This window comes from Emydura macquarii, unplaced genomic scaffold (assembly GCF_026122565.2).
Source record: "Emydura macquarii macquarii isolate MOO-44397 ecotype Brisbane River unplaced genomic scaffold, CSIRO-AGI_Emac_v2 contig_705, whole genome shotgun sequence".
NCBI lineage: Eukaryota > Metazoa > Chordata > Testudines > Chelidae > Emydura > Emydura macquarii.
Genome location: NW_027130842.1, coordinates 6,158,514 through 6,405,697, shown reverse-complemented (window position 1 = coordinate 6,405,697; position 247,184 = coordinate 6,158,514). Strand labels below are relative to the sequence as shown.

The following is a 247,184-nucleotide window of genomic DNA, read 5'->3' as shown; positions in this document are numbered from 1 at the left end:
GATTAATTTATCTTAAATTAGAAGTGCTCTTAATGGCTTGGCAGAATATGCAGGCAGCATTGTGTATTCTCCTATCCAGCTTGCTAATTAGCTGTGAAAAAATGTGAAGAGTAAAAATTACATTATTCAAAAATTTACCAGGATTTGTAAGCCTTAAAAAGTGTTTTTTCTCTGAAAAGACCAAATATCTGTAATTACAGTTTTCAGAAATATCTACCCTCTCTCATTTTTTCCTAATCACCGTGTCCAACGGTGGTGTGTTACTATCAAGTTACAGATGTTCATACATAGCAAGTTAGTTCTGCCCCTGGAAATGTTTAATTTAAGTATAGGAAAGCAAAGGAAATTACATTTTGAATAGACAGCTTAGAGAAACATTTTCCTCAATGAAATGGTTCCATTAGTTCTTTGCCATGCAAATAGCACATCCCTTCTACTAAGCCCTCTTCCAAGATTATTTACACACAGTGGAAAGCTAAATACCTTCACCTTTGTGCTTTTCCATACCATTTGAGGGTGATCTCCAAGTAATGTCTTGAATGAAGATCTGCTTCATTGTGACTTCATCGTATTATGTGGAAAAGTCATGGAAAAACTTCCATATGAGGAAGGAATCGAACTATTTAGATCAGAGAATGCAAAGGATACAATAGAGCTGCATAATAATGAATGGAATAAAGAAGATAAATTGGGAGCTCCTGTTAACCCTTTCTCAATACAAGAACAAGGTGGCATTCAGTCAAAATGAAAAGCAACATATCTAACACTGATAAAAGGAAACACTTTTTAACATAATGAATAATTGACTTGTGGAACTCCCTGCCAATAGATATGACTGTAAACAGGAGTTTATAAGCATTCATAAAAAGACTACATGTTTATATGAATAAAAATACCTCCAGTCACCTGAGAAAGCAATGTTCTATAAAGAGACCCTGCTGCTACCTATAGCAACATAATGAAGGTGGGAGATAAATTGAAACAATTACTTTCCTTTCTGCAGCTCCCTCCCCCTGACCTTTCCAGGATTCTAGTACCCCATCCTCAGAGCAGCTACTGACCAATCCTGCTGCTCACCTCACCCACCCCATGGCTCCAGCTGCAGCTCCTTCCCCTTAGTCCTCAAAATTCTCCAGCACACCCGTGATGAGTGGCTGATTGCAGCTCAGTTCACCTCCTGGCCTAAGACTAAACTAAGCACAGTAAACTGAGTGCAGACCAGTGCCCTGAGCCTAAAGATCCAGCTTAATGCCTTTCTCCTCAAGGAGAAAAAAAAAGGACCTTTCTACAGCAGCCCTTTCTTTCATAGAGGAAAAAAATACACTCTTCCCCCAGCATCAGAACAACCTCCCCAAGAGTGTGAGGAGGTGCCTTTATAAGACTGAGGGACAGTGTGTGTGAAGGGATATGTGGGTGGGGGGGAAGTAAGTATAAGCGGATGTGTGGGTGTGAGGCAGCAGTGAGTGGGAAAACGGAAAAAGAGAGAATAAGATACGTGAAAATATACAGTCAACTGAAGGGAAAAAAAGGAGTGCAGAAAAGGGAAGGAAGTATAAAGACACACAACATATTAAAATAATATTAATATAAAGCTATTTCTTTTAATATTGGTTTATTTTTTTGGATTCTCATTAGCAAAAGGTTTCATATCCCATTAGTTTCCTAAACTATCCAGTCCACAAGAAAAAACACAGAGGAGTAATAATAAAACTATTTTATTTATAATTTGCACCTCTTCTTTCTGAGGCCCTTAGATAAGTTTATACATTTGAATTAATTTACCCTCAGAATAACTATTTTAAAGCAGGTAAATATCATCAGCTCCTTTCTATAAATGGGAGAAATTGTACTAATACTATGATTTCTCTAATAGTAGCTTTATGACAAAGTAGTCTGGTCCTCAAGTACACAGGGTCAGAGCACAGAGGTCAGGTAATTGTTCTAAAAAAAATTTCTTCAAACATGTTAGCTATTTTTAAAACAGTTATTTTACATTTCAACTCAATTGCACTAGAGTAAGAAAAATAATATGTGATTTTCTATTGTCTAGTTCTGGGAGCAGCAGCAGTTTTCAAAGCCTGTAACTGGTGTAAGCTTCAAGATCAGATCAGATTTTAATATAAATTGCAATGTTCAATAAATTGTGTACAGTGCTGCTGATTATTAATAATAATTATATTTGCACTATAGCAACCGCTATGATGTGCTAGGTGCTTTCCACACTGACAAGAATGAATGATGCTAGTGAGCCTGTACATTTTAAATATCAGTTGTAAATCTGACCCTTTGGAATTCTCTTCTTGACTTCACTTAGTCGGAACAACAGTTTTGTTTAAAAAACAAAATGGTAAAAAAATGTAAAGGGAAATTAAGAGTTCAGGGTGCTGTAGGTATCACTATTACGTTATGTAGGTTGTTGTCACAGAGCCAGGGAAGGAGAGAGGGGGTTCACTCAGGTGTCCCTGTTGCCTCTGCATGAAACTGATAGCAGCAGTTTATAAAAAAAACTCCACAACTGCTCCAGCAGCTCAGGCCATGTCTACGCTACAGGGACTATAACAGCATATCTAAGGTGCTGTAGCTATACTGGCATAACCCTATTGTAGCCTACATGACGGAGAAGTTTTTTCTGTCAATGTAGGAAAACCACCTCCCCCAGAAAAAGGGTAGCTAGATCAACAGAAGCATTCTTTGGTCAACCTAGCTGCATCTGCACTGCAGTCAGATGGACATAGCTACTATGGATTTTTCACACCCCTGAGTTCTGTAGCTATGTCAACTTAATTTTAAGTGTGGACCAGGCCTTAGCTGCAGTCCCAACCTGGAACAGTGTTTCCACCTGCTCTCCCCTGGTGGTGGCTTTGTCCAGACGCATTCAGTTAAACTCCCTCCTAATATGGTGTGCAAAGAGGGAGTGAGGAATGGAGCAAGCATGCACAGACCTCTCCCTGCTACCCTGTGGGGGTCCCTCCCAAACTGGGTCCCCCACAAATGCAGATTCTGCAGCTTGTCAAAAACAGCTTTGGAGCTAGAACTGAAGAAGACCTTCATGAAATTGGCTTAAAAATCATGAGACTTTAAAAATAATAAATGTTGGGTTCTTTTCATCTGCCTTCTGGTATTTGAGTCTTCAGGATTCACTTTTCAAACTTTTCTTTGCAACTATGAGGGTTAGAAACTTTTAAAATGAAAGCTGAGATTCTCATGTAATCATATGACTCCAGGAGCTGGTGATTTAAGAAAATCACCAAGTGTCGCAAGCTTAGTGATAATATTGCAAGTTGGGAACACAGTTAATGTCAGTTTAATGTGGACCTAAATTTTCATTGGAGGTTTACAAAACCTAATACGAATAAAAAGTTTTCAGTATGAAAATTAGATTAAAGAATACTTAAAAAAAAAACATTCTGGTCAAGCACTGTGAAGCCAAACAATAAGACCATTGTGCTAGTACCTAGAAACAAAAGTGAAACTAGCCAGCTTAGTTTTACTCTGAGCAAAAAGGTAAAACCAAGAGCACAAATGGTGAAAAATAAGTGAATTGTAATATCCATGCTGGTTTAATTATCAATGATGTTATTACTACAAAAGTAAGGAGTTCTATTTAAATATATTATTTTATTTTGACATTATTTCTCTATATTTAATTCCTGGCTTGGAATCCTAAAGACTTGGTTTATTTCATGAAGCAGTAAGAAAAATAGCGGAATGAACATAAAAAAAGTTAAAACAGAGTTGTTTCTTTCTTGCTTTACATAGTACTTCAGTAGAATGTTTTCCTCTGAGTTATGTGCTTATTGCGGACAAATTATACTAAGAAAAAGGTGGGCACAGATATTTTAGCATAAAATGAATTGGCCCCACCTTCTTATTTCTGCCCTTCATATCTCCCTTTACTCCCTACAAGAAGAAAGCAACAGCAGCTGATATAAAATGTTCTGAAACCTCATTGGCTGGCAGGGTCCCCATTTAAGCTGACAGCAAACCACAGAGACCATATTGGGCACAAGTGTTAGGTAGGGGCACTTGCCTGGTAGGCCTCTGTACTTAGAGCAACAGCCTTGAAAAGTTGAAAACTGCCAACAAGTTCACATGTATGACGTCCAGTATTTTTTAAGATGAATGTCACCTGACTGTCACCCATAACGTGGAAAAGCAGGGAGCCCTGCAACTGACCATTTTTTTGTATTATTTTGTATATGTGTATTAAACAAGTTACATCACTTTTTAAATTGTTTTCTAGTGACTCTTCAGATAAAAAGATTTGAAAATAAAAATTTTAAAAACAAGTAAACAAAAGAACCCCAGAAAATTGTTAAAGCTGAAGATTTTTCTTTGGAAATACACACTGAGTTTAGAAATGGACACTGAGTTTGCAATAAGATTAGCCTGGAAAAAGCCAGTACTGCTTTGAACAATTTGTTTTGTTTTTATATTTCCAAAATCCCATTTAGAGAGTAATGGAATAATTGCTGAGAATCCTATAAACCTTCCCTTTGGGAGTAGAGGGCAAAGCAGTACATGATTTAAAATACATGGGGATGAGAACCGCAAGAAAACAGGTTCAAATGCTCAAGAAATGCAGTCAGCATCAGGAACTCGGGTATTATTTTGTTCTTCCTGACAGATAACATGATCTTGACCAGGCGAGGGAGAGGGAGTGGAGGGGGTGGAAAATAAAAAGGGCGGGGGGGGGAGGAGGATCCCACATCCTTAAAGGAAATTCTCAAGCTGGGAAGACGCACAACTTTTGCATGGCAAGTTGAGACTGGCTCTCCTGGGAGTTCCCTTTTCAGGGGAAGGGGTGGGGGAAGCAGAGATCTCCTCTGGCTGGGGGAGGCAGCAGCTTTGCACTCGGAAGCCCTGCCTCCTCCCTCCCCCTCTCTCTTTCTGTCTGCACAGTGCACCTCTCTCTCTCACACACACACGTACACAGAGCCCATCATTCTCTGGAACTGGATCTTCTGGTTCAGCCTCCCTCCCTCTCGCGCTCCCTCCCTGGGACGCGCTGGGGGATCCGATGACATCACTGGCTGAGCTCTCCCCTCGCGCTCTCTCTCCTCCTTGTAACTTCTGTTCTGGGAAGTGGTGCCAGGAATAACCCAGTCTGTCTGCAGCTCCGAGAGGCTCCCTCCTCCGGAAAAAACTGCGGCTTCTCCGGCCTCTCTCTCGCCCTGATTTTTGTCTTATTTTACATCAAGCTCCACCATTTAAAGAGAGAGGGGGAGGCAGCCCGAGAGCAATGGGCTATCCTACTATAAGTCAATGAACCAGACGCCCCTTGGCTGCCGGGATTTCTCGACCTGTCTCTCTATAACGCAATGCCGCGAGCCACCTCGCTCCAGGCACCACCTTAGCAAAGGAGCAACGAGAGCCCCCAGCGGAACCAACAACAACAAGGGCACCAGGAGGGGTTTCCTCCTTCCGGCTCGGTGACTTTCCAGGTGAGCAGCAGCTGCTGCTGCAAGGACCCCTCCCCCTCTCCAGAACTCCCCCTCCCTCCCGACCCCTGTCACAGGCACCAGCTGACAGTCGATTTGAGCTGGTGCTGGCGGCGGGGGGCGGTGATCGCTTGGGGGGGGGCGGGGGAGGGCAGGGGTACCCGCTCGTTGAATGGTGACTTATTTAATTTGACTGTAACAGAGAAAGTCCTTGACAAGTTGAGTGTTTGAGGCGGAGGCTGCGAGGGTCTCTAGAGCAACTTGCAAGTGTGCTGTTGTTGCTTGCACACAGCAAGCAACACAACAGGCGGCGGCGGGGGGAGGGGGGCTGGCTGGCTGCAGGGGTACATGGAGGACATGTGAAGAATGGGAGGGGGGTATTGAGGGAAAGCGGTGGGGCTGTAAACCCATCCGGAGCAGTAAATCGCCTCTCGGGAGAGGGGGGGGGGGTTCCGAGCTGGTTGCGATCATCGGCACGTTGTCCCTTATCTGTTAGGAACCGTGCATCCCCCGCTTCTTGCAAAGGGCTGCGCGGGAGAGGGGGTGCTTTGCCAGCGGCCCGCTGTTAGGAAATGTGGGGAATACCCAGCCTGTAAGTCAGTGTATGCAGATTAGGAGCGGGCTGCCTTGCGTAATCTCCTCCCGTGGCGAAGAATGGGCATGGTTACTAAGGAGAGACACTCGCAGGAGGGGACGCGGCTGCTCGGCCAGGCTGTCACGCTGGGCTCCCTATGGCAAGGTGCGAGGGGGGTGGAGGAGACGCAGAAGCTCGGCGGAGCGGCGAGGGGTTGCTGTGATCCCAAGGGCTGGGCGGGGAGAGAAGCGGGGGGGGGGGGGGGGGGTGCGTTTGACGGACGATTCAGCTGGCTGCCGCGGCTGACTTGTCCTTGTGCGTGTATGTTATGGGGGGGGGGGGAGGGGGAGGGGACGCGCGTGTGCGCCCCGGGCTGGAGTGGAGGTGGCGGGGGCTGGATGCGTGTGCGGGGCTTGTGCTGTGCTCAGTGGTGCGCTGCGCTGCGCCTTGGTGCCTGTTCCCTGAAGTGGGTGGAACGTTGGCCCGTTCCGGGAATGTTCCATGACGTGTAAAAGCCACAGGAAGGGGGTTAACAAGGGGCTCTTGCCTGCCGCTGCCATCAAAGCAGATGTGCTCGCTCGCCTTCCCTCTGTCTTGCACATTTTAAACAGACCATTGTTCCCCCGGGGGAGGGAAGCTGGGAGTCTCGGCTTGCATGGGCGGGCGGGGGCGGCGCGGGGGAGGGGGCTGTCACTGCAGAAATGAATTGATTATATAATCGGTGTCTCTGTCTGGCTGCATCTGATTATGTAACAGGGACATCCATGTTTGTTATACGTGAGACCCCACCTTGAAACATCTACGCTGCAATGTGTAGGGAAGGGGGGGGGGGAAGGGAGTCATAAAGTGCAACCAGATATTGTCCTTTAGGGAGCTCTGTGCTGTGCAGCAGGAAGGAAGGAAGAGATAGTCTTCAAATTGATTCGCACAGTTTTCCTCGGAATATGTCACCTCTGTAATTATGGGGAAATAATATTTGAAGGGGAAATCCCAGGTTTAGTTTGGGTAATGTTGCTTCAAATTTACTGTCTGTAATTCTTGACATTTTCAAAGTGCTTCACAAACATTCACCATTCCCTCTTTACAACACTCCTGAGAGATAGGTACAGTGAACACGCCATTGTCCCCATTTTACAAACGGGGGCCTGAAACAGAGAGGAAGGAGATGCTATTTCTCTTTTGTTTAATATACTTAGAATCTAATTCTGTAGAATAATCATTTTAGTGCAACTGATATAATAAAAAGCCTCATCTAGCAAGGCCTAAGCCTATCTTCATGGGTTTGTTTCCAGTATTTCCATTACAATGGTAATGTGAACTGTTAAGTTTTCTTATTGTTCTCATGTGTAACTGGAATCTAATTCAGTTTTGCCCTCACATAAATTATGCTCTTTTTTTTTTTAAAAAGGTCTGACTCTAATCTGCCATAAGTACTCAATATTTTTCTAATTTAGTGACAGGAATATTCAAGGTATTATTTTACTTGTATTATATCAAGAAAAAATTGTACTAATCAAGAAGGCTAAAGACTCAAAATGTTAATTAAGTGCTTACTATAAGAAGTTTTAATTAAAAATTTAAATTAAACTCTTGAATAATGCCATTCAGCTTCATTTTTTTCAGTGATTTCTGTTCTTTTCTCTTTCTGAGATGAAACAAGTTTAAGTATTAGGATTTGTATAATACATATTTTATTAGTGGTAGTAAAAGTTGTGTGCAGAGAGAGTTAAGGATTCTAATTTTTGACTACCTTGATCTTATAATGAATCTATGTTGTGGTTTATGATGGAGGGAGTAAATAAAGTGGCCTGCAAAAGAGAAAACAAATAATTAGTAAGTAGGTGCATTCTTACATTTTATTAAGCTCTTTGGGCAGACACCATCATATACTTTGTTTGTCAACATCTAGCACAGGGAGACTCTTGATTCTGATTGGGGTTGTAGGTGCTACTGTAAGGTAAAGTAAATAATCATTATTATTACATTGACAGAACAATTGGAATATCAAGGAAAAAAAAAACAGAGTGGGCTCAACTCTTAAACTGTTTATTCATGCTGAACTCCCATTGACTTCAACAGGAATCTAATCTTTGAATTAATATAAGGACATGGCATAGAGTAATACGTATTTTGATAATGAAAATGACATGTAAACCTGTGACTTTAATAACACTAAGGTGTAATCTTTACCTGGTAGGTTTGCAGTATCACTTCTAAATTATATTACTGGGTCTTTTAACATATTTTAAATCTCTCTTATCCCTGAAGTTAGGAAGCACTTCTGAAACTTTGGGAATTTGAAGATCTGATATCTTCCACGTGGTTTTTATTGTTTGGGGGTTTTTGTTGTTGTTGTTGGTTTTTGTTTTCTGATTTTTTAAAAAAATGTTAACAGTGAAAATGCAGATTACTTAACGCACAAAGCTGATTTTTGCACTTAGGTTTTCATTTTTATTCCTATAAATGAACTCCAGGTTGATTTGGTTTTCACTTGTGTAAATGGTATTGATGTGCTACAGAATCAATGTATCATTACTATTGACATAACTGATGAAATCTTCGCATGCAATATACATTTTTGATAGCATTTACTGATGGTTATTAAATATGACAGGAATAAGTTCTGTCTGCCGTGACATGTTTCAATTCTATTGGTATTATGAGGTGAAATGAGAACAGAATTTGGGCTGAAGTAGAAGACTTTTAGTCATATATAAACACAAATAAATCCTTTTGTGTGGCAACAGTAAAAAATTGATCTTCACAAAGACAGATTTTTAGATTCTCAAATCCAGACTAGATTTCCTCCTATGTGAGATCCGTTTACAAACCTTGTTACTATAAAGGCAAAACAGAGAACCTTATGCATTCATATGATTCTTGCTGAATCATGATATGTATGTATGCTGGAGTTTTGGCACTAAATTAGTGTTTACATTACTTGGTGGCACGTTCTCTTTTAGCTTTTGGTATACTGGCTCTAGCTGAAGGTATTTATTTTAATAATTCTGTGATGTCACTGTTGATATTTATAAGCTGTACCTATTGATTTGAAGAAAAGAAAGTTTATTGTATAGCCAAGATTTCATTTTACCAGATTCCGTTATTTATTTGTTTTTTAGCAGGAGTGATTGCAAATTGGCTTCCAGCAAAAGTGAAAGTGACAAGTACCATTTTGGTGTTTTCTTTTTGACTCATTAACAAGGACAGTTGTTGATATTAATTTAGAATCTAATCATTTTGGGAATGGCAGCTGGAATATGAAAGTTCTGTGTCTGGCAGAAGTGGTTGCTAAACAATGTAATATTTAATACTGTCATTTTCCTTCAAAGGGAAAAATGCCTACTGTTAAACAGTATTACTGTAGGTGGCAAATTGATAAGATCAGCTATGTGGATGTAAAGTATTGTGAAAAAAGGCAGGCCATCAAACTTTCAGACTTTACTGTGCGCGATGGTAGGGTGTTGTAACAAACTGTGGGTCTGTATATTGATGGCTATCAGTGGAGCCCTGGAAGTGGAGGAGTATGTCAGACACTTCTTCCACATGATTCTTACTTGGGTTTGCACAAGAATTCCTGTTCAAGATAAAACTGTGAGGCCTGCTTGCTAACCTTCTGCAGCTGGATTGAGCTGTGACTTAAATCAGATACATCTTCATGGTAGTGGCTTTGTCAGGATACAGAGGAAAGAATGCTCTATTCAGTCTAATTCACCTCTTCTTTTCAGAAGAATTGAACATGAAGATGTGTGGTTTTAAAAGATCTGTTCTCTTCACAAGGGACATGCATTTTACATTTGATGGGTTATAGTCTTTAACAAAAGTTAAGTACTCACTCATGGGAGAATTAAAGGGAAGTGTTGTATTCAGAGACTGCGTACATTTTCTACTTACGATAGGATACGTTGTAAGGAGATTTTGCAGTTAAAATTTATTCTTTCAAGCTTTTCATTTAAAGAGACACAGACAACTTGATTTTTTAATTGATTTTTAAAAATCCAGTTTTCGATAGAATATCCTTTAAATAGTGTTCTAACTTTAAAAAATCATTAATAGTTATTTTAATGATTGTTTTGCATGCTTGTTTAAGTTTATGAGTCTTTTCAGTAAGGAGGAACTGCCTATCTGGCACTAGAGGAGAAAAGTAAACTGCCTAAAGACACAAAGCAAGCAACATTTTTCACTAACATCTTTCAGTTATATTAATCTTGGGTGTTACTATTAATTATAGTAGGTACAAAATTATCATACAGAAAGATAAATTTCAAACTTGCAATGTCTCTTTGTAGGGTGCTAATAACAAAGAAGAATATTGTAGTCTATTTTTCATCATTGCTGATATTAATATGTTTGTTAAGCAATTTTTAGGAATTGTTCTGTTCAATAGCATTTTCCCCACAGAAATGAAAAAAGAAATATTTGATATTTTTTCTTTCTTTACTGAATGTAGGGCTCATGAAAGGTGCTAGATTGACAACCTGAGAGTAAAAATTCTGTGCAAGTATAAGTATTACAAGTTTTCCCTTGCTAACCTGCCATTGTACCTTCACTCTGACCTGAAGGGACTATTAGTGGGGTTAAAAGCATGTTTGTGTCCAGCTACATCCAGGTTTTTGGCTTTTCTACTGAGATGGCAAAAAAGGAAGCCACCAGTTAGGGCCCACAGTGGCATAATGTACCCCTGTTTATTTGTGAGACCACTCACTCACTCTGTTTACATATACTATTGAACCACCACAACATCTTAGCAAAGTATTCCACATTCTGTTTTAGATACCCCCCCAAAGCTCTCCCACAGCTATTAATATGGGTGAGGACAGTCTAGCCCAGTGTTTCCATGACCCCTAATACGAAGTAATCAGGAGAAATAAAAATATTGTAAATGATTGACTGTCAAGTTAAAATTATGTTAATATTTTTGTTTACCTTGTTATTTAATATTTACCATCATTTTATGTTGCCTGCGTATAAGACCGCATCTGGATGCAAGGCCTTAATTTAATTTGCTTCTGATTTGTACACCTGCAAAAATGTCAGTTTCTGATGTAATCTCGCTGGTATAATGAAAGTGGATCCTGGATAACAACTGTTTTTGCCCACAACATTGTTTGTGCATCTATACTTGCTCAAGCTGATTTGGACATATATTTCTTTTACGTTTTTCCAGAATTGAAGTCAGAGTTGAAAATATGGCCTTTCATTTAGTTGGATTCTGCATTTGCCAGTGTCAATTTTGTACAAGTTAGCATATGTACATTCTCTAAATAGGCACCACAAGTAATGTCTATACCCAAAAAATTTACCTCTAACTATATCAGTATAGATAAACTGGTACAATGCCTCCAAATGTTATACTGGTATAAAGGTGCTTATACTGGTTCAGTTTTGTCCCCTAAATTTACAGGAATAAGCTACACCTGGGTAATGCCATGTCCACACTTAGTATGCTGTACCAATGAAGGAATAACAGAATACTATACCAAAAAAGCTCTCATATTGTGGATGCAGCTATGCTAGCAAAGCTGCACTTTATACCAGTTTAGTTAAACTACTCCTAATGAGTGAAACAAGCTATACTAGTAAAAGCTCAGCTTTGCTGGAATAGCTGCATCTATGCTAATGACTTCTTTGAGATACAGCTGTGCCAGTGGGAATCATGTCTGTTTTCACACTTGCAACATAGGTGTGCCGGCCAAAGTCTGTAGTGTAGACCTGGCATAAGTTAATGCTGTATAACTTTATGCTGGTATAACTGGGTCCACACCAATTTACTGTTAGTGTAGATCAGGTCCCAGTGCCAGTTCTTGTTTTCCTTAAAATGATACACAAACCATAACTAGCTCTATGTGTTTTAATGACTAGTTATGTGAACATTTTAGATGTGTTTTACTGCACCTGATTTTTGTTTCTTTGTTTTAGTAGAAGCTTTATTTACTTAAAATGCTTTTGACACCATCTCCATCCAGTCTAATAAGTTTATACTGAATCATAAAATGTCACTTTTCAGTATCCAAAAATCTTCGCCCCTTCAGAAAGGAATTATAAAAATATTTCAGGTCCTGAGCACTACCTGTTTTAAATATAAGTTCACTTGAGTACAACTGTGGTAGGTGGTACTGCACCTAAATAATATCTGCATTGGCAGAAATTTCTCTGGTTTATATGAGCTGCCAAAACAGAAAAGGTTATACATTGTTTTTTGAAAGGTACACTTTAATTGCTACTTTGTTATATAAGAGGAGTCCATGCCCGAATGTTGCGGAAAGTGTTTTTTTAAACAAGATTATCATAAATTCTATATATAGAATTACACAGGAAATAAGTTAGATAATTTGCATGTATATAGTTTACTTTATTAGAAAAGGTTTTTTTGTTATTTTTTTTAAAGAGCTAAAGGGAATTGAAACTATGACGTCAGCTGACATGTAAAAGTAACCCAGTGGTCCTGTTCAAACAGAAAGCTAAAATTCCTTCAATCATTAAAAGCAGGATTATCAGGAAGCAAATATTTTTTGTTAATTCATACTATTTTTGGTCCAGCGCTTCTTTCAGACATATTTTCAGTTAGTCTGAAAATGACATCACATACCATATGATCGTGAATTACAAATTTTGTAATAATGTATTTTCTAGCCATTAAGGCTGCAAAAATGTTATGGGCCCAATTCTGCAAGTTCATCATTTCAGACCACACAGTGAAGTCAATTGGACTTTCAAATGCAGTGGATATATGGTACATGTGCAGAAGTGAACTCTGTACTTTGAAAGAAAGTGTATTATGAATAAGGAACATTGTTGGGGATTTTAATAAGCAATTTAACCATCTCAAAGAAACTCCCCATTATATGTTGTGGAATATGATATTGCCTATAATGTAATAGAAAATATTTTAAATTTGTTAAAATAGAATTTTTTTAACAGGCAGTTTTTGTATACAGTAATTTTTATTCTTAGCAAAAGAGAGGCTTTCTGTTTAAAAAAAAAAACAACAAAAAACTGAAGGTACATGATCAGAATTAACTAGATCTTAAAATAAGCCTTCAGTGGCAGTGCTATTTTGCGTATTTTACCGTACGAATATCAATGTTGTCGTTATTTTAAATACAAATCTAGTCTTTTCTGCCATTCCAGGTTTTTATTTGGAGTTGTTTTAAAACAAAATAAATGTGTGGTGTGTCCCATTGTAAATAATGGTGCTTGGACATTAACTATGGTGCTATTGTACCATATGCACACTAGTTTGTATACAATGGGATTATTTACTAAAAATAGTACATTCTGGACTTTTTAAAAATAGTTAACTATATAAAAATGAATTTACTGCATATCATTTTAATGATGGTATCAAAAAACCCCTTCCTACTAGGTCATGTGCATTTTATTTTTAATTTAGCTCAAATGCAGTCACAAAACAAAGATGACTTTTCATTGGACAGAAATGTCTTGGCTGTTCAAGCAACTTTTAAAATGGAAAGATACTTATTTCTGAGATAATAATTGGAAATACCCTTCATTGACAGAGAGATGTGATAATATTTAGTTATAGAGAAAGCCAATATGCAGCAGAATATATCTTGGTGACAGGTATTAACTGTGTTTATAATATAGTACAAAGCTTTTAAGTGCAGTTCTGCTTGGAAAAATGACTGATAATATGGCATTGTGGAGTTCCATGTTTGTTGTCTCGCAATGATTTCCAGTAAAGATATTTTCAGATTACAAGTAAACATATTTTTCTAAGTATAAGTGCTATGAACTCACCTTGGGATCTCAGAGTCCAAACATGTTTTTTCTTCACAAGCATGAATGGTAATAAAGGTTCTTAAGAGTGAACTAGGTCCTCAGTGACACCTGTGCAACCCCTGCCCCATGCCTTCAATTAGTATGATCAGTTGTCACTGACTGACTCTGGAATTGGAACTGAGTAAGCAATTCTATTAATGTTGCATAAAAAAGAGTCGAACCCAACTCACTCTCTTTTAGAACTCCAGAGATGCAGAGCAAGGAGGAGTAAAAAGTAGTGTAAACCGTTTGTGACTAAAATACGCTGATAGGACTCTGGATAAACAAAGGGAACAAATCTACTGAATAAGATGGTGCCAGCTTTACACAGTTGCTTTTCAGAGCGGAACCACAAACGTAATGCATTTTATCCAAGTCAGATCTATTTTGTGTGCAATTATTTCTAGGATCTTGGTGCAGTGGGTTATTTTGAGATCTTACAATACTTGTATATCACCACTGGTTATGTGTGAAAACAACCTCGACAGTAAGATAATCACCTTTCCTTTCTCACAAAAGGATATAATCAGTGACATTTGTAAGGTCAAAGACATTTGGTTTTTGTGCTTGGGAGACAAAAATGGTTCTTTAAAAAGAAAAATACTTATCTTTGAATGGACAAAGATGGATTGATAGAGTGAAATCCTGTCCCTGTTGAAGTCAATGGTAGTTTTGCCATTGACTTCAATAGAGCCAGGATTTCACTATAAATGTTAAGATCAGAAGCCACCATTATAGTAATCTAGTCTGACCTGTATAACAGAGGCCATAAAGATTACATAGATCCATTTATTCTACATGTGACTTTAGAAGAATGATTTTTCTTCTACCTGCCAAGGCATTTGGATGTAGACTTTTTCACAGTATTTTGAAAAAGAATGGCATGCAAAACATGCAATGTGCTAATTAATTATTTTGTGTCTAATTCTACAGTCCTGATACAGAAAAAAACTTGAAGTTAAGTCCATTTTAGTTTAGTTAAGTCCATGGGAATTTTACCTACTGTAGGACTGGGCCCCTTCAGATGCAGTCTATATTGCTTAAAATATTAGTGGACAAGTTATTTTCATTTGAGTTCATGATCTATAGTTGATTCCTGAAAGTGTTTGATAAGCATGTTACTAATGCATCTGAAGCAATTTGTGATTAACACTAGGATTTTAGTATCTAATAAAAATACCCAACTAGGAAATCACAGCATGATATTAGCAAAGAAAAAACAAAAGATCTTGATTTTTAAAGATGTGTTGCCAAATATTATGTTGCTTCCTCCACAGTGAGTTAATTGCAGTGGGACAAAAGCTGGACTGAAGAGAGGGGTATGAGATCTGTAAACACGGCTGAAGAAGATAACTACAACCAAGTTACCAGTAGCATCCAATATGTATTTTGCTAGTATTAATATACATCTAAACATGTTTATGCAAATAACAGATTTTTGTTCAACTACCAGTAATAAAAAAATATACACAACTATGTTATACTTTGACCTAATTTATGATAGCAGGTTGTGTTAATTTAGCTCTTCTTATGAAAGCTTCAGAATCAGCAACTCCCTTGTGAAAAGGACTGCATAGTTTGTTGCATTTGTTAGTGGTGGCTGGAGCAAGCTATGTCGTTGTCAATGAACAGTCAGAAGTCAGTGTTGACATGTGCTGGTGGAGTTGTATAGGGAAGCTCACATAGTGCATCTCCCATTGTTTTGCTTGGCTGTTGTCAGTGCTTTCGGTCCCCAAAATATTAAGAGAGGCAAACAATGGGAAGTTGTTAGTGGCAGTGAGAGTCTTTCTTTTCTAGTGGTGGTGAGAGTCTGTCTTCTCTAGTAACCAATTTGAGTCAAGCTCAAGTCCAGGGCTGGGGTGACTCAGGTGAACGCCTGTGGGCCTGGGCTTGAAGGGCGCCGGGCTCAGGGTGCTGCTTTTGTTAACGACAAAAGGGAAAATAGAATGTTTGAAGTAAAATGTTTCAGGTATTCTGTATGTGGATTCATTTTTCACTAACCTCCTAGAATGTTCTGGACCTTTGTAGAATCTTATGGAACCTTCCAGACTTTCTGAGAACTACATTTTCCTCAAACCTCCTTGAATGTTGTCGGCCAGGCCCTCGCAGGTATATAAGGGGAAGGGTGTTGCCAGTCAGTCAGTGAGATGTAAGAACGAAGTGAAGTGAAAGTCCAGCTGCAATATTGTGCACCTTGTTTTATTGTAAATGTGAAAGTGTATGCGTGTGTGTTTGGGGCCCCTGAAGATGTTCCTTGCCTGGGGCGCCATTTGATCTAGGGCCAGCCCTGTTCATGTCACTAGTGATTTGAAAGTTCTCACTACCTTACGGCTCTTTCGTGGTCTCTGTGAAATATGTCTTAGGGCTTGTCCACACAAACAGTGTAGTGCTTAGTGAAGACACTACCTATGCTGTACTCCACCTCCCTGAGAGGCAGTAGCCATGTTGACGGGAGAAGCCCTCTCATCGACATAGTGCTGTCTACACCAGTTCGGTTGGTATAACTGTGTCGCTCAGGAGTGAGGATTCTCCAAACCCCTAAGTGAAGTAGTTGCACTGACATAACTCTGTAGTGTAGACCAAGCCTTAGTCTAACATCTTGTGGACAAAACCAACCAGCAGAGAGGCAGGCATGGACATGGAACTAATTTCTGACTCTTCAAAATGGTTCTTCTGGAATAGGGTTTGGGCACCCCTGCAGGAAAATGTGTGGATGTTGGTCCCCGTTCTTTGACTGTGCTGACTTCGGTCTCCAACACTGATAATTTGGTACCTTTCTTGAGTGCTAAATTAACTTGAGGACAAATACTGATATTTCCAAGCAAAGCCTAATTCTCTGATGCCAAGGAGGAAAGGAATCTTTTCCTACTGCCCTCAGCCTGCAGTTATGGAACTGAGCAGCTGTGTAACTGCTACACCAGTTAAGGGTCTGTAGTAGTGGCTGGGGCATTTGCTTATCCCTTGCATATTGAAGGTGTGGGTGGGGGCTTAAATTCAGTGGACCTGCACAGCTACTGCCCTGAATTTCTGTCACTCTGCTCCCTAAACCACACCTCACATTGCAGGGGAGAGGCAAGCAGAGGGTTGGGATTTCTCCTTGATGCACACCTCTCTCCTGAATGTGACTGATCTGTAAAAGCCTTCTTTGCTTATGATGTGTCCTTAAGAAAAAGAATATTTTAATCTACTTTTTATACCCTGTATCCTTAGAAATTAAGCATTGTAGAAAACTGATACACTTACATATGTAAGTATGGATGTATGCTGGCTGAGGATGAAATACAGAGAGAAATATTAGTGTGTGGTGGGTTGTTAATGTGACTGACAACGGGGCATTATCATCTGCTAGAAGTTGTTTTTATCAACACACATTTTTCCTATGCCATAAAATCTCCAGCCTATTTTTTTATTTTGCCTTTTAAATGCATTGCCTCAACCGAGGCTTTTATATTTTAGCTGCACAGGTCATGAAATCATGTCTCAGTCAGTAGCTGAGCTCCAGCGGAAATCACTGCCACCTTCTTGGATTAATGTAAGTGATAATCCTCCTGAATTTTTACTGTTTCAGTACTCAGAGCAAGCATTTGGAAGTATCTCCATTTACTTGTATACCATTTTGGTTTAATTTAGTCACAGTGCCATTTGATCATGGTCAGTGGTTTGAGACACTTAACCAGCAAGAAAGGCAATAACGGAAAACAATTCTGGTCATTTTAACCCTGTCTTAGTCAGGTGGATTGTCTGGCAAACTAAGAGTGTAATAAATAGACAACTGTTTATTTACAGATGCATGTACTATAGTATAGAGGTGTTCCATACTTTCCAGCTTGATTACACAGGAAGGCCATATACCGTTACAGTTGAGATGGAGGGATCTAACCACGGCTTAATTCTCAGCCAGAGGATGCATTTCAACTCCGCTGCTTTGACAGGTTTTTTCTGTAGAAAATAAATAGAAATTTCAATAGAAAATGTAGGGTTTTGGTTTTGTAATATTGTATGGAGGAACACACATACAGCTGCAAATGGGGTCAGAGTTTTGTCTCACATTGCTGTAGAGTTAGAATAACTCCATCAAAATCAGTGGTTTCAGGTGTACATCAGTGTAACCGAGAGCAAAATTTGGCTCATAATAATCCTTGCTTTGAACTTAGGCCTTTTGATATTCTTTTAAAGACAATTACAATCATCAGACTGTTAATGTGTGAACATCAGCCTCTGCATCCACAGACACATGCACTCATACCTCACACAGGGCCATGTTCTGTTATACTAGAATAAATCTGGAGTACCTTCATTGGCTTTAGCAGTATTACTGTGGATTTACAGTGAGATCAGAAAATGTCCCATGACCTTTCCTAGTTGTTACTTACTATACATTGTTCATTACTTACAGTACAATGTCATAATAGTTAATACTCTTCCCAGCTACTGAGTGTGGCTCCTTTTACTGCCCGTGTCCGGGTCAGCCAAGGTTGTATTCTATTAGGGACCGAGAATCTTTATTTTTTCAAGTTGGGGTACATTTAGTCCCCTCCATAATCTCTCTTTTCTGAAAGGCCTAATCATATCATTCTAATTCTTATCAGATGGATAAGGGACTATTTCTGAGGCCTCATCACTTATGATTCATGATTTGGTTCACGACAGTCTTCTTGAGTGTAGCCATCACTAACCTCTACTATGTGTTTAAACTAGAGCTATCAGCTCCTGGGCAATGTAAGCCTGCCAACAAAGTTAATCTATTTACATAGTCTATTCATACGTTATCAATACAAAATATCATAAACATAATTTGGAGCATCCCAACACTTGTGGCCCTTGTTGCTTGATCTTCAGTAACTACGAATATGGTGTCAAGCACACACTTCTCTTTTATTTTAGACCCACAACTTTCAGCTTAGTGCCTTGCAGCTGACTAAAAATGATTCAACCTGTGCCAAGCCATGTCTGTGTTATCTTACAAACTGTCTAATCTCTTGTGGATAAGATGCAGACATTGCCAGATCAATGACATTGACTTCAATGGGACCAGGGTTTCACCATTTCAGTTTTAGATGAGTCTTACTTTGAGCTGTTGAGATAGTGGCTGAAGCAGTTCTCTTCCCCTCATTGCTTCCAATCAAAGCATATTAATGGAGAACCTAGTCAAGCTTGGCTTACCCTTTAGCATATTTAATATCACTTGATGAGACTGCTGAAGAAATACATACATGAAAACAGCCTTTGTAAACTTAAACAAAGAAAATATAATGCAGAAGAGAGACTCTTGATTGAAAGTGTCTTTACATTGTTACTAATGATGCCATATTGCGGAAGGTCCTCTGGAAATGAAAAGCAAGAAGTAAGTATTCCCTGACCCAAGGTGCCTTCAATATAATTTTGGATATTAAAACCTTTAAAGGATTAGGCACAAAAGTTGTAACAGAAAGTGGTTTAGAAGGTGAGGGAGACCTACGTCTCTTCTCCTGTTCACTCAGGCTCCCATTTGGGTGATATGTTAACATGGGTGTGACCCTAGCTTGTCTCAAGTGCCATCATTTCTGAGATGCATCAGATGAGCAGTTTTTTTGTAAGCTATTGATGTTGTTCATCACAAAAACAAATAAGAAAATAATGCCTTCAGTAAAGCTGCTAGGTCAGACGTTGTAAAAGCAAGGATGGAATCTTACATATCCAGCCTTCCCTACAAACTAGCACAACCAGTAATTAAGCATAATCAAAACCCAGCAATATTGAACTGAATCAACCTGCAGCTAAAAACTTCCATCTTTACTTCTCCATTTTAACTGTAGTACTTACTGGAAAAACTTTTAATACCACAGGGTTATTGGGTGGAAGAGGTAAGGGGAAATAATTCCTTTCTTATCAACCAAACAAACAACCCCCTCACTACCACAACAAAAAACCCTCAAGACATGAATTTAAAAGATACAACCTTGGGCAAAAGAGGCCAAATTATGAACAAATGGAACAAATTATGGAGTGATCTGATTATTTGATAAAGATTCTGGCCTGTGTAGGTTGTTGTTGGGTGTTGGAGGTGCTTAGTTTTTGACACCCTGAGGTTTGTGTACAACCCACTATAATTGCACACTGTGTTATTTGTTGTTTTGCTAATCAGAGTTATGTCAATGTTTCAGCCAAGGCGTGCCACCTAGTCCTGATATAGTCTCTTAATTGTACAGGGCGCCATGTTCCTGCAGCTTGCATGCAATAGAGCAGGGGCTCTCAAACTTTTTTTTTGCTGGCCCCCCCCCCTTTGAAAATATTTCAGGCTGTGGTGTCCCCCCACAAAAAGTGATGACCCTCCCCCACCGCCCATACCATGCCACCCTTACTTCTGGGCGGCTGTTGGCGACAGCACTACCTTCAGAGCTGGGGGCCCGGCTAGCAGCCGCCATTCTCTGGCTGCCCAGCCCTGAAGGCAGCGAAGAACTAAAGGTGGCAATACCGTGATGCCCCTATAACAGCTTTGTGACCCCCTCCCCCTTTTGGGTCAGGACCCCCCAGTCTGAGAAACACTGCAATAGAGAGATGAAAAACAAAGCAGTGAATTACAAGCTCAGTCTCAAAAACCCAAGCAGTGCCCCAAGCCCCTTATTTGGTGTGATATTCTAAGCCAGTGGACAAGCTAACTGGCTGGGGAAGTAGAATAAAGTTTCTAGTGCACACCTATCCACGACTCTTCCTGTATGGTTGCTTTTATTTAAATAAAGGAATAGGTCAAACAAAATCCAATAAACACAAAATACCAACCACCTCAGGCTGTGCTAGCTGGCAGGGAAAAGAATGCACCATGCCTCTTTAGTTTACCTTCCTAACCACAGTGGTGAACCCCACTCTAAGACTTCCCTAATCCTGGGTCTCTTTTGCCTAAGAAGCGGGAAGCCCAATATGTGATTTCCTGTAAAGCACATAACTATGAGCAAACCTGTGGCCTGCAACTGCAGCTCCCGGTTTTAAAAAGCGTAAGGGCTGTAACCGGTGTACTGGTGCATGTGCATGTGCCCCCAAACCCAGGGCCCTGTTACAGATACCGTACCCCGGTTCACAGAAAATTGGCACAAGACAGAAGATCTACAAAACAGCAACAAACAGCATCAAGTGCAGTGGGGTAGGGAGAGGTCTACAGAAATATGTGAGGAATTGGGACAACCCAGTTTACTAAGTATGAAACGGTGGAAATAAAACATACCTTACTACAGAAAAGACCTAGCTAGTTGCTGCCGCCGTATGAGCCGTGGTGGTATTTTGTAAAAAATGTGTTGGTGAAGTTTCAAGAACAAAGGAGCCATTTGAAAATTTTGTGGCAGTAGGGACTTCATCTCAACCTGTCAAAGGAGTTGTACATTTTCACTGATCACTTATGCATATGCTGGCCCCTTATTACATTTGCTGGTATGGTGCTCCACGGCTTACAAAACTGCTCTCTACAGATTTTGGCTCTTTTACAATGGCCTTTCTTAACCACACCCCTTGTGGTTTGTTACAACATGGTTTTCACTTGGAAGAGATGATGTGTTACGTAGAAACTTCTTATACCGCCGTGTCACTGAGTTTATTTACTTGCACATTTCATATCCTCCAGTTTTTTTTTAAAAAGGGATGAGAATATGTTGCCGAAGTGCACAGTCTGGAATTCTTCTCAGATAGTCCAATTATTTATCTATCTACTAATCTACTTCCATATGAAATATTTTTCTCTGAGTGCTGTCTGTGTTTTTTGGTGTGTTTTCTAAGACATTTTGACTCTCTTCAGAATTTTAATTAGCTTAATATGGTTAAGGAAAAAGATCTCCTGAAAGAGACTCTCTAATAGAACTGAAAAAAATAACACAAATATTTTTACACAAGAACTGTACTCAGTGAAGCACAAATTCACTTTTAAATCGGACTCTGTGTTTTCTGTATCTGATCTTTGTTACTTTAATTGATATTGTGTAGTCAGTTTGAGTGAAAATGCTATTCCCATAAGACAAATATTTATTCTAAATATTATTGTTGCCTACGCTTTTGTTGAATTCATGAGATACAGCAACAGTTAAATTGGATTAATTTTTTTAAAACTTCTGTTATGTAAAGCAATTTCAGTAAATATTGTAAAGATTGTATTTGGTAGCTAGAAATTAAATTTCTTGTTTTTGAGAATTGCGGGGTCTAGCTATATTTTTCAATCTGTTCTGTCACTGATTAGAAATTTTAAAATAGAATGGAAATATGTGATTGAAATTCCAAAGAAGTAGAACTCTCTCTTCCTCCAGTTATTCCCTTCCTTTAGTACCTTATTTTTGTTTGTTATAATTTATATTTGCACAGTGTTGATATATATAAAAGATGGTTACTAAAGTGCCATCAGGTTTTGCTTTCATTGAATCTTTTAGCTCCTTGTTACTTAAAGTCTGTAGAATTGTATAAATGTGTCCACACGCACACACACATGTACAAGTTAAACATACAGCATCACCCAGACTGTTACATAAATTTAACTTGTTTTTTTCTCCCCATCAGCTCAATCTTTCTCGCATAATCATGGTAGCATTTAATCTTCTCAATTTACTATTTTTTCCAGTAACTTCTAAGAGCAAAATCTTGCCTTTACTATTTGAAGATATGCTCAGGTAGGGGAGGTGCAGAGTAGTGCTGGGGGCAACTCTGGCACTATACTCATCCTGCTGGCACAGGATAGCATCGCTTAAGGCAGCTGGGTGCGGTGGAGAAGAACATAGGTGGTGAGGCATACCTCACTGCTCTTGGAGGGCCCTATCCAACCCTCAGTGAAGTCAGTGGCTTCACAGGGGGTTTGAACGGGTCTTTAAAAAAGAACAGCATGTACTAGTTCCTGCTGCATATTTGCAGTACACATCCTGGGAGCCAGGGTCACATCAGAAGTAGGCAGACCACATCCCCTTGGTGTCTAGTGCACAGACTTGGAGGTAACAGTTCCTCCTTTCAGACCCCTATTCAGTAGCTCATTCCAATTTAGCAAAGCACTAAAGCATGTGCTTAAATGCGTTGCTGAATTGGGGCTTTAGTCCTGTCTTACGTACTAGTTTACAGTCCTCCCCTATTGTACTGCTCCAATGTGTGTGTTGTAGAGGAGAAACTCCCTTATATCTTCCTTTCCCATGAGTACACATGAGCATCACAGTGTAGGACTTTTTCCTGAATATTTAAATATCTGAAATATAAAAAACCAGAAGAGAAGAAGTCTCACTGCAGGATATATGAATTCACAATGTGATGCAATCCTCAGGCTTTCAGTAGCAGAGGCATTCAAGCAGTAAAGTATACTGTAGTTGTACCTAGGACTACAATCTTTGTCACACAGGCCATGGTGGCTGTAAAATACATTTAGTCAGGCCCACAGACTGAGTGACGTTGTAACCTGGCATTGTAACCAGTCCACCCTCTGGGTCCATCTACGGAGGGGTGGATGGGCCAAACCTGAGTGGTGCTGCAACACTGTACACAAGGTCACAGCACCTGGAGCAGGGAGCTGGGTCCAACCCCATGGGACCGGAGCTGCTGCTGCTGCTGCGGGGTTAGTCTAGCAGGGTGGGCTTGCTCTCCACCACAGCCCCCACCCTTCTCCCTCCGAGCCTCACCTTTCAGCACTTCCACTTATGGCAGCATATACACAAATAGGGATAGTGACATTATTTGGTGACCTTTCCATGATTTATCTTTTTGTCCCCTTGCATCTGTACCATGAAATTTACAAAACAATTTTATGCCAAAATCATGGCTATTGTGTACCCCTACCACTTCTTTAGAGAAACATTTAACTGAACCAGTTTTTTAGCATATTTATTTTCAAGAGGTGGAATTATCCGCTGTCAGATGTTAAGTAGCTTGAGAAGTGAACCAACTCCTTCTTTGTTTTGATTGTTTACCATGTTCTTCTGATAAAAATGGCACCAGGGTATTTTTAAATTATGTTTAGTGGCGCTATAAGGATGAGGCAATTCAACTGAAAATCTCAAGATCATGACTTTTCCATTTGCACTTTTTCAAATATCATTCGGATGGATTCTGAATAATTACAATAAACATAAATAATTTATTAAATTAAATTCCCTTGTTAGGCAAAATACTACACAGATTTTTTTTAAAGGGCAAGTGTATAATTAAGGTATTAATAATCTGTAAGACCGTTGAATACTTTGCAGGTGAAAATAAACTTTGTTTAGAGTATCGCAAAAATATTTTGTGAAATCTTCCCAATATATTTGTATGGCTTTTTAGCCTTCACCAGAGTGAGCTGTTTTAGAATGGAAATGTACGTATTTATTAGCAACATCTCACAAGAGCTAACAGTTAAGCCTGATCACAATTTCCATCCATCAATTTGTGTTTGCTTAAAGTCTCAAATTTTAAATGAGAAAAAAGTCAATAGAATTAACACACTTTAAAGGGTGTAATGATCATATTTTGCTACAAAGTGCACTATGAGGAACAGATGGCATTTTCCCATGTCAGATCTTGCCAAAGATGGTTTAATACTGCTCTGCATTATTTGAAGAACTGTAATATATAAATTACCAAAGATTAACTTTCAGGATGTGGGTAGTTATATGAAAACACTGTTGCTCCTTATGATGTTCTGTCCCTTAACAGATATACAGCACTGCGATAGTTACTTCTCATATTTACATTCAGTTTAGTCTACTCTAGTAGTGCTGGGCTGTGCTCTGTGGCAATTATTTCAGTGCAGTCAGAAGTATAACTCTTGTGTCTTTCTTTGTCCGTCTTAGATAGGAGGCTTAAAGTAATGACTCGGGCTTATCCTCTTGATTTAATATAGTACATTATTCTGAAATTTCAAGAAAACATGATGGGTACCATTCAGGTCTTTGAGGATGTTGTGTTCAGTGGAATTTTCTCACAGCCATTTGAGAGTTCTGCCCATCTTCTCTTCCCCCAAGAAATCATTCCATTTTACATGTAGCATTATCATTAAAGGCTAGATTCTGACTCCTCTTATACCTGAGTTAATCCAGAGTAATTTTGCTGAAGGCAATACTGCTTTGAATTGACACAGGGAGGAGATTAGAATCTCTCCCTAAAACTGTATACTAGAGACTACTGATCAATATCAAGTATTTGTTAGTTTTTTTTACACTGAATATAGTTTTGGTGATAGGTGTCAGATTAACAGCCCTGGTGTTCAAAGACCAATGTTCTTCGTTTAATTGTGGAACAGACACAACTCGGTAGCCGCACAAGCCTTCCCACGCCAACCAACCAATGAACCTCAACTGTAATTTAGAGGAATCATCTTTAAGTGAATTGATTAATCACTATTGTTCACATTAAATCATTGGCTCTTGATGAGACCTGCTGCTGGATCTATAATGTGGACTCCTGCCTCTTAGGAACCGGACTGAGATCACCACATCGTTTCACATAGGCCACTAAACAGCTATTGGTTGGTGAAAACTTTGAATCTTTACAAACTTGTGTTCGCTTTAAACCATTTACTTAGAGGAAAAAGGATCCATAATCCCATGACCATACCTTGCTAGCAGAGTGTGTAATTCACTATAAATAGGATGTGTTTAGTTAAAAAGTTTACCATGAAAAATATATTCTTGGACCTTGCTTTAGTAAAATAAGACATTTGGACACGTATCAAAGAAATCACTTGTTTAGATGATAATGGTGTGCAATCAGATCATGGGAAATGGCTTGTTTTAAAACATCAAAAAAAGCCTTCTTTTTACCAGAGAGTCAGTGAGTTCATTGGCCCTTGTTTAAAGTCCAACATTCACCAACCGAACACTGTTACCACAGACATCTTCTGCTCAATGTATAGAAGACAACTGTGGTATCTCAGACACTACTGTGTGACCACATGCATGTTTTTAATGGTGACCTTCGTGTTTATAGTTTTACTTTTAAACGTTATTCTGCTGGATCCTTAAATTATTTCATGAAGGGGAAGAAGTGAAGTTGTAAGGAAGCATCTCTGTTCATTTGTGTTTTGTTGGACTGGCAGAACTACTGAGCAAAGGAATCCTTTAACGTCTCCAATTTTACACTAAATATGTGTACATGAAAACTCATTTTCTCTGAACATCCCAAAATGTGTAACATTACATTCATATTTAATTATACAAGCATTTACAGTAGGTAAGAGCTTAGTGTATTTTTTGTATTGCAGCAATGGTCCCTACACAAACTCTACAGAAAAAAATAGAAGCAGCTTACATCCCAAATAAATATTGTTTCTAGTCACACATGGTACTTTGCAGCCTGCCAACATGCTGCTTAACTATTTTGCTAGGCAAGTGCAAAGAATGCTTTTAGCAATAAAAGCCACTGCTGGTTTCTCCTCAAAAACCTCTCTCTCCTTGCAGTGCATTGGAAACGACTGAACTTTGGCCCTCCATCTGCTGACACCCTGAGGGAGTGTAAATGTAATGACGTCTTTGCTTGTTTCAGCTGCACAACAGGAAACGCTCATGGCCTCCCTTTCTTCCTGCTTTGAGAAAATAGTGCTCTCTCTTTTTTCCCCTCACCCCTGCAGTAGAGCTGGCTGAGACCTAGTTTCAGGTCTGCACTCTGCAGTGAGCCAGTGCTAGCACAGTACCCTGATTGATGTTTCCATCTGGTAGAGTCAGCCAATCAGCTTGCTATTGCTCTGCTTTGCTGATGATGCGAGAAATATGATGATTTCTTTTTTTCTTTTTTCCCCCGGAGAAGTGACAGAAAGGAGAATAGTTATATTGCAGTGTCTCACTTTACAGAGCATGTCAGTGGATACAGCTGAGCTGAAAAGACCAGGATGGTCGGGTAATATTTTGCCTTGGGGAGACTACATCACTTGCATAATATAGAGGATACACTGTCAGGTGGGCGTAAGGCATTCACGGGATCCTGAAATATGGTCCAAATAGTGCTGAATAATGCTGAATACAAAGGGCCTGAATAGATTTCTTTGCCTCGATGGAATACAGAATCTTGCTTTTCACAAAGCACTGAAAGGAAACCTCTTGTTTAACCCTTTCTATCTGCTGTCTTCTTACTTTTTGACAACAACACAGACACAAGTAACATTGTTTATTGCAAAGCACAAACATTTTGCAGTTAACTGTGAGGAGAGAATTTTGTTTTATACAAGTCAGCCAAAGCATTCAAGAGTTTTTACAAGTGAAATTAATATGTTCTGAATTCAACCATTATATATATATATATAAATAATTGTCTAATGTTGGTGGAAAATTTAACTGTTTTAATAAAAGGCAGATGCTCTAGTGGCTTTCTATATTGTAGAATGATAAGAGGCATTGCATAGGTTGGATTTCTGTTTCCTATGTTTGAAAGATTAATTAACTGAATATAAATAATGGTTTTGGTACAGCTGATTTGTTTTTTAATGATAGTATAGAAATACTGTTTTAAGAGCAGGTTTTTATCAGTTTTTATAAGCAAATTCTGAATTTACCTCTTTAATCTGCCATTCTACCCAACAATGGTAGTCATTTGATATTAATAAACTATAGTTATGTAACATGAATCTTGCATAGCAAGATGCTTGCAAGCAGGAGAAAGGAAAGTGAGATATGCACCAAAATAACAACATACATTCTTTCACAGAATGGGATATGACTAGGCTTTGAAATTAAATACTGTATACTGGTTCTTTCTGTCATATAGCAAGTTCCAAGTATTCATTATGAGATTTACAAAGTATCTTGAAGCAGAATCTTGAGATGGAAATGTTCTAATAGATGGGAGTGCTAGTTTGTGTTGGAATAGGGTCTCCTTTTTTTTTCTTTTTCCAGAAAAGCACTATAGATTAATAAATGTACGGTCTTTTAAATGTGGCTGTTCTAAATGTAAAAGATAAAGAGAAAACAACAACTTGTTGGGTTTCTATTTTTCTTAACAAATTGTTACATAACTCCTTTTTCCTTTAACAACCACCCTATAGGGTCATTAGGTATGTATGTAGTACTACAGTCCTTCTCTTGGGAGGTTTTGCAAACCGTTTATGTAAGAGGGAGGCAATAGGTTATTTAAGTGCATTTAGAATGAAAGTGATTGATTTTAAGTTACATCTTTCTTTAATAGTTTTTCTTTGACAAATTACTCTATCATTATTCTGTTTTTATCTTCAAAGCCAGGTCTAACATATCAGGCCTGGATCAGCTCTATTTTTTAATTAAATAGAGAAAAATATTCTCAAATAATGTGAGGAGAGACATGTTGGGAGGAATACTGGGATGGGAGAAATAATGGTTAAGGGGAAGCACTGTGATCAAGTGGATAGAGTAGGGGACTGGGAATAAGACTCGTAGTGTTTTAGACTCTGTCACATTGTCTTGTTTTGGGCAAGTCAATCAACATCTTTGTGTCTTAGTTTAGAGATATAATAATAACTGTATAGTAAGGCATTAGTTAACGTCAGTAAAGTGCAGATGAATGGTGCAAAATGTTGTTCTTAATAATGGAAAGTGAAAAATGAAAGTTAATACTTATGCTCTGTCTTCAGTTCATCCTGCTCTATGTCGGTATTGCATGCCATGTTTGATAATGAGTAGCATATATATGGGGCAATAGCTAGGAAAATTACATTATGTTAAGAATTGAGTGATATTGCATAAACTACCCCTGCAACTGGCACTAATCAGCACCTGTATTGATAGTCTTAGCAGGGAGGCCAAGAGCCGAATGTGCATGGATTGAGACTAAAGTATTTTCTCACACCTAGAGGTCATTCCAAGTCAGGGCTGAAGGACATCAGTAGGGCAGTGTAAAGACGGATGCTTGCAGTGCTGCTCTCTGTGATGTACTAATTTTCTGGATAAATCCAGGATTTCTCCAGGATTGTCAATGCAAATCTTTCAGAAGCAATTAAATTCACGTGAAAAGTTTTTAAAAATGGAATGTCCATGTATTATATGAATTTCTTGTACTTTTCAGTTATAATCACACTCCTTTTTATTTTATTTTGACTTTAGTATTTTGTAGTCATATATTTTTCCTACAGTGTCGAAGTAATTGCACTGAAAATGTAGGTAGTGCTTGCATTGACATTAAAAAAAGACTTATAAGGGCATGAAATTTCACTTGGTATCATCTGAATTTGCAGGATCTTTTAGATACAATACATGTCAGTTAAATTGTTTCTATTCATACATTATACACGACTTTTTCTTCCTTGCTTCATGGTACTCTGTAGCTAATTAATACTAAAATCAGTTCTGCAGCTCCTTATTCCACATTGTGATATCAATAGTAACGATAACTATTATCTATGGACATCATATTAGATTCCTGAGTTCTTAAGTTAAATGCCCATGGGATGCTCACAGTTTTCTCATATGATTACTTATGATGGATCAAATCATAAAGTGTATTGAGATCCCTTACTCTTGCAGAGTGGAGCTCCCTGGTGGTTTCACCAGTCTTGAGGATTACAAAGCCAGTGTGGGGGCGGGGGGAGCATTGAGAAATCCTGGGGGGCCTGTGCTGCTTTTGCTCCACTTTCTGATTGCCTCTGGGAATGCTCCTCTGCCAGCTGCTAGTGTTAGCTCTTTTTTAGAATTGTCAGCTGGCTCTTGCGCCAGTGCTAGGTTTGCATGAGGTGCTCAGCCTTTTACTGTCTCCTTGGCTGTTACTCCATGAGTGAGACCCTGCCTCCAATCTGATCTCACTACCTTGTGATCCCAGTGCCTCCCATGGACTCCACTTGCGGATTACTAGGCTGAGGTTGGAGGGTCTGTAGGTGTCTGTACCCTTGAGGTTGTATTACTGCTTTGGAGTATGGAGCCAGGCCAGGCCAAACAACTGTGACTGGGCTTTGTGCCCATAAAGGGGTAGGGACGTGATATGGGCCATTGTTTGAAGTGTGGATAAAGAAAGAGAGGTCAGCCTTGATTTCTGGTAGAATTCCTACTGATGCCAATGGGAGTTTACTATGTAAATCTAGGGCAGCATATGGCTCTTAGATTAGGGGAAATAATTACTAGGAATTAAATTCACCCTGGCAAAGGGCCCAGCCCAAAAGCCTGTGCACCACCAAAATCCACATTAGGCTTGGATAGATCTGGAGGAGTTCATAGACCTGAAGGGGGTCGTGTGCTGGCTGTCTGCAGAGGAATAAATTTCACCCTGTGAGAGCATAGTGACTGTACAGAAACACATTTTCCCCTTTTTTCTTTTAAAACATAGACTGGTTCATACTAAGGCTTAAATATCTGCAGAATATTTAAAAACATAACCCTTTTTTCTTTGTGTTTTGAAGCCAGCATCCTACCACAGCAAAACTTGAAATAATGACCATCAATTACATTTTACTATTTTTGCCCATTAAAAAAACATGAAATTTAATTTACACTGATTATTTAGCTACATGGGATGCTCTGCATGAAAGTTACGGAGCGCAAATTAAATTTAAATGAGGGGAAAAAAAGAAAAATACATTGTGTATTAGACTTTTCATATTTAATCCATTTATTTGTATTTCTGTACCAGTCTGTCTGGAAAAAGGATTCTCTTTGCAGATTGAATCAATTTTTTAGAAAGATGAAATGCACTTGCAGTTAGTCTGCTAAGCTGAAAGTAAAGTTTTAGCCTGAAATTGATTAAAGGGGAAGAGTTATAATAATAACCGTCTTGTTATTACAAGTTTATTTACCCTGCAATGTGGTGGTGATATTAGCAGGCATGGTTATGATTTCATTGAGCAGGAACATGGTGGTAAAGGGCAAACTTCTTCCCTGTGCTGCACTGCTCAATAAGTGGTAGGAAGAGGGAACAGAGAGTTTCTTCCAACTCTGCTAGAACAGGGCATGATCTCTCAAGAGAGAGTTGCAGGAGAGGGCCCGGTAATGAAATGCTATCTTCCCAAAGGGTTGTGTCCAGACTATCAGCTAGCTAATGCACATGGATGAAATTCACCCCAATGCACATACGTTTCAATAAAGCATAACTGAAGTGGTGCCTAGGCCTTGGCCTGGTCCTGATCACAGAAGTGAATTTTATGCATGGCATATTTACTGGCAAGTGCTTGCCAGGGGTGTCAGCTGCTACGATTCAAAAGAGCAACACTTGGGACTCATCACACCGCAACCTGTCCCAAGAACCTTTCTGTGACTAGAGGATCTCTTTGGGAGAGAAGGATCTCACGAGGTAGAGTATCGTGCTCCACTTTGTTGGGTAGACGAGGGCAGGATTTAACATGTTGGTAGGTAATAGTGGAAATAAATGTGGACCATTCTGACTGGTACATCTATACCTTATTACGAGATGGGCCCTAATCCATGGTGGTGGTGATGTGTGTGTTTGGCCTCAATTTTAACATTTCCAAACTTTGGAGATATTTTTGAGCTGAACTTTGCTTCTTGGGCACATTTGAGTTTTATTAGGTGCACATTAGCCTCCTGAAGAACTTGGTTCATCTTCACGGAGCTTCTTGCTTGAGCAGTCACTTCTCACAGTACAGTGCCTCCTGGTAACTTAAAACTTTTTCCGTTGCGGTTGTAGCAATTCAGTTCACTTTGCAGCAGGCCAATTCTGCTAGCAATTGCAATGTGGTTACTGGTTGTGTTAGTGGAAAAAGGAAATTTTTCATTTCCGCTGAAGTGTTGCTCATGTAAATTTGAAATAATATTGCTGCAGTTTTAAAATCCTGTAGCTTTCGTTTTTTCCCCCCCTAATGTGGGTTATTTCAATTAGAGACTAGATTAACTTTCCCACAGAAAGGCTTTCACTGTTTCACCTATCAGACTAGTTTTAATCCAAGTTAGCATTCGGCATTTGAATACTTGGCATTAATACTTAAAATGGTAATTTCATATGGATGAAATGTGTGTGTGTGTGTGAGTTTGTGTGTATGTTTATTCAAGCATAGGTTATTGGCTGCAAAATGTGACTGCATAAGTCATTCCGCAGTATAATTCTCCATGTAAGTGAAGCAGGAAATATACTCTAGTGGTTAGGGTGCTAGATAGGGGCTCAGAAGACCTACATTTAATTCCCTCCTTGTGACACAGACTCCCTGTGTGACCTTGGACAAGTTACTTGGTCTCTCTGTGTTTTAGGTCCCCGTTTGTAAAATGGGGGTAGTAGTACTTCCCTACTTCAGAGGGCTGTCATGAGGATAGTTGCCATATCTTGCTGTTGATCTACATGAGGACTACTATTGAAGTCAATAAGAGATTTTGCTTTTAAGTCAGTGGTGGGATTTGGATTGGAGTCTTTTTTTTTTTCTTGAGATGAATGTTTGTTTGTTTCAAGTGACCCTTCTTTGATCAGTTAAAAGCGGTATAAACTTTTTTTTTCCCCGAGCAGAATACCATTAAAGATCATGTTGGACATGTAAGGGGGTGAATTATTCTCTCCTTTTCGGAGCTCAATTCTGCCATGTTTACTTACATGTTGAATGGTAAGACAACCTGAATAAGGCAAAGTTGGACAGTTGGGCCATAGAATTTCAGATCTGCATCTAAATGTCAAACTATCCAAAGTTTGTGGATATTTAAATAAAGGATTTTGGTTCAGGCTACTGAAAATATACTTCACTTTTAGAGCTAGATTGTGAATTCCTTATTCACACTGGTGAGCTCTTCAGTATAAAATAAAACTTTTACTGTAATGTTAAATGTTGAGACAACAACAAAAATTTTTTTTAAGAAAAAGTTCTGTCCTTAGGTTTGTGCCTGACTGTCTAGATGTATTGTACCTTGGACCTAACTGGCTTTCTTTCCAAGGTTGAGCCTTTAAACCAATGGCATGAACCTCCTGTGTTGGTAGATGAAAGGTAAATTTTTATTCCCCAGCAAATTGTTAAATTCTCATGTGAGAGAAGAAAGTAAAATTCTGCTTCAGCTGGAAATGTGGAAAACATTACGTCTGGGTGAATTACAGACAGTGGCAGCACTGGAGATGACTTGATGCTTTGCTGCTGAGCGGATGCGTGTGGGCAGAGCTCTGTGTGCCGCCAGCCTTTACTGTGAGGTTTGTAAGCCTACTGAAATCTGCTAGAACCACTTAAAAATTGGATTCACTGCCTTTAAGGACTCTTAGGCATTTTAAAGGGTAACATACCTGAAAAGTCTTGCTAGCTAGTGGGAGAGGTAGGAAAAAAAAAAAAAAAAGTGTTTCAATTTTACAGGGCTCTACTGCTTCCTAAAACCAGAGCAGTACATATGTAATGCCCCTCCAGTGGAAACTGAGGCAGGCCCTGGGCTAGATTCTCAGCTGGTGTAAAGCAGCATAGCAACACTGGAGTTGCTAGAGCTAAACTGATTTGTACCAGCTGTAGATCTGGTTCTCCTAGCTTGAAACAGAAGATGATTATGTTGATCTCCATCTGATTCAGGAAGAAGTAAGGAAAGCTAACTGCTCTCATAACAAGAGAGCTACAAAATGCAGAAAGGACAGTTAGGCATGATAAGAGGATCATAATTTGACTTTTTTATAAGATACGGAAACAAATACTAAATATACAATTTGCTAGGGGAAAAAAAATGACCTTGAGAATTATCACTGATCGTCAAATTTTAGAGCGGTGACAGATATTGTGAATTCTCAGCACTGAGGTACATTTAAAGATGTCCAGCTAGGATGATGCTTTGGCACATTTAAGACCCCGAGCTAGCAACAGCCTCTGGTCCTGATGACTTTTGCACAGGTATGGAATCATGTAGACTTTAGTGGAACTCCACATATGGCTCCATAGTACTGGATCCCATTACAGGATTGAAGCCTAAAAATGTGCATATATTAAAAATACTAACAGGATACATATTTGACTTGATGGAGTATCTGCCTGATATAGATTGTTCCCTCTGTTCTGTCCTCCCATTACTCAGTGGACTAAAGTGCTGAATAATAATCTTAAAACTAGTATCAAAGCTATGAGCAACAACAGAGTGCTGTCTGCAGAGTCAGGAAGACAGCACTGCATCAATTTATATTTGGTTTATAAGGTTTTCTTTGAAGCTGTAAGGGCTACAGATTTCATTTTTTGTAGAAAGTTTAAACTTAACGGTTTAGATTCCAACATTCTTCAGCTAAAGTTTCCCTCTCATCACTAGCCAGTGGATTTTTCAAACATTTCATTTACTTTCCCCTTGGAAAATCCCACAGGAGGTGGCCATGAGGGAAAAACAGTGCAGATTACCCCTAGATTGTTCTGTCAGGATAGGGGACAGGGACTAGCAGCAGCTTTTTTTCCCCCCTCACTGAGTTAGAAGGAAATTTGGCCCCCAGAATCCAAAGATCTTCCCAAAAATGCTGGGGGTCTGGGTCCCCTGTCCTCCATGTCCCTTGACCTGCCTTCAGTGGATCCATGCTGCCAGGGACTCCACTAGTGCGACAACTCTTGGAACCATACTGTAAAGTGAGATTCTTCCCCATGGAGTGCCTCCATGCTGTAGATTTCATGTTTGGTTAGTGGGATGCCAAGGAGTGTAGTGTAAGTCCCTTGGGGATGGGACCATCTTTTCATTCTATGTTTGTACAGTGCCTGGCACAGTGGAGTCCTGGTCTATGACATAGGCCCCCAACTAATTACAAATAATTAAAAAATAATGCCATACCCCATGTCCCTTCCCCATCTCCACATGCAGATTCCTGATTTTGTGGAGGGCTCTCTGAAGGGTAAGGGGACAAAACCACAGAGATGGCTGATCATCATGTCTGCACATGCAGTGAGAGGTCTGCTCATGTAGGATTTCTACTTTGTGCACAGATCCCAGGTACATCAGGGGCAGAGATGGTCATGTAGTGAGTGGCAGAGTCCAGAACTGAACGCAGAACTTTTTGGTTACTGAAGTCCCATGCTCAGACCAATAGCAAACACTGCCTCCCTTACTTTATCATGAGAACTACACATAGTCCAGATGTAGATAACTATTTGATGGAATCCATGTTTGTATGCTGCTGGAATAGGAAGACAAGAGGAAAGGCACTGGTAGAAATAGCAGACGAGTAAAGAGTGCATGACAGATATCCAAATAAAATCATACTCTATTGATATTTTAATATTTAAGATGAAATATTTAACTCAGATTTTCAAAAGAATCTAGGACTATTGCACCTAATGTCCCTATTGCATTTCAAATCCCACCATTCATTGTGTGGCCGATGGCCAGCTTCCCTCTCGTGGATCTCGTGCTTTGCTCCTGTTGGGGGCCAGGAAAGTGCCTGTCACCCCATCTTCCCTGGGGGAGGGGGAGTAGGGACCCAGGCCCACCCACTCCTCCGGGTCCCAGCCCAGGGGCCCTGTGAATAGCAGCTGCAGACTGCTGGCTCTGTATTTTTGGAGCCACAGCCTCTTCCCCTGGGCTACCTTCCCCCCTCAGTCCTACTGGCCTCTCAGGCCCTGGGTCTGTGGTACCCCTTGCTGGGCTCTGTACCTCCTTTGGGGTTCCTCTGCTCTTCCCCACCTTGCGACTCTGGTCCACTGCTTTGCTGTTTGCTTTGCTCCTCACAGCACAACACCTCTGCTTCCTCCAGCTTGTGCTCCCTGTGGTTGGGGGTGTGGGTGGAGCCCTTTTATGGAGCACCTGGCTGATCCTTGATTGGCCCCAGCTGCCCCTGGTTAGGCTGCAGGCAATAAAGCCCTGATCATTCTGGCACTGGTGTACCTTCCTTCATGTACTCTTTTGCTGCCCTTGATATATCATGAAATAGAAAATTTTGCTAACTTTCACAAGAGTGTTATCAGGAAATGTATTTTTATCAAAGATGCCATGTGTGTTCATTTATTTGATTTTCCTTGAGTTAGTTACACAAGGATTTTAGATTTTGATATATGCATCAGTTAGTATACTAAAAAAATAAGTACTGGACATGGCTTGTGTGTGTGTGTATATGTATACATACTTTTTTAATTAGTGGATTATTTCTGCAGCTACACTCACTATCAAGTTCAGAAGATGTCACTTGGCCAGGCCCTATAGGGGAGAGCCAGGAGTGGTATCTGGAGGGGGTGGAAATTGACATTCTGCATTTCTGAAGCAGCAGCATGTAGGGCAGAAGAGCTGATGGCAGAAACTTCAAAAATGACTGTGGTATAGATACATCTACATTGCATTAATACTTTAATATTTCTTTACTTAGTAGCATCTATATTCAGAACTTAGGCTAAAGATGTAAAGGACAGAGGGATACAAGCATAGTAGAATATAGCTGGAAGGCAACAGTACTGTTCTGCATCTGTGAAAACCCCCATCTTCTTCCTGCAGTTTCAGCTCTCTGCCTGTTTAATAACTCACCAAAAAAAAAAAAAAAAAAAAAAAATCTAGGAAGGATGTTTGGGGCTTCATGCTCTTGTAGATGCTTTCTGCCTAGCCCTAGGAAGCTTTGTGAAAATACCAACATTTTAGAATTGAATGATAACATGACCTTATTATTATTATTTGTATAATAGTAGTATCTAAACATCATGTATCTAAAGGCCCCACTGTGCTCCATTGCACAGTGCTCTTTACAGACACATAATAAGGAAGTGTCCCTGCCCTGAAGAATTTACAATCTAAATAGACCAGGCAGACAAAGGGTAAGAGGAAGGGAGTGTTATTACAGATAGGGAGCTGTGGCACAATGAGATTAAGAGATTTGCCCAAGATCGCAGAGGAACTCTGTGGCAGAGCCAAGAACTGAACCCACTTCTTGAGTCCTAATCCAGGGTCTAAACCAGAAGACCATTCTGTCCTATTAATTTAGTAAACACTCTCCTATTATTTTACTGTACGTTGCTCAGTAGCATGATGTTAATTCCTTCAGTCTCGGTCCTGCAAACACTTCACTACAAGCTTAATTTTAAATACATGAGGAGGCCCATTTCAGTGGGTCTCTTTGCATGCTTTAAATGAATTACATGTATATTTGTTGGCAGGATTGAGATCTCTATTTGCACATTTTGTTCTGAAGCTTAGAGCAGCTTTCTGACATATAACACATTTATTTATCAAGATCCTGGGAATAACATAAACTGTGGATACCTTTTAAAAAATGTTATTGGCTTGGCAAAGTGGATTTATTGTCTCCTTGTGTCTTTGGTCAGTAAGGTCAGAGCATTTTTTAAAGGAAGTGTTGGATTAAGGAGATGTCTGTGCTGGGGGCAGGATCCTGTGTTTCATTTAGGTCCTGTCAGGCCATTGTTTTGGTTTTCTTATCATAAACATGATCTGGTGTCTCTTTTTAGGTTGAGCTGTAGACTTGAGTTTCCAGGAAGAGAGAAATAGAGTTAGGAATTAACATTGCAATATTCTATACTGTCTGTAGGCCACTAGGTTTCTTATACCTTATTACTTGTTGACAATTATTAGTGTCTCTTTAATAACAATAATAATTAATAAATTTACACTTCTGCTGCATATTTCATTTCAGGATCTCACCCATCGGGATTTTTACAGGGGTGTTGAGGTAGTATTATCCCCATAAATATAGGGAAACAGAGGCATGGGGGAGGTTAAGAGACTTGTCCAATGTCAACCAGCAAGCCATTTGCACAGCTGGAAACAGAATTCTTGACTCCTAGTTTTAGTCCTGCCGTTCTCAAACTGGGCTACAGTCAGGTGGTGTGGAGCTTGGTTTATCAATCTAAGAATCCATTCTAAGTACACTGATTAATATTATGAAGGCAGCACACCAAGTATGTTTAAAGTTCAGATGTGTTAGACAAAGTCTTAGTCTGAGAATGGCTACCCTATGATAGGAAGTCTAGTATGTGATATGTTTTCAGACATGCTTTAGCTTCCGTTTGCACCATTGTGTGTCTTTGTCAGATGAAGGTGTTGAGGTCATTAATAATGTTGATAGTTTACTAAAGAAAATAATATTATTTTGACCTATATACATTTCTTTTAAGAGCATAACGGAGAGGGCTTCTCATTTGTAGATCACACCCAGTCCAAGCTGGTAGTCATCAAATTTATTACCTTCTGATAGTTGCCTGTTTGAGCTTGTGAATTGACTTGGTGGTCCCAGTTGACTTCCTAAAGGGTGGTGTCCATATTGCAAAGGACATCAATGCAGTTAGCACTAATTATCACCCTAGCTGGCAGTCTGAGAAAACAGCCATAAAGACTGAACTGCCTGCAAACCCATACGACAGAGCTGAGGCATCTTATCATGGCAATGGATGGAAGCTTGTGTGGTCACTGCCCATGATGTGTGTACCTGCTTTGCAAATAAGCAGAAGTTTCAGAACTTCCAGCACTGACAATGAGACACCTTTTACCAAATCAAAATTATAATCAAATTAAAAAGACATTTGAGAGAGTGAGGCTTGTAAGCCTTAGTGCACAGAACAGTTGCTTTTAAATTTAGACGTTGTCTGCACTACAGGTGAATAATCTACACCCCTGAACGACGTAGTTATATTGACCTAAGCGTGGGTTTAGATAGCGCTATGTTAGCAGGAGAGCTTCTCCCATCGACATAGCTACCGCCTCTCATGGAGGCAGGAGTTATTAAGCCGACGGGAAAGCTCTCTTCTGTCAGCTTAGAATGTCTCCACCCCAAGCACTACAGCAGCGCAGCTGCATTGGTGTGGATGCACCGCTGTAAGTGCTGAGTGCAGATATATTCCATTTGCTCCAGAAGTTTCTCCGGGAAGCACACAGTCTGGATTTCCTATCAGTTTTATCGCTGATGCTCCAAACAGGCGTCATCTATTATGATGACAGTTTATGATCACAGTTTCTTTATAGCTTATTCACTGTCAGCCACTTTCACTTGGCTCCAGTGCTGCATTGAGCCTCTGAACTTCCAGGACATGTAGAGGAGATGCCAGAAGTCTCACTAGATCCTGGAAGCAGAGCAAAGATGGCATGGCTGACTGAACAAAACGGACAGTGTCCTCACCAGCAAGCACATTTGGCAACCCTCCAAATTAGTGGCATTTTTTCACTTCCTGCAAAGACCCAGTTTTCCCACCTTAAGAACCAACACTCTCCCCATTAAATGTAACAAAATCGCACGAAGTATCCTATAACAGTGTCTTCCATTCTTCATTGGTGGGTGTGTGGAGAAATAGCTCTGGGCTTGTGGGACATAGGTTGGGCTGATGGAGGCTGTCATTTTTTACTTAAGTAGCAGAATCAAAAAGAAAGGAAACTGCATATCCATTTGAATATATGTGCCAGCATCTAAAAATCAGGCTACTGATTCATTCAGTCATCTACCATATGCCATCCCTTTAATATAGGCTGAACTATCCCATACCAGTTTAAGATGCAGGAGACTGTTCATGGGCTGTGGAATTCTGGCAAATAAACTTCTGTAATCTTGTCCTGCAAAATATGAATTTGCCATCCGCTCCGTGTGCCAGAGACAGCTGGTTAGGGTAAACATAGTAGCAACAAACCTATCCTGCTTTGTGTCAGCTAATTGCATTTATTTTTGAATGCGGTTCTAAACCAATTTGATTTTGTATTTTGAAGGCTGCAGTTGTGACTCTTACATGGGTTTCTGGCTCTGGTGAATGATCACATCACTTGTTTGTGCTCCAGACTGACTCTTTTTCTCTTTCTTTTTCTGTGTGTCTCACACCTACACCTGTGATCTTAGGGAGTTAGGTTTTCCCCCCCACACACTTTCATAGTTTCAACATATATTGTCACATTTGCAACAGGGTCCATTTAATGCCTTTTGCTCTCTGAAACAAAAGTTTTATCGCTGTTGCTGATGGAGGGGCTGGGAATAGAAATTATTGTGAACTATACTTGCTTTTAGATCTTGAACTGGAGAGTTGTTTTTCAGACGTGTTGATCTCTGGAGGATATTTGAGTGACTTTATGCCACCAAGCCAGTACAACAGCCTCTGGATGATCATCTACATCACAGATCAAGTGCAAAAGCCTCCAGTAGTGTTTATGATCTGTCACCCTCAATATATTTTGTTGTGATCACAGGAATTGAGGAGCCCATGAAAATGAGGAGCTAAAGAAAAAGGAGAAAGGATATAAAAGGAAGAAAGGGCAACACATGGCAGGCTGTTATGAAGAACAGTTTGATTATTTGAGTAGTATGCCAAAGCACAATTGGAGTTGCAGCTAGCAAGGGATGTGAAGGGGAACAAGAAGGGTTTCTACAGGTATGTTACCAAGAAGAGGAAGATTAGGGAAAGTGTGGGCCCCTTACAGAATGGGGGAGGCATCCTAGTGACAGAGGATGTGGAGAAAGATGAAGTACTCAATGCCTTTTTTGCCTCTGTCTTCACAGACAAGGTCAGCTCCCAGACTACTGCACTGGGCGGCACAGAATGGGAAGGAGGTGAACATCCTGCAGTGCTGAAGGAACAGGTCCAAGACTATTTAGAAAGATTAAACATACACAAGTCCATGGGCCGGATGCAATGCATCCGAGGGTGCTGAGGGAGTGAGCTGATGTGATTTCAGAGCCATTGGCAATTATCTTTGGAAGCTAGTGGTGATTGGGGGAGATCCCTGATGACTGGAAAAAAGCAAATATAGTGCCCATCTTCAAGAAAGGGAGGAAAGAGGATCCGGGGAACTACAGACCGGTCAGCCTCACCTCAATCCCTGGAAAAATCATGGAGCAGGTCCTCAAGGAATCCATTTTAAGGCACTTGGAAGAGAGGAAGGTGATCAGGAACAGTCAACATGGATTCACCAAGGGAAAGTCATGCCTGACCAACCTGATTGCTTTCTATGAAGAGGTGACGGGCTCTATGGATGTGAGGAAAGCGGTGGATGTGATATACCTTGACTTTCGCAAAGCTTTTGATATGGTCTCTCACTGTATTCTTATAAGCAAGTTAAAGAAGTATGGGTTGGATGAATGGACTATAAAATGGATAGACAACTGACTAGAGCATAGGGCTCAATGAGTAGTGATCAATGGCTCCATGTCTAGCTGGCAGCCGGTCACAAGCGGAGTGCCCCACGGGTCGGTCCTGGGGCCGGTTTTGTTCAACATCTTCATTAATGATCTAGAGGATGGGGTAGATTGCACCCTTAGCAAGTTTGCAGATGACACTAAGCTGGGGGGAGTGGTAGATACCCTGGAAGGTAGGGATAGGATACAGAAGGACCTAAACAAACTGGAGGATTGGGCCAAAAGAAACCTGATGAGGTTCAAGAAGGACAAGTGCAGAGTCCTGCATTTAGGACGGAAGAATCCCATGCACAGCTACAGACTGGGGACTGATGAGCTAGGCAGCAGTTCTGCAGAAAAGGACCTGGGGGTAACAGTGGATAAGAAGCTGAATATGAGTCAGCAGTGTGCCCTAGTTGCCAAGAAGGCTAATAGCATATTGGGCTGCATTAATAGGAGCATTGCCAGCAGATCGCAGGAAGTGATTATTCCCCTCTATTTGGCATTGGTGAGGCCGCATTTGAAGTATTGTGTCCAGTTTTGGGCCCACCACTACAAAAAGGATGTGGAGAAGTTGGAGAGAGTCCAGCGGAGGGCAACAAAAATTATTAGGGGGCTGGAGCACAAGACTTATGAGGAGAGGCTGAGGGAATTAGGCTTGTTTAGTCTGCAGGAGAGAAGAATGAGGGGGGATTTGATAGCAGCCTTTAACTACCTGAAATGGGGTTCCAGGAAGGATGGAGCTAGGCTGTTCTCGGTGGTGGCAGATGATAGAACAAGGAGCAACAGTCTCAAGTTGCAGTGGGGGAGGTCTAGGTTGGACATTAGGAAAAAGTTTTTCACTAGGATGGTGGTGAAGCACTGGAATGGGTTACCTAGGGAGGTGGTGAAATCTCCATCTTTAGAGGTTTTTAAGCTGCGACTTGACAAAACCCTGGCTGGGATTATTTAGCTGAGGTTAGTCCTGCTTTGAGGAGGGGGTTGGACTAGATGACCTCCTGAGGTCCCTTCGAACTCTGTGATTCTATGATTCTATGAATGTGTACTGTGTCATAGACAAACTGGCATTTATTATGTGAATTTACATGCTCTTCAGTTTTGGATTCTGAAGAAAGGCTGAGAAAAAACTAGCTATTCTGCTTATTTATTTATTTATTTTTGCATTGCATTGCTGTGAGTTCTGCAGGTCTGTCATTTCTCTTCTGTAACTTTATGCCAAGAAGAATATCTGATCAATTTTCTAGTTCCTAAAGCCCATCATGCTTTGGGGGAAGAAGTGTGCAATGTAACTTTCTGATTCAATTTACCCTCTGTTCATCCCTTAATTATCATCTCTCTCTCTTTCTCTACTTGTTGATGCTGTTGGCTCACTGAAAGGGACTGGTGATAGATGACACTTGGAACTTGCTTGTTTCACTTATTGTTCTAGAGAAAAAGCATGTTAGCTGGAATACTGAGAGGGGGACTGTAGCCAGAAGCTTCTACGACAACAAAGAAAAAAGGTTAGGAAAATGTAACCTTAACAATATTGGTAAAGAATTACACATACAGAGGTTGACAATGAAAGCATTTATCCACAGTACAGCATGGCAGTATTTGAGAAACTGCAATTATGTCCTTGACTAAGAACATAGAAAATACTTTGGTATTTCAGTTAAATGCTTTTTTAAAAGAGGACCACTGTGCCTACACACTGTCTTTTTTCAAGTATGGTTAATATAATTTAGTGCCAATCACATGAATAGTCCCGTCGACTTCTGTGGGACCAATCATCTGAGTAACTGCTCAGCTGTATGAGTAAGGGGTTCACAATATGGCACTTAATGATTTTCTTGTTCTTTAGTATAGTAAAGTTCTTCTATTAATTATACATTCTGCTTTATGAGGGGACAACTTCTTTATGATGTTATTTCATAAACTGTATGGATGGGAGCATGAGGAAGCAAAACTGATCTGTTATGACACCACACCACAGACTAATTGTTTGGGGGTGGGTTGAGACATTAAATATTTTGCTATTGGAGAGAAGAACAAAAGTTGAAACAGTCATGGTGGAACATTGCACCAAGAGAAAGCCAGATGGATCGCCAGTTATCCAGGAGTATCCAGTGACCTGAGAAGATGTGTATGAGGCACTTTGCCAATGAAAATGCCTCAGAACTGTGGGGAAATCTGAGTCATAATGACTGGATAGGAGGGGTTGATGATCTGTGATCTTGGAAACAATGGAACGATGTTAGACTGGATGACTCAGGGAACTCACTGGTGATGCAGATTTGCAAAACATTTCTGCCTTTGTTAGCACCAGTTCAACTTCAGTATTTTTAGCAACAGTGGCAAGCCCTAGTGTAGGATGGCCACTGGCTGCTGGTAATGTATTTAACACTCTAATTATTAACACTCTAATTGATTAGACATGATCTGCCCAGGTTTACACAGTGCTTGAAGTTCCAGTGGCTGTCCATAGTTCTTCTATACTAGGGCATACCAGATAGCACACTAATTTAGAAACAGTGGGAAAATTTTGAAAAATTCCCATTGTGCACACAAGTTTTTGGAAGCTGGTCCTTCCAGAACAGGCTGACGCATATTTTGGGATACATTTTGTGAGGAAACTCACACTGTTTCTGCTTGCACTTTACTTGTATGAAAAGTAGAGGTCTTTAGACTCAATGGCCTCTGGAACTCAATTCAGTTGATTTTTTTTGTTTATTTAAAGAAAGGCAACTGATGAGTAGATACAGGCCTTTGTTTTATGAGAATTGTATGTTTTATGTTACGTAATAAAATGTACAAGTACCATCATGTCTGTAATGCAATTATTGACATTAGATGTAATTAAATACCAGCCCTTTCGTGTATTAAAAACATTAAGGTTTGACACAAAAAGACAAATGCCAGGAAATGAAAACCTGAGACTGAAACTATGCTCTTAATTAATGGATTTTGTTGTGAAGAAGAGGAAATAAATTCAGCAGATTGTGATAGGGAGGAAATGTCTGAAATTCTGAATTTCTTTGTCATCTTGACAAAATCCCAGGTTTTTTAAACTCACTTTTTTTGCATTAAATTTCCTTATTTCTTTTTTCATCGTCCCTTTTTAAATTTTTTTTTTTTTTTTTTTTTGTTAAAGGTGATACAGTGCATATTTATGTTTCAAATTACCTGAGTTACAGGATAGAGATATTGTTAACTATAACTATGCAATGTTGTAGCTGTGTTAGTCCTGGGATATTAATGAGATAAGGTGGGTAAGGTAATATCTTTTATTGGACGAGCTTCTGTTGGTGAAAAGACAAGCTTTCAAGTGACACAGAGCTCTTCTTCTTCTTCTATACAGAGCTCTCTCTGTAGCTTGGAAACTTCTCTTTCACTCCCACCTTGTCTCTCATGTATATATTTTGGCATTTTTAAGGCTTGTTACTTAAATATGATATTTGGTAAAAAATATTATCTATCTAGCTAATCTAGTTTGGTTTTATACCTTTTCCTTATAACATTATGTAAGTCCTTATACATTTTTCTAAGAAGAAAATAGCATTTATCCAAAAAGGGGTAATATTTTATCTGAAAAATATTAGGACACAGCAATTGTTTACAGGCATGTTATACATCCCTATGTTTAATGCTCTTGGTGTGAATATGCTGCTTGCATCATCAAGTATGAAAGTTTATAATACAGAAAATTAATATTTGCCTTTATAATGCTATGTTTTACTGTAAAAAGTGAATATTTCTTACACTTTATTTTTTGTTGTTTGCCAATGGTTTGTTATTCTTAAGTATAGTGTTATCATTGTTTTAAAACCAATTTATGAAAAAAAGTATTTTTGTTTTCAGGAAAGAGAGTAACCTGATTTCTGGTATTGCTAATTCAGTTTCCACTGATTTATTTATCTGAGTTATACATTTACATTTCCTTAAAAGTGTGAATTTGCTCATGAAAGTTGTTTAATCCTTGATTCATAGCACTGGAGATTGAAGACCGCTAGTTATCCACTGAAGAAATAATGCCTAGACAGTAGCAGTGCAAATTTTCCCGCAATGCCGACTCCTGTAGAGACCACTACTAAGTGTAGTTAGTATGTTTAGTGCATGAACGTTCTGTTGTGACTTCAGCATGATTTTGTGTGCCAGTTGTGCAATTGATCTGTCTGTGTCAATTTTAGGGATTTCTATAGTGCGTATTGCCACAGTATTTAAGTGCTTCCCATCTAAATCAGATTTGTATGGTAAGGTGCTTAACAGATTTCACAGAGACTTTCATGCTTCTCCTTTTCCTAGTAGAAGAGGCTCTGCTAGGGCTATAATTGCTGTGTTTACATGTATGTTAACATCTAATTTCCTTCCCCCTCACCAAGTTGGTTACTGAGGGAAGGCTCTGCCAAAAGAGAGAAAGTGGTCAGATTCCAGGTTAGCTTGATCTCCTCTTGGCACAGTGTCCCACAGCCTCCCCTTCCTCCAGGAATGATTTCTCTCAAGCACTCATGTGCTTCCTCATAGGCTTTCTGAAGTGCCTAGGTCAGATATGAAAGGAGGTGCGGTCACTGATGTAGCTGGGAGCCTTGAAGGTCAGGATCATGGGCTTGAACTGGCAGTAGAAGTGGGCTAGTGGCTAGGGGAGGTATCTGAGCACAGTGAAGCAATTGGACAGAAACCACCAAATTCATTTCACATAGGAGAACAAACTATAGCAAGATAGTAGCAATTTTTGACCATTAGCAACCAGAGCTGGAGTTGAACATGCGCTGTAGAGCTGAAAGACTGGCTGATTCTTTTGTTAGTAGTGCCATGTGCTATCCAGTCACCTTACTTGCCGTGTTTTTATTGCTGTCACGTTGCTAGTTGTGAGATGGCTTTGGCTTTTAGACCTTTCTTTGCTGTTCATGTGGTCGCTCATTTCAGTAATTTTCCAAAGAATACAGTTGAAGATATGGGGGGGTGTGTGTGTGTGTGTGTGTGTGTGTGTGTGGAGTGTTTAAATACATTATTCATCTGCAGAGTGTTGGTGATTTATTATAAAGTAAATGAGATTATGCAAATGAAGTGATTACATGGCGTTATTAAGAAAAGATTGATTAAATGGATGTTCTTTGGAAGAAGAGAAAGAATGAACAATATGCCTCACCTGTCGTTGTATTTTCCAATTAAAGACAGCTGGTATTTTCTAACAGTATCCACAGTGGCAGATAGTTCATTTTATCTTTATTTCCCCATGAAGAATGATTTTTCATGTTTTCAGTTGCTTGAGAAAGAATTGTTCTACTAGTAATACAAAAAAAGTCATTAGGAAATAAAGTTTGAACTGTGTATCAATGGAGTGAGTCAACCTGCCATCCAGAAAAATGTATTACTCCTTTAGAATAATTCTGCTGCTTGAAAATAACTCAAAAGTATGAAAGCATGGAAATGGCCAGTTAAGAAACATAGTCATTTCTCTTATGTCATGTGCACTCCATGCAAGTTACAGCTCTCCACCAAGCCTAAATGGTGTCCTCTCTTGTTTTGTTCTGAAATAAATATATATTATGGGATACAAACATAAAGAAATCATGTTATTTAGTTAGAACTGAAGGTTTCAAAACTAATTTGCCAGTAGTCCTTGACTATGTCAGCATATCTCAGAGTTCTGTAAATTTCCTGCTAGGACGATATGTTGATTAGCAATAAGATATTTTTATGAATAAAAGGGAAAAGCTCTTTGGGATTATGAAATATGTTGAAAATACATATATATAATATATATGCCAGTTCTTCAGCCCTGATGCATCCCCTTTGTGCCAGAGTGTCCTAATCAGGCAGTTGAGGATTCCCCTGGCTTTGGGGAATCCCTTTCTGGTATAGAGCCAGAGTTGCTGGCTTTATGCCAAACCAACCCAGCCACTCCTGGCATACATATTACAGGGTAGGTCATGGCCAGAGTACTTCTGCATTCAGGCAATCAGTCAGTGGTGTAATAGCTCTTTGGGGGTTATTACCGACCAGAATAGGATAAGACAGGTGTAAGGCTATTCTGTCTTGCACTGGGAATCAGGAGAGTGTAAAGGTTGCATGCAGTCATGTTTGTCCACTCTGGCTAGGTCCTGTCCTGAGCACTCCTTAGTCAGACACAAGGATTGGAGCCACTGTGTTTTGCATTATATATATGTCTTGAAAATTGGTACTTTTACCTATAATATTTATCAACTAACATTTGTACTACAATATATTATACATCAGGGTCACAGCACATTGGATGGACACCCTTTGATAAGAAAGTGGGATTTTAAAATCTAGTAATATGTTCTTCTTAATTTTACATGGCTTTTTATTCATATCAAAAGGGAGCAAAATAAAGATTAGCTGGGAAGCTATGATTTTCTTTGAGTGACAGTAAGTGAAAAAAAGAATATATGGCACGAGGAAACTGCGTACACCTTTTAAGTGGCCAACAAAACATACCAAATATCAAGGTCAAGCCATTTTGGAGATATGCCAAAAAAAGCATTTGAATAATTAAAAAAAATGTAAACTACATCTAAAATTTTTAAAACTCTTTGATCATTTCCAAACTTCCCCCTCAAAAATCTCTTATCCTGGAATGAAATGCAGCTTTCAATATAGCAGGAAGATCAGTTTCTCTTGAGGAAGCTATTTTGTTTTTCTTTTTTAAGCTTTAGTCTTAACTATGGAGTGACTACCACCACTGCATAACAATTTATGTGTTTGGAGGGTATCAGACACACAGTAAATCACATTTTTTTTTCATTTCCGCAGTATTGTGGAAAATATACGAATCTGCCTTTTAGATCAGTAGATCTCTGTTTGCCTCATTTTTGTTCTAACATGTTTATCAGAATGACTGAGATGATTCAATTAAACACAACCGATCATTGTTTTAATTCCAGTTTCATTTAGAGATTCAGGAATCTGAACAGTCAGGGAGAGTCCTACTATATTTAATGCAGTGGTTTCTTTAGTTTCCTGAGCCTACCTCTGTTCAAATCAGAGGTGGTTTTGTCATTAAGTCCTGCAGGAGAAAGACAGAACTCAAACTGGAAAGCTTATTTAATTTCCATTATTGATATCTTCTTATTCAGGATGCTGCTGCTAGAACTGGTTCATCTTTTTTTAAATGTTTATTAATTTTCCATGTTTAATACAAAAATGTTCAGTAGCAGATCCACATGATCAAATAAATACACAGATAAATAAAATGATTACAGTCAGTAACGTAAAGGCAGTAATAAGCACAAAACATCCTTGGGAATAGTTTATGAGAGCACTCCAATGTCGTTACTTTTTAAAGTTCATTATTTCATATAAAAAAAATCAGATCAATAATGTAGCGGTGAAAGGTCAAATGAATCGGGTACTAGTCAGCAACAGTGGAACTGACAGCAGGAAAATGTGAAGTCCTGTCTTTATCCACTGAACAGTTTGGGCTGCAGTGTACGAGCTTCTCCCCATTACCTTGTCAGTGTGCCTGAACTCTGATTTGGTGCCATCAGCCAGGACCATTTGGTCATAGTAGTAGAGAAAGTTTGCTTGCTCTTTTGTACAACATAGTAATTTCTGTTGGATTGGGAAGGGCACAAAAACTATCAGACACCTCTCAAGTCTATTTAACTTTTTATTTATTTTTATTTTATATATTTTTTCACTAGTAACTCTTTAAAACAGCCAGATTCTTTTGCTTCTGATAGACTTATTATTGTAGTGGAATAAATGAAAACACAATAATGTAGTAGTATGACCCTTATGTGAATCCTCGGTATATGATGAATTCAGTCAATGTCTATGCTCATTACACATTTTTCACATGGAAACCTCTTCCATGTGAGCTGCCACAAACCATATTGAAACCTAGGGTGACACTACAGTGTCATCATTTGCAAATCCCATGAACCAGTTTATTCATAATCATACAGTACGTGAAGTTCTGCATTCTATATTGTTGGAAAGGCATTGCAAGAATATCACAGAGATGCTGGAAGTAAATTGGAAGCAAATTTTCAGCCATGTATGTAACAGATTAAACCCAGCCATTCCACCACATGTTTATCCCTGAGGCTTAGTCCATATACAGGTTTTGGATGGGTATCACTATTTTGAGCAGGAGTGTGACTTTTTAAAAAAATCATAATTCTGGTACATTTATACAGATACAACCCCTGAGGTGGATGCAATTGTACTAATGTAAAGGTGACTTATATCGTTATAGTTTATTCCCTTTCCCATACAGGAATAGATATACTTATATAAGCATTATTATATTTCTACCACAGAGTCTATGCTGGGAGGGGGTTGTGCTGCTTTAACTTTACTAGAATAGTTAAAGCAGCACAATGTTTGTGTGTAGAAAAAGGCTTAGTGGCTTTCTTTGTTACTGTCCTTCTTGTGCCCCTGAGCATCTAAATTAGATTAATTTTGCACTCCCACTGAATTCCACAGTAGTGCAAGTTACTCTACCTTACCATGTATAGGCATTTATGGCAAATGTACCCCTTAAATGTAGCTTTCACTGCCATTTACATCACCACAGAACTTGACTTTGATGAGAATGAAATCTGCATAACGGGTCTGGATTTTTCTCAGAGAGTGCAGAGAATTTGACGCACAGCTCCATTTATAGTTAACGGGAAATGTGGGTTTAGTTTGTGATACATCAGGCTGAAAATTCATATTCTGTGATACTTGGCACGTTCTTGTTGCTATGCCGTTCTGGCAAACAATTGTTAATACGGACTCAGATATTTCAAAACTACGAATAAACTGGTTTCATGGGAACAGTGACATCATTGTCTTATGCTTCAGCGAAGTTTGAAACACATCATGTATCCTATACCTTAGAGCTCCTTGGTTGAATTGAAGGGCCTGATCCAACTCCCAATGAAGTCAAAGGAAAGATTCTCCTTGACTTTCGGAGTTGAATTGGATCTCATGTGAGGACTGAGACCTTTATATGGCTGATGTTTTCTGTGTGGGCATTTCTTTTGCAAGTAGTCACTTCTCATGGAATCTTTTATTTTTAAGCCCTTGAAAGATCTAATTGTCAAAGTTAAAAGACAAAGGGGCACCAAAATCACCAAAACCGAATAGAACACATTACTGGACATGATTTTCTAGTTACAAAAAGTATAAAGATGAAATATTGATGCCCCTATGTGGGTTGTTGCTAGCAGCAGCGATCAAACCTAGGAACTCGATCTTAACACATGAGCGTCTACTGCTTGAGCTAAAAAGACAGCCAGCTCTAGCCACCACTAGAGGGGGACAAAGTTCCACACCACGCAATCATGGTTAAGGGAGGATTATTTGCTCCAAAAATACACAGCTGAATTCCAGGAGGTTCTGATTTTAGTTATAATTTTGAAGACACTTTTTCTTGGTAATATGGCTCAGTTATTGCTCCATCAACAACTCTTGTGAGAAATGCTAAAAATAGAGATAAAGTGGTATAACGGGATTAATTTTGGTTCTGGGCTTTATCATCCAGGCCTTCATTTGAAGTCTGTTGGTAGGAAAGAGAGAGGTAAACTCTGGATGATTCTTCCAGCTTGTCTTCCCAGAAACTCAGTATTTACATGATTGGAAAACTTAAATATGACTTTCTGAAATTTGAATCCAATCAGTTCTTGTTTGTGGGTTACAAACATGGGCTCCAGAGTGAGAAATAATGAGATCGGAGTTTTGCATATGGGTTGACCTTAAGCAAACACATCGGTGAGCAAAAACAGGATAAATTCTTCAACAGCCTTACTAAGGGAGAAAAAAAGAACATGCTTTATAACACAAATTTGACTGCTTAGAAAAGCAGTTAAAAACTGAAGATAACTTGGTATTCAGAATAGTGAAGCATGTTCTGATCCTGATTTAACTATGTTTCTGGAAAAAGAAGTTCCCTGAAATTGTATCTCCCTTAGATGTTGAAGTGCATTCTGTTTACATTTAAAGGACATTTAGAATGCCCAAGTGGAGACAATAGGTAATTCCATCTTGGTTAATACAGTTAACACCATAATTTTCAGTCTGTCTGTCTGTCTGTGCAGGTACTTAGATGGCTCCCGTCACGTTAGTATTCTAAGCATTTGAAGATGGAAATAGCAATAATAATCTCTGTGGCTCTTCCTTTCTTCCCAGTTTGTAGGAGAAAAATAGCTTAATTAGTTTATAGGATTTTTGTTTGTTTGTTTGTTTGTTTACATTTTTGTGTGAGTGGTTTTGATGTGTGTATATATGTGAATAATATTTCTAAGGGAAAGCTAAGTCGAAGAAACAATTTTTACATTTTATGCTGAAAGAGATCCTTCTCTTCTCTCCAGGCGTGTGCATCCCGTAATCTAGGACCAGTTGTTGTTACTATTCTTTCTCCTACACTCATCCCGCCCTTTATTAGGTAAGAGTTTCACTGTTCTGGTGAAATGAAGTAGCTGCTGTGTGATTTCATGGTTGCAAGAGGAGAGGTGATCTTTCAGGTATCTATGGTCAGTTTCATGGAGGACACTGATTATCAGGACAGATACCATTAACAGGACTCCATATTCACTGGAGAGCCATTACAGGGAGTGAAGAATTGGGTGATGTGCAGACAGTGGTCTGTGTTGCTAAGCAGATGGGTTGCTATGTTTTGTACCTATTAGAACTTTTTCATGGTATGTTTCATATATTAATGACAGGAAGCTATATGAAGGACATAAGATTATAATTTTCACAGATTTGGCATCCTCTACCCAATTTGAAAGGAAATTTCATTTACCTCTTAAAGCCCGTTGAAGGCAGAGGCCAGAAAACAATAATAGAAGTTTCCCCCCAACCCCTATTTGGCAGTCTATCTATACAGCATTGCAAAATATTTTAGGAAACCAATCTGCACAAGTGCAGTTGATAAAAAAAATCATGTCCTCAGAAGAACTTGTCTCCTCCTGTTACATAAAAGTGTCTGAAATAGTTACACTTTTCAAGACTGCAAGCCTCTGCAGTACATATGCTGAAAGAATACTCCTTCTCTGATTCCTTTATAACAATGAAAAGATGGAAACCATGGGACATCATGAGCAACAAGTCTCTGATTATTGGGTGGTTTAAAAACCTGAATTCCATTCAGGTGTGTGTAACTTTTAGATTTTGCCATAAAATTATTCACGATTTAGTAACATGTAATCCCCCCCACAAAATTACTTATTTTATGTAGCAAAACTACCATGGATTTCTGTTGGATTTCGGACATATTGGACTTAGACCATACCGTTCTTTACATGGAATTTTAAGATCGTGGCTGGAGATTTCAAGTACATTTCATTCTTCATTGGAAGATGTTTACCTGACATGAAAAGAATTCAGGCATGAAAATCAGAGTTAGGCCTTCTTTGGCTTCTTCCTCTCCCACCTAATTGTGCAGACTTGAGAGCAGAGAAAAAGGGCAGAAAACGTCTCATTACAGTCTCTCAGTGTCCAGCTCAGAAAGGACCAGTGCAGCACATAAGCACGTGTTTCAGTTTAAGTAAGTAAGTATTCATGCTGAAGTTCCATTCAAGACTGTGCATGCACTTGAAACTACACATATGCTTTAGTGCTTTGCTGGCTTGAGATCCAGTTCCTTCCAGACCTGTTCCAGTACAGGTCAAAGGTGCAGGTATTTAATAATATAACCTATCTGCTCTCCCAATCTCAAAGTCAGCTCAGAAGCGAGGGTGAGCTGGAATATGCATAGGCCAGGTCATTTGCTATGGCAAGTATGGATTTCCTCAAAAGGAAATTCTTTCAAAGGGAATAATATTAAACACCAAAATTTTAATAACTTTCCTTATAATATCCGGTAACCTCAAACTGGAAAGAATGATCAGAATTGGTGGAGGTTTAACTTTATTAACCATCATAAATCATTTCCCTTTTGACTCTAATCAGTCCCAGGGGCCTTCCTAAAGCTCTTGACATTGCAACAGCCCTTCATCAGAACACAATACACGTTCTTCTGTAACGAGACAGCTGATGGTGAGGGCCTCATTGAGACCAGAAGTAGTGGAGACAGTGAAGGTGATGTGTTGTCACATCAGAAATTCATCATCAGCACTGGAAAGAAAACCCTGGCCACAGACATCGGTACGCCTGGGAATGTGGTTAGACTGCTGACAGCAGTCTTTTCATCAATGGAATCAATGCTTGCGGCCATAGCTGCTGCCACATTGTGCAAGGCCTCCAGAAGAGTCCTCTGAGCTAGTCACAGAATTTGGGCATTGTGCCAGATGCCACTCCGTGCCTAAGAAAATGGTCATTCTATTCTATGGCAAAGGAATGAGAAAGGAGGGGACCTGGTCTTACATTCAGACAGCACCAGGCACTTTCCGTCTCTTGGTGAGAATCTTCCATGAGCCTCTGGAAGGTGGCTGTGGAGGGATGCCATTAGCAGAATTGCAATATAATTTTCATAGACATGAGCCTGACACATGCTGTTAAAATTCATAAAGACTGAACAAGGGAATGTAGACTAAGCAGGAGAGGCAGTGTCACAACAATGTCCTGGAGCTCAGAGGAGTTCCCCATCTAATGTTGGCATTTAGGAAACGGGTGACTAGCCATCTAGTGTTGATACTGACAGACAGTACAGCTGTTACATTAGATACTGGCAAACTAAGTGGAACTAGGGGCAGAAATCTGGCTCAGAAAGCCTTATTTATGGACTGGCGGAAACTCCATATTCCTGAGGGCAACTAACTACAGGAAATCACAAACTCCAGGTAGACTGATTCAGTCAACAGAAATTACTGCGAAAAGCGAGGTCACGTATGCCACAAATATTCTAAAATCCTACTCAGCATGAGGTGTTCTAAGAATAGACCTTTTCTCTGCCTGAACAGTACCAAAGAGAGGACATTCTGCAGCAGGTCAGGACAATAGATGCCTGTTCCATAACATGACTCTGAATTATTGGCTTTGTTTCCTTGCAAGTCACACACAAATTCTCTGGAAAGTGGAAGTCCCCAGCTAGTGGTCTCTATTCACTTTGTGCTCCCTGAGGATTCATGTTATGGAGAAGGCATCAAGAGAATCTGTCTTTGGTATAAGAAAACTAAATACCCTGTTATTGATCCATTGATCCTTTTGTTTTTAAAGTGAGTCACTCAGCAAAACAAGAAAGAAAATATGGTTCCAATTCAGCAAGGTACTTAAGTGCTTGCCTAACTTGAAGTTTAAATCAAATACCTTAGAACTTCACTGTATTGGAGCCTAAATTAGGAACAGTGTGGGCCTCACATCGATTTTAGATTTTGAGATGGCCTCAAATTGGACCTGCATGCACAAGTCCCATATGTGCACAAATGTTAAGTTATTTATGGTCATTTTACATCTGAAAGTTTGGTAATTGTGTGCCCAGTTTCCTGCACGCAAAATGGGTGTCAATACAATTTTGTGTGCGGCCATCTTCCGAACCTGTGGCTGAAAACTAAGCCCATTGTGTGTTTAGATTAATTTAATTGATCATATCCCTAGATGATGCATTATTATAGTGAATAATTATTGTGGATTATTTATTTTACAGTAGTACCAGAGATTCTAATAATTGTTGGAGCCCCAATATGCCACACTATATGTACACATATACAGAAACAACTGGTTCCTGCCCCAAAAATCTTACACTCTAATCTTACACTCTAAAAATCTTACACTCTGTTTGATAAACACACACAGGATGTCACAGAATAATTGGACTTGTAATATCAGGAGCTTTTTAAAGAGCATTAGAAAACAGTTACTAAAACAGCATGTTGAATGTGCTTTATAACAGTCACCAAATCCATATTCTATTTCATATACTTGTACCCTCCTCTGTCACTGCCTCAATTGCTGCATGCTTGCATACTACTTTTGATTTAAAAAGGGGAAGTCCATAGTTTGGTACTCTATGACATGCTCAGCATGTGACATGTTGGATTTATGTAGCCAAGCATAGCTATGTCTGATATAGTCTATTTACATGTAGCAGGACAGAAAAAACAAAGCTTGTGTCAAGATGAACAGACAAGAAGCTGAATGTCTAGAATACTAGGGGAGTTAATGCTATGCAGTGATTTTTCCTTCGTTATAGGAAGTGTAAGAACAGCATGCTCCCTGGCATACATCACCATCAAAACTGCAAAGGTTTTAGTTCCATGGCAACACGAAGAACCCAATTGTGTTCAAGGTGGAGGTATTAATACATTCAGAGTGAGAGGTTGGGAGCGAGTTGGAAAAAAATAAAACACTCTTGAGTTATATATATATATATATATATATATATATAAAGAACTGAGATGAACGCAAGCTGCCCTCAAGCTCTTTCAAACAGTCATTACATGTTTTTTTCCCCCCAGATACATGGCAAAATGAGGACATTCAATTAAAACTGTTTTTGGGAAATGAGCAGTCAAATGTTGAGCCAAGAGAAATACATAATTCTTGCATTTGTGGTGTGTTCCTTGAAGATGAAGTCTTGGTCAATATGCATAATCCAAGGAATTATTTTTCCCTCAAGACTCACCACTTCACTGCTGTTGTCCCCAGTGTTTTATTATATTCTCTCTTGATTTTTATCTGCCCCTTCTGCCTTCTCACTCCTGTCTGCATCCACCTCTGGCTTTCTTCACCTACTCTAACAGAGAAGCAGGAACAGCTACATTGTGTCTGCTTCCTTACATCCTCGTGCAGGAACATAAGGAAAGAGCAAACTGTCTTTTCTACCTGTTTAAGCTCCTGTCTCTGATGCTGGCCTGCTCTTCACCGAGGCTCAGTGGTGCTAGTACATTAGGGTTCAGTACCCTATGCTGCCATAGTTCCTTGGAAGGCAGGCAGGTGGAGAGACCTCCAGATGTTAGTATTTTGTAAGACAATGGTAATCTGGCAAGGTAGAGCAGCAATGAATTCAGTTTAATGGGCCCATAGTTTTCAGTGTGGTTGCATGGGTGTAACTCAGGGGAGATTAAAGCCTGGCAGATGGAATTTAGTTAACTGTTCTGTTGATGATGTGCCAGCAGGGGCATAATTCAACTCACTTTATCTTTTTTGTGTTACCTTTTTGTGCTAACAGGAGAAAAAGTAGTAAGAAACCTGTTTTTGTCATTGAGGTAGAACTATCTGTCTAGGAGAATGCACAGGGGGTGGAATTTGTCCTTGTGCAGAAGACGAGCACAGGACTTATACATCTTTTCGGAGGGCTTAATGGGTCTTAAGAGATGCAGTGGCCGTGTTTTGGCCTTCTGCACTGGGGCCAATTTCACCTCCAGGGAACAGAACCAGTAAGAAGGTGCCATTTGCAGCCAATCTTTTTTTCAGAGTAGAGCAGCACTTGGAGGCCTGAACTAGTTGACTAATGCCATGTTTGACATGCTCCCTAATATGTGATTGTTGTGATTCCTGGTTGCTACATAGCCCAAATAAATATCAAATGCAATCTGTTAAAATCTTGGGTTTAAAATTAGTCTATGGTGTCCCATATTATTTGATACCTTCATCTTCAGTTTCCTTTTCACAAAGGAACTGTACATACAGTGCTGAATGAATAGCAGGGTCATTCACACTGAACAATGTAGTATGTAAGGCTCCAAATTCCTTTCAGGCACCCAGAGCTGGTACACACTTTGAAGGATGTCTATTTTTGAAAAGTACCTGCCCAGTAGGGGACCTCACTCATTCATTCTGACAGGAAAGATGAGGAGAAAGCAACAACAGAGACATCAAAGAAAGGAGAAAACAAGGAGAGAGAAGCAAGAACAAGAAGAGAGATGGGCTGGGGAGCAAGGACAGAAGAATGACAGAGGAGCAAGAGGGGCTGTACGTGAGGGAGAATGAAGAGCATACAAAAGAGGAAGGAGATGCTGCTTTGGTTTGGGCAGGGGTTATTTTTCAGGAGAAACACAGAGAAAGAATAAAAAAAAGAGGAAGGAAAAGAAAATATAAAAAGAGCAGTAGAGAAATGAGAGAGAACCTGGTGGGAGAGAGTAAGAATTAGAATGATCCAAAAGCGTAAGGTCTAGAAGACATGGGATGGGTCTGATAAATACAGTTTTAAAACCTGGGCGCCAAGGTTGTGGCATCAATAGCGCTTCTTTTGCATGCTCACATCGGCACCTAGTCCCTTAAGGTGCCTAAACGCAGTTGTTAGCCCTCTAGGATGAAATTCATGCTGGTGCAGAAAACCAGTGCAGACCTCTGGAAAGCTTTCTCCCAAGTCTGATCATTTTGAGAGGGAAGCAGGTAGGGCAGAATGCAGTTGCTGTTAAGATACGAGTCAGATTGATGCTCATTGTTACCGTAGGACTTGTAGTGTAATTAAATTAAGAGGTCAGACTTCTGTTTTTAAAAAAGATTGTGTACTACATTTGTATGTTCATGTCCCCCCACAATGTCAAGCTCAGTAGTAATGCAAAAGGATAAGAAAATTGATTTTGCATTTTGAGACTCACTGTAAGCAGAATGCTATTGCCTCTGCTCTTTGCTAGCAGAAGCAGTGCTACTGATATGTAATCAGCTAGTGGTATTCATATACACCTGAGGGCTCCTCTTTGTACCGTGGTTCTTCCACCTGATCAAACAAAGCAGACTACCCAAAATACCATACTAAAGGGAATGTTAGGCTTGGCTTGGGAAGGGAATTGTGAATGAATTATGTATCATATGACACCTTTATTTCATCTTCCTCCAGACTGTCTTCTTAAATATGTCCATTATTATCATTCCGCATTACTTGGTCTCAGTTTGGTATTAGGCTCCCAGACCTGTAGTGGGGGTGGGGTGGGGTGGGGGGGGGAGGGTAAAATCCCTCTCTTATATCAGAAGGAAGCAAAAGCTGGACTTGAGACGCTTTTCCTCCTCAGTCTCTCCTTCACTGGGTGAAGAAGCTGAGGCTCTGAAGTCATTTTCCTCCCACTCTGCTGGTCTCTGCTCAGATGCGGGGATCATCAGCACTGAAATGCTTACTCTCCCCTTGCCTTGGACGCTTCTCTTCCTGAAAAGTGGCTTGGGCATGGTTGCTTTCCACTTTCCATGTCTTTGCTTGATTGAGGGAGGTTACTCCTGCTCCTGGTTGAAGGCAGAAGAAGATTGGGCTGGACTAGGTCATGAGCACTGCCAACCACAAACATTTAAAAAACATGAGTCAGGTGCCAAAAATCGTGATCATCACAAGTCTCCAGGAGCTGGGGCTTTCAGTAAAACATCCACTATTGTGAAACTCATGATAGAACAGCGAGAGTTGGCAACACAACAGTTTTGTTTTTATATATAGGCCTCGTTTTTCATTGAGGGGCCAGACTATGAGAGAAAACTTCTGTTTCTCTCCTTCATTGCAGAGATCCGGCCAAAAATGGCTGAGGCCCAAATCCACAAATGAATTTAACTCCCTTTGGAGTTCTGGCCCAAGCCTCTTTATCTAATGGGGAATCTAATTTATCTTTATCTAATGAGGAAGGAAAAGTGAGCAGCCCCTTTGTATTACACTACAATTATGTATAGTGGTGGCTGATAATATTCTTTCTTTGATCACTGCTGAAGTGAGAAGCTCCATGTAGATTTGGCAAATGGTAACACAACAGGATTAATACATTGGATCAGATTAAACCAAAACCAGCTCCAGGGGCAAATAAATGAGGATTGTGGTTTCATCTTAGTGTTCAGGAGAAATTAATATATATTATTAAATTTGGAAAGAGAAGGAATAATATGTCTTGAAGCAGTAGCCACATAACAAATGACAAAGAAGTTACTGTGTCAGTGAGGAAATCACTAGCTTCTGGAACTTTGAAATTTTAGTTTTGGCTTTGGGAGGCGGTTTGTGAATGAATTATGAAGCAACTAATCTCTGGCTTTCATTTCAGAGATCATTTAATGTTTGTAAAGCAAAGTCAAATGATCTATACGTGTATATACTTTCCCAATATTAAGTTTGTTTATTCATGGTCTCCATTCATCTACATTTTATTTTATTTTCAGACCTCAACAATTAGTTCCCTCCTCCCTGGGCTACAGTATTTATTCAGCCCTTGTCAAAAGTCTAGTAGGAGCATTGACTGGTAGCCTTCAAATGTGATATAAATGTAGGTGCAGTTGACAGAACAGGATAATGCATTCCCAGTCATTTGGAAAGTTAAAAAGAACATCTTTTATTAGACAGTCAAATTTTCTTCCTGGGCTTTTGAGGATAAACAACCCTTTGGTTGATGCCATGAGAACTGGGAATCCCTGTCTACATTTCAGGCGCATGTAATCCTTCTCCAGCTCTTTCCCTTCCCTCCTCTTGTTGGGTCAGTACTGCAGTTAGAAGTTGTATTTATTTTACTTTCAGTTTTTTTGTTGTAGGCTTGATGGTTGTGTAATGTTCTTTTTCCAGCAGTATGTTAATCTGTATTAGTCACTAGCTTGTCTAACTGTTAATTTGCTTATAATCAGTTTTTCAAGAGGTTGCTTTAATATGGAGGGGAAATCGGTTCTTTGGGCTGCAAATGCCTGATGCTGTATGTCTCACGACTCCCTGTCATTATGGTAAGCTTTTACATTAGGGCACCTTGCCTTTTAAATGAAAGCATCAAGCATCTGGTACTGGAAACCTGAAACATGACTGCTTGCAGAGAAACTATACACGAAGTTCCAGCCTGGGCGGGGCCCAGATGTCCTTGGCAAGCATTGCCATACCAGCACGAGTCTGTAGTGGCTGGATATCTGCTAGCCCTGGTTTTTATATATCTCTAATGTGTTCTGACACCCCAGCTTGCAGGACCTGAAATCCCCGGGATTCATGTTTCCGGCAGCTGACAAAACTAAAAAATGTAACCAACTTTCTCCAAAAAGGCTTGTGTCTTTTTTATCCTCATTTTCCCTACCACCTCCTTCTATTTGGGAACTGTTCTGCAGGACCTTGCTCTCTCAAGGCTCCTGGCCTAGCTGTTCTTTCCTTTGTTTCATCTAGTTTTGGAAAGTGGAAGGATGTGATTTGGAGGAGAAGTTACCTGTTGTAGAGCTCTGAATTGCCTTCTCTTCATCTGTCCTTGTCTTTCTTCTCTTCTTTCTTCTTGTCATCTCTTTTTCAGTTTGACCCTCTCCTAGGACTGCCAACTTTAGAATTGCTGAAAACCAGACATCCTTGCCCTGCCCCTTCCCCCAGATCCGCCGCCCCCCCCCCGCGGTTATCCCTACTTCTGTTGCTTGCTGTCCCGGGACTCACCTGCCACCTGCAGAGCTGGGCTGGGAGGAGCTGACATGAAGCCTGCCTGCTTACCTGATTGGGGCATGGCGGGGGGGGGGGGAAGGGGGAAGAGGGGAGTCAGTCCCTGGAGTAAGGGCCCAGGCAGGGGCAATCAGGGCACAGCAAGGTGGACAGAGGGGGTCAGTTCCCAGAATGAGGAGCCAGGAAAATTGGGGTGGAGGATTCCCCCCCTGGGTGGCCAGTGCCAGTACCTACCTCTCTGCTGAAGAGGCTGGAGATGGGTCCTGTCTGTCAGGAGCTGAGCAGAGAGCAGCATTTTCAGCCTCTAGCAGCAGCTGCTGCTCTTCCCACCCCCCAGTGGTGAAGACTAGTTACTGTGGGTAACTGAACTTTTAAGTGTCCATACCAGATCCCCTTTTTGACTGGACTTTCCAGTCGAAAACTGGACACCCTGCAACCATCTCCTTCCCATGCAGTGCAGTGGCACGGTTGTAAGTCTTGGGTGAATACTCTTTGTGCTCTGTAAGTGACTTCTTCAGACAGAGAAGGATGCAGGTTCACAAGCTGTTCCTTTGCTTTCCTTTCTGCAGCTGCCATCATAATTCCTCTGCTTTCGTGGGTAAGCAATGAGCTGAAAAACTCATAAACAATTGAGTAGGGTTGTGAGGGCAGTGAAATACTGGTTGCTTTTGTAGTTTGGGTATTTTAATACTGTATTGCATGTACAAAAAGGTGTTTCCTTTAGTATTTCTGTAATAATTCAGCTCCATACATTTTTTTTTTAAAGGATATGTTTTTACATTAGAAATATTAGGTGCTGATCTGCTTTTTTGTGTCTTGCATCTTAGTCAATGTTTGGAAGACGTGGAGCATGGCATCACAGCTAGAGTTTGAAATCTGGCCTGCCACTGGGTTGGGAGAGCAGTCACTCAGGTTTCAGCATCAGTTGAATGGGAACGGAATGATGAAACTTTCACTGTCATAGTTGTAGCTCAGGTCTTCGCTCCAACTGTGATGTTATGGTCTAGGTCCTCCAAAGATTGCCAAAGTCTGCCTGAAAAAACTAAGTGGACAGGAATCACAGTATGCTGGGCATATCCATAAATGAGAGGTGCAAGAGACACTAATAGCAGGAAAAAGAGGATAGCGCAGGTACAGAAAACAATAGCAGATAATATTTTTATTCAAAGAAGCATAAGCTGTATGGAAAAGTTCTACAGAATTTTATAGGGATGAAATCCAACAGGGTTCAATCAAAATGTAGGGAGTCTACTGAAATTTCTCTTAAAACCTGTAGAATTTAATAAAAAATAATCTCCTTTTCTGTAGATTTTAAAACCGTCCTATAGAATACTATAGTACGAGTATAATTGTCCATTACATTCTGTAGAATGGTTGGGGGAAGAAACACCACAGAAAAGTTATAATTTTCCATTACATTCCCTCCCCTTCCCTATTCCTGTACTTTACTAATGGCATGAAGATATGCAGAATTGGGTCATTGACGTTAGTTAAGCTGTTTTCCTGAGAAGGGAGACTTCATGTGGACAAGGGTTTGCAGGATCAGACCTTTACTTAGAGAATAATTCATAAGGCAACATCAGAGATCCATCCCTTTGGGTAATATTTAAAAGTCACTTTTCAATTAAATTAGAATGATACCTGATTTGCAAATGTTACAGATGTGTTGTGCAACAAAACTGAGGCCCAGATGTCTTTATGAGAAAATGAGCTGCAAAAAGGAAGAGTCCTGTGAGAGTGACGCTGATACTGGAGCAGCCTGAAAATACTAAGCCTATTTTTTATGTTTCTGATCTCAACATCGTGGTTTATCTAATGTTGTGTCACACAGTGGCTAAGTTCTTCACACTGTTCCATCCTCAGCAAGCCAAGTGTTACTCCCAAAATTGCAGTTCTAAAAACTTTAAAAATAATTTGCTAATTTGGGGCCTGGTCCTGCATCCTTTGTCTACCCAATGTTTCATCCTGAAGTCCTTCATTCCATACAGTTTCCAGCTGCAGAAATTATAACAGTGATGTCCATTTTCTCTTTGAAAACTGCTATAATAAAAGTTTGCACACTTACTTTAACCCACAACTTATACTGCTTCTCTTCTGGTATGTTCTCTTGTATGTCTGATGCGTTCTGTATTACTGGTTATGAAAAAACCTTGTCGTGTCAACAGTCCTGTTTGCCATGTAGAATCTGCTAATATTACCGTAGCTTATCGCCTTATTAAAATAAAAAATGGGAGAGAAGGAGCTAATTAACCATTTTCCTGTTCTTGAGTATGTATTTTCAAAACAGTGCTGAAGCTTTGGCATTACACATATTTCCCCAATACTTATTTAGGTAAAAAGCTTATACAATTATGACCCTACATCTCCTAGACCTTTCCATTACATTTCCCCCTCTGCATCCGAGGGCAGTAAATGTGATGATTTCACTCATGCCTATCACTTTCATTGGCAGCAATATATCTGCTATCTCCAGCCCTCCCAAATCCTTGTCTTCCTTTTGGCCCATGTCCCTTTGCACCAGCTGGACACCAACTTATTTTCTGTGGAAGGATCTTCCAATCAGGCCTGTTTTGAGGGTTTTTTTAAAACGAGTCTTTTATTTCATTAAAAACAAACTTTAAAAATGTGAATGTTTTTCTGAAGTGTTGGAAACTTTGTGGCTGTTCTACCTTTTTTCATTTGCAGAACCCTAAAAAATTTCAAATGGAGGTGCAGACCCCTTTGGAAATCTTAGATAGTCTGCAGACACCCAGGGGGCTGCAGAAAATATCTTGGAAACCACTGTTCCATGGTAACGACAACCTTTTGCAGACCCCAGGGGCGGTCCACAGACTGAAAATCATTGTGCTAGCATATGAGACCTGGATACTAAAACTGGTTATAACCAAAGTGAAACTGGCCTAAAGTTTTACTCTCTAAACTGAGTGAAATGTCAGAAATAAACAAAAGAGTTTATTCTTTATTTGAACAATCTAGGGTGTCTTTAGTAACACAAATAAAGATTTGTTGTTAATATTCAGGTTTTATCTTCACTGTGTCCGTTTGCGTACATTTTTTGGTGCCTCCAAAATGTAAAAATAGTTTTCCCTCCTCTGCTCAGAATAAATACTGTGGTATCACAGGGTTGGTATCATAGGTAAAAGTGATTTTAGTGGCTTAGCAATGCAGTTATAAGCTGCTGGCTGAACAGAACACCAGAATCTTTCCTAAATGACATGGCAGTATGGTTGACCCTTCTGTACTTCAGAACAGATCATGTGCTTGTAGGAAATTAACTTTATCAGTGCAGCAGGATGTTCCAGGAGCAACCTTGTGCTCCCCAATCATCTGAATGAATGTTGTATTGAAACTGTTGCCAAGGGACAGATGTAAGACTGCGTGCTAAAGCATTCTTTTTCTCAGTTGCAGAATTGCAAAAAAACAAGCATTCAAAAGTCATGAGTCAGGTCCTCTAAAATCATTGTCTGAAAAATCATGAATTTTTTAAAATGATAAATATTAGTGGATAGGTGTTAATGTTTCCCTTCTGGGCTTTGAGCATTTAAGGTTCATATTTTCAAGCATTTCTCCTCAACCTGGACAGCTAGCAACTTCTTTTATTTTTTCTTTTAAATGAATGCTAAGATTCTTGTAGGAAATCACATGACTCCTGGAGCTTGGCCTTAAAGATAAACACCAGCAATTAAGATAAACATCAAAGATCACAAGGCTCATGAAATCTTGAGAGTCGATAACACTGTGAATTGTGTAACAGATAGTATATTTAACAAGCATGGAACTGCTGACTACTAGAGACTGCTGGAAATAATTTCTGTTAAAGCTGAAGGTAAGATCAATCTCTTTTGATAACATGCATTATTCATTTTTACAATATTTGCATTAATCGTCAAATCAGTTCTGATCTCACAAAACACAGAATATATTGTCTACCTTCTTATGCCTGCTTTTCATTATCAATATAATTTTTATTAGTTCTGATACAGTGCCATAGACATTCACAGGGATTTAGTGAAACATGTAAAGACAGATGACTAAGTCCTCAGCTGTGGCTGAGCAGTGCTTGGTGCATCTGAAGGGACAGCAAAAAAGTGGATTTACTTTACATTACTGCCTCCCCCCACCTTGTTGATCCTGGGGCTGGCTGAGGGCCAGGTCAGGCACTGGTGTAACTTAGAGCAGCTGTCCTGGCTGGTAACAGCTGCCAAGGGGATGTTCTGCTAGGTGAGGATCACTAGAGTGCATCAATGCTCTAGCCATACCTCTTATCCCCAGCCATGCCCTGACACATTACCTTATGCAGGGCCAAAACTGGGGTAGTACAGAGCTGAAAATGTCAGATCTACCTCTGCTGAGCTTGGGATTTTCCTATTTTGATCTCTATTCTGATCCTGCCTCAAAGCATTTCTAGCTAAGTAAAGAGAAGAACTGCAGGGGGATACAACAAAGATGGTGCTCCAGGAGCGGAATACACTAGGGCAAAGATAACATGATCATGTGGCCATATAGAAAATTAATGTGCATGCCTTGACTCTAGATGATAAACCTTCAAGGAGGGACTTGATTTAGGATAGAGTCATGGTACATGGGGTCAGAAGGAGTGTTTCCTCCCTCATGTGCAATGTAGAAGAGGCCCAGTCTTTCTCCCATCAAAGAAACTTCAGGGGGAGCAGGATTGGGCTCCTATATTGTTTTCAGAGTTAGGCTAATCCATGGCTGAAAATAATTATGTTCATTTCAGAAATGTGACAAAAAATCATATCATTAAAAAACCGTAAGTCTGACATGCCTTCGAGTTACTTAAAAGTTTTCTTACAAAGAGAGAGAATTTTAATATCCATTTCTTATTGGCGAGAGACTTTGTGCATTTCATGTGAAATATTGCAGGTTGTGATTTCCTCTTGAATTAGCAAACTTGCTATAAAGGATGCTTCACAGATCTTCAGTGGTGTGGTATCTTACACATTTACATCTCTGCTATTTTTTTTACGACACCTGTTTTGTGTTGTTGTGAGAACTCCTACGATAGAGTGCACTGCAGGATTGGATTGTCTTGTCTCCCATATTTTCTGTTGAAACTGAGCAGGCACCCAGGAAAAAGGCAGCGGGGCTAATAGAAGGAGACAGAAGGAGAGAACAACACAAGGCTCCTTCCAGCAACTTGGAGGGGATAATCAGCTAGATGGCACCAATGAACACTTCTAGTTAGGGTTTTAAACTAGGCCAAGCAAACTGCCAGCCTGTATGCATAAAAGAAAATGTGCATACTTTGTGAAATGATTGTGCTAAAATAATTTGCACTTTTTTATAGCAGTGTTATCATAGTTGAAGAAAGTGAGGTAGAACTTAGCAGCATAGGACAAAAATGGCCTTCTTTGTTGTTGAGTAGAGGGGTATAAATCCCTTAGTGTATGGCTATCTAAGATAAAGAGTAACATTTTCAAAACTACTAAGTCACTTTAGAGCTTTTGAAAATGTTACCCAAAGATTTTTAATTTGGTGAGAAGTTGCAACAGAACTGCTAACATAACTGATGTCAAGAGTTTTGGCAGACTCACTGATAGCCTAGTACATTCCATTACAATTGAGAGAATATGGTAAATCCTAATTAAGATCAAGGAGTAAGAGATTATCCATAATAAATGATTATTTAATGTAGAACATCCCTGTTTTGAACTAGATATTAATGTAAAAATATCTAGTAATTGTTAGATATGGGCAGTAATGTATCTTTGCATGGTTCTGGATTCTGAATTAAAATATTTACAGTACTATGCTTTTTGAATGGATGACAGACAAATGAAAGAAGAAAGGCAGAAGATTCAGCACAGAGTTTCATACAATGATTATGGCCAAAATAGCTGTGAACTGTCCCAAGAAATAATACCCAGGAGACAGACCAAAAAAAAATCACATCTATTTTTGGGGGTTGATATTTTATTTCAGACAAACATTGTACACAGGTATGTTAGGATGAGATGCTTAATTTGAATATCTCTGGATTAATTTAAAATTGTTTACTTTATCCTTGGTAATATGCTAAAAAAGTTGGTAAATTAAACGATGCAGAATAAAAGATAAAGACTGTATAGGATTTTATAGTCAGTGCTTCTGTTTAGGCTTAATCCTTGTCGTGTTAAAATTTACAAAACAGCTTGTAATTGCAGTAGCTTATTTATACCATCTATTTGTGGTTAAAGCTGCTGAGGAAGCTTAAACTTCAACATTCCCCAGCCATCTAATACTAGCAAATTGACTTCAGGTCTCTTGTAAGAATATCTAAATGTAGGCTGTTGAATAGTCCCTTTGGGGGCCCTGTAACTATTTTTATGCCTGGATATGCGTCATCAGTGGGTATTTTCTCTGGTGACTAGCTTACATCAGTAGGTCTCCTACCATACATTGTATCAGTGAGTGACTTATGATTGATGGGAGTCACGCTGCTGTTTAGCTTTTATCTGTGACCTCAAATAATGGACAACAGGAATTTCCAGGCTGTTAAGTTCTTTGAATGACTGAAGATACGGAATTGCAGTGCTGATAAATGTAGGTAGTACTGAGATATTATTCACTGGAGGAGGGGGGGAGTTCCTTGTCTGAAAGGCAGTAAATCCAGCTCTATTGCTTTTCCTTTAGTGGAAAGGTATGCTTCCCGCACCCAAAGAAAGTAGCTGTGCTGGATAATTGTTGAACACGATGCACTGAATAACTCTTTATAGCTTTCTAGTGATATATTCCTGACTGTAGCAGAGTAATTTAAATGTATTTAATTAGTTGATCTTTATGGCAGTTTGTCAGTCTGGTTTTATCCCAGGGGCACATGCTGTTTGCATCGTACCAAGGGAAGTGCTGTGGAATTTGAAGTGGTTTTTTTTTTTTTTTAATAGCTGCGAATAGGGAATGGATTTATTGGTAAATTTAATCTAGACATTATCTGCACTAAATCTAAAGGTGCAGTAGGTTAGGTGGTTTTAGGTTATGTTACACTTGCCACAGTGACCCACTGAGCTTGTGGTAGCAGTTCATTTCCTGATCTTAAATACTTTCTATTATGGAAATGAGTATGATGAATGCATGTAATGATTTATCTCCCTTATTTCTTTTCACTCTACCTTTCCCACCTCCTCGGTCTGTCTCTGACATGTGTAAATGAGGCTGCAGTATAGTTGTGAGATTGTGTCAGCAGTGTTCTGCGATAATTTAGCAGCTGGAGTCAGCTCAAGATAGTGATGCACTTTCCCTTTCTTCTTTTCCCTCTTTTGTGCTTATTCCTTTTGACACAGATGTGAGAGCAGATACCATATTCAACTCCTCCTGAACTCTGGCTCAGAGATCTGGCAAGCCCTTTGCTGGCAGCCAGACTTTTCAGGAAATGGCAGTGAAGTGCACAGAAACGTAGAGTGGGTGCAATAGAAAGAACTGTGCAGCTCGTTGATCACAATTAATTATCTTTGTTTATCAAACTATATAATTTAAGGCATGGTAGGTAGCTGGCTTTGAATTCCTTGCGAGGGATATCTCCTGCAGTTACGTGGTCCCTGTGCGTGGTCTGCCCCTATCCGTTTTGGTGCATAGTTTGTTTTTCAGCATTCTCAGCTAACAGCCACATGATTTCTGGGCAGGATTTTAAGACGTTTAAGCTTTCAGAGGAAAAATGTGATCTTGATTTTTATTTCTCCTGTATATCTTTTCCTTCTGACTTAGCACACCGATGATTGATCAGTGAAACTGGATTTCCTGTTCTAGTTAATTAACCACCCCAGTGATTATTTGACTCATTAGTTATTATAAAGTTAGCCTCTATAGAACCCAACATGCTGTTGCAATATCAATGCCCTCACTCTATGGGGAAGCAAGCTATGCATTCTGCACTCAGCACAAATAGATGCATGTAATGGCATGGCCACTGTCTCTCTAAATCTGCTTCCCTACTAGTTGGGTATTGTTTGGAGTTGCATTCTATAGAAATACCAGCAATCGAAGTGGTAATTTAAAAAAGGCTTCAAATATCCAGCGAATAGGAAAAAGGAAAATGATTGGTATAGTAACATGGTTTAAGAGTTTACACTCTTTCTTTGTGTGTGTGTGTGTGTGTGTGTGTGTGTGTGAAAATTTACGGTCACTTCAACATGATTTTGTGACTCATGACAAGCTAGTTATATAATTCAGAATCTATAAAATGTTAAGCACAAAAAGCTTGATGAGTTTTGAGTCATTTGCAGTAGAATTCACTGAACTCTCCTGGGAATGATGCGCTTAGACACAGTAAAGCCTGCAAATATGTTTGTGACTGCTACTTTTTTATGTTTATTTACTGAAACTTTCCAGGAATCTTTACTGACTAGCTTCACTTTAATATCTGTGGGAAAGTCACACAACGGGTTGATGTTCTCTTTATTTTTTCCCTTTCCCCACAGGGATTGTTGTAATATTTTATAATATTTTTGCAAATGCTAAGTATCATAATCTAGAAGAATTGCATGGGCCTTCAAAAATATTTTGAAAAGGGTTGTAAGTTTTGCAGAAAGTAAGGGTTAGCAAAGTAAGTTAGAAAGTAAGGGTTTATGCGTTCCTGATGCTCTCTATGGGCTATGTGTAAGAATAAGGGTTACAGTCCATTTTGACATGTAGCAATGTGTAGGTGTAACTCCTCATGTCTTGTGACAGGGATGTCATTCTAAGGATGAGTTCTAATTTAGGCCTTGATCCTGCAATGGGCTCATTGCAGATGGATCCTTGTGCCCACTGATTTCAGTGGGGTCAGTCTGGGTATGGCGGTACACTTGCACAGAGTTCATTATAGGATTAGGGCCTTGGTGATGAAAACCTTGTCTCCTTGAGAGAGCCTCTCTGTATTCGGTGGTTACTCTTAAAATCCGTGGGCCGGCGCCGGTCCCTGAGATCTCCCTGACAAAATTTAGGAAGGCAGCAAGCTGGTCCCTGGTATCAAAAAGGTTGAGAAACACTGCTTTAGGTTGACCACAGTATCTTGTAATAACATCATAAGCAAAATGTTTTTGTGCTTTAATGTGTAACTAGCTAGCTCCTTCTGTGCACACAGCTCTAGTTGCTATACTTTGGGAAAGCTGAATATGATAGGTACTGAATTTGAAAATGTTTTTTAATGTGTTGGATAGGATTAAAAAGTACATGCATTTAATTTCAGTGCTACCTGTGACCCATTGCACTATGACCCCATGCCCAGAATGCCTGCTCTAGTGCATGATATTTGTTATTCTATCACAGTGACAACAAATCAATATATATTGTTTCACCAAGCACCCTGGGTGCCTCACTCCTCTTGGGGGTAAAGAGGAACCACAGGGCACACGCACACAGTACAAAGAATGCCAGAGGTAACAAAAGATCCATCACTGCCTTCAGTGAAGAGGGACTGTGTGGAGGAGACATCGCTGTCTACTAATCAATGAAAACATTCATTCACGTCAAGATATGCTGTTGGCATGAGTCAGCTGCATATCTTAAGGGCGTTTTGAAGCAGGAGGCTGAGTAATGACTTAACCACTTCTAGGAATGCAAAAGTTTATGATTCTATTAGTTATTAATAATCTTATTAAAACCATCGTTAAGCACTAGAATAGGGTTACTTAAGGAAGTGATGGAATCCCTGTCGTATGTTTTTAAGAACAGGTTAGACAGACATATATCAGGGATGATACAGGTTTACTTGGTCCTGCCTCAACATGGAGGGGGTGGACTAGATGATCTCTCAAGCCCGAGGTCCCTTCCAACCTTCCATTTCCATGGTTTTGGGAACACTAAAACCCCAATCCTGCAAGCTGATCCACGCAGGTGGACCCTTGAATCTTCAGGAAACCCTGCTAAAGTCATTGAGTCTTCACATGTGTCTTGGGGTTCTCCAGTGCAGGTCAGCTTGCATGATAAGGGTTCAAGATGTGTTGATTATGCTACCCAAAAACTTTCAAGTACCATACTGGAAACATAGGTGGGAAAATTCAACATACTTTTTGAACACTTCATTTTGTACACTATTTTGCGGTGGGGGAAAAATAACAGATGATTACTTTTTTGATATTCTTAATAAGTCTATCAAAAGAAGAAAAAACAACCCAAAGCAGAACATCACAGCAGTATCATTAAAAAAATAAGGAATTGGAAAAAGAATGATTCAGTACTATATTTTTTTCCACTTAACAAAAAATGGAGGGTTTCCCCTCCTGTTATCATTTATATGCTGGTGTGTAATAAAGCTTGGATGAATAGGCTCACAGGAAGTTTCCATCATTTCAATATTTCTGTATGTCATATGACATTTGGGGCCTGATCTTGCAACCCTTACTTATCTGAGCAGCCCTTCCTACTGCAAGAGCTCACCTCGACTTTCATAAGACTACTTGAATGGAGTAAGAGTTACAGGATTGGATTGTCAAGGACTTATTTAATAGATAAATAGAATCATAGAAACATAGGGTTGGAAGGGATCTTTACAGGTCAAGTCCAGCCACTTGGGCTGCGGCAGGACCAATAAACCTAGACCATCCCTGAGAGTAGTTGTCCAATCTCTTCTTCAAGACCTCCAATGATGAGGATTCCACAGCCTCCCTTGGAAGCCTATTCCAGAGCTTAACTACCCTTATAGTTAGAAAGTTTTTCCTAATATCTCACCTAAATCTCCCATGCCTCAGGTTAAGCTTGTCCGAGTCTGTCCAACCTTCAGTGGACAAGGAGAACAATTTATCACCATCCGGTTTATCAGAGCTCCTAACATATTTGAAAACTATCAGGTCAGCCTTCAGTCTTCTTTTCTCAAGACTAAACTTGCTCAGTTTTTTTTTTTGTTTTTTTTGTTTTTTTTTTTTAACCTTTCCTCATAGATCAGGTTTTCTTCTGTCATTTTCACTGCTGTCATTTTCACTCCAATTTATCCACATCTTTCCTAAAGTAGTGGTTCCCAGATATGGACCCAGTACTCCAGCTGAGGCTGCACCTCTCTGTCAGAGGGAGAGAAAGGATTTGAACAGAGGTCTTCTACCTCTTAGAAGAGTGCTCTAACCATCGAATAATGGGATATTCTGATGGGCTCCCTCAGTGTCTCCTGTTGAAACTGTTGCCCTCTGGATAAATAATGAAGGAGTGACTGGAGCAGGGGAACTGAACCCATGATCTCCTACCACTGGACTACAAAGTCATTCTCACTCTGACTCTCTGGCCCAATGACTATTTCGTTTGTTTAACCACTGAGCCAAATGTTATAAATTGTACACCCCCACCATTGGCCATTTTATGTGGAGTGAGATACCCACATCATTCCTTCACAAACACCTCTAGATTCCTAACCAGCTTGATGCCAGGTGATAGGTTTCCATTCGTGGATCACTAAACAGAACTAGGTGCCTCTCTGCACCTCTCAAATACAGGGGTGGAGTTTAGCTCACAAACCTCTGGTTGGCACCTGCCATTGGATAGCTTAGGTCAGTGGTTTCCAACCTTTTTGGCTCGAGGGCCAGAGATACCATTTTTACAGCCCTGAAAGGCCACCAGTCCCCACCAGCACCCCCTCTCACCCATCCCCACTGTAGCCAGACAGAAGGAATTCAGCAAGGAGACTGCCTCCTTGCTGATCTCCCATCCCCATGGCTGCAGCAGGGAAACTGCACGCATCCTGTAGCCCTGTGTGCTCCACCTAGGTTCCTAGGCAGTGGCTCCCTTCTGCAGCCAGTGGAAGGGGAGCAGCAGGCCACTTTGAAAGACCCCATGGGCCATGGGTTGGGAACCACTGGCTTAGGCAGCTTCCCACCTCGTGTGCTGGCTTTCTAAATCGCATTCTTAGGTGCCTGTCTCTCACCAGACAATGTACAGGAGACTAGTACCTAATTTGGCTAGGTAGACTGTATTGTTGTTCCTGTGATTTTTCTAGGCACCGTGACCCTCAGTGTTGCAATGTCTAAGTGCCTAAATCACTTTTAAAAATTAGATGTAGACTCCTAAACCTGATAGGCTTTACAATACTGAGTGCAACACGGCCTAAATAGCTTTAAAAATCTGGGCCAATAGCTATGTGGAAACTTATTATGGCAGTGATTGGGCCCCTAGCATCTAGTCTGAATCAGTGTCCATGGAGGGAGAACAATCCCACAAATACCTAGGGTATGTCGACACTAAAAATTTAAGTTGACCTACAGGTCGACTTACAGCCAACTCAGTAATTACTGCGGTGGCTGATGTCCACACTGCCCTCCTTGAGTTGGTGGCGCATGTCCCTGCCAAGAGCATTTCCACCAACTTAAGAGGGGCAGTGTGGGGAGCTCAGAGCCTGGTCTCTCAGCTCCGCTGGCAGCTCCCTGCTGGGAGCCCGGCTGCCCTACAGGCTCCCAGGTTCCCGGTGGGTTGCCTCCTCCCCCACCTCACCTCCGGCTCCCAGTTCCTCACTGGGAGCAGGGAGGAAGCCACCCAGGGCTTCTGACCCCTGGGGAGCAGGCTCCAGCTACCCTGGCTTCTTGGCGCTCCTCTCTGCTGGCTCCCAGGTGGGAGCTGGGCAGCCAGCTGGGCAGCCTTGTCAGTTTCACGGCTCCATGGATAATAGAGCCAACAGCCCATGTAAGTTAATGCAGTGTCTATGCAGTCATTGTGTTGCCCTGAGTACACCGACATAAGCTCTGTCTCTCGTACAGGTGGAGTTATTGTCAGTCTAATAGGGCACTTACATTGGCAGGAGGAAGGCTGTAATGTAGACACTGTCATAATTAGGTCGACATAAGCTGCCTGACCTTGACCTAACTGTGTAGTGTAGACCAGGCCCTAGTCAAGGAAGAAGAGAAAAATACAAATCAGTGTTCTTAAACTGTGGTCAGTCAGACAGGCCTTTAGCACCCGGGCATAAGGTAACTCTGCCAGCAATTTGTTCTCCTTTTCTTGCTTTCAGACAGGGTAGCAATCACACACTCTATCAGTTGGCGGTGAGGGCAATCAAGTTTTTTAAAAAAAGAGAAACTAATTTCTTTGCTGGTAGTTGTTTTCTTTGATGCAGTTATTCCATTGCAGACACTCAGGACCTGAGTGTGCTGCCTTGTGTAGTTGTTTATACCTCACTAGGTGGGTGTAAAATGATCATGTTATCCAGAATTACCAGATGGTACTGTTACACGTAGTCTTACAAAGTCTTTTAGTAGCTTCTGACCAGTGTACAGTCTTTTGAAGAACTATTGTATTGTTGTTATCCTTTTTGTGTATGTGTTGCAGCTTCCGTTGAAGGGAGCTGTTGAAAACAGCAGGAGAGTGGCTTTTACCTTAATCTCACTAACAAGAGTCGATTGTTAGTGCAGAGTTGCTTTCTGAGAATCAGCCACTGGAGTTTAGGCTGGGATTTCTGAAAGAGGAGTTTGCCTGCATGCTGTTTCTGTTCAGGGATTAATGTATACATTATAAATAAATAAACTTCGCTAAGAAAATACCTTGATTACACATTACATATTGCTCCTCTAGTTGGAAACCAACTCACAAGGCCCTGACATCTGCTGCTACTCCTCAGAAGGGCAATGATACCATTCTGATTTGGTTATGTTTTATGCTCACTTTGCACAAGTATGAATGACTACACAAGCTGTAAGGCTATGCAGAGTCCGGTCCTCAGTCTTCAGTAAGACAAAAAAGGCAGTTACTGTGGTGGAAGTTCTTCACTGGAAACAAGAAAGAGGAGGAGTTATGCTGCAAGGGGGTGCAAAAATATTTAACACCTGCTTGGCTAATGCAAGGAAAGAATGATGGTGCATCAGGTTACAGTGGTATAATCAAATGACTTAAAATGAATAAGAATCTATTTTTCTGGGGTTGCTGTGGAGAGCTGCTTCTCTAGTAGATTTCCATCTTCCAGAGCTCAGTGTTATATCCTTAAAGCTACTAATTTAGCCACTGTGTTGCTGATTTAAACATAGCCTTTCTTTCAGTTAGGAAAGTTGGCCTGTTTTCACTCTCTTGAGTCTTGGAAAGTACTCAGTCCTGCTCATACTGGAGATTTGCCATTGACTACAACAGGCACAGAGCCTGGCCCAATATCAGAGGATCAGAGTTCTTCTTTTAATTAAGCTTTTTTATAAGGTACATTTTCCACTTTGATTGGTTTTAAATTAAATATCATTCCGTGCAAGTACTTCAAAGCTGTGAACACCCAGGAGGGAGTGGTAATCATCAGGGAGTGTAAGGGTGAAATTGGTTGGACTGTGGAGTAATCTTCCAAAACAAGTCATGGAAGCTCTCATTTGAGTACTTCAAAAACAATGTGGACAAAGCACTGGAAAAGTATTCTATAAGGAATATTCCTACATTGGCTGGGAGATGAGGAGGTAAATCCCTCCCCCCTTCCTCCACCTCTAGTTTCTATGATTTTGTGCTCACTCTTTCAAAAATAGATATTTTTTCACTGACAGAGAAACTTATCCCTTTTCTCTCCCTCTGTATTTTGATTCACCTGTCTTCCCCTTACAAATATTGGTATTTTCACTTGAAAGGGATTTTAATTTGTAAACTGCCAATTTGATGGGGTTTCTAAGAATTTAAGTATAGTTTTCATAGTTTTTTGCATTTATGGCCAAGTCCAGCCATTGTTCAATTTGTGAAATTCCCAAAGAAGATAATGGGAATCTTGCACAAATATTGATAGTAGGATTATGGTTATTACAATGTCCACTACTAAGAGGCCTGATTGATAGCCACACATCACAACCTGGTGATCATGAGAACCGAACTTGAGTAGCAGTGGTTTCTGTTGAAGCTACAAACTAGATTTTGCAGGAAATAATAGTCATACTTACCATACTAAAATTTTAATACCCAGACACATGAATCTTTTTCTTGAGTTCCAATAAAAATGCATTTGCAATTTAATTTTGTTTGTTCTGGTCTGACTATAATATAAACAAGAGTTTATAAATGTGTTTGCTTTTAATTGCAAATTTACTGAAAACGTGAAGTTTTATAAGAAAGTGTTATTGGAACCGCATGTTCAAATCCAAACCATGTATTAACAGTCAAATGAATAATGAACCTGTTTTAAAATGCACTGTTAAGGAATACAGTTTGCTTTTGAACTAGTTGTTCCTCTCGTTTAACAACAGCCAATATTCCCCATGGACTTCTAACAATTTCTCCAACAATTTACTGCATCAGCTGTTTAAATGATATCAAAAGCTTGTTTCACAATTGAAATCTCTTTCAGGAATATCCTCTTTTCCCTTTATAAAAATTGATAATGGGATGTGTAAACAGCAGGAAAGGAAAATCAGAGGTATGTTAAAAGAGTTCTGCATTCCTTCCAACCAGTCACTAGGCTAAGCATGAAATCTCAGCATCTGTTTGGAAAATATGGGCACTGTGTTTAAGTAGGGTTTCTGTTAAGGGTAAAACGGCTTTCTGTGAGTGCCTTCTGCCTGTCAAAGGAGCACAGATTTTAACCTTTCCCTTTTGTGAGCTCTTACTGTAATGTGGCAGCACCACAGGGAGCCTACCCTTTGGATGGGAATACAACTTCCAAATGCCTCCCTGACCCTTTCAAAAAAAGAAAAAAAGGCAGACGGAAATGCACTGCACGTGTCAGCATCAACAGACAGAGAAGCAGAAGGCAGGGGGAAGCACTGCCAACCCTGACTGTTCTCTCCAATTTCTTTCTTCAGATTTACACAAAAACAAAATGTGACAAACTGAAATGAGATACAGCTTGAACTTTTGTTCTGAAGCACATCAAAGAGGCACTGAAACACTGACTTCAATGTCAGAATTGTTCTCTTTTCTGTAACAGATTCCAAAGACAAAACTGTTAACTTATACTGGCTTCTAAGGTAAATCCTTAACTGTTTGTTTTAACAGTAATACTCATTAGGAACATAATCTGAATTTTACATTATTGTGTCTGCAGTAAGCAGAGATTTGCTTTTCTCTAAAGAAAAAAAGGAGATTCTAGGTGAACAAAAGTGAGATAATTAAAAAGGTTGCCAATAAAAAGGCCACTGTTTGTGGAGACTGCTGTTGCATTCAGTAAATGCCAATTAGAGAAATGTCAGCTTTCTGTATGTGATGGGTTATCATTACACAAACACTTGTGGGATCGCCCAGTCAGTCAAAAGTGTAATTTACCTTCTCCTCACAGCTATTTTAAAGCAAACAACTTAAGTGTCAGGCAGTGGTGAAGGTAAGCTATAAAGCGATGAATGTTAATCTGTATATCTTCCTGATGAAGAGAAGAATAGCAAATGTATCAAGCAAGATACACCTTTAGGTAATTTGTACCATGTTTTTGCAATGGATGAACTGGGAATGCCATCTTAACATAGAAGGGAAGCCTGCCTTCCCTCCCGTGCTTAAATGCGGTTAATGTGCTGCTGTGTTGTCCTGACACTTGAACATTGAAAACAATGTATTTATTATATCAATTTGCCTTCTTTTATGCTGGATTACTTATCTTCTGCATGCCTTTGTAAACTGGTTCATATATGTCTGTTTCTTTCCTGGTGTTATAAATGTCTTTCATTTAAGGCCATACCTTGCTCTCAGATTTTTATGCAGAGCTCTCATTGGCTTCAATAAAATGGCAGCTCCAGTGTGACACAATGGTAAAATATGGCCACTAGTGTTACTAAGGGATCCTGTTTGTGGGTGTTTGGTTTTTGGTTTGCCTGGAGCAGGTGATGCTTCTCAACTTGGGTTGTTGCCCCCATTTTGAGTCTATAAAGAGTTTGTGGTGTTTGTAAGGTGAATTTTGCACACAAAAGTGAGCATCAACATTTTTGAAGGTATGGGTTTTTTCTTGCTTTTGCGATTGGTTTATGAGCAGTAATTTAGCTGCTTTCTATCATTTTATACCAGGAAGGATAATATTTTAGTCATAGTGGCTTATATTATAGCCATGGCCTTGAAGATTTTTTATGTGCTGCAAGCTCCCATTCAGAGCATTGAGAGATTTGGGTGCTTGTGCAATGCAGGATGATGGCCTTTGTGGTAACAACTCAAGTCTTTCAGCTATGGGTTTGGATCTCCTCTTTGTATGATAATCACACTGGAGCACTTCTATCTAAATATTCCTTTTACAGGATTAAAACCACTGTGGCCCTACACTGTCTCTTTACCAGTCTCCCCAGGAGTAGCTACAGTGCATTATCAAAAAGAGTCATTGGGATGTAATATTTTCTGGGGCAAAACAGGATGACTGAGGTAAAAAGAAGAATGTTGGTTTGAAAGGTTTTATGAAATCACCTTCCTTTTCAATTAGTTTACACAGGAGTCTGTCTGGGTTGCTGCTTTGTCCTTGCTTAATCACAGATGTTTATGGAAAAATTGCTGCTTTATAGAAGTAGATCCTAAGACTTGTGTTATTGTTTCACTTACTGGAGATCTTCATGTTATTCTGGGCACACAAGGACTTGGCCTGAAACAGAGATTAATTACTAAACCCATGGTGAATAATTAACTATTTGACTAGTTCCCAAGTTATGTACTCATTGGGCTATAAATGATTTCCCAAACTGCTGAAGAAGATAAGAGAGGTTATTCCTCATTTTACAATGTCCTCATTGTTACTGATTTGTCATGTGTGTGTGTTATGACATCAGCTGATACCTGGTCCAGCTTCTCATTTAAACCACTTCCTGGGGTTTTCTCGGGTAATGGCAGTGATTCAAAAGATACCGCAGTTATACTGTTGTATAGATTACTGCTTGTTATACATTGCATTGAGACTTTATGATGGGGAACAGTGAGGTTCTAAGAAGAGAGCTTTGCTATGGTGCTATTAAAACACACTTTTCCTGGATTAAAATTTAGATGAACACCGTTCAACGAGTGTGCTTGTTTTCAAGTCCCTTCTTATACATAAGCAGTAGTTATTGTGGAATATGTGTATGCATGGACATGTGCACATGTGTCTACATATATTAGACAGAACCTGAACCTAACAACTGGCTAAAAACACCACTGAATTTTGGACCTGGGTTAAAACTTTGTGGCTATTCCCTATTTCTGTTACCACAAGGAAACAGGAACCACCAAAATTATTAAGCAAATCAAATGCAAATAATGGTACTTTGCCCTTTTGTAGCACCTTCCTTCTGATGTTCGTAGTCCTTTAGAAAGATTAATTAATGAAGCCTCCAAACATTCTGTGGAGTAGGTAGGTATTATTATCCTCATTTTGCAAACTGAGTCCTAGGAATGCTAAGCAATTTGCCCAGGATCTCACAGCAAGTATACGTGAGAGTGTGAGAGCTGGGAATAGAATCCAGGTTGCTTCACTCACAGTACAGGCCTAAATGCAGATTCTAACCATTATGACAATACAGTACTTATAAATTAGCCTTGGTTCTCCCTCCCACCCTCTTCAGTGAAGCAAGTGATGAATTTTCAGATTCTGATCACATTCAGGATGGTTCTTTCTAATTTCAGTGTTATCTTACAGAACAAGTTAATCTTCACAAAGTACTCCCCTCTCCCCCTTTCTTATTGCATGACTTTTTGGACTACATCGTCTGGGAGGTGCGATTCTGATGTCTGGGTAATTAATGAGGAAGGTCAAATATGTTCAGATAATATAAGAAAAAACCTGAACCCTCACCTGTCCCTTAAACTGGACTCAAACCAAGTCTTTTATGAGGTTCAGAAATGTTTAGTTAACTTTATTATTGTTATTTTTTGTTTTTGTTTTTCTGTGCTTTCAAACTCCTTGGTGCCTGCCAGAGCCAGAAGCACCAGGAATCTTATGAGAAAACCTCTTTGTGAGATTTGCCACTCGGGTTTGCCAACCCATGAGGTTTGGATTATTTGGGTAACTGTAAGAACTGAAATGATGTGAAATTTGAGGTTCATCATTTCTAGTATCAAAGATGGTAATTTAGGACTGTAACATCAATAAACTCTATCTGTATAAGATTCCTCAAGCTAAATTCTGAAATGCGTACACAGAGCGGCACTTGCTCTATGCAGGAATAACTCACATGTGGGGAATGGAAACTCTTGACATTCAACTTGCCAGGTTTCCTTTTGATTCAACCTTTGAGAGGATGGGGGAGATTTCACCCTCTGTGGAAGAGGCCTCCCCAACTTTGATTATCTCAGGAGATCTGCTGACTTCACTGCTACCTGGCACCTGACTCTCATGGTCCTAGGTAACAGATGTCTCATTTAATGCAATGACCATTGGAAACTCCATTTAAATTATGCGGTTATTTACCCCACTTCCCTTTTGGTTTTATGAAGGAAAGCCCAGAGGCCTCCTGCTTCTGCCTCCTCCCCTCCCAATCCATAGTGTCTGTTTTATCAAAGACTGAGTAGGGATCTGGGATATTTGGCCTTTTATAATTTGGGATTCTCGTTTCCTTTATACCTTTATTCCTAAAAGCCTTCTTGAATAATGACTGTCAGTAAATACTAGCATATCTATCTTATCTAGTCTGTAAAGGAAGTTGGCTCTAGTTGCATGTGGCTCCTGATTCCTGCACCCCGTATTATCAACTTGTAATCATCAATCAATCATCCTTGTAAGTTTCCCATTTAAGATCAGGTTGTAGGGCAGACAGCTTGGGAGGTGCATATCAAAAACACACCTTTCAGTCCAAGATCTACAGGCCTCTCAAAATACCTCCTAGTTCTTACAGAAAATAATTTTTTTTAAAAATCCCAAAATTTAATTGCAGTCTTAGCTAACCATAGTTTTCATTCTCTTAAAAAATGGGAGAAAATGTTCAGAGGCAAGTTACTTATTTGCAAATTAAGGTTCACGGTTCAATAAGATGTGTGACAGCATTTGTTACTCTGAAGCCTTTACACTATACAATAAGGTTATTAATTTAAATCTAATTTTATACTTTATTTTTAGATTTATCCTAAACTCAGACTTGTGTGGTTTTGTGTATGCATTTATGATCTGTTAGAAATAATTACTGACTCTCAATAATATTACCGTTGTGACACACTCCACGCTGATCAGTACCAAATTCTACCCTACAGGACCATATTTTTTTGCCCAATTTAAAACTACTGAAAATGGGAGTTTACTGAGCAATTGCTCACACAACATTAAGTGCAATGGTATGAATGCATCACTATAGTGCACACTTATCTCTGTCATTCACACCCAGAATTGAATCATGCAGCATGGTCTTTTGGGCAGGGACCATCTTTTTGTTCTGTGTTTGTTCGTACAGCTCTACTAAATACCTTTCAAAATCGGACCTGTTCTTACTCCCTAGTTTTAAAGCAAAAATAAGTGGTGGGTTTCATGTTATTTTTACTGTAGATAAAGTGCTAGTAATAGATAAAAGTCCATTTATGTGGTTCTGTGTTAGTGATGCTGGCACAAACATGGATTACTTTTCACTTCGGTGAGAATATTTACAATCAGATTACCTTAGGAATAAAGGGAAGCTTTAGCTGCCCCAGCCAGCCTTTTTAAGGATATGATTTTTTTAGTATAGAACTTGTACATGCTCTGAGTAGTGAACTACAAGCTGCAGATGTAGTCAACTGAGAGGAAGGAATTTGTCTGCTGTACTGTAAAAGGAAGTATTTGCTGTGTTATTATAGTACATGGCCTTTTGCCATCTTTGATAAAGTATTTAAGTGTTGTGCACCCAAAGTCTGCTGCCCTCTTGACCCGTCATCAATCATCAGCTGTACAGTGAGGCTGGATGAAACAGTAGCTCAATAGGAGATCCATTGTTTAAAGCTTTGCGCAACTTTTCTGAAAACGGAAACTCCAGACAAAGTAGCTTCTTGTAACACTGGATGATGCAGCGTATCACAATATGCTTTAATATATACCTTTTCTGGCTCTGATCTGTGCCGGGCAGACAAACTAGGAATTTGTGGGACTGAACTTCATTGCCTGTGAGTGAGACAAGTTTTTTTTTTTTTTTTTTAATTTAAGAAAAAGACAACTATCATAATGCTGCGCTGTGGCCATATATTTATATATAGCTCATAAGAAGCTCCTTTAACATTTTTAAAACTGTCCGTAGATAGTGCTTATAACACTGAATATGCCCATAATTTTTTTAGGTTGTTTTACAGTGCTTTCTGCCCCCTCCCCCACCTTCAGTAGTTAAAGTGCAGCATGGGTGATTCCAGCAACTCCAGTAAGAATGCCAAGTATGCACACCTATATGTTATTCTCTTAAATTAATAGGAACAGTTGTTGATACAGCTCCCAGATGGAAAAGCTTCCTCTTCAGTCCAAATCTTTTATGGCTTATATGAGAAGTTGCAATGGTATCACCTAAGGTGCGAATTTAAGCCAATAATATAGCTAAAGTGATACAATCCTGTGTGTAGACAGTCTTATTTTCATTTAAGAGGGCTTATTTTTGGTTTAGCTGAAGTCGATTGGGAATAGGTTTTAATTGAACCGAAATAAAAGTGTTCATACAGGGGTTTGCACCATTTTACCTGTAGTGGTTTAAAAACTGATTCAAGTTATACTTGTGCAATATTCTAATTTAGAAAGAGCCTGAGAGACCCATTCCTAGAGAGATTTTTCACACTTCACCCTAAGTAAAGCTAAAATCCAGAACCCCAGGCACCAGGCCCAACTAATTCTGCCTCGGCTCTAGGGAAATGAGCAGGGCGGGTGCATCTTTTTTGTAATAATTGGCTTAGGAAAATGTTGCTCGCATGAATGTACATTGCTCCCTGATTTATGCCATCAGTCCATATATCTGAGACTCATTCTTGTATTTGCAGAACAGAATAGAGCAATTTGTGATTAAAAACTGAAATAAAGGGAGCAACCATGCATGACAGTGCAGACATTGCTCTTAGATGGGAGGGCACACGGTATCATATTTCTGTGGTGGCTGCAGCTGCCTTGGGAAAGACAGTTCAAGCTGTATGTTTTTGTTTGTTTTTAGTAACCAGTTGTGTTTATGAAATAGCTGTACATCTTTGTAAGCTGATCTTTATTTTTTTCCTGATGAGAAAGAGTAAAAGGACAGTGTCTTTCTTGTATTTATTGCACGTTAAATCTTTTGTAGTGTGATTGCTTTTCAGCAATATTAAAGTAAAAATTAAGGGTCTGATTGTTTGATTTACTCCAAATTTATACAAGTGTAATTCCATTAATTACTCATCATTTGCATTCATGTACGTGAGAGGAATTAAGCCCTAAATGAAATAATAGGAATAACAACTGAATAGACCTTGATTATTACACTGAATGGTGGGGGTCGTTTGCAATATTTTCACACACAATTTTTTGATTTACTAACCAGGAATAATCTGGGTTGAGGATTGTTAAACCTGTAGCCCATTGTGTACTGTTGACTTTGTTTTTGCCAGCTGGAATAGTTTAGGAGATTTGCCTCTCTGCAATCACGTTTTCTGGGTATGGTTTTGGTTGGATGGGGTGAGAGAGGAGATTTACTGATTACTTACATGGAAGGAAAGGGCCATTCATTTTTTACAAACAGATTTTATGTTGTATAAAGTTCAGTTACCTTACTGTTCCTGGAACCACTTTAGGCTATTAACTACTAAATCTAACGTGATTCATGTGTACAAAAGGATGAATTCTAAAGCAGATTATCACCAATATTCTGATGAGGAATACAAAATTCTGTATGATTCTACTGTGCATCCTATGTTGCATATGTCTCAAATCATTATAGGTGCTCAGATACTAAATAGATACATTAGATTAAATTACTTTGAACTGTGCTTCGTTTCACAGTATTTCTAGTTTTCAGTGTTCTGTACTATTCTGTTCCTGTTTATAAATCTTTTAAGTGTGCCCATTTAAAAAAGTAATTAAATTGTCATTATAATTTATAGTATGCCTGAAGTCAGTCACCTAATTAATCTGAAAGAGTAGAGAGGTAGTAGCTTCATAAGCATTTATTAAGTACTACAGTATTAATTATGCAGGGCTTATGAACCAAGTAAAAGAGGAAGGAATAGAAATACCAATCTAAAAAGGTTTTCCATTGCTGCCCTTCTCAATCTAATAATATCAGACCCCCAGTAGTTAGTAATGTAACACTAGTGCTTTCTTTTTGTTAATTTTTAATGAAATTATTGATTTCTTTAATGACTATTACTCACAGCATTTTCCTGTAATATTTTTGACAAAAAACATGGACCTTTTCAGGTGCCTATAAAAATGTCAGTAGAACTAGAATATATGTGTAAAAAATACACATGGATTTTGATGAACTATATTATGGTCTTGATTCTGATTTCTCACTTACCCACATATAATTCCTTTAGCTATAATGGAGTTACTTCTGATTGACACGGGGGTAAGTGGGATAAGAATCAGGCCTTGTAAAAGACCAAATTGTAAGTATATTAAAACAATGAACTTGTGATACCATCTTTAATTCACCATATTTTGACAGGTTGGGGTATTAAGAGTGTGTGTGTATGATTTGGTGCACAATAGGATGAAACCAGAAAGGAGCAAGAGCCTTAAACTAGAATTTTTTGTTTTGTTTTGTAAAACAGATTTTAACACATTGAAAGAAAATTCTTTTCCCACTTTCCTTTTGGTGCATTCCACTTAGTTTTTTGGGCACTTAATTTCAGTCTTAGGTGGGGTCTATGCCTGGATCTTTGACATAAATTGCTCCTGTACATCCATAATGATGTATTGTGGCATACAGGGTCTAATCCCACAGCTACTCTGTGTATGGAACTCCAGTTGATTTAAAATGACCATCAGTTTTGAAAGTGAGAGTGAGCGCACAACTATGTCAGGTGAAAGATTGGTAAGCTTTTAAAACAAAAATAAATTTTAAATTGCGTGTCTCTGTTCAGTGCCATTCCTGTAAAAGGAAGTCCTTTATACTTTCCAATAAACCAATCAAGCAGTGCAAGCCTATCCACAAATGGGCCATAATTCTCTTTTGGAAAGGAGGTTTCTGGGAATAAGTGGTCATTTTTTCAAAACTAATAAGCTGATAGGCAGATGGCAAAAGTCACAACTGTCAGTATTGCCATGGTCAGTTTGATTGTAAAGTATTTGGAAACCTGGCTGCACAAGAATCAGTGAGTCTTAGAATAGATTCAAGAGGAGCATATTGGTGACAATCTAGTAGCAGCAGGCTTTGGTTATTTGTGAAATATGAGCCCTATCCACTAGTCTTTACTCTGGCAAAACTTGGAAAGTGGGAAGGATCTGCTCTTTTTATCTTCATTTTGGTGGCTGTACTAAGTTGCAAAAAAAAAAACAAAAAACAAAAAAACCCAAACAAACCCCACAACCCCAAAAATTGCCTGTGGATGATCAAAGGAATTACAATAGTTTTCATTTACACAAAATAAAATAAAATTGAATATATTTATCAGCGAGAAATGTAGTATTCTGTGTTGTTACTCACCTGTATCGATTTGATTTGGAATGTAGAGTATTGTGCACTAAGGCCTCAATCTAGCAAAGGGCTTAAACACGTTCTTAGTTTTAAGTGCATGAGTAGTCACGTTAACTTTAGTGGTCCAGTCACCTGCTGAAAGTTAAACAAGGTGCTTAAGAGGTTTGTTGGATTGGGACCTATGATTCTGTCCTGCATCCACTTAAGTCAATAGGAGTTTTGCTACTTACTTCAATGAACACAGGAGCAGACCATAAATAGGAGAGTCCCTGATAATAAGGTATGGGCATTCAATCAGTGTGGAACTGAGAATATTATTCATAGATTGATTGAGTCTGAGGTCACAAGGGACCTCTGTGACTAGCCTGACATTTTGCATAACACAGTTATTGTCAGCTTTTGGTCTCAGTGATTGTGATAGCAGAGTTTCCTCATGCGCTTGAACAGTCAATGTCATCACCTCTTCAGGTAAGTACCAGGGCATCCTGACATAAGGAAAATAATTTGATGGTTGAATGAAAAAACCAAAAGGCAGCTGGAGGGGAGGAAGAATGAGTAAAGGATGTCAGTCTAACAGAGGTCTTAAATGACGTAATACGAGTTGAATTATACAATGCATGTTGTGGTCAATGAACCTGTTTTCTGAGCTGCGTGCTGGAGACTTAACGCTTGTCTGTTTGTATCAGACTTTACAACTATCTCTTTAATAAATAAACTGCTCATGCCATGCTATTGTTAAGCATGTTTGCATGCTGAGGCACAGCAGTCTTCTCTCCAGCTGATTGCTGAGGCAGCTCCATGAAAACCAAAAAAAAAAAGGTCCACCCTTGCATTTATAGATTCTGAAAACATGTTGGCTGTATATCATGGCACAGCTATTTGTGGCAATTGTGAAATCAACCACTCAGATGTCCTCTCACAATTTCATCTCCAAAAGGAGACAAATAATAATTTCCTTCTGGTATCAGCTTCTTTCATTACCACTTAGTTTGTTTATGTATTTTTACTGGTTAAATGCACCGACCATATGCTGTGGGCACATAATTCATTGACAGTCCCAAATTTGGGGACTTGGATTATGATTGATTGTTCATTTATATAAATTCTGTGTTGATTTATTTTTAAAATGTTTATTTTTATATACAAAATTAATGTAATTCTGTAACACAGGGCTGTGGAAATAGTAACTAATCCTTACACTGCCCCTACTGATATACGTATTATTACCTTCATTTCATGGGTGGAGAAACTGGGACACAGAAATGTTAGGGCCAAGATTTTCAAATGTGGATGCCTAGACTAAGGCACCTAAATCCAGTTTAGGGACATAAATTTAGGGCCTGATTTTGAAACATTGACTTCAATAGCAATTGTGGGTCTCAGCCTCTCAGAAAATAAGGCCACTTATTTGGCTGCCTAACTATAGATACCCACCTTTAAAAGTTTTGGCCTCATGATTGCCTCCTCAGTGGGAGACCTGGGCTTAGAACTCAGCAGCTGCTGTTTCCAAACCGTGTGTGCACTCAACTAGCCTAAACCACCTCTCTTGGAGTTAGATTTATGCATTGGGAAAGAGGAAAAATACCGGTAGCTTGCATCAGGCTAAACTTTCCAACATGAAACATGTGTCTCTAATGCATTAGATGTTTCTGCCTTCCTTTTGTGTATTATATTTATTACATGTTTTTTGAGTTTAACAAAATAAAGCATACGTATATATTCCATTTTTAATACACATATGAATTAATGACAAAAATGGCAATATGATTTTACCTCATGTATTAGTAGAGATTTTAACATTTTATTTCTAATGAGATATTCTCTGGCCAAAATTACAGTTTTGAATTGCAATATCATTATTTCTATAATCTGAGTGGCTTTGGATCTTTTCCCTTCAATGGAGTGAATCAACATGGGAAGAAAAATTGTCTCATGGTTACAAGGCATATCAGCAGATATGGCTTTAGTCTTTGGCTCATTCGAAGACTTGTGTGTGAGTTTGAGCAGGTCACTTACTTTCTCTGTGCCTTAGACTCATAGAAGATTAGGGTTGGAAGGGACCTCAGGAGGCCATCTAGTTCAACCCCCTGCTCAAAGCAGGACCAATCCCAACTAAATCATCCCTTAGATTCTTAGATGGAGATAACATTCCTCAATCTCTTAGTGGTGTCAGGAGCTTTAATTTGAATGAGATGATGGGTGTCATAGAAGAACGTAGACAGGTAGAAGTTCCTCATTGACATCTGGATATAAGTTTTCTGGAGCTATGGAAAGCATCCTACAACATAGCAGTATTAAAACATGCATTTGAGTGGGATGTGTATCGGTTTAGAATATGCAGTTTAAAAATAACATCCTGTATGAATGATATCTATTCTGAGTGGATAGAAAGATTACTGGAAAAAAGGGACAGATTTAATGACAGATCTTAGTACATAAATGGAAGGCAGACCTGTGTGACATCCAGATCCATAAAACATGCACCTTAACCCTGCGTGATGTAGTATCACTTGTACTAGAAACATTTCAAGTCCTCTTCAGTACACCAAGGGAAGAGCCAAAAAAACCCCTTAATCCTCAGAGTCTTAGGCAAGATGGAGAGAACTCTTTGGAAGTCAAGAGAAAAGATCAAAAGTTTGGAAAGGAAATCTAGGTATGTTAAGTCTGGAAAAGGGTCAGTTGAGAGGAGATATATCTGTGTAGAAATGTGCAAAAAGGTGTTGTAAAGGTAACAGGGATAAATTATTATTATCACGTCAGTAAGAAGTGAACAGAAAATAATGGGTTTAAGCTGCAGCAGGGAACATTTTTGTTAAATATTGGGGAAAAACTTGCTATTACATAAGCATTTAGGTCAATGGAGCACACTACCAAAGAAAGTTGTAGGGATACTGAAAACTAGATTCAACATACATCAATTTATATGATATAGAGTGAACCATTTAGAGCGGTGGTTTTCAACTTGTGGTCTGCTGACCCCTGGGAGGGTACGCAGACTATGTCTAAGGTTTCCAAAGGGCTCCACACCTCCATTTGAAATTTTTTAGGGGTCCACAAATGAAAAAAGCTTAAAAGCTTGTTTTAGAGGTTGCTTCTAAACCAAATGCTTCTATGAATTGTTCTCCTCAAATATAAAACTTGTCGGATCAACTTGTTCATCTGGGTAGAATGAAAATGATCACAATGTTAGTGAGGGGAAATAACATGCACTAAATATAACATGAGCATGATAAAACAAATACTACTGACAACACTTGGGTATGTGTAACCGTTATAACACATTTATATATAAAAAGGTACAAAGTTACAGCAAAACATGCTCGAACAGAATGCTATATTAAGAATGATTAATCAGAATAGTCACTTATAATAAATCATTATCAAACAGTATTTCAAATATCTGTAATAGAATTAAAACATCTCATAAAATATTAGACTAGTCTTAAAACATGCTGTTTCGTCTTTCATTCATTCAAGAACTTGGCTTTGTCTATTTAGGAGAAGGAAAATGTGTTCCTAGCTTCACCTCTCTCGACACTAGTTGGTCTGGAGATGATAATTTTGCAAATGATTATTCATTATTTATATGCTGTTATAAGTGTGCATGATATTTTAGACAATTAAGAAATGATGGTCCTTGCTCCAAAGATTATATAAACTAAAGCTCTGATCCTCTAACACTTACAACTGGCATAGTGCTTACTATTAAGGGTAATGTCTTACAGGTCTGCAGATCAGTGCGGCAATGCATATTGTGTCAATCTTTATATATAAATACGGACTAATCCAACTGTTATTGAAGTCCGTGGAATTTTGGATTGGACCCAGAGTGCAGAAGACAGGTTTTATTCAGTTGTGGGTTATGTCTTGCTGCATGATCATTTTGTTTTATAAAAACAAGTCCTATTGTTAGATAATTATCATTTTTATAGGGATTCACTTTTATAAAAGAAGCTTAACATGTAACAAAACAACCCATTACTTGAAAAATCATTTCTCTGTGGGCCAAACCCAGCTCTCATTAAAGTCAATGCAAAGATTCCATTGATTTTTATGATAGCTGGCATCATGCTTTATATTTGTATTTTTGTAATGATCTGCAAGTCCATCAGAGACTCTGTTGTTCACAGTCAATATTAATAATAATAAAATCATATGAAAAATATCAGGTGCAGATACATAGATCTGGCATTTATCATGAGGATTTTTTAGAGTTTGTAAAAATGAAAACAAGAATATACTAAGGCATCTAATGTTGAGCCCATTAACCTATCTACTGTAAAACCCATTTTGGAAATGATGTACCATTGATGTACACTGTCAGAAAAGGCAAAGTAAAGGTAGGAAAGCCTGGAGATGTAGCTCGTTTGTGGAATATTTTAATAGAAGGCTGGGTAAATTAAAGCAAGTATAATGTGCCTGCTGTTAAGCCTCTTCCTGACTCCTCTAAATTCTGCTTGTCTCCCATGGAGAAGTCTTGAAAAGAAAAGCTATTTGTTTTCTTGGAAATCTAGCTCCTTTATCACTTTAATCAGCTTCTGAAGGTCACAAAAGTTATGGAACTGCATGATGACAGCTTAGAATCAAATAGACTTTTACCCGCTTGAAAAGATTTTTTATATCTATTTTAATGTCTGCAGTTAGAATTTGTGGTATCCATCTTTGAGAGAACTGAATGATCTGTTCCTTCTGGGACATATAGAAGTCTCATATTTTTGTGATTTCTTCAAGTTTCTTTTCTCCCCTTTCTCTGTCTGCCTGTAACATGAGTTGAGTTTGCAAATTACGATAGCTGATTTGTTATGCCTGTTCTTCCTGATCAGAAACTGTTTACTTGATTTCTTGTGTGTCTTAGCAATGGTTTGTTTTTTTTTCTGCTAAGAGAATCAGTTTTGTCTCCTAGCCTCTTGAATGTCATCTTTGAAAGTTCTTTTAGATAGGCTGATGTTTGGGCTGCAGTCTTTCTTGGTTTTTCTCCTGTGTCAGTTTTCCTCCATTATGTCTTCTAGCTGTAGGGTGGCCCTTACTGTGTTCTCTCTTGTCATTTTTCTCTTTGATTAGCTTTTGATGGACCAAACCTTAGGTATTTGAGGAGATAGATCTTTGAAAGATGTACGTTTTCCCCTGTAAATTTGGGCCCTGACCCTCCGCTGGACTAGAGCGCTGCTCACTGCAGCTGAGCAGAGCACAGGGGCAAAGACTACTTTAAAACCTAGCTTTGTGATCCCCTGATCCATGGGGCAGCTACGGGTTAGTATGGACCCCAGCCTAATTTGGAGCATCCTCAGGATCCATGTTTAAGGAGACCTCAGCATCCATTTAGGGTACCTTTTGGGCTTATTTGCACCATTCAAGCAACACAAGAGGGTCTCAGCATTCAATGGCATCTGAGTTTTGGTGTTTACCTAAAGAATAAAGAGCTGGTGGAATGAGAACTTGCATCTTGTCATGTTCCACACATGATCTCCGAGTGGGAGTATAGTTGACCCAGAGAGAGCTGAGCTCACATGCATTCTATTACTAGCTTCATAAAATCCTAGTGGTGATAAGTTTTCCCCTTTAAGAAATACTGGCCTTTAAAAACACATCACTATATTAAGGTTTGACGACAGTGGAATGAAGGTGGGTGGTTACGGATGGATGGAGATGAAGATAGCATGCAACCTTTTAGTACCCTTTATTTTATTCCAGCTTTAAAATATATGCCAAAAAACAGCAGGACTGTACATTGGATAGAACAATATTTGTGAGCCAGGAAAACTAGACTTATGCTTGTGTGTTATCACCGAAGTAATGATTCTTATGCCAAGTGTTGCACATTAGATAATTATTATGTAGAGAATTACCTGAATGAACTTCCTGGTAACCGTGACTTATGTGCCCTCACTGTGGTGGTGTAGAAATCAAGTCTGTCCATCCCAAATTTTCTAACCATATCACTGCTGCAGCTCTTAGACAGCAGAAGCTTTGTCTGCAAAAAGACATAACAGGCAAGTCAGTTTGCACTGCCATATGCTTTTGCGTCACATACATGGTATGTTATGCAGTAGGAAATGGTTGAAATCCCTTTGCAAAAGGATACTGTAAGCTCTCTTGTCAGTAGAATCTCAAGAACCCTCCACCCCTAAAGGTAGCCCTTTTTTTGAGATTATTCTCCAGGTTGTTCATTAAATTTTTCTAAGCTTCACGCTCTGTAGCTTTCCCAGTGATGGTTGCGTCACACCCAACAGTTGTTATTTCCAGATCCTTGATTTTCTTCTCAGACTCCTGCCGTTCTAATCCCAAAACTTCAAACTTCCTGTCCAGGGAAACCATAGTCATCTGGATTAGATCTAATTTTCCAGAAATATCTGCTGCAGACCTTTTAAAGAAATTAGATAATGCTTGGTGGATGGGGACCACAACTCTAGACATTGCCAAACCAAAAGCAGGTAAGTCTTTCGAGGGCAGCAAGCCATGAGTGACTATGCTGCCAAAGCCCTCGCTGATCTTAATTTATTCAAGGGCATGTTAAAGTCACTTCCCACTGTTTTATGAAAATCACTTTCAGAGATGACAATGTTAAAATCTTTAACAGCATGGATGATTGGGAACAATAGAATACACCATAAGAAGCTCACCTGGTCGATATTTTTGTTGCCTCTGTGGATCCACATGATGATCCCTCTAAACTATGGTGTAAATTATATGAATTTTTCTGTGCCTCACTGAATTTGGTTTTGTTTCTTAATGTCTGTCTAATTCAGTGTGTTTCTTTGGGTAAAATTATACCCGTACAATTACAGTCACAGTACAAATAGGAAGAGAGGGTCTCATAAACCTTTTCTGTCTAGAGAGGAGCCTCTGCCTGCAGAAGGCGAGAGTTCAATCTCTGCAGTATGCTTCCACTTTCACTTGACCCATGGAAACCCCACAGTGTTTTGCAGAGCTGGAGGAGGCAGGGCAGAGTGGGGAAGTGAGCCTGCTGGGCTTCTCTAGCTTTCCCCCTCCCAGATGCTGGAAGGACAACAAAGTGAGTCAATACATGAAAGTGCCCCAGATTTTCTTTTCATTCTATAACTACTGTGGCCTTTCCTGTTTAGGGCACTACTGCTGAGACATCGTATCATGATGTGTTCCTGTGAAGACACATGAGAACATAAAATATGCAATACTCAGAGAAGACAATACCTTAGTCTTTAAAGTAAGGCAAATCGCCCCCACCAGTCTAAGGCCAGAGCTGTAATACAGACTTGTGCTGGCATTGCTATGCCGATTAGGGATGTGACCAACATAGTTGTGCTGGCAAAAGACCCTAGTGTAGACACAGCTATACAGGCATACTTGCACTTTTGACAGTATAGTTTATTTCACTTAGGGTATGTCAACATTGCCAGCGTTGTTGTTGGCAGTGCAGGATCGATTCCGCGGGATCAACTGAGTGGCAGTGGAGACCTGCTCAATCAAACGCGGAAGTCGACACCATTAATCCACCCCCACAAAAAGAGTAAGGTTGTGTTGACCGGAGGGCATTTCCCATTGGCGCAGCACAGTGGGGATGCTGCGGTAAGTAAAAGTTAGGAAGTCGACAGGAGATAACGTATCTCCGTCGACTGCCGCTGAAATACGCCAGCAGTGTAGACCAAGCTTTAGTAAGGCAGGAGGGGCGGTCTGGAATAAGCTATATCAGTCCAAGCACTGTTTTTGTTGGTATTAGTTCTGTCTGCATTTTGCCAGTATTCTATACTGCTATAACTATCTCAGCAAAACTTTCCTAGTGAAGACCTTACCTAATATTTTACTTTATTTTGTAATGCATTCTTTTGTTTCTCTGTCATCTTTCCAGAACTCTAGGCATCACCCAACATTTAAAAAAACACAATTAGGAATATAAATCGTTCAATACAAACTTTTAGTTCAAATGAAGTCACTCTATTAAGCAGATAAACACAGCCCACCTTAATCATCCTACGAATTTACAATCTCCCTGAAATGACTTCAAGGAAAGATGGGCTTTGCAGATTGCCTGCAAGGTTAATAACTCTGGGCTCAGTTGGATCAAGGAAGGAAGTGAATTACACAGTCCAAGACCTCTTAGGGAAAATGACCTGACAACCTACTTGCCAAGGAATAGTCTATATGGAATCACACACGTCAAGGGGTCAGTTAATATTTCATCCAGTGCCACCTTCCAGTTCAATTTTATTGGCTTATTTTTTTCATAACACTATCATTAAATTCACTATCAATTTTTAAAGAAGTGTTTGCCTCTAGTTTGTGTCCTGGCTGCATTCCTCTGGAGCAGATTAGAATGTCTCTTTGATGGCAGGTTCACAGTTGGAATCTTTAAATCAATACATCATTTGAGTTAGATGTTGAGCTCAGCAGATTTGAATTTTAAAAATCCACAGCCAAAGTTATAACACCATTGGGGCCAAAACCTGATGTGACTTGCAAAGGGTGATTGAAGAATTGCTGTATATTATACTCCATGTAATTTTTTCAATGTTATCTTTAGCCTAACTCACTTTTTGATCAGGTTTTGACCAAATTTTTGTTTTGTTTTGTATGACATGAAAGAAAAAAATTAAGGAGACAGAAAGACAGTTGTGTCAACATACTGATGACAGAGAGGCCCCATCCACACTGTGTATGAAATAGTGTTAGTAACAGCAACATTAAAAGTAGCTGTTCTTCTTCAGGTGCTTGCTCATGTCGATTCCAATTAGGTGTCGCACTCTGTGTGCACAGTCGCCGAAAGGCTTTTCCTTCAATGGTATCCATAGGGTTGGTTCTGGAGCTCCCTGGAGTCACGCCTTCATGGTGCTCTATATAGGGCCCTGCCGACCCTCCCTTCAGTTCCTTCTTACCACTTGTGACAGTCAGCTGGAATCTGTTGCCTCTTGCTTAGCAAGGGTCTCCTTCCCAGTGGCTGTCCAATCTTTGTTCTGTAAATAGTTAACGTAGCGTTCTTAGCTCAAGTCCTCATACAGGACATATGTAGGGCAGCAACCTGGTCATTCATGCACACCTTTGTGACTTACTATGCCATCGCATTACAAGCTAGAAATGATGCAGCAATAGGTAGAGCTGTGTTGCAATCAGTAGTTCACTGAGCTCCAACCCTTTCTACAAAGAAGATGCTTGGGAGTCACCTACTTGGAATAAACATGAGCAAACACTCAAAGAAAAAAACCCAGTTACTAACCTTTCTGAAACTGTTCTTCTTCGAGATGTGTTGCTCATGTCCATTCCAAGACCTACCCCTCTGTCAGAGTATTCCGGCAAGAAGGAACGGAAGGGGCGGAGGGTCGTCAAGGCCCTATATTGGGCCCCATGAAATTGACTGTGTACGCAGCGCGCGCACTCCTAATTGGAATGGACATGAGCAACCCATCTCGAAGAACAATAGTTACAGAAAGGTTAGTGACCGTTTTTTCTTGCTACAACTGTTTCCCTTACCAGTGTGGAAAGCACTTTTCTTCCCCTGAGAATCATGCTAGAAAAACTCTGCTAGACACTCTTCCCATGGTTTAATCTCACTCACTAACCATATCAGTGAGGAATAAAGACTCACTAGCCATATCAATAAGGAATAAAGACTCAAGTTAGGGAAACTGTGCTAACCTAGGAAGAAGTAGGAAGAGCTTTTAAGTTAGGTTTCTTTGATTGAAACCTCACTAGCAACAACCAGATATGGCTACTGCTAGTTTGGGGCCAGCTTCTACTGCTTTAATAGTGCTTTTATTTCACAAGTAGCCCCTCTGAAATCATTGGGACTACTTGTGCAGTAAGAGGTTAAGGGTATTAGAATCTGGCCCTTGGTTGTAATGAGTGTAGTTTAATTGATGAGTGTGAACAGGGATAATTTTTCTAAGCATGAAGTTCTGACTGTGTCATAAAACTGTCCTGTAAATTGTCTTGGGGCTAGGTCCATAGCACAGTTTTTCTACCACATTTTGTTTAAAGGAAAATCCTGTTCTCTTGTTACAGATATTCTGTGGACAGTGCATTTCTCCTTTCCATCTGTTGTCTCACTTATTTTTTCAGTCTGTCTCCTTAATTTCAATTGTCTCTTCTCTGTCTCAGTTTATTGAATTGTCAGGTTTGGCTGGCCATTCCAATATTATTGCTGTCCTAAAAGCTGTAGAAAGAGCAGTGGAGCTCTTCGCTAAATGATTTTTTATTATTATTATTATTATTACAATGCGGTTGCCTTTGTGCTCTGTTTGTGCTGTGTGCTCTCTGTTGTGTCATCTTGGTAGATAAGATATTTGCATGACATGCATTTTGCTGTAGTTATTGAATTTCTGCAAACATGTATACTGTATTGTATTTTATACAGTTCATGTGCCTTTGGAACAGTGATAGATTGTAGTCTCAAAAGAGACTGTGTCAGATCTTTGCCCCCACTCTGGATGATTTATGCCACTTTGGCAGAATAAAGCAGCCAGAAAGCTGGTGGATCTGGCCCCCTGAGGATGCCCTGTATGTGACTTCTTCTCCAGGTCCTAATCATATGGGATGCATCTGGGAGAAAGAGGCCATGGATAGCCTGAGGCTTATGCAATTATTGCCAAGAACTGGCCTGATCCCTGAGAAATGCAAAGGTATCTTAAAACCATCTTTTCTCCCCACCCATTATCTTAGGGTGGGTACAGCATGGCTGGACTGGGTCTTCTAGCCAATGAATATACATTGCCATTGAACAGTTACAGCCTTGCTTTTTGCAATATTCTTTTTCTTTCCCAATAACGTGCAGTATAGGAATACTCCTGGGAAACTGTACGTGCCTGGGAGTTCTACTGGATTATATTAGTGGTTGGAACTCTAACTTGAAACTCAAAGAATTTGGTTCCTCATTCCCTCTGTGACAGAGGTTGGGGGTTTCATCTGTGGATCCACAAAGATCTGCTTGGACCTCTGGAACCCACTGGAGACTTTCCTAGTCTTGCCTCTATTTTTCTTTATTGCCTTCTTCCAGCGAGATGGCTTTTGGCACCCTTTGGGCAGTATGGGCTAGATTCAAAAGAAAGTTAGGCACTGTGACCCTGAGCCTCACCAGGCTTAAATTTTAGGCGCATAGGAAATCTGTGGGATTCACAGATCCTGAGTTTGACATTAGGCTCCCTATACAATGAATGCGGGGAGAGAGCTACCTCAGAATTGGATTCACAAAAACCAGTTCCTCACCTAAGGTAGTCAGTGGAAGATCCCAACCAAAAGGGTGTGTGCTAAACTCAGCCTCTCTCCTGGAGACAAGCACCTAACCCAGGCTACAGGGGAGACACCTCCATCTGCTTGGGATTTGCAACTACACACCATTTACAGAATACCTCGAGACATTCTCATACTTGCTCTCTCTCTGTGGCCTGATGACTCTCTCACCTGGGATGTGAAAGTTCTAGGCTCCAGTTCCCTTGCTTCAGTGACTTTTTAAATTATTTCTCCCCAGTGGAACAGCTTCAGGAGAGATTGACGGAGTCTCACATCAGAATATCTCATAGGGCAGTGATTAGGGCACTTACCTGAGAGGTGGTAGATCCTGTTCAAATCCTTTCTTGAAGAGAGACTTGAACTGGGGGTCTCCCACATCCCAGCTAAGTACTCTAACCCCTGAGTTAAAAGTTATGAGAGAAGTGTTCTCTCTTATTCACTTGTTTTGTGGAAGCGAGGCTATAAGGACCTGGCATGGATTGGGCCCCACAGGAGAATTAGGTGGAGGAAAGCTTATCTTCCCCAAGTTCATACATCTCTTTAAAGCTTAGACATCTCGACACCTGGTGTGGGCATGTAGTGTGCATGCTCGGAATCAGGAACGTAGGTGCCTAGGGAACTTTTACTGCAAAAATTTAGGTTCCAAGTGATTTTAGGCACCTACAGGGTTTGGTAACAGCTGGGAGTGGGTTTTGTGACTCCCAGTGGGGCCTGATTCTGAAATTTATGTACCTGACGTGGCAGTTAGGTGCCTAAATACTTTTGAAAACTCAGGTCTGTGTGCATACGTATGTTCAGCAAAGGCAGAGTCCCTGAATATTTGTCATTTTTGCAGGCCAGATGAATTGGAGCAGACTATTACAGGTTTGGGTTTTTTTGGGTTTTTTTTCCTGAATTAATCCACAGAAATATTTAAAGAAAAATAACTTACATCTTTAAAGTAGAGTTTAGATCACTCTTAATTTGATGGGACAGTTGGACTAGGTCACTATGAGCCCAGTCCTGCCTTCCTGACTCAGGCTAATCTCCCATTGAAGTTTTCCCTGAAGCTCTGATTCAGCAAAGCATCCCTATTTGGAAAAGCACTTACATGCCTCCTTGAGTTCTTTTGATTTAAAGCTTTAATGAGATTTAACCACGTTCTTAAATGTAGCTATGTCTACACTACCACTTATGTTGGTATAACTAATGTCGCTCAGGGGTGTGAATAAGAGCGACATAAGTTACATAGACCTAAGCACTGGTGTGGACAGCGCTAAGTTGATGGGAGAGCCTCTCCCACTGATATAGCTGCTGCTGCTCATTGGGATGCATTGTTGCAGCTGCACCACTGTAAGCTATCTAGTGTAGTCACAGCTTGCCTTGCTGAAAAGAGATGGACACATGCTCGAGTGTTTTGCTGAATTGGATCCTGAATGAGAAAAGCAGGATCGGACTTTTGAGTCAGGCAATCCCACAGTTTACTCTCCTAGAGTTTTCCCATTGACTTCAATGGGAGCAGGGGTGCACTCTAAACACTGGAAGGAAGGTGATGCAGTGATTATTGATTATATACAGGCTATGCCAATTATATTTTGTTCTTCTTGTATTCTAAAAAGAGGATTTGCTTTCTCATTATTGCCAAATTCAAGTATTGTTTGGGTTTTGATCCGCTAACATCACTTTATGGGAAAACCACGGCAAAACATTTTTTTTCTTTAGCAAAAAAGCCCATACTGTAATTGGGATCTCTCCAACGTAACCATTATTCCCTTAAAAAGGTCTTTCCCACAGCTGCATTCAGTCTGTTTGCCATTCTTATTTCTTGACTATACTGGTTCCACTGAACTAAATTGGTTCCTGTACTGTCCAGAACACCTGAGCCATTAGAAAGCACTGATTAGCAGCATTCAGTGGAATGATACATTTTATTTATTTAGATAATGAAATAAGGAAGTCTAAAATAATTTTGGATGAGCTGAGTAATTTCTTAGCATCTGAATTTATTTAATAACGAAAGACATAAACGTTTTGTAGCTTTAAAGGCCTTATTATCTATCTATCTATCTATCTATCTATCTATTCATTTATTTATTGCCAATATTATTTTGTCTTTAATAGCACTTCAAACTAATTTTCTTTTCTGTGAGTTGATAGGTGAAAAATTGTGCACAAAATGGTTTGGTTAAGCAAAAGTTGGAATCAGTTGCTGAGCTAAAGTGTGATTCAGGAGCTGAAAATATCTAGGCACCTCACACGTATAAATCAAACACAGTGCTTTGGCAACCCCCACTGGGCTAGAAACGGAGTTTGAAGTCATCCCTTCTCCAGCATGCCATGTATGGATGGGGACCCATGCTTGTAACAAATTACCCTCAAACTGAATACATAACGAGAGAACAGTGACATCAGTGCAGAGTGATTATGGCTCAGTAAGAAGGTCCTCAAACTTGGCTGCCTCCATGTTCATTTACACCTGTGCAGCATGAGTATAATCAGAATGGGAGGGTTTTACAGTCACCTTCTGTAGACATAAATGGCAAGTGAATTGGGAAGAGTCCCTCTACATCTTCCTGAAATGGACACACAAAGATTACATTTAACCATTTTGCTGGAAATTGTATAACTAAGTTTGTTATTGAATTTTTATAATCCCCCTTTGGAGTCAGTGTCCTGTTGGAATGAATGTACAGCTCTTCATTTCAGTCTGTTTGGCTGCAGTTTTGAAAAGACAGCATGTACAGGTTCATGTTGTGTAGGCCGTCTTTGCAACCCAAAATGTAGGGTCAGATTCTGATCTTAGTGACGTTGGTGTAAATCCATAGTAACTCCATTGTTATCTGTGGAGGTGCTCTGGACTGACTAAGGTCTTAATTGTATTATATGGTAAAAATAAAAGTTAGATTGTGCAGATAACAACAAAACAACAATAACAAAACTCTGTGGGAAGAGCCTAAATGCTTGGAATTTAGATTTTCCATGCTGGCAGATTTCGGTTGTTCCTGGGCATCACACTTCCCTGCTGGTGTTCTGCGCTTCTGGCTGGTTGCCATCGTCTCAGGGGCAAGTTGACTTTTATTTGTGATAGAGATTGTCCAGAGCTACTGCTGTTGCTCTGCTGTGGGCTCAAACTCATGGGGAGCACCTGCAGGGATGCCCTTTCTTGTGAGATACTCATTTTGACACCTCAAGTGATTGTCATGGGCTTATAAAACACCTGCTGTCTCGCAGCCTGCCTGGTTGGCAGCCACAAGTGCTTTGCCTTAGTTTCTTCACAGGGCAGGTGACCTACTCTCCTCCTCCCTCCTCCCCCCCTCCAAGGTTATGCGTCATCAGCTAAGAGGCATTGCTGGATAATTATCTAGAGGAGGACACAGAAACAAAGGCACTTCACCTTAAAGACTCCTCCGGGTAGGTTTTACTTGCCCTGTTTTGAATAATTTACAGTACTGGTTTTTAATCTGTGGGGTGTGGCCTCCGGGTGGGTTATCAGGAGAGCAGGAGGCTGAGGCTGCATGCATGGCCAGGGCAGGGCAGGGCAGCAGCGCACAGACCCTCTCCCACCCGCTATTGGGAGAGGTGGGGAGTGCAGCTTTGCCCAGCCCCTGCCTGCCTCAGCAGCAGCGGCCTGCTGCTCCCCCTCTTCTCCCCTGCCTGACCGCTGGGGACTCTGTGCGCGCTCTCCCCACAGCTGCCCTGCCATGGCCTGGACAGCTGGCTGGCTGCACACCTGCCTATTTTAAACCCTCCACAGCCTGTTGGAGTGAGAGGCTCTTGGCAGGGGGTAGGAGGGCAGTGAGGAAACCTTGGTCTGCTCTGCCCTGCCATGGGCTCCTCTGTGGATGGAGCCAACTGGGGCCTACTATTTCCCTCCCACCATCACCACCACCCACAGGTGTGAGCTGCCTGCTTCCTTCACTGAGTCATTTTCTGTCCCAGATGAGCAGGATTGTGGGGAGCTGGGCTGTTATGTGACTCCCACAAAGAAGGGGGACACAGCAAAAAAAAGTCCGAGATCCTCTGATTAACAACATGAACTTTATCTGGTGCCTTAAAATGAGCTCTGCTGACACCTTTACGTGTTAGCTTGCCTGCCCACTTTCACATGACTGCCAGATGTGCTTGCATCTTTATGCCAGCTGCCTGTGGAAATGGCTGTATTTTCTTGGCAGCTGTGAACTAGACAAATGGGTTGCACAACTTGTGTATAGACACAGCATCAGCCGTCACTTCATTTCTAAGCATCAAGCCTGGATAGTGAGGGCATGAATCCCAGCTGTCAATGTCTAAACTTCTATTTGTGCTAAGGTTACAGGCCTATAGTTAGGGGGATGTGCTCTTGCTAATTTAGCCCTTCGCTAGAATAAAAAAACTAGCCTCTACGTGAAAGCGATGTTCTGGTCAGCCAGAAAAGGTCACAGTGGGCAACTGCTGACAAAAAGAGAATGTAGAGGGAATCTGCATTTGACACTTTACAAAAGAACCAGTCACAAAGGTTCCAGTTTTAATGTAATCAAATGAATTGGCTTTTTATCTCTGAATATAAACAAGACATTGGGAGCAATATGGTGTAAGTGGACAGTCTCAGGTAAAATTTGGCCCCATATTTAAATTTTTACAGAACCTAAGGACCGACAGAAATGTTTCCATGAATACTTTTTAAAATTCCAGTAGGCTTATTAAAAAAGATCTTAATATTCCCTGATGATGTTTACAACGCAGATAATACAGCATTGTACTAGCATTGCCTTTCTTTTCTTTTCTGACTCAACCATGTAATGATAGGCCGGTATCAGTGGACGAGTATCATGTGTAATGTAAAACATAGGTCATGTAAAGTTAAGTGAAAGTGTGACATTGCTTTTACTTTTCTCTGCTGTCAAGAACTTTGTGCTCCCAGTCTCTGTTATTGCAGCTATAAAATTTTGTCATTTGTAATTAATTGCACCTTATTTTGGGAGTAGTAACTGTAAAATTACTGACTTTGTGTTTGGTACCTGAAGCTTAATGCGCCATAATCACAATCCTGTAGTCACACTCGGGCAAATTATACATCTGCTCTTCTCCCATCTGAGCTTGCAAGGCACAAAATGCTTTGGAAGTGCCATGTTTATTCTCTCTAGGAGAGAGATGACAGCGGAATATCCATGCAGGGTGGGACCGCACCGCTTACACCCTGTTGTACTGATGTGGGCCCTGTGCTTTGTCTAACAGAGTGGGGAAATGTGGACTGGCTTTTCACAGTGAAAACAAAAGTGTTCAGAGTTTGGGCTTTCAAAAACAGAATTCTTCCCCCCCCCCCCCCCCCCCGTTTTTGGTTCCCCCTGTTCCCCCCCCACCACCACCCCCCAAAAAAACCCCCAGAAAAATTTGTAAAAATTAAGCATTTTCTATTAATTTGTTTTAAATGCACTTCTTCATTAAAAACATATTCATAAAAAATTTGGAACCAGCTCAAACGAATGTCAGTCAAGTGATTCTGATTATGCAAATGAAATATTTTCCTTTCTGAGATGGATTTGAACCCATGGAACAGAAACAGGAAGCTTATATGCAGTTACTAGGGCCATGACTTGAACAACTTGATGATAGGCTGTATTTTGGGCCTACACTATGATAAAGTCTAATTCTGTCCACACACTCAGGGTATGTTTTGAAATCTTATTTAATCTCTTTGAGATGCCGCTTATCTTATAAATACAGCAAAGAAAATTGGTTACAATTTATTTAGCCACTCACTGTGTTACAAACCTGGTCAGATCAAGACTTTAAACAAGTTTCAAAACACTGTTTAGGTCTATTCTACACTAGAAATTGGATGCATGTTTGCAACCAAGTTTGTGGAGAACCAAATTGTATGTTTCCTTAACAGCACTGCAGTTGTAATATAGATAGGGCTTTGGTTTCCCTTTGCACTTTTGAGGTACTTGCATACACACTTACTGTACTTTTGCAAAACCTTTAAGTAATACATGGCAGAATATTTGTTGTTTTCAGTAAACTTTAGGTTCTGGTTAAAATATCTAGCAAGGTGGACTATATAAAAGACTGTCAAACTACAAGTGCAGTGAGACAGTTTAAGAGAGAACACCAAAGTCCCAGCTCTTGTTTATCCACTCAGGCAATTAATCTTTAAGGTTGGATGTGACTGTGATGCCAGAATCTCCTGATACATTTTTATGTTGCCACTAGAGGCGCAGCTTCATCGTTTATAAAATAATTTGTGGAACTCCCAAGATGGGAGGGGAAGTAATCTGACAGGAAAAGTCTTTCAGAAGCAGATAGTAGCAGTTATTACTAGTGGACTTCTGCCTGTGTATAAAAACTAATCCGAAAGTTTATGAGATACAAAGTACAAATTGAAAAAAGATTTCAAGCAGTAAGCCTTGTTTGCATCTTCTTTTGAACCGTCTCCTCCTTCTTGCCGAAGATGTCCTTCAGGAAACCCAATGTGATTTCAGACCATCTTGGGGCACTACTGACATGATTTTGTTGCACAACAGATCCAAGAGAAGTGTAGAGAACAACACCAACCATAGTTTATGGCATTTTTTTACCTAAATAAGGCCTTAGATCGCATCTATCGGGAAGTGCTATGGAAGATGCTGTTTAGATTTGGTTATCCATTGAAGTTCATTTGTTTTCTCAGGCTACTTCATAATGGAATGATTGACACTATCCTCTGTAATGGGTTAGAGATGGACCCGTTCACCATCTCTATTGGTGTTAAGCAGGACTGTGTTATTGCCCCAACCCTTTTCTCCATCTATTTTGCTGTAATCTTGATTCTTATTTGTGACCACCTTTCCTCTGGAATTGGGATTGAGTAGAACATTGATGGCCAGTTTTTCAATCTGCAGTGTCTCCATTCTAAAACTAAGGTCACCAGGACTGTTATCACCAACCTTCAGCATGGTGATGACAGTGCTATCCTCGCACACACCAAGGCTGACTTGCAATCTATCCTAGATCTCTTCTCAGGCTCCTATCATAGCCTACGACTCTCCCTCAGTATTGGGAAGACTAAGGTGCTCCATCAGCCTTCCCAGCACAAGTTGCCTCCCTTCCCCCACAAATTGTCATTGGCAATGAATCCCTGGAAAATGTTGAGCATTTCCCTTACTTTGGTAGCCACCTCCTTCAGACAGCCAATCTTCATGTGAAAATCGAACCTAGGATCTGTTGTGCCAGCGCATCCTTTGGAAAGTTGCTTCATCGTGTCTTTATTGACAGAGATTTGCAGTTTGAAACTAAGATCCTTGTCTATAATGCAGTAGTCATCCCAACTCTTTTTTGATGAGTGCGAGACACAGGTGACATATCGAAGCCATCTTAAGTGTCTGAAGTGGTACCAACAGTGCTGCCTTAGGAAGATTCTCCATATTAGATGGGAAAACCGTTGCACCAACGCCAGCATTCTCTCTGCAGCTAACGTCACCAGTGTTGAGGTGAAAATTATGAAACATCAGCTTTGCTGGACTGGTCATTGTGTGCGGATGGCTGATGCTTGTCTTCTGAAGCAAGTCCCCTTTTCTCAACTTAAACATGGTAAGAGGACCTGTGGAGGACAGAGGAAACGTTACAAGGACACCTTAAAAATATATGTTAAGAAGGGAGGTATTGACCCCATGAATTGAGAAGAAATGGTTGGCAATTGATTGCAATGGCGTCACATCATACATCAAGCCTCAGCCCATTTTGAAGAGAATTGCTTTGCTCAAGAGTCTGAGAAACAACAGAAGAAGAAGGAAAGTATACAGCATCCTGGCCAGCAGTTGTGCTGTCTCCAAGCAATCACCTGACACACATGTGGAAAAATCTGTAGAGCGTGAATTGGACTCCTCAGCCATCTTAAGTCACATCAATGACTTCATTGGGCAGATATCATCCTCATATTGTGGGACAGCTGATGACAACGGCTTCTCCTACTGTATTTAACGTCCGATGAGTTAAAAGGCGTGTTTAATCTTACTGTACGTGCTGGCAAACAACTGTAGTAGATTAGAAAACTGCTGAGCAGGCATGATCACATATTAGCAAATTATCAGATTATTCTTGTATTGCTGTGCCTGTCCAGTGGACAGTTTTTAAAGGTCAAATATACACAATCTTATTTAATCATGCTATCAAAGAAGCAGTGATTGTGCAAGTGTTTAAATCTTCTTTTAGTCCATGCAAGTGATCCAAACAAATTAAAGGTTGTTTTTTAGCATGGCAACAATGCTGCGAGGAGCCTTAATTGAGCAGTATAATTCTGTTTGACACATGCATTGTCTGGGATTGTTACAGGCATTATGGCTTGGCTATTTCCTCATCACACATACTATCCTTTAATTCCGATGTTGTTTTAAGATGCTATTAAAGAAATTTGGAAGGACTACATGGACCAAATCTTGCTGTCTTTATTCAGTCAAAACTTCCATTCATTAGGATTTTTGTCTAAGTAAGAAGTGCAGGAAAAAACTTTCTAAGATGAGGATTAAGGACCTGATCCATCTCTAACCAAAGTCAGAGGGAGTCTTTGGCAGTTAGATCAGACCCTAAATTCTCCTCTGAGTTATGCCAGTGTAATGGTGCTGAGTCAATGAAGTTACACGGGTGTATGTGAAAGGAGAGTTTGGCTCCCATATGGTAACAGGCAAATTTGAAATCAGTGACTACAGAAGATAGATCAGTGATTCTCTTTGTGGCTTTTGAGATGGGACAGCAGTGTGGTGTTTTGTTTTGCATCGTAAATAACATTTTTCACACTCTAGGCTTTATTCTTATTTACACTAAGTCCCCTTTACTATTGCCAGAGTGATGTACAGGGGACTTAGAGTAAATGACAATTAAGCCCGCTGTTTTTTACTGTGTGGATTAAATAAGCATATTTAAGACACACTGGGGAGCATTAATTAAAAACAACTCTGCAAGTGCTGCAAGCGTCAGTGAAATCAGTGAGCCATGTTTCCACAGAATGAAAGGGCCATGTTATTAACGGAGAGGCTAGACTTTGCCCCTACCTTACCGGGGAAACACATGCTCTGTATAGGAGCACCCAGGTTTTACGCAGAATGGGATGATCTGGAGCCACGTCATTTATTTATTTATTTACTTGCTAGACCTTTTTCCGTGGCGTACTGTAAAAATATGTCGGGTAAAATCTTGGCCCCATTGAAGTCAGTGAGAGTTTTGCCATTGACTTCAGTCTTGCCAGGATTTCACCCATGAAGATTAAAACCTCATTGGGTCCCGACAGTTCAAAAGTTCAGAAGTAGCTCCCTGACTCTCTATCCAGATTAATTTCCTAGAAAGTTATATAGATGCTATAAAGTGTAAGGGTCTGGAGCCAGAACATATGGTTTTTTATAAGCTCAAATGCCTGCATAGACCACTGTTTACATTACTGGTTAGTAACACATTATCATTTGCCTGTTTGTTTTTGTTGCTGATAGCAAACATTACAGAAAAAAAACATAAGCATATGTCTTTTATTACTAACTGGTTCCCGGCCTATTTCATCCTTTGGATTTTGGCACTATGCTTCTATTAAACCACATCTGCATTCTTCTAACAGTGGAAATCCTGTCCTTAGCCCACCCCATCATGTCTAGGTATTGCACTGCATCTGATGCAGCATGGGAAATCATGTCATTGAACCCATTAAGCCCTTTGAAGCCGAGTTTTGCCATCAACTTCTATGGGAGCAGGAGCTGGCCCTAAAACAGGGATGCATCTTGTGGAATAAATGGTGCATCTTGTGGAATAAATGTGTCCCAAGGATGAGGCTGCCTCCTGCCACCCTTCTGCAGGCAGCACACTGTATTAAAAAGCAAGGCAGCTGTAATGTGCTCTATTGTGTGTGCAAATTAGATGTGATTGTCAGGCTCCTGGCAAGTTGCCAGCATACCTTAAATAACCTCATTGTATGCACTGGGGCTCCCTAGGTGTAAATAGGAAGCATTTAACTCTGCAACTAGAATTTAGTTAACTATTCGGTTGAAGCTCTGTGCTCAGGAATAGATTCTAGCTCACTCTTTCAGCTGTATTGGCTGTGTAGCATAAGCAGAAATAAACGCTAAGAAGCAGTAAAACTTCTTTTTGTCATGGAAGTCAGCAGATCTGCATCTGAATACACACAGGGAGCAGCAGATCTGTTGAGTAAGAAGATGCCATTTAAAGTCATTTTTCAGGGTATAACTGCAGTTAAGGTGTTTCTTGAATTCTGTGAGTTAAAGTACTGTTAATAGAAATGCACAACATACATGGGTGTCTTCTCCTCCGAAGATAGCTAGTGTGATAAAGCAAAACGGTGAATTTAAACAATGAAGCCATTTTGAAAGCACAAGACCGCAAGGCAAAGCAGCAGAAATGAGGGAACTTGCCAGTTCAACAACAGCCAAATAGGGGTTTTTAACTGTTTTAAAAGATGCTTTTTTTTAATTCTGATTTTGGGCACCAAATTTTCAAAACTAAGCACACCTAGTTGGCAGTGTTAAGTATAGATGCACTGGTAATGCACGTGCATGTTTTCTGAATGTTCGTGCACCGCTTGTTTGTGTAGATTTTCCAGGTTCAATTTGGGTGCCTGTGTTTGAAAATTATCTCTGTATATACCTGTTGGCCCCATATATCCAGTGTCTTCAGCACTGAGGAAATGTTCCATGTTTATTGTAATCTAGTGCAAATTGGAAACCCAGCAGAGATACTAATTGCTTCTACCATATTACTCACAGAAAAAACCATACACGTTGTTAACAATGGTAGTGACTGATTCATTTTGGTTGTTGCATTTATTTATACAGTCAACATCCCAATGCCATTATGTTATCAAATAAAAAAGCTGTCTGGCTTTACCATAGTTTTTAAAGCCTTTTTTTCAAATTTGTTTTCTAAATAGGTGGAGACGATCTTAAAGAGCCATATTTACAGTGAACCAAATTGCCTTGATTGGAACCATTATTCACTTGCACCTTTGACATCAGCAACCAGGTAAGAGAACAATAACAGAGGATGAACTTTGATTTCACTGGGGCAACAGGCCTGACTTTACAATCTTGGTGAAGATTTTCTTTTACGTCTTATAAGCTTTATGGGGAATGTACTCACAACACTTACAAATTACACTGTGTCCTGTCTAAATATTTCACGTACTTTTGTTAAAAGTAACACCAACTATTGCTGGAACTGAAAGGAGGTAAAAGAAAAAATACTTGTTCTGTTTTCTGAGTTAGTTTACTTAGTGCATTTGGCAGCACTTTCACTATTTTGCCTGTGTAGTCAGTCAGCTACTTTTCCCTGGGTATGTGGTTCTTTCATACAGCATCAAGGGAGAACATTTTTTTTAAATAAATAGGACTATGTGATTGTAAAACTACAAAAAATGGCAGGGGAACTCAGGACCTGAAAATATTTATAACTCATTTTTTAAATTGACTAGATTATAAATTGATGGTATCTCTTTAATTCACTGAGTATTTAAGATGCACTGTTTGTGACAATGTCCATGGCAAAGGTACTCTTGTTGCTCAGTGCCCTGTACATAGGGTTCCCTAGCAGTTCTGGAGTTCCCATCAGGCAGGGTAGTCAATGATTCAAAAGATTTTGTATTAATTCCGTCTAAAACATCATGTCCTTTATGAAATGCATTTAAAAAGATTTTAATTGCTATCATAGGCCTGAGACTATGGGAAAATCATTTTTTTTATGTTCCTATCAGTATTACCATCCCCAAGCATTCAAGTCTGAGTCCGCCCTCTCAAAAAATCATGACATCAGCTTAAAAATAATGAGATTTTACAATAATAAATGCTGAATTCTTTTTATGTGCCTTTTGGTTTTTGAGCGAATAGGATACAGATGAGTCCAAATTTTCAGCATTCTTCTCTGCAATTATGAGGGCAAGAAAAATACTTGAAAAAAAAATGAAAGCTGAGATTCTCATGTTGTAACATGACTCCAGGAGATGGGGTTTAAGAAAAATACCAAACACTGTGACATAGAATCACCAGAGTTGTCAACACTGTATAAAGAGTCCTGGACCTATGAGAAAATCATATTTTATTCTGTGCATTAGTGGAAGGGTTTAAATGAGGATGGGCTATCTGAACCTTTACTCATTCCTTGAACTGTTCCTAAAACTTCCTTGAGGTTTGGGCCCAGGTCATGCTAGATGTGGATCTCTCCATTTCTGCACAGAAGATGAGCTCAGCTGCCTGGATTACACTGCTCCCTTCCCCCGCCCCTCCTCCTAGAAACCGTAGAGGCCTTTTTGCACAGCCTGGGATCAGTGCTGGAGAAGAGGGGTGTAGATTGAGCAGGCTGGATATGGGCAGGGGACAACACATCGTCTCATCAAGAGGGTCTGTGGAATTAATTTAGAAAAAAGAACCCAAACCGTGTTTACTTATTCTGTTGCTCCCACCCAGTGTTCCAAAAGGGTGGAGAGTAGTAGCAGCTGGGAAAGCGCTCACAATAAAAATGAAAACAAAGCAAATGGAACGCCTTTCTGAAGACCAGAATCCTGGTTGTGTTCTGACGCACTGCATGTGTAGCACAGAGAAAGGGCACCAACAGGGCAGAATGTGAATAGCAAATAGAGCTAATAATGGTGGTTTGGGGTGAGAGTTGCACTTCAGCATGCTGGAGTGCAGTGACCGCTCCTTGGAATGGGGTTGTAACATAAATCTTTCCAATGACTTTATGGCACTTCTGTGAATTGGGATCCTTATTGCTGTAGCTCTCTCGTATGCTGAAAATTCTCTCTGATAATGAGTTGGCTGGTAATGGCATGTTTTGCTTTTTTGTTAGGAGCGATTGAATTTTAGAATAGATGTGTTCAGTTAAGGTATTTAAGGCTATATTATTGGTACTGTAATCATATGTGTCATTAATCTGTATGCTAATGAACTTCCTGCTCATGCTCCAAATTGGGTCTGAGGCATACTGGTGGGGCAGCATGGGGAAGTTTGCTCTGTCACTAATGATAGTAAATCAAACACTTTCATAACTGTAGGGTAGTAAATATGTTGTGTGAGCTATAAAAAGATTCCCATCACCACAGTTGTTCTCAGCCAGGGGTATGCATACCCTTGTGGGTACGCAGATGTCTTCCAGGGGGTGCATTAATACACCTAGATATTTGCCTCGTTTTGCAACAAGCTACATAAAAAGCATCAATGAAGTCAGTGCAAACTAAAATTTCATACAGACAATGACTTGTTTATACTGCTCTATCTACTGTACACTGAAATGTAAGTACAATATTTATATTCCAATTGATTTATTTTATAATTATATGGTAAAAATGAGAAAGTAAGCCATTTTCCAGTAACAGTGTGCTGTGACACTTTTGTATTTTAGGTCTGATTTTGGAAGCAAGTTATTTTAAAGTGAGTTGAAACTTGGGGGTGTGCAAAACAAATCGGACTCCTGAAAGGGATACACTAGTCTGGAAAGATTGAGAGCCACTGCATTAGTAAACTGAATCCTTCTTTGCCTGCTATAAGGGCTGGATCTTACAGTGTTACTTTAGTGCTGGCTCAGGAGTGCAAGGAAAGCATATCTTCCATCAGGACAGGCATGCAATGCTGCGAAGCTTGCAGCCTCAGGTACCCCCTGGAAAGTGATGGCCGTCCCATCAGAAGAAACTGAGATGTCGGTGTGAGGTTAAGTGCTCAGGCTCTGGTGCTGTGTAGTATGGAGGACCCAGGTGCTCTTTGCTGTCTGACAGTTTTTACAAGGATGCTGGATCTGTTTCTCTGCTGCCTGACACTTTTTGTCATTTACACCTGTCCAAAGTGAATGCAAAATGGGTGTCCAAAGCTGCCATGCTGAAGCATTTTACACATACTTTGCCCAGATATAGCTCACCGTGCTCAAGGGGCAAAGCAGTAGAGAATCAGACCCTGGAAGCCCCTGGGGGATCAAGACATCTCCCCTTTGGGTCTTGGTCCTGGGCAAGGCTGCCCATTGCCATTTGTGCTAGTGGGTCTGGGGTTTACAGCCAAGAGCAGGTCTGGGTTTCATTCTCCCCAGATTGTCATGAGCCCAAGTTGAGTGACTTGGACCTTGGGGTGTAAGAAATGGCAGCAGTTGATTGTTTTCCAGTCCCATTATTACTGTAAGAGGGGACATGCAGGTTTCCTCCTCTCCCCCAGAAAACAACTGAATGAGTTAGTGGAGAAGTGGATCTCCTGAATATTGGAATGGCACTCTCTGAAACATCAGGAGGAGAGGAGAGCTGGTCATTGTGACTAGAAGTAAAGGAGAGAACTGTCTGGGGAATAAAAGCTCCCATGGAATGAAATGACTAACGCTTTTCCACTACTGGGTTTACAATGGCGCCACACTGAGAAGGGGCCCACACCAGCATCTGGACGGTGTAGCCTCCATTGTACTAATTAACTAGTTCGTTGTCCTAGCTTAGAAGTTCTGGGCCACATTCTGATAACTTTGCATATGTTGAAGTCATTGAAAACATCCATAAAGTGAGTAAGTGCTCCATACTGAATAAGGGCACCAGTATCTGGCTCCATGTGAATAGAGCTGTTCCTGAATCCTATTCTCCAATGCACACTTTTTTGAAAAGGGATTAAGTGAAACCAACAAATAAACAAACAAAAACACATTTTGTGGTAGGCAATGTGAGCTATTCTTCATTTATACTGTCTAGATAAATTGCTCTCTTTAATGGTAGCTAATGTTCTCTTACCTCCAGTTATTATTTCTGCAAAAAACAAATGATTTTTATTTAATTCCTGACAGGGTTAATAAGGGTACTAAACATTAGACATGCCTGATAAGATTAAATTTACAGAACTCTTACTACACATATGTACCTACTAATATATACACACACACACTGTTGAATATGCTAGAAAACTATAAAACACCTCTGAAAATATCCCAAGGTTGCAGGTTCAGAGGTCCGTGGCATCAAACACATGTGGGATACACTATACTAGTTTAAAATCCTCCAGTAATAGGAATGCTGCAACATGTCATGATATAATAATATGACAAATATTATCAAGTCTTTCAACTGGATTAAAACTTAAACAATGATTTTTGCATCCAATAATATTGCACACCTTTTCTGATGTGGTCTTATAATCCTTTGAACCAGGCTTTGTGTCATGATGTGCTTGTTGGAAAGTTTGCAGAATTTACCTTTTAAAAATGGATCAAAACCACCGTTATCCATGTTATGGTGCTTCTTCCCCCGACCTTTGATACTTTGCCAACTAGTTCAGAGACTGCAAATGTTTGAACAGGCCAGGAATCTCACATCCATGTTAGCAGCTATCTCCAGATGGCTGTACTCAGTTTTGTACTGACGCTTTATAGATTCTCAGTGGTTGCATGCTTGGAGTTACGAGAAGTTCTGTTCCACTTGTTTTTGCCAGAAATGTACAATGCATTGTTTGATAGGTTGGGACACATGGTATAGCTCAAACAAAGAGGAGGTGGCAAAGGGGATAAAAATGGGAGGGGGAAAGAGAGAGAGAAAAAGTAGCTTTCTTCAGGAGGTTGTGTTTGAGTGTGTGTGCATGTGCAGTGAATTTCAGCTGTTTGAATGGCAAATGTAATTTGACTTCAAGACATGAACTTCATTGAGTTGTATCCAAGAAAGACAGCTGAGCAATCTGCAGGAAGCAATCTTTTCTTAGAAGTATGCAGCTCCAAACTGTATAAATTCTTCTGCCATTCATAAAATGTGTGTGCACTGCTAAACATACAGTCGTTTATTTCTGAAGAGAGACTTGTATATCTGCATCTTAAACCAAAGAAAAACAGCAAAAATGGAATTAGCCTTTTAAAAGAAATGTATAATGTAAAGCTACCTAATGAAGCACCGGTGATAAGGACAGTTCATCATTTTTAGTGCAGCTGTTTCCTGACATTTCTGAAAAATGTTGTGGAAAAATTAATGAAGGTTAGTTCTGTAATGGTTTCAAGCTTGGCTAGTGGAAAATATGACAATGTTTCCATTGTCAATTAAGAACAAGTTAGACTATTTTTTTCTATAGGGGAAGTGGTATGCAGTTTGTATTTCACAGGAAATAGTAAACGACATCAGAGCAGCTGTGTGATAGTAGTAACAGGTATGTGCAGAGTCCCTCTCCTATCTCACTTAGCTTGGTTTTATTTCAGTAGAGTTATCCCTGCTTTACCATGGAAAAGAGAACCCTGTCTTGTAACATGAGGCTGCTGCTACTCTTAAGCATGTCCGGTACTCCTCAGCATGTTCAACACCAAAAATGTGTTTTCTTCGTTTAATGGTAGCAAAACAAAATGTGTATGTGTCAGTAAGATTTGCATTCTGTTGTGTGCCTGTAATTGCATGTTATTGATGTGTTATTCAAAAGCATACTCCCCTCTGAAAACAGTTGTAAGGGAAGTCAGGTATAATGGGGAGGGGAAGACTATATGACACAGGTGAAACTATCAGTTGTACAAACTGCTAGGGTTCAGAGGACACACAGAGTGTGGTTTGAGTGATTCCAGCTAGCTCCTTTTAAGTAGGAAGCACAGGTTTCTTTAGCCAATCTCAGAATGTCATGCTGCATCTAATAACCGCTCAGCATCTGCAATTTTTATGACAATACAATATGTCTTGCTCTACATATGATACGAGTGCAAAACAGTAATAAACATGGGAGATCAGGCCATAGTAAAGGAATCCTGTGGGCGGCATAGAGCAGCCTGTAATAGCTCCTACACTGCCACTTCTGCTGACTACCAATTTAGGGGGTGTGGCTGCAGAATAGGGTGTAGCTGGGGCTCCCTTACTCTTGGCTGTTCTCCAGTGGCTATTACAGCCACTTGGGAGCCTTTGGCAGCCAATGTAAATTCAAGCAGACTTCAGGCTGCTCAAATTTATGCCAGGGACCAGATGGGTGCCCTGATGGCACTAGGATTGGGCTGGGGGGCAGGGAACGGTGGCTTAAAAGCCTCTTTCCAGGCTCTCTTTAGATTTGCACTGAGAGGTCCTTGAATGTACCAGAAAATCATGACCACAACCTTTGAATCATTTATGTACTTTAATTTGTTTGCATTTAATATATGCAAACAGACTTGCATTGGCTATTTTGTCAGACAGGAGTTGCTTATATCACAGCATTGACTAAGCCAATCAAAATTGAATACTTTGGATCAAATTCAGTTGTGGCGTAAGTGGACCCAATCCTTGCATGGAATTGTGCTCGCTTACACTAGGGCTTTCTTATGTTTGTTTCCTTAAGATCATTAATCCCTCCCCCAAAATGCACATTGCTCCCCACTAAAACCAAAAATTTAAATGTACTATTTTTATTCCCCGTTATCCATCCTCATTAGATGGCTTACTGTATTCCCTACCCCTCCATTTCCTGCTTTTTCCCAGTGGGCCAAATGTTGACGCCTGTTGGCAGCATGTCGCACTGCTGCTCCGACTGAAGACTTCCTGACAGAAGATATGTGCCAGGACTGTTCACTGATTCAGCAGCCTGCTCTGCCTCAGACATGTTAGGTTCACCTTTATGTTTGTTTCTTTTCTTTTTCAGGTGTCAGAGGTTAGCTGGCAGATGAGCACTCGGAAGCTCTGCTAACTAGTCTGATTATAATACAACTTCTTATTTTCTTTTTTAATTAGGAAAGCTTCACTAGTTTTGATGCAGCTCTAGTCTTGGACTTTTAGACTTGAATCACACCAGGAAAAAGTTTTCTTGTGCTTAGCAGTAATGAAGCTGCATATGATTTGGATTAGGGGTGGGTGAAATTATTTCGGTGAATAATTTAATCGCAGATAAAGACAGTTGTGGATTGACCAAAACTGTTTGTGAATTTGATTTGAATTTGACTAATAGTCTTTGCTTCCCTCCCCCTTCTCCCCCTCCTCCCCAAAGAAAGGGAAGCGTGGGGGAAATTCTAAAAAAGTCAAAATGTGTCATTTTGATATTTTCTAAGTGAAAATTTTGACTTTCCATTTCAAAGTGGCCTTTTGTTTCTAAATTTAGCTAGATTTAATTAACAAACCACAAAATAGGGTAAAAACATGCCCCAAAACTAATTTAAACTTTTTGTTTGCCCCAAAACAAAATTTTTTTATTTTTCATTTAAGCAAGAAAAACCAAAAAATTGTTGTTTCAGGTCAACCCGAAATAAAATTTTGAAAATAGAAGACAAACACCAGTGTGGTTTAAGTAAGAGTAATGGGATTCATATAAACCAAAGGAAAACTGAGGCTGAATTTCCCAATGGTAGGCCAAATACTGGGCCAGGTTACAAAGGTACATTAGGCCCCAACTCAGACTCCCTAGTGCCCTCCTGAAATGTGGCTGCTTTGACCGTGGTGCACTGTGGGAAAACTTGACTGTCCACCCTGCATGTTACAGGAAGTTTGAATAGCCTGCCAGCACATCCTGTTGAGCCATCATTTTACTCTGTCTGCTCCCAGCTACGAGACTGAGCAACATGAAGGAGTTGCCATTTCAAGAACTTCTCGTTTGCACTTTCACTCCTGTGCCAGGAAATAGGCAGAGCTTACATAAGATGCTGTTGGACACTTCAGTGGCATTTTCTGACCTTGTAAAGGCACCTGACAGAGCTTATGATGGAGGAGGAGCAGGCAGAGGAGGGAAGAGTACTCTGGCATGGCAGACTCACACTGGCTGATGCTACTCATTACACTTGGTATAGCCGCTGATGCCCCGTATGTAGACTGGGTCTTCTGGAGCAGGACCACAAGCACAGACTGGTGGGATCACATTGTCATAAGGACCAGGGATGACTAGCAGTGGGTTCAGAACTTTTGCATGAAGAGAGCTACATTTCTGGAACTCTGTGAGCAGCTTGCCCTGCCCTCCAGTGTAAAGAGACATACATGAAGGCATCCTTGCTGGTCCAAAAGGGAGTTGCTGTATCCATTTGGAATCTGGCTACCCCAGTCCATTGTGAACCAGTTTGGTGTTGGAAAGTCTGCTGTGGGTAAAATGGTGGCAATCTGAGGCAATCAGGTGTGTGGTTTACCCCAGCGTGGCGGACATAAAAGATATTCCTGACGTAATTGCTGGCTTTGAGAGAATGGGGTTTCCACACTTCGCTAGGGCCATTGATGGGACTCGTGTTCAGAGTTTGCTCTCCTTAAGGAGCATGAGTACATAAACTGCAAACTCCATTGTTATACAGGCCCTCGTGGACCACAGAAGTTGATTTATGAATATCAAGGTGGGTTGCACTGGAAAAGTTCACAGTGCCAGTGCTTTTTGCCGATTGGGAATCTACTTTCATGGACAGGTTGGGGCACTATTCCCACGAAATGACATTGTCATATAACAGAGTTATTGTCCCCACTGTCATTCTAGGGGACTCCCTTTTGCCTTGTCTTGTGAAACCGTACCCTGATTTCAGAGGTCCTGGCAAACAATAGTTTAATTACACTCTCAACAACCATTCTACATGTGCTGAATGTGCTTTTGGCAGACTGAAAGCCTGTTGGAGATGTCTACAGACATGTTTGAATGCTAGTGTCATCAATGCTATGGCTTTCTGTGCTCTTCACAATCTTTGTGAAGCCAGAGGCGATCCATTTCCGCCAAATGGGCCAATGATGGCAATGGGCTGCTGAATCGGTACTCCCTGCCAGAAGGTGCACCACCACAGCTGGAGCTGGATGCATCTCAGCAACTGAAGTCAAGGATGCTTTGTGCTCTGACATTGTGGATTTGCATGGCCCAATGAAAGAAGGGGTATAGTAACTTTACAAATGTGCTTGTGGAAGGGGGTGGCGGGAATGGGGCTGATTGACTGTGGGGGGTTTCAGTGTTTGGGAAGGGGTATGCGTGTGGGGCGGGGTTGATTGCCATGCAATGTACTGATAAATTACATGACCACTTATCAAAAGGGGTGAGGGCTGATTTATGAAATGGATTGATGTAAGAAAGTATTTGAAGCATGGATTGATGTAGCTAACTGTATTGCATGCTAATACCTTGCATACTAATATTGCACACTAAATGTCCCTGAGCATTGGTTTACCTTTATTTATTTTAAATACACATTGTATGATGTGATGCAGTGACAGCAATAAACTTTCTTGATACAATAGAAAGCTTTATTTATAAACATGTATTAGAAAAATACAACATGGACCCATTGCTAAGCAGGCCAGCTGCCATTACCGCACCAAAACACCAGTAACAGAACCTTAAAAAAAAAAAAAAAAGTGCAAACAGTGAAATCGTATACAAAACAGATACCCCCTACTATTGCATGTCCTGTGGCCCCCTGTTCTTCTTCTTTCCCTTCTTCCCTGTTTGCTGCTCACTTGAAGCCAGAGGTTGGGGTCAATATGCAGGGCAGCATGGGGCAAAGTGGACCTGCCCAGCTGCTCATGGGGCCCAATTGTATGTACCACCCAGCCTGGGAGTTTTCCAAGCTGTTTCTGGACTGCGGCACAGGATACTGCACAGAAGGCTCAGGACATGGTGTGGGTGATGTAGCAGGAGCCAGTACCCTTGAGACCATTAGTCACACCTGCTGCTCAAACAGTTCTTTTTGCTGGGCTCTGTCTTCCTCCCTTTGCCACCGTTCCTGGTCCAGGAACTGCTCCCGCACTGAAACCTTGTCCTCAAGCTGTGCATCCAGCCTGAGCCTTTACTGTTGCCTCTCGTCATGCCTTTCCTCTAGTCATGAGTCCCATTGTCTTTTGGTACTGGACCTGCTTGATGGGCCTGTCCAGAACTTCACCCATAAGTGCATCATGGAACCTGCAATGCTTCCAGCTTCTTCATTATTTTTTGGTATGTGTGGTCATTTCTGATACTCTTACTGAAGTCCACTGTTTTGTTGACCTCGCACCAAAGATTTAACAAAATCTGGTTGTGCTTCTATGACATTGAAGCAGCACACTTTGCAAAAGACTTCTGTTCAGTCTCCACTGCAAACACAGAAAGCTCTCTGATGGTGTGTTTGCTCGGTGTTCAGAACGGTTAAATGCTGATTCTCTGAGCATTACGCCAAGATGCTTCTGTTTCCCTGGAGTCAATTGGAGATTCTTGGGATAGAGAGGACAAAGGAATTTGGTTCATGGTCTTGTGGGGTACTTTTGGCAGACTTCCAGGACCCAAGTTGGGGGCTCTGCATCCACACTGCAAAGCAATAGGATTCAAACCCCGGGCCCTGGCTTGATTTGGGCTTGAAACCTCCACCGGGTTCTAGAATCCTAAGGCTGAGCCCGAGTCTCAGAGATTTGTGTGTAGACAGAAGGAAAGTTTGGGCTCAAGCCTGAGTCTGAGCCCAGGCATACGTTGCACTGGAAGCACACCCTCAGAGGCACATTGGGGCTGATATTGTTGCCCCAGCTCTGCTACTTTTGAACTCATTACGTACTTTAGCATTGTTCAGTTTTGGGGGTTTGTTATGCTGTGAAATAGTTTACCTAGGGAAGAAGTAAAAGAGCCATCACTTGGGTCATTTAAAATTGGACAATATAAAAGTTGTTGTAGGGAATAATCCTGGGCTAACATTGGAATCCTGTATGTGTTCATAGCAATATATAATTAATTTAGTGTTAAAATGCATCAGCGGGGAAATACAAACTGGCACAAAAATAGTGTAAATCATTGTAAATGTATATGCAAATTACTTGGGATTCTGAGAAATTGTCAGTACAACTCTCCATACTGTGAAGATTTCACACCTCTGACCTAGTCTGATAGGTCTTTTCTGACTCTGACTTCTTGAGATTTGAAGTGCCTTGCCATAAACGTGCTTTCGAAGCTGTTTACAGTATGATGATTCATAGTATAGTAGTTGATAGAAAGTAAATAAATTATAATGAATACTTTTTCTAATTTTATTCTGTAAAAGAGAGGCTTAGTCACTGTTGTTACAGTTTTAATATATATTACACAGGCTTACTAAAGAAATTTTAAGTTACACTTACTTATATAAACTATATAGGCCCAGATCCTCAAAGGTATTGAGATACCTTATTCCCTGTCTTATGATTTCAAATACCTTTGAGGATCTGGGTCCTAGCGCCCAATTCCCTTCTCACTTCTACCAGTTTTAGGCCAGTGTAATTCTGTTGACATCGGTGGAGTTACTCTTGATGTTCACTTGTGTAGGAAAAAAGAGAATGGAGCCCATATGCTTTATATATCTGATAGGTTATGTGCATCTTTATTTAGGGTCCAAATCCCAATTCTGACATCCTTAATGTAGGCAAAACTTGGCTGGACATCAGTGACCATTTCGCAGGTATTTTAGGGTCAGCCTCTTAGTGTCCACGTGTAATGAATTATGTTTTTGAACATTGAAGCTTTGACGCTCCAAGCATATATGCATGCACTTCACTTTAATCAGATTAGTAGTCCCATTGCAGTCATTGTACTCCAATGAGTGGAATTACTCCTGTGTTTAAAGTTAAGCATGTGGGTAGTGATTGTAGGATCTGGGCCTAAATCTTATAACACCTCCAATATGTGAATTCTGAATATGCATTCTGACATGAACTGTTTTCAGACTATTCAGAGTGAGGGTCAGGCATAGAGTTGGTAAAGAATTTTCTGTCAAAACAATTTGTTGATGGAAAATGCAGTTTTCACAAAATCAAAATTTTCTGTAGGCAAATTTCCATTTTTGCCAAAATTGTTCTATTTTCTTTGTGAAAATCAAAATGAAATATTTCATTTTCAGTCAGTTTGATCTAAATCAAAAGTTTTTGATTTGTTGAACTGAACCTAAGCGTTGTGTTTCAAGTCAGTTCAACATTCAACTGCATCTGCTTAATGTGCTGTAGTGCCTCATGGGAGTGTTATTGCGAATGCTTCCATGCGCCTTTTCTCTCTTATGCGTTTAACTCTTGGCCTGGACCACATCTCCCATGATGCAGCATGGTCTCTTTGACAGAAATGTTATTCTGGACCACTGATTTAACATTAATCTATGGCACAGACTCCCAGCCTTTAACTACATTGGCAGTAAGGCACCATGCTAGATAATAATATATAAACATCAGAATCTATGAGCAGGAATATCACTAGTCATCTTCCTTCTCAGTCTTCTCTCTTTTTTCATATGATTCCTACCATTTCTGTAATATTCCTTTACTATGCAGCTTTTTTGTTTCTGCCACCCTGAATTTAACCAGGTAACTTGATCCTGACTGGGTCAGCGCTTTACTTCTGAATACTAGTGCTGGATCGCAATCTTGCTTTCCCTTCTGAGAGAAAGGGAGTAATAATTCATAAACAGTCCAATTGGCTTTCAAAGCTAAAACATCTGCTAGAAATAGGGCTTCTTGTTGATAGTGTCTGTTAGCCAAAAGACCATACTTTGTCGTCATCAGAGGGTGCTGCTGAACTCTTATTTATATGAGAGCTAATTTCAGGCGGGATGGATTGCTAGGCTGTCTGGAGAATTGGAAGACAAAGACGAAATACCGTAATGAAAGATGAAATCAAAGTGGGATTGAGATTTCAACATGGTTATGATTGCTTGTATTTGTTATCAATCTTTCGTCTATCCCTTTGAAAGACAGTTGCTTAAACGCAGTTAAGAGTCTGCTAGTACTTGAGGGCAAAGTACAGTTCTTCCTTATTGGAAATAAATCAACACCCTCATATATTGTGCAGTGGGTGCCACTGAAATATTTGGAATAAAAAATTACGATATTAGCAGATTATATATCGGGATAATGGTTTTGCTGTCAGGGTGTGATCTACAGGAACTTCATTTTCCTGGTGGGGATGGCACATGTTTATATGAAAATACGCAGTTCTGTTTGATTTTGGTTTAATTTGTCACTGTATGGCAATTCTTTTTTTACATATTTTTAGTTTTGTCTCTAAATGTGCATTGATAGCCACACAGGGCAGGAAGATTAGGAGATTGTATTGTCTTTTTCTGGATGGTGTATGAGGCACAGTATATCTTAAAAAACAAAAATGGAATTGCATAGTGTTTCTTTGTTTGCCCCCCGTTAAAGCAGAGTCCTTTTTTTTTTTTTTTTTTTTTTTTTAATATTTGCTTAAATTAAAGAGCAAAAGCAACATTCCTCTGCTTTGATCTACATTGCTTTGTAGGTTAAAAAAATACTTTATTTTTTTTTTTGCTCCAAATTATGTTTCCTAAAAGCATGTAAAGGAGACTGAATGTTCAGTAAATATAGACTGGTCATATAACCATTTTAAAATATGATGTGGCAGTTGTATTTAGGTTATGCCCATATAAGTTATTTGCATCCAAGAAAATGCCAGATGCAGTTACCCTGCTTACTTTTGTGACTTGCCACTGTCTCAAGATAATAAAATGTTGACAACAGCATTTACACCTTCATGCTGTCCGTTGGAAAGGAAAAAAAAGCATCCTTTTTGATGTGCTGCACAAAAAGTCAGGAGTTTAATCCAGTTACAATCATGTAACCCCTGAGTTTTTACTCATCTATTTAATTTAAGTTCTAGGTGAAAGGGAAAAATCATAAAAATTGATTTAGATGCTGCTTACAGCACAACTAATGTTGATACCAATGGATTATATTTCATAGTAGCAATGCAGAAACTATATTAAGCAAATGGCTTCATTCTTTCTAGGGATGAGGTAGACAGAATTAATGTAAAGTAGTATGGTATAGGTATTTAAGGGACATGTACAAATTGTTTTCAAACTGAAAATTAATCAGTGTAAAGGAGATTGTGTGCTGACATTGAACTATAAATAATAAAAGTAGACTTGGTGTGAATTTTACCAAATATAAGATAGAGTCATACACTTTGTCCTTGTTATAAAATTGTTGGGGAAAATACTCCCACTCAGATAGAAATTCAGTGTAAACAACTCTTGCTTTTATAGGTGAAGTATTTTTGAAGACACAGTAGCTCTTGGAAGGAGCAGAGCGCACTGTGCAATAACATGACCTTATGTTGCGTTGACATTTTTAGCTTTGGAATGTGACATGCTGAAAACTGGGAGTGATGGGTGGAGGTGGAGGAGGAGCTAGACAGAAGCCTGATGGCTGTGTTTGTGTGGAGTCCTGTACTGAAACTGAATATTGCTAACTATCTGTCTAGCTAAAACCAAAATAAAGTTGCAGGCTGATATGGCACTTTAGTGTAATGCCTTGTGAGTTTTTAAGAATTTTCAACAACCTGGGTCAAAACAACGGAGGCCACGCTGAAGTCCGTCAAACCCCAAACCACAGCCTCCCAAATTGCGTCAGACTCCTGATGCTGCAGCCAGGTCAGCTTCCCCCCACCCCACACACACACACCTGTGAGTCAGGAAGACTCTATTAAAGGAAGCTTTTATTGGATTGTCAGTTGGGGAAATAGACAACGTGCAGATGTTGAGGACATTGTGGAAAACAAATTGGAGCCTTCGACCACACAAATGACAAACTTGGAGGAACAAGTAAATATCACTGAAAAACAGGAGAACTCTGAGGAAGAGGTAACTTGTTTGCACGAGGTAGCTTAATGTGATTTAGAACAGTTCACCCTTTCTGCCATTGGAAGTATCACAGCCTTTGAGCTGGAAAGAAGGGGAGGACCAAAACTGAGAGGAGAAATATTGGGATGGTGGGTATTCCAACCCTACTGATTTTGCTGTTCAGGCTCTTCTAAATCTGAAGACTGAGGAACTTCATGTCTGAATTTTCCTTGCCATTTCCCACCATTAGAGCACTAATGTAGATGAGACTGGTGTCTGACGTTTCACCCAACCCAGTTCAGAGTGGATCTACATAACATGGCCGTTACAATGCCAGTGACTAGTACTGTCTTGGATATATTAATACTGATGTTGCTATCACTTGTGCTGCCCCCACAATGGAAGCAATGGTGGGAGTGCTAGTGTAATGAACAACATTTTAACCATCTACACTTGCTCTGGTCTTTATGCCAACAGCTGATATTCATCGATGCAGATCAGAAATAAAAGGCTGAATTTTGGATCAAACATTTGTAATGCTCTCATGCTATAAAATAGTACCAGCTTGTGAGGATAGGAACAGCAACTCTTCTAGCTTGTTCTAATGAACAGGAAGCACTTTGGAGGTGCTAGTAGAGCAATTATTTAGGATCCATGGTGTAGGAATGATATGTAGGAGTGGCATATTTTATGCAGTTGCATCTAAGTACTTGGAGTTATTTTACCCAGGGTGTTTACTGATCCAAAATCAGAAATGACATTTTCATCTTAAATTTAGAGAAGTGAATGCAGTTGAAGTGTTTAGTTCAGATGATGAGCTGTGGTAGAGGAACAGAATCAAACGTTGCTGTTGCTGGGTAGCAATTGGGTCGTAACTGAGACAGCTGCTTAATTCATTATAGCAGAGGTGTAGGTGCCCTTTCTTGTGTATTACGACGCCTCAGAAGAACGATAAATTTACAATAGAGCTTCAGTCTAGCAAGGGAGTAGGAGCAATCTCTTACATATCTAGTGCAGTTTCAGCTGTGGAATTTATGTGGTGGTGGTATTATTATTATTATTATTATTATTTTATTTGTATTATCGAAGCAGCTAAGAGTTCCAGTCAGGGGACAGGATATGTGTTAGGTGCTGTACACAAACAGAACAAAAAGATCTTACAATCTAATAAGTGTCCTGGAATATTTTAGGTTCACCTTTTCTTGCAGGAAATAGAAAATCTGAGTGATTAGAGTGCTCTAGGCTCTGGGCGTTTTTGTTTTGTGTGTGTTTTGGCTGCAATGTTTGCAGTTCATTTTTGCTGTACGTTTTGCTAACCATCAGACAGAGTTAAAGTGGCCTTCCCTATGGGTGCTGGTATAGTCCAGAGTGAAAAGAGGAGGCTAATAATAAATGCGTCTTGGAGCATAGTTAGAGGAAGATCAGCTGTGGAAACCTGAGCACTGTTAACGATGAAATCTGAGTTTTGTTAATAATACATTGTAGTTATTATTTCAGTCAGGCAACTATCTTATATTTCTTATCTTTTAACCTGAGGATCCCAGTTAAACTCATCTGCTTCACTATATCTTCACTTGCATCACATCTTCTCTCCCCTTGTAATAAAAATAATAATAGCCAGACCACCTTGTTGGCCTCCTTTTGTGGGGGGTATGATCTTTCTCAGTGTAACAGCGAGATCTGTATAAATATTAGTAAATTAAATAAGAGGAGGACTGGGGCTGAGAGTAGAATATGTGATCAACAGATGAGAAAGCAGAATGTTAATTATACAAGACACCTAACTGGTCCTACCCTTTCACCAAACAATGAGGATGTACGTCAGGACAAGCCATGCCTGTGACGATGTAGTTCCCACAGCCAAAAAGATCTTCTTTGTGAAGAAAAAAAAATTGCATTAGGAGTCAAGCTGCCTGCCTACAGTAACTGTCAATTAAACATTAATCCTTTGAGGAGATGATCTGTAGACTGTATCTACATCATTTACTTTGGAGACTCTGGACTAGATTCAGAGATGATGTAAAAGTGGTGTATGTACATTATACATCAGTAAGTGGGTGGGGAGTATGAATTGGTGAATATGGCACCAATGAGGGGTGCGAAGGTGAGATTGTAGATGGAAAAGCAACCAATGGGAGAATGTAAGAAGGTATAAGATAGAGAAGCCCCTTACTACGTAATATAACTGCATATTGCCTCCTGTTGGATCACTTCTGCTATCTTGGCTCAACTTTAACCAGCTCACTTAGCCCTGTTACAGAACTTGATGTGAAAATTGGCAAAGCCTCTTTCACCTTTGGCAAACTTACCTTACGTGTCTGAAACAACAAGCTGCTAACCCTGAATACAAAGGTGTCCGTTTATCAGACTCCTTTCCTCAGTTCCCTCCTTTACAGCTGTGAAAGCTGAGGCATGTACTCCAAGCGGGAGCAGAGATTGAACAGCTTCCACCTTTGCTGCCTCAGAAAAATCCTTGGAGTCACTTGGGACCAATGGATCACTAACGACGAGATCCTTGAGAGACCCAGTCTACAATCTGTGCAGACTTCGCTAGCTGGGACACATGAAGCGTATGCCTCAAGATTGAATGCCGAAGGTTGTGCTTTATGGCCAACTCAAGAACTATCTGCGATGCAGAGGAAGAACAAAGCTCTGATACAGCGACAAGGTTATGCAGGGTCTCAAGAAATTCAGCATTCCCACTGACAACTGGGAGAACCCTGCCCACATCCGCTCAGTCTGGAGAAGCTGGGTTAAAGCTGGTGCAGTCATTGCGGAGAGTCATCAGAGAGTCCAGGCGGAGGCCCGGAGGCCAGCTAGGAAGCAGGGTATTCTCCAACCTCCATCTGGTGAATGAACCTGTAGCCACTGTGGGAGGGTCTGCCACTTGCACACTGGGCTCTTCTCCCATACTACAGCCAAGCATCATTGATGGACTGACTTTGTCATGTTTCCTTTCATCTGTCAAGATTTTGGATGGCCATATCACATTGCTTCCTGTTGGTTCCCGTTTCAACCTCACTCTTCTCTCCCCTAATGGTGCAAGTTACACCACTTACCCCCAGTTACCCACACCTAACATACATAACCATTTATGTTATGTGCCCTCTGAATCTGGCCTTTTATTTTATAGGAACAGAGGAATTGCCAGACTATATTAGACCCATGTTTCATGTAGTCCAGTTTCATGTCTCCAGTGTGGCCAGTACCAGATGCTTTAGAGGAATGTGTGGGAGACCCTGCAGTGGGCAGCTGGAGAATAACCTGTCCCAGAAACATTTTCTTCCCAACCCCCATTAATGACCTGGAAAAAACCATAAAATCATAATTGAGAGAGCCTGCAGATGACACGAAGAAAAAGGAGTAGTAAATAATGAAGAGGACAGATTGCTGATTCAGAGCAATCTGGATCACTTTGTAAGCTGGGTGCAAGAAAACAGTATGTCTTTTAATACAGATAAATGTTCTTGCTTTTGGGGTTTACATCTCCTTTTAAGGGATCATTAGGGCTCACTGACAGTCATGGAGACCCACCCTACTGTTGTGTAGCTGGGAAGGCTTTGCACAAACCTCCCTGATTTAATCTCCACAGAGCTAGGTGGGGCGGTCATGGAAACTGTTGCTTGGCACTGGGAATACCCCCCTCAAGGATTCCACATGCACTTCACAGCTGGGGAGTCAGAATGGGCTGTGAACTGCTGCCTGAAGACTGAAGCCCACTGGCTCTGTGCCACAGAGGGTAGGGGGTAGGATCTGGCCCTTACTATACTACATGAGAAAATGTGTGTGTTTTTAAAATCCAAGTTTCCTGCATATATACAGTGCAGTTAGATTTACATTTTGTCAACATTCATCTTATGCTTTCATTGGATTTTATCCTCTAAAATTTTCTGTTTCCCTAAGACTTAAAAAATGATAAAGACTTAAAAGAACTGGAAACGTATTACTATTGTCTGATATGTATTTTGCTCTGACTACTAGGCTGAGGGGAGTAAGTTCAAAATCTAATCACTGTGCCTTCAGCATAATAATTTAAGAACCAAATTGTGGCTTTGGATATATGTCTCCTATTAACTTCATATATATTTACAGCCAGAGTATGGCCCCAAGTATTTAAACGCTACTAGTAATTATTTTACATTCATATTTCCTCCAACGTAATAACATTGCTGTTAATTTCAGGTCAGGATTTCATTGGCTGTAGAATAACAGCATCATCTAATTTTTCTTGCATCACAATGTTTATCTGTTCTGGTTTCAAAAAAAAAAAAAAAAAAATCACCATCATTACAGTTTACTGCTAAGAGAGGGGATGGGAAGACAAAGCTATGATGATGCACAAACAATGGCATTACCAGTAAGAGCCAGTAAGAGTTAATTGTATGCATCAAGAAGAGAATATACTTGTAAATTTCCCATTGGAGTTAATGTTAAACAAATAAACATATTAAATTCAATTGTTTTATTTTAAAATAATGACAAAATAAAAATGTATTGCCAGAATAATCATTTATTTGAATCTTGCTTGTATAATTGATAATGATTCATATTGCACACTTTTTTCCCATTTGTTGTGTGTTCTGTATTTGTGATCAGCTGTACATATTTGTTTAACCTCAGGTCAGAAATGATTGATGTGAGGTATTTGTATCCACACAAGTGGAATGCATAATAATGAAACAAAACCCCTGTGCAGACGTCAGCAAAAGGAGTCATAAGATTAAGTCAAACCATAACTGTAGAAAGATCATTTTCTTCCACAGCTCATTTGAAAAAGGTACTTCCAGAAATACTTTTGCACTAGTACACTTTAAACAACTCTAAAGATTCTTAAGGGACCTCTAACCTTGAGTGACTTGTCTTTAAGGTAGTGGTAACAAGTCATGAGCATCCAAAAGTGTCAAGGTACAGCTGAGGGGAACAGTGCCTTGACTATCTGGGCTGTAAAGCCATTGACAGTTTTATAAAATGTAACATGTAAAACTTTCAAAGTTCCTGCCACTTTGGGTGGCTGACAGTGGAACTGGAAATATCAGTGTGACTGATCTATAGCCCTTTACCCACTGAGCAAAGTCAGCTGATCTACATACAGTGTAGAAATCATCTGTGACTCATACAAAGCTCTCATATTTCTGAGCATAAGACAGCCCCTTATCTATAACTATGAACAGTTGATTGAGCATACTGCTATGTATGCTTCTTCCACCTGACTATGAAGAGGTTTCCTAAAGGCATAGTAAAACTCTTCCCACAACCCAGGCTCCCCACTTCCCAATGGGATCTCAACCTAGTACTAAAAGGACTGCCTAGACTACCATTTGAATCCATGGCCACTTATTTACTAACTCATCTTTCCATGAAGACAGTGTTCCTCATTGCCATCACCTTCTGCCAAAAGGATAGGGGAGATAGCAGCTTTGATGGTGGATCACCTTTTTACTGTATTCTTTCTGGACAAGGTCCTGCTTAGACCATGTCCAAAGTTCATTCCTAAGGTGACTTCTGCATTTCATATGAATCAATTTATTCAGCTTCCAGTCTTTTATCCCAAACCTCATGAGGATAATAGGGAATCCATCCTCCATATGCTCAGTGTGAGAAGAGCCTTGGCCTTCTATTTGGACAGGACAAGAGCTTTCAGGAAATCCCCTAGACTTTTCCTATCCATTGCAGATAAGTTAAAAGACACAGCAATCTCAGCTCAGGGACTTTAAGTGGGTCTCCAGCTGTATTAAGCTGTGTTACCAATTGTGTAAGATAGCTCTCCCATCTTCAATATGCATGTATTCTGTGAGGTCAGTCTCCTCGTCTGTCACCTTCTCCAAGGGCATCTTTATATCAGAAATCTGCAGAGCAACTAACCTGGGCATCTGCACATAGCTTTGCAGAACACTATGGCACCATGGGGGATTGGGCTGCAGTTGCCAGATTCAGTGCCGTAGTGCTATCATCTGTATCAGATTCGACTCCGAAGTCCCGGCCTTCAGTGGTGGGTACTACTCAGGAGTCACCTACGTGGAGCACCCAGAGGGACACTACATGAAGAAGAAGAGGAAGTTATTCACCTTGTGCAGTAACAATGGTTTTTTTTAGATGTGTGTCCCTATGGGTGCTCCATGACCCTCCTTTCTCCCCTCTACTTGAGTTCTAGTAGTTGACTCTACGACAGAGAAGTGAGGAGGCAATGCCCACACACGCTGGCTTGCCTCGTGGCAGGTGGGGAGCAGTACATGCACAGGCAGAACAGACTGCTACCAAAATTCTCCGATCAGCAGCGTGAGGGCGTAGACACACCTACAGTGGAGCACCCATAGGAGGACACATCTCAAAGAACCCTTGTTACTGCACAAGGTAAGTAACTTCCTCTTTCAAGCGTGCAATTATGTTTTTCTGAATTTATTTTGTACTGACTATCCATTAAGAACTTTGATAAAGAGCTGTTGGCTATAAAACCCCTATGTGTTTTCTCTGCCGTCTTGTCACTTATTAGTTCTTTGACCAGCCTTTCCGCGTTCTGAGTAAAAAGCACCAACTTTAAGAACTGGTTTTTTTTTTTAAATTGCCCTTCAGTGTAACTCATGTTCTCAAGTGAAATTTAGAGCAAGGAAGCTGCTTTGCATAAAGGTAAGATTGCTTTTAAAATAAGTAAAATTGGTGTTAGACGTGCCAGATAGACACACATGATCATACATGGTGGGTAGTCCTGGCTATTTTTAGGTTTTGTATTTAGCGTTTTTATTTTATTTTATTTTATTTTTAGTGACACCATCAGCATACAGTTTCCAGTGAACTACTGTTTCCAGGGTTTGTATGAAACTTGCAATTATAGGAGGAGCAGAGCTTGTCAAGTGTCCTAATTTATTATGCATTGCAAATGGTTTATTTCAAGCAGGAAGAACAAAGCTTAATAAAAAAAGACAAGCATTCTCTTAATAATTTGCCCTTTGCAACAGCAGACCTTTATCTGATCACCCACACTCATCTGGCTGCTGACGCTGTGCTTGCTTCATTTTCAAGAGCTATTTTTACACCTTTTGTGTCTTTTGAGGAACCAATTGGGTATGCTGGCTTGCAGTGATTCACCATCTCCAAGTGAACAGGGTGTCCTAAAATGTTGCAAATGGGGTGGGGGTGGAGGGTGCATCTAAATAAGCAAGCTAATTAGTTCTTTTAGGTGTTCTGAGTGCTAAAACACACCAGCAGAGTCTAATTGAAATAGCGTATGTTCTTTTTGTTGGCAGTACAGCTTTCTGAATGATTAGACTCTCTCCCAAAGAATATTAACTCTTTAGTATTTGTACAGAGTTTTGAAGATGCAAAGCACTATATATATATATATGAGCTATTCCTAATTGTGCCACTGACCTGCTGTGTGATACATTAGGCCAGTTGCTTCATGGGTCTGTGCCTCAATTTCTCTGTTTTAAAGTGGGGAGGATGGTATTTACCTTCATTTGTAAAGCTGTGAGAACTGTGGCTGAAAAGCATTATATAAGAACTAAGGGCCAGATCCTAAGCTGGTGTAAATTGGCCTAGTTTGACTGAGTACAATGGATTTTACACTAGAGTGTTTTCTAGAGACATAAAGCTATAAGCCGTGCCTACCGTGTACCCGGAAGGCTGGCGTTTAGAAGCATGTGGGATCCGGCATTTGGTTACATTTACAACAGACTGCTGACTGTCCCAGAGCTGGGTGGAAGGTGGGGCCGGGTAGGTTGTAACAGAGAGCTGCTCATTTTCCTGTGTAACTTAGTTCTTTGTTTCCTCTAAAAAGTGGCACTCATTAATAAATAGTGCTGGTTAATGATCTCCTTTTTCTGGTGTAGTTTAGAAATCCACTCAACTTCAAACTGTAAAATACTGTATTTACCTGGTTTCATACCTTGAGAGGCCTATCTATTTTTACTTAAAGTCTAGAATGTTTAACTAAAATGAGGTATACGTGTTGCTTTAGACATATACAATTGACTATTATACATGCTGGCTTGCAGCGATTCATGCGTCAGGCAAAAGAGGATATCCTAAAATGTTGCCATAATGATATATACAAAAGGGAAAAAATCAGAAGGAAGATAATTTTTTTTCTTGGGCATCTTTAGGGCTATAAACAATGCAGCAATGCTGCAAACTAATTATCATGTGCCCAAATCATACATACTTCTCATGTGATGCAATATAAACTGATTTGTTCTGGCACAGCAAAAACTCTGTGTTAAATCACCAGTTGAAATAAATCTCTCTCTCCAACTGTGTGTTAGGAACTAGCATGACCTCTGTATGATGAATGGAACTGGGGGCTAGATGTCCCGATCCGGGCCCAACTGAAAATTCAGAATTGACTGAAATGCAGACTTCTCCAAACACCTGTTCCTTCTCTGGGTCATAGAGTCATAGAGATTAAGGCCAGAAGGGACCTCGAGGTCATCTAGCCTGACCTTCGATTATATCACAGGCCACCAACACCACCCTCACCCCACGCTAAACCCAACAACCAAAATTAGACCTAAATGTTACAGCCCACAGTAGACTAAAGTATTGTATGCCACAGGTAGTGAATAAGAAGGACCAAGGTAAGCCACTGTCCAAGGCCCGCGCAATATCAGGGAAATGATTAAATGAGATATTCCCAGATAATCCCAGCAAGTGATGCACACCCCATGCTGCTGCGGGAGATGTGAAACCCCCAAGGTCCCTGTCAATCTGACTTGGGGGAAAATTCCTTCCCTACCCTGAATACAGCGATCAGTTAGACCCTCAGCATGTGAGCAAGAACCAGCCACCGAGCACCTTAGAGAGAGTGCCACCTGGGAGCCTTGGCCCTGTCCAGTGTCCCATCTCCAGCTGTGGCCATCACTTTAGAGGAAGGAGAACACAAAAACGCAGTATACATTTTGGGTGGAAAAGCAAGGGGAGTAAATTCCTTTCTTGGCCCCTGCAGGTGACCATGGAAACAAGAGAAAAACTCCGTGGGAACAGGATTGGTCTCGAGTATGCATACGCTCTTGTTTTTATAGACAGTGAGATCAGGATTTAGTAAACAACACTAGCATTTAAAATAAGATTTGTACACAATGATTGGTATATGTAAAAAAGCTGAATGAAGGACCAGATTCTGTAAACATTTATTCACAAATACAGTTCTTACTCATATGGTGAGTTCTGTTGAAGTCAGTATCTCTACTTAGATGAGTAGGTCTTTGTAGGATCAGGCACTGGTACTTGAGTGTGAAATCTAAATTGCTTATTTTGATACATGGTATGAGAGGAGGCATAGTTGTTCTCAAATTGTACAATTATCTATGCTAATGCATAATTTTTAGTTTAAAAAATCTCTTCCATTAAAATATAGTGATTTTCTTTTTGTAAAAAATTTGAAAATATGATTTCAACTCACATTTTTCAATAGGTTTTTTTTTTCTTTTGGCAAGTGGAAATCTGTCATTTTGCTCTAAAAATTATGCTATTTTTACACAAATATAAAAAATCTTTTGCGTAAAATTGGTAAAACTCACTATTTTACAGGAGAGAAACTTTACCATGATACAAAAACTGCTTTCCCCAATAGAAATATTGAAACTTCACCCCAGCTAAATTTGCAATATTTTTTTGTGAAAACTAACTATTTCAGTGGTCATGTGAAAAATTTAGAGATATGAAAATCTGTAACATTCACAAATCCATTCTGCTAACATTATCTGTCTAAACTCTTTTGTTAAGATATTGGTTTCCCTCTTTAATGTATATCAAGTGTAGTTAAATTTAGAGAATGACTATATATTTTATACACTAACATTTTGGTTTTCCTTTCTTTTGACAGAGTTGCCACTAAATTCATGCATTTATTTCATCTGTCATTTGAAAAGTGTGAAATTTCTCTCAAATTAACATATTTTTCTGTACTTAGAGTTTTTTTTTATTCTTTTCCTAATCTCATGTACTTTTACCTACTTTTCCAAGTATAAATAATGGAGTACTCTACATGAGTCCCTATTTTCCACAAGTTTCTAGTATTATTAAGATTTTTATTGTTATTCAGTTCATATGAACATAGCATAGGGATGCAGGGCAAAATGCTTCATTACCTTCCATGCTACAGATGGGTAATGTCACTGAGTCACAGGCTACGGTCTATACCCCAGCCTTTAACCCGTCTTCTGGGAGTAATCCTTTAGTGTACTGGACACCAGGGATCCACACTGTTCTTCAACGGTAGGCCTGTGGACTCCATCACTTTGAAGCTAGCCTTCTGGCAGCAATCTCTCTCGCCCTCTCTCCATGGCTCTCTGCAGCAAGTCCAGCCAAGCCAGACTCCAGAGAGACTTCTTCCCCCTTCAGGGCACAATGTACCTCAGTAGATTGCCATGACATCAGACAGCCTTTAGATAACAAGGTGACCTTTATTAGTCACCTGGAATACAGAATCTGAAAGTCTTTGAGGTAGCATGAATGAGGTAGGTTTTGGATAGAGTTCATATTGATCGAAGCCATGGCTTTGCCGTGCCCATGTCCTCTGAGTTCCTTTGCTGTATACAGACTAACACGGCTACCCCTCTGGAACTTTACTTTCTCTGTCCTCTATCCGTCAGTCCCAAATCAGAGCACCTGTGTGTCTGTGAAACCAGTTCTAACACAGACTTCTGACACCTCTCCCATTTGTTCTATGGACACAGCCATGCTGTGTTCACATGTTCAACTGCTTCTGCAGTTAGATGTTAATCTTCAGTTAGTGAAGTTTCCATTGGTTTTCCTTTCAAGTGCATTGATTCCAGCCCAGCTCTTGATGGCACATTCATAGCACCCCAGATGGATTTGTGACCCATACACCTCATGCTTTCCCTCTGTTTCCAGGAGAAGCATTTTAACTTCTCTGCACTCAGTGGGTCACATACAAAATCAGATGGTTTACTGAGACCATTGTTCATAAAAACATTACTTTTTTGTCATAAGTGCCAACTTGAAATCACACAAAATCTAACTAGCAGGGCTCAGGCTCTCATCTCTCCTCCCCCTTCTCCCTCGAGGGGTTTGGGCTTCAGTCATCCTCAAGTCAGGCCTACCCGTCATTGTTTTTAGTAAAAGTCACAGACAGGTCGTGGGCTTCCGTGAATTTTTTTTATTGCCCGCAACCTGTCCGTGACTTTTACTAAAAATAACTGTGACAAAATTTTAACCTTATTGTCTATCAAATCTGCAGTTGTTCCAACAGAACTTTAAAAAGTGCACATGGGCAATTTTTTGTGTTTTACCCATCAATTTTCATACTTAAACTTATTCTCAAAGGAAATAAGTAGCCATGTGAGAATTTGAATGGTTTACATGGTTCTTTCATTTAATTTTATATCTGCATAATCCCAGTTTTTTCGCTGTGTATACAGATAGATTCAATATGTCTTTTTTGGAACATGGTCAACCAGTATAGTTAAATGCAGTGTTATCTGACATGCTCATATGCCTCAGGCAAACGTTACACAGTGGTCTGCATGGCTAGTTTAAGCAACCAGATGCAAAATATTACCCCTTATTTTAAAAGCAATGCAATCAGAAAGATCAGCGAGCTGTTAATTGACTGACAAGGTTGTGTGTACTTCAGGCTGTTTTGGCATCTCTCTGATAGCAGTTATTTGTTCAATTCAAGGAGAAGAACTGTGGTTAGTTTGGGAACTTTTACCAATAAAGGAAGTGTTTAAGATGAATTTGGCTCCTATGTAGCTTTTTTTTTTTTTTTTTTTTTTTTTTTTAATAGTCATCCTGTGGAAATAAGTCTGTGTTCAGTTGGACTCTGGCAACATGTAAGCTTTTTTTATACATATTTTCCATCCGGTAGTAATGTGTACATTATGTGTGATGCTGGGGTTGGAAATAGTGATGTACTTTGAGTGAGCAATCCTTGTCATTATAGTGAAAAGGTCAATGTTAAAGGAGTTCTGCTTAGTATGGCTTCTTAAAATACCCTCAACTTAAGTTTAAGAGTTTTGGGTTTTTTTATGGAGAGTGGCAGCTGTACATTTAAAATTATATTTGTGATATTTAATTTAGCAAAAATTGTGTGTTTGGCTGCAGCTGTGTTGTGAGCATCTATAAAGCAAGCCAGGATCCTAACAACAACCAAAAATCTACATCTCCCTGCAACCAAGCAACTAAAGATTTAGTACAATGTGCTGTTCTCTTTTTCTTTGTGAACATTCTGGAGGTGGCAGATTAATTTATTTCCAGGTTACAGCAGTTAACCTCAAACAGTTATTTGTTACAATTTAAACTAAATAAGGACCAAATTCTGCTCTCAGTTAGATAGTGTAAATTTGAAGTTGCCTTCTTGGCTTTAACATTAATGGCTTCAGATTCACACTAGTGTGATTCACGGCAGAATTTGGCCTTTAACTTGAGCTGCCATTGAAGTGATTTGGCCTTTTCTGTAGAGATTTTCAAATGAATCCTCACACTTGTGTCGACAGCCCCTTGAAGTCAATTGAAAGACTCCTGTTGACTTAAGTGGGCTTTGGATCAGGCCCACAGAATGGATATAAACCTCCCCTCCTTGCCATGGCAATATGCCTGATCCCTAATTTGGGGGAGGATTACATCCAGGACAGAGAGAGTAATTCCTTCTCTGTGCCCATTTATTCCTTAGACTTTATATCTTTATTCTGAAACTGCCAACAAGGGTGCATAGTGGTGCAAGTTGAGATAGATTTTCTGAAATGGACCCCTGTCTACTGAGAACTAAACTGAGACCAACTTACTGTATATATACATATATGTTTTCGGATAATAATTTATTTTAATCAGCACTGACTTCAGTGGCCTAAAGGTGAAAGGCTTTAATTTCTTAGGGCCTGATCCAACACACATTGAAGTAAATAGGGGGCCTTTTAATCTGCTTTAATGGGATTTGGACTGTTCCCTAATCATCTGAGCCATTCAACCTCCTCAGTTTAGTCATTTGTGATATAATTCCTTGAGCATAACAAGGCTAAAATGATCTGGGCAAAACCTAACTATGAACAAAATAATAAATCTTATAAATATTAACTGAAGTGTACAGCTGTACAATTTTCAGCATGAGAGATTCCAAAATGTTATGCAAAATATTAGCCAAATTTTAATAACAGCATTTCAATATATGCAATATGCATATTAGAAAGTTAGATGTTATACCAATGCTGCTTTTACATGTACAAAATCTGTCCCTTGAAGCAACAAATTACTGTCCACACAAAACTGCATACACAAATAATTGTGAATAAAATCCTGGAACCAGTATACAGTCCGGTGATTCCAGAAAGTCTACGTATTTCGGATTTGGTGCTTCAGCCACTAAAACCCTGATCTTGTAATTCCGCTAGTGAAGCCTCTAGCACTCAACTTTGTTGGGAATCCCCACAGGCACAAGTGTGTGCCCACATTGATCCGACTGAAAGACTGGGCTCTAAGATTCCATCTCTGGCAGCTGTAATACAGGTATGTTTGTTTAATGAGAAATGTGCAATCAGATATATGATTGTGTGTGTGTGTGTGTGTATAGTTAGCATCCTCAGTAAAGCAATATTTATTTTATACATACATAAAAATGCTACAATACTATGAAATGAGATTTTATGAAGCACCATGAGGATTTGACCAGCTCATTCTGATTTACAAATGTTTTCAGTGTTCTTAACATTTCATTGCATTTCAAAGCAATGGTTCAGTGCAATGCATGTCGTGCAGTGGTTAGCTTTGGAGAATGGCAAATGAATTCAGTAAAATAAGATAATATAGAAATCATATTGGCTGGGGTGGAATTAAGCAAATGAACAATTTGGGATAGTGTCTTCTAGGGTGAAAAAGATAACTCCAGTACTCAAAAACACTCAAATACAAGCGATGGTAGATTAAAGAGAATATGGTAACTTCAGTTCAAATGAACTTCTTTCTTTAAATTGTATGTGCAAAAGGATTCCATAGTGCTCCTCCAGAACTGTAGCAAAGGCACAAACATTCTTCTATTCTCAAATAATTCAAAATTTGCCAAGTGCCAGTGACAAGCACAAGTATTTGTATTCATAGTCAGACACATTCAGATAGTCAGGAGGGGATGCCAGCTACAAAACCATAATCAGAAGAGTCTCCTAACCCAAGAATGTTAGAAATATAAAGTAAAAAATCTGTGATGAAGAAGGGGTATGTGTTTTCATAATGCTCTTTCCTCCTTGTATTTCTTAATAAATATAGGCCAAAAACTGGAGAAGTGGAATTCCCCTTATGATTAGATTTTCATTCAAGGTGCATAAGAAATTTGTAAATTATAGTCTTCTTTGTTTTGTTTTTGTTTTCTGTTTGTGAATATAGAGCTCGTGAAAGGTGCTATACTGACAGTCCTCGAGACAGAATCCTGGTACAGAACACTGAGGGCCGGTCTACACTAGAAGTGCTACATCAGCGCAGATGCACTGGTGTAGCTGTGCCAGTGTAGCTTATCTGGTGAAGATGCTGTATGCTGATGGGAGAGCACTCTCCCGTCAGCATAATTACTTTACCGCCACAAGAGGTGGAAGCTATGGCGGCGGGAGAGCGTCTCCTGCCAAAGTAGTGCTAGTGTGGACAGCGCTTAGGTTGTTGTAACTTGCATCGCTCAGGGGGTGTCTTTTTCATAAACCTGAGCGATGTAAATTAGATCACCTTAAATGGTAGTGTAGATCTCCCTTAGCAATTGTATAACTTCCACTAATTGGACCCCTAATGCATCTCAGCTGTAAGGCAAAGGTGTGAGAAGAGCAGTATCCTTGCCCATTCAGTTCTTGAATTTATAGGCTGCCAATTAGTGCCAAATGTTGAGCCCACTTTTTCAGACCTAATTTAGCTCTGATTTTGCCTAGCTAGTAAGAACTTCAGGTTCAGCTGTATTGTGGTGTGTTTCCATTGGGACTCCTGACTAATGGGAACTAGAATATAACCACCAAATTCATCATGGGCCACCCTAAAGCCATCATATGGTAACAATAAATTAGTCAATAAATGGCTGTCGATGTAGGTATCATTGGCAGAGCAGAGGAAATCAGGGGAAGGGAGGTTATGCCAAAAGAATTCTATTATTCACTGCAGGGGACCAAATCCTGAGGTAGGTCTTTACGTATGGTCACATCCTCAATTGCAGACCGTACTCAGCTCAAAGATGGTCTTTGTGCTCCATTACTCCTGAGGCTGGTTGGCGGAAACTAGAGCAACCTGCGGACCCTGCCAATGCCCCCTGCATAAATACAAGGATTCTGTAGCAGCTAGTATAGCAGCTCTATGCTAAGTATCGCCCTACAGAGTAGAAATTCTCCAGGGACCAGTTACTGTGGTTTTAGCGAAGCTTTATGCTGGCAGAGCAGCACACAGAAAAAAAAGCCTTAATGCAGAGCAGGATCTAATGCTTACTCTGGAATCAGTAAGAGTTTTTCTGTGTAAGGAACTCAGGATTTCACCTGAAATACATAAACTTTCAATTTGTTCATTTACAAGGACTGTAATATGATCTACAAACTGGGAAGCAGTGAAAACTGTGTCTTACCTAATTTTATTTTAATGCTTTCCAGTACAGCTACTTAAAAAAACCCAAACTTGCTCTAGTTATGACATTTCAGGAGCTCCGTAATCAAATGAATACTTGTGCCTTGCATATAGCAGACCAGAGGCACCAAAAAAAAAAAAAAAAAAGGAATGAAAGGGAATAATGCTCCCTTAAAAGTGTTAAACCTTTGATTTGACAAAAATACAGTTCCCAGTTTCTCCGTAATCTTTTCATGTTTGATATTTTCAATGACATAAAATGTAAAATAAAATGAGAAGATAGTGGACTTGTGTGGTTTGATGGCTTGGCTACAATTCCGTATTATCATAGGAAAACCTGGGCTTGGTCCACTTCCAGAGAGGACCCCACAGCTCAAGAAAATTATGTGCTCTACTTAGCCTGCAATACAGTTTCTGTTCAGTGTAGATGGGCTCATTTCAATCATTCCAATGGGAGCAAAGCCCTGCCAAAGGTATTAAAGAAAATGTGCATCCTTATTATCTGTTCTTTAGCTTGAAATATTCATAGTTTTTTCATGTTAGATAGTACACTTCTCTGTGCAGAACAGTATATATAAGGTATTTGTGATGTGGACCAAAATAGAAATATAAATCAGTTGATAAACAAAAGTCTCTTGCTGATTTGACTTGGCACATCAGTGCTCAGTATGGAAGTTGAGGTGAGGGGTTTGCACATGAAATTATGAAAAGTAGGTTTCAAAATATGTTAGTAAAGTACTAGGCCTTTCCATTTATGTTAGTAACATGTAATAGTTTAAAGAACCAAAAAACAAATTGTTATGTAAAGGAACCATTTCCAACCCAGCATATACTGTGGTTCAAACTGTGCCAGCAGAGGTCACATTTAAAAGTTATTGCTAATGTATGTCTAGCATTGTTGCCCTGAAAAGGGATTTTTTTCCCCGAAGAAGTGTGCTAGCCAAACTAGTCTATAGATTATCCTCCTAATTAGACCATAGCTCAGTTTTATAGTTTTATGTAAATTATTCTGAGAATAATATACATCTCCGAATAAATTGACTTTTTAACATGGGTCTCCCTAGCTACATCAGAAAACCTCTTAAACTTTATTAACAACGTTCTTTATTCAAATACAGTTGTTGCTGTCATGGTCCCAGCCACAGTCTGGACACTTTGGAAGTTATCAGGCTCAGGCCTCCAAAGCTTCTTGCTCATGACTAGTGGATGAGCAAGTTAATTTTTCAGGCATTGCTGTATACGATAGTAAGCTACTGTATTTCTCTGTCCAATGCCAGTTACATATTCCAATACTTTCTCCTAACTGCATTTGTTTCTTTCACAGGAATATTCAAGATAGTCATGCGTATTAGATATTTAGAAGATGCAGGTAACATTTTTATTATGGAAAACAAAATTACATCTCTTCCTATTCTATCTCCACTTTCCTGGTCTTTGCCAATTTTTTTTCAACTCAAGTGCAGTCCTCCAGCCATAGAAATATAGCACATTCTATCAATTTCTTCCCTTGATCTTCCATATGGTGTGTAATCCTGACTCCATGTTTCCTTAGCTCTGTTTCACCTTGGAAATATACTACCTTCTGATAATATGACAGCAGAGAGTCTCCATTTTTCTTCAACTTCAAGCACTCTGCTTGGATTAATAAGTCATGCCCCTGAGCTTTACATATTTACAAACAGAACTGAGGAAGCCTATTGTACTTGAGCATATCAAATGCTGAAACCTGGTTAGATATCATGCAGTTCTAAATTATTTTTAAATATGACATGCCTAAGTCTCATAAATGTAGTTTTTAAACTATTGCTGTCATCAATAATTCTCTAGCAATATACTCTGACTAAAATGTAATTCTGTCGATTTGAAGATGTGAAGTGATAGGGCTAGTATTTTAGCTTATATTTCAAATGCTTTTTTTTTTTTTTTTTTAATTGTAACATTTAATTATTTACTGCTGGCTGTTCAAAATAATGTAAAAGGCAATATCTACATTTTCTTCCATAAGGCAATTATGTGATCTAATGATGAGAGCAGGTTACAGAGAGTTAGGACTCATCTCAAAAGTACTCATTTTCAAAAGCACATAGTAATTCTAGGGGCCTCAATTTTGGGGTGCCCAAACTGAGCCATCTTACTGGAGTCTGACTGAAAAACGTTAAGTTTTCAGAATTTTCTGAAAATCAAGCTCTTTATCATAAGGTGTCAGAAATTTGATACCCCAAAACGAGACACCTAAAATTAGTGGTTATTTTTTAAAACATAGGCCCTGGTTTCTAGTCCTAGTTCTTTCACTGATTTGCTTCAGTTCATACTTTGTCCACACATTCTCTGTTCTCACTTCTGTCCATGTGGTTTTGTGAGGCTTAATTAATGTTAGTAAACCCCCTTAATAAACTTGGAAGAAAGATACAATACAAATGCAAAGTACTACAGTATTATTACATTTTCATATTTATCACTTGTCCTCTGGAGAATTTTGAAGCAAATTAAATCGCTCATCAGGTGATTACCCACTTGTATTAATCTGTGTGTTTTTATTTTCTTCTCTTACAGGTAGCGGCATCATTGTGGAAGGGATGAAAAGGACTTTGCTATATTAGATCACAAATATCTCTCTGGATCGTTCTGCATCTCAACACTTTACAGTGGAAAATGTTCAAATGCCATACCAAGTCCTTGCAAATGCGTGATAAACTGTTTGGGAAAGTTCCTGCCATGAACAGAATTGTATGATAATTACATTAGCATACAGACTCAAATCTAATGCCTATAGACTACTGTGTGGAAAGTTCAAAAGAGAAAGAGAAGCCTGTGAACTTGCAGTGGCTCTGGAAAAATGGGAGCAACAAAACTTTAAAAAGCACAGCATTGGACACGCTTCATGTGTCTGCACAGCTTTCAAGTGAACTAGCACTTAAGACCTTGGGTAACAAAATGGACTCTGGGGACACAGCTATAGGGCAAAAAGCTACCTCAAGGTCTGGAGAAACTGCTAAAGTACCAACTAGATGGAGGCAAGAACATTCAGCTGTTATTAAAATGAGCACTTTTGGCAATCAAGAAGTACAGAGGCAACCACAAACGGATCACGAGCAAATCAGAAACACGGCATCAGCACAACTTTTTAGTTCTGGGAAACTCAGATCATCCAGTGAAGCGGAACAGCAAGTCACAGAAAAGCAATATCCACAGCATCGGCCAAGTCCCTACTCATGTCAACATTCACTTTCTTTTCCCCAGCATTCATTGCCACAAGGGTTCTTGCACAACATAAAGCCACATCAGAGCTTGGAAGGCCATACGTGGCAGTTTCCTGGCCACTTGCAGTCAGTTGCCTCAGAGGACTTATTTCCTTTTCACTTGCACGGCCATAGTGGAGGTTTCTCTAGAAAGAAGATTTCGAGTTTGAACCCTGCTTATAGCCAATATTCTCAGAAATTGATAGAACAATCAGAAGACGCTCACAAAAAAGAGCACAAACCCAAAAAGCCTGGCAAATATATTTGTCCCTACTGTAGCAGGGCTTGTGCCAAACCTAGTGTACTTAAAAAACATATTAGGTCTCACACTGGGGAACGGCCATACCCTTGTGTTCCTTGTGGTTTCTCTTTTAAGACAAAGAGCAATCTATACAAGCATAGGAAATCACATGCCCATGCAATTAAAGCAGGATTAGTACCTTTCACCGAGTCAGCTGTATCTAAATTGGACTTAGATGCCAGTTTTATTGATGTGGAAACAGAAATACATTCAGATGGCGAGCACAGCACAGACACAGATGAAGAGCACTTATTGCTTGTGGAAAGTTCTGACAAACTGAGCCCCGTTCCGCAGATCCCACTGGACATTGCTAGCAGAAGTAGCTTTCACTCATCCATAGATGAATCATTGGGAGGCCCAATGAAAGTGCCCATTTTGATTATCCCTAAAAGTGGGCTTCAGCTACCCAGTGAGAGTTCACAGTATGTTGGACCTGACATGTTACAAAACGCATCCTTCAGTACTAAGTCTGACGACTCTCATACAGTTAAACAGAGACTTGCACTAAGACTGTCAGAGAAAAAAGGGCAAGATTCTGAGCAGTCACTAAATCTTTTGAGCCCACATAGCAAAGGAAGCACTGATTCTGGTTACTTTTCCCGCTCAGAAAGTGCAGAGCAGCAAATAAGCCCTCCTAATACTAATGCAAAGTCTTATGAAGAAATCATCTTTGGGAAGTTCTATCGGATTAGTCAAAGGACAGCACTAACAGTGGCAACGGCCAATCAGGAACACAATTTAATAGGTAGAAAGGGTGAAGTGGAGCCACTACCTCTGGTGAGCACCAGATTAGATATCAAGATGCTTGAAGAACATATGTCTCATCTAACTCCAAATAAAGAAGCACTCATTGATCCCAGTAAACTGAGGACTGTTACATCTACCCAAGTCTTAGGTGGTAGCAATACAGAGTCCAAACAATCCCAGACTACAACATCATCCATCAAAAGTGAACTGAACCTTTACCCAGTAAGTCAACAGGGTGACACACCTGTACTTTTAGAACCTCCAGTAGATGCTTCTCCACTTATTAGAAGCAAGTCCATGCCAACATCTTCTGGAACCAATTTAAGTGTCCCCTCATCTTTGAGAGGAAGCCATTCCTTTGATGAGAGAATGACTGGTTCAGATGATGTATTTTATCCTGGGACAGTAGGAATATCCCATCAGAGGATGTTAAGAAGACAAGCTGCCTTTGAGCTGCCCTCAGTGCAGGAGGGGCACTCAGATTCAGACTACCATGGAAGAACAGGGAAAAATATCCTTGTTGCTTCCAGCAGATCAACCATTGGTGAAAAAGGGTCATCCCTGAAAGAGAAGAAATTGACAGCAGGTGAGAGAACCTTCTATGACTATGATGCTTGTGGAAAGCACTATAGGAAATGGGAAGAATTTGAAACTCAGAAGCTGAGCTACAAAGACTTGCCATGTTCAGGTGGAATAAAACAAGGAGGGGAAAACTTTGTTGTTGATTCATTTGGGCAGTCACAGCCAGTGCTATCTGCATATGGAACCCCATTGGAAAACAGAAAACGCAGGAAAGAGAAGAGTGTTGGGGATGAGGAGGATATTCCCATGCTTTGCAGCAGTGGTTCTGGCACCCCGATGGGGATGCTGCCTTCAGATTTTGATCCCAAACCCCAAATTCAGGAAGGACCAAGAAGTGGATTTGCTTTTCAAGGCCTGGATGGTGCTGCCCATTGTCACCTGGAGCGTTTTGAAATCTGTAGACCTCACCTGCAGTCTGGAAGCCTATCAGCTTCATTAGAAGAATCACCTTTAACCGCAGAGCAAGAAAAGACAGCAGAGTCACTGAACAGAAAACCCCCCGGAAATGTCATCTCTGTCATTCAGCATACAAATTCATTGAGCAGGCCAAACTCATTTGAAAGGTCTGAATCTGCAGAACATATTGCTTGTCTGCAGGAGAAAACCTACTCACTGTCTGAAACCTGCGAGAGCGAGATTTCTGAATCTCCAATGAGCCCAGAGCGGGCTCAGCAAACAGAAAATGCTGACGTTGTTAATAAACCCTCTCCATCCCAACAGCCACAGCCATATCATATGCAGCCTAAACTGGTTCGACAGCATAACATACAAGTACCTGAGATCCGTGTTACAGAGGAACCAGATAAACCTGAGAAAGATAAAGAAGTTCAAACTAAAGAGCCAGAAAGACCTGCTGAAGAATTCCAGTGGCCGCAAAGAAGTGAAACTCTTTCTCAACTCCCAGCAGAAAAATTACCACCAAAAAAGAAACGCTTACGACTTGCTGACATGGAACACTCCTCTGGAGAATCCAGCTTTGAATCCACAGGCACAAGCCTCTCTCGCAGCCCTAGCCAAGAAAGTAATTTGTCCCATAGTTCAAGTTTTTCAATGTCCTTTGAAAGGGAAGAAAATACCAAGTTCATCATGCCTCCCAAACAGGACGAGTTTGGAAAACAGTCTGAGTTTTTAACCGTTCCAGCTGGTGCTTATTCACTTTCCGTCCCTGGGCATCACCATCAGAAGGAAATGAGACGTTGCTCATCTGAACAGATGCCATGTCCGCACACTGCCGAAATCCCAGAGATCCGAAGTAAATCCTTTGATTATGGCAATCTGTCTCATGCTTCAGCAGCTGGGGCACCTTCTACAGGATTATCGCCATCACGGGAAAGGAAGAAATGCTTTCTGGTCCGTCAGGCTTCTTTTAGTGGGTTCCCAGAGATACCCCAGATTGATCAAAGTGTGGAACAAAGTATAAAGCAAGAGCAGATGGAACACTTACATGCCGGTCTTCGGTCTTCCCAAGTTGCTTGGCATCATTCTCCCTCCTCTGTGCTTCAGCCCATTCAGTCAGATGATTCTGGAAAGCAGGCTGTTGGTTCTGGTGCACAGCTTAATAATAGTTCCTCCCACCTCGCCCAGCAACAGGCCATTCTTGCAGACAGTCAGGACGTTTTAAGGAATCCCTTGATTCAGCAAGCACCTTATATTCCAAACAAATATCCAGCAGAGCAGCAGCACCTATTTGCACATCAAGAAAAGGTTCCATTTCCTCCAATTCCCAATGCCTTGTTTCAGTTTCCATATCCTGCTGTCTGCATGGTTCCCTTACCAGCTCAGCAACCTATCTTGTGGCAATCATGTACAGAACCTTTACAGAGACACTTGCAACATCATTTTGTACAGCAGTTACAAAATGCTTATGTGAAACAGCCTTTCCAAACAGAAATTCATCCTAATTATCACCTGGAGCATTCTCAAGAGCATATTGGAAAGAAACCTGCTGAATATGTGCACGCTAAAGAGCAGACATACCAGCATTACTCAGGAACATCTGGGCAGTATTCAAAAAATGCCATTGCTAAGTACCCGCCAGACCTTAGCATTAAATCAACAGATACCTCCTCTGAGCAGCATCTGCAGACAAGTTTTGACTCCCTGAGTGATGGATCTGTACAGCCTTTACCAGGAACAGTTGTTCCTGTCAGGATTCAGACCCATGTGCCATCTTACGGTAGTGTCATGTATACAAGCATTTCCCAGATCCTTGCACAGAACAACAGCCCTGCTATTGTAATTTGCAAAGTGGATGAGACTGTTTCTCAAAGAGCATTATCAACAAATGCAGCCATGCAAGGCATAGGATTTAACATAGCCCAGATGTTAGGTCCGCATGGTGGGTTAGAAAAGTATCCTTTGTGGAAAGTACCACAGACTCTGCCACTTGGCTTGGAATCTTCAATTCCATTGTGTTTGACTTCCAGTTCTGACACGACGTCTAATCTGGGAGGAAGCAAACGAATGCTTTCACCAGCAAGCAGCTTGGAGCTCTTTATGGAGACTAAGCAGCAAAAAAGGGTCAAAGAGGAAAAAATGTATGGACAGATTGTTGAGGAGCTAAGTGCAGTAGAGTTGACTAATTCAGATATAAAGAAGGATTTTCCCAGACTGCAAAAGCCTCAGCTGGTTAGGCAGGGCTGTGCTACTGAGCCAAAGGAAAGTGTGCCTTCCATGTCATCCTCTTCACCATTATCATCCTCATCATCTCAAGACTTCCCATCTGCCAACATGCCAACAGCGGACCCTTTTCTGAGCAGGGAAAAGCTTTCCAGTTTTGATTCAACATCACCAGGGCACAAGTCCAGTGGACCTTCTGAAGGAAGAGAGTCACCAGAAGAATTGGATGTGGATGAAACTGCATCAGATATGAGCATGAGCCCACAGAGGTCTTCACTACCATCAAGAGAAATTCAGACAGAAGACCAGCTGAAACAGAAGAAATTCCCTCTTGGTATGTTGGTCCAGATGGCATCCAATCCAAACGGGAAAGCAGCAGGCTCAACTATCCTCCTAACCGATGGAGCAGATTTTCAGCAGATCCTTCAGTTCCCTAGTCTGCGCACTACTACTACCGTGAGCTGGTGTTTCTTAAACTATACCAAGCCCAATTACATTCAACAAGCAACCCTCAAATCTTCTGTTTATGCTTCATGGGGCATTAGTTCATGTAACCCAAACCCATCAGGATTGAGTACAAAGACCACTCTAGCACTTCTAAGGTCCAAGCAGAAGAACACCACAGAAATTTATTCTCTGGCTGCTATGCATACACCTGGAGCTGGTAAACTAACCTCATCAAGTGCATGGAAACAGTTGGCTCAGGTAAACAATTGGTTAAAAAAACCCTCTTTAATGTAGACTTTACACCAAACAAAAAGCTGAAATAAATGATGATGCATAAATCAATGTAAGGACAATTAAAAGTTGATATTTGACAGTTGCAATTCTCAGTTATAAATAGAAACTGTATCTATGATAGTTTCTCTAATGTGTTGAATAGAAAATGCATCATCCCTGAAAGGTTAAATTAATATTCAAAGCATAACATGAACATAATATGTCCTGTTTAAGCAAGTGTGATTATGCTATGTACCTCTTTGTCACTTTTAAAAATATCCTCATTGGGAAATCAAAAAATGCAGCATATTATGGGTGATCATTCCAGGTCCCTGGCTCTTTTCCCACTGATCTTCCTCTGCATGCTCTGACATCTGATTCAGAGTATGATTTAGGTGGTGATGGAAGATGATAGACTAACAGGGCATTTGTGGGCCTTATTTCACATGATTCATTACTGAGGTCATTGCTTAGTTTTTACTCCAGCCTTGTTTTGGTAACAAACATTGATATCAATGGGAGTTAGCTGAATAAAGATAGAATGGAAACTGAATAAGGACCTCCAGATTTGGTCCGAAGTGACCAGCGTGCCATAGCCATGACTGACCAGTGCCCGCCAGCTCTGGTTTCAGAAGCTTTGATGAAGCTCAGAGGTCTTCCTCATAGACTAAGCATTAGAAAATGTATGTTAGGGAAAATACTACTCTGGCAGCAGGTTAGTTTAGATGACCTGGTAAGTCTTTTCCATTTTTCATTTCCAATTCTCTGCTGGAAGCATGGCGCGGTGTTGCTTCTGCTGTGTCACCAGATAAAGCCCCTTTAAAATGTGCCTGTTCTGCTTCTCCTCCATCTCTCACCAGACTTAAAGGGCCAGATTAATTGGCTTCATGGATTTGCACCCAAAATCATAGCTGAATTCAGCCTAGGATGTTTAAACTACTTAAAATGAAGTGTGCATTTATTCTGTGTTCCAGGCAGTAATAACACTCATTGACTTTATTCCACAGATGAAACATGAACCATTCTTCTTGTTTGGCAGCAAACTTGAAAAGAAAGTAGTGGGGAATATTATAAAAGAAAGAGTAAAAGGAGAAAGTCATGGAGATAAAGACATTGCGTCCAAACAGAGTGAGCCAGTACGAATTAAAATCTTTGAAGGAGGGTAAGAAAATGCAACTGGAAATATGAAACCTAGACTGTCATTTCAGAATAAACAGATTTGAACTTGAACGTAGATGAATTAGGGAAATTAACAGCCTTTTGGGCTCATGCCATGTTTTATAGCTTGTGCATCCTTTCTCCTGTTTATATGTCAGTCATACAGCAACATAGAAGGAAACACGGTAAAGCCTGCATACTTTCAGCTCTACTTTGCCATTAGCACAACTATACTTTCTATGTACATAGAAAGCATTACTCTGAATTGTTACATCTCTTATTTGGGACGTAAAATAGGATGGATAATATTTTGATTTGTAGGCAATCTTCTTGCGTTTAATGGACTTCCAGCAGACATCTTTCTGTTATTAAATGCAGTATTATGCACTAGCCTGAACAAGGAAGTTATCCTCTTTTATTCTTATTCCTGGAGTATTTTAGTCTTTTATTGAAGGTTGACATTCAGGTATAAAATTTTAGCTGGTAATAAAATCCATGGTATCAGTGTTTAGATGTAAGAATAAAATTAAAAACAGAACTTAAGCTACAGCTGGCTGCAATAGCAATGTGCTGTTGCTCAACTGATTAAAAACAAACAAATACCAAACAGCTGAGAAAAAAACCTAGTAGTCTGTTCATGGAGTTTTTAGGCTAATGGCATATCTAGCTTGTTAGGATAGGCATATTAAATATATAATGGATTGTATGTTACAGTGTATTCTCAATACATGCATAATAATTGTATTGATATCATAAAAACCAGAAAGGATAGTGTTTGTATGTAGGTAGTGGTGAATGTGCAGGTATCCAGCTGGGTGGTTCTTTTTGCACGTCAAGCCTAAGGGCTCTCCTTACCCTGCAGCAGTGTTTCAGGATACCAACCAGTCAGGACAGGGTCACAAGACATTCAGCAATCCATTTAGTCTTCTGTCATTTTTCACCATTCAAAATCTCAGCCTCCCTCTCATTAAAATGCTTGTGTGTGTACATGTTCATTAAACAGCTTGTGGTGGGTGGGGGCAGTCTCAATCAAATAAACTTTTGATTATTCTCTATAACCAGTAGCATATCATCTCTGAATTTGGATCACCCATCCTAAGGGACTCGATTTAATTTGTATGCTGAGTGGACAGAAGAAAATAGTTTAGCAAGAAAAGCAACTAAGAGGAGGCTCTGAAAGATGTTAGTATAAGCAGGCCACCCTATATTGTACCTAAACCTTTTTGCACCTTCATCAGGAAATGTGATATGTTAACTACACCATCTTAGATTTTCTTACATACTGATAAGGTCTGAGGGAGTAGGAGCATAAATCTGTCTAAGTGAGTGTAAAGGGATATAACTTACAATCTTATCACCTATGAATTTGTCCAAGTATAGCTCAGGTATCTTTAGACAGTTGTAGTATAGAAGAAAGAAGTTAGGCACCTTGTTGTGTACATTTATTGCTGGACTTTAATAATCTCTGTAGACAGGCTGTATCTCTCTTTCTAGCTTATGGAGTTTCCCCAATAGAGATCTCTTATCTGTATCGTGACAGTGTGGAGAATAGTGATTCTATTGTGTTAATGCATCTTCCTTATAGATCCATTATAGAAGGGTATAATTTTGTGTAACAGTGTCATTGTTTGCAGAAGGGTACATTAATTCTTTTCACTAGCTTGTGTTTTGGTCCTTTTTTTAAACAGATCTAGTATTCTTTACATGTCATCACTTAACATTAGTTCATCATTGTCTGTAAGAGATTCATCATTTTGTCTGGTTTTTGTTTTATGTGATCCACGGAAGGTAGTATACAATCAGAGCATTGTTTTGTGCAAGCTTAGTCTTTGCACTTTGCCTGTGCTGGTTTCCTCACAGTTGTCATTCTAAAGGCATTATTACCAGTGGCAGGTAGCTTGATTCAAATGAAGTTATTTGAATAGCAAAATCTGCTTTTCATCACCTATGACTACAGAACCCCAGGAGGATTGGAAGTGATATTCCGCTAGGAAACTCAACAGTTTTAAATTTCATTAGCTTGTATTCTACCTCCTACAATATATTTCAGTCAGTTACTTAGAGTTTACACTGAAAGCAGGATGGGGAAAAACCTTCCAGCTCTTCAGACACCATGCTGTTTAATGACATTTGCTGGATTGCAACTAGAGTTCGTGGCTTGTTTATTTTGTTCTTTTATACTAGTGATGGGCTCAAATTAGAAATCCAAAATAAAATGGCAGTTTGGAGTGGAAATGCATGACTCAGGGGCATTGTAATATGCTGTTGAGCCTTTTAACTCAAATCCAGCCCAGATCAATAATGACCACAGTTGTCGCATGATGACTGTGTGGTGGGAAAAGTGAAATGAGTGATGACTGAGAGTTTTGGCACAGATACGAGTCAACAGGAAACTCTTCGCTATAGATCAGCTCACTTTGGGCTTAATTTTCAGACAGGGTCACCTAGTTTAAATGCCCAAATCCCACATTCAGTTTCTATTACTATTATTTATAGTGTCTAGGAACCCCAACTGAGGATCCAGGAACAAGACCCATTGTGCTAAGCCGTATATAAAAGAAACAGAGAAGACAGTCCCTGCCCCAAGGTGTTAGACAGGACAGATGTGGTGGGATTGGTGAGAAGATGAAATAACAAAAGGAACAGAGCTTAGTAGAAAAATAGATGTCACAACACATCAGTTTGCTAGCCAGTGCTGGTTGAGAGCAATTTCTAGGCATCCCATCAAAAGGTGGTCTTTAAGGAGGGATTTAACAGACAGTAAAGTTTTGCTGTGAAGTGTTTCCCATGCATGGAAGAAAGCATGAAGGTTTTTAAGAGAGAAGTGGGCAGGCAGGTGATCCAAGCTGCCACCGCTGGCAGAGCAAAGGTGAGAGATGACAGCTGGATAGGAAAGTTGATTTGATGGATTGGGCAAGGCTAAATGAAGAGGAGTCTGAAAGGCACCAAGCGTGTGTTTTGTAAGGTGGAGAAGGGGGAGGGATATGGAATGGAATGGAATGTGGTTGGAGTAATGAGGCAAAAAGTGGATCCTAGTAGCTGAGTTTTGAATGAACTTGAGAGGGGTAATGTAGCTGGCCAGAAAAGAGATGGGGATAACAGTAGTCAAGTAGCAAGATGCAGAGGGCCTGAACAAGAGCCTTGGGAGTCTGAACAACAGAAAAAAGGTGAATCTTTTAAACGTTACGCAGGGAGAAGTGTGAAGACTTGGGCACAACCTAGATATGTCGGTCTAGAAGAGAAGGCTAGTCAGAGATGATGCCCCGATTATGGGTGGATGGCAGTGCTATCCAAGGAGAATGATTGGGAAATGGGGGAGAGCGGAGAAGCATTAGCATTGGTGGGGAAAGATTAAAAACACTTCTAAGCTAAATGTTGTTTGAGCAGCAACTTCTGGGGTCCAAATATGAAAACTGGATCCACATTTTGGTGGATAATGGGACAGAGATGAGTAGGGAAGAATATTTTATGTATGCACTGCAAATTCGTCTCAGTACCTCGAGTCAGAGATGCTGCTTCACAGGTGAATCACAAAGTTTGAGAAAAATTGATGTTTAAAATTTTTCAGCACTGTAACCTTAAAATGCTGTATAGTCCTCTAGAATCCTGTTCAGTGTTAAAAGAATCTTCCATGCAGTCCCTTCTTTATTTTTAAGTGTCAGCTACCACTACAGATAATAGTTGGTGAGCTGAGCCTCCCCCAGAGCCTGCTGATTTCAATGGAAATGGTGGGTATTCTGCACTTCTCAGGGAAAGAGCAGCAGAAGGGAGGGGTTAGATACATTATTCTTTATCAGCTTTATTTCCTGTAGAACACTTAGGGTGAAATTCTTCCTTGGGCAGAATGTCCCCGTTAGGCCTATGCATCACTTAAATTCCACTTCAGCCTTCCAAGTAGCCTTGTGCAGGACCTCTACACACAGCTGGGAACTGGACCCTTCCTATAATCTATTTCAGTGTTAATCATTCATCATGATTGTCAAGGAAATACGCAGTTTTGCATAGGTTTGCATGTCTTATTCATTGTCTAACAGAATGAGACAATGTAAGCTGCAACAAACACTAGGAAATGCCTTTAATTCATTTAATAACATATTTGCTAAGTATACACATTGTAATGAAATTTCCAGTTTCATTTCAAGGAGATAGATATCTTAATGTGTTTCACTCAAGGTGCCCACATAGAACCATATTCTGGGTTGTCCTTCTGTCTACTTAAGTGGTATCTAATCTGTCTCTTAACAAGGCTTTTATACCCATCCTCATCAGACCTGAGCCCCCTGGTCTCAAACTGTTAAACAATAACTAAGACTTGCAAACGTATTCAAATTACTGCATTTCATGAAAAGTAAATACACTCTGGGCCCCAACCTGACAGTGCACCGTTTGTAGAACTCCCACTGACTACAGTGGAAGCTTTGTGCATGGAACGCCAGTAGGATTGGGCCACAGAGGGATATAAAGACACTGTTTATGACGTACATGTATGACTTAGTGGCTATATAATTTAAATACATTGCCCTCTTCCAACAGGTATAAATCAAATGAGGATTATGTATATGTCAGAGGACGTGGGCGAGGAAAATACATTTGTGAAGAATGTGGGATTCGCTGCAAGAAACCCAGCATGCTCAAAAAACATATCCGCACTCACACCGACGTACGGCCTTATGTATGCAAGTTGTGTAATTTTGCCTTCAAAACTAAAGGTATTTGGCCTGTTCTGCTTGAACCCACCCTCCCCGCAATTCCATAATTATTTAGCATTCATCATTCCAGTCAAAGAGGAAACTCATCAAAATAAGATGCTTTTATTTATGAACATGGGACTCCATTAAATATATTTTCTCTCATATCTAAGTGATTCAAGGATTTATGTGAGACTGAGAGACTCCTTGCATAACTTAATTTTAAGAGCTGTAGGCTCCTACCAAACCCGTCTGTCTGCAGAGGAAATGTAGTGGCATAAGAACTGCCCTTGCAAATACTACTTTATGCTAAAAATGTTACATGGTGCAAGTTTTAATTGCAGCAATCTAAAATACTCCAGGGACAGTACACTTGTAGTGGCATAATGCAGAAGCAGAGCTTCAGCTGCAGAGGAAAGCATGCCTTCAGGGTCTCGTACAGTGGTTCAGTTTCAAGTTTATAAATAATGTACAAATCCACAGACTCCCAGGTGGGCCACTCCATCCACAGTTGCATTAATTATGAATAAAGATCTGATAGCTTGCGTTCACATGTATTTATCAGCACTGAAAAATAACTTCCATTTGTCACCCATAGGCCATGGCTAATGATATTCATTGCAATTAGGATTTGCTTTGAAACTACCTCTTTAAAAAAAAAAAAAAAGTCAATTTCTTTAACAGCATTTTCCATGTAAATAACACGTTTGAGTCTCCTCCTCTCCATTTCTTAACATCATTTGGATACTGATAAAGAAAAGATATGAGGTCAAATCCCACTCCCCGTGCACTGCCTGAGTGACTAGGCTCTGCACTGGACATATTCATTGTGTAAAAGGGGAAGGAATCCTACCCCCCGGGTCACAAAGTAATAGCAGTGCGGCAGCGTGACTGCCACTGCAGTTTTAGGACTGTCAATCTGTGATGCAAAAGAGCTGTGAAGTCCTGCGTGGGGTCTGAACATCCACATGCTTTGCCCTGTGCAGCCCTGTGCCCCCACCACACACACACACCTGCACTGAGGATATTCCCCAGTGGGCTGACAAGTCAAATATGAATGATTCAGAGACTGGTTTTGACGTTGCATGGCAACCATTAGGAACTGAGAGTCAGGATTCCTGAATATTTCACATTGAACTAAATCATGTCTGGTGATTAGAGGACAGGACACAGAGCCAGGAATTCTGGATTCTGTTCCCTGCTCTGTCACTATGGCACTATGTGGCTTTGGCAAAGTCACCTAACTTCACTGCGCATCTGTAAAATAGATATAAAAATACTCATCTCATAGGATTATTATTTATTTACTGATATTAACCTTGTCAATTCACTTCTCTAACATCTGTCTTCATGCCTTCTTCCATTGTGCCCTCGATACATGGACTGATCCATTCCCCTCTTTTTCGTCAGATCATTCCTCAAGACCCACTTTTTCCATAATACCTGCAAATAATTAGCTATCTTATTCAGGAAAGGTCATGGGGCAATCAGATCTAGCTGAGGGGTATTTTTAGTGATTTTTTTTTTTGTTACTTCAATAATATATGTATATAATGTTTATTAAAATATATGCATATTGGCCCTGATCCTGCAATCTGCACTAATTTCTTACATTGCAATTACATTGTGAAAGCAACAACCTATTTCAAAACACTGTACATGAAGCAGATTAATCATTTTTACAGTGTATCCTGTCACTCTATTTCTTTCAAATGATATGTTGTTGTTGTTTCTTATTTATATAACACTGGTGACCAGAGAATCAGGACTCCATTGTGCTAAGCACTATGCAAACACCGAGTAAAAGACATTCCCTAATAAACCCACTTTCAAAGGTCCCAATCCTGCAATAAACCTTGTGTTGGCAGGCTTCTGCCTATTTGCCCACAAGCAACATCATGCTTGAAATCAGTGGGGCGCCTCACAGGCAGAGCCCGTTCACTAACTGTAGGAACGGGTACTCATTTGAGGTAAGAACCTACAAGGAGGCATAACAGACAAATAGAGGGAGTGTTATTGTAATCCCTGTTTAGTTCCCTGCCTAGCCATTATTGGGTGGCATTTTACCTTTGGCATCATGATAGAAATTAGTCTTGAGGAGGGATTTGAGGGATACTAGGATTGTGGCTTTACAGATGAGTTCAGAGAGGCTGTTCCATGCATAAGGAGTGCCATGGAAGAAAACATGAAGTTGCTTGTGAAAAAAACGAACATACAGGCCACTGAGGCTGGCAGTTGTGAAAGAATAGGAAGAAAGGGTGATATGATAATACACAAGAGGAAGATGAGTAAGAAAGGGCTAGGTTGGAATGGCCTTCAAAGTACTTACAAGAAGGGTTTAATTGATGCATACGTTAGTGTTCATTGTCCGTTATCAGCTCTCTGAACTACTGCCACTATTTTGCTGAAGAGAGAGAGGTTTATTTGAGCAGTTTTTGGGAAGATGTAAAATCCCACACTCATTAAATTACTCTGGCTCTGATGGGGATTGAGTTGAATGAGTCAATTCTGCTTGTTTTTAACCTAAAAACCCTTCTATCGATTAGGCGGGGAAAAGAAAAACAAAAACTGACTGGGAGAGATTTCTTCGCTGATGTCAACTAATTAGCATCATCTCTGTACCTTTGATAGGAAATCTAACAAAACATATGAAGTCTAAAGCACACATGAAAAAATGCCTAGAGCTGGGAGTATCAATGACATCTGTGGATGATGCCGAAACTGAAGAAGCAGGTATGTCACAATGAGTTAATTTAGCTGGAGTGGTCTTTGTAGTATGCAGATGACTCATTATACTTTGGCATAGTGGATGACGTCAGAGGATAAGTTAAGAATATTTTTGGGAGAGGTTTTATTTAAAAAAAAAAAAAAAGTCTTTTGGGTATCTTAACAACAAACAATAAACACAGAAATAAATCTGACACATTTGTTTGAGGTGAATTCTAATTATTTAATACTACAGCTACTGAGGCTGGGAAAAAATTCTTACCATTAAAATGTCCTCTGTCTCATGTACAGTTCTAATGTGTTGGGTGTTAAGTGTTCTAATTTTAATAGTGTCCAAAGAACATGAAATTCACCCCTGTGCAGAGGCATGGAGGATAGGTTTTGGGCTGGCCTTCTCCACAGGGGTGAATTTCACTCAGGTTGATTATGGGGTTGAATGTTATTATGCATATTAAGAATTGCAGTTTAGTTTCTGTCCAGTGATGCCAAAGGATGTTCTGAGTGTGCAATGGGTGCAGGATTGGACCTGAAATGTGTGTCTGTGCGCACTTGATTGACTTGCCATGATTATTTCAGAAAACATTGAAGACATGAACCAGGAAGCAGAGAAGAGCAGCAGCATGGCAGGCATATCAACAGAACACCAGTTTTCTGATGCTGAGGAATCAGATGGGGATGACGGAGATGACAACGACGATGATGAAGAGGATGACGATGACTTTGATGATACCCAGGGAGACTCAACACCAAAAACGAGATCGAGAAGCACCAGTCCCCAGCCCCCCAGATACTCTTCACTGTCAGTGAATGCTGCAGCGGCAACCTATGGGGCTTCTCCTGACAGTTCCATTTCAATGGGACACTCCTCCCTGATCAGTTATTTGGTTACTTTACCTAGTATTCAGGTTACTCATCTTATAACATCAAGCGACTCATGTGAAGACACACAGATGACAGAATATCAGAGGTTTTTCCAGAGCAAAAGTACTGATTCAGAGCCCGACAAAGACAGGTTAGACATACCTAGTTGTATGGATGAGGATTATATGCTTTCATTAGAGCCCAGCTCATCCCCAAGGGACTTCTCACCTTCCAGCCAACAGTCCTCACCAGGGTATGATTCTTCGCCATATAGAGATAATTCACCAAAGAGGTATTTAATGCCCAGAGGAGATTTGTCACCCAGAAGGCATTTATCACCAAGGAGAGAGATTTCACCAATGAGACACCTTTCCCCAAGGAAGGAAGCTGTGTTGAGACAAGAGTTATCACCGAGACGGGATAGTTCACCAAGACGTCATCTGTCACCGAGGAGGCCAATGTCACCTGGAAAAGATGCATCTGCCAGAAGAGACCTGTCTCCAAGGAGGGAGAGAAGATACATGGCTTCAGGGAGAGCAGCATCACCCAGGAGGGGTCTGTACCATAATCCAGCATTGCCTATGGGTCAATATTTACAGTCTGAAACCGTTCCATCAGGACATGGAGTAAGTATGAAAGAATATTTCAATTCTTATTTTCCAAACCAGTGCTCTTATTTAACCTGTACAGAACTTTTAAAAGAACTTTGTAAACTTGCATGCTGGAATCATTCCCCTACAACTTCTGGAGGAGGAGGAAAGAGGAGGCTTGGAGCCTCATCAGAAACTTGAGGACAGAACACTGGAAATTTATAGTTGATGTGAACCAAGTCACAACTTTGACTCAGCCACTTGCAGTAGCCTGGTACAGAACATTACAGACTTGAGGCCAGATCCCCAGCTGAGATAAATCAGTGTAGCTCCACTGACTTCACTTTCAATGGCGTTATGCTGATTTGCACCAACTGAGGATCTGGTGTAATCTGGTGTGATCTCATGAGCTATTTTACATTTAAAATGTACTTTACCGAGTGATTTCTGGTTGCTCCTATGGATTGGTAATGAAATGTAGAGCCTTTCACCTCCAAATTGCCAGCTGAAACTCAGTCCAGACTAGTAGTGAGTAAGACCCTTTATATTGCAATGTGATGTACATAGGTACACCACTGAAGCACAGGTGAAATAAACAGAAGTACTGATGTAAATGAGACTCCAAATGGGAGTGTAGAGGTGTTTATATGCACTACTTTGCAAGATCAGGGCCTAGAAATTGTCATCATCGATGGTAGTGTTTACATCACACAAACCACCATCGCAGTTGGCAGTCACATGGGTGACACAAGGGACTGAATGGAAGCTGACCTATCTTCAAATTTGCATGTGTTTCATCCCAGTTAGTCTGTTAGAATGTCGATGGAACAGTGGAAATAAAATCTGCAGTGCCGGTTCCCAGGCTGTACCTGCTCTGTGAATGAGAGAGACTTGGCTTTCAAAAGCTGTCAGTTCAGCACCTTTCACAAGCCCTAACATTTGCAAAGCTCCTTACGGTAATATAAGTCAGAGTAAATAAATGATATTTTTCACAAATCTATTTTACTCTATGATTTAAGGAATCACTTCATTTTTGTTTAGGATGCTTCTTTTGGTCACATTGTTTTCACACTGCCTTTCATCAACACGTGTTGGTTCAATACAGGCAATCAATGACAGAACTGTAGATCCCCTCCTCCGACAGTATGGCAGTACTGTCCTCCTTTTACGTCATCTGTCTTGTTTGTTCACTACAATTATGATTCTTTCCTCTGAATGAGAAGAATGGAACTGTGGACTTATCAGAGTAGTAATTTCTAAACTTTTGCATTAATTTCCTCGTGCACTTTAGCACACTTTAGTGCATCCCACAGACAGGAACATAAACACCCTGAAGCACTGCAGCTAGTGCAGAAAAACGACACGCAAACCATTTTTACTGGCAAATTAAGCAAGCAAAGAAAAGGATAAAATAGTCATTCACTTATCAGTCATAGTATCTTGGCATTGAATGAATATTATATGAGACCCCACAGCTGACTTTGTTATACAGTGAACAGAGAGCCATACGGCTCCAGAATGACTAAATATCCTGTATGTGAGACACTTCCATTGATATACATATTCCTGGAGGTGTAATAAAATTGGTGAAAGGGGATGTGACAAACTTCCCCATGGGCAACGTGACAATTCTTGCTGTTATAATTACGCTGTGAGTGCTGTGCCTAGTCCTGCAAGGTGCTTAACACATTTTGAGAGGTGTTTAGTACCGTCAGTTGCTCTTTCAGATTGGCTCCTGGGACTACAACATTTCTGAGATAACGTCAGATCCATTTCAGTAAAATACATAAAACTCATGCCATAATAAATAAATGGCAGTAATTCACTGCCATCTCTCCTGGTTTTTTCCTTCACATTTTTGGATATAGAATATAGACCTAGAGAGGACATCAGTATGACTGAGCTACTTTTAAAACTCTTTAATCTAGTGGAGAAAGCATAGCAAGAACCAGTGGTTGAAATGACAATTTCAGATTAGGAATTAAGCAGAATTTTTAAACAGTGAGGGTGTTTAACCACTAGAACAAAGTACAAAGGGAAATAGAGGATTTTCCATCTCTTGTCTTCAGATCAAGACTGAATGCCATTCTGGAAAATATGCTTTAATCAAACACCATGTATTGGGCTTAATAGGGGTAACTGGGTGAAATGTAGTGACCTGTGATGTACAAGAGGTCAGACTGGATAATCTAATTGTCCCTTCTGGCCTTAAACTCTGTGAAGCTAAAAAACACACTTCTGGGTAATTTTTTACATCTATTCTTATTACAAATAACACCTGAGATTACTGTAATGGAAAACTGTAAGAGGGGAAAAAGTGGACTATTTTTCATTTTCAGGATTTGGTAATTAGAACTTAATTAACAATTGTGTCACTGATGAAGAAATCAGAGGAGAATCCTGCTCACTCCTGCATAGCTGTGCTGGCTCCACAATCCTAATAGGAATGAAAAACTGTACAAAAATATATATATTTTTAGTCTGTAAAACAAGCCAAACTCTGAATACACAGAGTTATCAGATCAGTTGAATAAGAAGGGACTAACTTTGTCTGCTGTGCCTTGAAATTAAAACTCCCATGGGAGTTTTTGTGAGTTAAGGATTTGCTTTGGTTTCCTTGGCCAAAAATGTTCCTTTTTCCCCATTGTTCTGGTGGGCTTTGATTGGCTGCCACCCTCCATTTCCGGTTGGCTGCATTTTGGTGTTTGTAAAGTGCTTTGGGATTAAAAGCACTGTATACCTATGAATTATTATTATTGAAGAATTTCAAGAAAACATTAGAAAGGCAACTATTTTTGTAGGGGGCTACAAAAAAAGAAAAATTATATATGCCTTCTGCTGGCTCTACAATAGCAGTTAACTCACAAAACACTCACTCCAAAGTAGGTTTGACACTATGGTGAAATTGGCGCACAATGACGTTTCTTTTGGCGAGTTACATTGCTATCTACCTTGCACTGAAAGACACAACCCTGCATTAGGGTGTGTTGGGGTTGTGCTATGGTGGGGTCTTCGGGGCATATACTGCAGCATCAGCATGGTTGACCTTTAAAGAGATTCAGTGTCCGCTCTGCTGGCCAGTGCAGGGGGCCCTTCCCCTTCCTTCACGTTTTGAGGAGATTAGTATCGCTAGCAGTGGCCAGGAGTTGAGTGGTCCAGAAGGGCTGGTAAACTGTAGTGGAGGCAGGGTTCACATTGAAAAGGAGGATTGCACGCAACTCAGGTACATTGTAAGGCATTGCATCTGATGTCTAGCAATTTCATTTTTGAAGAGATGTCTGTGCGTAATTGAGGGCCTACTCTTATTTAATCTTTCCTCTTAATTTCATCCTAAATGCAGATAGGCCTGAATCAAATCCCAGTCTAAACTCTCTCAGATTTTGGAGATTAGAGGGATTCAGTCTGTGAACTGGCATTTGAATTTTTCAGCTGGCACCTATTTCTATAATGGTTCAAAACCAGAACCCTGGATTTGAACACCCCTGAGTGTTAGGAGGCTCACGTGGATCCAGAGGTGAATACTGTGATGTGGGGCCCCTGTATAATTCTAAGTACATCTAGGACACTGCAGGATCTTAAACCCTATAGCAGCTTGTATCATATTAGCCATTTCTATGTGAGGTGTACTGACTGCTTGCTGCTGTTTGAAATTCTTGCTGGCTACAACAGGGGGAAGTTATTGCTTACAGGAAACCAGACTCTTAGCCCATTAGGGGTTCCATGCTCCTAGGTGCATTCGTCTAAGAGCTACTCTGCTCTGCTCTGCAGCCAATTTCTGCATTGCCATTGCTTTGTTTCTATTCTGGTCAAGTCTTTGTGCGATGTGCTAGCGTCAGAGATCGTGGATTGGGAAACACTCAAGAGGACAGTCAGATTGAGAAACAGTCTGGCAGACCAAAGAAGGAAAACAAAATTCTAGCAGCTGTGCTGAGGGACCATGAATTTCTAAAACCAGAGCAGGCTGACTCTCTAAAGCTTGTGCATTAGGGAGCACTGAAATAGTTATGTCTTTCTGCACTGTCAGCTTGGTGGTCTGGCAAGTCCATTTTATTCCTCAAGCTTTGTATCTCCTCTGGCAGCATAGTGAATTGCCGCAGTGCTTTCCTAGGACAGTTTTTTTGGGTTTTTTTTTAATGGGGTTTAAATGTCCCATTCTTATATAGGGGAAACCCTGACATAGATTATTCTCTGAGTTCAACATATCTCAGGTCACCCCTGCTGCCCCAGCACTGATTTATATTGAATATGACAAAGCTGCCCTGTAATGTGAGATTCAGCCATCAGATAGCACAGACACTGAATCTTTAATTGTCCCCTAAACCAGTTCCCTGGTACAGGATCGAGTGGGTGGTTAATGACTTGAAAACTAGGATTTCCCAGTGAAGTGCTGATGCCTAATGCATTGGCATTTTGTGGCACAATCTCCAGGCTGCTCACACCAGCACTGTGGTTAGCTGCACAGCTCTTGAGCGGTTAATAGACTCATGGTCACTCAATCCCTCCACTTTAAAGCAGTGATTAGGATTGTAGTCATTTGATTCTGATGAGAGTCTCTGGAAGCTATGTGGATATGCAAATATAGTCCTATGTTTCCACCGTCACTATTTCGCTGACCACCAATAAGCAACATGTAATCGTCAAATAAAAAACAAATGGGAGGGGGCTCTGAGTGGCTTGGGATGTGATTAGTACAGACTGGAGGTGAGCGTTTCAGTTCTGGGTCACTCTTTCAAGACAGGAACTGGTGGAGAAAGACCAAAAGTCAGTATCTTGTGATTGCAGTACTGTGGCCTGTGGAAAATCCCTTCCTTGCCTCAATCCCATTCCAAGTGGATAAGTGTCTACGTCACGAAACCATCACGTCAACCGGAAATAAACTGCCACTCTTTGTACTGTCTCATATTTATATTGAAATAGTGCCTGGAGGCCCCAATCAGGATTGGGCTGCTGTTGTATGAAGCACTGTAGGAATACTTGCCTTCTGTCAATGGAGGCCAAGGATTTAAACAGGCATGGAAATAGAACTAGGCTTTCAACAAAGAGGCGCTATGAGATGAGGCAGTCTGGGGAAGCTGGCTCTGATGTTACTGGTGTCATACCTGTTTTGTGGAACAGAGGGTTTTAGTCTCCTGGGCTTCAGTCCTGCAACTTTCACCAGAACTAAAATTTATGTGTGTGTGTAATTGATTTTTTTCTCATACTAAGAAGTTTATTTCCCTGCTGTAAGGATCTGATACCAAATGCAGACTGCCAACGCCAGCACTGTAGTTATTTACACAATTTGCAAGAATAGGGGTGTTGACCCTGATGTCCCAGCCAAATTTCATCTGGGGCAATAGACTCTACTTGCCTCAAAGTTCCTCTGCAGTTTCAGTTGAATATAGTATTCTTCATTTGCTAACCTAAAATGTTGTACGTTGGTGTTGTGCACCGTAAAATAGCCACCACATGTCACCTCAGAGGGAGGCGTCCCTCAGGGCAGGAGAACCCTATGTATCCCCTATGTCCTTTGTTTAAGCAATTAGTAGAGTTTACAAAGTGCTTAAGGGATCCATTTGGATGAAAGCTGCTATGTGAACAAAAGGTCATTGTTTCACATGCACAGCTTAAAAGAACAATTGGTAGGTATGAAAGCTTCAGGAGTGATTTTGTGAGTAGCAATACTGACTGTTTGTTTTTTTCTGTTTACAGAGAAAGGGATTGTCTCAGGGTCCTTACTTCAATGTGTATGGAGAAAAAGGAGTTTCAGATCATCATGGGTCTAGCCTGTTCCCTGATGGTCCTATTGACTATGTCTTCAGTCACCTTCCATTACACTCCCAGCAACAAATTCGAGCACCTATCCCCATGATGCCTGTTGGAGGTATCCAGATGGTCCATTCAATACCTGTGGCCCTATCAGGTTTACATCCTCCGACCATCTTACCCCTGCAGAGTGAGAGCTCTGAGGAAAAGCAAAGAGTAACTTCGGAAACCTTTACAAAAGAATCCTATATCATTTCTAAGCATCATGAGAAATGTACCTCTCCTCACATTTTGCACCCAGCTTTTCCATCCAATGTATCCTCCTCTTCATTGCTGAAACAAAGCACTTCAGAAGACAGTTTAATAGCTACAGAAAGGGAACAGGAAGAAAACATACAGACTTGTACAAAAGCCATAGCCTCTCTGCGAATCGCCACAGAAGAAGCTGTTCTGCATGGGACGGAGCAGCCGCAGAGGGCTTCTGAGCCACATCAGAAGCCCTTAGAAAGTGCACATTTTAGCATTAAACACTTTAGTGGATCTGAACCAGGCCAGACCTGTGCTTCAGCCACCCATCCTGACTTGCATGGTGGTGAAAAGGACAGTTTTGGTACATCACAGACTGCGTTAGCTCATTCCACCTTTTACAACAAGAGCTGTGTGGATGTCAGACAGTCAGGCTTTCCCAGCAGGAAAGAATCTCCATCAAGCACACAGGAAAGAAAAGATACATCATCTGAGAAGAGCAAACTGCATTGATCTGAGATGCCTGAAGACTTTTACCCATACATTTATTCCCCCCACTCCTTTTTTTCCCTAAAGGTAGAAGTATTCAACTTTACAGCATGCCTGTTCTAAGTTACAGTAGTTTGCTATTATATATACTTTTGTTATATCAAAAGAATTAGATAAAATGACAAGTCATCATGAGCCTGACCAAAATGAAATTTGAAATTCTTATTGGGTCTGGTACTTTTAAATTGTACAGATGTTTGTGCCTTTTCTTTACTTTGCTTATATTCTTATAAGCATTTTTTTAGCAGTAATTTGTACATATTTTAGAATTTGTGTATCTGCTTTGTAATAAATGTAATTTCTTTCCTTTTTTGGACACTTGGATCTAAATGATGTAAAGCAAAACAGCATCAATATATATGTGAGGTTGCACTAAAAGCATATTTTTATATGATTAAAACTGAAAAGCTTTTATGTACAGCTCTGATTCTGTAATACTAATATTTATTTACTTTGTTTCATAAATTGTAAATTTTTTTCTTAATGTCGTGAATTGCTTTTCTATGTGAAGCATGGGATTTACTGTTGCATAATTAGAACAAAAATGTATATTGTAAACAAGATATTTAAACTAGAGTATCTTATCTTATTCTGCACTTATGCATTAGTTTAAAAAAAAAAAAGATAAAGGATGTATCAGCCAGTTCTTAACTCTTGTAATTTTTTTGTCTCTTGTTTGCTGGATTGACTATAACTTAAGTGCTGATTGTGATTTCAGATTGATAGTACCGTAAAGCATTAAAGTAAAAACAATGTGCTATTGTGACTTTTTTCAAAGCTTTATAAAACAGTTATAAATATATTAAAAGTATTTGGTCTTATGTGAACATGTTGATCTATATATTCTCCTTTTAAAAAAATGGGAAAACATTCCACCCCATGTAAATATGTACAAGTGCATCACTGGTACAATTTTATGTAACTCATTTGGACAGTGGGGGTTTGATCTGCTGCCATTGAAGTCAATGGGCTTTGTGCCATTGGTTTCAAGGAAAGCAGTGTCAGGCCATAGTCAACGCAAACCTATACTGGAGTGTCTTTAAAAATGAGGTGACAAAGCACATCTGACTCCATAGAGCTTGGTTGTCGGCTGGCCCAATGGCTTGGCAAGCAGTGCTGTGCACTGTGTGTGGCAGACCCAAGCTTGGGAGTGACCTTGGGTGTCTCTGCACAAACTGATGGTGTGGAGCTTAGGTGTGTTGCAGAGGGCTCGCACTTTGAGTCTAGCATGGTGGGAATGGGGTGCAGGGAGAAAAGAAGATGGACACTTGCTCTCGAACACCTCCAGTTGGTCAATCCCTATAGTGATACTGGTATCAACTTTAGGGAAGGCTACCTGTCCTCCCTCCTGACAGGAGGACAAACACCACAACTGTGGTCATCAGCCCTCCTGGCTAGAGAGAGAGCACTACAACCGTGGACATCCTCAGGGCACAGAGTTTAGGGGCAAGAAAGTATTCTTGTTCTTCAAGAATACAGTATCTTTAGGACACCATCTGGATTGGTTTTCAGTCAGTTGGGGGACAGCCAGGAGGAACCCATGCCTATATGTTTGAAGATGTGGTGGGTTACCACTGCCATCAGCACACACACTCACACAAGAAAAAAACAACAAAAATATGGGTTATCTTTTGTGCTATTTAGTAGATTATAATTCTGTGAAACCAAGTTTGTATATTGAATTACAATACAATTAAGGAGTGTTCTTTAAAAAGAAATAAATATACAGTTACGTGAATGAGATGTCTAGTTTTCATGTGTTCTTTGAATTTTAAAGTTTATCTGTAAAGTCCATTTAGCATGAAAGTACATTATCTGTGCCATTTATTCCTATCTACATTGCTTAGTCTGTAGGGGTTATGTGTGGATGAAACAGCTGAAAACGCAAATCACACTTTGTCCTCCTACCAGATAGCATCAGACAACATCATTTTCCAATAATGAGATGTTGGAGCAGGTCCTCAATTGTCACAATTTACCCCACCTGAGGAGCTGCTCCATTATTTCCACTGCAGTGTGCTTACTGTTATTCCAGGTTCTTCTTATGGGAGGCTTGCCAAGTTGCACCAATGCCAGGAACTGGCTTATCTAAGCTGAAGAGAGGAGAAGCCAGGATATCTAAGATGCATGCAGAATCATGCACCCATATAAAAGGGAGGAGTCAGTAATAAACAAATTTTTTAAAAAAATCCTATCTGGCAAAAAAAATTGTTATTGTGCTCATGTGCATTAATGTATTAACTCAAGAACAAACTGCCCTGCACAATGGACAAATCATTTTTTTTTTTTATTAGAATGGTAAAAGGTTTATTAGCATTTCCATAATAACCCCCCTTCTATTGTGGGGTTTAAAGCTTGCTTGTTTTAATTAATTTGTGGCTGCTATTTACCATCCAACTTCACAGCCTGGGAGCAATTTTTTTTTATAATTGTTGATCAAGTGACATTGAAATTATTACTTGGGATATTTTTTGGTTAAAGTGAAGCAACTCCAGACCTGGTTTCAGATACTTTCTATTTTAATGCTGATGATATGTTTTAATGCATTAGAATTTATACAGTTCTTTGACAATCATAATAAGCATTCTACACGTGCTAAGTATTTACTAGTATCATTATTTTTTATAATTTGAAAGAAAAAAAATAGAAAAACTAACATGATGCAGACACTTGGGGGAAAATTTTCAAGAGCACCTAAGTGAATAGGACCCTAACTCCAATTTTCAAAAGTGACTTAGGGGGAGATTATCAATGTTATTTAGGCACCTAAAGATGCAGACAAGCACATAGTGGGATTTTCTAAGTGCCCAAGCTACCTAGGCTCCTAACTCTCATTGGTTTCAGGAGGTTGGCTGGTGGAAATACATACTTACATATGCACTGTTTCATGCCCCTTTCCTTATCCAGTCATAGTCACATGCTGCTGGTCATTTCTTAGTACTTTTGTGTGATGGGATGGACAGAAACCAATAGAGTAGCTCTAAAGTATACATGCTCTTATGTAAAAATGCTATAGAAATTAACAGGGATGAAAGGAAGAGGTTTAACACAGAGATTTAATGGGATACTATAGAAATTACAGTAAGAACATATACAAATTTAATAGGGAATCTTGTTTTTTTCCACTTAAGTTTTGAAACATCCTATAGAATTCTAAAGCAGGGATATAATTACTTATTGTATTGGAAAGTTATTGGTTTCTAATGTAATCTATACAACTTTTGCATAACGGCCAAGGGTGAAACAGACCCCCTGCCTCCTGCCCTCACAGAGTAGGATGACCATAGCAGTGGCAATACCTATTCACCTTTTGTGCTAGCAAAGAAAAAGGCCGAATGTGCCCCATGTTACCACCGGCACAATCACACTTTTAGGGCTACACACTCACTGGAGTAGCTATCATATCCTGTGCCATGTTAAATATCTGCACGTTGACATTTCCCATATTAGGACGCATTGACAAAATGGGTGGGATTTTCAAAATGCTTTAAAAGGACTCAGTCAATGGCATTTGTCCTCCTAAATCATTTAGGCGCTTCTGAAAATCCTAATTGATATGCTCTGGAGGCTATAAAGAAAGTCTTTAAAGTAAAGCCAGCGCATGCAGTGCAAACACCTGCCCAATGTATTATGTATTTAATTCTCTCCACATTTTCAATATTCATGGTTGTAAATGGCACACACACAAATAAATAAATAAATAGGCAGCCAACACCATGTGCTTTTGTGTTAATTGAATATATTCATGCGACAAAACTTGGGTGTGCCCTTCATTTCCTGAACTGCATACTCTAATGCAGGCTTTCGTCATACATTTTCTGGAGGCCCAATTTAAGATGCGTTGAATAGTTTGAATAGCCTGTATATCACTCTTTTGGGTTTTGTGTGCCTTACATCAGCCACCTGAGCTTTTGTTCATGCATGAGACCTACATGGGCTATGGTGACCTGTTGTATTTACACAGGTGTCTCTTGGGGTATTGTGTTAAGCGAGGAAGTTTCCTCTTTTGCATTTCTTTCATTTAGGAGTGTGGAGAGAGTTCTGTAAGTGTGGTTGCTATTTTTTGTAGCTGGAACTGATTTTTGTGATGTCTTTAAACTTTTGTAATGGTCTACAGCTGTATGATAGGTACACGATCCATATCAAATACAAGGTGAAGGTAATGTTCTCTTTGTAGGGTTGCCAATTTTGGTTGGCTGTATTCCTGGGGGTTTCATCACATGACATCTTTAATTAAAGATTAATTTTTAATTCCTAGACATTCCAGAACAATCCTGGAGGGTTGGCAACCATATCTTGGAGCACTACTGTGATGCTGATGGATTAAATTCACGCCTGTTAGAAGCCTATGCACCACATGAATCCTCATAGTGGACTTAGTTGGGATTTAAGGCCTTGTGCTGCCCTCTACCCTGGGAATAAGTTGCCCCCAGACTCTTAGTATCATTTTCACAGACATTTTAAGGAATGTAAATTACCTCCTATTGTACTGTACATTCCTACATGAAAAATTAACCATCTAGTAATGTGAAGGCTATGTAGGCAAGTTCCTTAGCTGGTGTAAATTGATATAGCGCCAGTGACTTCACTGAAGCTTTGCTGATTTACACCAACTAAGGAACAGCTTGAAGATATGCCTACACAGGAGTAGAGGTAACCAACACTGGCTTAGTTGTTCATAGGTTTGGCAGTAAGTTAGAGAGAGAGAAGAAAGTTAGAAAAAAATAGAGGTAGAAAAGTAAGTGGTAACAATTTCGTGCTCCATCGAGTACCCTGTATTTCAGCTTTGTTTGGGTATTTATTCATCTTGAGGCAGGCAAGGAGGGGAGGAACTTGATCTGCAACAGGGCTTGATTAAAACCAAAACAACATTACCACATAAACCGCCTTGTCACATTCTTCAAAGATGAGTGACATCCACTAATTGACATGACTATTCTGAGCCAAACCTGGAGGTGTTAACTTACATGTAGGCACGCACACCCACAAATCAGTGGAGACACACTGTAGAGGCAAAGCAGACTCCATATAGCAGAATACAATTCCTTTTCCCTCCTTACAGCCAGGATAAAGGAAAGGATAGTAATTTCAGGCCTGGTCCGACACTAGTGAATCCAATGGGAGTTTTACCATAAATTTCAGTGGCAGGAGGATTGGACTGTGAGGCCTCATTTCTGCAAGGTGCTCAGCACTGTCACTGCCCCCCCAAAACAAAGAGAAGTTAGGGTGCTCAGTACTTTGTAGTGCTTTCCATTTCTTTCCCTCCTTGAGAATTGATGGCCTGTGTCTGGTTCTGTTGAGGTCAATAGGGATTTTACCAGAGCCTTCAATGGTGGCAGGCTGGGCCCTAAACATTGTTTTTGACACTGGTCCATAAATGAATCAGGTATTTGCATGAATACCCTATTGGCATTTCAAAGCAGATGGGCAATGGCACTTTTCAGACACTGCCTTTTTCCAGACTGCAGGCCAAATGAATGCTAAGGACACGGTCTGTGCGCTTGTCTTTAGTGTATATGTCCAGGGTCTCCAAAGGGTTAGCAATAGATAATGAATATTTCCAGATCCAGATTTTCAAGAGATCCAAACTGCTCTCCTTTGGGCACAGAACTGAAGTGACTAGAGTTTCAAAAGTGCTAAGCACTTGTTTTCTGGGTGCTGGGCACAGTTAAAGATCTGGCCCTTGAAAATTGCACTTCTCAATGACTGAGTTTGAAAACATTTGGGGCTTCAGCTCCATTTGGTATTTTTCATCATTGCTTTTCCCTGCTCAGCATCCATATTTATCAAAAAAGAAAGAACGCATGCAAGCACACTTAAGGTTAACATTGTTTAATTTCACTGCCAAAAAAAAATGAGAAAGTTTAAAGTGTAGACTAAAGAATTTTTGTGATATGGTTTTTTCCTCTCTGTTTTATATTTATGACATTTTAACAATTAAATGTGAGATTGCTACAAAAAGTCTGGCTGAGTTTCACCTGAGATCTGTTTCAAAAGTTTTTTGTGACCAGGCTAAAGAGGAGAGAGCAAACTTTTAATACTATAATGTGCTACACAAAGTTGGGGGGGGGGGAGGAGGAGAATACTGGACACTGCGGGGAACAATTCTTCACTGGCAGAAAAGGGGCTAAATGACCTAATAGTGTTTTTGCATTTCTATTTCCTATGGGCCTGCAGTGAGCAGGGTGGGCTCAGATCAGGCCGAGCTCTGTTGGCGAGCGTTGTACGCTGAGTAGATCTGCTTGCCTGCTGTATCACTTATTGCAGGGGGCAGAAGTCTGGAGGGGAATAGAAGGTGGGGGAGCAATAGTTCTGTGGCATTCTCTCTCTCTCTCTGGGACCCCATGAAACTGCTGGAGCTCTGCAGAGCGGGATCTCTGCCAGACTGTAGAGCAGAGGATCAGCCACTGTCTAGGGCATTGCCCTGTGCTAACCCTGTGGATTTGCATGCACAAATCCAAGTGAGAGTTAATACTGCTTTAAGCTTAAAGCAGCATTAACTCTGGCTGGGTTTTCTGTCTGGCTGCTAGTGCGCAGCTGTGTGGGGACACAACCAGTGGCAATACAGCTCCTGCAAGATTTAACAGTGCTGTCAACAGGGAGCATCAGAGTGGTGCAGAGATGTCTCCTGTTCAGATTTCCCCAGGAGATGCCGGGGTGAACAGCCCCTCTGCCCATTCTACATCTGCCATAATCTCCCTTATAAATATTTGAAAATTCTATAAGGTGAACCTTTTGGAGTGTCCTGGCATCTCCAGTGAGATTTCCCAGGAAACAGGACAATTTAATCCCTCTGATGCTTGTTTTTAAATAAGATGTTCCATATAACACCGAAGGCACCGTATATTGCAATATCAATTATACCTAAAGGAATATGTCACACAATAGCTAACAATTCGCTGTTCAGATGCACAATACCCAAGAATTACAAGTAAAACAAAGGCCAATTAAATACAAAGACATCTGAGTTTTAAAATGGTAGGGTTGATTTTTTTTTGTTCTATTTTATTTTTATTTTTTGGCTTTTCAGTTTCAGAAACGTCAGCAGTGATGATGGTTTAGTCATTTATATTCTGAATGTTTTAACATAATGCCAATTCCTGGTTTTAGACACAAGTTTCTTGATAGACGGCCTACTTGAGCAGAAATTACTGTTGTCAGCGCCATATCAGGTGTCTTAAAATCAGCAGTGTCACAATGTTCTAAATAGGTGATGCAAAATGTGACATCTGAAGTGAATAACTTGGAAAGGATGTGTTTTCCAAAATTCACCATCATTTTAATGCTACAGAATGCAGTAAAATGATAGAAAAACCTTTCCATATTGTAACTTTTTGACAGTCAGAGTAATGAATCTTTGGAACAATGTATCAGGGATCATGGTGGATTTGCCATCACTGACAATTTGTAAATCAAGATCGGCTGTTTTTCTAAAAGATATGCTGTAGAAATTATTTTGGGGGCAGTTGTCTGGCTTGTACTGCAGAGGCGGTCAGATGAGATGATCACAGTGGTCCTTACTGGCCTTCGAATCTATGAATGTAAGAACTAATGAAAGGTTACAATGGAGTTTGAAGGTGCAAATCAGCCTATAACAAAACATGAGTGTGCATGCTTTCAACACCAACATGACTTACTGGCTGCTAATTAAATCTCGGTGCGAATGGGATTTCATTTTTATTTTTGATGGAAAAAGTGGTTTTATTACATTTATTTGGCTGGCAGCCAGGGATACAGCTCAATCTGAATCAAGCAAAGTTAAAAGCCTTCTGCAGCAACATATGGCTTGTTTGGGAAGTATGAGCCATAAATGGAGCCAGATGCAAAAAAAAAAAAAAAAGTTATAAGAAGGTAGCAACTGTCCTGAGGCAGATGCCAGTATTGTTATTTCTAATACTGTTTCCACCGCATTGTGAAAAATATATATCTGCATATTAGTGAACTGTTTTTTCCAATACCAGATCTCTGTTTCAGAGTACTTGGATGGCACGGGTCCATCTAGCCTCTATGTTCATAGGGCTAATTAAATCCTTATACATGCTATTTTATTCTTGTGACCTATTAAAACACGACTTCTAGCACTGCTTGCTCTACACAGCATGCTTCTTACCATGGCCTTACATGCTCTTTGATTGCCAGGCCCCTTCAGTCCTGCAGAAGTGCCATTCTTTGAACACACAGCCAGCATTCTTCACTACAGGGTTAGCTGCATGTTATTCAAGGTCTGGTGCAAAGGAAGATAGGTAGGGCCCTATTCTGCTGTCTCCCAACCTAAGACTAAACTCTCTGACCTCCTCGTCACCACAGCCCTCCTCCATCTGCCGGAAACGCAAAGGCTCCTGAAGCATATGCACAAGCCAACCAGTGTGCCAGGAGCAAGACAAGTGACATGGGGGGAGGGCTATTTGGGAAAGACCTCTGGCAAGAGATCTGATAGTCTGTAGCATGGTGCTAAGCATTGAACAAACAGGGAAGGAACAGACTGGATGAGCAGGAAAGAAGAACCACTGAGGGGTGCACAGCTATAGGCATTTCTGGATTATTATTCGATCTGTCAGCTCTTTGACTGTGGGGCACTGGGAGTGCTGTGCAACCATATAGATACCAATAAACCTAAGGACGCCAGAGCTCCACAACTCCAATAGTTGCTGAAAGGTGGAGGCCAATGGGTTTTTAGGGTGTTTGCTACTGATCACTGGTCTTTATTTTCCACCCTCATTGGAGCTCGTACCCAAAATCCTTGTTGCTTTTTTCTCAAGCTTTGACTCCCTCCGTAAACACCTGCCCAACTCTTTTGCTCTTCTCCTTCCCTGCATAAGATCTTGTAGGTTTCTTCAAAGAGTAGATCAACAAGATCCAGCATCATTGCTTTTCTCCCTCCCCCCCTTAAAACCTTTTCTTACTACAAGTAGGAAATCACAGATTCTCTCACCTCCCAGGCCAGCAAAACCCATGTAGGCCTGTTGTTAACTGCAGTAATAGTAAGGCTTATACCCCTTTGTGTGCTCATCTCCTGGAGAACAACGACCATGCACATTTGAGTGGGTGTCACATTCCATCCAGTGTAAGGCAGTTTAGCCACAAACCCAAGCTAATATGTTACTCTATAAACCAATTGCATGAGTATAGCATTGTGAGAAACCAGCCCAGGAACAAACAGTGAAATCATGGAATGGAATAGGGTGACGTCCGCTATGCTTCAGTCTAAGCCCAGGCTCTCCCATAAGCCAAGTGTCAATTCCTTTCCATGTGTGTGTTTGGACAGACACAGCCTGTCACAGTGATGGGCCTTCATGGCAGGTGGAGTGCAACTCCCTTGCCAGGCTGACTAACCAAGTGGTTATGTAGTCACTCCTACCACATTGCCCTTTGGTCAGGAGAGTGAGCAGGGACCTCTCGTCCTTACTCTCCTAGCCTCCCTCCCCTTCGAAGTGAAAATGAAAAAGAAAAGTTGATGCCAATACATTATCAGGGGGCGGACTTTGGAGCAGAAGTAAAATATTGACTTAGGGGTGAGGGTTGTCTAGTAGTTAGAGCAGGAGCAAGGAGTCTGGAGACATCTGTTCCGTTTCCAACTGCCACTCATTGTGTGTGACCTTTTCTTCTTCACAAGGCATTTAGCCTGCTTTCGCTCTTCCAGTTTTTGTGTGTTTGTTTTGCGGGGCGGGGAGGGTAATTTCAAACTGTGGGCAAATGTAACCCTCCCATTATTTGTGTTATCATACACGTGTTTATTACTGAAAGTGACAAATATTGACCCGTAGCGCTGACTTCTACATTTTATTGCCTTCTTTCTCACTCTTTGTCATGGAATCCTGGTGGGGAATGGGGTTCCTGATGACGTAAGGATCTTGGCTAATAATAATTTAGCAAGCACTGTGAAGCATGCTGAGAAGTGATTGATGTTAGTCAGAGAGCTGCCATTCAGGGCAGGCTGCTTCAAGTGCCCACACAGCTCCTGTGAAACAAAGCTAATCCCAGCTCTGTGGAGAAGGTTGCAGAGCAACTGGGGTGAGAGGGTGTGAATGGGAAACTGCCACTTTCAGTGGGGAGTCCAGAGTAGCTGTTAACTTTGTTTGTGTGATTTAAATATTTTGCTTTATCATTTTCGCTGGTTTAAAAAGAAAACGAAAATACTTGTGATGGGCTAGCTTGTGCACGCTTGCTCAGACTGCTGTAACCTATGGGAACAGTCACTAACATGAATAAGATTTACACTATCTAGCCTTAAAGCTACCAGCATCACGGGCTGAGGAGTCCATGTTCATGACTAATGCTTTGTTCATCACTCCCAGGCTAAAAAAAAGGGGTTAGGAGCATCGTAAAGGTAGTGTTTTCAGCTCCTCAGGGCAGAGCATTTCTGCTGTTGTGCCAACTATCCTGGCCTTGTGCAGTAAAGGGCGGTTGGAGGGGTCACAGGCAGTGCTCCATAAGAAGAAATGAGTGAAAACATGGCAGATCCCACCTACAGCCTCTCAGGAAATTTCTCCATATAGGGAAATTTCATATGCCTCAATCCTGTAAAGATTTAAGCATGTGCTTAACTTTATGCCCTGTGAGTAGTCCTACTGACTTAAACATGTGCTTAAATCTTTGCAGGATCAGTGCCTTACATTGTAAGCTCTTTGGGGCGGGGACCTGGTCTGCCTCCGAGGACTAGAGTTTGATTTGGGCTATGCACCACTCTAAAAACATAAAGCTCGTGACAAAGCAACATCTATCTCTATTTTTGTACAGTCCCAAGCATACAGATACCACTCCTGACTGAGGCCTCTGAGCACTGATTTCAGGCTCTCTCAATCTAAAAACATATCCCCTATTTGCTGAAAGATCACTAAGATTTAGAAAACCTCTGGATGCACAAAGCTGAAAACCTTACACCAGCTGAGTGAACATTGGCTGATCTACAGTTTGGCATCAAAATCATGCAAAGCTATTCCTTTCCCATACTTCTGCTCATATAAGTTGGTGCGGCTCCATGTACTTCAATGGCGCTGTCCTGATTTACCCCAGCAGAGAATTTTGCCTCTCACTTTTGTGTGGATTTGACAGGTGGTTTGCACTGAGTTTTGCTTTGGTTTATTTGGCTCTCAGTGGATGCAAGACATTGGAACAGAAACGAAAGAAAAGGTTCCAGCTGAACCCAAACTGCCTCACAACACGTAGCTCTATTGTAGTTAGAACTACGGGGGGAAAGTCTCTTAAACACCCTGTACCTCAGTCTCATCAGTAAAATTCGGGTATTAGTGATTGCCTACTGAAATGTGCTGTCTCACAGGGCTATTGTGAGGCTTAATTTACCGACAGTTTTAAAGCACTATGAGGTCCTAGGAAGGATGGTGCTATAAAAGGGCAAAGTATTACTATTTCTTTAGTGTATTGTGTGCGTTCTCTCTTACAGGCGCTGAAGCTGAGAGGGAGACGCATAGACCATACAGAGCTGTGGGTCACATTGACACCTGGCGTAGGTTAGAAAGATACGTATGAGTACTCCAGCTTAGCGACCTTTGGAAATCTTGCTGAACAAACCCAAATTCATATGTATTTTTTAATAACAAAGGGTTTCCCCCACACTCTGCAAGGCTGACAAGCCAAGTGCAAGGTTAGTTCAAGTCAACGGAAAACAACAGGTGAAGCTATCTCAGTGGTACAATTTTTCATGGTTCATCGTTCCTCATGAGTCTAATGGGCAGGCCATAAAGACAAAGATAAGCCACAAGCTTTGAGGGGTATGTTCACCTCCGTACATGAATCTGACAGGCGTTCACTGAAGCCCTGTGGGAATGAGCTCCACACTACAAGCTTTTAGACCTGAGGTAGACTTGGGCCATGTCTACACTTAAAATCTCACAGCAGCCCAGCTGTACCGATACAGCTGTGCTGCCGTAAGAGCGCTTGTGTAGCTGTGTTATGCCAATGGGAGAGAACTCTCCTGTCGACAATCCCGACATACTAAAACCAGCTCAACGAGCAGCAGTAGCTATGTCGCTCTCCCGCTGACATAACGCTGTGCACACGAGCGCTTATGCCAGCAAAACATATATTGCTCGGGCCGGGGGGGGGGGGGGGGGGCATTTTCACACCCCTGAGCGACAAAAGTTTTGCCAACATAAGTGCTAGTGTAGACATGGCCGTAGAGTAAAGGGCTGTCTCCGATTTTCAAGGTCCAGTGACGTGACACTGGCCTTTTCCTAAGGTCAGCCAAGGACCCAAACGAGGGATACAACAAAAACAACAGAGCAGGATTCCAGAAATGAAGAAACGCTCCTTCTTTCTCAGAAGTAACATTTTCGATAACCTCATTTCCAAGATCTTCCCTTGCTAAGGCTGAGCATTTACAGGACTAGACCATGAAATAACAGCAAGTTTATGTAGGACCAAGGAAGCTCTGGTCTCAAATAAGTGCTATGCCTTTTAATAAGATACTAGTGGGCGGTATGACAAAGAGCTATCAGAAGGGGGATGGCCCATGCTGAAAGACAGAGGAGCCAGATACAAACTAAGGTCCACATTTTCAAAAGTGGCCTCTAACTTTGGATACCTCATTTTTCAGATGCTCAACTTGCCGCATTTTAAAAGGGCCTGTGTCAAGGCCTGGCAGTGTGTCCCTTGCTAGGCATGCTTTAAGCTGCTGTGTTTAGGCCTCACATACTGAGCCCACATGCTTTAAACTTCCTGAGTGTGAGTGGGTGTGACCCATCTGCTTGTATTGCACCATTTAGTAGTGTAAATAAGAGAAGAAACCTTGAGAAGGATACATAGTTTCTTGGCTTTTGTTTTTGGGGACTCTGTATATCTGTTGACTTGCCAAAGCCAGGTGGGGTGAAAGCTGGATGAGCCAGAGTCCTCCAGACATTGGGTGTGGTGGGCAACAGGCTATTTGAACTTACATGGTGATTTCCATTGTGGGCAAGCAGGCTGGAAGAGCACATCCACAGTCACTCTGGGAGAACGGAACCAAACTCAAGGGGAGGGAAAGGAGTTTATAAATAGGAGGAGTGGGATCCAGATTGAAGAACTCAGTGGTAGAGCAGAAGGGTCTTCTGTAAGGATTGTGTTCCAGGGACTCTGCCAAGTTTGTTGGATTTAGACTGCAGGAAGAATTTAGACTGGAAGAAGAATAAGATTAGAATTTGCTGAAGACTGTGCAATTTGCAAGCTGTTGTTGTGAAGATTCAACTGGAATTTGAAATAAATGGTGGAACTGACAGGTATTTCCCATCTGTAAGGAGGGGCATGCCCTACAAAAAGATAGGACACCATTCACCGAGAAACAGAGAGGAGTCCTTGGGCAGTATATGTATTGTGTGTATGCATAACTATATGCTGCATTTGAACTTTGAAAGTAATAAGTACTAAGGCTTGAGGAAAACTCCCTGGAAGTTGTTGTTGATAATATCCATAAGTGTTTCATGGTTTATAAACAAACAGTTATGATCTAGACAAACAATAAAACATCTGGGCTTAGGTCAGAGTCCTCTAAGGAATCCAGGATCTTCTCCTCCTCCCCCCAAACATGGCTTCTTCTCTGGAAGTCTCATGGAGTCTCTCTCTCTCCATGTGGATGGAGACCTTCCTTCTGCCTCAGCTAGTCCTGCAGTTAATAAAGACCTCCACTCCTTCCCAAGCTTCTTTTGACTCCGAGTTCCTCCTCTGGTTTTTAAAACCCAGCATTAAAACCCTGCTTCTGGGTAAATTTTGCCCTGCTTCTAGGTAAATTCCATTTCTTCCAAACCCATCTCCACCTTGCAGAGAAGTTGGAGAAAATTGGCTTTATTTAGAATGCAGTCACTCTTTTATTCTCCCCAGGTAGGATCTATTCAGGTGTTGATTGTCTTTAATGACCAGCCTATTCATAGATAGACATGCAGGCAACTCTCCCTTGTCACCTTAGCACAAGAAGCACGAGGGCTAAGACAGTTCATAAAAATTAAACTGGAATATTAATTGCTAACAGTTTCCCCAATTGTCAAAGTCTGATTTTCAGAAGGGCTGAGCTGAAAATCAGGCCCTTTTACAATATCATCAGCCCTTTTACAGTATCATCAACAAACATGGACACACTAAATGAAAGGCCAGTGGATGTGGAGTGCTAAATCTGCCTAGCAACAACGACCCAGACACAACTCATTCCCACTCACCCCCCACAGATCTCTTAAAGAGATAGCTGCCTGTTAGGCATGCGGGTTACATAGGCACCACTGACATGTTCAAAACCGCCACTCGGCAGGTGCCTAACCCTGTAGGTGCACAAGTCTCTGCTGGTGCTGGTGGGCATGCGCAAAGCAGCTCAAGTCCTGACACTGCCCCACATCTAACGAGCTCCTCAGAGTTCTAGCGCAAGTCAAAGCCTCAGCGGTGCCGAAGCAAGACTCTCAAAATACACGTTCCTATGCCTATTTTGCCAGTGGAACTCGAGTCTGTGTGTGTGCTCCGTGCACACTTACAGGTTCAGGCACTGCACAAAAGCCGTGTGTGTGTGTGTGTGTTCAAAATACACAGTCGCCCTGTGGTGTGTTAGGGTACTCAGCTAGGATGTGCAGAGCCTGGGTTCAAGTCCTGCTCCAAATCATGCAGAGCAGGGAGTTGAAGCTGGGTCTCCTAAATCAGTGCCCGAACCACTGGGTTGTGGCTTTAATGGGACCAGGTGGTCTGTTTGGACTTTCATGAGAAAGTGCCCATCTGGCGTAGGCACCTAATTGCAGGAGAAGGTTCACAGCTGAGAATCCTGAGTGGAGGGAGCTGTCTGTCCCCATTGTGACTCAAGCACCTAAGAGCCTGATCAATGGGACTTAGGCACCTAAATACCTTTGACGATCTGAATGTAAGCCCTTCCTTTTTCCTCTGCATTTCCCTCCTGGCTAACTTAGGCTTACATGCAGAGGAAAGGGAAAGGTCTCACCTGCCCTGCTTGTTGGGTTCTGAGAATCCCTTTCTTAGATGCCTAACTCTACTGCCTGGGGGGCCTAGGGGGCCTAACTTAGGGCTGTGAATTCCACTTGGTAACCGAATGCCTAGGCATTAGATGTTGCATTGCTGAGCACTGCAATGCCTAAGTACCTTTTGTGAATCTAGCCCTATGTCTCTTGAGAGAGGAATAAGTAGCATCATATTGTTATGTTGGAGGGTGATGGTGGCTACCAGAAGGAATGTCTTTGATGTCTAGGCAATCTCAGACCACGCTGAGGCTGATGCTTGGGCTAGCCACATTCACTCGGGATAAATGTAAAAAGAAATTATTTTTTTGGAGTAAGATAGTGGAGACAATGGAGATTGTTGCTCAGGGGACTAGGTCACATGCAAGGCTGACCTATATGAGTGGCGGGGATTTCCCTGGGGATTGAATGTAAACCCAGGGGCTGTTTGTGTCTGTGTGTCAGAAGCAGACAGGGCAGGAAGCCAGAGAAGCAGTCTGAGTGTGGCCCTGGGAGGAGATGAGAGAGAGCTTCTTTTGGGCAGAATGCTAGCAGGAAAGAGGCCTAGAATTATGAGCAAGAAAACTGCCTTCCTGTTGAACTTTATTTGTAAATAAATGGGATTGCATCCAAGAAATACCTATCTTCATCAATTTCTCTTCCTAATGGAAACAACCTAATAGACCTCACCAAACTGGCTAACTGCCTGGGCCAAAGGGCAGAAATATAGCACATTCATTCATTAGAGAGAGATGGATGTGCCAGACTACTCCAAGCTGCTCTGAGCTCCTTTCTTTGGGAGGGAAATCTTCTCCACAGCCATGTAAATGCCCTTTTGAAACAGAGTTGTTTTTCCAGAGCAACAGTGCAACCTAGTGATCAATTTACTCATAGGTCCAATCCTGCTGCCACTGAATTCTATGGCAAAATTCTCAGAGAGTTCACTGGGAACAGGATCAGGTCCTCCATATAGCCCCTGCAGATATCCTTGGATTACAACTTGCCTTCCCCCCCACCCCGCTTTTCCTCATTCCTGTTGGAAACATTTTATTTCAGTTCCCACCCTTTATCAACAGAAGCATAAAACCCACCAGAGGTGGCTTACTAGAATTTGACTGGCTGTGGTACAGGCAGCACATCCTAGAGGAGAATTCAATCCCCATTGCTGAGGTTGCTATGGCAAAGTCACTTTTTAAAGCAGCCTTAATTATATATTGGAATTTTCTTAGATTTTTCATAACTGGAGGATCTGCAATTCAAAATTTTGACAATTCATCAGCGGTTATTTCTTTGTGCTGTTAGGAGGAGGAATCCATTCCAGAGGCTTTAGGTAGGCTGCAATATTTTTTCATCTGAGGTGTGTATTGGACAGCTGATCAAATTACATGTGACTTCATTTGACCTAACAATATTTTGTTGTGATTTTTTTCATTTACTGTGCCTTCCTCTTCTTCAATCAAATCTCTTCTTATAACGTGGCTTAAAATAAGTGACTGATCTTGTTATCATTAGGAACACAAGGGTACATATCACTACCTGCATAGCCCATAATGGAACATAATAAATACAAATTAACACATTGTTTTATTATCTTTTAACATAACCATTTATCATCATGAGTGTTTGGCCTTAATTTTCTATTATCCTGGCCAAAATGTTGGCCTTCTGTGTTAGTCCAGTGACAATTTACTTAGTCAGTGCTCAAATGATCAAATAATACCTGCCCTTGGAAATCAAAATAAGTGAGATATTGTTATTTTCAGAGCCAATGACTTGTTTCCTGAGTTTTGCTCAAAGTAACCATAGGAAATAATTTACTGGTATTCATCTTAAGCAGAAGACACTATACACTGTGCTTAAATAATATATGCATGTTTGTATAGATGATAACCAAGTTTTGCTTTGTCACTTGAATGGAAATCTGGACTAATTTAACTGATTTCAGTGCTTTTATTCTGGATTTACCCTGCAGTAAATGAGAGCAGAAATCTGCCCCTTTTTCCTTTCCTGGTTCTTGAATCTTTAACATCTCCTTCTTGCTTACCCCCAAAAAGAACACAGTACTTTGAAAGATTCTATATTTCCAGCTAGGGGCTGGGGAACTTGGAAGGAGAGACTTCAGGTCATCATCCTAGAACTCAGAAATGCTAATTCCAGAGGCATTTTGCTAACTTGGGTTATTGATTAAGATGTCCATTCAGCAAAGTATTTAAGCATGTATTTAACTTCAAGCACATATTTTAGTGCTTTGCTGAATCAATACCCCAGCTGAATGGTTTGGAAAGGAGTTGGGAAGGTGTCTCAACTTTCTCAGGAGTTTATCTTTGAGCCAAGGAGGTTTGGTTTAGATACTATGTGGGAACAATCTAGCCTGATTTCTGCTTGGAAGCCTCATAGAAATGAGGAAGTTGCATAACACCCCCTTAACACTCCAGCTCAAAGGACAGGTATTTCATTTATCTGTGTAGCAATGAAAGCAGTCTTTACTGGGGTCTGAAATATTCTGGGTCTCTTCATGATTCTCTATATAGAAGAGTTATAGATAAGGGCCTGTAGGACAGTTTACTTATTTCTTTATAGGAAATAGTATTTTCAGTAGCTTCCCTGTATAGAAAAAGTGTTTTCGTGTTTTCCTATATCTGCTGCTGTTTTTGCTTAGTCTGTTGGCTTAAGGGCTAGAAATAATAATAGTTAAGCATTTCTCTTTTTAATCACCATCACCACAGTACTGTTGCTATAGAGTTATAAAGAATCATAAACAGGGATGGATTTTGCCTCAGAGTGATATGAACTTGATGACATGCTAGTTTTATATATTGAGTAGAGTGGGATCAGGGGGACAACCCTTTGCCCTGAATAATTTATACAGACAAAATAGGCATTTGGTACCACTGGAAACAGATTTAAATCACCCTCTAGAGATAAACTCAGATACTTGTGATTGGGATTTGGCCTGAAGGAGCTAGCATGACACTTATACTGAGAGATAAAGGCCTGCAGACATTAAATGAGGCTTACAAATTAATTTAATGAATATGAACTTTAATACACTTTTTTAGGGGATGACAGTATTATTAGTATAAACTGTAGCTGGATTTGCAAAGGGCCTAAGGGAGTTAGGCACACAACTGTGACAGAAAGTCAATGGGAGTGTGATGCCATAGGCTGCCTTGAAAATCCCAGGCCATGTGTCCCTGTGTTGTCTTATACACTGAAGGGGCTTGAAATCTCTAGCAGAAGTCTGTGCCAATTTATTAGATTTAATTCATTGCTTGCTAACCCACAAAATTCCTAACATACTTCCATGTCAAGGATGTACTGCCCAGTGCGACTTTAACTGATGCTTTGCTATTAGATCAATAAATAGCCTTAAGGTTACACATGCCAAGTAGTTAAAAGGGTGCTTAGGGCCAAATGCAAAAGACAACTCTTCACTGAGGTCTTTACCTCAGTAACGGCATTGCCCTCGATGACAAATCCACAGTGTGGATGCTGGGCAGAGAAAAAGATGCCAGAAAGCAAAGAAAACAGTACTACAGAGAAGGGCATTAGAGGGAGGAAATTGGAGCACAGGGAGTCAGGCGAATAGAGGCCCTTCTGAGTGTGCTTAGTATTGCTTGTATTGGTTCGGGGCTCAGCTGTGATGGTGGGAGACAGCAAAAGAAGGTGACTTGACTCCTTCCATCCACAGAGAAACAGAGAAACTGTTGTGGCTGCAATTGAGGGGAGGGAAAAATACAGCCCAGATTGAAGTGATTGATCACTCATTGTGCTGATTAATATCTTGAATCACTGCCTTGGGGATGGGAGAGTCACCTCAGTCGGACTGGGGTAAAAGAGTTCCTTTAACATGGCTGGGTACATAGATTCATGGCGTTCCCCTTATTTTTCTTTGCTAGGAATCAAGGACTAACTGAGGGTAACAGAATATTGCAACAATCTGCTCTGAAAGCTGGATCAAAGAGGTGCCTCAAGAAGCTCAACCTGAGGCAGTTGAAACGGTGGCTCATGATGAAAAGAGCCGCATCTCAGTGTCATTGCTGCTGAATTGTCTCTGGACTCTAAAGCCTGGGGCTCACGGTTTGTCACTTTGTAAAGAGATTCCCATTCTGATTCTGGGAGTCTATCATCGTGTTTGCTCCCAGGCAATGACTGTGGTGGAGAGCAGTATGGCACAGCAAGGCTTCTCTCACTGCAGGCCCAGATGTGGGCGGTGACACTAATGAAATGTGAAACCTCTCAGAGAGAGGGAGGGAGGGAGGAAAAAAAAAAAAAAAAAAAAAGAAAAGAAATCAGGCTGTCTCTTTATCTGACTTTCAAGACATTTACTACACAGCATGCATACAAAAATATATTTCCACTACTTTATACGGTACATGCAATTTTTCCTGCTTTCTGTGCATGTGTTAAAGACATAGGATACAGATAAAGCAGCTGTCTGCTGTATCTGAGGATCAAAACATGCTATGAGAAAATGTATTTATAAAAGGTCAGGCCCTAGATGAACCTCATTCTTCCTCTACCCCCGCCCTTCGGCTAATAAATAGAAAATCCTGCCGCTCCAGTTTGGAAACAGCCTGTGCTCCGGCTTCCATCCCAACAGGCTCTGCAAGTTTCATCTCCAAAGGCTTGGTAGGCTGTTCTGAATAACAAAACCTAAATGGAGAGGGCATGCTATCACCTCTGCTGTTGGATCTGTCACGCACCTCAGGTAAAAACAGCCCCTCCTAAAAATCACCACTGAAGTGTCAATATGGAGTGTTAACTTCTAATGAAAAATAGCCAGTCAACCTGCTGCACAGTACATAAATAGTCCCTTCTCCACTGAGCAAGAACAGTGGTAGACCAAAACATCAGGGGTCCCACCTTGCACAGACAATTTGGTAGCAAAAAGGGATTATGTGTCCTTTCCCTTCTGTGATGACTTCTCCTTCTAAAGTTTATAGCTCTTACTATATATTCTTATAGTTTAGAGTTATTTTGGGAGGGACCTGAAGTTTCAAGATACTCCTTATTACTGCCTTTTACCTCTTAGTGCCAGACTATATATATATATATATATATATATATATATATATATATCGTTTTAACAGATAATGGTGTATTAATAGACCAAGAGGTGTTGTAGTGATAATAAAAACAAAAGAACTTGCAGCCAGTGTTGTGCAGGGAAGGAAGGAATATTATCACCATGTCAAGCTAATTCTAGCCAAATCAAATTTGCTACTCAGCTTCAGGGTTCGTAGCTTGATAGTGAATCTGAGTTTGTGGGAAGAGAAATGGTACACAAGCTGGCATAAGAGTTCTGTGTGAAGCTGGCAAGTAGAGAAAGGGCCCTAGCTACCAGTGGAGTTCCATTCCAGACCTAGATTCAGATTTTCCTGCTGTACGGGGTGGGATGTTTAGCTTCTGAGTTCTTGTTCAGCTAATTATAGAAATAAGGGCTAATTGTAAAGGGCAGATCCAGCTACAAACTTTCCCAAAGCCTGAGGGTGGTTGTTTCCCCTTTGGGTTCATCTCTAGCTCAAAGCAAAGCTTCTTTAAACAGCAGTAGCCTTTTCTTTAATGTGAAACATTAGTCTGGTCTCAAATAATGTAATAGTTGCCACTGAAAATGAGAATCATATTAATGCGATATGTATTCTGGCTATGTCAACCCACCATCCTGTCTCCTTTCATATCATCCCTATTTCTGTGATGCCCAGAAGACATGAAGAAGAAATAGGAACCTTCCACAGAGAACAATCTGCCAACAGAATCTATGACATCCACCCAGCAGATGATTGTAAAAGCATCCCAGATAGTTATAGCCAGCATCACAGGGCAAAGGCAGGAGTGTTTTTTAGCTCACAAGGACCTACACCATTTAATTCTTTACAGATAACAATCAACAGCTTAAAATGCACTCAGATATGAACTGGCAGCCAGTGAGGAATATAGCGCATCGGTGTAAATTGCTCTCATTGGTCTGTGTTAGCCAAAACACTGGGCAAACTACACGCTGCACAAACAGAAGTGTCTGAGTGGTCTTCGAGGGTAGCCCTTTGTAGAACTCATTCCAGTAATGTAGTGAGGAGGTGCCAAAATATAGATGTTTTTGTGAACCTACATCTGAGAGGAAAGAATTAAATTCCTTGATTAGCTAGAGGAGGAAAGGCATTTCTGCTTCTTGCTGCTTACTTAGAAATCCAGGAGCAGTGATGAAAGCAGTAAGCCTAGATCCCGCATCCTGTTTTCAGTGGAAGAGCCTAAAAACCTAGTCCTAAATTTCCAAGAGAGACGATTACCTTGATGTTAGAAGACATTCACCCCTAGTTGACAGCATGAGCACAGCTCCTTCCAGTTCCTCAGAACACTTCCTACAGCTGACATATATCATGTGGGTCTTATCTAGACTGAGCAAAAGCCAGCTGGTTTTACATGAAGTCCCTCATTCAGCCAGACACTAGGAAAGTAAGGAAAAAACAAGGTTCCCCATTTGTTAAACAAAAGGGGAAACCGCAGGGGTGCTAGAACAATTTGTATAGTGGGGAATGTTGAAAGCCAGATAATGGAAACAACTTCTAGGCAGGGGGTGCAATAGCACCCCTAGTTCCAGCACCCATGGGAAAGAGTTAAATAAATTTTGCTGCAGTCAATTATATAGTCATTGGTGCTTTGTGATGGGGCCTACATTGGCCCTGAAAGGATAAATTAGGCCCAATTAACTACCCAGGCTGCACTTGGAGGAGGAGCCAGAGAGCAGGGATTGATTAATTAGACATGAGGCTCAGCTGGGTAGGGACAGGCGCAGCACTCAGCAACTCCCAATCTTGATGTAGGGACATGAAAGAATAAGGGATGTCCCTTGTAATGAGGGACTGTTGGTAACCCTAGGTGGGGCTTATATAAGCCAGGAAGCTGGCCTGAAAAGGGGGCAGTGGGTAAATAGGCTATAGTTGTTCCCTAGGAGGAGGGAGATGAATCTAAAGGGGGAGCTGAGAAGACCTAGGGGAATAGTAGTACAGGCCTTGGCTGCTAACTGGCAGGCCTTTGACCTGGAACCCAGAGTAGAGAGGGCCCAGGTTTCCCCTACCACTACTGGGGACATGGCAACTACCAGACAGTGGACTAATGGGACATTTTGGTCTGGGAAAAATATTGTTACACTCCTACCCTGCTCCTGGAAGGGGGAACACATTGTGACCTGGCCAGAGGACCAAGTCACAAAGAGGATACTGCAGTTCCTGGAGTGAGAGGAGCCCCAGGACAAGATGATGATGGGAGAGATGCAATCAGAGCAGGGTGCAATGCCTAGCTAGAGCTAATCCCAGGATGGCCAGCAGGTGGCACCACTATCAGTAAGTGGATTGTGTGACCTGCTTACTGCTCTGAAATACTGCAGCAGTCTTAAACAATTAGTTTTGCTACCATGACACTATTCATATTAACCTCATATTCCCCTTTAGCATTATCTGCATTTGGAGAATATTTTTCAAGAGCTCTGACTATTCAAGGTTCTCCTGGAAATTCAAGGGTATAGAGTTCCTTCTAGAGCTTCAGTGTTCCCACTCTTTGTTGTTGTGTTTTATAGCTTAGATATCAGTTCCACCTTCTGACTTGGTCTGCTGAGTCCAGGCAGACCACTTTCTGTCTTTTGTCACTAGGTTGTTCTGGTTTGGTTTTTTTTCTTTTGTTATTTTGCCATGTGCAAAAGAGGAGGGGGAGATCCTTTAACCCTCCTTCCCAACAGTGCTTTGGCAGCTAAGATACCTAAGCTAAAATACTTTAAACTAGTTAGTTAAATGAACTCTTTTAGTGTCTGTTAGAAAGTTTTGTTTATGGCTTTGAAGGATGTTGATTTTGTTTCTCAATGTCATTTGCTCCTGGCTCTTTTGGCAGCATACTAAAAATCATAATATTTCTGAAGTTGAGTCTGAGCATAGTGGAATTTCATCCCTTGTCACTCTTGTGAAATGAAATATCAGTTTGACTGTTTGATAGAGTGAATGAAAGTGGAGTTATCCAGTAAGAAACCAGGAAAGTACCCCTTTCTGAATGGTTTTGTGTTACTTATTTGTTTTGTATATTTGCATGCAGTATCCTTTTGTGATCTGATGATAGGTGGTTCCTATTGTTGAAATATTACATTTATCTGTGTCTCTGGAACGGATTAGAAAGAAACAGGCCTTCACATTCTGAATATGAGCATGAATATAATACATTATGGAGAATGCATTCTGCATCTTGAGCATCCAGTTAAGCATAGCAGTAACTGCAACTGGTCATGTTTTTCCAGCCAAATAAAAAGGAACTAGCCAGGGAGAACATGTGGAGGCAGTACAGTTTTTATGGGCACAAGTATGGAATAACCACATTACTCACTAGGTTGTTGAGTTATGAATGAATTATGCAGGTCTAACTAAATAAGTGGCAATTAAAACTTTATAGCACCTCACACAGTCATGTCTTTGGTTTATGCCAGCTACTCCCACACTGGTGTAGTTGAGGGCAGAATGTATCCTATACATTGTCTAATGGCATGGTTGTCTTTGTCTGTCTTTCCGTGTAGTCTCCTGCTGCTGCTTCTTCTTTGGACAACATTAGTGACAATGGGAACAATAAAGGTGGAGCTTAGTGCAGTATTAAGGGTTTGAATAATGGATTGAGAAGTATAGAAATTTGTGTGTTTGTTATGATGGCCACAGATTACTGCTAGACATATTCTTGATCCAACCCTATGAATATGAATGCTACTGAATTTTGGGGATCCTTGGATCTGAATTCCAATCCAGATGTCTGTGCTGAAAGTCAAGGAATTACTGACATTCACCCTTCTCTTTCTCTCCCCACTTCTGTTACAGCTGTTGTTCCTTCTGGTCTCTGCTACTCACCTGTCAAGTGCCAGCTGTAATCAGGCCATGGATTTGGGGGGGAGGAGAAGGAATCAAAGGAGCACCATGTGATGAAAAGGGGAAAAAAGATCAGAAAAGGAGGAGGACAGAGTATGGGGAGCAGGAAACAAAACAGGAGAAAAAGTTAAAGAAAGGTGAGGGATCTGTGGAATCAGGGTGGAAAATATAGTAAATGGTCTGAAGCATTGTTTCTCCTCAACCTTTAACTGTCAAACATGCCTCACTCAGCCCCATTCCCATGATGTGAAAAACTGCCCACGTTTCTTCCTTTGAAAATCCCCTGTCATCTAATCCCTGTCTCTGGACTTTTAACATCCTCATCAGCACAGTATCTGAGTCCAGAGGGCTCCATTACTGCAGAGATAGGCCTCTCTTTCATGCTGGGGGCAAACAGATTCCAAGTGTGGGATGAGAGGGTGTTTACAGAGACAGAGCTTATGCTTTGCAAGGCTGCTGAAGCAGGAAGTTGGAAGGGCAGTGAGGTGAAGGGAAGGGTTTAGATAGCCATGCTGAGGTGGAGCTAGAAAGGGCAAAACATAAAATTGAGGTAACTTTGAAGTTATGTAAGAGAGGTCACAAAACCAGGAGTGGCTGGGGACCCACTGGGCCAAAAGCTTTTCCTGTTCAGATGTTCTAAATGATTTGGGGCCAGATGGGCCCGTTGTTCTTATTGTGTGACGAGCTCATGTCCTTCCACTATTATTTCAGAGTGTAAATAATTAAAGCCAGCAACATGGAAATGCAATAGTTGAGCAAGTTAAGAGACAAATGAACACTAAATGGGAGAAGCAATCCGAACCGTTTAAGGAAGCTAAAATATGATACCTCCAGAAAAGATCTAAAAAGATTTTGAAGTGGAGAGTTCCTGCCCAATGAATTGTAAAATCAAGGATGCCAGGTCTATCTGTTCCTTGACATATTTAAAAGTAGACTAACAGGGATATAACGGGTATGAATGGGCATAGGTGCTGGAACTAGCGGTGCTGGGGGTGCTACCGCACCCCCAGGCTTCAAGTAGTAATAACCCAAATACATAGTTTCCATCTTCAGCACCCCCACTATTTAAAAAAAAATGTTCCAACACCGCTGTGAATGGGCAACTGGAGCCTTACTTGATGGGACACATACTCAAATATACAACATCAGACTCTGGAAAGTCAGGTGATGAGAGAAAGGCATCAAGGCCACTCCAGAGCTCAGCAGTGGGATGGAATCCTAAAGTAGCAGGAGGATCACCCTAGGAAGCACTTCAATCTTTTGTCCTGATGAATTTTCTGTCAACTGATTAGACCTAAAATAAAAGCCCTTCACAAGACAAGCAAGAGGGACAGTGAGATGGAACAAGCAGCATCTCACACCACCAGGACACAGGGCAGAGGATGAAGAATCTTAGCCCTTCTACGCCACCTAGTGAAGAAAGCAAAGTAGTTCTTCTTCGAGTGCTTGCTCATGTCCATTCCACTATAGGTGAGTGCACGCCTCCGTGCATGGTTCCCGGAATTTTTTTCCCCTTAGTAGATCCCATAGGGCTGGCTCTGGTGCCCCCTGGAGCTCCACGCACATGCCGTGATATATGAGGCGCTGCTGGTCCTACGACCCCTCAGTTCCTCCCTTCCTTCTGTGACGGTTGCTGGAACTAGCCTTGCTCACAGCAAGTACTATTCCCCTTGTTTAAGAGACTTGTTTGGTATTCTAAGTTTAGTTTTATTTAGTTAAGTAGTTAAGTGTTTAGAGATAAGGCAGTCCCTGTGGGGACTTTGCATGGCCAGACCATGCCCCGGTAGCTGGGCTTCAAGCCATGTGCCTCCTGTGGGAAGGCCTTCCCACTCAGCGACCCCCACAACTGCTGCCTGAACTGCCTGGGGGAAGCCCACAGAAAGGACAAGTGCAAGATCTGCAGGGCTTTCAAACCGAGGACTCAAAAAGACCGAGAAATCCAGTTGAAAGCCCTGTTGATGGAGGCAGTGCTCTGCCTGGCGTCTGAGCTGACCCACTCTGTTCCGTGACTTTGGTACTAAGCGCACTGTTGGCGCCGCCCTCCACTCGGCACTGCGCAACATCACCGGCACTGAGGAGAAAGAAGCAGTGGGCGAGTGTGGACACTCCCCTGCGCCGTCAGTATGGGCAGGGTCGAGTATGGAGATGCACTGGACCCGGCCCGTCAAGACTTCTCCGGTGCCTGCATCTCCTGTCAGGGAGCCTCCCCCGACTCCTGGGAGTGGGAGAGTGCCCCTGCCGACGCCGTCGACACCGGAGGCTTTTCAGGCAGCAGGAGCCTTGTTGGCCTTGCGTATGCCACCTCCAGCCCCCCCCCCCCCCCACCCTGCCAAGGGAGAAGGGGCCGGTGTCATGGGGGAAACCCGCATTGGGTCCTCCTGAATGGCGGTGGAGATCCCCGGTATGGGGAGGAAGGTCTCCTGCTGGACGGTCTCCGAGGGTAGAGCAGAGTCGCTCCCCTGGTAGTCGCTCCAAGTTGGCGTTGTTGAGCCGACCTGCTCTGACACAGGATGTGGAGTCTCCCTCTCGGTGCCAATATTGTTCCCCGGCACCAGAGGCAGCGCATGCCAGGAGGCGGCACCGATCGAAGTCTGCCAGGCGGCGCTTGGACAGCTCCCATTCCATATCCCCGGCACCAAGGATTTCGCCCGTATCCAGATGGCGCAGAACCCGGTCACCACCGGAGGACCTGGCACTGATGAGTTCGCCCGCACCGAGGTGACGCGGAACCTGGTTGTCAGAGGAAAGCCTGGCACCGCAGAGTTCACAGCATGGAACCTGGTCACCGGAATCTGGCTCGGTACCGAGGAGTTTGGGATGATGCTGACCTTGGTCACCGAAGGCGTCTGCAGAGCCACAGGGCAAGAAGCAGCGGAGATCATTGGTACTGAGATGACGCTCCAGTACACAAAGGTTCTACTCTGGGGTCGAGAGACCGGGTTGATTTCCGACGTGTTCCTCGTTGACTGGATGGGGACCCTCATGTACTTGTTCCTGTCCATTCCACTGCTGCTCAAGGTCCTGCTGAAAATAGAGGGACAGGGCAGATGTTATACTCATTGTCTCAGCCAGGCTGGGGCGATAGCACTGGTTCAGCATGCTGATGGACCTTTCCATCGCCCCACCCCTGGAGCTCCCGAGGTGGCACTACCTTCTATCCCAGGACCATGGTCGCCTGTTGCACCTGGACCTGGACTCCATGCACCTCACAGCCTGGAGGCTCTGTGGCTGATAGAGGGAGAGAGAGCCTCCAGGTCCAACAGGTCCAACAAGTCCTGCTTGGCATCAGGAAGCCTTCTACACATGTCATGTATCAAGCTAAGTGGAGATGGTTTACCAGTTGGGTGAAGTCCTGGGGCATTCCGCCCAGCCTCTCGCCTATACAGGTGATCCTGGAGTACCTGCTACAGCTAAAGCTCTAGGGTATGGTGCTGTTCTCACTTGGCGACCATTTCAGCTTTCCATCAGCCGCTAGAGGGGAGATCGCTGTTCTCCCATCCCATGTCAGTCAGGTTCCTCAAGGGGGTGGAGAGGCTTTATCCGTAGGTCTGTGACCCAGTGCCTCCCTGGGATCTCAACCTGGTCCTCTCGAGACTCACAGGGATGCCCTTTGAACCCATGGCTTCATGCCCCCTGCTCATTCTTTCATGGAAGGTAGTCTTCCTGGTGGCCATTACATCAGCTAGGAGGGTCTCCGAGATTAGGGTCTTGACCTTGGAGCCCCCTTATACAGTATTCTATAACGATAAGGTCCAGCTGAGGCTGCATTGGCCTTCCTATCCAAGGTGCTTTCCCAATTTCATTGTAATCAAGATATTTTTCTCCCTGTGTTTTTTCCCAAACTGAATGGTTTGGAGGAGGAGAGGAGATGGTATTCGCTGGATGTGAGATGAACCCTGGCCTTCTACATAGAGTGTACAAAGCCATTCCGGAAATTGACGCAGCTTTTTGTTGCAGTGGTGGACCGGATGAAAGGCTCCCTTGTCTCCATCCAGCGTATCTCCTCGTGGATTACATCATAGCGCACTCAACCAGAGCTCAAGCCTCGTCTACAGCCTTCCCAGAGAGAGTGCCTCTGCAGGACATCTGCAAAGCCGCCACCTGGTCGTCAGTGCATAACTTCAAGTCCTACTACGTCATCGTCCAGCAGGTTAGAGAGGACGTGGGATTTGGCAGAGCCGTGCTGACCACAGCTCACCGGTAACTGACCCACCTCCAAAGGTATTACTTGTTAGTCACCTATAGTGGAATGGACATGAGCAATCACTCGAAGAAGAAGAAAACAAGGTTACTTACCAGTAACTGATGTTCTTAATTATGTTGCTCATGTCCATTCCACAACCCACCCCCCGTCCCCGCTGCTGGAGTTGGCTGAAAGAGGGGACTGAGGGGGTGTAGGGCCGGCAGCACCTCATATACCATGGCATATGGGCGGGGCTCCAGGGGGCACCGGAGCCAGCCCTACTGGATCTGCTAAAGGGAAAAAGTTCTGGGTAACTGTGCAAGGAGGCGTGTACACACCTATAGTGGAATGGACATGAGCAACACATCTTGAAGAACTTCAGTTACTGGTAAGTAACCTTGTTTTCCTCCATCTGCAACACTGAGAATTAGACTTGGGAGGTAAGGACATTCAGCACCTCACAACTAGGCCCTGCATGCTGGGATGGATTGGCTTGGCAGTAAACTGGAAATCTGAATTGCGTCCTTCAATGAATTACTTAATCCATTCACTTCAAAACTACCGCAAGCATTTCAGCAATGGGTGCCATCTGTTGCTGGTAATATTGGGAATTGTAATAGGTTGAGGTTTTTAAAGAAGACTACTTTCTATTTTTTTTTTTTTTTTTTTGCTGGAATCTGAATGCTGTGGTACTAGTTTTTTATTATTTTATTATTTTAGGTCAGGCTGCAATCCCCATTACGATGAGGAAAAAAAATTTCATGTCTCATGAGATTGTATGTATGAGATGAAGGATTGTGGTATGTGTGTGGGAGGGGCCTGTTTTACAAGTTTGTACTGGGCCTGAAAAAATTATGCTTGGGCCCTGATCATGAGATGTCTGCATTGTGCTGCTTTGTGTTAATCAGCAATTTGAAAGCCTTTGTTTCAGAGGAGTAAAGCTGCTGTGTAGTTAAAGACATAGTCTTTTTCTCCACCTCCTGTCACAAACACACACTATCTTTGCAGCTGGCCTGTGTAAGGGGAAAGCCCAGGGTTAAAAATAAGCTCTGACTCTGTCAGCATTACTTGGACACCAGGCACTGCAGGAATAGTCCAGAAATGTGGTATTTATCTTCTAACTGCCCAACATACATATGCTTCAGTTAAGTGGTTAGGAATAACTTCCTGTATGGGCAGGTTTATTCCATTATTGCCTACTTCAGGGCTTCTTGCATTTTCTTGAAAGTATCTGCTGCTGGGTACGGTTGGAGATAGACTAGATCAGCTGGATCACTGATCTGGTTCAGTATGGCAAGTCCTATGTTACTGCTTGAACACACTACACCAGTAGATGATGGCATGTTTTGACCTCATTCAATAATAGCTTTGTATGCTGCAGTAGTGGTATTCCAGAAGTTACCAGTTTTAGCATAATCTGATATAAAAAGTACATAATAAATAGTATCTGCAGGTGTTTAAGGACCCCCATGTCTGATAATTCCTGCACTTTGTCAAACATCTTGCTCATCAAGTGTGAACTATGCTTAGGTGTTCCCTTGCAGTGCAGAGTTCCAGGGGTTGTCAAAGTTGACATAGCATATTAGCAAAGGTGAACTGAAAATATGCTATCCCAGTAGTAAAACCCATGCACATAACCGAAGTACCGTATTGGAAATCTATCTAAAGAGCAAAACTCATCTAGTAGGTTCCACTTCTTGTTGATTTTTTTTGACCTAGCCAACAGCTGATTTCCCCCCTCCCATTTTTCTCACCTTCTTGCTACACCCTGCTTATTCCCTCTAATAATCTTCTATTTGAAATGACCAACTGTTGATGCTAAGTAGTGCTGCAAGTACATGCCTCTGAACAGAAAATTCCACATTTTATATAGTTATGTCTGATTTAAAACAGAATCAGACCCCCACTTCTACAAACCCACTCAGACACTCGCACCCCCTTTTGTACATACTTCCGTACTGCCATAAGTGTAGCGTGAGGGACACGTAGAATGTCTATAGTGTACAGATAAAGAACATCCCAAGGAGCTCAATTGCAAGAAAAAGGTTGGCATGCATGATGGCAAAATAATGAAACGTAGGCTGTAGTATTAATAAGGTCTATATGGTTTGGCTGTGTAGGGTAAAATATACCATACCAGAGAAGGAGACAGAATAACATCACTTGCTTTCCATTTACACCCATGTAAAAAGATAATATTTCTACTCTTTCCAATGCAATATGAGGTATGTGTCTGGCTGTGTAATTAAAATGATTTAAAAGGGTAGGGGAAAAAACAGTGGCTGTTGGTCATTTTGATTGATAGCCAAATACTTGTTTTTTCATTTTTGTTTTTTCTTTCCTAGAGCTTGGAAACCCCACATAGCTATTGTTAATAGAGCCCCTGAAGATGATTGATGGTTAAATATTTCAACTTTTTTTTCTAACCTAGTTATTGATCCCACAAGGTTGAGTATCCAGGCAGCAATCTCAAGTTCCTGAAATGAAAACCCCCTTCCAAAGGCCAAGCTTTTTATAAAGATGACTCACTGGCTGGCACTTGGAAATTTTTTGGCACTCAATTTAAAAGTGAGAGGTTTTTTGAGGAGAATTCTTGTGTGTGTGAAAGTCAGAAAGAAATGCCTGTCAACTTTCAAAGAAGAGCATAATAAAATCACAGCATGTCCTAGGTGAATCATGGGGCACTTATATTTATATATATATATATATATATATATATATATATATATATGGTGCATTGAAATGACTCACTTAATCTCCTCTTGAAAAGTTTCATAGTGTGTGTATTCCTCCTAGATTTCTCAGACCAATGGAGAGTCCACTTCTGCCTGCCGTGAATAGGGCATAATTTAAACAGAAGCCAGCTAAGGCCTTGTCTACCCTACAGAGCTTACAGCAGCACAGCCCTACTGATGCAGCTGTGCCACTGTAAGATTGCTCGGGTAGCTGCCCTGTGCTGACAGGCGAGCTCCCTCCCTCCTGTCGGCATAATAAAACCACTTCCCCAAGCAGTGGTGGAAGCTCTCCCTCCTATATAGTGCTGTCCACACTAGCACGTGTGTTGGTGAAGCTTGCATCACTCAGGAGAATGGCTTTTTTCACACCCCCGAGTGACCTACTTTATACTGACAAAAGTGGTAGTGTATACAAACCCTAAGAACACAAGAGTGTTTGCTAGTTCCTCTGGTCGCTCTAGAGACAGTGGCTTTTTATACCCCTCTTCTCACTGAATTAGCCCTGCCCCCTTGTCAAGGGGTCAAAGGAATAGCAGGCTAGTTATGTATTAGTATGCTGTCAGCCTAACTAAGCAGCCTGCTTGGCTCAGCACACAGCCCCCAAAACAGATCACACTATAAACTTCAAGCAAGCACACAACAGACAGCAACCACACCCTAAGGGTCACCTAGCTGCTCCTCCTCCACCTGCAGAAGTCCCTCATAAAACTCCCCCAGTTGCTGTTCCTGTTTGCTAGTTGTATTGACCCTACATGGAACATCCGTTTTCACTGCTGGAATTTTACTGCCATTCTTCAGTTGGTGAATGGTAGGGGATTGAACTGCCCCTAAACAACAGTTCTCCTGAGATCTGTATGACTCATAGTGGTCAGGGATGTGCCTCCTCTCTAGTGTGTGGTGCCCTGTTCCCCCAGGCCCTTTGGCAGCATAGCTTCTACAGCATTAGTTTACCTGTAAGAGCCATATTATCAGGGAATACTTGGTGGCTACTTCCCTGGGAACAGCCTCCCCCACTCCCCTTCAGGGGTGATTCCAGAGCAAGGAGAGGGAAAGCAGGTAAGTTAATGATTAATATAAGTGCTTCCACCCCTTTCTATACTGGAAGGATAGTCCAGGTGGAAACCAAAGAGCCCTTCCAAAGATGGTAACACAGCAGCTTGTGGATTTTGTGTAATTAGCTCATCATTAAGGCATGTCTGTGAACTTAAAATATTTCCCCTCTTTGTCTTCCCTCTGAAAGCTGCAGATCCACTTGTGGAAAGCTCTCCCCCTGGAGATAATAAAAAATTAGCCTGTAAAACCTATTCCCTTTCTAATCGGATCATCTGTGGTCAAATGTTTGCATTCACAATACAGCTAGGCTTTGTCATAATTCACAGAGATACTTAATAGAAAATTAAAGCATGTGGAAAGGCTTTTATCTGCTGCCCTCACTCTGATTTCAATTGACTCTCCCAACTCCAGGGCTTGATCAGAGTAGTCACTGCTGAAGGTCAAGAGCAGCATTCTCTAAACCAGAAGTTAGCCTAGGAAGGAGGGAGGGGAATGGCACTGAGCTTGCAAACGCAATCTCAGATACAGGGTGGAGCTTGCCTGCCAGAATGTGAATCCTAGGAGCAGAGTTTGCTTTTGTTTCAGTGGAAATAAGGGCCATGCTATGAATACCCCCTTGAAGACTTTGTACAACCAGTTCATCAACATGAAATAGCAACAATATTACCTTCCTATATAAACCAGTAGGTGTCTTAAGACATACACTACTCCTACTGAAGAGCTATTTGAACAGAGCTGGAGAAGTGCATCTTGGCCCAAATTCATTCCTGGTTTAAGTCAGTGGGGTTATATGAGAAATAAATTTGGCCCTTGTCTATTTACATATTGGAAATAGGATGAATACTGAACATGCTCCAGGAAGTGGCAGGGGCTAGATTAACAGTGGGAGATAGAAAGAGTATTTGGTCATAAATTAAAATAGTGTATTGCAAAGATTGTCCCACTTACCTAACCCAGAGAACATTTGGGTATTCCATACTGCCAACCAATGAAGAACTATGTGGCATGAGCCTGATTCTCCTCACCTTTATGCCAGTCTAAATGAGGAGTAACTCCAATGAAAACAAACAAGTAAAACCAATAGACATGAGAGAAAAATCAGGCAGTATGTCATAGGACAGGTCTACACTACTGCTTAAATCAATATAATTTATGTTCTGCAGGGGTGTGAAAAAGACACCTCCCCAGCAACGCAAGTTACAGCCACCTAAGCACTGTCCACAGTGGCGAGACACTCTCCCACTGGCATATCTTCCACCTCTCACAGAGGTGGAGTAATTATGCTGACGGGACAGCACTCTCCCGTTGGCGTACGGCAGGGGTGGGGAACGTCTGGCCCGCGGCGGGCCATATATCGCCCGCGGCGGGCCATATAAGGCCCGTGAAATCATTTGGTCTGGCCCTGGCGGCGGCGGGGGGGGGGGGGGAATTCGGCGGCGGCGTGGTTTCACGGTGGCGGCAGGGTTCCGGGGAGGGGAGGGGGCAGTGCCCGCCGCCGAAACCCTGCCGCCATTTGCCCCTTTTCGGCAGCGGGGGGACTTTGGCGGCGGGCACTGCCCCCCGCCCCCCACGGAACCCCGCCGCCGCCCTCAAACCACGCCGCCGCGTTCCCCCCCGCCACCGAATTCTCCCCCGCCGCCAGGGCCACCATCAGGCCCTTGACAGAAAAAAGGTTCCCCACCCCTGGCGTACAGCATCTTCACCAGATGAGCTACAGCGCTGATGTAGCACTTCAAGTGTAAATGTGTCCTCAGAGACAGCACATTCTGCAATAGTGAATAGTTCTATACTCTTGTAAACCCAGGGGAGAGAGAGACCACCACACTCCATTACGTGGTTATATCATACAGAGAGCAGAAGGGCCAGGTAATTTATTCTGAATGAAGAACACCAGATCTGTTATCACTCTCACTGTTATGTGTTGCATGCTGACAATGTGCTCAGTTATGTATGGTAGGGGGTCACGCGTCCCACCACCACCATTACTATTTATCTTGGTGATAAGTCATTCCAACATATTAAACTTTATTAGGAGTTTGAGCAGAGTTATGCTGGCAGACAGTAATGGGTGCCATTAGCCATTTTGATCTGTACACAACTGCAGAGGTATTTGAAGCTGTGGCTGTACTAAACTGATGGCAAAGGCTCCATATGTTTTTCCTTTTTCTTTCCATTTCCGTTTTCCAATTTTCCCCACATCCATAGGGTTCTGCTCATCGCTGGCTAGAACGTTCCTTGACATTTTGGAATTGATCAGATATGGCGTTCAAAAGGTATCACATTACAGATAGACAGAGAAATGCCATCAAGTTGAGTGTGGGTCCATGCAAGCTTGGCCGAAAACAGCAAATTAAAAGACGTTCCTGTCCTGAAGAGCTTACACACTAAACATCAGACATAGTGGATGGACTTGGCAGACAAGTGGAGGGAGTCAACTTAATATGGCTGGGTTACATAATTCACTTCTAGCCGGATTCCATGGCTCATTATAGACTCTCTGAGCCAGCACAAAGGGGCAGAGTCCCATGACTTTTTCTAGTCCAACCCCCTTTGGTGTAGGGGATGAGAAAGGGTCAGGGAAAAATTAAAGAGGGTGGAAAATCTCTAATATGCCTATCCTCCATTGGTGGAGGTTCCAATAAGCACTCTACGTCCGTGGTGCAACTTAGAATTGGCTGGCGGCAGCTTTAAGTGGGAAGGGAAGTGCAGTTGACACTATAACCAGCTCCCAAACAATCTGGACCACTCAGTGCTCTGAGGCCGAGACAATTTCCTCTTTCATCTGTATAGTAATTTGGGGACAGAAAATGAGTTCAGTGAAGACTGTGTGGGAGCAACACTTTTTGGGAAGGATAAGGGGAAGTTGTCACTAGTGTTGCACGGAAATATAACTGTTTATGAATCCCTCCATAATTAATTGCATCTATTCTGTTCTATAAACCTCCATGTTCTTTCAAATCCCACCATCACTTTGCTATTGAGTAACTCAGTTAGACACTCCAGATATCATTTTTCTAACCATAAATTACAAATGAATGTCTCAGTGGGACTGTCACAGTCACTTCCAACGTCAATGAAATCTAATATTATTGCCTCTTTTCTCATGGAAACAAAAGAATATGTAGACCTCAATTGCTTACAGTCATGCATAAAAGAAGCTTATTTGAGTCCAAACCACAAGAAAATGTTCTGTGGGATTTATTCAGCGAGGGTGTTTTATAACTTCCTTACAGCCTCTATCCTTTGGACTGGTCAAAATGAAACTGCACTAGGGGAAATCTTGAAAATTATTATAGGCAGGGCTGGTAGTGCCACCTATTATGAAGGTTGTTCAACACTTCCCATTATAAGATCCTGTTTTCAATTTCTTATAACTTTGCCAAACTTTAATAGTGTGCGATAAAATTGTTGATTCTGGGTTTCTGTCTCAGGCTGAATTGTTCTGGAAAATGTCAGACAAAATGGTTCAGCCATTTCCAAGAAAAAGGGTACAGAAAAATGTCATTTTACCCATGTCAAAAAGTTCTGGCAATCTTCTTTTTGGAGACCACTACCCCACCATGCTTTGGAGCAGGGACTTGAAATTTGGCAGGGGAGGCACTCATGTCAGGGAAGTGCCTTTTTACATCCTTGTGAAAATCTGCTCAAATTCAGTCCAGTTATAAGCCTTTGAAAAATTACCATAGGCACATGCTTGATAGAGACTTTTCAACATTAGCTGTTAAAATCTTGGAGGATTCCATCCTTGCTGAGCATGCTTGATTCTCTCAACTTGCTGTGCTGACTAGACTATGTACAGGCCCACTGACAGGAATTCTGGGTCTCAGGGCAAAACTGTCCTGCCCCACCTCTTCCACTGCAGCCCTGTCCACAGTCCACCCCATGCCCCGCCCCACTTCACCGCAGGCCCCACCTTCTCTCCTACTCAACCCGCTCGCTGCTGTATCCCTCCTCCCTATTGCTCAGTCCATCCTCCTCTCTTCCACACTCCCCCTTCCACCAGGTGGTGAGTAACAGCTGAGGGGGCAGAGTGGGAAGTTGGGGAAGAGGGATGCGGTGAGCAGCGGCAGGGGGTTGAGCAGGAGAGGAGGGACACATGCGGAGAGCAACGGTGGAGGGTCTGAGTGTGTGTGGGGGATGTGGCTGCGGAGAGGCCAAGCAGGGAAAGGAGGGTGTGGAAGAGAGGAGGGGGGCCAAGCAGGGAAGTGGACTGGTGGGGAGGAATGCAGCAGTGAGTGGGGCAGGGCCTGGGGTGGAGTGGGGGTGGACTGTGGGCATGGACAATGGGTGGAAGAGGCGGGACGAGGAGCTAGCCTCCCTGAAGGGAAGCTTTCCCCCCGCCACCCCTGGCCTGGGCCCCTTTTAAAATTGCCAGCCTTTGGGCAATGGGCCCCTTTGCTCCCCCCGTTGGCGGGTCTGATTATGTATGAACCATCCCTATATAGCAATTGAACATGCTCCAGCCCAGGGCTGCTAGGTGAAGCAAGACATTCCCTGTAATGGCTGTTCCCAGCTGCTCTGGCTTGGGGCACTGGAAGTGACAGCACAGAGCCCATCTCTCCTGGTCTTTCAGTGATCCCTATGCTGGCACCTAGGCAGCATGGAGAAGGAAGCCACTTGTCTTGAATGCAGAGGGGACAAGAGCTAGGCTTGCCACTTCTTCAGGTTTTCCCAGGACTGTCTCTTTTTTTCCTTCGAGGTATCTGGCCCAGAAAATCTGTAGGGGTGCCCAGGATACACTGTCAGCTCTCCAATTGTATGGTCTTAGGGACATTTTGGTTTTTTGTACCTTAGAGTTAACAATCCTATGAATAGTTGGAACACAGAGGAGGGAAAGGAGTAGATTGGGTCAAGGAGTTTGGTGAGACTGGGACTGGAACAGGGAAGGGGAAGAGAAACAATGACTGGGACCGGCTGGACAAGGAGTCTGGGACTGGGAGCCAGTGGGGAAACTGGGAGCTAGTTATCTGAGGGAGAAAACTGAAATCAGTCAAGGGAGGGACACTAGGACTGGCTGAAGGAGTAGACTAGGACTAGGAACCGGAGGGGGCAGGTGAGAGATATTTGACAAAGACTATTCTGGGGCGAGGGGGGGAGGAGGGAGAGCTGGGACTGGTAGAGCAAAGAGAGTGGGACAAGGAGACAGGGAGGGGTTGGAGAAAGACAGATTGGATGCGGAGCCCGAGGAGGGAGTCTAGCACTGGGAACTGGGTTAAAGGAAGGGAGAGACAGACTGGATAAAAAACTGAGAGGGGGGTACGGGGAATGGCTGGCCAAGGAGACTGGGACTGAGTGTAGGGGTGGGGAGAGACTTGAAGATTCAGAATTCAGATGGTGAGTCCAGAGGGGGAAACTAGGACTAGCTGGGCAAGGAGACTGGGGGAGGGATGAGAAGACAGAGGAATTGACACTAGGACTGGTAGGTGAAGAGAACTGGACAAGAAACTGGATGGGGTGTGAAAAGACATGACTGGAACAGATTGGAGGTGCTTGGGGGAAACAGGCAGAAGAATTTGTGTCCACTATAATACATTGCCCTCCCCAAGCCTGGAATGAAACCTAAGATTCCTGTGTTTAACCATTCTTCTGTGATCAGCAAATAGCTACCATTAGTGATGGTTCATACAGAGGAGACAACCTACTACTGCTGTTAATATTCTATTAGCTCAAGTGACAGAGGTCTGTGCAGTGGATCTAATGGTTTCAACCCTGCTGATGCACCAAGTGGGGTCAATATGATTCCACATGATGGAATTTCTATTTTTTCAGTTTTTTAAAAAAACTATGAAATTATAAACACACACAAATTACATTAAAAGAACATTATTAAGGTTGAAAAGTCAAGCATTAAACATTTAGGAAATGCCAGAATAAAGGTTGCTTGTGCAACCTTAATTTGACCCCTTGGTGCATATGCATTATGATAATTTTTAATGACATAATCAAATTATAGTTTTCCCACAGGATCCCTGCCTCATTCAGTGCCCAGGCTGGATGGTGTTCACTTGAGCAGCTATTTAATAGTTTGTATTTTCCTTATTGTTCAGTTGGTGGGGCTCCACCCCTTATTTACAGCACACTATTCAAAGGCTGCTCTGAAGACAGAATTATTCATTTCCTCGTGGACTTTTTTATGGTGCTCATCACTATAGGCTCAGAGTGCTTCAGAAACATTAATAAATCTTCACAATAACCTGTGACAAGAGGGGGTGGCATTCTCTCCGTTTTATAGATGGAGATCTAAGGCACAGAGATCAAGCTAAAAAAATTTACTAATTTTGGGTGCCCAATCTGAGATGACTAAATCCTGATTTTTCAGAGTATGTAGCATTATATAACACTTTATATGTTCAAATCACAGTTCCCAGTAGCTTCTGTTGCAGCTGCAAGTACTTAGCCCTTCTGCAAATCAGACAGCAGGGTATCAAGTTAAACATCCAGAAAATACAGCCCCAAGTCAGATTTGTTGTTTTTCTACAAATTGAATAGAATTTCATGTTGGTAAAAGCTGTCAGTTGGAAATAAAATCCTTTCCAGAACAGTTACAGAACAAATAAGAGCTGTGCAACTTCCCTCTCTGCGTTTCATACCTTACTACTGTTCTGGCGAGACCACGTGTTTTAGCAGTTCAGTCACTATACCCATTTAGGCCCTAAGCCAGGAAAGCACTTAAGCAGGTGCTTAATTTTAAGCACACTCTTAAATGCTTTGTTGTATCAGGCCCTTATTCGTTGGCCTCCACTGAAATTGCTGGAAAGGGTATTAAATGTGTGGAAGTACCATAGTTTTTGTGGTGTAGGCAGATGTCTATTAGGAACTGCAGAGAAATCACCAATGATTCCATCTGGACCATCAAATCATTTTCAGATTATAATGATTTTCAATCACATTCACAGCCTGGAGTAGCCTTTTTCTAACTCCCTGAGCCATCCAATCCTCCACACCATTATTTCTTTAATAAATTCCTCATATGTTGTCCTGGTCTCATGACATTCAGGTTTCTGATGCTGAGAACAACTGAAGTTCTCTGTGGGGAAAAATACATTTCCACATGTTTTTTGTATCTTTCATAAGTGGTGTTTTATTTAGTAGATTGAAAATGGAAAAAAACCAAAACCCAACCTGGCACATTTTCAGTGGATTTCCCAGGGGGAAGTGTTCTACAGAAGTGCAAGATAACATAGTGTTATATACAAACATGAGAGAAGAAGTTCAAGGTAACATATCTTATAGAAACATGTTTGAGTAAATGGCTGCTTAATATTTTATATAAACTGAATTTAGTCTCTCTATATTATTTAGGCCTCTTTCTTAATCTGTCTTCTTTCAAAACTCCTTTTTACTCAGTCTTAAGAACTAATAAAATACACAGGGCCCGATTCTCCTCTCACATCCATTTTATACCTTTGTAACTCCATTAACCTCACTGGATTTAGTTCTAATTTACACCAGCACAGAGAGGTATTTGAGGTTTTCTATCTTTCGTAGGGATAATAAACTTGATTCTGCTCTGATTTATAACAGTGTAAATCAGGAGTAACTACTATGAAGGCAGTGGAGATACAATAGTGCAAAATTGATCGGAGAGCAGAATCTACTGGGCTAAATTCTGCTCTTAATTACACATATTTGGATGTAGCTTTCACCAGGCCCATTATTAAGAGAGAGGACAGAAGAATTATGGACAGAAAATGAGAAAGTGACACTGGTGCAGGGTTACAAAACAATAATCCCAAGAAAAAGATTCCCAAATAGCAGTCCTCTAATGTATAGAGAGAGTATGTGATGGTGTACGGTGTGGTATAAAGGTTTATTGGCAGGCATTTGGGATACCCTGCTTAAAACACTTCTGGCTCTGCCTCTTGTGAAGAATGTGACATCCTAAATTGATGCCGGTAAAAACATATATATTACCACACCAACATCTCTCTGATATGTATTTGTATTGCACACTATATGCATAGTTTTATAGCTAACAGATTTTTTTTCCCCATGGGACGTACCTGGTGGAGAAAGTAATATCCCTGCTTAGAAACTGTAGAAAATACCTTAATTTGATTTGCTTTTTTTGCTTTGAATTTAGTTAGTTTTGTTCCACACTTCAGAGAAACCCAGTAGGCAAGATATTTAACCATACTCAGCTGGAAAACTACTGCACTTATGAATCCCTCCAGGATCAGGACTGTGTTTACTTTTGACATACTGGTATATTGTCTGTGTTTACACTACAGGCTATGTTTTGTTTACTACTAAAAATATATTGAAATTGGCTGTCAGTTTGTATTATTTAGCACTGCTGGTTGGCCATAGTAAAAAACCTACAGTCCAATATACTGAGTACATGATATATTTTAGTTTATCTTCTTTGAACAATACATCTTTTTAACTAGACAAGCCAAGGTAACCATCCGATAGAGTATTTCACTGGACTGGCCCAGCCGCTTAGCTATAGTTCTTTGTATTGCATTCATTCAACTCCTGGTCAAACCACACACTGTTCTCAACTATGCTCCCAATGGTCCCAAGGGGGGCCCATCAGAGTTTGCTGGAGCACAGCATCCAGAGTAACCCCGGCACACCTTCTAGATCGGGGACTGCAGTGGGGTAACACAGGAGTTCGCCTGGCCAGCTCTGTGCCTGCTGGCAGATGCCCCTATGCTGCAAGAAGTCCCAGCAGGGGAGAACGTGCTTTCTGTCTCTTTCTCACTGATAGAGTGGTGTGAAGGGACTGGGATGAGACACAGACTTAAGCCCTTTCTCTATAGGTGTAAATGACTACACCAGGTGCAAGACAGAAGAGAGTGTTTAAAACTGTAAGGTAGGGTTCACATTATATTAATATACATTTGGTGCATTTACGTTAGACACAGTTTATCTTGGGACTACACATTTTGTTCATTCCCATCTTTTCTCACCAGCGTAAATATGAGCCAAAAATAAACAACATAAATCCAATGATGATAACCAGATTGTCCAGCCTGCAGCAACAATATCATATGGCATGGGAATCCCCTTACTGCAGCACAGAAGACCAGCTGACAGGTGCAAGGGTGCTGACAGCAAAGATGCTAAAAGTCTAAGGTTTTGCTGGTGCCCAACTCTCAAAAAAGACTAAGGATGAAAAAACATCCCTTTGAGCTATATAATTTACACCAAAAGAAGTGCCAGTGTGGAGAGCGCTGTCAGCCGGAGAGCTTCTCCTGCCAACATAGCTACCGCAGCTCAGGGAGGTGGTTTTATTATGCTGATGGGAGAGCTCTTTCCCGTCAGGATAGATCGCTACATGAGTGATCTTACAGCAGCACAGCTGCATCGATACAGCTGTGCTGCTGTAAGCTTGCTAATGTAGACATGGCCTAAGTGTAACAGCCTAGCCTAACAATTAAAGATATATACTGGAGGCCCAATCCTGCAAGCTCTGCATGTGTGACACCCCCATTGGTGCAGTGGGGTGCAAAAAGCAAATAAAGTATCAATGTTTGGTACTTTTCAGAACTGCACCCTAGATTCCCCATCAAAATTATTGTTCTGTGGTGAAAACCTGGCCCCACTGAATTCAATTTGTCTTCAGTGGAGCCAGAATTTCATCCATTCTCTTTGAGTTGCTTAGAGTCATTATAGTGGCTCTTGATAGAAAGCTGAGTTCTGGAGAGTTGAGTAATATACTGGGTCATATATGGGGAAATCAGATGTTCTTCTCATAACCTAACAAGCTCACTATCTTTTTTCATCAAGAGTGTTTTTCACCAGTTGCAGGTTTTAACCATTCTCAGTAAAAATGTTCAAGTTCTCTATTGGAAGTGGAATGTTATTTGAATATAGGTAGGTATGCAAAGATTAGCTAAAATCAAATTCAGAATTGGGTGTACATGATGGTGAAGGAAAGGCCAAGGAAGGCACAGATGAGATGCTATCACTAACAATTAATAGGGACATAAAAGCTCCTGGACTGGATAACACATTTAGTCCAATATCTTGCCTCTAACTGTGGTCAGTACCAGATACTTCCAGTGCAAGGAATCCAGTAATGGACAACTATGGAAGAACAGAGGAAGTTTCTTCCTGACTACACCAGTGGATAGTGCTTTATGACCTGAAGCATGAGGATATATACAGAAGTTCTAATTTGTACATAATAGATATGTAAGAAAAAGGAAGTAAAAGGCAGAAACTTCTGCTCCTCCCAAAATACAGAATTCCACGTTATTTCAACTTCCATTTTTATTAATTAATTAAAAGAAGATGTGCAGGGGAAAGGAGCTATAGGGTTTTGTTTTCTTTGGATGACCCCTTGAAACCAGGAACCTGGATATCTGAGCATGTCTCAGTGTCAACAATGAGAGACAAGCCAGGACTGTTGTCTTCAGGAGGTTAAAAGAGATTCCAGATGAGCACGTATAGGACGATCCATGGAACACTCTCTCAGTGAAGATTTCTGAAATTCCAAGATGTTTAACAGAGGTATTCTCTTTCAGATGTAAAACACTGGGAGTCAGAGACTTCTGTTTTTATACCAGAGGTTGATTGCCGGTCTCTTTCACTGTTATTGCCTGCTTTTGATGCAGCCTGTCGGGAGGATTCTTAGCTGAGCATGGGGATTGGAGTCTCAAGCCTTTAGTCAATGGTAACATCACATCTGTGCTCCCCCATACTATAGGCCATTTTTCAAAGGTATTTAGGAAATCATTTGAAATCACTGGGAGTTAGATGCCTACTCGCTTTTGCAAATCCCACAAGATCCCTATCTGCATCTTTAGGCACCTAAATATCTTCAAAATTCTGGCCCCATGTGACTAATTTATTATGCTAGAGAAAGTAAGTTATAGAATTCAGATCTTCATTGGATATTTTGTACAAAATATTGTTCACCTTTAAGCTGTTTTTCATGTTTAACCTCCTTTCAAATAATTATCACAGGTGCAGCTAGATTAGGTGAGTTCCTAAGAAGAAAGAGGAGATATGTGCTGTGGAAAATAGTTTTATGCTGTTGGGGCTTCTATGGAGGCAGACTCCTATTGACTTCAAAAGGCTTTGGGTTAGGCCCTAGGTCAGGATTATTTGTAATGTTAGACTGTTTATTTTACTAAAGCCATTTTAAATGACATGAATCTGCATTCAAGATGATTCTGTAACTAGTAATTTTGACCACAGAGGATTTGATTTAGTTGTTCATTAACCTTGACTTTGTTTATCAGATATTTTCCGGGTACCACAGACATGCTACATAAATGTAAAATGTTACTAGATATTTACACAGTACATATCATGATTCTTGATATACATAGCAATCATTCTTATTTTAACTATTTAAATATGGAGGGGAACCCGCGTCTCCTGGGCTCATTGATTTTTCTCTCCCATATGGAACACAAGGTCAGCCACCACCAAAGCACCGTCCCTCCTATCTTGAACACTTATAGAAAACCCTCTGCTGGTCTGGGGGTTTTGCACACTCACTCCCTGTCAGCGGTTGTAAATCCATTCAAAAGAACACAGCTGAGTTGGAGTTGTAACCCAGTGAATCATCTCATTAGCCCTCCCCAAATTTGTGCAGCCAGCTCTGTGCAGAGTGTATCATCAGAATAGAGTGGAACTGTTTACATTTGGGGGGGCGGGGAAAGGGTCCAGGAATGAAAATGTACATTTTGCAGGGCTGCCCCAAACTGGAAAGGCAAGGCTTGTGGAAGTTAGCTCTTTTAAGCTCATTTCTCTAAAATCTGCCTGATGGAGCTGATAGCAGGATTTAGTCCTAAATATTGCTAGTAAAGCTCAATTAAGATGTTCATTAATTGTGTGGCCTTGGCATAAATACCCTTTTTCTGATACAGAATTTCCCTCTCTATGTTTGGCTGAACCTGACTTGGTGAAGCAGTAATAGCCTAAGTATAGGAATTACTGAACTGAACTTATCAAAGGAATGCAGGCTTTTCCACTCCTAAGCTAAGTTATTTATTTATCAGTCAACATTTTATTCTCATGGAATAATGTAACAGGGTGGCCTGTCCCTTTAAGGGGCCGAGAGGCTGAGAACTGCCCAGCCCTGTTTAACGAGACCTACACTGCCATACCTCTGTTGGGTGTAGGACTTGAAAATGGAGGAAGCCCACCAGAGAGGGGCTGGCTGTGAAGGAGAGCAGCTGAACTGGGGTGTGGCTGAAAACTAAACGTAGACACAGGTGTGGAGCTAACTCCTGTAGCAAGCCTCCGCTCCAGAGTTGCAGTCGTGGGGCTGCTGTCTGGAAGGTGAACAGGTGCCCAAGAGCCCGAAGGGGAGGGAAAGGTGCTTTGGCAGGGTGTAATTTTGTTTGTTGTTTTCAGCTCTATGTGAGGGGCCCAGGGAGAAACCCTGAGAAAGAAGAGTGTGAGTCTGTTCAGTTTTGAAAAAAGTCTTTTTGCTGCCGGCCTGGGGGTCAGCTGGGAGAAGCCAGCTGGGGTCCTGACCTGCCCTTGGATACCCTGGAAGGGGATTGAACTTTTAAGTGACCTGGCTGGAGGGGCTAGGCCATGGAAGACCCAGAGGGAGGCAACCAGCAGGAGTTTGCAACCAAGGGGAAGGCCTGGCACCCCTGCCTAGTCACTGGTGGGTATTGGCTGGTGAGTTGCTTCTGTGCACATGGGGCTTGCCCGGGGCAGGGCTCTGTAATGAATATAAATCAAATTACATTGAAAAAAAAACATTAAAAGAACAGTATTAAGGTTGCAAAGTCAAACATCCAAAAGTTAGGACATTCCAGAATTCAGGTTCAGCTCCCTTGTGCATATGCATTATAACAAAGTGTTAATTATATGGTCACCTACTATTTTTTCCCCTCCCTCCCCCATCCTGCTCTGGGGATGAATCAAGGTTTTGTAGTGAAAGAGTCTGTTATCTGTAAGACTCCTGCCTTATTTGTTGGAGAAATTGGAAGGTGTTTACTGAATGAAGCTGGGGATTACAGGAAGAAAAAAGGATATTTTCATGGTTAAGTCTGTTGAATGCAAAACTGGAGAACTGGATTCTATCTTGGCCTCTGTCATGGTGTTCCTATGTGATGCTGGGTAAGTCACTTTAACCAAATCTTTCAGAGCTTGTTACTGACTGTATGTTCTTCATTTTCTCCGTGCCCAACTTGAGATCCTAGGATCTGATTTGCAGAAGTGCTGAACGCTTGCAGGCTGCTGTATCTGAAGTCAATGAGGGCTGTGCTTTGAATGTATAAAGTGCTATATAATGCTAAGGAGTATGAAAAATCTGGTCCTAAATATCTCAAATTAGGCACTCAAATTAGTGGATCCTTTTGACCTTAATCTTTCTGTGCCTCAGTTCCCCATCAGTAAAATGAGGCGAATAGCCACTCCTCAAAAAGGAATATTGTGAAAAGAAATTCTTTAATGTTTGTAAAACACTCCGATACCATAGTGATGAATGCCAGACAGAAGCCCAGGAGGAAATTAACATTTTTTCTTCAGAGTAACGTTTGACTTGTGAGCAGTAAATCAGGTCTGGGACTGCACCTTGAACAATGAAGAGACAACAAAATACTGAATAGCTGCTTATTAAGTTAGCACTCTCCATTCATTTGCATTCCCTAGGAAAAAACAGTATAATCATAAAATTAAAGAGACTATCATAATGCATATGCACAAGAGGGTTGCATTAAGGTTGCAAGGGAACTGTTTATACATCCCAAGATCGCATTAGCTCTTTTTTGCCACAGAGCTCATGTTCACCTGATTGTCCACCCCTACGCCCCAAATATTTTTCAGAATCACTATTTCCCAGGATAGAGTTCTCCATTCTATAAGTATGGCCTACATTCTTTGTTCCTTGATGTATACATTTACATCAAGCCATATTAAGACACTTTATTTGCTTGTGCCCAGTTTACCAACTGATCCAGATCACTCTGTATCAGTGACCTGTTCTCTTCATTATTTACTACTCCCCCAATTTTTGTGTCATCTGCAAAGTTTATCAGTGATGACTTATGTTTTCTTCCAGGTCATTGATAAAAATGTTAAATAGCATAGGGCCAAGAATTGTTCCCTTGTTCTAGTTTTAAAATTAACCTGGCACACATTCAATGGATTAAACTGGCTAATTGATAGGTCTCTGCCAGTTGAGCTAATGGAGTAACTGATAGCTGTAGTAGGTTGTTATCCTCTATGTGGATCAGCACAAGAGAGGGATGGGAAAACTTCACTAGTGAGGTTCACAGCTAGTTGCTGACGGCAGAGAAATTGTCAGATTCTGGGAGGTTGGGTTCTATTCTAGGCTCTGCTGTGAGCACAGACTCTTCTTAGGCCATTTTCTTCAAGCCTGACTTCTGTTCTCTGTCCCCTCAAACCTGCTCCTGTCCTACTCCTGTCTCTATACCCCCATCCCAGTTCCACTGTCCTCTGTTCCTACTCCCAGCCTCCTTGCCTAGACATTCCCAGTGCACCTTCAGCATCTTGTTCCCAACCTCGTTGCACAACCAGTCCCAGTTCCCTCCCCAGTTCCCTGACCTGTCTCTCTCCCTCGGGGCCACAAGTTGCCCCCTATCCATCTTACTTGTCCCCAATGTCTCTCTCTTTGATTCTCATCCAATCTGTACTCTCCTCACCCAGCACTGTGTCCCAGTCCTTATCACCCATCACATCCTGGCTATCAGATCTGCCTCCTCTAATCCCCACATCCTTCTCCTCACCCTCACTGCTTCCCAATCTCCTTGCCTGCCATTCTGTGTCTCCCACTCCCCTCAGCTCCTCATCTGATCTCAGTTTCTCCTGCTTTACCTGTCTTCCCCACTGTTTTCCTCCCTTCCCTCACCACTAGCTCCCAGACCCTTCTTGTCCAGCCTCCAGTCCCGATCTCCGCCCCAGGTTCATTGCCCGAGTCTACTCTGCCAGCCCACATGATGATAGTGAGGTGCCTCAACCCTTGGTACCCCAGGAAGCATTACACTGTAATCGTCACTTTTTAACCCCTTAACCTTCTCTTAGTTCAGCTAAATAGATTAAGCTCTTTGAGTCTATCACTATAAGGCATGTTTTCTCATCTTTTAATCATTCTTGTGGCTTTTCCCTGAACCCTTTTCAATTTATGAACATCCTCCTTGAATTGTGAACACCAGAACAAGATGCAGTACTCCACCAGTGCCAAATAAGAAGTAAAATAACCTCTTCTGATCCTACTTGAGATTCCCCTGTTTATGCATCCCAAGATTGCATTAGCTCTTTTAGCTACAGTGTTGCACCAGGAGCTTACTTTCAGCTGATTGTCCACCATGACCCTCAAATCTTTCTGCATTCTTTGTTCCTAGATGCACACATTTACAATTTGCCGTAGAAAAATGCATATTCTTTGCTTGTACCCAGCTTACCAGACAATCCAAATAGCCCTGCGTCAGTGACACGTCCCCTTCATTATTTACCATTTTGCTAATTTTTGTATCATCTGCAAACTTTCTCAGTGATTTTATGCTTTCTTCCAGGTCACTGATAGAAATGTTAAATAGAGTAGGGCCAAGAACTGATCCCCGCAGGACCCCATTAGAAACACACCTGTTTGTTGATTCCCCATTTACAGTTGCATTTTGAGATCTTTCAGTTAGCTAGTTTTTGATGCATTTAATGTGTGCCATGTACATTTTATATTCTAGTTTTTTAATCAGAATGCTGTGCAGTACCAACTCAAATGCTTTACAGAAGTCTATTACATCAACACTATTACTTCTATCAGCCAAACTTGTAATCTCATAAACAAGATATCAAGTTAGTTTGAGAGGATCTATTTTACATGCATTGACTTTATTACCCTTCTCTGTCTTTCTTTATTGTCCTGTTTCAGCCACTCCATTATCTGTGGTGGGATTGAAGTCAGAGTGATAGGCCTAAAATTACCCAGGCTATCCCACTCACCCTCTTTAAATATTGGCACAACATTAGCTTTCTTTCAGTCTTCTGGATTTCCCTCGTGTTCCAAGACTTATGGAAAATCAACATTTAAAGGTCCAGCAAACTCCTCAGCCAGCTCATTTAAAACTCTTGGAAGTAAATTATCTGGACCTGCTAATTTAAAAATGTCTAAATTTAGTATCTGCTGTTTAACATCTTCCTGAGATACTAGTGGAATGGAAAGTGTTACCTCGCCTCAACCTCTCTCCTCCACAGCCCCAGCCTATCTGCCACCTGTGCGCTATCTGGGATTTTCTGACATGCAGGGGTGGTGCATATCTTCTGCATACTCTTTTCCTCTGCCTTTTGAAGTGTAAAAGCCCCAGTTTGGCTGCTCCATGGCCTCACAGGCAAGGTTTGTCCCTAAGTCTTAGTCCTCTGCATTTGGGCAGATTTGGTTTTTGTTCCCATGTACATGAATAACAAGTGTTTTTTTTTTTTTTTTTTTAAGTGGTCCTCTGAAGACATAGGACATTCTTCCATATTCCCTTGAATTTTAGATTTTAGATTTAGATTTTAGATTGTAAAATCCCTTGGATTTAGATTCTATCAGGCAGGAAGTGGGACATATAAACAGCAGTTGCTCAGCAGTGTATGCTTATGCCAGCTTAAACAGAACGTAGTGTGACAATTCTATTTATGTTCTCTTCCTCCCCTACAGAAAACAGCTATTTATTCTAAGAGTCAGATGCCAGCTAGTGTAAAAAGTCAATGGAGCTACGCCAGTTCACACCAGCTGTAGATTTGGTCCTACATATTCATATCTGAATTCCTATATGTATTTTTAATAAACTCACCTTTATGAGAAGGCGAGCATTTGGCTACACAGAATGAATGCTGGCAGTCTGTCCAGCACACAGCATTTACAGTTAAGTTACTTTTTCTAACCCCAATGTTAATCTTGGCATCCTGGAGACCTAGGGTAACAGAATTAATGATCAAATCCTGCAATGCAAGGATTTTTCTTGAAAGGTGTATTTACTGTGGCTGAAAGATGCAAACTGCCAGAACTGGAAACAAATCCTCCATTTATCTACAAAACAGGTGTAGCAAGGCGCATCACCCTACTAATATGCCTTAACCAAGAGGGACCACTTTTAGAACTCAGTGGGTAGTTAGTTAATCTCTGTCTTTTTGGCTGAGTCTACTAACAAAAGGGACAACCATGATGGGAATTGATGTGATGTGTGCACCACTAGGAATTGGATTGATTCCAGGGGTCTCTTCATAGAAGCCACCCAAGAGTTAAAACTTTTTTTGATAACTGTGATTCTGGATTGGATATGACCCAGCAATCTGAAGGTGAAAATTGTTGTATCCCATTACCAATTCCCTGAATCATCCATTCCTTGTCTGAATGTCAGCCTGGCTACATGCTGACACTGTGTCTGTCACCTTCCATCTGAGCTGACCACTCCTCCTCCCTTCTCTGCTAAGGGCACCTTTTTTTAACCCCTCAGCATTTTTTATCTCAGCCCTCGCCTTGAGAAGATTAAGGGATGACTTGATTAGTCTATAAGTAGCTACATGGGGAACAAATATTTGATACTGGGCTTTTCAGTCTAGCAGAGAAAAGCATATCATGACCCAATGGCTGGAAGTTGAAGCTAGACAAATTCAGATTGAAAATAAGGCGTAAATATTTAACGGTGAGAGTATTTAACCATTGGAACAATTTACCAAGGGTGCTGGATTTTCCATTGCTGATGATTTTAAAATCAAGATCGGGTGTTTTTCTAAAAGACATGCTCTAGGAATTATTTTGGGGAAATTCTATGGCCTGTGTTACACAGGAGATCAGACTAGGATATCACAGTGGTCCCTACTGGCCTTGGAATCGAAGAAGAGGAAAAACTGCTTAAACTGCATGGTGCCAGCAGAGTTGTTTTTCCCCCCCCAATTGATGGCCCAGGCATTGTTGTCTTAACTCCTTTGAAATGGGTACCTGAGAGGCTGTCTTTTCTCCATTATAGTTTCAGCCTTCCTGGGTTCCATGACTACTCAGGCTGGGTAATATCACAGAGGTACACTAAGGGGCATGATATTTATAAAACATAATACTGTTTCCCAGTTTGTCACAGCATGAGTTTGGAGCTTACAGTCTGGTTTTAGTAACTGTTTATGTCACAGTCTGACCTCTTGCCCAGCTCATTGGAAATATCTCCATTGACTTCAGCTGACTTTGGATCAGGCCCACAGATGTTAGCTATGACAGTTATATTTATACAGTTGATATGAGAACTTTTAAACTATTAAAATACTTTCCGAAAGCATGGAAGCATTTGGAAAAATGATTAAAAATATAACAGAAATTCTTTTTAATGTTCAGACTGTACAGCATCAGGGAAGATGTGAGAGGGCTTTGTAAATCGATATTAATTAATACGAATAGATTAAAGTTATGCTTGAGGCAGCACTGGTTTCTGATCTGTCAGTTGAGCTGTTCCAGTTGATGTCAGAATCCTCCTAACAAAAACAACTCCAAATTAAAGGAGTTATACAACTGCTAATTATTACTATTGAGCAAATCAGGCTTTTTCTTCATCTTCAGGCAAATTCTTTCCTTTTCATGTATTTTTCTCCAGCAAACACAGTTAATGAAAACAATACTGACTGACTGCCAATTCTCATTCATTCTTGAGTTCCTCTGTGAAGCTTACAGTGTCTTGTCACCCAAGCCTTTCATAAAGAATTCACCTTTGGTAACACAGAGTAGAACAAGTTGTAGTGCTCATTGTCTTCCTCTGAAATACTTCTTTCATTCAGTGGGAAAATGAGAATGGTGAGATTGCTTGTCCTCTTGTTGGGTATATTAAAATCTGAAGCAGATGCTCTGGCACACGCATCAGAAAATGGAGGGGTCTATGCGGTCATCAGTGTCAACATTAACAGCATGTGCTCAGGCTAATTCTGTCACCAGGTTCCTGTAAAGTGAAACAGCTTCTGTGCATTATCCACTGGTGGATTCAGTTTGATTGGAATTTGCATTTGTTACTGTCAGTTTTCTCTTTTTCGGTCCCAAGTTTCCTATGCTGGCTATTCTTGCATATGGAAATGGAAACTCTTTTCCCTGGTCAGTATTGTGTATAAATCACCTGCACTGCATCAAATAGAATGATAGCATTGCAGTCACTGTTATGTTTCTTGATATTGGGTAAAGTTTCTGTGAGCTTTTCTGCAAATTAACTTTCCAGAAGAGTAAGTAAGTATCCTTAGCTTATTATTCTTTTAGTCCATTCTGCTTTGGTCAGAATGGATTCTTTCCATCTTGTATAATACAAAGTCTTGTCTCAAGTTAAGCCCCACACATTTAATTTTAAGGCTGGCCAACTCAACAATTGTTTGCTTGTATTGTGCTTCGTATCACATGACACTGAACACATTACAGTTGGGTGGTAAACAGTGTCATGTGATTTTTCATGTGCCCATAGACTACAACGGTAGCTTTATCTACTTACCTGAGGGCAGAATTGGGAACGAATGTAACACACATTACTCCCAAAGAAATCATTCACCGGAATTTAGACACAGACAGCATGTTCCAGGTTCTCAGCTGAGAATGTGACCCCATGTATTTATCTCAGAGTATAACTATATACAGAGAGAATGAGACCATAAAGAGACCATAATTTACATTGAAGCCATATTATAGCATCAACTTTTAAGAAAATGAAAAGTGCTGCCTAGAATGCAGATGGCATTATGTGACCCATGGTGAAGTGTTTGCAGGGGTTGGCACATACATTAACTTTTCCCCAAGAACCCTTAATTTAATGGAAAATGTTTATATAGTTTTCTCCATCCTCACTCTTTGCCAAAGGATTAAAGTTTCTCTTCATCTGATTAATTTTCCTTTATGAGCTAAAAACACCCTCCCAGTAAGAAGCAGATGTTACAGAAATTTTGCACAACACATGTGGCATTTTGTGCTTCAAGAGGAATTGGCATTGGTGCAATAACTGGGTTTGAGACATGTTTTTCCTTGTAAAGTCCATAACTTTCTCATGTAAACAACACACTGCAACCTTTGAACTGTAAACTAGATGCCACAAGAGCTTTCTTTACAACATCTACCTAGGAAAAGCGTTGGAGATTTGATTTAGGGGGACCCAAAGTAAAAAAATCAGAGATTGACAACGGATCCATTGAACCATATTCATCCAAGGTATTACGTGAATTGACATACACTAGATGGATGAAGCTGACCTGGAGTATTGTGTCCAGAATATTTTAATCTTGTCCTGTTTCTTGTTTTGTAACAACATGATGGGAACAAACGCCCATCCCAAAGAGTGGTCTGCTGTGTAGTTTCTGAAATACTGCGAATCCTCATAGGCTACAGGCCTGTACCTGTGCAGCACACCTGGGCACTAGTGTCTGCAGTGACAGGTAGGATTTTCTGTTCAGTCTCCAAACTGAAGGAATATCTGTGGGAAGCACTGATTATCTTGTAGAATATGTGCCCTGTGTATGATTGGTTTAATTGCTACTGGGAAAATGGCTGTGGCAATGCTGTATGTATATTTCCTTTTTCCTTTTTTTTAATCTGTATAATTGTCTTGATGATGATTTTTCTTTTTTTCTGAAAAAGGGACATCTATCGGCATTCATCCTTATCTTATATTGCTTTACACACAAGTACTGTCAGCTTGATTTTTCAGCTAAGTTACCTCAGGCACAGAGTTGCTAAGTGACTTGCCCAAGATCACACAGCAAGTTAGCTGAAGAACTGGGAACAGAACACAGGCTTCCTGACTCTGTCCGGATTGCTTGCCGCAAGCCTCATCTGCATAACCAGTTCTGATTTGACATGCTAGTCAATGATAGTACCCAGGACTGATTGCACCCTACTGCATCTATTCAGCAATCTTTGATCTGCTTGATGGATCTGCCACTTCCATTACTGAATATGTACCCTGGGAACCAGGTTACTTCGAGGCTTGTCCTAATGCTGCTTACATTAATATGTGTTCATCTCTATTTTGTAGTTAAATCCTTTTCTCCATCACCTTATGTAGTCATCATGTATCTACCATGACCTTAATCTCTCATTTTTTAGTAGGTCTCTCAAATGCACGTTGCTTGCTGATGTCTATGTGCAAATCTGTGAGCATTATTGCTCCAGTTCACTTTTCTTTTATACTTGTTGGGTCTATAGAGAGTGTGTATGTGAGACTGAGAGCAACAGCAACCCAAAGCATTTATTGTGTAATAATACATAATTGGGTATTAACAATCCCACCTGATCTGTTTTGAGTGGGTGGTTGGTTTATTTGAATACTTGTAATTATCAGGCAGGTCAGGGGTTTCAAACTATCAATTTTTAATGACTATATAATGTCCAATGTCACTCAGAAGTTTACAGACAAATATGTGGAGTTTACAATTTAAATAATCATTTAAAGAGAAAGAAGCAGTGTGCCAAATCTTATAAATTATTATTTGTTATATTTATTTTGGTGGCTCCCAAAACATGCTAGGTGCTGTATAAACATATAGGAAGACAGGGTTGTGCCCCAAAGAGCTTACCCTTTTAAAAAAAGACAAAACTCCAAAAAGTCCTATTAAGATTTAGCAGACAGATAACATTTGAGCAAAGAGAGTAGGGTGATGGTAGGCATATATTATGCTAGTGCCATCTGTGACAGATGGCAATTTTGTGGACAAACCTTATTGAATTAAGTTTAGGTATTTTAGGAGTTCATTGAATTCAAAGTGCAAATGTTCATGTGCTATTGTGGGATTGTATGTAACTTCTCTAGGAGGGAGGTATGACTAATGTAAGCCCTGGGAAGTGTCTGAGCTTCAAAGGATTATTTGAAACAATGCACCCCTCTGGTTATATGAGAACTCAGCCTTAGTGGGTTTTGAAGGACTGATTACCTGCCAGAGACCTTGTTGGTGTTAGGGGTGATCTCTGGTGAGCTGATTACCATGTGTGTAAGTTCTTCTATTACTTTGTTTTCTCTGTAATATTTACACCTTAAGAATAAATGTGCTTGCTTAGGAAAAGCTGTGTAACTTATACCTATGGGCAATTATGCTGCTTATAGCCTCTGAGGAGAAGGCAAAGCAGGACTTGCTGGGGAATTCACAGTGTTGGCAAGGAACTGTGCAGCCTGGGAAAAAACCCTCTCAGGAGGGAGAGAGACGTGGCTCTCCACTCAAAAAATGATGGCTGGGGAGCCAGAAGCTTGAGAGTGGGTTCCCATGGTGGACCATAAAGGGAAAATACACGTGTGGTTGCCTGGAACTGTGGCACCATCTTGTTTTGTTTTCTTTATATTCTATCTAATAACTTAGTATTTGGGGGAGGGCACGTCTTGAGGTTGAAGTGGGGGAGAGGACTGGAGGGAAGGGATTGCTGGAGACTGGGAGAGGAGTGGATAAACAGAGAGGGAGACTGAAGGGGCAGAGAATGAAGGTAAGAAGCAGCAGAAGGGGCAAGGAGAATGCGGTCAGGTGCCTGATCAGTTGCAGTAGTAGGAGAAAGGCAGGATTAAGGGTGACCAAGAACCCCAAAAAATAAAGCAATCAAAGAAAAATTATCCATTGGCCAAGTGCCTGATCATCATCAGTTCTAACCAAGATACATTTGGCCGAGGAACTGGAAGAGAAGCAGGAGAATTTAGGCCACTTTTGTAGCTCTCTGTTGTGTGTTTGGGCCAGCTGGGGGGCCTGCTAGCACCTAGTGTAAATTAGAAAACCTCAGGCCCTCAGAGAATAAACCCTGCATATGGCTTTTGCTGGGTGGTGTAAGAACATAAGTAACTTGCACTTGTAAATCATGGGTGATGGTGTCAGGGCCAGGGACAGAGAAGGGGGGTTGTGGCTGCAGGGCTGATGTTTTGGCTGTTCGCTTCCGCTTGCTTGCTTCTAGCAAACAAGAATAGTCAGAGCAAAACAGCCACAGGGCTAACCTTTCCTCCCAGTTATGGCCACTTACATGCCTCCTAGGTGGATGCCTATGGGAAGTGCCTATGCTGGCTTTACAACACCCAAGGAAGTCTTTTATGATGGCAGTATTCTTTGGTGGCCGGATTAATCACCTTTATGGCCCTGCTTACATCACCAAAGCCGCATAGAGGTTCTGTAGGGCAATACATATTTCTGCCCCTGATTTTAGAATTGAGCAAATGATGATACTAGAAGATAGGTCTCCTCCAGGCTCAGCTGTTTGCCATGTGGAAGAGAAAGACAAGTCTATTAGGGTGGCTATGGGCCCAGGTCCAGAGTAGGATGGTGGTATATTCACTCTGCACATACACATGCATAGCAACCCCTTCCCAGTCCTGAACTCAGCTAGCAGGCCCTGTGTTACAGCTTGTGACCTCAGCAGTGATTGGGCATCCTGCCAGCTATGTGCATGACACTCCTCCTGTGAGAGTCCATGAGATTTGCTTCTATATGCACACAACTGACAGGATGATGAGGATGGCCTCTTTTGTGTATTAAATCTCCTATTTTTGTATTGTCTAAATATGCATTAGTGGCATATAGAAAGAGAAAAGCAAAGTGCTTCTAATACATTTAACAGAAGCCTATGTGCCACCTCCCTGATTTGCTTTCTGTTGAAATACATAAACGCTCAGAACTGAGACATGAGACAGCAGAGCTCGTGAGTTCAGAGCTGTGTGTGTGTGTATTATGTGACAAGCCTATTTGTCATCTCTCTGGTACATACCTACTTGCCATCAGACTGCACATGGAACAGCACAAGCATCTTAAATGATTTTATTCATAGTTAAACATTTCAAATCAATCACTCGAGAAAGATACCATGTTTTGTTATATGCAGGTGGTGACTAATCATCTTTTAGCCCACCTTTACCACATTAAAGGAATGTCAAAGAGCTGACAAGCCTCTTAGTAACTCTTCATTATGTACAGCTGATGTGGGAGGCACCTACCCCCGCTGCTGTTGGATCGAGATGGGAAAATAGGGCTTCCAAGTTCCATTTTCTTATCCTTGAAGTTTCATTACTTAAGTACTGGCAAAAATATGTTCCTCGCATGGTGTAACTAATACGTGTCTAAGCCTTCTTCTCTACATAGAAATTAACAATCACTTTCACAGTCAAAGCTTATATTTGCATGATGCAGATAAGATGAAACATTTGGGGGCCTGGTCCTCCGCCCTGTTGTGACCTTTTTGTACTGCTCCATTGGTACAAATCATCTGTTAGAACATAAACTGGTTTAACTCGGAATGTCTTTGGTACAGGACTTGTTGGGTGGCACAGAGCCAGCATAAAAACTCTGTGCCACCCGTCTTCCCCAGCCCTAGAGTAGGGGATATGGCTGGAGTGCCTCTACACTATGGCCACCAAAACCGTTATTTGGAGCCTTAGGCAGCAGGTGTAAATTAGGGCAGCTACAAGGCTGTTATAAGTTAGACTAGTTGATCCTAGATTGGGGTTCTACAAAAGATGTAGTATTCTTGACAGCAAGTTAAGGAAGTATGGGTTGGATGAATGGACTACAAGGTGGATAGAAAGCTGGCTAGATCATTGGGTTCAATGGGTAGTGATCAATGGCCCGATGTCTAGTTGGCAGCTGGTAACAAGCGGAGTGCCCCAGGGGTCAGTCCTGGGGCTGGTTTTGTTCAATATCTTCATTAATGATTTGGATAATGGGGTGAATTGCACCTGCAGCAAGTCTGTGGATGACATTAAGCGGGGGAGGGGAGGTAGTAGTAGTAGATATGCTGGAGGGTAGGGATAGGATACAGAGTGACCTAGACAAATTGGAGGATAGGGCCAAAAGAATTCTGAGGTTCAACAAGGACAAGTGCAGAGTCCAGCACTTAGGATGGAAGAATCCCCTACACAGCTACAGACTGGGGACCGACTGGCTAGGCAGCAGTTCTGCAGAAAAGGACCATGGGGTTACAGTGGACAAAAAGCTGGATATAAGTCAACAGTGTGCCCTAACGACATACTGGGCTGCATTAATGGGAGCATTGCCAGCAGATCAAGGGAAGTGATTATTCACCTCTTCCAGCACTAGTGAGGCCATATCTTGAGTACTGTGTCCAGTTTTGGACCCCCCATTACTGGAAGGATGTGGACAAATGGGAGAGAGTCCAGCACAAAGCAACAAAAATTATTGGGGGCTGGAGCACATGACTTATGAGGAGAGACTGATGGAACTAGGCTTGTTTAGTCTGCAGGAGAGAAGAGTGGGGGGGATTTGATAGGAGCCTACAACTACCTGAAAGGAGGTTCCAGGGAGGATGGAGCTTGGCTGTTCTCAATGTTGGTAGATGACAGAACTAGGAGCAATGGTCTCAAGTTGCAGTGGGGGGAGGTCTAGGTTGGATATTAGGAAAAACATTTTTTCACTAGGAAGGTGGTGAAGCACTGGAATGGGTTACCTAGGGAGGTGGTGGATTCTCCATCCTTAGAGGTTTTTAAGGCCCAGCTTGACAAAGCCCTGGCTGGCATGATTTAGTTGGGGTTCGTCCTGCTTTGAGTAGTGGGTTGGACTCGATGACCTCCTGAGGTCCCTTCCAACCCTAAACTTCTATGATTCTATGTAGGAAAGTAAATTTTACTTCCACGCACCAGGGAATTGAACCAAGTGTCGCTCGCCTGGACATGAGAATCAGGATCTAAAACTTCAGCAGATGCTGATCTCCAAGATAGTTGATGGAAGGGATTTTTTAAAAATGTAATTGTGATTGGTGAAAGATATCCTGGAGCTGGAATATAGGACATATTAGGGATGAAAGGAAAGCTATGTACCCTTTGAGATAGCAAATATACCACCAAATATTTATTTCTTCCAAATATATTCCTAAATCTTTAAACCAGATTGTGGCTCCTATTGTTTCCTTTGGCAGCTTATTCTACCAGGGGTTTCTGTCTGGGTAATGAAATGCCACCTACAGTCAAGCTTCTAAGAGTCGCCCTGTTCCTGAGGTTTAACCTTTTTGAAGGCTGAATCCCTGCTTCTCTGACCCCAGTAGCACTGTTGCTATTGGACTGGCTAAGTCATCTGATTTGGCCATTGGGAATCTCCAGTTCTCAGCAGCTTTTAGTCAGGAACACTTAAAGAACTACCATCCCTGGCTATGGAGCACTGAGGGAGATGCATCTGTATGCTTAGGGCCACTCTAGGTGGCATCTCTATGGTTGGAGTCCTGAACTCTAACCATAGAGACCGAGCCTGGCGGAGTCAAAGCATGGAGACAGAGGCTAGCGCATAGCCACCCATAGCCACAGGCTCAGAGCTATGCCTGGCTTAACACTGGACAATGCTCTGGCCATGTCTACTTGGCTGCATGGGTGTGCTCCTTGTTTATGGGTCGCAACTGTCCCGACCCCATGCAACAAGGAGCAGACAGAGATAGTCACCTGGCTAAGGGCCAGGAGCTAGATCCACAAAGGGACTCAGGTACCCAACTGCCACTTTAGGTGCCTAAGTCAGTCCAACATTTAGGTGCCACTGAGATCCTGAAACCCCCCCACTCAGCTTCTGCCTAATCCCCTAAGCACCTCTATTTCTGCTGGTGCACATGTGCCAAACTGCCTAACGTCTTGACATCGCCAAGCTGCTCTGCACCCAAGCTCACACCTAGGCGTGTGGTGAGATTCTCAGACTAGGCATTCTCTGCACATCTTCCCTGTGAGGCCCATTCTGGCTGGTGTGCTCTACGCCTGCTTTACCTGCACAAAAGCAGTTCCTGGCAGTGAGCTGCTTGGGAATGTTGGCGGGGGTGGTGGTGCATGTATCTCAATATAGACAAATGGGCAATCTCCTGGGAGGTAGGAGACCCAGAATCCACCCTCTGCCTGAGGGACTTCCACACAGGTCTCCCACCTCCCAGCTGCATGCTCTTGCCCCTAGACTATTCTGGAGTGGCTCTCTCTCAGTCCTTCCAGGTGCTGCTGCTCCACTTTGTATAAATAATTAACTATTCATTGAGAGAGTGAGAATAACTCTATAGCCCTGTGGTTAGGCAAGTGGGGATTTGAAAACAGGTGTCGTACTACCTAGGTGAGGACCCTAACCACTGGGCTATTGGCCATAATAGGGTGGGATTCCCCTCCCCATGAGAGAGGATTGACCCATCTTAAATGCCTAACTCCAGGAGAAGGTTCATGGATATGAATCGCAACCAGAGAGAAGTGCCATTCTCTGGTCCAGAATTAGGCACCTAGCTTCCGCTGAGATGTAGGTTTTAGGCCCCTCCGTCTCCTCAGCATTTCCGACTGTGAGCTCCCTGCTCAGTTTGCTAGCTTCTGAGAATCTCATTCTGAAGTGCCTAACTCTCTTCCTGCATTGTACAGGGCGCTTGGGTGTCTGATTCAGAGCTGTGAGTTCCATGGGGCACTAGGGCACTTAAGAGTTAGGTGCTGCAATGCATGAGTCCTTTGTGGATCTAGTCCCAGCCAAACTATCCCCAATTTGATGGCAGGAAGCAGCCAGATCCTCCTTCCCAATGCAGGGCAAGCAGCAGCCAGCACTAGAGCAACCACAGTCCTTTACCCAGTTTATGACAAGGAGAAGTCAGGGCAGAGCCTCAAGAAACTGCCAAAGTCCCTTGGACACCAGCCCAGAGAGATGGCAGAGCCAGTCGTGATTATAGGATTTCCTGTATTCCTAAAGCTCTTTCCATGCTGCAGGCTTTTCTAGTTTAAATTCTAAAAATCAGGATATTTGTGGTCATTTATGTAAATAAAGTGAAGTGTATTAATCAAATATGCAAGCCAGGGCACAAAAGTCATTTGCATAAAGTCTCCAGATGACTGAACCTCCAGCCTTAACAGGCATATCCCATCATTCAGTAGCATTCCCTTAAATTCCATGACATGTTAGGACATACCTTCAGTAGCAGTCATGTGGTTAAATTCATGACCTGTGGTTTATATCAGGAACTTGAAAAAATCTGAATTCTGTATACCTCAATAAGGTACATATTACATATCTGTGGCATCATACAGCATTCCCAGCAGGCAAATTCTCAGCAACTCCAATAGGAGTTTTGCCTGAGTAAGGACTGTAGGAGCACACCCTTAGTAGCTCTAATATTTGCATAGCTCTAAGATCCTAGAGTCATTCTGGTTACCTTGTGTTGCTGTACTTCCTGTTTTTTATGATATGCTTATGTGACCAGTGCTAGATAGTGTTCCAAATGTATTATCAGTCATGTGAGAGCAATCACACTAGATGCTTTCTGAACAGATTTGGGATAATTTATTCTGTGCCCTATTTGATACCGTCATGGAGACACAGGAGGATTTCATGAGTCTCTTTGAATTGCTGTAGGCTTTAGAGTACTTGCTATCACTGCCTCCAGAATGTTTGTCTGTGAAATATTTTGTAGCATTATTATTTGTAATATAGTAATACTTAGAGGCACCAACAAAGATGTGAGCCCTGCACTGTACTAGGCACTGTACAGACACACAGTCAGAGGCAGTCCCTTCCCCAAAGAGCTTACCCAGTCTAAAAAGACAAGAGAGGAAACAGAGGCACAGAGGTGAAATGAGTTGCCCAGGGTCACAGAGTAGTAGGTCAGTGGCAGACCCAGAAATAGAACCCACGTCTGAGTCCCAGCCCTCACTTCTGCCCTGTCTTCTATGAGGAGTTAGAAGGGAACAGCTTCTTTAATGGAGTCATTGGGGTGTTTTAATGTTATAATACCTGATCCAAAGCCCACTGAAGTCTCTGGAAAGACTCCCATAGACTTCCCATGGATTTTGGAGCAGGCGTTGACTAAGTAAATGCGTGATCTTACTATCCCTCATCCTTTCTCCCTTCTTCCGCTATATTTTTTTGGCCAGCTTATGACCCACCCTTTTTGTGCCATGTTAAATTTTGATTGTAAACAGCTTGTGGGACCAACCACATTGTACTTGTTTCTGTCCAATGCTTAGCACAATGTGAGTGCTTAATAATACGTAAACATTAGTAATAAATAAAAGTCTATCGAAGTCATTGGGAATGGTACTGCCCTCTTCCTTTGTACTGACTGACTGTTTTGTCTCAGCAGCAAAATCCATTCCCTTAGAACACTTTCCCTTTTAGGCCATTGATTACACATGCACACATAATGTTAAAAATCAACTGCAGTCTTTACATCACTCCATTAATTAGCTTCCTCTGTAGTGAATTATTTCCACACATTCATATTTGTTCCTTTGGTCCTAGGCTGGCAGTGAAAGACACAGAACCTCATCCTGCTTTAACCAGTTCTAAAACAGCATTTAGAGGCTCTGGAAGGATCCACATGCAGTCCTATTTGAGTGGAAGGTCAGTAATTGAGTTACAAGAGAAGGGAAGAGAGGGTGGAAATGAGGAGACATTTGTGGTTTAAGTACTCTATTGGGTAAAGAGAAAGCACTTGTACGGGCCAGAAATGATACAGAGGAGGAGGGCAAGCTGTAAATTTTTCTTTCCTAAAATAACATATAAAATAGGGAAGTGCAACTCAGTTGATTTTGTTTGAATATGTATATTGGTATTTTTCATGTTTGCAAGAACTTTTCCCTGTGTGTCTGATGCTGGTTTCTCCCTCAGACGCTGTGAACCTTGCATAACTGTGAAAGCAGTATCCATTCACTTCATTTAATTTCCACATTTCATGAAAGAGAATGTGTCAAATGTCGGTGATTTCAATTTGGCTGACTGCTGAGAGCTTTGAAATAGGTTCTACTTTCTGTATCACATATTTTCTGCAAAGTGGTTTAACAGGACGAAGCTATTCATTTCCGTCCAAGCAAACGAAGGAGATATTTTTCCCCCTCTAAATTTATTAGATCACTATTAAGATAGACAAAGCCATTGCAGAGAAGCTAAATGAATTCTTTGCATCAGTCTTCACTGCAGAAGATGTGAGGGAGGTTCTCACACCTGAGCCATTCTTTTTAGGTGGCAAATGTGAGGAACTGTCCCAGACTGAGGTGTCAATAAGGGTTTTGGAACAAATTGATAAATTAAACAGTAATAAGTCACTGGACCAGATGGTATCCACCCAAGAGCTCTGAAGGAACTACTAACTGTGGTATGTAACATATTGCTTAAAACAGCCTCTGTACCAGATGACTGGCAGATAGCTAATGTAACACTGATTTTTAAAAAAGGCTCCAGAGGCTATCCTGGCAATTAGAGACCAGTAAACCTAACTTCAGAACTGGGAAAACTGGTTGAAACAATAGTAAAGAACAGAATTATCAAACACATCAATGAACATGATATGCTGGGGAAGAATCAACATGTCTTTTATAAAGGAAAGTCATGCCTCACCAATCTATTGGAATTCTTTTAGGTGGTCAGCAAACATGTGGACAAGGATGGTGTCCCTAAGCTTCTGACTGCCAGAAGCTGAGACTGGATGACAGGGGATGGATCACTTGATAAATTGCCCTGTTCTGTTTATTCCCTAGACAGCATCGGGCACTGGCCACTGTCGGAAGACAGAATACTGGGCTAGATGGACCTTTGGTCTGACCCAGTATGGCCGTTCTTATGTTTTTATGGTTACCTGAAATGAGACATACTGATAGGATATATCCTTCAAGTTCCTGTTTTCCTCCTTTCTATGTGCTTAGGTGACCCTTATCACTGTAGTATCTGAGCACCTCACAGTCATTAATGGATTTTTACCCTCAACTCCTCTGTGAGGTAGGGAAGCACATTCCCCATTTTATAGATGGGGGTGTGAGGCAGAGTGTAGATTAAGTAAGCCCCAAAAAGCCCCAAAATCTAGATCTATATTTGCCCCAAATCTAAGCCCCAAAATCTAGATCTATATTTGAACTCTCCCAAATGTACGTGGGTTTTTGGTTCAGCCCATTAGAGATAAAGGCCAACCATAAAATTCAGACCTAGGTCCAAACTCCCCCAAAGCTGAGGATTGTGCAGGTTTGGAGTTTTGACTTGGGTCCACATCTAGTTTCTATGTTCTGTGCTCTCCCCTTACATCTCCACTGTAACTCACTTGATCATATAACAAAGACTTTGTGATAAAATTATAATAATTAGACTTCCCAGTCCTAGAAACCCAAGCCAGTCACTATGGCCTGGATCTACAGAGGGATTTAGGTGTTAGGATGCTGCACTCTGCCTTCTCCTTACCCCTCCAGCTGCTTTGTGTAATTCTAGGCAACCTCTAAGCGGACCCACTGGGTCAGGCCCTGCAAGGAGGGGCAGTGGAGGAGCCTGTCTTCTCTCAGTGCCTGGATCACTCTGGGGCTTAGGTGGGAAATAGATGCACAGACCCGAGAGTTAAGCAGCAGTGCGCATGCCCAGAGGCAGACACTTATGTGCCTGGGAAACAGTTACTGAAAAAACTTGGGCCCAAAGAGTGTTTAGTCGCCTACCGGGTTTGGCAGCAGCTAAGTGGACGTTTTATGGATCACAGTGTGACTAAAAATGGAAATTAGGCACCCTAAGTATCTTTGTGGATCTGGACCTATCTGACAAGGGTTTACTTCTCCGCCAGCATGATAAAGGACAGGTTTCCGTCTTTATGGGGGAAAGTGTTTTATACTTCCCTGGAACTCTCCATCTTTTGCGTTCGTTTATTTTGGTTACAGCCACTGCTGAGCACACTTTGAAGTGGATGCATGCAGCTTGGAAGTCACAGTGGCATCATTAAAAGGAATGTAATGTCGTCAGCCCCAGGAGTTCAACTGCTCCCTTAACCCTAGGATAGTAGGCAGAGGCACGCCCTAAGAGATTACATTTTATTAGTATGGGCATAAGGACAAAACTTAGTGTCAAAATCTAACCAGCTTCTGGAGCCAAGGAGGATTAACCCTGAAGTAGTTATAATATGCCAGGAAAGTAGAACAGAAGAATCACTATGACAAAAAGCTAAACAGCAACCTTCTCCTTGCAACTGGGAGAGACTGTTAGATTCCAAATAGAAAACGGCCAGCAATCTGCCAAGATAACAGCTACATCATCCACCATATCCATAGCACATACACCATAACCGGCCCTGAAGGTTAGTCTCATCTTAGAGAAGACACCCAAACAAAACATAGGAGGACTCTGACTCAGTTTTTCTTGAGGGCATCCAGGAGGCCGTGTTTGTGAACTGACCGAAGTCACCGTCAATGAAAAATACCATGAGCATCCAGTTAGTGGAGCCTCTAGAGCTGAACAGGTCACTGCAGAAGGAACTATTCTGAGAATAAGAAAGTGACTGGTAATCAGAAGCCACAGAGGTTCAGAATTAGTTGTTACTGGAAGATGTGCAACTTTTAGGCAGGGTAGTCCTCTCATTTCTCAAGGGGGTGCAGGTCCTCCTTTCATCCTAGACACTTATATTTTTGTGTTACATTAATTAGCTGTTTGTGCGCAGCTGATCGTGTTAGCTGCTGGGTGACCCACATCTTAGGTTTCTTTTTGTCCCTGTTGAGTGCACCCCTCAGGTGACAGGCTGCCTTTCTGCTCCTCATTCTTGGTGGACCCAGATGGTCCAACCACTTTCATGTACTGGATCTCTGGGCTGCAGCCCCGCTGTTTCTCAGCCATATTAACACAGCAGGCATTTGACAGCTGGATTTGACATCTTTAAGTTTCCTTCAGAAGCCTGTGACAGCATAAGTTTGCAGTGATACAGAAACAATGTCTTCTGGACAAAACATTATTTATTCTTTCACCCAAAGATACAGGGCATGCAGTGTGGACAGTAAAAACAACAAGGAGTCCTATATGCATATTTCCCCTTGCCTATACCTTAATCTCTCCTTGTTTTTTTTAAATATAAGGAAACTGTCTTAGTAGCCACTGAGTCAGTGAATACTGACCCCGTCAAGTGACCTCTGTCACCCTGATCCAAGTCATATGAAATACTCTTATCAGCTCTCCTGTGTGTCGCATCATTATTATTCAAGAAGTCCCAAGGACACAGAACAGCACATGCCTTAAACTCTGCCCTCCTGCTGCGCTGAAGCTGGTGTTTGTTTGAACTGGATATTCTAGTTTCCTGCAGAGCTGAAGGAGTCACATAGCTGAAAAAAACCATTTCTAAAATCGGCAAGGAATTTCTGAACTATTCGTTGTCCAGCATCTGCAACCAGGCCGCTCCTTAGAAAGTACTCATAAAAAGTATAAATGTTGAGTCCAAGATTAATCCTTTTCAAAGTTCAGAAATATGCCACAAGCACAGTAACTGATTATTCAGATCCATCTCCTAGAACATCCATTTCATTGAATCATGTACAGAGATCCCAGTGAAACAAAAAAGTCTGTATTTATGCTGGCAGGATTCCTAGGCATTGGCAATGAAATCTGTGTCTTTAAAAACCTCGATATTTTAGATGGAAATTCCCAAAAGACTGATGTTCATTTTTCACATCACTATGGTTTCAGAAATACGCAGCTAAGCCACTAACCCAGGTACCATTAAAAGTTATGCACTTAAGGCCAGATGTTCTTGAAGTCAATAGATGTTTTTGCCTGTGCTTTAAGCTCAGATGCATCATAAGTATGGTACAGTGACAGAGAGGAGAAACACAGAATATGAAGATGATAAGCAGTGCACTGGTGTAAAGTAACTACACAAAGTACAGGGCAATGATGAATGAGACATCTTGACTCAGGTGATCCTGACTTCTCACGATATTACAGGAACTATTTTGAGGAATCTGCAGAGCTATGGGCACAGCCCAGTGTCTTGTTCTCTGAGGGCTGAGGATCAAACCACCCAATACAGCAACTGGGGAGAAACCTGTGAGGTTTCTTTCCCCCCCATTCGAATGGTGTTACTGGGGAAAGTGCAAGTGAAGGATACAGGAGAACAATGGGAATGCAGAGAATGAAAGGGACGTAGGGGAAAGAGAGAATGGAGAAATTAGAAGGAGGGAAAACAGGTGTTTAAAAGATAAGATACCACACATTGAAGAAGAAAAGAAATATTGGACTTATAGAAAAGGGAAGAGGAAAGAGGAGAGCGGACAAAATCAAGGCATGTTCAGTAAGTTAATTTGTTTAATAAAGTTACTACAAAATAATAGTATACACATTTTAATATATTAAAAGGCACAAATACAAACAACACCTTCAGTAGCTCATACAATTCTAGTTATAAACCCCCTCTCCTTATCACAATGATATGTGTGCTGATAAGTATGCTGTATCTATCTCATCTAGACACAAACACCAGTGGTGAAATGAGGAGTTACTATTGTCACCTTCCCAATATATTGCCAAGGGTACCTCTGATAGGTGGGGCAATAAGAAGGGATGCTTCAGAAAGCAGAAAGAATTTGTCAGTCAGATAGAAGGCATGTGAGGAAGTACCTAATCGGGATGGGGGGTCCTGAAGCTGGATCAGCCACAGCATTTTGGTGTTTCCAGGCTTCAGCTAGCCTTAATGAGCATGTTTACACTCCTTTTGCTGCTTTTATGTTCTGTCATTTTGGTGCTCTGATGCCTCAGGGTTTCCAAAACTGCACATGGGCATTTCAGTATGTCTATATTGACTGACTGTTGTATGATTTAACAGCTGGTATCTAGAAGGAAAATGCTAGAATGTGACTTTTTATTCTGTTATTGTAATTGATGTGCATTTCTTGCACAAAATGGAAGGTGGTAAGCTAGATAAGGTGCAGGTCAACTATAATTAGGGCCCTACCCAACTCACAGTCCATTTTGGTCAATTTCATAGTCATAAGATTTTTAAAATCGTAAATTTCATGGTTTCAGAGATTTATATCTGAAATTTCAGGGTATTGTAACTGGGGGAACCCTGACTCAAAAAGTGGTTGGGGAGGGAGGGTCTCAAGGCTATTGTTGCGGGGTCATGGGATTGCCTCCCTTACTGCTGACTGGGAGTCCAACTCTGAAGGCAGCACCGCCACCAGCAGCAGCGCAGAAGTGAGGGTAGCCTGGTATGGGATTGCCATCCTTATTTCTGCGCTGCTGCTGGGAGGGCATTGCCTTCAGAGCTGGATGCCAGGCCACAGTCGCCACTTTCCAGCCGCCCTGCTCTGAAGAAAGAAGGGCAGCAATACCGCAACCCCTTACAATAGCCTGATGTCCTCCCTGTAACTCCCTTTTTGACCCTCAGTTTGAAAAATGCTGGTCTCCCCCATGAAATCCGTATAGTATAGGGTAAAAGTACACAAAAGACCAGATTTCACGGGGAAGACCAGATTTTATGGTCCGTGATGTGTTTTTCATGACCGTGAATTTGGTAGTGCTCTAGCTGTAATGCTTCCAAGGGAAGTCCACCAATCTTGTACTGAAAGGAGATGAAGAAGCAAATGATGGAATTTTGTGGGAGAGAAATAAGCAGAGCAATGAGCATTGCTTGTTTTACAGAAAGTCTGGGGACTCTGACTGCATAAACACGGGGCCTGATTCTGCCACCCTTACTCATGCCAAGGAGTGCCTTATTTCACAAATAGCCTCATCCATATCAATGGGAGGAGATATTAATCAGCTGAGCGTCTGCTCCGTGGTTTGGTGTATGGCATTATTACCACTGACAGGCTCCTATTGCCAAGTACTCATGATTATTTCCAATCATTTAAAGGAATATCTAAATACTTGTGCTCATTATTTGTTGACCCATCTGTTTTTTGGTGCTAACATTGATCTGGAGTAATACACATCTCTGAGAGTGTAAAAGACAGTAGACCAGGAATTTGACTTGAAAAATGAGGTTGGTTATTTTGAAACTGAACTGTCAAAGCTTAGCTACTAAAACTGAGGGAAAAAAGTTCTCATCTGTTGGATTTAATCTATATTAAATCTAATTTACCAGAAGTATATGTTACCTCACTGTTCAAATCACTTTTCAAGGTTTGAACTAGCTGTAGTTTGGAAAGCTATGTGGAAAGACATTGCCTTGGTGTCTCAATGTAATCAAGGAGCAGCCTTTTCTTCTACAGCCCTGGTCTACACTTCCCGGGCGATTCGGCAGTAGTTGACAGGAGTTATGCAAGCTATGCAGAGCAGTCGACTGCTGTGCTTCCCTTCTGTTTTGCGTCTTCACTGCACTGCACCGATGGGAACTGTGTTCCCGTTGACACAGCGCTACACCACTTGAGGGGGTGGTTTTACTGTGTCGAGGTCTGGATCGACTGAGCGGGTCTTCACTGACTGCTCAGTTGATCCAGAAAGGTCGATCTGATGGCGGCGACTTTGCCGCTGTCAGTGTAGACATACCATGTTATACATGGAAAGGCTGAAAACATTCTCTTTTGGAAAAGATTCCCAACAACTGCTAGGGCCTGGATCTCTCATTTAACCCATTCAGTGTATTATTTATTCTCTCTCTTAACTCATTCAGTGCACATAGTGTAATATGTGTAATGTTTACCCTCAGTACTTCCCCGCATATCTGGCATACCCCGTTTCAAGTGCCAGTGTACCAATGGAATGTCAGCACAAAGAACAGTGCCAAATACTTCTTTTCTCTCCTTTCGCCGCTTCATAAGTGTCCTTTCTTCCGTTTACCTTCTTTAGTTTCTCAGATTACCAAGGTCCAACTGTTTCAGATCTTTCATCTTCTTGAACTGAACAGTAGGAATAGAATAATTGTTTTGAACTAAGTGAAGATTCAGGACTTTCTTCTGTTTATAGAGCCACACTTTTTTTTTTTTAAGTTTTCTAAAATATTTGATAAGTTTTTCTTTCCCCTGAGGTGTCCATCTGAAAGCAGAATCAGAAATATTGGATATCTCATGAGAATGTCTGTTTTAGGAAATTTCTAGTCCAATTTTTCAGAAACAAAAGTTGCAGAAAGAATGGATACAAGTTTAAGCTTTTGGCTACTTCCTTGATCCAAATCCAATCTCTAAGCCTTTTGAGATTGCTTGATCTCTCATGCATGTCAACAGATAGACAGATGCATCAGAAATGTGCTCTGGTAGCTGTAGATGTCAAATGATACTGCCCCTGAAACTAACTTCCATGCTGTTACTATAGCACTGAATCATAACTAGAAATCATAATTAGAAACCTTATTGAGGGCACAGGAACAAACCATCCCTATGTGCAGAAAGAATAGCAAATATGGCAGTCGACCAGCATGGCTTAACAGAGAAATCTTCAGTGAGCTTAAACCCAAAAAGGATTCTTACAAGAAGTGGAAACTTGGATAGATGACCAAGGAGGATTTAAAAAATATTGCTTGAACATGCAGGAGTGAAATCAGGAAGGCCAAAGCACAATTGGAGTTGCAGCTAGCAAGGGACGTGAAGGGTAACAAGAAGGGTTTCTACAGCTATGGCAGCAACAAGAAGAAGGTCAGGGAAAGTGTGGGCCCATTACTGAATAGGGGAGGCAACCTAGTGACAGATGATGTGGAAAAAGCTGAAGTACTCAATGCTTTTTTTGCCTCTGTCTTCACAGACAAGGTCAGCTCCCAGACTACTGCACTGGGCAGCAGAGTATGGGGAGGATGTTACACTTATAAAATAAACAGCAGGATTTTATTTAGGGGATAAGGCAGTATGCTGCGTTTATTATGAATACAAAAAGAAAAACATTTTCAAAAGCAATTGCCTAAAACACATTTTTTTACATATACGCACACACATGCACACAGTTCTGCAGGAGGGATATAATTAGCAGTCCCTTGTTGCCCAAGCTGAATTACTGGCCAGGTGATTCAGACACGAGGGTGGAGCCAGGCTTTGTTGGTCGCAACACAATGCTCCTTGGGGTTTGTAGAACGAGCCCAAAGTTCAGGGTTTTTTTCCCAATTTCATACTTATTCATTTTTATTTGGGTTTATGGATTTTGTCATGTTAGTCTTTTTGTTTTATGCAATCATTAATTAGTTTGAAATTGCAAGTGTGACAGCTTTTTTATTTTTGTTTTACACTTTATTTTGTTTCTGTTCTTTGGTGTTAACTCCCGTTTTTTCGGGGTCATCTTGATCTTCGGCCATCTGGGTTTTAAAAGTTTTTTAAACAAAAGCATCTTCTTTCCCTCCTGCCTTTGAAGGCTGAGAACCAATATTTTAGCAATTATTTTTTGCCATCTTATTTCCGCAGACTTAAACTGCATTTACTTTTTATTTATACTTACTAACAATTATTACATTTTTATTTTATTAATTACTACATTATCTTATATTTACTTACTAACATAATAAAATCCTTATACCTACACCAATTTTATTAATACCAATTTTACTAAAAGGAAATAAAATAAATTTTATTTATCCTCTTATTGCCCCATGATTGACACATTAACCACATTTTTTTACTTGTAAATTATTACAATTAGTTTTGAAACACTTCTTTGTAGATGTTTGCAAGCAGGGCCCCAATGTGTCAAATGTTATTATAAAATGTTTAGTCAGGATGTTTTCACTTATATATTTAAGCAGTTAATTATTATAGCGGAGCCTGGGATGGCATGAATAAACAATTAATGTGTTCGGAACATTCCTAGCCATAATGTCTAGTTTTTTTTTTTTTTTTAGTGTGGGGATTAACCCTTAAGCTTTAAATAGTATTCATGGTCCGGGCCTGCTCTGATTCAGGCCTACATCACAGTGCTGGGGCCTACAAGGAGGTGAGCAGCCCTCAGTGGTGAAAGAGCAGGTTCAGGACTATTTAGAAAAGCTGGACATACACAAGTCATGGGGCTGGATGCAATACAGCCGAGGGCACTGACGGAGTTGGCTGATGTGATTGCAGAGCCATTGGCCATTATCTTTGAAAACCCGTGGCGACGCGAGAAGATCCCAAACGATTAGAAAAAGGCAAATATAGTGCCCATCTTTAAAAAAGGGAAGAAGGAGGATCCGGAGAACTATAGATCAATCAGCCTCCCCTTGGTCCCTGAAAAAATCATGGAGCAGGTCCTCCAGGAATCCATTTTGAAGCACTTGGTGGAGAGGAAGGTGATCAGGAACAGTCAGCATGGATTCACCAAGGCAAGTTAGGCCTGACCAACCTGATTGCCTTCTATGATGAGATAACTGGCTGTGAATGTGGGGAAAGCAGTGGATGTGATATACCTTGACTTTAGCAAAGCTTTTGATACAGTCTCCCAGAGTATTCTTGCCAGCAAGTTAAAGAAGTATGGTTTGGATGAATGGGTTGGTGGATAGAAAGCTGGCTAGATCATCATGTTCAACGGGTAGTGATCAACGCCTTGATGGCTAGTTGGCAGCCGGTATCAAGTGAAGTGCCCCAGGGGTCGGTCCTGGGGCTGATTTTGTTCAACATCTTCATTAATGATCTGGATGATGGAGTGGATTGCACCCTCAGCAAGTTTTCAGATTACACTAAGCTGGGCGGGGAGTGGTAGATACGCTGGAGGATAGGGATAGGATACAGAGTAACCTAGACAAATTGGAGTATTGGGCCAAAAGAAATCTGATTAGGTTCAACAAGGACAAGTGCAGAATCCTGCATTTAAGACAGAAGAATCCCAGGTATTTATATATAGGCTGGAATTCTGCAGTTCTTCAGAAAAGGATGTGAGGGTTACAGTGGACATGAAACTGAATATGAGTCAACAGTGTGCCCTTGTTGCCAAGAAGATTAATGGCATATTGGGCTGCATTAATTGATGCATTACCAGCAGATGGAGGGAAGTGATTATTCCCCTCTATTCAGCACTGGTGAGGCCACATTTGTAGTACTGTGTCCAGTTTTGGACCCTCCACTACAGGAAGGATGTGGACAAATTGGAGATAATCCAACAGATGGCAACGAAAATGGTTAGGGGGCTGGAGCATGTGACTTATGAGGAGAGGCTGAGGGTACTGGGCTTTAGTCTGCAAAAGAGAAGAGTAAAGAGGGATTTGATAGCAGCCTTTAACTACCTGAAGAGGGGTTCCAAAGAGGATGGAGCTAGGTTGCTGTCAGTGGTAGTAGATGACAGAACTAGAAGCAATGGTCTCAGGTTGCAGTGGGGGAGATCTAGGCTGGATATTAGGAAAAAGTTTTTCACTAGGAGGGTGGTGAAGCACTGGAATGGGTTACCTAGGGAGGTGGTGGAATCTCCATCCTTAGAGGTTTTTAAGGTGCAGCTTGACAAAGCCCTGGCTGTGATGATTTAGCTGAGGTTAGTCCTGCTTTGAGCAGGGGGTTGGACTCGATGACTTCCTGAGGTCCCTTCCAACCCTCATCTTCTATGATTCTATGATAACAGACTAGGACAGAATAGCACTAAGAATGGATGCTGAAGGGATGAACTTACAGGTTGTATGTACAAGCAAGGCTTTAATCAAACTATACTGAAGAATATTTAAAATCTGTTATATTCCAAAGAGCACCTGCGCTCTCTCACTCTTTCTGGGGTCAAATCTTAATAATGTGACTCTCTTTTCATCTTGGCTCCTTTCCCAGACCTAAGGGAGCTTCCTGCCTTCACTGATTCTTTGACTGTCTATGGATCCTCCTTTTTCCATTGTCCCACAAGTATAGATGGTGTTTATTTCTCGTCCATTGTCCCATTTAGAGTCCGGCAGACCTTCTCCCTCCTCTGCTGCCCTGCCCCAGTAGAGCCAAGAAACAATTGTGCAATGATACTCGTGGATCCCTCCCTGCCAGCGCTCGCTCTTGTTCCCTCATCCCAATGGCAACCATAGCACTCTCTAGTCATGAGACACCTTCATAGATCCTTGGATCTAGGCTTTTTCGGTCCCAGGGCTTCCTCCAAACCTCACTCACTGATCTTGTCTTAATCACTGTGTTACAACAGTGTTGTAAGGTTAGTTTGTCCTGCCTGGTTAAGCCAGGCTTCTATGAGATAGGAGGCAAAAAGAGAGGGACAGGAAAGAAGTAGGAGGTATAAAATGGGAGGTAGTATAAACTTTATATTCACATCTCAAGAGCTACTCAGAACATACCCTGGGACATGGCAATGACCTTTGGTTTCCTCTGCTCATCCGGTCTGATCAGAATATCCTTCAAGATCAGAATAAGAAAGCCCAGTGGAATGATGGTAAATCTCTGGATAAAAACCTAGCATGGTAGCAGATGACCATGATTGTGAGATAGATGCTGGTCAGCGCGGTGAGGACAATTCTGTCCAAACAAGTTCCCTGCCCTGCTAGGTGATTTGCCAAGTGTTACTCACCATCTTTCCCCGCCCCCTCAAAAAAAAAAAAAAAAAAAAAAAAAAAAACCAACAAAAAGCCACCATCAAAATTGTCTGATCAAATTAACTTTCCTCTTCTTTGAAGATGATTATTGGAGGCTCTTAGAGGCAACACATGACTACATGGCTACAACAATTCTGTGAATTCACCAGAAACCTTGAAACTCTCTTCACACCATTTCTTTGACTCTTTTCTGGGCTTTCTTTGAAGAACAGTTTTACATAGCATGTTTACAGGCTAACATGGCCTTCTGCCACCTTCACCCAAATTGGATAATATAACATTTCAACCAAGACCATTTCATTACATTCTCCCTCTGTCCCATTCTCCCTCTGTCCCAATCAGATCTGTGCATTCAGTGGACCTCCCACTCACCTGCTGAAGGTCAGCTACCTGCATGGAAATATACCCCCACTTTGTGGGTTCAGGGTCTGCATAGGCTAAAAGGATGGCGATTGGGATGGATGCACTTTGTCTACACCTCTGGTCCTGCAGAACTTAGGTGGAAAAGAGAATACAGCATTGGACTGTATTATTTATGCCTAGAACACACTCAGAAGTTCCGTGGGTTATGGTGGCCACAATCTATTCCACACACAAAGAGGGACATACCCTGCTCCCCCACCAAATGGAATGAGCAACTCTGTGAGGGAACATCCTCCTGTGGGTTTCTCTGGAAGAAGATAAGATCTTGGCCAGAGAAGTTAGATGACTTGTTCAAAGTCACTCTATGGGTGGAAGAATCTATGATCCTCAATTCCAGAGACTCTGCTCTGGCTACCAGACCACAGCAGGGATTTAACCCAAAGACTGCATATAAAGATACTGCTGTTCTACCGGTGTTGTTTTGCCCTTTTTTCTTTTTTTTTTAAAAGGAAAAGAGGGAAATGATACAGAAAGAAGGAAATTGATAACAGGCCCTCATCAATGCTACAAAAAAGGGGCAACACATTTCCATGATCCTTATGTATGTGGAGTAATGGGTAGCCCTGTTCTTAAAATAAAAAAGAAATGAAAATATTTTCAAGTTACGCATCAAGAAATCAATGTTTTCCAACCCCACAGACATTTTCATCTTGTTTGGAAAAATCCTCTTGCAAAAAAAGTCTTACATGTTGCAAATTCCCAAACCACAGCTGAAACAAACTGAAAGGAAGTGCCATAAAGAAATAAATCTTCATCCAAATCACAGATTTGTCATGCCATTATTGCTGTGCCTTGGCAAACCATGCCGTCATTTTCCATTCATTTAGGATTAAGTCAAGTTCTGTCTTTGCTTGCCTATCTCCTGTGATGTAATGTCATCTAATGAAGTTGCAAAGTGCAAAATCTGACTTCTGCCAGCAAGACCATTATAATGTTCTCCCTTCTATTTTGACCTTTAGCTCAAAATGCAGGCACTCAAAGGTGTACCTGTTAGTACAAGATGAGTGCCGTCTATAACTAGCACCTGTGACAAGATATAGAGTAGAAAATATAGACTATGGGCCTGTTCCTCTGACTTATCTACATGTTATTTAATCTATTCACTTAGTTCATAGAAAAAAACTACATTAAAAGATTAAGGTTCCAAAGGCAAGCACTGAAAAGTTAGGAAATGCCAGAACTAAGGTTGCCAGTGACACCTTAATTCAATCCCCTTGTGTGTACATTATGATACAATCTTTAATTACATGATCACATATTACTTTTTCCAGTGGATTCCTGCCTTATGCTGTGCCCCATGCCACAGGGGCCCTAGCAACCAGGAGAAGCCCTGGAATAAAATGTAGTCACTCGCTTTGTGGACATACCACTCACACAGTAAGTAGGAACTGTGAGGGGATGGAGCATGCTCAGGGTGGACGGAATCTTTAAGGTAGCTTGACAGTTAAATTCTCCACTGAACATATGTGAGCTAAGATATTCAGAGACTCAGAACTTGGCTGAACGTGGGTAGTTTTTTCTCAAGGAGAGCAAAAGGCACATCTCTGACACAAAGATAACCCTCTCCCTCTCCCCCTCTTTCAAATTTAAATTTTCTGCTCTGTAGCAGGGCGCTGCTAGAGTTTCCTCAGTGAAATAGTTACAAGATAATGTTTTATTAATATGGGCAAAATAAAATATTTCCCCCAACCCTGTTCTGAGCAAATAACTGAATTGTTTTTGCTGAATTTTTTCAAAAAAATCAGTTTGACTTGGAAAATTTTAGCCCAGATGTTTAAAGTTTGACAAACTTATAGGGAAATGGCAAGTATTGGGTAACCTTAATGTATAACTTCTAGGGGTTTTTAACTGCACTGTCTGTAACATGGCCCCAACATCATAAAATCTGAGTGCTACAGTGAAGGGAATGGTAAAACAGTAGGGTGTTGATGGAAGAAAGACAAGTGTTATAGCAAGAGATACTTGCTACCTTTGCAAGCCAGATTGCACAGCACGGTGAAGCAAAACATTTCATTTAAAAGTATTGATGGAACAAATAAGTACATATTTAGGCTTGGAAGGATTTGATTTTTGTCAGTAAATATTGATTTCTCTTCACACGTACAAACCAATGAAAGAATATTTCCAGTGATAACAATTGAATTTTACAGATAGGCAAAGTAAGAAAATGCTGCCTGAGAACTTATTAGTGTGATTTAAGGATATTGTGTTTGTATATCTTGACACATGATGTTGACAATTTGTGTTTTAATGGTTATAAAGCTTTAACTTTTTAAATCTTAATGCCTACTGTCATTTAAATAATGATTGTCTGACTCCCCTCCATAATTTCCTGCAACTGTGAACATTTAGCTCAACAAAGTTAAAAATGCTTAAATCCCGTAATTTTGTACAACTATGAAAATGTACATGGATCAGAATAGAAAAAATGCTTAAAAATAAACAGCGATATTACCCATCAAAACTATTTTAAAAAAAAATTGCGTTAAACCTATATACATTCAAAGTGCTATGTAAGCATTAAACAATAATGCCTCACAACATCCTTCGGAGGTAAATACACAGGTAATAGTTACCCCATGTTACAAATGGAGAAACTGAGGCAGTGAAGTGAAGTAATTTGCCAAAAGCCACACAATGAATCGAGGCAGAGTGGGAATTAAAACTCAGGAGTTCTGAACTCTATGCTCATTCTTCCTGTGCTCCTTTCCGCTAATATACAGCTCATTAGACTCTAGTCTTCATCAGGGGCACTCAGGCTGGAAAAGCTTTTAGAGACAGTTTGCAATCAGTTGGAGTGAGACAGCTACAAATAACTGCAGTCTGAGCTGACCAGCATTGTGACTCAATGCCACCATATATTGCTGCTGCAATATCATGCCAAGCACATTGCAATGTAATGTCAAGATGCGGTGTGGCCATTGTTTTGTGGCTCTCTGCAGTTCTGTTTGACAGTGCACTTTTTCTTTTCTCATCCTAGTACATAAAGATACAGAAATTCTTTAGCAGGTCCCAAAGACCAACAACGAGCATCCTAGAGGGCTGCACCTTTAATGAAATAGAAGGAATTGGGCCTTATATATATTTCCCTAGAAACCAAGAGCAGCATGAACTGATCAGCCCAAGTAAGCAACCATGGACAATGATCCCAGAATCAACCTTAGGGTGAAATCCTGAGCCCACTGAAGGCAATGGCCAAACTCCCACTGACTTCACTGGTGCCACGATTTTACTCTTAGTGTCAACCGATATTTATGCAGTAACGAAATGTGGTGGAAAAATCAAACTTTTTAAGCCTGATATTACTGGAAATGGGGAAGGAGGAATGTGTACCTCATAAAGGAGAGAAACTGCTTGAAATTAGGTGACCTGTTCTCAGAGAGAAAACATAGTGCAGCCTGCTGCCTGTTCACTGTCCACTTAAACTGTCGGTTGCATACGGTTGATCATGTTGTGCCATTTGACGATGCAGGTTGCCAGTTTAACTCAGTTACAAACAAGACAATGCAAAATGCTCTGCAATTATCTTGTCTTACATCCAGCACTGAAAATTTAAATCTCCAGCATGTAGGCAGCACGTTCTGTGCACACCTTCCACTACACAGGGCAGACATGCTGCTGGGTGTTTTGCAGCTGCATAGTAGGATTTACATTGCGATTCCCACTCCCTTGCGCGATGCTGTGATTTTCATCTTTCACTCTGCCATATAAACCTCCTACATTCTCTCCTCAATGAGAAATATATCACGGAATGCTCACCAGTGTCACTGAATTTTAAGCTTATGAAAATGACTTAGGGGAATAGATTGTTCTGTGATTATTTTCCCCTCGTAAGACATGAAACTTGAGGCAATTTGGCGTTTGTTTTCCTATCTTTGTCTCTCTGGAAAACCTTTCACCTTTTATCTATGCACTGGGCTGGATTCTCCACATACTTGCATCACTGAAAATCAGGAGTCGCTCCAGTGAAGTCACTGGAATTACACTGGTGTAAGTGAAGAAAGAATCAGACCCTCTGAGAAGTCAATGAATGCTTAAGAAATCAGTGGAGCAACGCTAATTTACACCAACTGAGGACATGGACTACCATAACAGTCCAAGTGTAAAACATCTCTGCTGCTTCTTCAGCAGTCATTTCAAAGGATCATGCTATGTGGGGAAGCGTGGGAATATCCATGTTACTTTGTGTCCTGCTTTACCAGGGGTGGGCAAACCACGGGCTGCATACGACCTGTCTGAGCTTTTCGTCAGGCCCTCCAGCTCAACCAGTGGTTGACGAACTCCATTCAGGTGGTCCGCGAAAAGGTTGGAAAACAAGCTGTGAGTGTAGCGTGGCGGTGGCCCCCTCCCATGTGTTAACGCCTTATGCCTAACAATTTGTTCCACTTTATGTTGAGCTGTGACACTGATTACCTTTCCCATACCTGTGTAGCTCCAAAGCATGTCAGTTTCACCAACCGCAGTTTGTCCCAAAACAGACATTGCCTCACCTGCCTGGTCTCTCTCATACCACTGAATCAAGACAGCAGACATTGGTTTTCTTTTCAATGGCAAGCACTGTTAAATTCAACATAGTATGATGCCATGTCTACACAAGTGAGCTGACAGCAGCACAGCTGTACTGATATAGCTGCACCGCTGTAAAGTAATGTGGGTAGCTGCTCTGGGGGAGAGAGCTCTCCTCTCAATACAATAAAACCACTTCAACCAGCAGAGGTAGCCGTGTCGGTAGGAGGAGCTCTCTTACCGTCATAGTGCTGTACACACTCCCACTTATGCCGGTGAAACTTATGTCGCTCAGGGGTGTGAAAAAAACAGTTTTGTCAACATAAGTGGTAGCGTAGAAGGGGCTTTAGACACTGAAACACTATTACTCAAAGTTACGTAATATACCACAATGGTGTGGTATGAAGTGGCAAGTCAGTAATTTGCTTCTAGGCAACTTTCTACTATTTTATTTTTTAAATGTTTGCAAGGTAGATCAAGATCAAGCATTTGACCATGGTTGTTTGGCCAGTATTATGCATTATTTCAATACTCGCCTAAAAATCTTCATCTTGTTATCCAACAGAAGCCAGAGCTCACAATGCCAACCAATGTTTTAAATTATGTTGTAGTGCACCTGCACGATACAGATGACTCTGATCAATGTCTTGTTAGAGGAGGCTATACTACATGCAGGATGTGTAAACGATCCAAAAGTGGTTTTTGGTATAGATAACTTGATCCTTGTAGCCAAATGATCGTTATGAGTGGCGATAACTAAAATTGTTTCAAAGTAGATAAAAATCACTTTGCCTCATGCATAGGTTTGCCAAGCAGAGGAGGCCCAAGCCATTTTTGTTTGGCATCGTTCAATCTCCCTTTTCAGTTTATGGACAGTCTTTCTGGCAGAGTGTTTTGCTCTTTTACATAGTCATGGCACCATAAAACCAAAACAATCAAAACTGTTTAAAACTGTAGGGTTGACTTCCAGGATTTGTGAGGCCTGAGGACAAGAACCTGGAACTAATTACTTAGAAAACAACCATTTTAAATTATCCATTCTCAAATCTCATTTTTGGCTCTGACTCACTCAGTGAGGCTTTAGAATTGTTGTCTGTTCTTTCAAATTTTATTAATTAATGTAAGTAAAGCACTTAGAAATCCTCATCTGAAAAGAACTACAGAGAAGTTCAAGGTAAATTCTTTAAAAAATAGTAGTATTTGCAATTACATAATTTAACAGTCTACACATTTCCTCTAGTGCATGTTCACAGTCCCGTTAATATTCACTTGTAGGGAAAAGAGAAAACTTAGTCCTGTTGACTCCTTTGCTCTTTTAAGGGCTGATCCAAAGCCCACTGAAGTCAATGAAAAAACACTTATTGACATCATTGGATCAGGCCCTGAAAGCTTTTACATGGAAAAAACATGAATACTGAGTTCCTACTCCTACACCTTGGCTCTTCCTTTGTCAGTAAAGGGCTTGGGAATTTGCAGAATAAATATAACTTTCACTGCCTTTCAGTGGGCCTGAAACTTGTCATCTCTGTGCTTCAGTGCCCTCAGCTGCAAACTGGGGATAATCATGCTGACTTCCTTTGTAAAGCACATAGAGATCTGTTGATGAAAACAACTCTCTAAGAGCTAGGTGATATTATTTTATTATAATTATTATTATTACATAATGATGATGGCTCATGTTATAGACCAATTTCAGGTGTGCAGAATTAAAGCCATTACTTATAACATTCAGCATAAAATCTCAGCCTCCTGTCTCAGTTTAGTATTAAGGATTGATTCAGCACATGCTTCTCTGAAAAGCAGATCTGTTGAGTTAGTTCCTTTTTGGTGGGTGATAATCCTAGCATAATTTTCCTGCACTAAAGAAGCACTTTCATCTTGTCCATTCAATGTAAAATATAACCGGATATGGACAGAAAATATAGCATTGGCTACCAAGTATAATTTCATTAATTACACGTAGTTTGATTTTATGTATTGTACATAGGACTTTACCAGCCAAAAAACTCACAAATTTTATTTATACTATCTGAGAGTAATAGACTGTAGGAAGTCCCAAATATTGGACCAAAGTAATTTTTAATCCCTAAAAATGTTAGAAAAATACATTCTAGGTATAGTAATAATGTTTAGTTCCTTTTTATAGCATTTCTCATCAGTAGATCTCAAAGCGTTTGACTACACCAGTGGTTCTCAAAGTGGGGGGCGCGTCCCTCTGGGAAGGTGCAAGATGGATCTTGGGGGGGGTGCAGAGCAGGGAACAGAGCTGGTCCAGTTCCATGGTCTCTGGAGATGGAAGCAGCCGCCACCACCGCCCACCTCCTGCAGCAGCAGCAATTCCCTGCCACTGCTGGGCACACTCCCTGCGCTGCTGCTGCCCTTTCGCTGCTACTGCTGCAGCTACTTCCTTGCTCCCTGCTCTGTAGGCCCTATTATTTTTATTGAAAGGGGGGTGCGATTGTTAAGGGGGCACTTCCCTCACTGTAGGCCCTGTTTTTTCCTGAAGAGAAGGTTCCGGGGGTAGGGAGGTGGGAAGTGCCCCCCTAACAATTGCATCCCCCCCTTCCCGTGGCAGACATGAGCAGCAGCAGAGATAACAGTGAGCCAGTGGCAGTAGCAGTGGAGACAATGCTTGACCCGTCTTTCCCCCCCCCCCCCCCCATTCAGGGGTGGAAGGTGAATTCATGTGAATGCACCTGTGAACTCTGGATCTCCTCTGACTAGGGAGAACCAACTGTGAGTGTGACGCAGCGGAGGGAAAGGGGAGTAGTGTCTTAAAGGGACATTCGTTCGTAAGACTTTCACCCTGCAAGATGGGAAACTGAGGCAAAGGATACTGCTCAATCTATGATGGGGTGGGTGTTGGCTTATAGCTACATGCTTGTGAATGTGTCTGTTGTTTCCCAAATTAATAGGGGGTTCCCTTTTAATAAAAGTTTTCTTTTCTCGTACAGATTCAACGCTCGTGAGGGGGGAGGTATTGCCTCATAGAGGTGCTTAGAGGTGGTGTTTAGTTTTCGCAGATTACTGGGTAGGGGGCTTGAGCGAGTTCTGTTTTGTATAGTTCCGAGAAAGCCAGAGGTATTGAATCTATCCCTTGCTGCTGCTGCTGCTGGCTCCACCAGGCAGAAGGGTTACAAATTCAGCTGGGCCAGACCCTGTCCCAGTGGATATGATTCCTTTGGGGACAAAAGGGCTGATAAGTGGTTCAACTGCTGCTCAGATAAACACAAGGATTAGGTCCCCTGATTTTTTTCATCTGTATTCATCAAAAGGCTAAAAATGTCCTGTGAGTCAGAGGAGTTCCAAGTATAAGAGCAGAAAAATTGGGAACTAATAACCACCATCATTTTATGGTTTGCAGAGTTGCAGATGGTTAGTGAGACATTGTGAGCTTTTAAAGTACTTTTTGTTATCTTATGGAACCTGATCCTCCACTTCTTCTGCTTTTCATTCCGTGTTTGCACAGCCTGCTACACACATTTGCTCCCACTGATGAAGGGTGCTAGTCTAATACAAATAAGAAATAATGATTATTCTCTACACAGTCAAGACACACATTAACTTCAATGGGAGTTCTAGATAGTTAGGGGCTGCAGGATTAGGCCTATAGTATATAATCAGCATAATTACCAAGTCACCATCAGCACTGCTCGTGCACAAATAAAGAAGTAAAGAAACAGAGGCCAATTAATTTTGAAGGTCATTAGAAGTAGTAGGCCAGGAAAAGGGAACCAATGGCTCCTACAGGAAAAAGAACAAAGTTACTGAGGAAAGACATTTAATTTAATGTTGTAACTTTGTGAGGATACTGCAGACAATGGGCAAAAAAGTTATACAAATGAGCTGGCAAAGTCTTTTTAAAAGCTAATTCAACTGTCCTCAGATTATATTGTTTACCAAATATTTTCCACATCTTGAGGCTGGGGCCGGGGGTTCCTTTGTTTGTATTCATTGTAAACACATTTATCCTCGGCTTAGTGTTAAAAAATATAGTTTAAATGATTTCAGTCTCTTGAAATTTGTGGGTAACATGAGTTATTGTAACAAAATGGAACTATTAAGCTAAGTGTGTGAAAATGCTATCCAATAACACTCATTGTTTTTTGAAAGTTACATTTCATTTCAAGATGCATTGGGTAATTTATGTGCAAAACATTGTAATTGTGTTCTAGTAAGCAAAAAGTGACCCTACCATTATTTGGGAGGAACAGAGGGGAGATTAATCACATTCTGTAACCAAGCCAGCATATGTGAGTACTGATGAAATATATGCCATGAAAGCGGTGGTGTAACATCATCACTGAGGACACTTTGTGTTAGAAACAGAAACCAGAATATGGAATGGGGGTCTTCTTGCTTTCTAATGGCATCCAGGGGCCATTCAATATGTGTCTTTGGTAGTATGTTTTCCATTAATGACTATAGCAACACATTTTTTTAGGCTGAAAAAGACAAATTAAGTCAAACCAATTTTTTTTAACACTTGTAAGACAGTGGTCTGAGTGAGTTCTTTCCGGCCATCTATTGATGAAGCTGGAGGAAAAGACCTCAGGAGCAGACCTTATTTGCATAGAGACACCTCCTTTGCCGAGGTGATCAATTTTGGCTGTTCTGGTTTAAAATTCATTTAAGTCTTGGATGCTGGTGTAATAAAATGTTGTTATACTTATTGTATGATTAAAAGGCAGCAAGACTGTACTTTATATGCCCTAACCAAGAGGTCACCACAATGTAAACCTAAGTGAGAGATGCAGCAGGAGCAGCATCATAATGGCCCCTCCCGAATAGCAAATCCTAGAGTTGTGATTACTGATAACTGAGCTAAGTGGTTATGGTGCTGTAGGATTAGACCAGACCTAGGATACAGTAGAACAGCAAATGTGGTAATGACAATAGTCACCACAATAGGGTGGTGACAGCAGCACACTAATAGTGGCTGAGGCATCACTTGCCTCCCTCAGGGGTGGAGATGAAACCACTTGAACACCCCCTCCCCCCCCTCCCGGACTCTGAGATTTCGCTAACCTCAGACAACAAACTGTGAGTGGGGTGCAGTGGAGGGAAAGGGGGAATGGTGTGTTACAGGGACCTTTGTTGGACTTTCACACCACAAGATGGAAATACTGAGGCAAAGGACACTGCCCCAAGATAGCGTGGGACAGGGGTTTTACTTATTGCTTGCTTACTTTTGAGCCATTGTTGCACTGTTTTTTTCAAATTAATGTGGTATTCCCCCTTCCCTTAATAAATGTTCTCTTTTGTTATCCACAGATTAGGTGCTTGTGAGTGGGACTATTAGAGATGTCCATCTATTAAGTATGGACTATTAGAGATGTCCATGAGTGGTGTTTAATTCTCCCACATTTTTGGGTGGGGGCTTGAGTCAGTTTTGTTTTATAATTTTAAGAGGAACCATTAGATATTGAAGCCAGCCCTTGCTTTCAAATGTTTCTTTAGCATATACTTGGGGCTCATTTGGCTATTCAAATGGGGAAATCCCAGGTTCAAAGCACCATTTTGGTATCTTTGTTCCTTTCTGCCAGATCTTTGAGTTTGTTTCCCCATCTCTGACTATTGTTTAGTTTCAAAATGATGTTGTGTGTAGATATAAAATTCCATTCTCCTTGGATTTTTTAAGGTACAAAACATTAATACAAAAGCAGACACATACTTAAACAGAAAAAGTAGTCCAAACTATTTGCTCCCTACCCCAGGCAGTTGTGCAAAAGCAGCATGTAGCCCTCCAAAAACTCTCAACAGAAGAAATGTACAATCCACCTGTAGGAAGGCGCAGTGGCCTTCCTCTGAGCCGGGGCCCGAGGAAGGGCCGCAAGCACCCGATCAGATCCTAGACAGGCCGGCAGCACAGTCTGCCCAGCAACCGGACAGCTGGCCACCGATAGGTCCTGCCAGACGGCCAACCCGGCAGCAGGGGGGCGGGGACTCAGGGAGGACGGCAGCCATAAAAAGCAGGCCCTGTAGCTCAGAAGAAGGAAGGCTGCCACCGGAGGCAGACGTACTGTCTCGCCGGCTGCAGCGAAGGGCCGAACCACGCCAGGCCTCCGCCCCAGGTAACCCTTTCCTGGCCTTGAGGCCCCAGGAGCGACCCTGGCGGCCCGCCTCTAAGGCCTGGATTGGGCCTCCGGGCCCACTTGACTGGCCGAGGCCTACAGGCCCGAAACGCTGGGCCCAGCCTCAGGGCCATAGCGACTGGGACGAGCCCCCTGAACCGGAGAGCTGGGAGTTCCACCAGGAAGCTGGTCCGGACTTGGAGGAGCTGCCGGACGCCCAACCCCTGGAGGCAGGACCAGACCTGGAGGAGTTGCCGGAGGCTGAACCCTACCCCCAGCCCTGGGATCTGGAGGAGCTGCCCCTCACCGAGGAGCTTCCCACTCTACCCCCCGTGGACGAAGAGGGACTGACTGATCTACCCCGGGCGGTGTATCCTGGCGACCCGGAGGAACCGGCGGATGCAGGTACCAGGGAATACGGGGAGGAAGAAGCCCAGGGACAGCCAGAAGCATGGCTGTAATAGGGGTAAGCCCAGTCGGCGTGTTGCGGCGAGAGCCCCGCCGACTGAGTGGCAACGCCCGTACCACTGCTAGGGCCCTGGGCTGGGATGCAGTGGAGTTGGGTGGGCTTGCGTCCCCCTCCACTCCCCCGATCCTTGCCAAGCCCAAAGAGCGAATAGCGTCTACTGCCCATTTGACTCGAGGTCACTGCTCCGTGCTCGCCCGCCCTGCCTGGGGGCGGGGGCGAAAGACTCCGTGCTCGCCCGCCCTGCCTGGGGGCCGGGGCGAAAGGCGAAAGACTCCGTGCTCGCCCGCCCTGCCTGGGGGCCGGGGTAAAAGCCTGCAAATGCTAACATTCCCCTTGGATATAGGAAGGCACAGTGGCCTTCCTCTGAGTCTGGGCCCGAGGAAGGGCCACCAGGACTAGACCGGGCAGGAGCCCATCCTACACTGCCATAGACAATCAATCTATCTAGTTTGGTATCCTGCCTCCAGCCATGGCACCTACCTTATTTTTCAGAGAGTGCTGTCGTCCTGTCTATTTTATATATACACTCACGTATATATGGGGTCTTATTTACTTCCGCATTACTCCATTTTTATATCTATGTAACTCCACTGGAATGAAACTGGATTTACATAGTAGTGAATCAGGATGACATAATTTAGGGAGAGGGCAGGACGGTAGTTCAGGATAGTATTTACCGTGTCTCATTTAGTGAAAACAAGTCATGTTTAATAGGTTGTGTGAAACTTGACTCTTCTGCATCTCAAGAGCTAGTGTGAATGTTAATTTCAGTTCATATATATAGGGAACCCTCTCTCTTAAGCTGACACTTTCAAGTATCCCCAAAGTTTTGGTTAACATTTGTTTGCCTCTCAGGCAAAAGGCTATCTATCCTGTGCAATCAGTTTTACATAGAGGTCTACATAAGTGATCCTGCTAAAAAATGACACACTGTTTCATCTGTCTATTATCAGAGGTATAATAGGCATTAATTACCTCAGCTTTTATCCGTCTGAGGATGGAAAAAAACGTTTTGATACCATTGTAAACCTAACAATCGAGGTCTATTGTGGGGAGGTTCTGACACTTTCCATTATAAGAGCCTGTTTTTATTGGTTATTGCTTTGCCAACCTTTAACTGTTGGGGCTTAAGTGTTGCATGCCAGGTGTCTGCCTCGGGCTTGAATTATTTTGGAAGGTTTTAGCCAAAACAGTTCAGCTGTTTGAGTCCAAAGGTAAGGAAAAATACATTATTTCACCATGTTAATTTTTTTTAGGACCTTTTCTTTGAGGTGATCTAATGCCCATGCTTTAGAGCAGGCACTTGTAATTTGGTAGGGGGTGACCTTTTGGGTCAGGGATCTGCCGTTAGCTGTGCCTGTGAAAATCTACCCAGATTTGGCCATGTTATCAGCCTTTAAAACAACAACAAACCCTCCGGCCTCATTCCACACATGCTCAGAAGAGACTTCTTAGAGGTTAACAGCTAAAATCTCTGAAGCTTTAGTCCTCACTCAGCATGTAACGGCTGCTCTCAGTTGCCCCTGACTGGGGTGCAGCTGGGTACTGGAACAGAGAGTGGGGAGCCTGTCTTTCTTATGTTCTCTATGATGCCCTTTGGTGCCCAGGCAGTGTGGAGGAGAAAGCCACCTGATTCGGATATAGAGGGAACAAGAGCAGATTGAGAGACGTCTGAATAGACTGGGATTGGAGAGAGAGAGAAACTGTGACTGGGAGTTGTGGGGTGGGAGAGCCTGGGAGCTAGGGGGAAAGGAGAGACAGATTGGATGAAGAACCAGGAGGGGTGAACTGGCCTGGCTGGGTAAGGAAAATGGCGTCAGGCTGGGAAAGAAGAGTAGGATTTGGTGTGGGGAGGGGGACAGATTGGGAGTTGGGGGAGGGGAGGTTGAGACATGGACAGCGAGCCCAAAGGGGGAGACTAAGACTTGACTGAGAAGCTTGAAAAGTAGAGCTTGGGACTGGCAGACCCAGCACTAGGCAAAAGCAGACTAAGCAATTGCTTAGGGCCT

The 247,184-nt window shown here is 41.2% G+C and overlaps 1 protein-coding gene across 3 annotated transcripts; it reads left to right on the top strand.

Annotated features, from left to right (window-relative positions):
- Positions 1–5,100: 5,100 nt before the first annotated feature.
- Positions 5,101–162,707, top strand: HIVEP2 (HIVEP zinc finger 2). Of its 3 annotated transcripts, none has more exons than XM_067542343.1 (9): positions 5,101–5,444; positions 106,154–106,245; positions 137,522–137,566; positions 138,751–144,390; positions 145,413–145,567; positions 150,097–150,272; positions 152,883–152,984; positions 153,555–154,465; positions 160,121–162,707. In XM_067542343.1, exons 4-9 carry the CDS (start codon positions 138,961–138,963, stop codon positions 160,931–160,933), a joined length of 7,587 nt encoding a protein of 2,528 aa, XP_067398444.1. In that variant the 5' UTR covers positions 5,101–5,444; positions 106,154–106,245; positions 137,522–137,566; positions 138,751–138,960; the 3' UTR covers positions 160,934–162,707. The 3 variants fall into 3 exon arrangements, with proteins under 3 accessions (XP_067398444.1, XP_067398446.1, XP_067398445.1); XM_067542344.1 differs by lacking the exon at positions 5,101–5,444 and adding an exon at positions 6,128–6,180; XM_067542345.1 differs by lacking the exon at positions 137,522–137,566.
- The last annotated feature ends 84,477 nt before the right edge of the window (positions 162,708–247,184 follow it).

Coding starts and splice junctions, on each gene's coding strand:
- HIVEP2 (XM_067542345.1), top strand. CDS start 138,961: ATGCCTATAGACTACTGTGTGGAAAGTTCAAAAGAGAAAGAGAAGCCT. Junction 150,273..152,882: donor TTTTGCCTTCAAAACTAAAG/GTATTTGGCCTG, acceptor TACCTTTGATAG/GAAATCTAACAAAACATATG. Junction 154,466..160,120: donor CCGTTCCATCAGGACATGGA/GTAAGTATGAAA, acceptor TTCTGTTTACAG/AGAAAGGGATTGTCTCAGGG.